At 43.1% G+C, this 288,358-nt stretch overlaps 6 protein-coding genes and 1 long non-coding RNA gene across 12 annotated transcripts in view; 5 read left to right on the top strand and 2 right to left on the bottom strand.

The window, feature by feature from the left end:
• The first annotated feature begins 1,437 nt into the window (after positions 1–1,437).
• Positions 1,438–169,883, top strand: LOC116977693 (neurogenic locus notch homolog protein 2-like). The gene is made up of 34 exons (XM_033028368.1): positions 1,438–1,777; positions 19,821–19,902; positions 77,274–77,536; positions 78,473–78,811; positions 92,264–92,386; positions 95,959–96,192; positions 103,302–103,457; positions 104,510–104,695; positions 106,323–106,436; positions 117,546–117,659; positions 118,388–118,621; positions 121,075–121,185; positions 126,155–126,347; positions 127,401–127,546; positions 128,101–128,214; positions 132,680–132,799; positions 134,105–134,257; positions 135,267–135,495; positions 138,325–138,526; positions 140,135–140,288; positions 140,474–140,658; positions 144,429–144,561; positions 145,509–145,766; positions 147,991–148,103; positions 152,030–152,538; positions 153,627–153,965; positions 154,590–154,732; positions 155,409–155,625; positions 156,477–156,573; positions 158,020–158,188; positions 159,905–160,209; positions 161,651–161,798; positions 162,997–163,094; positions 164,069–169,883. Exons 1-34 carry the CDS (start codon positions 1,714–1,716, stop codon positions 165,452–165,454), a joined length of 7,431 nt encoding a protein of 2,476 aa, XP_032884259.1. The 5' UTR covers positions 1,438–1,713; the 3' UTR covers positions 165,455–169,883.
• A 4,082-nt stretch (positions 169,884–173,965) lies between these two features.
• Positions 173,966–192,013, top strand: gtpbp3 (GTP binding protein 3, mitochondrial). Of its 2 annotated transcripts, none has more exons than XM_033028369.1 (10): positions 173,966–174,064; positions 176,542–176,689; positions 178,302–178,398; positions 178,877–178,935; positions 179,609–179,674; positions 180,419–180,528; positions 185,047–185,128; positions 185,501–185,682; positions 188,290–188,518; positions 190,316–192,013. In XM_033028369.1, the coding sequence occupies exons 1-10, from the start codon at positions 174,012–174,014 to the stop codon at positions 191,798–191,800; spliced, it is 2,511 nt and encodes an 836-aa protein (XP_032884260.1). In that variant the 5' UTR covers positions 173,966–174,011; the 3' UTR covers positions 191,801–192,013. The 2 variants fall into 2 exon arrangements, with proteins under 2 accessions (XP_032884260.1, XP_032884261.1); XM_033028370.1 differs by lacking the exon at positions 173,966–174,064 and adding an exon at positions 175,024–175,252.
• Positions 192,014–194,244: 2,231 nt separating this feature from the next.
• ankrd45 (ankyrin repeat domain 45) lies at positions 194,245–211,690 on the bottom strand. Of its 2 annotated transcripts, none has more exons than XM_033028372.1 (6): positions 211,347–211,690; positions 202,615–202,932; positions 200,205–200,372; positions 197,921–198,015; positions 197,677–197,812; positions 194,245–195,127 (listed from the first exon to the last, which is right to left on the bottom strand). In XM_033028372.1, exons 1-6 carry the CDS (start codon positions 211,375–211,377, stop codon positions 195,096–195,098), a joined length of 780 nt encoding a protein of 259 aa, XP_032884263.1. In that variant the 5' UTR covers positions 211,378–211,690; the 3' UTR covers positions 194,245–195,095. The 2 variants fall into 2 exon arrangements, with proteins under 2 accessions (XP_032884263.1, XP_032884262.1); XM_033028371.1 differs by having other exon boundaries at positions 211,344–211,690.
• Positions 211,691–214,535: 2,845 nt separating this feature from the next.
• On the top strand, positions 214,536–270,688 carry klhl20 (kelch like family member 20). Of its 3 annotated transcripts, XM_033028374.1 has the most exons (12): positions 214,536–214,899; positions 223,669–223,729; positions 237,139–237,712; positions 246,516–246,674; positions 247,185–247,279; positions 249,580–249,695; positions 252,784–252,967; positions 255,032–255,175; positions 256,938–257,071; positions 257,713–257,921; positions 265,448–265,554; positions 266,514–270,688. In XM_033028374.1, exons 2-12 carry the CDS (start codon positions 223,707–223,709, stop codon positions 266,596–266,598), a joined length of 1,830 nt encoding a protein of 609 aa, XP_032884265.1. In that variant the 5' UTR covers positions 214,536–214,899; positions 223,669–223,706; the 3' UTR covers positions 266,599–270,688. The 3 variants fall into 3 exon arrangements, with proteins under 3 accessions (XP_032884265.1, XP_032884268.1, XP_032884266.1); XM_033028377.1 differs by lacking the exon at positions 255,032–255,175 and having other exon boundaries at positions 214,543–214,899; XM_033028375.1 differs by lacking the exon at positions 223,669–223,729 and having other exon boundaries at positions 214,543–214,899.
• On the top strand, positions 259,491–262,883 carry LOC116977699. The gene is made up of 2 exons (XR_004413282.1): positions 259,491–262,616; positions 262,788–262,883. It is a non-coding gene; the product is annotated as an uncharacterized LOC116977699 (long non-coding RNA).
• A 339-nt stretch (positions 270,689–271,027) lies between the features above and the next one.
• Positions 271,028–288,358, bottom strand: part of cenpl (centromere protein L) — a 31,502-nt gene continuing 14,171 nt past the window's right edge. The window contains exons 3-7 of the mRNA XM_033028378.1: positions 283,086–283,259; positions 278,642–278,759; positions 277,198–277,443; positions 275,706–276,242; positions 271,028–271,667 (exon numbers count right to left, since the gene is read on the bottom strand). Coding sequence (XP_032884269.1) covers positions 271,566–271,667; positions 275,706–276,242; positions 277,198–277,443; positions 278,642–278,752 — 996 coding nt within the window. The 5' untranslated portion in view covers positions 278,753–278,759; positions 283,086–283,259 and the 3' untranslated portion in view covers positions 271,028–271,565. The remainder of the gene's footprint in view (positions 271,668–275,705; positions 276,243–277,197; positions 277,444–278,641; positions 278,760–283,085; positions 283,260–288,358) is intronic.
• Positions 283,369–288,358, top strand: part of dars2 (aspartyl-tRNA synthetase 2, mitochondrial) — a 30,843-nt gene continuing 25,853 nt past the window's right edge. Inside the window, exons 1-2 of one of the 2 annotated variants that reach the window (XM_033028373.1) lie at positions 283,369–283,541; positions 287,805–287,904. In XM_033028373.1, the coding sequence (XP_032884264.1) occupies positions 283,400–283,541; positions 287,805–287,904 (242 nt within the window). In that variant the 5' untranslated portion in view covers positions 283,369–283,399. The remainder of the gene's footprint in view (positions 283,542–287,804; positions 287,905–288,358) is intronic. The other variant, XR_004413281.1, reaches the window with a different exon arrangement.

Consider the following 288,358-nt stretch of genomic DNA (forward strand, 5'->3'; position numbering starts at 1 on the left):
TTGGATGTTATTGACACCTGAGATGCAGAGTCCTTCCTACTCTACCCACCCACCAACATCTACGCTTCACATCTGGTTGTTATTCCAGTGGACTATTGAGGGATTCTTGTGTTTACAAAACTGCCACTTTCAAGATGAAATCCTGGTTAAATTGTGCCTGCTGCAAAAAGACCCAAACATATTATTCAAGAAAGGAAAGGTAACTTATTTTATTCTTCCCGGTTCTGGCATATGATGTGAAACATCAAATCTATTTCTCTTCACAGAGATGCAGCTGGACCTTCTGAGTATTTCACATTTATCTGTTATAATCTTAATACACGGAAATTGCCCCCCATGTCTGCATGACAAAAACTTCATTTCAGACAGACTGTTTGAGGAAGTGCATTACGATTTCTTGACGTGACGTACATTCGGCCAATTCTTGAGGAGAATGGAGTCTAGAGTGTGAAGAAGTGGCCCGACCCGAAGCGTCTCCCGTCCACAGCCTCCACAGATGTTGCCTGACCAGCTGAATTCCACTAGCACTTTGTGTTTCGCTCAGGATTCCATCATCTGCATTTGCTTCTACCTCGGCCTATTCTTGTCCTGGTAACACATTGCCAGGAAATAATTTCCGGCACCTCAGAAAAATATCCCAGGACAGTACTTAGATTTTTCCCAGGCAGTCACTCAATGTGGGTAAGAAGTACGACCAGCTTACATGAAGTAAGATCTCAGCAAAGCAATGAGATGGAATCCCTTCTTTACATGACAGTCGGAGCTACTGACCTGCTAAACATACGGGGCGACAGGAATGTGTAATCCTGCTCCCTCGCCCCAAATGGTGAAGGTACTGAGGATAATTGGAGCGATGCAGAATTTTGATGCATCAGGGCTACCAAAGATTAAATGCAAACGAAGTGCAGATCGGCTGTCACCTCGCTGACGCGTGCGAACGAGGGACTGACCGCCAGGCGCAGGGCTAAGGTGCCGATTTGTCATTCACTCCAGCAACAGGTTTAATGGCACAACGTCAGGTGCATCAGCACGCCGCCACTATTCAGTATGCTTGCAGTATATACCTGCCAGTGACACCAGTGACTTCAACTTACATATTTCTATAGAAAATATTCGCCCGCCTTCACAGAAGATGGTTAACAGTGCACCATTTTAAGTCTCCACTAAGTTGGAACAAACTTTGGTACTCTGCTGGCGAACAAGCAGCTGAACTGGCTTTGGTCCAACAGAGTTGTCTCATTCTGAAATCATTGACAAACTTGCGGAAAACTTCAAAACCGAAGAAAGACGGGGAAAAGGATCGAAAGAGCGGAGGGAAGCTAAACCGTTCTTGTTTGTTGAAAGAGGCGATGAGCAGACAGTAGCGAGTCGGGGTTGGCAGCGGGTTTGGAGCGCCTGGTGGCGGAAGGGGAAAGGGGCGGAGGAGGAGGAGCAATGCGGGCGGGTGACGCGACCGCCCAGAAAGTTACTCCGAGTTCCAATGTCGGCAACATTGTAGCGGCCGTGGCCGCCGGCGCCCCGCAACTCGCCCTCCCCTGGACTCCACTGCCGCAACTCGCCCTCTCTCCCTCCCCTGGACTCCACTGCCGCAACTCGCCCTCCCTGGACTCAAGTACCGAAACTCGCCCTCCCTGGACTCCACCACCGCAACTCCCTCCACTCTACCCCAGCCGGCTTCTATGAGGAGTGTAACTCTGAGGGAGCTGCCGAGAGATGGGAGCCAGCCGGCTTTGGAGGCACTTTTGGGGTGTGCTGGTGGTGGCTGCTGTCTGTGCAGGTCAGTGGGTGAGAGAAGTTGGAGCTGGGACGGTGGGTTTGTTGAGCTGGGGAGGAGGGGGGGAGAGAGGCAACAAATCTGAATCGGTTGCGGAGCAGGTAAAGCGTGCCTGTGAAGGAGGTGGAAGCCCGGCCTCACGCCAGCCCCGTGCCCGGCTCCCTGCCTCTCTCGTCCCTCCTCTCGACAAACTTTCTGACAGACTTCCAGAACGCGGGCTCCAAGTGAACGATGGAGAAGGGTGGTGGGGGGGTGGTGGAAGACGGATCGGGGTCTCAACCTGTATCGAGCCCGCGGAAGAGCATGCGCGAGCGTGCACGCACTTCAAATAGAAACTTTAAAACTTTTTTCTGTTCAGATGCCCGGGATTTTGGGCAGCGATTTTCTATCCTCCACTGTTTCCATTACTATTCCCTCCACTCTTTCCCTTACCCAGAGACTCTCATTCACTCCAGCCAACCCTTTCAACACCGCCGCCCCCCCCCCCCCCCCCCCCAGTCTTAAAAAAAAAACTAGTTACAACTTTTAACCAACTAAAATAAATTTCCTCGCTGGATTGATTCTCCATTTTAAAACTCTGCCACAGACCCGAGAGAAAAAAAAAAATCAGTTTTGAGGAGTGTTGTTGAAGCGGAGTTGGTACCAACTCTAAACTTCCATGCACTTTTCCCCGCTGTTTTTCTGTTAAACTGCGTGGATTTCCCCCCCCCCCGCAGTCTCGGTACTATTTGTACGACGAAGGATAATTTAAAAAGTATGCACAGCGGTTTCACATCTGGATCGGGTCTGTGCCGGATTGCGGGGGTTTCTCCGCCCCCTCCCCTCTTCGTGGTTTTCTTTCTTTTGAAAAATGAAAACATTTTTTTAAAACTTGGACGAGTAGTATCGTAAATGTCAGGAAGGGAACTGAAAAGATCACACGGTGGAAGTGACAATGTGGAAACTTTTTTTAGTCAAAAGACTGGTGATTCATATTTACATCCAACGGGTGTGTTAAACCCTGGGTTTTTTCCTCAGAATAGCCACGGCAGCAGTTTCTGTCACTGTTTGTCTGGGGAGAAATCCATTCATTAGTTGTGATCTTAAAAATAACATGCAACAGACGAAAATTTGTTTAATAGAGTTCGCAGAGAAAGTTTCTGCGAACTGTTTAATAGAGTTCGCAGAGAAAGTTTCATCTTGTTCTTGTACGTTGGGATAACATCTGTTTTTTAAGAAAAGTTTTGAAGTTCATGGTGTGGGCTGCGTCGGTTTGGTGCGCTGCAACGCTATTGATTCGACACACACACACACACATACACACATGACACACGCATGCAGCCACACTGATTTCACTTTGTTAAAGCGTGAGCGCTCCCTGAGTTTGAAGTTGTTATTCGGTGTTACTCTTTTAAACCGTGTTTTAAAACTAAAATAACCATTTGCGGAAACTCCCTAGGTCTTGCTAGTAAACGCTCCATTCAGTGCAAAATAAAAAGAACCTTGTCTCCATGTAGCCTTATTACATCATTGGAGTGTCTTGTGGCACTTCACATGATGGTTTTCTTTGAAGTTTCGTCACTGTTGTTATACATGCTTGTCTTTGGACTAGATTTATTTGTGCTCCAAAATAAACCAGTCTTGAGTTGAGGATTGTGTATCATGAATAGTTGTTAACTGAATGAGAGCTGGAGTCTGGTTTAAGGTGGAGTGGGTAAGCAGATGTTCTAACCAGTTCTGTGGACTGGGCAGAGATTCAATGATACTTTACTGTCACATGTACCTGGGTACAGTGAAATGCTTTGTTTTGTGTACAACCAGGTAAAGTCATGGAGCAGACCTCACCTCAGCAGCACACAAGTGGCGCCAACAAAGTCACAAAAATGTTGGCCGAACAGTCTTATCTACTGCCTGCAGCGCACCCCCCCCCCCCCCCCCCCCCCCCCCCCCGCCCGCCCACTGTGGCCTTTGCAATTCTGCTCCCTAAAGCCCAAAAACTAGTTACTGGACTGAATTAACTGTTCAGCTATAATTCATACTGTACGGTATGTTGTATGCATGGGTTTACTTCACACAACCTGCTGACAATTGGTGGCAATGGTACATCAATGGATGTCTGATCCCATTGGAGACTGGAATGTGATGTGACACTTGCTAGAGAAGGATAATTGGTTAAGTGGGTCTTGCCCGCATCTGAGAAACTCATAAGTGTCAATAGACAATAAAGAACTAAGATGAAAAATGTAAACTTGCACACTAAGCATCCCGTCAATAGCGGCACGGGTAAGAATAGTAAAACTTGTTACTCTGCTGCCAAATTGATGGGGGCTTTCCCCAATGCACCATTGCAGGAAATGGTAGTGGGATGTTTGTCCCCTGTTATACTGAGTGAGGTAAATTATATTCAATGGGTTACAGGAAATATAATAACATTTGTCATTTCTACTTGATACAAAGGAAATGTTAAAATGCCTCCTTATATATTTTTTAATTGCACTGAGACAAGTGTGAAGAGATTGTGTTCATTGCTGTGCTGAGTATTTGTACAGTGATTGGGCTATACTTTGTCTGCTGCTCATGGTACTCGGGCTACAATTTGATTGTACTTTGAAGGCTGTGCCCAACACAGGCAATTACTGCATCGCAATTACAGGCATGTGGTGCTGCAAACTAGGAGCGACAGTTGACACTGAGTATGGGCTGGAGAGGCCAAATGGATAATGTTGAGAATTTTATTTCTCAAATGCTGATTCCCTCACCGGTTTCAGATGTTCTGTTACTTGACCCGGCCCCTTATCGTGGCTTAAAGTAACTTGGGTGTCTTGTTGAGATGCACGTGCTGCAGTACTTGCAAATGCATGGACTAAAGGCAGAAATAGCCAAGTCTGTCATTGAACTAAGGAATGGGTTGGAGAGATATTGGGTTCTGGCACCACACTTGGGGATAATAGACTTTAACTTCAGAAGTTAGCTGAAGGCTGACTGCTGACAAGACAACCCAAACCTGCTCCCTCCTGCCTTCAGAAGATATTTGCTTCTGCTTTTTGTATCCCCTGTCCCGTGTCTGATTATCCCTTGTCAAAAATATTGCAGATTTATTTTCCAAAGTAATACCAATCTGGTAATTTCACCATAGGCTATCGCAACGACCAATTCACAGACATTTGAGGAAATAACACTGCACTCTCTTTAACTCTTAATTCCAAGTTGATTGGTACTCCTTTCTCCACCCTACCCCCCTCATCCACCTACTTAGGCTGTGGAAATAGACCTTCTATGAAACTAAGAGAATGTCTGGATTTAGAATGAAATTGTTCTTGTTTCATCTGCAGTTTGTTTCTGTTTTGACATCACAACCTGGATGATTCAGTTCCAGAGTGGTCATTGTCTTTCTGATCTGTTGATTAGAAGGTGTGGATCAGAAACCTGCAAACCAAATAACTAATTTCTTCCTTCAAATTTGTCCAAAAACATTGTCCTAACAGCTACGATTGTATAGCACAGCTACTTCAATAATGGGATAGGGGAATGTTTTCTTGACATTCCCTACTATATGCTACTGGTTTGTGAGGATATTAGATTTACAATTTCAATCCCTTCTGTACGTCACTTGTATGAAATGCATTTTAACTGTACACAACCAGATGCTGAAGAAGAGCCCTGACCCAAAACGCCACGTGTTCTCCAGAGATGCTGCCTGACCTGCCGAGTTACTCCAGCACTGATCAATTTTGTAAACTAGCACCTGTAGCTTTTTCTATTGACACCCAGATTCCCCTGTCTATAGTCATGTGCTGAGACACAAATCATTCCCACTCCCTCACTTCACTATGTTAGACACTTTTCCTCTGTATACTTTCAAACCAGTATACATTTCTGCCTCAGTTTTACATGAGGATTCACCATGTTATATATTTGCCTGTTTTATAAGATTGAAACGGGATACAGGCTGGTGCTAGGGTAGTGATTCAAATAGTCTTGTAGTCCAAAGTGCATGCAGCAGCTCTTCCAAATAGCTTTTTGATATGGTGGTCGGGATTATCAGCCGAGCTCTACAGTGTTATACAGGAACAGATCGGTGGGGAGCAGAAATGTACACTTGCATCCCGTGCTGGATGTGGACATGGATCTGCTCTTATTCCTGACATACACGCTGGCCTCGGACCCATGATCATATCTTTGACTCGAGACCGAACCAAACCCTTGATTTCAGGCCCAGCTTTGAGGAGTTGGGCAGATAGCAGAGATGTACTCAGCAGGTAAGGGGTGCCTTAGTATTTTGGAGATGGTTAACAATAAATCTAATTATGTTCTTGGTGTAATAAAACAACTTCTGTAATTTTAATGGCTGAGTTGCTGTGACGAGTGGGGTGTATCCACAGGGATATTGTGAGTTATGTTTTGAAAGACAAAGAACTACGAGGGTGCAGTAAACCTAGTGAATACACCCTAATGGATAGGGAGGCAAGGAAGCCAAATGCCTTGTAAAAGTGGGACAGTCATGTTGCAAATGTAGAAAACCTTAGTTAGGCTACATTTGAAATAATGTGCAGCTTTAGTCCTGCATTGCCAGAGAATATGGAGGGGTAGCAGAGGGGGTTTACCAGGATTCTGCCTGGATTGGAAGGTATTAGTTGTAAGGAGAGGTTGGATAAACCTGGATGGTTTTCTCTGGAGCATCGGAGGCTGAGGGGTGACGTGATGGAAATGTATAAAATTATGAGGTATAGATATGGTAAATGGTATTTTTTTTCCCAAGGGTGGAGATTGTCATACAGCATGGAAACGGGTCCTGTCCCAATTTCGCCATGCCAACCAAGATGCCCCGTCAAAGCTTGTCCCATGTGCTGCATTTGGCTCGTATCTCTCTAAATATGTCGTAGCCTAGCCATGTACCTGTCCAAGTCTCACTTAAATGCTGTTATATCTGCCTCTACTACCTCCTCCTCAACCTGGTTCCATGCACCCACACCTTCTGAGTCAAAGTTGCCCCTAGGGTTCATATTAAATCTTTTGAATTGTGAGACGATTCATGAAGATTCATTTTACCTCCAAGGAAGTTACGAGGCACAGATCATTGCGGCATGTTATAATTTCAGTGGCTGAGAGTTTTGGTCCAGTTTCCAGTTCTTTCTAAGGACTTGCCATAAGTCCTGCTTCAAAGTGCTCAGTATATACCAAAGTTATATCCTGAAAGAACTATTAATCAGCATCTGATTGAGCCGGTACCTAATCTGCCACTGGATGAATAATGATGAGGACTGTTTACATTTGCTGACACATAAACTGTCTTGTGGGGCAACATTGTTCTTGCAGTACAAGTTCCCTCAAGTGTCTAAGCCATTTCATATAAAGTTACAGGTCACGGAAGTATGGTATGGAAACATGTCCTTTGCCACCAGTTTACACCAGTCCTACCTAACCCAGTTTATTTCTTAAATCACCCCCCCCCCCCCCCCCCCCCAAATCACACCCCAATTTCAGCACTTGCTTGCATACCCGGGTCAATGTACAGCAACCTATCAGTTATTTGCGACGGGTTGAAACTGGAGCACCTTGGATAAACTAGTGCAGTCACAGGAAGAATGAACATAGTGCTGGTGGGCTGGAGCAGTGAGGTGCAGCTTTGTAAGCTGCCTCACAGTGCCTATATCTGTAAGTAACCTGCAACAGAGTTCGAGGAGCAAAATGCCAGTCGTAAATGTAGGTTACAATTAAGAGTAAGATTCCCAATATTAGCTGCAGTCACCATTTACCCGTGAGCCCTTGAACATGGACATGGTGGCATAGCTATCTCAGAGCTGCTATCTTAGAGCACCAGGGCCCCAGGTTCAATCCTGACTTTAGGTGCTATCTGTGTGGAGTTTGCATATTCTGCATTCCAATTTTCCTCCAAGTGCTCCAATTTCTTTCCAAATCCTGGAGATGTGTGGGTATGTAGGTTCATTTGCCTCGGTAAAATTCCCTCTAGTGTATAAATAATAAGTAAATCTGAGATTTGTATGAACAGGTGATTAATGGTCAACGTGGACCTGGTGGGCCGACGGGCCTGTTTCCAAGCTGTATCTCTCAGCTAAACATTGATATGTCTGCTTTCTTTGGCAAGAAGGGGTGTTGCATTTTAAAATGAAACTTGAGGATAAACTGCCTTGCTTCTAACATTGTTTTTGTTTGAGTCTTGATGATCTGTTTTTTGCATATTGGTGAGGGATTTTGATCAACAGACACTCTGGTTCTTTGCATTCCTCGTCTCTTTCTCGTTTTCCCACACTAAGTGCTTTTGTGTAAACCTGAGCAGAAAGTCCCAGGCTAAAACTAAGGAAATAGTGACAGCATCTGTCCTTTGTAAGCTGGAAGTCTGGCCAGTTGGGAAAGTGTTCAGTGTTGGTCTGCTGGAACTTTGGAAAATATTATCTACTTTTGAAACCAGCTTTTGTTTTTTTGTATTCCTGACAGCTTAGTCTCTGGGCTTTGCTGATAAACTCCTTTAGGAAGTTGGAACGAGGCAGGATCCTAGGAAAGAATGAGGTGTGAAGGAGGAAAAAGATTTGTGAGGAATGGTGAATGCTGTTGAGTCCCGTGCTAAAGTTATTTGCTCTAATACCTATCTCAAAATTGCATGATCGCACCGCTCAACTTCAAACCACCAAAATTGTTTGTATATAATGCTTAAATGAATCAGCAGGTAAATGAAGTGATTAATATTGTGCTGAGCCATTCAGACCAGGAAGGATTCCAAATGCATGCTGTCAGTAAATGGATCTTGGCTGGACAATGTATGCTACCATAAGACAGAGTGCCCTTGGGTTAGGGAGGTGCAGCACGCCCTCTCAGGATAACTAACGCTCTAATGTACATTTTAAGTTGTTTTTTTTGGCCATATCCTCCCGTGGCTTTGTTCTCTGGCGGTGGCAATCCTCAGAATAATTTGGGGAGTGTGGAGTATGCCAGCACGGGTCAGGGGGGAGGTGAGGCAGGGCTGAGAGCATTGCTCAAACAAAAGTAGGATTTTTGAAAGAGTTCCAGAGGTAACTGAAGTGGATACAGTTGATGCAATCAAGAAATAGGTAGAGCAGAAACTACTTCAAATGTAGTTTAAAGTTTCGCACTGGTTTAACAATGTGTTTGCTGCCAGTTCAACAATGAAGGCCATGACGGTGTGATTGCTGATAGTGATTCTGCCAACTGGGGTGCAGAGGTAGAGTTGCTGCTTTAAAGCACCAGGGACCTTGTTTTGTTCCTGACTTCGGGTGCTGTCCTCGTGGAATTTGTATGTTCTCCCCGTGACTGCGTAGGCTTTCCCTGGGAGATCCAGATTCCTCCCATGTTCCAAAGACACCCGGTTTGCAGGTTGATTGGCTTTGGTATAAATTGTCCCTAGTGTGTTGGATTGTGTTTTAGTGTCTGGGGATTGCTGGTCAGTGTGCACTCAGTGGGCCGAAGGGCCAGTTTCTGTGCTGTATCTCTAAACTATAAATTTGGATTGTGGGTGAAATCAGAGTTTATGTTGCTGATGGTCAGGAGCTGACTCAAGGGTGCAACTATGTCAGTGAAGTGCAAATGTGATTTTGTATTGATTGTGATTTCCTGCATGGTCAGATCACTTGGCATTACTCTTGGCTGAAATTGCAATATGAATAATGACTACTGCACCTGGAGAAGGCAAAATGGGTTAAAACATTTTGCATTGTGCAATTAAATTGTCTGATTACATGTATAATTTCCCGGTATTGAACATATAATAATGTTAGAACCAAACACTTTTGATGGAGTTATTTGAAGTTCAGTTTGATGCTTAGTGTCAGGTGGCTTCAATTAATTTTGGTGCATTGTCTGTATTTTTGATTGGGGTGCAGTGACACCAAGTGGCAAGTTTATTACAGCAGCATTTGAATGGAACTGTCATATTCTCTTGCTCAAAATGGCTACTACGTTAGTTAGTTAGTTAATGTGGTCATGAGCCAGGTAAACGGGTTCCCAGCACAATTGCTGTTTTGTTTTGTATGGGGATGGTTAATTGAAGGGAGAAACAACACTTTGCATTATTACTGATTTATTGTGATAAGACCACACAATTGCCTGAGCTCAATCACAGTAAAGACAGGTTTGTATTCCCAGTTTCAGGAATGTTGATTGCCTTTTTGACTAATTTTGCCCTCCAGGTTGGAAAGTTAACTAGCTGCTGAACCTTGTGCCAAGTTTGTAGGTGAGTACAAGAATCTGGAAGCGAGTTGATGAAAAGTGCTGAGAATCAAATAATAATAATAATAATACATTTTATTTATGGGCGCCTTTCAAGAGTCTCAAGGACACCTTACAAAAATTTAGCAGGTAGAGGAAAAACATGTAAGGGGAATGAAATAAATAGTAGAGACATGACTAGTACACAAAGTAAAGACAGAATATAATTCAAAACACAATATGAGGGAATTAATGCACAGACGAAAAGGGAGGGGGACGTGGGGCTAAGGATAGGCAGAGGTGAAGAGATGGGTCTTGAGGCGGGACTGGAAGATGGTGAGGCACAAGGAATTGCGGATCAGTTGGGGGAGGGAGTTCCAGAGCCTGGGAGCTGCCCTGGGGAAGGCTCTGACCCCAAAACTGCGGAGGTTGGACTTGTGGATGGAGAGGGGACCGGCTGATGTGGATCTGAGGGACCGTGAGGGTTGGTAGGGGGAGAGGAGGTCAGTGAGATATGGGGGGCGCCAGATGGTGGAGGGCTTTGTAGGTGAGGATCAGGATTTTGTAGGTGATCCGGTGGGAGATGGGAAGCCAGTGAAGTTGTTTGAGGACTGGAGTGATGTGATGCCAGGATTTGGTGTGGGTGATGAGTCGGGCGGCTGCGTCCTGGACCAGTTGGAGTCGGTTGATGTAGGTGGAGTGATCCCAAGGAGAAGTGAGTTGCAATAGTCCAGTCGGGAGGAGATGAAGGCATGGATGAATCTTTCAGCAGCGGGAGGTGTGAGAGAAGGTCTGAGTTTGGCGATGTTGCGGAGATGAAAGAAGGAGGTTTTAATGACATGGCGGATGTGAGGAATCAAAGATCACGCCAAGGTTGCGGGCCTTGGGAGATGGGGAGCCAGTGGTGCCGTCGATGGTGAGAGTGGGGTTATTGATTTTGCTGAGTGTGGCTTTGGAGCCTATGAGGAGGAATTCTGTCTTATTGCTGTTGAGTTTGAGGAAGTTATGTTGCATCCAGGTTTTTATAGCTGACAAACAGGAGTTGATATGGGAGAGGGGGGGGGTTGTGGGGGGATTTGGTGCCGAGGTAGATCTGGGTGTCATCTGCGTAACAGTGGAAGTCCAGGTTGAAGTGGCAGAGTATCTGACCAAGGGGGAGGATGTAGATGATGAAGAGGAGGGGACCGAGTACGGAGCCTTGGGGAACGCCTTGAGTGACTGTGGCTGTAGCAGAGGTGTGGTTGTGGAGAGAGATGAAGTGGGATCTGTTGGAAAGGTGGGAACGGAGCCAGCTGAGTGCAGAGCCTTCAATGCCGAGGTCCTTGAGTCAAAGGGGAGTAGTGGTAAAATAAATTGCTTGATGGTTGGTGTGGACGTGTGGGCTGAAAGGCTTGTTTCTGTGGCAAATTTATCTGACAAATTGGTAAACGACTAATCATTTTTGGGTGTTATGGTGTTATACGATTGAATGCCTCTTGTTATATAGTTATTGACATTCAGTGCTGGTGTAGCACACTATTTCTTCAGTTATGGCATGTGGATGTTACTGGCAGGTCAGGCTTTGATTTCGCCATGTCCAGTGTCCATGAGTAGCTGGTGGCAGTGAGCTGCTGTTTGAAACTGCTGTGTTCTCTACAACGAAGGGTTATGGGTTTGACATCGTTCTGCATTCCTGTCCCTCCCGCTGACCATTTGTCTATGGCTTTAAATTGTTCTGAGCTTTTCTTTGACTGCACTTTATGGAGGAAAATTCCATAGGACGGCACAGTGGTGCAGTGGTAGAGCTGCTGCCATTCAGCCCCAAAGACCCCGGTTCAACACTGACATTGGGTGCTGTATGTAGTGCTCCAGTTTCCTCCCACATTTCAAGAGACGCTGGTTTGTAGGTTAATTGGCCGGTTAAATTGTCCCTGCTGCGTAGGATAGTGTTAGTGTACGGGGTGATTGCTGGTCGGCGTGGATTTGTTTGGCCAAAGGGCCTGTTTCTGTGCTGTATCTCTAAAGGCTCGCAACGCAGGAAAAACAATTCACCTCTTTGAATGGATGACACCCAGTTTTAGGACCTCCCTCAAAAGGAATTTCAACCCCTTAAAATTTCAGTCAGATCCCCTTGCACTTTCCTGAACTTGAGTGGATACAAGTACAGCCTGTTCAAGCTTTCCCCCAATGATGAACTGCCCATTCCAGATATTAGACAAGATACTTGTAAATAATAGTTGAGACTTAAGGAAAAACTGTTGGTGCTGCCTTTTCCATGTACGTAGCTCTTGACCCTGATCATCAGTGGTAAAGGTTTGGTTGTGCTCTAAAACGAGTAAGGAATGGTGTCCGACCAAGAGTCAAGGTTGGAGAGGTATCCTCGAGGTAGCTGTGGAAGTCGATGAGTTTGTAGTAGATGTCATTGGATAGTCTGTCCCCTGTAATGGAGATTGATAAAGGGAAGAGAAGTGTCAGAAATTGTCCAAGTGCTTTTGAGGGCAAGGTGTAAGTTTGTAATAAAATTGAAATCTGTCAGTTCTGCACGAGGCAGCCACAATGTAGTCGTCAGTGCAGCGGAGAAAATTAGTGGATGGTGCCATTGTACATCTGGAACAAGGACTGTTCAACATAACCAACAAAAGGCCAGGCATAGTTGGGTCCCATGTGAGAGGAGTGTGATGCTTCAGGGGAACACATTGTGTTTCAGTTCAAGGAAGAACTGGAGGGCCCTGAGGTCTACTCTTTTCCAGGAGTAGAGGGTATGGATGTCCATGACAAACAAGAGGTGATGTGGGCCAAGGAGTTGAAAGTCATTGAAGTGGTGAAGAGCATGTGAGGTGTACTGCATGTAGATGGGAAGCGATTGGCCAAAGGGAGATGGAAGGGAATCAAAGTATTCGGCCATGGGTGTGGTGGAGCAGGTGCAGGCAGAAACAAGGGCAGTTCTGCTTGAGATGGCAGGGGTGAGTCTGCCAGACTACAGTCCAGGCACTGGAATTGATGACAGTATTGGGGTTAGAACTGACTGTGGAGGGATGCACCTTCGGTGGGGGTGAGATTGGAGTAGGTAAGGGGAGAGCAAATGTCAAGTCAACACAGTCGGTATCACAGCGGCAGATGGAGATTAAAAGATCGAGAAAGGTGTAAGTCTGACGGGGGTGACGAGGGGGAGTGTTGTGGGTGGGATAAGGACCCATTACTGAGGTGTGGGGACTTCTTGCCATAGAAATGGCGACAGAAGATCTCCACAGGATGGTGGGCTCAAAACTGAGGTGTTGGTGCAGCGGTACAAATTTAAGGCCTCTGCTGAAAGAATTAATTAACTGTATAGAATATTCTACTTTGCAAAACACTACTTCGGAAAGTATAATGAGACCATGGTGAGGGTGCAGAAGAGATTTGCCGCACGTCTTTGGTTGTAATAGGAAACCAAGCTATTTACAGAAGAACATGTGGCAGGTGTTTTGACAGGTGTTCCAAGTTGAGGAATTTTGACCAGGTAGTCCAGGAAGTACTACTTCCACTGGCTGGTGAGATGAAAATTTGTCTATAAATTTAATGTCTCGGGAAAGCATTTTAGAAAGGTCTGTTTTTAGGGCAGTGGTTGAAGGTAGCCATGTTCTTCGAAGCGAATGCCTGTGAAATTGTTTTGGTGGAAATAGCTTGCCCAAAACCGACGGTCTATTTTGTCTGTTTGGTCTGCTCCTGTGTTTATGCCTTGCATGACTCTCCTCCTCCTGATTTTGTCTTAATTAACCAGCTTTTTCTTTTCTGGCTGGTGGATTATTTAGTCTTCATATTGGTGGCAAGGGCGGGATAGCTAATTGACCAGTATCATGTGAATGAAGCCGATAACCACTGGAACTTGGACCGTCAAAACAATTCCCACTATGCTAAAATGCAAATTCAAGGCTTTCAAGGAGGAGGATCCCATACTATACAAGGATCTACGTATCATTTCTGCTGGAGTATCAGAGTGAATGAATTCCAGAACAAGTTGGAGGCTCAATTCAACCAAGAGGGTGGCAATTCAACATGGTTGACATGGTGATCCAGAATGTGTAAAAGCTTTAATTTACTTTATTAAGCATCTGAGAGAATTTGGCATGTTCACGACGTTTCCCTTGAGCATCTTCATTTGTACTGTTGAGATTATTCTGTCAGGATGCATCTCGGCCTTCTGTAGCAACTACTCTACTATTGATGGTCTAAACCTGCAAAGTGATGAACACAGCCCAGTCCATCACAGGCTTGTCACTTGCATCCATCCATCAGGTCCATCTTCATGGTGCATTGTATCAGGAAAGTTGGAAATATTGTCAAGGATGCCTGCCACACTGGCTACTCTCCTTTCTTTTGCCTTCTGGGAGAATATATAGGAGCTTAAAAGTTCAGATATCCAGATTTATGAACAGCTTCTTCCCTGCTATGATCTCATTTCTGAACCAGTCACCTCAATCAAGAATGCTGTCATACACTCTTAACTCCAATTCATTTGGTTCATCCGTCATTGTACCTCTATTTCTTTTGTACTAAGACAGATGGCACTTTAATCTTGTACAATTCTGCTGTTTACCACGTATTTATTGTTGCATTTATCTTTTTAGCATTTATGCTGTTTACCATGTGAATGAGGAGTTTCCTTGCACTCTGGTGTATATGACAACAAACTGGCCTGATGTGATCTGTTGTCGTTTGTCTTGTTGCCAATAGTTGCTCTCTGGTATTTGTCTGGAATTTCTCTGGGAAATGGCATTTTCTTAAGGAGAGGCTTCATTTGTTTTGTGATGGTTGCTAAAATATTGCATCCCTCATATCTGCCAATAGAGCATGAAGTTTGCTTTCATGTGCAGAGATTTGATGAGTTAAACGCTTTGACATAGGAAAAATAATCATCTATTAATCTGCATGCAAGTATAGCCTTCAGTTTACTGAAATATTATCCATGAATTGCAAGGGTATCTAAAATGAGCATCAACTGAATTATTTCAAGTCAATTTGTTTCTAAAGGTGTATCATCTGAGTTAATTCAGCCTTTGATTCCTCTTATTTTGTTGGCTTCCAACTAGGACTTGCCAGTAATTAATTGGAGCCAGAGTATTCTAGTTTATCACTGTTCCTCCACCACTGACAATTCAAATCTTGGTATTTGATCAAGTTAAGGAACAGTGGTCTTTCATTTCATCAGTCTTAAATTATTGTTGATTTAGAGAATTGTAACTGGCATCTTTGCATGTCCAATTATATGAGCTGCCCCAACCTCAATGAGTTGTGTTGGCATCCATTCTCCCTGTGTATATTGGATGCTCAACTCTTCCTTCAGAACACCAGTTGTGTTTTGATGTCTCTTTGACCGAGCTGCTTATCTCCTATTAAACTGTTTTCCTTTTTTGACGTTTTAATTTTGACCCTTTTAAAATGTCGAGACATTGTTGGCATGGTTGATATGTGTTAATTGTGTGAACAAGGACAGTGTTGTCAAAGATAATTGACAGGACTAGCTGAAGCCAGCAATTGTACTGATCAATTTTTTTTTTTTAATTCATTTCCTAAAATGCTCGAGGTCCTATCTGCAACACTTGATGACTGCATGTAATCAAGATGTTACAACAGAGGATTTGTAACTGCACCGCATTTGGTTTGCTTTGTAGTTTTGGCCACAGGTGGTGGTTAAGCAGAGCATTTGCAAAGGCAAAGGCCTACTTCAATTAACTGGTTTCTGTACTTGAATGTCACTCTTGGTTTCTGGTGTACGGGTGTTGCTTTCAAATACTTCGAAGAGTTAAAGTGCTGAAACTGACAAGACCATACACTGAAATGTGTGAAGTGGCTTTAGATGTGTGGCTGGCCTTTTTCTTTTGGTTAACTTAAATTTGATGGATTGGACAGCCATAAGAAGGACCACTTGCTTCTTGTTATTTCCTCTCCCCCCCCCCCAAAGATGTAAATGTTCTTCGATTATGTTGACTATTTTCCCAAGCCTGGATGAACTGTGACCAAACCATGTTGTGATGCATCCTGATAGGATGCATTCTATGGGGCATTCACAAGTCTTTGGAGAAATGCTGAACTTCCTTGTTCTTCTGAGGAAGTAGAGGCATTGGTGTGTTTTCTTGGCCTAGCATCAATGTGTTCGTGTCCAATATTAATATCCATGGGGCAAACAAAGATCTGAATGAAATTCATGGAATAGTTTTTATATTGAATTGAATGCAAGCGCAGATATTTGCCATTGTGCCCCTCCCACTAGAGGTATTTATGTGGGGTGCAGACAATAGTTCTGATGTGTTGAACTTACTCATTACTTGAATGAGCAGATGTTTTGATGTTTTGATCATGTGTCTATTGTCTGGGAAGAAATGAGCCTTGTTAGGTGAATGGCATTGTCGCTTTCATAGATATTGTCAACTTGTTCTCAATGGACAATTCTGTCACAATAAAATTCTGCTCTGTATGAGTAGATAAATGTGTGGCCTCTAATTTATTTCCTTTGGTCTGCATTCTGAACAGTTAGGAAATGTGGTTGAGGCACCAAGAGAATTTGGAGCACCTAAAATCCAGGAATTGACCGTATAGAGTTTTGAGGTACACAAAAATGCTGGAGAAACTCAGCGGGTGCAGGAGCATCTATGGAGCGAAGGAAAGTTTTGAGGAAGTATTTCACTGCATATTGTGAAGTTTTTAAAAAAGTTTTATCTTTTTATGAATGTACGAAGAATATAAAAGAAGTTGACTTCAAAGCAATAGAACATTAAACGTTGTCATTTAATAGACAAAGTGAGGTTGATAATATTTTGGCAAAAATTTAAACAACTGGTAGACAAGTTGGAGGAAACTTATCAATTGTGACTTGGTTAGCAATCTGCCCTCCTTGTCCCACTGAGTCAACCACAAACATTGACCATCTATTCTAATTTCTCCCCATGTTTTTGGTCTCTCCATATTTTTGTCTACCCTCATCTGCACAAACACATGTGGTTTAGGGGCACATGTGTACGCAGCACATTTTCCAAATTTGCAACTGACGTGTATTGAACTGTGAGATGTACAGTATCTGCTGGTCTGTACGATGATGATGTTTGGCAAAAGAACGGGTAGGAACAGGAAGAAAAAATATTTCTGTGCAGTGAATGATTGGGATCATAGTTAGTAGATTGGATAAGTGTTTAAAATGAAGTTTTCAGGGATGAAACTCATTGAATTACTTGTTCATAGACCTGAGCCTGCACTGGCTCCAGCGGTTTTCATCCAAGATCCATCCATTTTGTGTAATCTCAAATTGTCCTACACAAATTTGCTCACAACAAAATCTTGGAATGTTGCCAAATAATGCGAACATTTGTTCAAACTTTATACCTGGCTGCTGAAGTTTCATTGCACACACCTAAACGACCAGTATACAAAATAAAGGAATTTGTTTTCATACCATTTCACTTGAGATAGGCGTCTGAACCAAAACACGTCTGGGTGATCAGGGGTGTGCTTTGCAATTGGCATCTTGCCTGCTCATTTAAAACCATTGGTATGACAAGTGTGTTCACAAGCGGTTTTAAACAAAAATTATTGTCACTGATTTTCTTGTATTTCTCAGCTGAAATTCTCAGTGAAATGAGCAATTACAATGTGTGGGTGGATAATGGGGGATTGGAGGAAGTCGGGAGACAGTGGGATGCACTAACTCCTGATGGCAAGCATTTGTTGGGAGCATAAAATTCTGGCACTGACAGTGGAATCTGTACATGTGACATCTGTTCCTGGGCAGTAGGATATTTGGATTCTTCATCCTCGCTGTGAAGGAGAGTGTGAGATGATCAAAATAAAAGATTGAGAACAGCTGGTCTTAAGAATTTGTTGTAGGCAGGACTTTTTGGTTTGTCTTAACAATTACTAGATCAAAGTGGCGGGTTTGAGGTTTCTTGGACATGACCTGGTTTGTGGGGTTGAATGATTTGTGTTCATGAAGTGGAACTCCTGAAAATTCCACCTGTCCCTGAGAAAAGCCGGTGCTCTCCCTCCTGGAGCTGAACCTTGCAACGTGCTGATAACATCAGTAACATGAGCTCTGAATGTAAATATAACACTGATTTGGAACTATAAAACTGATTGTAACTATATCTTCAAAAAGCACTTTAGTTTCAATGTTGTTTGATCTTGAGGCAGTGAATGAACATTTGCTTATTATTGAATGTAGAGATAGTAACAATGTATGCAGTTTTTTTACACTGTTTTTAGTTTTATGTGTATTTTGTTACAACTTTTTTTAAATGAAAAAGCTCTCCAAAATATGGAAAGATACAATGTATTCTACATGCTCCTACTGGGATTAAACAGTAATTATCTTTGTTGTCTCTTCCACTGATGGTAACTTGTGCAGGATTACAGGAGTTGTCAGTCCATTGGATAACAGTGTTTGTTTTAATTGAGTGGTGGGGTAGGTGGTAGGTCCCTCCTTCGACTTTGTGTATTTACCAGTTTGGGCTAGAAACATGCTCAGAGCATTTTAGAATAAATGGATAGTGATTGTCCTGGCCTGGCTAATATTGTTCTGATGCCGAGTACATTGCAAAAAGTGCACTTCCCACTCCACTTTTCAAAATGTTCTTAAATCCTTGCATTGCTCCAAAGTTAGACATACAGGGACATATACCTAAGTCTTTGGACTGTAACAAAAGTGAATGTTTGGCAGGATCATGCACATCATTCTGGGCATGCATCTTGTTTTCTGGCAGAGTAATGCCCCTGTCCTACTTAGGAAATCTGAACGGAAACCTCTGGAGACTTTGCAGGTGGTTGCTGGAGGTTGCAGGTGGTTGCTGGAGGTTGCAGGTAGGGAGACTGACAAAAACCTCTGGGAACCGCACGGAAACCTTGGGTGGGGCACAAAGTCTCCAGAGGTTTCCGTTCAGGTTTCCTAAGTGGGACAGGGGCATAACAATGCTGAAATGCTGCCCAATTACTTTCTGAAAATGGAACAGAAAGAAGGGTGGGAAGATGGACCACTGCTCTCTTTGTGACTCCCTGTGACCCAGAAAGTTGTAGCTTACATGTATTCAAGGCGAGAAGGGTTCTTGCTGTGATTTAATGAAAGTGTATGTTGGTGTTGACAGCTGTTTTGCTTTGGCACAACCAGAGGCAAAAAGGTATGGAACATCAGGGGTAGGGGAGTTGGAAATTGAAGATATCTTTCCTTAGAAACGTATTAAAAAAACGTGGTTTAGTAATAAGCAGTAAAACAACATGATGGCTCCCCTATCTCCTCCTGTTTTGCGTTTCACATGAAATCTGTTTGAAGTTTCAGTGAGGAAAGATGGATATTAAATGGAAGAAACTGTTGGTGACTTGTTTTACACATGTATCAGGAATCCAACCCATCAGGTTGAAGTGTAACAATGACATGCAAATTAGGCAATACAGGTCCAACAGGAAACGGTCATGAAACTAACGTCGAAAGTAACCCCACACTTCATTGTTGTTTAGCCACAAGAAACAGCAGATGTTGAAATCTTGAGTAAAACACAGCATTCTTATAATTTTTGTTTTGCTTCGTTATGATTTGGGTCACTTGTCACTGGATTAACGGGAGCAATTGTTACATAATGCTCCTGTTAAGCACATACCACAATATTTCAAAATGTTAAAAGATGCAATAAAGTCCTCGGAAAGTTAAAATGATTGGAGCATTTAATTGCCTTTTTCCTCTTTGATCCAATTAAAATTAAAAAAACATGAGTTGTATTTCATGAATATCAAATTAATCTGTTTTGTAGGTGGTAGAATTTGTGACGATTAGGTTTTAAAGCTGCATGTTTAAATAAATTCCTGCTAGTGAGAGGAAGAATTGCAAAAGCTTGTCGACAAATTTAATATCTTTTTGCACTGGTTTTAATATTGTTTTCTTTTCACTCAGCATTCCAGTGCCATGACTCGCCTCAACCCTGTGTGAATGGAGGAACTTGCTTAACTCGCCAAAATGGTATAGGAGGTTGTCGGTAAGTAAATCCCAGCTCCTGCATTTCATTGTTAATTGTTATTTACTTGCTTCATTTCTTCGGGTTGCTGCTGGTGATCTCACAATTTGTGTTTGCGTGTGTGTTCAATGTCAACCTAATTTAAAAAGGCGTATAAATAACTTCCATTTTGCAAGTTCTTGTGCTGCATTTTATAACCAAGCTTGAGGAATGCATTTGTTTATATGTGTCAATTGTGTGCAAGTGGAGTTGAGGAAAAGAATGATTCCTTTATCCTGCCCGAGATACAAATTTGAGCATGCAGGTATGTGGAATTTGGGGCTAGACTGCAAGATTTACTGCCAGAACCAGAGCATGCACCATAAGTTTCACCTAGCAACCATCTCGATGGGGCTCTGTCGAAACCTGGTTCTTGAAATCCTGGGTTATAAAATTTATTTTCAAGATGAAATTGCATCCTGGCCACTCACTGCCCGATCTCTGTAACCTCAAACCATACACTGGTCTTTCTTGCCTTTTTTTTTTTTTAATGTTTTAAAATTTTCTGTACGACAATTGTTGCGCTACTCTCCACTTCACAATTTATGCAATTTAACTTTGAAATATTTTCCAGAATGTGTTTCTTTTTTAAAACCAAGCAATGACTATAATCAATCTCAAACTCTGTAGACTTCTAGGGTTAACCTTTTCAATAATATCTCTCTTGCTACCTCTGGAATTTGTCCACTTCGCCTCCCCACTGCTACATTTGAGGTGCTCCTGGAATAGCACCTTGGGACCAGCTTAACAACTCATTTCTCTCATGTTAATAGTTTTTGGCCTATTTTATTACTATTAAGGAGAGGCTATGGTTGGGTATGTGAACATGGGGGTCAATTGGTGTACAGCAAACTTTGGCAACAAGAAAGATGAATGAGCTGGTCAGATTAGATTTCTGCATCTTATTGTACTCTGCCCGGGACATCAGCTGGCAGCCCTGCACAGCGAAAGAAAAGAGTCTGCTGGCGAGGCGTGCTGTTGCATGGAGCAAACGCCTAGGAATTGTGCAAGTGTTTACAGGGCTGAGGGCTGCATTCGCCCTGTAGGTAATGGATACTCCCTGAGATGGGTTGCATTGTTCCTGGGGAAACAGCGGATTGAATAGCAAGGTGGACTAGAGCACTGCTTAAGAAGTTTTATGTTTGAGCGACTGACTCTGTAGCCTTGTCCCCATTTAGTAATTAGTAGCTATGTAAGTCTTTGTAAATCGATCTGGATTTGTCTCCCTTTGTCACAGATAGGGTTGCGCAGTATCACGGGTAGGATTGTGCAGTGTCTCGACAGGCTGGTTGGTCTGGAGGAGCTGGCTGTGTGAACAAAATGAACCTCAATTTGGACTTTAAATTACCCCAGCCCCGTTCAACTTTTTTCTAGGTATTTCTATTATGATTTTTTTCCTACTGATGTCACTGAACAACGCTATGGAATAAGAATCCGTGGACAGCATGTCACACTCTCCACAACAAGAGTAGTTGCAATCGCACCAAATCAGAGTTTGTTCGTATGCTTCATTGCCAATGAGGTACTGTGAATTGTGGTGTTACTGTGACATGGGAAATATGGTAGCCAAGTGGTAGAATGTATATTCCCACAGCAGATCTGTGACAACGATCTGATTCTGTTTATCGTGGCGATGTCTGATCTGTAAATATTGGAAAGACTGGCATAGGCAACTCCAGTACTTGTCTTAACTGGGTGTACGGAATCTGAGAGGATGTTGTGGCTTCATTTCAACACCCATCCATTTTGACACTGCGTTTGACACTGAATCAAACTTTGCCATATGGGTTGAGGGCCTTGATTCTGTGCACGGGTTCCTGCAGTATTCACCTATGGCAACATGAATGTATTCTGGGGTGAACCTGGTCCATGTAAAATATTAGTGAATACAGCTTAATGTTTTTGGAGTAGATGGCTGCATTCATACATAGATTATTGGGGATACATTCACAACTCGCTGCAATTTAATGTCTTGGTTAGAGCTGTTGCCAAACCAAGCTGTCGTGCATCCCGATTTAGGATGCTTTCTATGGTGCAGCAAAAGAAGTTGAGAGTCATTGAAAACATGCCAGATTTCCTTGCTTTTCTGAGGAAGTAGAAGCGTCTGTGTGCTTTCTTGACCGTGGCTTCAATGTGGTTAACGCAGGACAAATTGTTAGTGAATTGCACCGAGGAACTTAACTCTCAACCATCTCTGCTTCAGCACAATGGATGCTGACTGGAGCCTATACACCACCTTAGTTCCTAAAGTCAATAACTGGCTGCTTTGTCTTGCTGACATTGAGGGAGAGGCTGTTGTCTTGACACTTTATTACTAAGCTCTCTATCTCATCCCTGTACTCTGCACGTCACTGGCACAGTTTGAAAGGCGACACTTTAAGGTGAGCCTCTTCAGACCAGGCTGTGCAAAACATGATTGAAGTGAAGGAGGAAAAAACAACTGATGTTGGTCTCTGGTAAATAATCTCTGGGAGAGATGATTTAATTGGACTGGAAACCTTATTGACACAGCAGACTGGAATGTTGCAGAGCAGACAAACCTCTGCCACTAAATATTTACTTATTCAATGTTAACACATCTCTGGCAGCTCTTGGTTTTTGTTTGTCACCCATTTTGTGACTTTTGTTTCATCCCTGCAGATTTTTTTAATGCCTTTCATTACCTTGGGGATTCCTGGTCCCTTTTTAGCGCTGGCAACCCATTTAGGGTGAGCAGGAGGGAATCGCTTGTCTGCCCTCTTGGTAACTGTGCTGCATCAGACATTTGATAGCTGCAGAGTGGGAAATGCAAGAATTGCAACCCGTTTCTCCTTCCCATACTTGTCCAAAGGGAATGTTGTTATGTATGCAGTTGGATAATGGACAGATTAATCCTTTCTCCCATCTGAGCCTTTTTGTTTGTTCGTCTTTCCTTTTCCTGAGGCACCAGGCAATGCACGGTTTTAGATCATTTGTAGCTGGCCCTGATTGGTCCTGGTCTTTCCTCATCTCCAGCTCTTCACCCCCACTAAAACACTGAAATTTGAGTGATCTTTGGTCAATTTTTCCACTTGATGAATGGAGCCATAATCTTGTCCCTTGTTGAGTAGATCAGGTTCGGGTCCTCGAAGGAAGGAGCGAGCCTCGTTTTCTTTTGTATTATGAATTGGTCCAATATTTTGACCTCATGGTAAGTGTTTAAGTTGCAGGAACAGAATTAGGACATTCGGTCCATCACTTCTAGTCCGCCGTTCAATAATAGCTGATCTATCTTTCCCCTCTCAAACCCATTCTCCTGCCTTCTCCCCATAATCCCTGACACCCGTACTAATCAGGAATCTGTCAATCTCCACCTTAAAGATTGACTTGCCCTCCACAACCTTGTGTGGCAAAGAATCCCACAGATTCACCACCCTCTGAAGGAATTCCTCCATCTCCTTTCTAAAGGTACTTCCTTTTATTCTGAGGCTCTGGTTTCTGTTCCTAGATTCTCCCACTCGTGGAAACATCCACTGCACATCTCGTACTCCTGCTGCAACCCAAGACCTGCAACGTTTCAGTTGATGGGTAATTGTGTTGGTGCACGTGCGTGCCCACATGAGCCAAGGTGGATTAGGCTGGGGCTTCCCCATGCTTTTCATATTATCTTGGTTTTGTTTACAATTGGACCCCTGTGGTCTTTAATAAAAACTGCACTCCTGTTGGCAGGCTTCAGCATTGAAAGCTTTGTGTGATGGAACATGAACAAATATTTTTAGGTATTAGATTGTGAAAGACTCTGCCACAATTGCTGTGACACTGCATGATCTTTTGAAATTTGCAGCCTGTAATTTGGGAAGTAAGCGAGGATGCCTGGGGTGCAAGAGGCTGCTTTTGTATGTTGAGAAGCTTTGTCGATTTGTTACTGCCGTGGAAACGTGTGTGAGGGGAGAGTTACATATTCAGTTTTTATTAAATCTACAATATATTAAATCTTAAGAGTGTGGCCACTACTAGTAAGGTGGCTTGGAGTGGGGACGGAGGTGATGGGGATTTGGGAGTTAAATTCCCTGATGTTCTACCTGCGTGAATTGCCTTTATTTTATGTTGATGAGCTGAAATGAAACATTGTGTTTACAAACCATTCAAAGAATGTTTCTCCATGATGTTATGAATGGAATGTAATTCTCTCATTCCGGTGCCCTTACGAATATGCTGAGGAAGGCAGGTAATTGAATACCAGCCTTTGGCAGATTAATTATGCATTCTTTGTCCTTCAAATCAAATGGAGAAAGCCTGCACAAATCAACAATGGTATCATAAATAAGGACCTGAAACTTTCACTGGTTTTGGTGTCAACAGTTCAGTAACTTTTGTGTTGATGACATGCAGTCTACTTGGTAATATTAATTTAACAAATCCTTCAGCATTGGGAGTTAAGTTATTTCTAGAATGTGTGGCACTTTATTTTGAAATATTTGCAACCACTTTAAGCTGGGAATTACCTTTGCAATTTACTGCTTACCTATTTAGCAAACTTGGGGGAAGCTGATCTATGCTTGTATCTGCAAGTGCAACAAGTGACAATGAAAGTGAATGACCAGTTCATGTTTGCAGCGACACACATGAGGGGTTGATCTTGGTGGGAACACATGGTCCTCGTCTTTGAATTGTGATGGGATGTAATCGAGTACAACCAAGTAAATTGCTCCTAGAGCAAAAAGATAGCTCCTTAATTGACTAAACTTGGACATGTTAGTGGAGTCGTTTAAAGTCTCACCAACCCCTTGTACAATGTCCCCATTGCAATAAAGGCCAAGATTCTTTTTGCCCTCTCATTTTAGTCAGAACCTCTCTGCCAGGAGGTTGGAGGAACAGCATCTCATATTTTGCTTGAGCAGCTTACAGCCCAGTGGTATTTCTCCCACTTCAGGTAGCCCCGACATTCCCTCTCTCTCTATCCCTCCCCCACCCAATTCGCACTAGTTTCTTATTTTCACCAGACAAACAGCCAACAATAGGCTGTTTCCTTTATCATTGTTACTTTTTTGCTTATCTTTCATTCATTGTTCTTTATCTCTCCACATCACTGTTTATATCTCTCATTTCCCTTATCCCTAACCAGTCTGAAGGAGGGTCTCGACCCGAAACATCACCCATTCCTTATCTCCAGAGATGCTGCCTGGCCCATTGAATTACTCGTTTTTTCACGATTCATTTTGCCTTCCCTTTTTATTTGTTATAACTACGTACCAATTTTGAGTCTCCTTTACATGGACATCTAGATTGCTCTGAGAGTTCCATTTAATATTCTACTTGTGTTTTTCCCACCTGCTTCCATTTGCTTAAACTTCTACCTATCTACTCAACTAATCTACCTCTTTTCACATATTTTCAGCATTTTCTGCACAGCTTGCTTTCTCACCTTTCTTTGCAGCCAAGCTTGCTGTGATACATTGCACTTGGTCCCTTCATCCACGTCGTAGATTTAAGAAGGTAAATAGTTGACGCCCAGCATGGATCCCCATGGCACCTGACTAGTTACAGCTTGTCAACCTCAAAATGGCACATTTATCCTAACGTTGCTCTATTTACCCAATCCTCCTTCCATGCTACACCCTTCCCCACCACCCTTGCTTGACTTGTTCACTTGTGTGCGCCTTTGCAGAATGCCCTCTGGAAAGATAAATACTCCACCTCCGCATGTTTCCCTTTATCTCTCCTACTCTTTACATTCTTAAAAAAAACACTAAAGAATTTGTTAAACACCAGTACCTTTTTAATCAGTATGTTTATTGTGCCTAATGGTTTTACGCTTTGTCAAATGTCCTGCTAATCATCTTTGATAATGCGTACTAACACTTTCCCAAGAACAGAGGTTAATCCTGCGGCTTTATATTTTGTTTTCTATCCTTGCCTTCCCTGAATGAGGACATTATACTTGCAAAGTTCCAAACTTTTCAAGATTGTTTGTGAACCCAGGCAATTTTGGGAGATTGCAACATATGTATTTACATGGCCCAGCTCGAGGAAGAAGACAATTGTGTCCAGGAAATATGTCAATCTTTAGTCCCATCAGATTTGCTAGTTTAATTTCACTCGTAATAATCATTGTTCCTTCCCTTGTATCTAAGGGCAGTCTACAGATCAACAAATTATTTGTTCAAAGTCTCTCCCATTTATTTGTTTGCCAGTAATCTAATCCTATAAGGGACCATTGGTTCCTTAGCTGCTGCTCTTCCTCCTTGTATCCTCCCCTTCCCCTCTTTACTGCCTTAAACGATGTGGGGAACAATCTCTCAGATGGGAGCAGTAGAAAGCAACACTAATTCATGGGCTGGGATCCAACTGGACCAAAAGAGAAACTTAAGAAGGAAAATGTTGCAGCGGTTTGTCTTCCCCCAAATGTCAAGATGTTTCTTCTACCAGGTTCTGAGATACCATTTACTCATGATTGTCAGACTCTCAGCATAGAAGAGGCAATGTAGATCCCTTCCAGTCGAAGTGACCTGCTGCAATTAGACTCCAGTTCCTAACCTTCCGACCTCCATCGCCCCAGCCCTCCACCGCCCCAGCTTCACCTGTTAAAATACAATGTTTCTGTTTCACTTGCATCATGATTTAGTGATCAATGTTTAAAAAATTAATGCCTTGAAAATGATTTGGACTTTTGAAAATGTGTGGGCATTGAAAACAATTAAAACATTCAAACACATGCAAGCAAAAAATTGCCATTTTCTCAGCTGCTTATTTTTCCCCATTTGAAAGGTATGAGTCTACTTTGAGATTAGTTGAGAGATACAGCGCGGAAACGGGTCCTTTGGGCCACCAGGTCCGTGCAGACCAGCGATCCCCGCACATTAACACTATCCTACACACACCAAGGACAATTTTTACATTTACCAAACCAATTTTACCTACCTACCTGTACGTCTTTGGAGTGTGGGAGAAAACCGAAGATCTCGGAGAAAACCCACACGGTCACGGGGTGAACGTACAAACTCCGTACAGACAGCACCCGTAGTTGGGATTGAACCAGAGGCTCCGGCGCTGTAAGGCAACAACTCTACCGCTGCGCCACTGTGCTGCCCTTCTACTTCTGGCACGTTAACCTTGCAGGTTCAGTGTGTGAATTGCTTGGCTCAGGAGATGGGAAATTTGCCAATGTTTGTGCTCATTTATCTCATCTACTGTATCCGCGGTTCTAGGTGTGGACTCGTATATTGGCGAGACCAAGCACAGACTAGGTGATCGCTTCGCTGAACAACTTTGCTCAATCTGCAATCTCCTGGTTGCCAAGCACTTTAATTCCCCTTCCCATTCCCATGCTGACCTTTCTGTCCTGGGCCTCTTCCACTGTCAGTGAAGCCAAACGCAAGTTGTAGGAACAGTACCTCATGTTGCACTAATTCGCAGACACCTAAAAAAACGTTGCCCCATCTGAACTTTGAGGCGCACAAGCATTTTGCTTGTCTGTACCACTTCTTTTAACTTTTTGCTGTTTTCTGTGGGATTATGAGTGGCGTTTGGGTTGTTTAGTAATTTCAATGTATCACTGCATGTCACAAGTCAAGAATGTACAGCTGGCTTGGGCATGTGCTATGCACGATTGTGTTTGGAAGTAATGAAAAGTATTTTAATTTGAGCAGTTCTAACAAAGGCTGTAATTGGAAATCTGGACCCCTTTAGTTTTCAAGCTATCAGCTGAAAAACATAAGAAAGTGAAGCAGGGGTAGACTATTCCATGCCTGCTGTCTGCATAGCCATTCAAATAGGTCATGGCTTATCTTTTTGCCCCAGGCCCACTTTCCTCCTCTGAACATTTAATTCTCTCGGTCTAAAAATCTATTACTGTCCTGATTACTGTGTAATTATAAAGAAGGCACATCAGCGACTCTACTTCCTGAGAAGATTACGGAGATTCGGCATGTCGAAGAGGATTCTCCTAAACGTCTACAGGTGCACGGTAGAGAGCATTCAGACTGGTTGCATCGTGGCCTGGTTCAGTAATTTGAACATCCAGGAGCGGAAAAGACTACAAAAAGTTGTGACCACTGCCCAGTCCATCACCGGCTTTGACCACCCCACCGTCGAAGGGATCTATCGTATTCGTTGTCAAAAAAAGGCAACCAAAATCATCAAAGACCCACACCATCCTGGCCACACACTTATCTCACCTAGCCATTAGGAAGAAGGTACAGGAGCCTGAAGACTGTAATGTCCAGGTGCAGGAACAGCTTCTTCCCTACAGCCATTAGGCTATTAAACACAACAACAAAATGCTCTGAGCTCTGAACTGTAAAAGACTATTGTTATTGCACTATATTTGTTATTTTTAGAACTTTTTTTCACTTTCCCTGTTATATACTATGTTTAAATATTCACATATTCTTTTGTGCTGCAGCAAATAAGAATTTCATTGTCCCATCCGGGACGTATGACAAAAAAACTCTCTTGACTAGACGACTTGAGCAACCTGTGGTGGAGAATTCATTCTGTGGATGAGAAGATTGATGACTGTTTGGATAAAGAAGCTTCTCAGCTCAATCCTGAATGTCTGCACCCTCCTGACACTGACAGCTGGCTGGCTCTAGATTACTCGGCCAAGAGGAACTTAAAATTAGGATCAATGCTCTTGGGTCCCTTAATAGACAATAGGTGCAAGAGTAGGCCATTTGGCCCTTCGAGCCAGCACCGCATTCAATGTGATCATGGCTGATCATCCCCAATCAGTACCCCGTTCCTGCCTTCTCCCCATATCACCGGACTCCGCTATTTTTAAGAGCCCTATCTAGCTCTCTCTTGAAAGCATCCAGAGAACCTGCCTCCACCGCCCTCTGAGGCAGAGAATTCCACACACCCACAACTCTCTGTAATAAAAAGTGTTTCCTTGTCTCCGTTCTAAATGGCTTACTCCTTATTCTTAAACTGTGGCCCCTGGTTCTGGACTCTCCCAACATCGGTAACATGTTTCCTGCCTCTAGCGTGTACAAGCCCTTAACAATCTTATATGTTTCAATGAGATACCCTCTCATCCTTCTAAACTCCTGAGTGTACAAGCCCAGCTGCTCCATTCTCTCAGCATATGACAGTCCCACCATCCCGGGAATTAACCTTGTAAATCTATTATGTTTTGGTGAGATTGCCTCCCATTCTTAGAATTTCTAGCGAGTACAGGCACAATCTGTGTCATCTTGTCCCCTTTGGAATGTCAGAGGTTGAGGGGAGACCTGATAGTTATAAAATTGAGAGGCCTGCATAGGGAGATGGTCTGAACTTTTTTCCATGGGTGGATTTATCTAAGACTAGAGGCGTAGTTGGAAGGTGAGAGGGGGAAAGTTTAATATAGATGGGTGCAACAAGTTTTTTGTTCACAAGGTTAATGCGAGCACTGCCAGGTGTGGTGGTGGAGGAGGCAGATACGATAGTTGTGTTTAAGAGGCTTTTAAATGGGCACTTGGAAGTGTAGGGAATTGGGGAAATTGATCATGCACAGACGGATGTGATCAATTCAACTTGGCATAAAATTCAGCACAAAAGTTGTGGGCCAAAGGACCCATTCCTGTGCTGTGCTGTTCTATGTTCTAGATTAAACCTGTCATCCCAAGAATCAATCTGGTGAATCTTTCCTGGATTCCATCGATTGCCAGTAAGTCATTAAGGCTCTGATTTCACTTTGTTGCAGGATTCCATCTCCTCAGTAATGCATGACTCCAGCTCCAGTGGTGCTCCCCATATTAATCATACTCGGTAGTTATCTGTTGCGATCAAGTCATTCTTTGTTTTTTATCTTTCATTTTCCCTATTTTAATTTTTTTTAAAGGACAAGTATGTTTTGTTAGGAAATGCTTGTATTTGTCTTCTCGCGTATTTGGTGACATGATGCATGAGCTGTGGGAGATAAGTATGAAACTTTTCTGGCTCTCGCTATTAATCTTAATGATCTCATTTTGAAATTCAAAAATTTAAAATAGCATAAACTTACCATGATCTGGCTCAAAACTGTGAACTTAAACATTCTTCAACAACAAGTTGAAGTACAGGATTACTGGTGTTTTTTCTCTCCTCATCTCTGCCAAAACGCTCATTGACCCTTGCTGAAAATCCAGTTTGGATGTGGCTGGGTTGAAGTTTAGCCGCAACACCTTCACTGTTCTGTTGGCGAATTGTGAATGCTTGAGCTTGAAGGTGTGTGATGATCTTGATGGACAGGCTCTTCATTTCCTGCTCATTATTTTCATGTCCTGTTGTCACTCGACCCTGTATATGTTTTCACTCTGCGCACAGTCTTTTCAGAGACCTGATCTCTGGTGGTTTGGCAATAATTATAACATTATTTCCATTTTGAATTAGTCTGTCCTATTTCCCAAATAGACACAAAATGCTGGAGTAACAGCGGGACATGCAGCATCTCTGGAGGGAAAGAATGGGTGACGTTTTGGGTCTAGACCCTTCATACTGTTCAGTCCTATTTCCCACATACTTAGAAAGTGAATTACCACCATTATTATGATTTTTGATTGACGTGCATTAATTCTTTAATAATATGCATTACTGCTTTTGCGCTTGTGTTTTATCTCCGCATTTGGGCGAATGTGTGGATTATCTGCATTACATTGTCAAACTTTATGCTTCCTCTTTTGTCTTGGTTTGTCTTCCCTTGTTTCCATGGGGGAAACTACTGGCTGTCCTGGGTAGGACCTTTATGCTCCCCAGAATGTGTCACGTGTTCGTGCACGAGAGGCAAATAAACTGAAATATCGACAAAGCCGCCTCTTTCTTGGCCTGCAGCGCACATCCTTTTTAGAAGTTGTGGTTGTGGTTTACGCTGAGGCTGAAGTGGGCTCAGAGCTCCTTCATTCTCAAGTTGAATAGTTGTGCCTTTGTACTGTTTGAGACTGACACAAGTAAATATGAAATGGCAGTGTCTCTTAAATCTCCTCCCCAGATGAGAGTTGCACTGCTGTGTTTGCACTGTAGCTATGTAAACCCTTCCGCTGCCTTCTGTGACACTGTCCTCTGTGTGGATCCACTGAACAGAGAAGAGTTGTTGACTCTGAACAGTTTGGAGAAAATGCAATTCTCAGAACTTGTCAGTTATTTTTATTGGGAGTGGGGTTTCTCTCAGCTGCATGTGGTTTAGGCTTGTGCCAGATGCCAGGAGCTGTAATGTTTTTGCCATGTTCGTTAATGGCCTGTCATTAATGGAGTTGAAGCAAGTGGTTCAAACCCACTTCCTGCTCGCTCATTCCAGCGACATCAATCGTCACTACAACGAAAGTGGTATCTTCACATTTTTGATGAGGTATAAAGCAGAATAATTTGGGAATATAGAAGTGAAAGGTTTCAGAGGAATTCAGCTCAGTGCTCATTATTCCCAAGAGGCAGGAGCGTGCTGCAGGCTGAAACCAGAAGTGCTCCCACTGCAAATGACTTCCTGTCACCACTGTAAACATCGCCATGACTTTAAAATATTTATTTGCCCACAATGAGTTAAGTCAGATCTGGTCACACAGTCCATATCATCTGAAGATTTCCACAACAATCAAACAAAAGTGTCTTTGAACAAATAGTCCTTCGAATATTTAAAAATTGTGGACAGTCGGATTACATTTCTCCACCAGTTATTTTTCCAGATTTCTTTTTTGAATGCTAGTGATACAGAACATGTTGTTGTATCATATGCGCACATGTGCTGCAAGTTAAAGGAAAAGATTCCAGTAACTAAATTTATCAAGAACAGATGAACAAATCTGTCACACATTGTGCAGAAAAGGATGTTGGCTGAACATCATCTTTGAGATTAATTGAGGATAGACTCTGAAGCTAAACAGGGGAAAGGAAAAATCTCTGCTTATTCAGATAGGAAGTCACAAAGGCATTTGTGGTGTCTGGACTATGGTGGGTGGTGTTGTTCACAAAGCAAGAAAGGCAGAGCGACCAACAAAAGATTTTTGATTGGAGGCGCCAACCTTGCAAACTAACTCCAGTGGCAGGTACAGCAATGTACATAAAGTCACACCACGTGGTACACACAGTTCTTGCATTCATTTAGACTGCTCTTGTTTCCCATTTTGGAATAAGTCTATAATTTTTCTACATTTAAAATTTCAATGCATAACACCGTGATGCCAGTTATTTAGACAGATACATGTTTATTTAAACAAGCATAAAACTACTTGGTCTTTGATCCTTGTTGGATATGAAACTCTTCACTGAGCTACGCTACACATTTCAAGTATCCACTCCAGTTACTGATAATTCTAGTGGTTCATTCCTTCACACTGGCTGTGTGCGAAGCCAATCTCTCATGGTGTCTGGTAGTTGTTACTTCAACATAATTTCCACAACAGTAACAAAATACATTGTATCACTTATTTCATAAACTGTTATTATTCAACTTAACACATTCTAAGAACACTTACCAAATACTGCAGGTCAGATAGCTCTGCTGTGACATGATATTTGCGTTCTTAAGAAATCTAGTGTTACAGTAAACAGTGTTATAAAGATAATGGTGTCTGTGATACATTACAATACCGTGTATTTGTCATTTGAACCTCACATGAAGTTCAAACGAAATTTGGTTTCTGCAGCCATACAAGAAAGGAACCAAGACACACACCAACACAATTTACACAAACATCCATCACAGTGAGTCTCCTCCTCACTGTGATGGAAGGCAAAGCCTTATCTCTCCCCTGCTCTCCATTCCTCTCCCGAAGTCGAGGTCAAAGGCCCCGGCAGGCGCTAGCAAGTCCGCGGCCACTCAAAGCCACGCCGGGCGATGTAAGGCCCTGCCCCGGGTCTTGATGTTGGAGCCCCCGGCGGGCGCTAGCAAGTCCGCGGCAATTTAAAGCCGCGCCGGGCGTTGTAAGGCCCCGCTCCAGGTCACTCTGAACCCCGCAATTCAAGCGGGAGAAGTCGCCGTTGCCGGTGCCCCGCAAAGCGGTCTCCCAGCAAGGACCCGCGGGCTCCCGGTGTCACCATCCACCGGAGTCGGGTCGCAGCAGCGCGCATTGCAGCTCTCCACGCTCCGAAGCTGGCCAGCTCCACGATGGTAAGTCCGCGGCTCCACAGCTCCACAGGCTCCGTGACTTGAGCCTCCAGGTCGTTCCGGTTGGAGGCCGCTCCACGGCGCTAGGCCACAACAGCAACGGAGACCCGACAGGTAAAAGGTCGGGTCTCCATGCAGGGAAGAGATTTAAAAGTTTCCCCCACCCACCCCCCACCCCCCACATATACACATTTAAAAACCCGCTACAAACTAAACCCTCAACGGGACAAAAAAATAAAAAATACACAGACGGACTGCAGAGGCTGCTGCGACGTCGGTCGCGCCGCCCATCCGATGGGAAGGGGGTTAGAGGCTAGAGAGTTTCACTCTTGAAACAAAGAAAATTTCCCCTCAAGATTTACAAAAATAAAGATGTTTTTTTAGCCATGTTTATTTTAGTTACTGCAAGTTAAAATTACATAGTGTAATATAGTGCGCCTGTGTCAAAAGAAGGGACTGCCTATGAATTTCAATGGCCCCAACATTATATTCTTAAGACAATGGTGTCTGATTACTGCAGGAGGTTACAAGCTGTTTTTTGTCCCTTACTTTTAAAATCCAATGCAGCTTTTGTTTTACTGCTTGTCAATTTCCAAAGTATTTTAAGCAATTTTCTAGTTCTTAATCAAAATTGTGTTATCAATTTAGCCAGTGTGAAGCAAATATTGGGCCCTGACTCATCAATTCTGTTAAATCCACATTGTTATGGAAATGGGTGTTATTGCAGAACTACTTTGTGGAATTATATTGTGTCTGGCGAATTACAAGCTAATATCACCTTTATCTCAGCATTCTACTCTGCTTAAGGCTCTCAATCTTTATGTATCTGCTTTCACACCATTGCATTGCCCTTCACACAGACAGGTAATGGGCTAGATTGAAGGTGAAGCCGAGTAAGTCATGGAGTATTTCTTTGACAAGAGAAAAGGTAGTAGAGAAAAGGTTCTGTGTAGATGAAGAAGAAATCTCATCTATAATGGAGAAACCAGTTAAAAGTTTGGGTTGGTGTTATAACAGGAAGTTGGATGACACTAAACAGGTTCAGCAACTTAGAAAGGATGTTACTGACAGGTTAGAAAGGTAGAGAAGTCAGGGCTTCCAGGCAAGTTGAATTTGTGGTGTTTGCAGTTTGGGCTATTCCCTTGGTTGATGTGGCCAATGACAGTATATGAGGTGTCAATTTCTAAGTTGGAAAGGTTCGTGTAGTTAAGTGTCATTCATGCCACGAGTCATACTGTGGTTTAATAGAAAGCCCCTTTCCCTTTCTTTCCCAGTCTTGAGTATGTTAAGATGAAGTTACCTATGCTGTATTGCTAATAAAAGTCTTTGGATCATAAAAAAAACAACAAAAAAACACTATTATAGTATCTTCCACTATATCATGTAGATGCCAGATCTTTCCATCTCCTATTGAAGTTACAAAAAACACTTTTCTTTCCCAACCCTTCTAGGTTCACCACCAAAGCTTGAAATTGCACAATAACTATTTTAATTTTCTTATACAGTTGATGTCAGTAAATCAATAAATTACGTTGATGTCAGAAAATCGCCTGCCCCATGTAAAGTGAGCTGCCTGTATCCTCACAACTCTTGTCCTGGTACATGTTCTTTCCTTGTGTCCCAGCTCGTTGTATGAGAGAAGCCTTTCTCTCATTGTCCATAAGCTGAAGTTGTAAATGTGGTCTGGCTGTGTCGATGAGCCTTAACATGGTGCTGATCACCCGTCTGTTTGGGCGAGCTCACTGTGCCCTGAAGCATAAGCAGTTCCCAGACTTCATCAGCACTCTCATGATCCCCTCAAACTCGCTGTCCTTCATTCTGATTCATTCTATGCCTGTGATTGCTGGAGCATGACGAAGATAGATACAAAATGCTGGAGTAACTCAGCAGATCAGGCAGCATCTCTGGACAAAAGGACATGTTGCTGGAGCACGCTTGCAGCTTGTAACTACAAAGAGGCAAATGAACCCATCTGTCTCCACAGACAACACATTTCCTTCGCCCATTAGTTGCACAACTGTATAAAATCATTTTGATCTACTTCAATAAAGATTGAGTATTAATCCATGGGATGTAATGAATATGAATCTTTATTGCTTCCACTCTGTTGATATCCATCTTGGTTGTGAATGTGTCTAATGTCTGTATTCCTCAATCATAATTGGTACACATCAAACTTTGCACAAGGAAAACCCCTCAAGTCCTTTAATCCTATTTTCCTGCTTTATTGTTAAAATGTAGCCAGTTCCCCTAATTCAGCATTTTAGTAGTTAAAATGTATCTTGAGGCTTTGTAATAACCATTTACTGGTTCACAAAATATAATTATAGTTGCATACTCATAGTGTAGCATTGCCTGTGTGTTTTTACCCAGAAATGACAAACCATGGTGAAGGAGTGTTTCGATTCCTGATCCCGAGGCCCAGTCAAGATTGTGAAGCATTAAGTTGAAAGACCCTGAAGAGGTCACGTCAGCATTGCTTCTGTGGGAAAGATGAGGAATAGCACCAGTTGAAGATGAGTCGCCACACTTGAACTGTGAAGTAACAATGGGCAGATCTTGCTGAGTAGATGGCTGTTTTCAATTTCTAGTTTCACGGGAGATTAGTTTGTTTTACAATGGAAACCTCTGGTCTTTATGAAGATAGGTTGGAGATTTATCTTATCAATGGAGGAAATAGCTGGGAGAAGTTGGCAAGGAACATGACAATTAAAGTATCCAAACCCTTTGAGAATGTATTGGCTGCTAGTTGATTTAACTCATACAGGCAGGCCAAGTAACTCCTCGGAGAGTCTGGCCTCTGAATGCATTCTCCGACTTTGGCAACGAGTACCATAATTACAGTTTTTTAGGAAAGACTACAAAAACGGACAATTGGAATATGAAAACCTTCCTTCAAAACTTGTTTTCTCTCTCTCTCTCTCCACAGATGTTGCCTGACTTGAGTATCTCCAACATTTTCTCTTCTAACATGTTACATGTGCTGTATATGATGAAATTACCTGAGGAATAAGGTCCCAGACGCATGTGGGACCTTAGAGGCACTAACAACATGCAGGGCAAAGGGGAAAGAATGTGAAGTCTGGTAGAAAAAGCAATGTGGACTCCTGGGCCAGTAAAACCGTTTAATACATGAGCTGTTATTCTTTTTCAAACTCGTATTTATTTATTTATTTATTTACTTATTTACTTTGTGTTTGCAGTCTGGTGGAGGTTTCATGACACTGCTTTAAGAGTTGACGGTCATAAAGTAGAATAATTGTTCAGAATAGTGAAGGTGCTGCAGGCTTGCTTCCAGGGAACAACTGGACTTTGGTGGTTTTGTGATGTGATGGTGTTGATTTTCAACCCATTGTAACTTCTCTTGGGATTTTGCCACCAGGCACTGCATAATGTTTTCTGAGGAGCTTTGTGTCCAAGGTAAGAATCGTTTGTGCCGGTTTACCCGAGTTAGACGGGAAGTGATGGAAAGACCTGTAGCACAGAAAGCAATGAGTTTACTGAAAAACGAAGCCCTCCTTTTGTGAAGTAAGTTTAAAGACTGTGATTAATTGGAGCAGTGACAAGGCCAGAGGTCATACATGTGGAGTAGCTCTGTGAAAAATTGATTTCCCCCAAACTTTCACCATGTCACAGCAACTATAGATTTGCATTCTTGTATATTTTTTTTAGTTCATTGTAGCAGTTCTTTGCAATTTGTGTGTGGACAGGGCAGGGTGATCCTTATGTTTGACAATACACATTAGTCCTTGGGGCAGGAATAAGTGATAAAGAGCAAGGGCATAATTGCAACTTAATGAGTCCTTGGATAAGCTTGCAACATTGGTGTCAGTTGAAATCCATGCTTTGAATCAGTAAGTCTTTTTCAGGAACAGCATTGCTCTTGAATAATGGGATTGGATAGGTATTTGACAGAGAATTTTGGAAGGGGATGAGAATGGGGCTGGGATTGTGATAAAATCATGGTGCTGTGTGAGAGATGGAACTGAGGAACAGTGGGAAAGCCGGCCCGTATGTGGCCTCGATTAATCAATTGCAGCATGAAGCGTCAGGCATTAATTGTGGCGAGTATTTGAAGAGTAAAACTGAATCTTAGGTTGCCACTTATTCTGTATGAGCACCTGGGAGAAGCAAGGTTAAACTGCTGTAGTGAGGCAGTTGATCTGTAATTACTAAATGTTGCTCTTCAAAATACTGTGATAATAAAATGGTAGCTTTAGATATTGACACAAACCTTTGGGGATAATGTCGACATGCAGAACACGCTCTCAGGTTTACTGCAATTGTATAAAGTGTCTGGAGCATCACGGGGCTATCTGATCGTTTAAACCAACCCAAGGTCAGTCAACTCAGCAGATTCCTGAGATCAAATGTCAGTCATGCCTAATCTACATCAGGGCTCTCGCTTAACTCTTTTTTCCCTGTTGCCAGCCGGGCAACCTTGGCAGCTTTTTAGGTTGCCAAATGATAGTTTAAGTGGTCATTTAAGATGGCTTGCATGACGCGTGCGATAATGTGCTCAGACGAAGTGCGTAGTTACCTGACCGACACCTCCCTCCAAGGGCATATTTTGAAAGCGTTATCGGGCCGGGCGGGGTGCGGGAGGAGGAGGAGATGGAGCCGCCGCTGCTGCTGTGCGGGGCCTGTCATTCGCTCTGACCCTCCGTCTCGCCACACTTAGCATCTTTCCCACGGTATATCTTCGGTATAAACCAAGTTGCCAAGCCGGGCAAAATGACTCGCCGTTTAGGTTGCCCCGGCGACACTTTGTGTGGTCAGTGGCACCCGGGCAACCTCTAATTTTGAGCCCTGTACATGTACCCATACTGTTCAGTTGCAGGAATGCATTTTGACTATCATTGACAAGGTTGGATGTCTTTGTGTTGGTATCATGACTTGAGCTTTTAGTCTCACGCCACCAGAGTCACTCTGGCATCCGCTCTCATGGCCAACTTCCTTCTCATTCCGATTGGAAACCCAACATTGCAAGGTTTTATCATACTTGCCTAATTCCAGACTTTGCGTTGTCTATTGACATCTTATCAGTAGCAATGATGCACAGTGACGTTGCTGCCTCGCCTGACCTGGGTGCCATTGGTGTGGCGTTTGCACATCCACCCTGTGGCCATGTAGGTTTCCTCTTGCATCCCAAAGACATGCTGATTGGTAGATTAACTGGCCATTGTAAACTAGCTCTTGTAGGCAGGTTAGAGGAAAAACATGGGGCTGGTAATGATCAGGAGAAAATAGGCTATGGGGGAAATGGGATTGATAAAAAATCCTTCCATTCGTATTTTTTGTGACAATTTATTGCAACTTTTAGATAGTTGGTATAGTTTTGATGGGCTGAAAGGCTTCCTTCTATGTTGTAAGGAAATATAGAATATAGTGTTAAGTATATCTGGAATTCCAGGTAATATTCCAATGTGTTTTCATACCTTGTGTTTCACAGTGGATATTCTTCTGGAAATTGGACGTGCTCTATTTGTGCTTCCGAGGATGTATTGAAATTTAAAATGTATATAACCAATTTTTTTGTTTGCTATAGACTTCGTACTTTTATGAGGAAACTAGACCAAGTGCAGACCCGTTGGGTCTGTTTCCCCAACGGCGTTTGCGGGGGGGTGGGGCGGGGGGCTGCGGCATCACACTCACATTAACCACCCCACAAACACACAGGTGGGGGGAGGGGGGGTGAGAAGAGGGGAGGGAGGGGAGAGGAGGAGGAGGAAACGGGACAGATTTGGGAAGGAAAGGAGAGCGGGGTAGGGGGTGAGAGAGGGGGATGGGGAGAGAGATGTGGGGGAGGGGAGGGAGGGAGGGAGGAGGGGAGAGGGGTGGGGGGGAGAGGGGAAAGAGTGGGGAAGGAGAGTGGAGGGGAAGGGGGAGAGGTGGAAGAGTGGGGAGGGAGGAGGAGAGGGGTGGGGGAGTGATGGAAGAGGGACAGAGAGGTAGGAGAAAGGGGGCGGGTGGAGAGAGGGGAGGGGGTGGGGTAGAGAGGGATGGGAGAGGGAGAGGTGAGGAGAGGGAGAGGGGGAGGAGAGAAGGGGGAGAGAAGTGGAAGAGTGGGGAGGGAGGGGTAGCGGGAGTGGTGGAAGAGGGACGGGGAAGGGGTGGGGGAGAGAGGGGTGGGGGAGGGAGAGGGGTGGGGTAAGGGGATAGAAGTGGAAGAGTGGGGAGGGAGGGAGGGGTAGGGGGAGTGGTGGAAGAGGGACAGAGGGGTAGGGGGAAGGGGGTGGTGGTAGAGAGGGAAGGGGGGTGGGGGAGAGAGGGATGGGTGGGAGGGAGAGGGGTGAGGAGAGGGAAACATAGAAACATAGAAATTAAGTGCAGGAGTAGGCCATTCGGCCCTTCGAGCCTGCACCACCATTTAATATGATCGTGGCTGATCATCCAACTCAGTATCCTGTACCTGCCTTCTCTCCATACCCCCTGATCCCTTTAGCCACAAGGGCCAGATCTAACTCCCTCTTAATTATAGCCAATGAACTGGCCTCAACTATCTTCTGTGGCAGATAATTCCAGAGATTCACCACTCTCTGTGTGAAAAATGTTTTTCTCATCTCTGTCCTAAAGGATTTCCCCCTTATCTTTAAACTGTGACCCCTTGTTCTGGACTTCCCCAACATCTGGAACAATCTTCCTGCATCTAGCCTGTCCAACCACTTAAGAATTTTGTACGTTTCTATAAGATCCGCCCTTAATCTTCTAAATTCTAGCGTGTACAAGCCGAGTCTATCCAGTCTTTCTTCATATGAAAGTCCTGACATCCCAGGAATCAGTCTGGTGAACCTTCTCTGTACTCCCTCTATGGCAACGATGCCTTTGAGCATTGGGCATTGTGACATCACAAGATGGAACGTTCACCAGGGGCTGGGGCTTCTGCAAAGGCATATGTAAATGAATCCATTCCGATTGGACATATGTGAACATTGGGCATTGTGACATCACACGATGGAACGTTCACCATGGGCTGGGGCTCCTGCAAAGGCATATGTAAATGAATCCATTCCGATTGGACATCTGTGAGCATCAGGCATTGTGACATCACACGATGGAACGTTCACCTGGGGCTGGGGCTTCTGCAAAGGCATATGTAAATGAATCCATTCCGATTGGACATATGTGAACATTGGGCATTGTGACATCACACGATGGAACGTTCACCATGGGCTGGGGCTCCTGCAAAGGCATATGTAAATGAATCCATTCCGATTGGACATCTGTGAGCATCAGGCATTGTGACATCACACGATGGAACGTTCACCTGGGGCTGGGGCTGCTTCTATGGGTGAGAAGCCAGTTTATTTTTGAAATATTGGGTGGGGGGGGGGAAGAGAAGGATTTGATTAAAAATGTGTACTTAAACACGACGAAATGTAATGAGGAGCGGATACTTAGAAAGAAAAGTGAAATCTCTACCGAAATGGAAAAGATGTCGGCGATTCTGCGTCTGGTTTCGGAGTTGCAGGGAATCAAAGGAAGAAAGGCGGCCGGCAGCCGTCCATGTAAATGGATCCATTCCGATTGGACATCTGCGAGTATTGGGCATTGTGACATCACACGATGGAACGAATCAAAAGGCAGAAAGGCAGCCGGACGGCAGGCGGCAGGCACACAGTTTTAATATATAACTAGACCAAGTGCAGACCCGTTGGGTCTGCTCCCCCAACGCAGCCGTTCCCTACCCGTAGCCCCCACGGGAGACGTGGTCCTCCAACTCAAGCGGCTCAGGAATGAGCAGTGCGGCTGGTTTTAAATGGCGTCTTTGAGGCGAGATGTGGGCGCCAGCAGCCGTTATGGTCGCTGGCCTGCAGGAGGCGACAAAATGAGTGAGTGGGGGTGGGGGGGGGGGGAGAAGGATTTAATGAAAAATGTGGACATAAACATAACGAAGTCTAATGAGGAGTGGATAGTTGGAATGAAAAGTGAAATGTCTACCGAAATGGCAGCTTCTATGGGTGAGAAGCCAGTTTATTTTTGAAATATTGGGGGGTGGGGGGGGGGGAGAAGGATTTGATTAAAAAGGTGTACTTAAACACGACGAAATGTAATAAGGAGCGGATACTTAGAAAGAAAAGTGAAATCTCTACCGAAATGGAAAAGATCTCGGCGATTGTGCGTCTGGATTCGGCGTGGCAAAGGAAGAAATGCAGCCGGCAGCCGTACATGTAAATGGATCCATTCCGATTGGACATCTGCGAGTATTGGGCATTGTGACATCACACGATAGAACGAATCGAAAGGCAGAAAGGCAGCCGGACAGCAGGTGGCAGCCACAGAGTTTTATATAATAATAGATAGATAGATAGATAGATAGATAGATATAGATAGATAGATAGATAGATAGATAGATAGATAGATAGATAGATAGATGTTGGGCTACTGTTGACATTGGAGCTTGTATTTGTATAACCCTGTGTACATTGACCCTGTGCCCTGTGGTGCTGCAGAGGGCAAGGCTTGGAACCTGATGGTATATTTGACTAGATTGTGAAGAATGCTTTAGGTGGCCACTTCAGGGTGGTTACAAGTGTCGTTAGCAAGTGTTCCCATTTTACACTAACAACAATTTCAATGTTCTATCTGCGACATATGACAATAAAACACTCTTGACTCTTTGTGAAACAATGATCACAATGGTATTAAGGCTGCTGAAGTATTCGATGAGGTTTCCAGTCCAGCATGAATTGAGGCAGGACACCCAAAAATGATTATAGCAACATTCTATGTTGGTAGTTGTTTAAGAAGGAACTGCTGGAAAATCGAAGGTAGACAAAAATGCTGGAGAAACTCAGCGGGTGAGGCAGCATCTATGGAGCAAAGGAGTTGGTATTTTCTTTCTTCATTCACCCCAGTATCTGCTGCCCTGCATTAATTAAATAATAGTGTCCCTTCAAGTTTTCCCGAGGGTATAATTGTCATATGACAACAGAAGAATCTAATTCTTTCTTGCAGCAGCATAGCAGGCCTATAAACACAAATCTCGGATAACAGAAGAAACAAAAATCTGATTACGGTATTTCCTGGCAGTGAAGACGCACCTGCGTCGAAGACGCACCCCCATTTTGAGTCACTAAATTTTGAAAAAAGGCTGGCGGGACAGGATCAAGGGTTTAGTTTAGTCCAGGTGTCGGCAATCTTTTTTGCATTGGGTGCCAGGACCTGCGTTTGTGAGCGGATGGCGGGCTACATCTATCACCATAGTTAATAAAAGGAGGTAATAATACATACTAACTAAATTAGTAATTAGTAATAATACATACTAATAATACATCGTTTTCACGTGTTTTTCAATTAGTTTTCTGCAGTTTACAGATCGCCTGTGTGCCCCGGGACTGTCTGCAGTTCCCAGATCCCTCGCGTCTCAGGGACTAGCTGCGTTCCCAGGTTGCCTGCGAGTCCTGGGACTGGCTGTAGCGCCCAGATCTGGTTGTGACATTTCTGGTTGTGACCCTTCATTTAGACTGATTGAGTGAGATTGGGCTTTGAGTGGTGCAGGGCGAATGTGCAGTGGGCAGGTATCTGATACAGAATACTGACGGGCGATTTGGATATGGCTGGGGATGGAATTAAATGACAGTGTGGCTTGAGATAGCTGAGGACTTTTGTGTGCTTTTGACTAGGATGCTATTTTTAGATTGTAATGACTAGAGAGGAGGAGGACAAAAGAGCAGTGGTACCCTGACTCTCAGGTTTTCAGATTTTCCAACCAGTTGACTGATGCCTGTCTGGGGGAAATTACTGATCATAATCAGTCAGGCTTTGTTGTGAAATCAATGTAATTGACTCTTAACAGCTGCCTTTCTTTGGCAGTGGCTTGCAAGGATGAGCAATAAATATAAACCATGCAAAAAAATGCTTGCATCTCAAAGGTTCATTAAAAAAAACATTTTTATTTGGCCACCTTCCTTCAATATCAAAGGGCCAAGGAGATGAATGGCAACTCTTGATGCAAGCTGTGCCTGAAAGTTGACAAGTTCGAGGAGATGAAGATCTATGGTGGATGATAAAGGTTTACAATAATTAAGGTGAGGGGACTTGTGAGAGGAAAGGGAAGAGCGGTGAGAGTATTTGTATTACCTCAATAAAGTATGTTATTAATTGAGCCAAGGAAGTCACAGCAAATTAATCAATTGGTCTCAAGGAAAGTTGTAGACTTTATGCGAAGATCAGCTCCCCCCCCCCCCCCCCCCCCCCCCCCCCGATCGGGTCTGCACTTCAGCAATCTTGCCAACTTTCTCCAGAGGTCAAGACGATGATGTGGCAAAGTCCTCAGAGCAAGTTGTTCCTGGAACATTGTAATTTGGAAAGGTGTCTATTATAAAAGTATTTCCAACTCTAGGTCGCCACACACTACCCAAAAAAAACACATTTCAAAGCAAGTGCAAATATGTACCACAAACGGCAGGAATGGACGTGTTGTTACTTTAAGTCCTGGTGAGGAAATTTGTGGTTTTATTTGTAATATGCCTGCAGACTATGCTGTTTTTTTTTATGTCTGTCCTGGTCCTCGATTGTCAGATTGAGACCCAACACAATTTGGAGGAACAGCACCTCATTTTTCGTTTGGGCATCTCACAACCCAGCGAATGAATATTGATTTCCCTAACTTCAAATCGCCCTTGCATCCCCACTCTCTCCATCCCTCCCCCACCCTAGTCGTTGTACTAGTTTCACTGTTGTCCAGGTGAGTTTCATTGTCTGTATAACTCATTAACATCTAGCCCACAGCCAACAATGGACCGTTTCCTTGATCATCATTACTCTTTGCATATCTTGTATTAATTTGTTCTATCTCTCTCTATATCACCGACTATATCTCTAATTTCTTGCATATCTTGTATTAATTTGTTCTATCTCTCTCTATATCACCGACTATATCTCTAATTTCCCTTTCCCCTGATTCTGTCTGAAGGGTCTCAACACAATGTCACCTATTCCTTTTCTCCAGAGATGCTGCCTGACCCGCTGAGTTACTCCAGCATTTTTGTGTCTGTCTTTGGTTTAAACCAGCATCTGCAGTTCCTTCCTACTGATTAACTGTAAATGCCTATAGACTATAGGTCAGGTTAGAATTTGGTTTCGTACACAATCGTTTGATGTCCTTTAATCAGCCTGTGTGTGTGAATCCTTTAGTGTTTATCAATCTGAAGAGGAGTACCAACCCAAAATGTCATCTGTCCATTTCCCTCCATCGATGAGGCCTGACCCATTGAGTTCCTCCTGCATTTTGTTTCTTGTTCAAAGTTCCAGCATTTGCACTTCCTCGTGTCTGCACGATATCAGGTGCTGCCCTAATTGCCCAATAAAGTTGTATCATAACTCCCTGCTTTTGCACCTTCTGCTAATAAACGGTAGTCTTGTATGTCTTTTAGCTATCTTACAGACAACATTGCAACATAACAGCAGTCTGTGTCCCCGGCAATAGCCTACACTTTGTATCTACATGGTTGCAGTCTTGAGTGGACATCTCAGTACTGAGTGACTTGCACCATTTGCCTTGGATCATCCCAACAGCAGCTCCCACAGGCAGTCTCTCCATCCAACAAAAAACAATCCATTGTTACAAGAATACTACTGGAAAGCGTAGAATTTAGGGCCAAGTTCCCCGCATCGTAGTGAGTGTGATGTCTTTCTTAAAGTTAATGCTGGGACTGGAGCACCAACAAGCTGCTTTCTTAGCAGCAGTGTTAACGGTAGGCGGCGCGACTCTCGTCAGCAGCGGCCTCTGCAGTCCGTCTGCGTTTTTTATTATTTTATGTCTATGTTTTTATGTAGTTTTTGTTATTTTTTGTTGGGGTATGTGTGTGGGGGGGTGGGGGTGTTGGGGGTGGGGTGGGGTGGGAGGGAGGGGGTAACTTTTAAATCTCTCCCTGCACGGGAGACCCGACCTTTTCTTTGTCGGGTCTCCGTTGTCGTTGGGGCTGCAACGTGGAGCGGCCTCCAACAGGAAGACCGGGGGCTCTGGGGCCGACTACTCACCTCACCGTCGCGGAGCTGGCCGAGTCCAGAGCGGGTGGAGCGGTGGTGGAGCGCTGCTGCGGCCCGACATCCGGAGCTTCGGAGGCTGCAACTGCGGGTCTGGCGGACGGCGGCACCGGGAGCCTGCGGGTCCCTGGAGGGAGACCGCTTTTCAGGGCTCCCGCAACGGCGACTTCTCCCGCCCGAGTTGCGGGGTTGAAGAACTCCTGGAGCGGGGCCTTACACCATCACCCCGCGCGGCTTGGAATGGCCGCGGGACTCTGCGAGCGCACGCCGGGGGCTCTAACACCAAGACCCGGTGAGCGACCTTGCATCACCCGGCGTGGCTTTAATGGCCGCGGGACAATCGCCATCGCCAGCCGGGGGCTTTGACTTTGACTCTGACATCGGGGGGGAGAGTGCAGTGGAGAGATAAGTTTTTTTGGCCTTCCATCACAGCAATGTGATGGATGTTTATGTAAATTATGTTGTGTCTTGGGTCTATTTGTTTGTAATGTATGGCTGCAGAAACGTCATTTCGTTTGGACCTCAAGGGGTCCAAATGACAAATAAATTGTATCGTATCGTATCGTAACTGTACTTTGAAGATCCAAAGAGCCATTTTCATCAATAATTCTCTCCATCCTCACTAAAACAGATTGTGATCATTTTCATATGGCCATTAGTACAAGGGTACAAGAAACTGGCTTTGTATATGTTTCTGATGCTACAATTTTGATCAAAGAACTTAATTGACTGCAATGCACTTTATGAAGTCTTGGATTTATGAGAAGCACTGGATAATGCATGTCTTTCTTCCTATAGGGAGAATCCAGAAAATAAAATTGTAAATGTGACAACTTAAATGCATTTAAGTATTACCTGGATAAACGCAGCAAACCAGAATCCAGGCTAGAGTGGCCCTTTGATCAAAGAAGTGCAGCTACTGTGATTTTCTGCAAATAAAGTCCATTCGCTAGCCATTTAAAATAATGGTTTGCCTCTTTGCAATTAAGACATCTGAGCAAAACCAAAATATTTTCAATACCTACTCGTAGGAAAAAAAGTATTTTTAATTTCACACAGGGATGAAGGATTTTATTGAATACATCTGAATAAGCACATGGGCTCGAGCGTGCCAAGCTTCTCTGGAACCCTTAAGGCAGCACATGGCAAGCTTATTGTTTTATTCCATATTATGGCAACACTTAGTCCTTCTAGGTTAGATGATCAGTTCACAAAGGGTCACTTTTCATTTAAAATGAAATCGAGATCTCCTTACATGCACCTTTTTAATTTTGCAAAGACAGTTTGGTTTAAAGAAGAAAAATATGGCATAAAATTTGCTTCTAAAATAAAAAGTAATATCTTAAAGATGCTGCAGTTAGGTTGAACAGTCTTGTAATGGTAATACTGTAACTGTGACAAAGCTATGTCTCTGGTGGTCACTTCTCATCACTAAAGCCAGGGAGGCAACAGATGGAGTTAATATTTCTTAACTTCTCAGTCAACTATGCCACTGCAGCATAGTGGCACAGCTGGTAGAGCTGCTGCCTCAGAGCACCAGAGACCCGGGTTCAATCCTGACCTCGGGTGCTCTGTGTGGAGTTTACATATTCTCCCTTCTTCTTCTTCTTGCGTATGACGTGCACAGCCTAAAGTTGTAGGACAACTTGTTCTATTTGATCTTACTTGATTGGGCACGCCAGGTTGATTGCATTCGTCGAAACAGGGTGAAGGTTGCAATCTCCCACCCCACATTCTCCCTGAGACTGCATGAGTTTCCTTCCACATCCCAATGGCCTATGAGTTTAGGTTAATTGGCCGCTGTAAAAAAGAGATTCCCGCTAGTGTGCAGGGAGTGGATGAAAAAGTGAGGTAATCTGGAACTGGTGTGAACGGGTGATTGAGATGGTCGGCGTGAGCTGCAGGACCTGTTTCCATACTGTATCTCTAAACAAAACTCCAATGGTGCTTGGGCAGAGAAAGGCTGCACTATGACTTGGTTTGGATCTTCCTCTCCACACCATCTTTCAATGCCATGTCAACAATTATGATTGTAATCTCCTAATCTGAGGAAGGACATTCTTGCCATAGAGAGAGTACAGAGAAGGTTCACCAGACTGATTCCTGGGATGACAGGACTTTCATATGAAGAAAGACTGGATAGACTCGGCTTGTACACGCTGGAATTTAGAAGATTGAGGGGGAATCTTATAGAAACTTACAAAATTCTTAGGGGGTTGGACAGGCTAGATGCAGGAAGATTGTTCCTGATGTTGGGGAAGTCCAGAACAAGGGGTCACAGTTTAAGGATAAGAGGGAAGTCTTTTGGGACCGAGATGAGAAAATCATTTTTTACACAGAGAGTGGTGAATCTGTGGAATTCTCTGCCACAGAAGGTAGTTGAGGCCAGTTCATTGGCTATATTCAAGAAGGAGTTAGATGTGGCCCTTGTGGTTAAAGGGATCAGGGGGTATGGAGAGAAGGCAAGTACAGGATACTGAGTTGGATGATCAGCCACGATCATATTGAATGGCGGTGCAGGCTCGAAGGGCCGAATGACCTACTCCTGCACCTAGTTTCTATGTTTTTATTATCATATTCCTGTAAGAATGAACTCTCTGGATGGGCAAAGGAGAGCAATGGAATCTTGTTTCTATTCCATGCTTCATATCTTACAACCATGTCCAATCCCCAAAGGCATACTTGAATGAAACCACCTTGCCTGAAAACTGTTCATGGTTTTAAGTTGATCTCATATGAGTGCATCGGCAAGCAAGGGAGTGAAACTTGCTGTGCAAGAATGACCTGGACCATACCAATTCCATGCTGCACTTCATTTCTGCTTTAAGCGCATAATAATGAAGAGGAGTGGGCCTTTGAGCTCTGCCTTCTATGGTATCCTACTGTTAAAGCATCCCCAAAAAGATCCTTTAAGGATAAGTATGCGCCAAAGTAACTTTTTTTGTTTTTCAATAGACAATAGGCAATAGGTGCAGGAGTCAGCCATTCGGCCCTTCGAGCCAGCACCGCCATTCAATGTGATTATGGCTGATCATCCCCAATCAGTACACCGTTCCTGCCTGCTCCCCATATCCCCTGACTCCGCTATTTTTAAGAGCCCTATCTAGCTCTCTGTTGAAAGTATCCAGAGAACCTGCCTCCACCGCCCTCTGAGGCAGAGAATTCCACAGACTCACCACTCTCTGTGAGAAAAAGTGTTTCCTCGTCTCCGTTCTAAATGGCTTACTCTTTATTCTTAAACCGTGGCCCCTAGTTCTGGACTCCCCCAACATCGGGAACATGTTTCCTGCCTCTAGCGTGTCCAAGCCCTTAACAATCTTATATGTTTCAATGAGATACCCTCTCATCCTTCTAAACTCCAGAGTGTACAAGCCCAGCTGCTCCATTCTCTCAGCATATGACAGTCCCACCATCCCGGGAATTAATCTTGTAAACCTACGCTGCACTCCCTCAATAGCAAGAATGTCCTTCCTCAAATTAGGAGACCAAAACTGCACACAATACTCCAGGTGTGGTCTCACTAGGGCTCTGTACAACTGCAGAAGGACCTCTGTCCTATATTCGATTCCTCTTGTTATAAAGGCCAACATGCCATTCGCTTTCTTCACTGCCTGTTGTACCTGCATGCTTACTTTCATAGACTGATGTACAAGGACCCCCAGATCCCGTTGTACTTCCCCTTTTCCCAACTTGATGCCATTTAAATAGTAATCTGCCTTCCTGTTTTTGCTACCAAAGTGGATAACCTCACATTTATCCACATTAAACTTTATCTGCCATGCATCTGCCCACTCCCCCAACCTGCCCAAGTCACTCTGCATTCTCATAGCATCCTCCTCACAGTTCACACTGCCACCCAGCTTCGTGTCATCTGCAAATTTGCTAATGTTACTTTGAATCCCTTCATCCAAATCATTGATGTATATTGTAATTAGCTGCGGTCCCAGCACCAAGCCTTGCGGTACCCCACTAGTCACTGCCTGCCATTCTGAAAGGGACCCATTAATCCCTACTCTTTGTTTCCTGTCTGCCAACCAATTTTCTATCCATGTCAGTGGATCAGATTGATACAGTGTCTGCAATACATTCCCTGTCTTATTGCATTATCTTGTACTTTTCTAATTTATCTACAATTTGTTAATATTTGTATTTCATCTTACTGTCCAAATAGAACCGTGCTGTCAGTTATCTGTGTATAATGACCCCTTTTTATCCTCTTTTTCTTGGGTACACATCCTGAGCGCTAGGTGAGGTACTGGCATGGAGTGCCAAGTAGAAATGTGTTCTTCATGTTTACCATATAAGCTTTTTAAAAATGAAAACCAAAGCCAAGTCTGTTTGTTCAAAGGTTTCATGACTTCTGTCAGGTCACTTAATGACCTTTCACGAAGTTGTACTCTAATGTCATCATCCGTGTAAATCACAGTTGTTGCACCTTCTCTGGTGTCTCGATGTTCTTCGAATAGGGATCACCCATGAGGGAAGATGTTTGCACACAGTTACAACTTGGCTGAGAGGCTGGTCACGTGTCCTCCTTTGTGCCCGCTCAACATATCACTAACGTGGCAATCTGGTTGCTAAGGGGATTCCTTGAAATTATAATGCATCCCTCCATCTTCTGTGAATGCCTTAACTCCCGTGAAGGAACCAATAAAAATAAGATTTGTCACTGGCAAGGAAACTTGAGAATCTCGAAGGTTGTAATATATCTGTCCGGAAATTCTTGTAGGAAAATTGAAGCGGTAAGAATCTGATTGCAACCTTTAACCTGAAACCTGGAGGTTGTACTACTGTGTCTGTGGGTACTGTGTGGCTGTGGATATTCTTACCTGCCCAGTGAGATGTGTCTTTAAAGAATTCCCACGATCTTAAGTTTCCCATAAACCATTCCTATCAACTTTTCTCTCTAAAGAAACAGTTTAATCTTCCTGATGTAAAAGAACATAACTAAATAGAAACAGCCCGGGAAATGTTGTGGCAGCTGTATTCTGTGTCTCTGATAACAAGACAAGTTGCAAGTTGTGGTCTGATAAGCTTTTTTTCCAGCCTGTCTGATTTCATTCTGCACCAGTGTCATGTAGGCAGAAGAATACGTGCTTCAGAATCCGTGCCAAGAAACTCATGCCAGTAGTTTTTCTTGAACAAAGTGAATTATTTCCAAATTCGAAACAAGTTTTCACCATGTTTTCCCATGGTCTATGCTCCTTGCATCTGCCTCTATTATGTCATAGTCATACAGTGTGGAAACGGGCCCTTCGTCCAACTTCCCCACACTGCCCCACCTCCACTGATCTCACCTGCCTGCTTTTGGCCCATATCCCTCTAAACCTACCCCAAAACCTATTTCTTAAACGGTGTGATAGTACCTGCCTCAGCTACAGTGCCCTCCATAATGTTTGGGACAAAGACCCAACATTTATTTATTTGCCTCTGTACTCCACAATTTGAGATTTGTAATAGAAAAAAAATCACATGTGGTTCAAGTGCACATTGTCAGATTTAAATAAAGGCTATTTTTATACATTTTGGTTTCACCATGTAGAAATTACAGCAGTGTTTATCAAACGATTAGATCAAATAGAACAAGTTGACCTACAACTTTAGGCTGTGCATGTCATACGCATGAAGAAGAAGCAGTGCTTATGCATAGTCCCCTCCCCCACCATTACAGGGCACCATAATGTTTGGGACACAGCAATGTCATGTAAATGAAAGTAGTAATGTTTAGTATTTTGTTGCATGCCCTTTGCTTGAAGTCTGCGATTCATGGACATCACCAGTTGCTGGGTGTCTTCTCTGGTGATGCTCTGCCAGGCCTGTATTGCAGCCATCTTTAGCTTATGCTTGTTTTGGGGGCTAGTCCACTTCAGTTTTCTCTTCAGCATATAAAAGGCATGCTCAATTGGATTCAGATCAGGTGATTGACTTGGCCACTCAAGAATTGACCATTTTTTAGCTTTGAAAAACTCCTTTGTTGCTTTAGCAGCATGTTTGGGATCATTGTCTTGCTGTGGAATGAACTGCCGGCCAATGAGTTTTGAGGCATTTGTTTGAACTTAAGCAGCTAGGATGTGTCTATACATTTCAGAATTCATTATGCTACTACCATCAGCAGTTGTATCATCAATGAACATAAGTGAGCCAGTACCTTCAGCAGCCAGACATGCCCAGGCCCCCACCACTGTGTTTCACAGATGAGGTGGTATGCTTTGGATCTTGGGCAGTTACTTCTCTCCTCAGCACTTGCCATCACGCTGATATAAGTTAATCTTTGTCTCATCTGTCCACAAGACCTTTTTCCAGAACTGTGGTTGCTCTTTTAAGCACTTCTTGGCAAACTGTAACCTGGCCATCCTATTTTTGCAACTAACCAGTGATTTGCATCTTGCAGTGTAGCCTTTGTATTTGTGTTCATGAAGTCTACTGTGGACAGTGGTCATTGACAAATCCGCACGCTTTTTTCTTTGTTATAGAGAGAGATCTTCTGGCATCAGCTGTGGAGGCCTTCCTTGGCCTGTCAGTCAGTCCCTTTGCGATTTGTAAGCTCACCAGTGCTCTCTTTCTTCTTAATGATGTTCAAAACCATTGATTTTGGTAAGCCTAAGGTTTGGCTGATTTCTCTAACAGTTTTATTCTTGTTTCTCAGTCTCATAATGGCTTCTAGATACAAGATACATTATTTGTCACATGTACCAATCGGTGCATTGTACAGTGTACCAATGTACAGTGAAATGTGTGGTCGCCATACAGCCATACGAATAATATAGAGCACAGAACACGATAGTTTTCAACAGACATCCCCACACAGCGGGATCAAAGTTTCCCACAGTGAGGGAAGGCTCCAAAATTCAGTCATCCTCCTCTGTTGTCCTCCCGTGGTCGGGGGGCTCCCGAACTCCCCGCTGTCACCGCTACGGGTGTTCAGGCCCACTCGCCGTGGTGATGGAAGTCTGATGTCGGGACTCGAGGACATCCTCAGCGGCTTGGACATCCGAATCGGCCACCCCCTACCGGAGTCCGCGGCTCCCAAAGTCCCCAGACCGCGCTGGGCGGAGTTTCAACGCTGGCGGCCCTCGGTAAAGGGCCCAGGACTCCGTGATGTTGAAGTCAGCGCCAGCGGCGCTGGGAGCTCTCCAAACTCCAGCTCTGATGTTGAAGCAGCAGGCCCAACACTCCGGAGCTTCAACGGCGATCCCAGGTGAGGCATCGCCCGCTCTGTGGTGAATCCAGCGCTGCACCGCCGCTGCTGGAGCTCTGGCAGGAAAAACCGCTCCAATCCAATCCAGGCTGCGAAAGGGGGGGGTGTAAAAAAAAAAGTTATCCTCAGGTTCACATTTTCTGCCCTCGCCTTAAATGGTGGGGAGATCTCCAACATATCTTGCTCACTCTCCGTTGCTTGAAGTTTTGTCCTGTTGCTCGGCTGCCTTCTCGAAATTGCTCAGTCTCAATCAATCACTGCCTCGTGCGCGCCCACCCATCGCCTTTTCCAAGCCTTTGCCTGACAAGCTAAATATCCAATTTTTATTTTTAATGTGGCTTTCCCAAACAGTCTCCCTTCCTTTAAACATACTTTTTTTGTGTTGTCCTCGCCTTTCTCTCCCTGAGTTCAAAACAGACCATGTTATCACGTTTTCAGTTACGAGTCAGCAATTTGAGTTGCGTGACAAGCAGCCAAGTGATATTTAAATATGTAAATTCTGTGGTGCTGCATGCTAACTGAATGAGTGTGCATGCTTTGCTTTCTTTTGAATGTGGGACTTGAAAACCACATATCATCAGATTTGCCTCTCGCTCGGAAAGACTGCAGAATAACTGGGCCAGAGGGTCATCTTCTGCTGATCCCTGATACTGCTGCTTTTCTGTCCCAGTAACGCTGCTCTCTTTGGAATCTTCCCGTCATCCGTGAAAGTCGTTACATGAGTGCAAGTTATTTCTGCATGGGGACAGAAGGAATGCAATAGACCCTGTCTGAGGCAGGACAGCACCGCCAAGCAAAGAAGGGAGAGAGCGAGCATTCAGAGCTTTGAGAAAGAATGATAGGTCTGATAAATGGATTCCACTTTAAGGAATAGACAGATCCTATAAATTGTTTTATCTTGTGTTTGTTTTGTGGCTGGGAGGTGAGAAAGGGGGGGAGGGGGCAGGGTCAGTGGCATGTGGAGATGGTGTGGGAGTAGAACATTTAGTTTTAATGCTGTTCTTGTTGCCTGGCACGCAGTCCTTTCTTTTGCCATGGGGCATGCTGCAGAAGGTATATTGATATTGATGTCAATGCATATGGGTTATTTCCTTCCTTGGCTCTGTTGAGATGGGGTTGTAATTGCAGTGTATACCTATGGTATGATTGCACACTTTACAGCAGCAGTCCTCCATTAAGATTCATTTATAGCGAGACACGTGTTGTCAAACAAGTGATCTTCATTAGATTAACACAGAACAGCTCAAGGGGCAAGGGTGTTACCAGCAGTTTATATACCCCAGGGGTGACCCGTGACCCGCTCTTCCCGCCAAACCAAGTCACTTGACCCAACCCCCATAGCCGAGGGTTCACACCACAAATGGCTAACCACCAGGGGCTGCCACACATTCATCTTGCATTTGTTTTATTTTGGCAGCAATTGGAAGCTCGTTTTGAAGTCTACTGCACAAAGAGGAGTTGATTTTTAAGTGGCCAGCTTTTAAACTAAAGCTGTTTTCAGGATGGGCTAAAAATAAATAGTGCTTTTTGAACAGTAAACAGCAGAAATGGGAAAGAGTGGACTGTTTAGATCTTGCCCTCTGCCAATCCCCTTGCATCAGAAGTTCATAAGTTGTAGGAACAGAATTAGGCCAAATTGGTCCATCAAGTCCACTCTGCCATTCAATCATGGCTGATCTATCTTTCCCTCTCAGCCCCATTCTCCCGCCTTCACCCCATAACCCCCGACACCCTTACCAATCAAGAATCTGTCAATCTCTGCCTTAAAAATATCCATTGACGGCCTCCACAGCCGTCTGTGGCAATTAATTCCACAAACTCACCACCCACCCCAATCCCCAGGCATGGTTTGCCTAGAGTCTTTAATTGAACAGGGGCTATAATTCCAGGTTTCTGACTGTGAAATGGGTAGCACAGTGAGGCAGATAGCGTAGAAAATTGGGCGGCACACAGTCTCAGCAACCGATTTCGCTTCTAACCTCTGTGAAGTTTACACTCTTTCCCCTTCAGATGCCCTGGTTTCCTCCCACATACTAAAGATGTGTGGGTTGGCAAAGTAATTGCCAACTGTAAGTTGCCCTTCGTGTACCTGCCTGTGGAATAACTGAGGGTGTGAAGAGGCGTGTTTGTGAGAATCGGTTACAGGGAAGTAAGTGGGGAATGGAATTGCTCCATAGAGCTGTACAGATGTAGAAACATAGAAACTAAGTGCAGGAGTAGGCCCTTCGAGGCAGCACCACCATTCAATGTGATCATGTCTGATCATCCATAATCAGTACCCCGTTCCCGCCTTCTCCCCATATCCCTTGATTCCGCTAGCCCTAAGTGCTCTATCCAACTCTCTTTTGAATGTATCCAGTGAATCTGCCTCTACTGCCTTCTGAGGCAGAGAATTCTGCAAATTCACAACTCGGGGTGAAAAGATTTTTCTACATCTCAGTTCTAAATGGCCTACCTCTTATTCTTAAACTGTGGCCCCTGGTTCTGGACTCTGCCAACATCGGGAACATGTTTCCTGCATCTAGCTTGTCCAATCCCTTAATCATTTTATATGTTTCTATAAAATTCCCTCTCATCCTTCTAAATTCCAGTGAATATAAGCTCAGTCGTTTCATTCTTTCATTATATGACAGTCCCGCCATCCCGGGGATTAGCCTGGTGAACCTACGCTGCACTCTCTCAATAGCAAGAATGTCCTTCCTCAAATTAGGAGACTAAAACTGCACACAATACTCCAGATGTGGACTCACCAGGGCCCTGTACAACTGCAGAAGGACCTCTACTATACTCAAAGCCTCTCGTTATGAAGGCCAACATGCCATGAGCTTTCTTCACTGCCTGCATGCTTACTTTCAGTGACTGATGTACAAGGACACCCAGGTCTCGTTGCACTTCCTCATTTCCTAAGTGGATAACCTCACATTTATCCACGTTATACTGCATCTGCCATGCATCTGCCCACTCACCCAACCTATCCAAGTCACCCTGCATCCTCTTCGCAGTTCACACTGCCACCCAGCTTTGTATCATCTTCAAATTTGCTAATTTTACTTTTAATTCCTTCATCTAAATCATTAATGTATATTGTAATAGCTGCGGTCTCGGCACGGAGCCTTGCGACACCCCACTAGTCGCTGCCTGCCATTCTGAAAGGGACCTGTTAATTCCTAATCTTTGTTTCCTGTCTGCCAATCAATTTTCTATCCATGTCAATACCCTACTCCCATTACCAGGTGCTCTAATTTTGCCCACTAATCTCCTGTGTGGGACCTTATCAAAGGCTTTCTGAAAGTCCAGATGCACCACGTCCACTGGCTGTCCCTTATCTATTTAACTTGTTATATCCTCAAAAAATTCCAGAAGATTAGTCAAGCAAGATTTCCCCTTCATAAATCCATGCTGACTTGGACCGATCCTGTTACTGCTGTCCAAATGTGCCACTGTTACATCTTTAGTAATTGACTCCAGTATCTTCCCCACCACCGATGTCAGGCTAACTGGTATATTAATCCCTGTTTTCTCTCTCCCTCCTTTCTTAAAAAGTGGGATAACCTTAGCTATCCTTCAATCCACAAGAACTGATCCAGAATCTATAGAACATTGTAATGATCACCAATGTGTCCACGATTTCAAGAGCCACCTCCTTGAGTACCCTGAGATGCAGACCATCAGGCCCTGGGGATTTATCAGCCTTCAGTCCCATCAGGCTACCCAACACCATTTCCTGACTAATGTGAATTTCCTTCAGTACCTCCGTCACTCTAGATCTTCTGTCTCCTAATACATCTGGGAGATTGTTTGTGTCTTCCTTAGTGAAGATAGACCAAAGTACCTGTTCAACCCGTCTGCCATTTCCATGTTCCCCATAATAAATTCACCTGTTTCTGTCTTCGAGGGACCCAGATTTGTCATAACTAATCCTTTCCTCTTCAAATACCTGAAGAAGCTTTTACTATCCTCCTTTATGTTCTTGGCTAGCTTTCCTTAGTACTTTATCTTCTGAACTTTCTGAATTTGTAGTCGGCAGGGCAGTACTCTGCATATCGCCAACTTGGATGTGTTGTGCATACTAACGTGCTGTTAGTGCCCCCTTAAAACTGTCTAGTGAAGGTGATTTGACTATATTGTTTAGTTTATTCCATTCCCTTAGGTTTTTACAAAGAATGAGTTCTTATAAATATCTGTCCTGGCGAATGGGGTCTCTATTTGCATATCATTACTATTTCTTGTTCTCCTTTCTGTTGAGTATGTTATGTATCTGTCTAGAGTTATGTCTACGATCCCCTTTTGAATCATGTACAACATGGCTAGTCTGTTCCTTGCCCTTCTTGTTTCCAGCATTTCCCACTCTGGGTGACACTGCTACCTCTATTGTAGTTCCCGATGCAAAAGCATGCTGCTTTCCTCTGTACCCCTTCTAGTTTGTTGATATGACCAGTTTTGTATGGGTCCCAGGTGCATGAAGCGTATTCTAGTAAGGGTCTAACCAATGTTGCATATGCTGTGGTTTTCACTTAGTTTTGGCAGAACCAGAGGTTTCGTCTAAGGAATCCTAGTGTCCAGTTAGCTTTCGTGACCATGTTGTCCATGTGTTCCCCCCAGAAAAGCTTGCTATCAAGATGAACTCCAAGGTATGGTTGTGAACCTGTACGATGAAGTATTTGTCCACAGAAGACGTAGTCACGAGTAGGTGGTTTCTTCTTGTTTGAAATGACCATAATTGAGCATTTGGTTGGGTTGAAGCTCATCTTCCAAGTGTTTTGCCATAATTCCAAAGACTTAAGGTCTTCTTGTATGGAGTTAATATCCTCTACATCAGTGACAGGTGTATATACAAGACAATCATCTGCGAAGAGTCTTGTTTTACAATTTATGTGTTCAGGTAGATCATTAATGTACGTCAGGAACACCAGTGGCCCTGGACCATGCCTTGCGGTATTCCTGACAGTACTTGTTCTTCTAAAGAAATGTTTCCTTCACAGGCCACCCTCTGCGTCCGATTTGTGAGAAAGTCCCTAATCCAGTTATGTAGACTTTTTCTGATGCCATAGTAATCCAGTTTTCCTAGGAGCCTTTCATGAGGAACTTTATTGAACGCTTTCGAAAAGGTCAGGATTGCCATATGTATAGATTTCCCCGTATCTAATGCCCTTGTGATCTCATCAATAGTGATTATAAGTTGTGTTTCCGTTGAACGTTTTGCTCTGAAGCCGTGTTGTGAGTCTACCAGTATCGCATTCTTTTCGAAATGGTCCATGATGTGAGAGTGTATGATGTGTTCCAAGATCTTACATGTAACACTGGTCAGTGAAACTGGTCTGTAATTCTCAGGCGCAGCCTTATTGGCCTTCTTAAATATTGCACAGATGTTTGCTTCCTTCCACTGTTGTGGTAGTGACCCACAATCGATTGAGGACTGGAATAAATCTGTTAGTATGGGAGCTATTTTCGATGCAAACATCTTTCGAAACTATGGTGGCAACTGATCAGGGCCCGCTGCTTTGTTTGGCATTAGGTTCTGTGGTTTGTGTTAGTACTCCTGCCTCATGGATCACTAGTTCAGGGATATCCTGTATGTTATCGATAGAATGTATGACTTGTTTTCCCTCGTAAATACACTGGTGAATTGAGTATTAAGTGCTTCGGCCTTCCTTTTCCCGTCACATACAACTGTGTTGTTCACCATGAGGTCTGCAACTCCCTTCTCACCGTTACCCAAGCATTTCATATAAGACCAAAATTGCTTGACGTTTTCTTTCATTGCTGTGGTAAGGTTGTTTGACACAAAGTCTTGTTTGGCTTTGTTCAGAGCTTTCCTTAATTCCTTCTGGCAATTTACAAAGGAATCCCAATCTTCTTTGTCTTGTGTCTTCTTTGCTTTATTATATGCCCTCTGTTTCTTTTTGTCTGAGTCTGTGATGATGTCTGGTGAACCAGGGTAGGGTACTTGGTTTGGCTGCTGTTTTATTTGGAATATGTCTCTCCATGATCAGCTTTATTTCGGTTTCAAAAGTGTCCCACTTTTCCTGAATAAAAACATTCCCCATTGAGAGATAATGATCCCGTAAAGCATCCAGGTCTGCATTGATCAGTTCCTCGTTTGCTTTCCGCCATACGTAGTATTTCCTTCTAGGTTGTCGTTTCCACTTGGCTGTCAGATCCAAGTCAACAATAACTATGTCATGGTCACTTCCACTTGCTTCCACCTTAGTACTCTGAACAAGACTGGTGTTATTTGTGAATACCAAGTCTAAAGTTATTATTTGTGGATACCTCTTCTTGTTGGTTTATTAACCTGTTGGTCAAGTCCAAAACCCATTACAGCCCACAGTAGTAGTTCAGCTGTATCCTTGGATGCAGATTGATCCTGCACTATTGTTGAGTCTTCCCAATTAATATTAGGCTGAAAGTATCCCTTGCCTTTATTGCATATTTTCTCAAATGAATTCTCAAGTTCACTAACAAACTGTTTATTATCATGTCTGTGTCTAAGCAATACCTATTAAAAGTGAGCCGTCCTTTCAATTCAATTTGGTTCCACATTCATTCACTATCTACTTCAAACTCTTCTTTACGAATCATAATAATATCCTTTTTACATGCTATTAAGATGCCACCATTAATTCCGTCCCGTCTGTCCCTTTGATAGACATCATATGTATCCAGGAAAATCTCATTACTATTAATGTCCTGTGGAAGCCAAGTTTCTGTCCCCTGTACAATATCAGGATTATACTGATCTAAAAGACCTTTACTTCAGAGGTTTTATTCCTAATGCTCTGGAAATGTACTACCATAATTTTTAGTGAGTTCCTGCCTTTACATTTTGTTAGCTTGTTTTTAACTGTCTTCGGAGCTCTATGAGATTTAGGGGGTGTTATATTACCAATACAGTCAGATTCAATTTTATTGTCATTGCACTTTTCAGCGCAACAAAATGGTTTAGCATGCAGTCATAACATAGAATAAATAACAAAACATACACTCAACACAGTTTAACATCCACCACAGTGAGTCCATCAGGCACCTCTTCACTGTGATGGAAGGCAAAAAGTCCCAAAGTCGTTGTCTCTTCCCTCCTTGCTCTCCCTCTGCGCTGAAGCGATCCAGGCCTCCGATGATGTGACCCCGCCGGGTGATGGTAAGCAAGTCCCGTGGCTAAATCCAAGCTCCGCGAACGGGCTGGTTCAAACTCCGCGGCCCGGGGCGGTCGAAGCTGCCGCCCTCCAGTCCAGCGGACGAAACTGTTGTTGCGGGAGCTCCGGAAAAACAGGTCACCAACCTGTGACCTGCGAGCTCCCGACGATGTCGTCCACTGGCCCGCGGCCGAGCCTCCGAGGCTCCGAAGTCGGGTCGGAAGTCTAGTCACAACGCCACCACAGCCCCGAGGTCAGCCAGCCTCGGTAAGTCCTTGGTAAGTCCTGGCTAGCTCTGCCTCCGGAGCCTCGAGGTCGGTACCAGTTGGAAGCTGCGATAGGCCTCAGCGCAGACGGAGACGGGGGATACGGCAAGAAAGGTCGCATCCCCCCGAAGGAAGAGTGAAAAAACATGTTACCACCCCCCCACACTACACAACTAAATAAACCGAAATAAACTAACAACGGGACAAAAGAAAACAAAAAAATAAAAGACGAAGGGACTGCAGGCGAGCCGCAGCTGCAAGGCAGCGCCGCCACTTCCGGACATCACCTCCATCATCATTATTCAGGATTAAAAAACGGTTTGATGTATTACTTTCAAATGATGAATTAAACAATGTATCAGAAATGTTCATAATTTCACATATTGGACATATCCAGACACAATTTTTCCCTTCAAAGCTACTGTATGTTACATCATCCACTCCACCGCATGCAGCATGTATCCATCTTTGACATCCATCACATTCTATACCCTTGTGCTGACCATCTCATTGCTCACCGCACATGGTTCAGGTTTAGTTTGTGCATTGCCATGAAAGATTCTGCTTTGTAATGTTCATATATTTCTTGATAGTCACGTCAGTATATTTAACATGATACATTGCATCACAATCTATGCACTGAAGTTTTCATTGGTGTTTTGTTACCAGCTTATAATAGCTCACACAGTTTGAAGGCCCAGGGTTTAGACTAACATCCCTAGAGAACAGCAAAGTAATGAGAGACCCAATGTGTTTCTTCGGCCTCAGTTCCATAGTCGTCCAGATTGCTGGTTTAGACAAGAGTCTGTAACTGTTCATGTAAATTGATGTGTATCTCATGCAATCTTCTCTCAGGATTAAGTGTGAGAACCCTCTATGTGAGAAACCAGGTGTTGGTCATCTGTAGAGTTTGTTTCCAATGGTTGAATTTGTTGTCTCACAAACAGGCATAACAACATTAGGCTTCCGATGCTGTATAATATGGCCATACTTAATTGTGTTGTTCTACAGTGTATCTCAGCGGATCAATCAATAATAATGAAATCAAGAGGCTACTTCCCTTTATGTTGTCCCACAGTGTCCGCCAATGAATACTGCTTGGAGTCCACACCACTGCTGTATCCATGCCAAGTTGAAATGAAAATCCAAAATGGCTGCCGGTTTCCCGCCACTTCATAAACAGGTTTAAAAACACCAAATATTCCACATATCGCGATTTAAAAACACCACTAATGTTTGCTAAAAGAGTCAAATAAGTTGAATGTTGCATGGTTGACTTCGGATGGCTAAGTAATTTCCGAAAAGTTTCACTCCGATATAGCCTTCCGTATCTGCCGACTGTAGCTTTCCGCTGTCTTGCGATCCGCCTGTACTGCCGGCGGCGAAGTCCTCCAGTGTCCGCTGGGGGCTCACTCTCCAATATAGTGCAGAATTTCACGATTAAAAACTAAGTTCAAATTCAGCTAAAAATGTCCACCTAAACTTCTATCTAACAAAAATAACAATATCCATTTTTTCACTGTTGCTAAAAAGTTCACTTCGCTATTAAAATGAACAAAAATCAACAAAAATTATTTTAAAATGTGGAGCTCCGCAGATGTCAATGGCCCCGAGATCTTGCGGGAGTGCTGGCGCTATCTTTTCTTTCCGTATTGTCGTTTTAATTACCTTCTGTTCTTTAAAATATTTTCCCAATCTGCTGGCTTCCCACTCCTCTTTGCTATATCATACATCTTCACTTTTAGGTTTATACTTCCCTTGTCAGCCACAGTCGCCTCTTGCTCCCCTTGGAATCTTTCTTCCTCTTTGGAATTAAATGATCCTGCTTCTTCCGGATTATTCCCAGAAATTCCTGCCATTGCTGTTCTACCGTTATCCCTGCTCGGGTCCTTTTCCAGTCAACTTTGGCCAGCTCCTACCTAATGCCTCCATAGTCCCCTTTGTTCAACTGCATTACTGACACTACTGATTTTACCTTCTCCGTCTCAAATTGCAGATTTAAACGTATCATATAATAATAATAATAATGGATGGGATTTATATAGCGCCTTTCTAATACTCAAGGCGCTTTACATCGCATTATTCATTCACTCCTCAGTCACACTCGGTGGTGGTAAGCTACTTCTGTAGCCACAGCTGCCCTGGGGCAGACTGACGGAAGCGTGGCTGCCATTCTGCACCTACGGCCCCTCCGACCACCACCAATCACTCACACACATTCACACACAGGCAAGGTGGGTGAAGTGTCTTGCCCAAGGACACAACGACAGTATGCACTCCAAGCGGGATTCGAACCGGCTACCTTCCGGGTGCCAGCCGAACACTTAGCCCATTGTGCCATCTGTCGTAGTCATATCATAGTCACTACCTCCGAAAGGCTCCTTTACCTTGAGTTCCCTTATCAATTTCGGTTCCTTACACATGATGGACTGAATGGCCTCCTTCTCTGACAATAGGGAACGCGTGGAAATAAATGAAGTTATATTAGCTATAATGCTAGCTGTGCACTTCCGCCTCACAAAGTGACCACCTCTTCTCTGTCATCAGCAGAGTTACCGACCCAATGTACCCATGCAGCAATCCTCAGATGATCGATTCTGTTGGTACTTTCTTTGTTTCTCAAACTTGGCGACCATGGCCAGTCAACCATATGGGAAGAGCAGAGTAAATACCAACATACGTGTTGAGTGTACTTCACTGAAACAGTGGAGGTTGAAGACCATCTCATAATGCAGCAACATAAGGGAAATAGCCAAGAGTGAATAGATGTCCATGTAAATATATGAGGCTTGAGTAGATGGGTGAACGTAGATCTTTGGAGGATATCAAGACGTGGGTAAGGATTTGGAAATTAAAAAAGGAACGTAATCTTCACTTGTGGGTTTGCACACAAACACAAAACCAATCATGTGTGGGAGACCAGTCTGCATCACACATATTATCTCTCCATGACCGTTGGTCACTCCCCCTCATAATATGGAGAGTGAATTAGGTTTTTTTGTAAAGTAGGTCACCGCAAAAGAGTGGTTTGATAATAGGATCCTTTGCAATCTTATCTGTACAAATGTTATCATGATTTCACGTTGAATGGTTAATTACAGACCTGGGTCACGAAGAATGATGTAATGCTTAGTTTAGAGATCGAGCATCGAAACAGGCCCACAGAGTCCACGCCGAACAACAATCGCCCGTTCACACTAGTTCTATGTTATCCCACCATCGCATCTACTCCCTACACATTGGAGGCAATTTAAAGAGGCCAATTAACCTACAATCGTGCATGTCTTTGGGGAAACCCACGGAGTTACAGGGAGAACGTACAAACTCCACAGAGACAGCATCCCAGGTCAGGATTGAAACCAGATCTCTGAGTGTTGTAAGGCAATGTTTCTACCAGCTGAGTCACTGTGCCGCTGCCTCTCAGAGATCTGGGTTTGATCCTAACCTAGGGTGCTGTCCGATTGGTGTTTTAGTTTCATGCAGCAGGATGAAACCACCAGCTCTCAGCCATGACTTCCAACTAGCACTTCACACTCCATTTTATCTTAATATTTTCAACTGTCGATGTAGGATTCCCTCATCAACCAGTCAACAAAGTTTATCAACCACTTATTTTAGCCAAGACTAGCTGGCCTCCTTCTTTTGAAGAAATTTATCTTTTCCTATCCATCCCTCCCCCAACACCTGCTACTTAAAATTCTGATTTCTCTCCTTCCCAATTCTTAACAAGGGTCTTCATCCTGAAACATTGTTTTTCTTACCACAGAAGCCGTTTCACTTGGTCAAATTTTCATTCCTGATTTTCAGCATCTGCAAATTTTTTTTGTCCCTTTGATCACTGTTTTCCAAACTGAAACAGACCTGAGTTTGTGCTCATTTACACCAATCCCACACCAGTCCCATTTTGTTTTCTCCGTGTTCCCATCAACCTTCATAATTCCTCAACTCGCTCACACACAAGGAACAATTTACAGCAGACATTTTACCTACCAACCAAGCCGCAGGTCTTTGGAATGTGGGAGGAAACCCGCTCAGTCACAAGAAGAACGTGCAAACTCCACATAGATTGTACCGAGGTCAGGATTGAGCCTGGGTTGTTGGTGCCATGAGGCAGTGTATGTACTAGCAGTGCCAGTGTGCTGACCTTTGCATCACTGCTTGGTGGGAATACTGAATTTTGCTGGAGGGTTTTCTTCGTTTTCTCAAGAAACTAGATAAAAGTAGTAACAGTGTCATCAGGATGGCAAGGAGCAGGATTCAAGGCAAAGAAATGCACTGTGCTTCATTGTACTCAGTGTGATCTTTGTTGTCAGCTAAAGATGACCTGAAATACAGATCTGTGAAAGATAAGAACCTGCATTTATGTGGCTCGTTTCTCAATCGTAGGATTTTCCCTAAGCAATTCTCAGTGAGTAGAGCGTTTTTGAAGGGTAGTCATGGTATTGTGGGATACATGGAAGTCAGTGGTTATCCCCAGTCTCCACTGATCCCTGACTCTTATGATGAGGAACCCAGAGAATATTTCAAGAAGAGAGCAGCTAGATTTTAGTTGAAATGTAAACCCAGAATTAAAAAATAATTCAAAAATGCAGCCCACGTGTCTGTTTTGTTGTATTCCACCGGCACAAGTTCGTCATCTGGTTTGTTTCCAGTGTGCAGGATTTTTGATCAAAGCAGCAATATCTCTGTTGGTTCTTTGTGGAAATCAAGAGAGAGTGTACTTCCAAAAGGTCACTTCATGCAAGTAATTTCAGTTTAAAAATTCAGAGATTCAAGTCTGCGACGAACAACTCCCCATCCCCCACCAAGCACCTCCCTGTACAGCCCATAAAACCCCACAATCCATCTCTATGCCTCTACCCAGCCCTATCGCCTTTAGATTTTAAATAGTCTTAATAAAAAGAATAGACATAAATTTTAGTTTGCAGAATTCCTGAAGCAATCAGCATTATTATTGGTGAACAAGTTGTGCGTTTCTGGATTTCAAATGAATGTGGGATCCGCACCAGGCCTGTCGTCGAATGGCTGATGTCAGAAGGGAGCGAGAGGAGAGGGAAACAAATTGGGCCAGATTGAAGGCAAATTTTGTTGCTGTTTCAAGGTGGGGGCTGGGTGACATGAGGCTCACATAACTAGCAGCTCTTGAAGTATTGCTGTCCCCTTTTCACTTCACTGTTAATCTGCAGTGCCTTGTTAGAAACAGTTCGATGAATCTTTGTTCTGGAGTGTTGCCACAACTAGTGCATTGAGCACTGGAGTACAGGCTGCGCATGGTCGCCATGGGGACTGCGCATTACGAGACGGGTGGATGGTGCTTGCAGTCTTTCATATCTCTGAGGAGTTGATGCAGTGGTAATCTTATTTACTATTTGGTTACGCCTTGGCCAAGGACCTGCTGCTGAAATGCTTTATAGTTGTTTCTGTCGGTGCCTGAGGGAGTTTCTGTTTATTTCTTTGCAGAGAAATGAGAAAGATGTGAGCCTGCTTTCCTGAGTGTAGTAGAGATTTCTGAAAACGACATGGTTTCTTTTAATTTAATTTTGTTTTCATTAGGGGAAATGTTTTAATTTTTTTTTTGGAATACCTACATTGGCATGTCCTGATTTATCTTATGGTTCTGAAGTTTTTCCTTGTAAGTTTAAAAGTGCAGTCTGGAGCTTCTTAGGGTGTGGCACAAAGTAGTTGTATCTCTATTTGGGATAGTTGGTCCTTTTTAATTCTGTGACTTTCTTCGCACCTGCCGATCTGAATCTCATTTATTTTATTTTAAGGGTGGGGAAACTGCTCGTGTTTGAAGCAATCATATTTCTGACAACTGATGTTGTTCAGGAAATTCATTCTCTTTGAGTTGTGTTTGGGTTAAAGATTTGCAAAACCAGCTCCAAGAGGTTTCCCAATTGGGAATAGCAAGAGACAAATATGTGTGGTTTGAATTATCTGCCAAAGTAACTTAAATTTATGTTCATCCAATAAATATGTAAGTGTTTCCTGTCACCCGCTTTAATTCCACTGAATTATTTGGCAACCTTTTAAGATCGTAAACAACCGTGAGCCAGGAGAGTTTGATGAGCGTAGTCATACTTCACGTATTATAAACTTCCTGTCTGCTGGTGATAGAAGAAGACACAATAGCAACTGTGAATACAGTACCTTAAAGGGAAACGTGTTGATCTTGGGAAAGAGCAATGATGTTGAGCAATTCCTTGGCTCTTTCCAAGAACAGGCAAAGGCACGCAAGGCTATTGTGTTTCATAATGGACCAATAAATGCACTGCTTCTTGGTGTAGCACAGTTCATGCTTGTTGAAACCTGTATATGTGTACAGATAAGCTGTTTGACTGAGGTATCTTACACAAGCCCAATTTTTATACCTCTGTGTACCTGAAGCAATCTGTTCAATGCAAGTGGTAAGTTTGGGTTGTTGAATGTACTTTCAAGCGGGGATGGAGTGGTGTGTCACTGACTTACTCATAACATTGTCCTCTTGCCAACTGAGTGTGGGGGAAGATTCTGGCACAATCCGTATGATGCGCACTGGAAGGAATTCACAAATGATGACCAAAGAAAATATTCTATACTTGGCTGCATGTGGTTCTTTACCCTGAAGTTCTTCTGTGCAAGTGTACTTGGTTTGGTGTAAGGGCACTTCAGTACGATGTCACACAGTGTGACAGGATGAAATAAAGGTGATCATTTTTCATGGATTTATTGTTCAGCTAATTTTGTGCTGAAACATACAACACGGTGATCAATGAACTTCAGTTTATCCCCCATTAATTGACTGGTTAAAAAAAACTATCAAAGAGTGAGTCATAAAGTTACATTGCACAAAAAGATGCCATTCGGCCTACTATATGCCCACCTTTTTGGCCATCTACATACATCCTATTACTCTGCAGTTGCTCTGTGCCTTTCTATGTCTTGCCTACTCGGGTCACTTTCTAATAGGCCTTTTTCACGGGGCGACTTGACGCAAGAGTTAACCAGAGTTTAACATCGTGGGAACCTCGTGCGATAACAGTACGGCATTCGTGGACCACCATGGCGCTAACGGCAGGTAATTGTGTAACTTGGTGACTCGGGAGAAAATTCAAGCAAGTTTGAATTTCTCCAAGAGTGACTTGTACACTTGTGGTTGAAGATTGCAACATTATATGGACGTAGTGGCCAGTGCGATATCCGTAATGACTCTTGCGTTTACCGTGGGAACTACTGCGAACGGTGAACCCGGAAGCTGGACAGAGGGGACAGAAGGTGAGTAAAAATTGTCTTCTGTGGGATTGAATTTAAAAAATAAAGATTTGCATCCGCATATGGACATCAACTTATTCATGAGTTATGTTAATGAGATTCAAGAAAATAACTATAATCTTTAAAAGGGACTTTACTGAAAGGTCCCGCATTTTTATGGTCCGTGAGAAATTTTTCTCATGTACTTCTTTGAGAGATACAGCTCGGAGTCCTCGCCGACTAGCGATCGATGCCTTTCCGAAGCAGGGTCCGGAACGCTACCAATCAATGTTCTCCAGAGACCCGTGTAAGGAGTGAACTGCACATGCTGGTTTAAATCGAAGACAGACACAAAAAGCTGGAGCAACTCAGCGAGTCAAGCAGCATCTCTGGAGAAAAATAGGTGATGTTTCGGGACGAGACACATCTTCAGACTCAATTCCGATTAGGATGTCTGAAGAAGGGTTCCGATTCGAATTGCCACCTATTCTTTTTCTCCAGAGATGCTGCCTGACCTGCTGACTTACTCCAGCTTTTTATGTTTTTCTTCCCAGATCTGACTTACCTGCTGAGTTACACCAACATTTTGTGTCCTTTTTTGCGTATTAACCAGCATCTGCAGTTCCTTTAGACATTACCTAACTTCAGATTTTAGAGATATAGCGCGGTAACAGGCCCTTCGGCCCACCGAGTCCGCGCCGACCACCTATTCTTATCCGGCTTCAGAACGGTTCTTCCTTCCATTCGTTTGGGCACTGACCCGACCTACCAACCTACCTCATTGCGGACATTGGACTTTTTCCCCCTGGAACTGTCCTGAAAACATATATTCTGAACTCTGGTATTTTCCTCTTCGCTCTACCTGGTGTTCTTGTGCATGTGTCAGAAGGAACAGCAGATGCCGGTTTAAAGAGAATGCTGGAGTAACTCGACGTTTCAAAATGCTGGAGTAACTCAACGGGACATGCAACATCTCTAAAGAGAAGGAACGGGTGACGTTTCGGGTCGAGGCCCTTCTTCAGACTGTACGTGGCTTGGTTATATTCATGTATAGCATTATCTGATATGATTGTATAGCACGCAAACAAAAGTTTATTCCCTGCATAGAATCATACAGCGTAGAAACAGGCCCTTCGACCCAACTTGCCCACACCGACCAATTTGGCCCATCTACACTAGTCCCACTTGCCCGCGTTTGGCCCATAACCATCTAAACCTATCCTATCCATGCTTCAGTCTAATGCGTCTTAAACATTGCGACAGTACCTGCCTCAACTACCTTAACGGATAGCTCATTCCATACACCCACCACCCTTTGCGTAAAATAGTTACCCCTTAGGCTCTCATTAAATCATTCCCCCCGAACCTAAACCTGTATCTGCTGGTTCTCGATATGAGACAATAATAACAAACCAAAGCGAGTTAGGACATCAACGGGGAGATCCTGGATAAACCCAAGGTAGACACAAAATGGAGGAACTCAGCGCAACAGGCAGCATCTCTGGGGAGAAGGAATGGGTGACTTTTCGGGTCGAGACCCTTCTGATATGCTGCCTGTCCCGCTGAGCTACATGTTGTGTCTATCTTCGTTTTAATCCAGCATCTGCAGTTCCTTCCTGGCCGAACCCGATTGAAAGATGAGAGGCTGGGCGATAGAGAACTGGGTGTGACAAGGATCAGGCTTCAGTAAGCAAAGTAAAGAGAGGTGGCAACGTTATGGAAATGAAGCGGGTAATCCGAGTGATGGCGAGACGGTATCCTCTAATGTGTCGGAAAGAACTGTAGATGTTGGTTTGCGCCGATGATAGACACAGTAATACTGGATACAGACATAAAATACTGGACGGGCAGCATCTGGATAAAAGGAATGGGTGACGTTTCGGGACGAGGCTCTGAACAAGGGTGTCGAACCGAAACGTCACACATTCCTTCTCTCCAGAGATGCTGCCCGTCCCGCTGTGTTACTCCAGCATTTCGTGTCTATCTTCCGTATGCTCTGTGATGGTCATCTCGGAGTCAAGTGGCAACTCTAGTCTGTAGACACGAGGAACTGCAGATGCAGGAATCACGAGCAAAACACAGAGCGTTGGACGAGCCTGACCCTTTGAGTTCCTCCATCACTTTGTGTTGAAGTCAGGTCTAGACATTGCTTGGCTCAGTCTCAGGCGCCGGCTAACTAGGAAGGTCGAGTCAAAGTCCAGCACTAACACTCAAGAAATAACGTTTGCGGCCTGATGTTCCCAATATTTAATTGAAATCATTAATAAAGTAAATAAATAGATACCGGTCTAATCAGCATCTACGGGATTGGACAGGCTAGATGCAGGAAGAATGTTCCCGATGTTGGGGGGTCCAGAACCAGGGTCCCAGGTTTACAGTCTTCATTTACTGGCGGCGGGTGTCTGTGACTGAAACAGGCAGGTGAGATTTCACATCCACCTTGTGTGTGCCTCTCTCTCTCTCTCTCCCTCCCTCCCTCTTACACAGGCTGAGAGACTCTGCCTCTGTGAGTGTACGTCTCTTTCTCCCCCTCTCCCACACACAGTAAGACCGACGTACTGTGCTCAGTCCATCTGTGTCTCCCACATACACAGTAAAACATGTCTCCAAATGAGCCAATTCAACCAAGGGAGGATATTTATAGTGTGTGAAAAAAAAGTGACATAATTTGTGCCACGTGATGATTTAACAACACTTCACAATGTTCATTCAAGATTTAACGGGAAAGCTCGGGAGACGGACAAGTCACTCGCACAAATAACAGAAATGCCGAGTACCATGGGAACTCTTTATCTACCCCCCGTTTTATCGTGTGATATCGTGCTAGACCACGACCACTTCACTCTGGTTACATCTTGCGTCAAGTCGCCCCGTGAGAAAGCGCTTTAAAAGTAACTTCTTATATTGTTTTATATTTGACTCCTCCACCATCTCTGTCAGCAAGTTCTTTTAAACTATAAGAATCTAGTTTTTAGTATCTTCAACATGGGAAAACATATTCTGATGATTTACCATATGTACAGTAATTTTATTTATGTCTGTAAACCAACCACAGTAAATCATAGATAGACACAAAAAGCTGGAGTAACTCAGTGGGTCAGGCAGCATCTCTGGAGAAAGCGAAATTGGTGACGTTTCGGGTCGAGACCCTTCTTTAGCTCCTGACTCTCAATCTGAAGAAGGGGCTCGACCCAAAACATCACCTATTCCTTTTCTACAAAGATGCTGCCTGACCAGCTGAGTTACTACAGCTTTTTGCGTCTATCTTCGGTTTTTAACCAGCATCTGCAGTTCACTCCGACAAAGTAATATCGTGCTTTATTCAGTAATGATAGGTCTGAAGAAAGGTCTCGACCCGAAACCATGTTCTCCAGGGATATTGCCTGACCCGCTGAGTCTCTCCAGCATTGTGTGTCCTTTGTTTAAGAATGAACGGCTGATGCTGTAAAATCGAAGGTAGACAAAAATGCTGGAGAAACTCAGCGGGTGAGGCAGCATTTATGGAGCGAAGGAAATAGGCAGCGTTTCGGGTCGAAACTCTTCTTCAGTCTGAAGAAGGGTTTCGACCCGAAACATTGCCTATTTCCTTCACTCCATTTTGTGTCCTTTAATGTTTTTTAAAAGTCCTGTTGGCATTGTAGAGTTAGTTGTCAGCAAATACACTTTAGGTACCCACACTGAATCTGCCAGCTCTTTAACCTTGCCACCATCTTTAATCAATTTAGTTCAAAGGCATAAGCAAAGGCCAGGTGTTCTTATAGTCTTGATTTGGGTGTTTTTGCTGTATTAGTGGCACAGGACTTTGAAGTTTGGATTATAATATCACCAGTCTGTGAATTGATGTGAGGGAATGGATTATCTGGATTAAATGCTGATGAACGAGACCTATTTAAGTCCTGTTCATCTGCAAATATGGCAAATAAATTGCAAAAGAGAAAAAATATGACATGGCTGGTATGCAGTGGTGGGTAGTGGTTGTCCATATCATCTACAGCTGGGTGTGGCCAGTATAACATGGGTTATGGGCAGCAGCAGATGATTTCACATAGAGAATGTTCCTGGTAACAATTGTGTTTCTTTGCTGTTTTAAATGTTAAAAATCAACATTCTTTTGTTCGGGCTCTAAAATCCCTGTTAGTCACGTTGACCTTGACCATTCCAAGCATGTTGGCACTCGTGAATATTTCTGTGCTGTGCCCTGATGCAAGAAGTTACCTGCACAGGTGTTTCACAAGCCACCTGTTTGCAAGTCTCCGTCTGAGGTGCAGCAAGTATATAATGCTGTGATCAGGCACAAGGCTTCTTTACTCTTGAGTTTGCTGTGTTCAGTTTATAGATATACTTTATAAGAAGCACACATGTGGTAAATTAATCATATTTTTGCATGTGGAGGTATTGAGACAAGATGGTATAGGTTTAAGGTAAGAGGAAGTAATGCCGAAAGTGATTTCAGGAAGTTTTCTACACAGTGGTTGATATCTAGAATTTGCTGCCAGACGAGATGGTGGAGTCAAATACAATCATTACATTTAAGAGAATTTTGGAAAATATGAATGGGCAAGATATAGAGAGAGACAGTGTTCTATAGCTCTGCCCCTAGACAGGGTTTTTTTGGGTAACTTTTAGTTTTTAAGGGAAATTTGGTAGCTTTAATTTAATCCCTAGTCACACCATGTGATACATTACTGATGAAGTATCCTTGCACCAAGTACATTTGTGCAGTTGTACCAGAGTCACAGTTGTTAAAGCTAGAAGTATAGAACTTGCTTTTACACAGCATCCTTGGGATCTTACATACTGCTTCACAGTTTTTTTTGAGGAGTTTTGTAATATAGCTTTGCGAAGTGTCCTGCATTTTGTAATCTTTATGATAGTGAAGTTCACTCTGGCAACAACAACTAGAGCATGTGCAATTAAATGTGGAAATCCAGAAACGTCCCTCAGCCGTTTCCGTTTTTCTCTGCAGGAAGCAATGTTTTGTAACACTCATCTTGCAATATGGATATCGTATTGAAAAGTAGAGAGAGAAAATACTTGAAATTACCAGTCAGGTAGTAACAGGGGAGGTGGAAATAGCTTATGTTTCAGGTGGATGACCTTTGAATAGATCAAGCATTATTGACAAAATGTTGATTTTTTTTTCTTTCTCCATGAATGCTGGCCATGGACAGGAGGAGGGTGTACTAGGGTAATGCCTCCTGCATCTTCAAGGTCGGCTGCAGGAGGCGTTCCCGGGACACAAAGATGGCCAGGCAAAGAGAGGGACTTATGTTTGCGGGCTGAGCTGGTCGAAGGTGACAGAGGAAGGCCCTGCAGGAGCCTGGAGCTTACCGGGATTTGGAACTGCTCCAGTGGACCATGCGCGTGCGTGGGCAGCTCCCACATGTAAATAAGCAAAAATAATTTCCATGTGCCATTGCCAACGTGACAAATAAGGCGCCATTAGCCAGAGGGTGGTGAATATGTGGCATTTTTTGCCACAGAAGGCTGTGGAGGACATACATGGATATTTTTAAGGCATATATATAGATAGAATCCTGATTGGTGCGGGTGCCGGGGGTTATAGGAAGATGGCAGGAGAATGCGATTGAGAGGGAGAGATAGATCAGCCATGATTGAATGCCAGAGTAGACCTGATGGGGCCCAATGGCCTAATTCTGCTCGTATCACTCATGACATTTTGACTTATGACCATTGAACCATTGATCTGCTGATTGCTGGTAATGTTTTCTGAATTTATTTACCCATTATCTTCGCACTTAAATATCTTGAAAATGTGATTGCGTTGATGCTTCAGGTGTGAGTTTTATTTTCAACAGTAATGCCAAGCCATTCCTTATGGGGAAAAAAGTGAGATCCACATTTGTGGGATTCCCGTGGGAATATTAAAAAAAAATTATATTTTTAATAATGATGTTTTGTTTGTTTTTTACCTTGATCTTCCAACTGTTAATTTTCACCAAAAATACACAAAAAGCTGGAATAACTCAGCATGACAGGCAGCATCTCTGGGGAGAAGTAATGGGTGATGTTTCAGGTTGAGACCCTCTTCAGACTTTCACCAGTCAACAATATATTTACCCAAAGTTTAAACTTAGAATGTTGAGCCATCTTGATGATATGTGTTGGATTCCAGGGGTCCCTTGAAACTAAAATTTGGCAGCAGCCAACATCAGAGAAGGGGAAATCTTTCAGCAACAAAAATCCAGTGTCATGCAAAGGGAAGGGCTGGAGGTCGATATGATTTTTTTAAAAATTTTTTTTCTCTCTTTCATCCATTAAGTTACAAATGCTTTCTTAACTTTATCCTAAATCGTGAAGGTATTGGTATATATTCAAGATTCAGATGGCTGAAGTAATTTGGTAGCAGGGCTGTAATGTAAAGCTGTGCGATGCAGCCTGTGATTGTGAATATTAACAACTGCAATTTTTTAGTTTTGATATATAAACCTAACCATGTCTAGAAACTCGACCGTAAACGAACAGTCCTGATAATGGGCTGGATGAGCCAAATATATCTGTTAAAACCTACAGCAGAAGAGGACTACTCGTTAGCTATCAGCACAAATTTAAATATATTTTCATGGTCCTCCATGAAAACCATCTGTTGCATTGTTGCTTCATTCATTAACTTGGATGTTAATTAAGTTTAGTTCAATACTGATTGAAACGTTCTTTCCCCACTATGTTACTCAGCATTTGTTTCTGCATTTGATGTTTTTACCTTGATGTATTGTGTAATGTGATATCTATACGAATGTTAATCTTTCACGAATGGCCGTTGCGGTTATCCATGTATCAGAGGTGATGGTTATCAGATAGTTATGAGAACTGTTGGGTGGTAGAGGAAAGTAAAAATTGAGCAGTTTGGGACTCCTTGAATGTTCAGTTCAAATCAAATACTGGTCCCTGCGAAAAGGAAGCAATATTGTAAGGCGGGTTTCGGCCCGAAACGTCGCCTATTTCCTTCGCTCCATAGATGCTGCTGCACCCGCTGAGTTTCCCCAGCAATTTTGTGTACCTTCGATATTCCAGCATCTGCAGTTCCCTTTTGAACAATATTGTAAGGCTGTTTGCACCATGAAGTGTTTTGCTCATAGTGTGACTCGTATGGCCACAATCCAATATCATGCTGATTAAACTCTTAATCTCAAACGTGATGCGTCAGGGAAAAAATAACGACTGGTATTTGGAAGGGGAATGAAACCTGACATTAAAGCCCAGCTGTTTGAGGGGATCTGATGCAGTCCATATTGTGTATGAAGGTAGAGTGCCTTCGTTCCAGAGTACAGTAACTCTTTTATGTGGACCTCCATCAATTCATTTTTAAGGTCCAATTATTCACTTCTCTCTTTCTTTTGTGGCACTCTCAATCCATGCACTTGGATTTTCACTGGGGATTCTTGTTTGCATCCAAAAGGCTTAGTTTAGAAATCCAGCATGGAAACAAGCCTTTCAACCCACTGAGTGCATGCTAAACAATTGTCGCCCAATCACATTAGTTCTGTTATCCATCAGGTCTTATAGACAATATACAATAGGGGCAGGAGTAGGCCATTCGGCCCTTCGAGCCAGCACCGCCATTCAATGTGATCATGGCTGATCATCCCCAATTCCTGCCTTCTCCCCATATCCCATGACTCTGCTATCTTTAAGAACCCTTTCTCTCTTCTCTCGTGAAAGTATCCAGAGAACTGGCCTCCAAGACCCTCTGAGGCAGAGAATTCCACAGACTCACAACTCTGAGAAAAAGTGTTTTCTCATCTCTGTTCTAAATGGCATACCCCTTATTCTTAAACTGTGGCCTCTGGTTCTGGACACCCCCAACATCGGGAACATGTTTCCTGCCTCTAGCGTGTCCAAACCCTTAATAATTCCATATGTTTCAATAAGATCCCCTCTCATCATTCTCCAGAGTATACAAGTTCAGCTACTCCATTTTCTCGGCATATGACCATCCCGGGAATTAACCTTGTAAACCTACGCTGCACTCTCTCAATAGCAATAATGTCCTTCCTCAACTTAGGGGACCAAAACTGCACACAATACTCCAGGTGTGGTCTTGTGGTCTCACTAGGGCCATATACAACTGCAGAAGGACCTCTTTGCTCCTATACTCAACTACTTTTGTTATAAAGGCCAACATGCCATTCACTTTCTTCACTGCCTGCTGTATCTGCATGCTTACTTTCATTGACTGATGAACAAGGATCCCCAGATCCCGTTATACTTCCCAATTTCCCAACTTGACACCATTTAGATAGTAATTTGCCTTCCTGTTTTTGCTACCAAATCAATCAATCGATCAATCAATCAGTTTTATTCGTCACATTGCACATAAAGTGCAAGTGAAATGAATTTGTCAGCAGCGGTACAATGATAAAGAACACACAATACACAATAAAAATTTAACACAAACATCCACCACAGCATTCATCACTGTGGTGGAAGGCACAGAAATTGGCCAGTCCACCTCCATTTCCCCCCGTGGTCGGGACCTCCACCCTCCGCAGCCGTCGCTGCGGGCGTCCAGATGATAAAAGGACATGGGAAAAGTCAAGGTAAGTCCAGGATCGGCTCTTCCCCACCGGAGACCGCAGCTTCAGGCTGGTGTAGGCCGCAGGCCGGCGGTCGAAGACTTAAAGTTCGCGCCGCAGCCAGAAGCACCGCAGACTGCAGGGCCAAAGTGGATAACCACACATTTATCCACATTAAATTGCGTCTGCAATTTAATATTTATGAGCCAAAAGTATAAATACTTCTCTTGTCCTGGTAGAACATAAATGTGACTTTGTCATGAAAACCTCCCTTGTCTGCATATTGAGTTAGTTCTCAAAAACCACTCTGTGCCATTGTACCTCGTGTAGTCTAAAAGATGTGAAACCTACATCTACTTCATTGTAACCATGATTTTCCTTGAAACTAATAAATTCTATTTCCAATTGTTCTTCCTTTTATTTGAATTTGATGCCATGTCATATCTTGTAGTTGACTGGGAATCTATCCCACTTAGTGTTTCGTTGTGTGCTGGTGCTTTGTATCATTGTAGATAGACACAAAATGCTGGAGTAATTCAGCTGGACAGGCAGCATCTCTGGATAGAAGAAATGGATGATGTTTCGGGTCGACCCTTCTTCCTTCCAGAGTACAGTAACTCTCTTATGTGGACCTCCATCAATTCATTTTTAAGGTCCTTTTATTCACTTCTGTCTTTCTTTTGTGGCACTCTCAATCCAAGCATTTGGATTTTCACTGGGGATTATTTTTTGCATCCAAAACGTCACCAATTCCTTCTATCCAGAGATGCTGCCTGTCCCGCTGAGTTACTCCAGCCCTTTGTGTCTATCTTGTGTAAACCAGCATCTGCAGTTCCCTCCTACACTTTGTATCATTGTGTTGGGCAGCACACATCAATCTCACCCGATTATCTGATATGAGTAGGATGTGTAATTAAATTGTGATGATATGGGTTTTTTCACTTCCAATTTTCTCTTCCACCATTAACTCTCCACCCAACCCTTGATGAGGTCAAGGCGTATTTGGGGCCAATGGTGGTTTTAATGATCGTTGGTGTTTGATGGATTCAGAATTTCTTAGTCATAAGTGTACAGGCTGACTCATCAGCAAAACCAAGCCATGGGAAAGAGGGAGTTGCTGTTTTCTTTTCCAAGTGTAATACTTATTTACACTGCAGTGGTACTATATGATTATCATTGTCAATGCACCACATATTTTGGAACTGTGTGGAGAGGATCAAAGCCAAAAATCAATGTATGAAATAGGGAAATTAACTCTTTGCACAGTTAGTGATTCTGATAAACTGGTCAGTATAAACTTAAACGAAAACTGGAGAACTGAGACCACTTGCAACAGTGTGGTTGGAATGAGGTTCATCTTTCCTTCGGTCAGAGAGGATGCATTTTCACTTTCTATAGTCTGGTCTGTTTTGAGCCAGACACAGGCTGTCTGAACAGAACAAGATAAACTATACGATGATGAGCTCCCGAGGGAGAAATCTGCAAGATTCAATTACCAGCTAAGAATGAAGTCCAGCAGCACATTGCACTCAAGTTTGTCGGATAGGTTTTCTGGGTATATGGATGAGTATTAATTTATATTGAAGCTTGTAATTAAAAAAAACAAAAACAAAAACTAAGTACATTGGAAGTGGGTGTATTCTAAAAATGTATAAGAAGGACATAATATTCAAATAAAATGTCACTTTACTCATTTTCTCATCTTCCTGCGCACCCATTTCCCCTATTACTCCCTTCCAATTTTCCCCTATGGTAAATACCAAGCCATATATGTTATGTCATCAGGTGCATAGTGTGCTCATAATGTTTTAAAAGGTATTTAATTGGCTTCTGCTGGCTTTGGGTTTTTCATTGTTTCATTGTGTGAGTTTAAGAATCCAGAATTTAAGAATAAAAATGTACTTTCAATGAGGAAGTTCTCTGATAAGTCTTTGTAAGGGTGACTATAATTTGATCTCTGAATCTCTCTCAACTGTCTAGGTGTCGATCTGGATTTGTAGGTGAACGCTGCCAGCACCCAGATCCCTGTCAGATTTTAACCTGCCTTAACGGAGGGACTTGTAGAATTTCCATCGCTGAAGGCAAAGCACAAGGATCATGCAGTTGCGCGCTGGGGTTCACTGGCGATCGGTGTGCGACAATAGTGGCCAATGTCTGCAGGAAAAATCCCTGCCAAAACCGAGGAACCTGCCAACTCATCACCCTTGAGAAGTATGAATGTGCCTGCCAACAAGGGTGGATAGGTAAGAATAGGTTGCAGTGTTTTTTTATGTTTAGTTTAGAGATACAGCAAGGAAACGGGCCGTTCGGCTCACCGAGTCCGCACCGACCAGCGATCCCAGCACATTAAACTATCCTACACACTAGGGAGAATTTACACATACACCAAACCAAATAACCTACAAACCTGTACGTCTTTGGAGTGTGGGAGGAAACCGATGATCTCTGAGAAAACCCACGCGGTCACGGGGAGAACGTACAAACTCCGTACAGGCAGCACCCATAATTGGGATCGAACCCGGGTCTCCGGCGCTGTAAGGCAGCAACTCTCCCACTGCGCCACCGTGCCATGTTGCTCATGATCTTGGCCATCGAGATGACAGGGAACTGCACCAAATGTGCAGCACGCATTGCACCTTGCTGTGGATAACAACCCTGCTGCCACTGGGTGTAGCATTGGAGGCTTTGAGAATCCCTGGGGCAGGTAGACATGTGATCCTTGAAAAAGAATGAAATTGAATCTGTTGATAATTGTTGAGGTAAGAAATTTGTCCATGTAAAAAACAAATTGGACCCTCCCCAAAAGATCATCAGCATTTATTAAAATGGACAGTATGATTCAATGAAGAGAGTTGTTTTTCGTGAATTGGTCTTCACTTTCCATTTTTAAAATATTGCAAATGAATCATTGGATGCTGACAGCATGGAAAGTTTCCTCAGCTGATGACGGCTTGATTGGTCAAAAGACCAGACGTCGAGAGAAAAATCACAGCTTCTCTTCAATAGTCAATTAAATTTCTTGGCCAGAGAGTGTGGCATGTTTTAGACATTGCAATGACATTTATGGATAGGGGATTGAACCCACAAACTTCACACTTGGGCAGAGGAACCAGGGTCAAAGGGATGAAAAAGAATACATGTTTCACTTCAGAATCTTCTTAAAACTTTTTTTTAAACAGGTAAAAACTGCCAGCATGTGGATTCCTGCGCCTCGCAGCCATGTGCTAACGGGGCCAAGTGCAGCAGTTCAAGGAACAACTACACCTGCACCTGTGCTTCCGGCTACACTGGGTCTCGCTGCAGGACCGACATCGACGAATGCAAGGTTAAAGATCGGTGCCTGAATGGAGGGATCTGCAACAACGAACCTGGCTCATACCGCTGCCTATGCGAACCGGGCTTCACTGGATCCAACTGTGAGAGCGTTTACGTCCCCTGCTCGCCATCGCCCTGCGTTAACGGAGGCACCTGCCGGCCAACCAGTGATGACCTGGCCTACGAATGCAACTGCCTGCCAGGTCTGTAATTGTAATTGGAGTACCCTCCTGTACGTGCTCTTTCATTCAGTCAGATCAGGGCAGACCTGTACTTAGATCCATTGACCCGCTCCACATCCTACAGAAACAATACCAAAAAATATATATATCTCAAAAGCTACAAGTCTCCCAAACACTGTCTCGTCTTTGAACATGAAAATGCTTCTCTGTATTTACCCCATTCAATGCATGAGACTCCTGAGTATTAACGATTTAGACAAGGGAATTAAATGTAACATCTCTAAGTTTGTGGGTGACACAAAGCTGGGTAGAGTGAGCTGCGAGAAGGATGCTATGAGGCTGCAGAGTGACTTGGATAGGTTGGGAGAGTGGGCAGAAGCATGGCAGATGCAGTATAAATGTGGATAAATATGAGGTTATCCACTTTGGTGGCAAGAACAGGAAGGCAGAATATTATCTGAATGGTGTCAGATTAGGAAAAGGGGAGATACAACGAGACCTGGGTGTGCTTGTACATCAGTCACTTAAAGTAAGCATGTAGGTATAGAAGGCAGTGAAGAAAGCCAATGCCATTTTGGCCTTCATTGCGAGAGGATTTGAGTTTAGGAGCAAGGAGGCCCTACGGCAGTTGTATAGGGCCCTGGTGAGACTGTACCTGGAGTATTGTGTGCAATTTTGGTCTATTAATTTGAGAATGGACATAATTGCTATTAAGGGAGTGCAGTAAAGGTTCACCAGATTAATTCCCAGGATGGCGGGACTGACGTATGATGAAAGAATAGGTCGACTGGGCTTGTATTCGCTGGAATTTAGAATGAGTGGGGATCTTATAGAGGATTGGACTAGGTACATGCAGGAAACATGTTTCCGATGTTGTGGGAGTCCAGAACCAGGGGTCACAGTTTAAGCATAAGGGGTAGGCATTTAGGACTGAGATAAGGAAAAACCTTTTCACCCAGAGAGTTGTGAATCTGTGGAATTCTCCGCAACAGAAGGCACTGGAGGCCAATTCACTGGATGTTTTCAAGAGAGAGTTAAGACCCTGTCTCGCTTTCCCGAGTTACTCACAAACTCTCGCGAGTTTCCCCTTGATTCGAACTCGGAGAATTACGGTAATAGCCGTTCGTAGGTACTCGGGGCTATTTTTTTAACTCGTGGTCATTTTTCAACGTTGAAAAAATGTCCCGACTTACCTGATGCCCCGAGTTCCTACGGCTGGCATTACGAGCCCGCTACGAAACATCTCCGGACTCCTAAGGGCTCAATACCGACATTACCCGACATTCACCGAGTTCGAATCGAGGGGAAAACTCAGGAGAGTTTGTTAGTAACTTGGCAAAGTGGGACAGGGCCTTTAGACTTAGCTCTTAGGGCTAAGGGAATCAAGGGATATGGGGGACAAGCCGGAATGAGGTACTGATTTTGGATGATCAGTCATGATCATATTGAATGACAGTGCTGGCTCTAAGGGCCGAATGGCCTACTCCTGCACCTATTTTCTATGTTTCTATTTATGTTTCTATGATCAGCCCACAATCGTCTGTAAGCAAGGTATGGTTGAGCATCAGGATGTGCTGATCCTCTGGTTGGAGCTCTGGAACGGGGGAACTTCGGTGAGGAGTCAATCCAAGTGAGTTATCCCATCAGGTTACGCAAGCTAGTTTGGGTTCTAAAGCTTGTGGAGTGTAGGAAAGAAGGAAAGAATGATCAACATGGTCTTTTTGTAGCAATTTTTAAATCCCAGATTTATTAATCTACCATCTAGTGGAATGTTGCAGCAATTAGTTGCTAACTAATCATTATTTTTTAGCAGAATTAGGCTATTTGGTCTATCAAGGCTGCTCTGCCATTCAATCATGGCTGATCTAGCTTTCCCTCTCAAGCCCATTTTTCTGTCTTCTCCCCATAACCCCAGACACCCTTACTAATCATAGGATATTTCATACATCCAATAGTGAGTTGAGAAGTCCAGAATATAGTAGTACTACTTCACGATAATTTGCCTTTCAGCTATGTTGTTGCAGAATTTATTAAGTAGTCACCTTGTCCATCTGAATGCAGGAAGTGCCAGAGGAAGGATGTGTTAGAATGCAACTTGAAAGTGCGAGGGATAACTTCCTCACTCCTTTCCTCACCAAAAGGGTCTTAGGTTTTGGATGAAGAAATTATTTGGTGGAATAGTGCTAAGGAAGGCAAATTCAATGCTAGTATTTATATCAAGAAGACTGGAATCCAAAAGCAGAGATGCTGAGACTCTTTCAAGTGCTGTTCAAGCCGCATTTGGAGTACTGTGAGCAAATATGTGCCCCATATCTGACGAAGGATGTGCTGGCCCTGGAGAGGGCCGAGAGGAGGTTTACAAGAATGATTCCAGGAATGAGTAGGTTAGCATATGATGAGTGTTTGACAGCACTAGGCCTCTACTCGATGGAGTTTAGAAGGGTGAGTGGGGACCTTATTGAAACTTACAGAATAATGAAAGGCAAAGAATGTTTCCACTGGTGGGAGAGTCTAGGACCAGAGGTCATAGCCTCAGAATAAAAGGGCGCTCTTTTAGAAAGGAGGTGAGGGGGGACCTCTTTAGTCAGAGGGTAATCTTCGAAATTCATTGCCACAGAAGGCTGTGGAGTCAGTCAGTGGATATTTTTAAGGCAGATAGACAAATTCTTGATTAGAACGGGTGTCAAGGGTTATGGGAAGAAGGCATGAAAATGGGTTTAGGAGGCAGATATCAGCCATGATTGAATGGTGGAGTGGACGATGGGCCGAAAGGCCTAATTCCACTTCTATAACTTGTGAACCTGTGATAGTAAACAACACAGTGTATGGGAGGCTTGGGCATTGAGTGATTTGAACTGATTTACATGATGTCCATCATGTCATTAATGTGATGGTGTTTACTGTATTTTATGAAGCAATGCCATAATTGCTATTGTGCTGGGTGTGTTTTATTCCTGGTGAGTGGAGAATGCAGTCAAGTTTTTTGTTTTTTTTGGTAACTTTCATTGTGCCCCACTTGTCCAATTCAATCATTCTTGGTGTGTTACTACCATTACATCTGTTACATACCCTGTCGTTAAATGCCCATTGCGTAGAAGCAGATTCTCCAATAAGAAAATAGCTTTTTCACCCAGGGAGTTGTGAATCTGTCGAATTCCCTGCCACAGAAGGCAGTGGAGGCCAATCCACTGGATGTTTTCAAGAGAGTTAGATTCAGCACTTAAGGCTAACGGAATCAAGGGATATGGGGAGAAAGCAGGAAAGGGGTACTGAATTCAGGGCTCTCGCTTAACTTTTTTTTCTCAGTTTCCAGCCGGGCAACCTAGGCAACTTTTTAGGTTGTTCAATGACAGTTTAGGTGGTCATTTAAGACGGCTTGCATGACGCGTGCGATAATGTGCTCGGATGAAGTGCGTAGTTACCAGTCGGAATTATGCTCAATGAAGCATTCACATATTATTTCTGCTTCAAATAAAGTCACAAACTAAATATATTCACCAATCAAGAAATGACATATACCACAATGACATGCATCAAAATTATAATACAGTATCTCAACTCTTTTTACACATTGCAATGAATGCAATTTGTATTATTTCTTTCCACTTCCAAACAAAAATGTGGTTGGATTATTCAGCGTATGATCAACCTTGGAGACCAAGCAGTCTTGGCGATCGCATCGCACAACACCTCCACTCAGTTCGTAATAACCAACCTGATCTCTCGGTGGCTCAGCACTTCAACTCCTCCTCCCATTCCGAATCCGACCTTTCTGTCCTGTGCCTCCTCCATGGCCAGAGTGAGGCCCACCATAAATTGAAGGAGCAGCATTTCATATTTCGCTTGAGCAGTTTACACCCCAGCGGTATGAATATTGACTTCACCAATTTCAGGTAGTTCCTGCTTTCTCCTCCCCTTCCCAGCTCTCCCTGAGCTTACTGTCTCCTCTTCATTTCTTCTTTCACCCCCACCCTCACATCAGTCTGAAGAAGGGTCTCAACCCGAAACGTTGCCTATTTCCTTCGCTCCATAGATGCTGCCTCTCCCGCTGAGTTTCTCCAGTATTTTTGTCTGCCCATTCACACAAGTTCTGTTATCCCACTTTCCTCACCCACTCCCTACACATTAGGGGCAATTTTACAGAGACAAGTTAACCTACAAAGCCAATGCGTCCTTGGGATGTGGGAGGAAACCCACACGCTTGCAGGGAGAATGTGCAAATTCAACACACAGTGCCCGAGGACAGGATCGAACACAGATCTCTGACGAGTGAGGCAGCAAGTCTACCAGCTGTGCCACTATATTTTGTATTTCAACACACAAAAAATTATACGTTGATAGCATAGGTTACTAAAAAAAGAAATGATCCATTTTCAGTCTTAAATCTCCAAGTGACGCTATGTCCCCCTTTACAGCTACTGTAATTTTTAATACAGTTAAAGACTATGGGGCAGTACATAAAGTTGCTGCCTAAAAGCGGCAGAGACCCGGAATTGATCCTGAATATTGGTGCTGTCTGTATGGAGTTTGCTCCTTTTCCCTTTGATCACATGGGTTTTCTCCGGGTGCTCGTGTTTCCTTCCACATTCCAAAGGTGTGCAGGAACCTTTTCCAGATCCAACCCAAAACGTAATATTTTCCTTTTGTCCAGAGATTCTGTCTGACCTGTTGAGTTACTCCAGCTTTTTGTGTCTATCTTCAGTTTAAGCCAGCATCTGCAGTTCCATCCTACACACACGATACTATACGATAGAACTTTATTAATCCCAGGAGGGAAATTGTGTGTGTGGGTATATATATTATACACACACATATATAAATATATTCATATATAAATATACACTGTTTTGTTTTCTCGTTTATTACATTGTTTACAGAGTACTATGTTTACATATTCTGTTGTGCTGCTGCAAGTAAGGATATCATTGTTCTAACTGGGACCTGAGAGAATAAAACACTCTTGACTCTTGACTTGCGTCGCTAATGTGTGGGATAGAACTAGTGTACGGGTGATCGGTGGTCGGCGTAGACTCAGTGGGCTGAAGGGCCTGTTTCCATGCTGTATCTTTAAATTAAACTCAACACTAAAGCCAGAGGGAGTCTAAAGAAGGGTCTCTACCCAACACGTCACCCAATTTCTTCTATCCAGAGATGCTGGCTGCTCCATGGAGTACCCCCGCACAATTAAAGCATGGAATAGTCTTCACCCTACCATAGTTACCCAACCAGACGCAACTAAATTTAAGGTAGCTCTTTTTTCCCCAATAACCCTTTTTTTGCTTAAGTCCAAGTCAAGAGAGTTTTATTGTCATGTGTCCCAGATAGGACAATGTAATTCTTGCTTGCTGCAGCACAACAGAATATGTAAACATAATACAGAACAGGAGACAAAAGTTCAGTGTGTCTATATACCATAGACCATATATATATACACACAATAAATAAACAGATAAAGTGCAATTGGCTGTTATTGTTTGGAGTTTGGTGGTGGACCCTCCATCACCTCCAGTTTAAATTGCATTTGGAATATTTTTGGAGGACCAGGAAACCAAAAAGCAAGAGTTACTCCAGGGAGTTACTCCAGCTCCAGGGAGTGATTCTGCGTTGGTTTTCAGCGGTTGAGGCGAAGCAGCGACCATACAGCAATGGCGGCCAGATCTCCAACAATGCAAAGGGAGGGAGAAAATGCCCGGTGCTGACCAGTTGCCATGGCAGTGCGCGCGTGCAGGGCGGCCGATGATGTGCTGGCCGTGGTTGTGCGCATGTGCAGGGGGAGGATGTGCAGGCCGTGGTAGTGTGCATGTGGAAGGCAGCCGGCCGTGCCTGCGGATGAGGTGCGACCGGAGAATGGAGTCTCGGCAGCCCGGACACGGATGGCCGGTGGAGATGGAGAGTGACAGAGAGAGAGAGAGAGATAGAGAGGGGGGCCCGCTCAGAGTTGAATGGTAGGTGCTTGCCAAGCTGGGCAAATTGACATGACTTTTAGTTTGCCCGGCAGGACTTTTGGTGGCCATTGGCACCCAGGCAACCGTTAATTTCGAGCCCTACTGATTCTGGACGATCAGCCATGATCATCCAGAATTAGCTGAATGGCCTACTCCTGCACCTATTTTCTATGTTTCTATGAAAAGACTACCTGCAGAAGAAATTGAATTCAGTGTGGTTTGGCACTTCAAGGGGAAGAGGAGGAAAAAATGGAAAGGAAAGAAATAAGCCATTGGCTCTGGATCATATATATGCAACATTTGGATTGTTGAATGCACATCTAACTCGAACCAATTGCCTACAATGTCCAGATGCTGAATTCGAAGTTTGAAAAGTTGTAATTGATTTTTAACATAATGACCGGGGGGGGGGAGGGGGAGAAGTAGAAGATGGTTGAGTAGTCGACCAAATAATTTTTTCCTTCATGTACAGCTGCTCCTCAACCTACGATGGGGTTACGTTCCGATAAACCCATCGTAAATTGAAAATACCATAAGTCGAAAAAGCATTTAATACAATGTGTTCATGTGACCGTAAGTGACGTGCGACTCGCTACTGTTGCCGAGCATTTGCACCATTGTCAAGTAGAGATATCGTAAGTCGAAGCATCGTAAGTCGGGGAGCATCTGTATAGGCAACAGTTAATTGGAGCAAGCAGTCAAATTATCACCTCTGTTTGAGTGATTATTCAATACATTAACAGCAGTGTAACCTACCCTGTGTGGTTCTTGTGTAATAGTGTTTTTCCTTCATTTTCCTCCACTCTAAACTTGTGGCTGAACGCTCGTGCTGATGTAGAGAGAAAAAAAAATGTTTATTTTAATCTGGACAAGGATCTTGGCCAGGAAATGTTCTTTGTCAACGAGGAAACATTTAAACTGAAAATGTGGGTGAATTACTTAAACAATTAGCTCCAATAGCGGGTCCCTCTTGACACTATTAACCCTGCTCCAAGGTCAATTAGGAGCTATCGCCCAGAATGGGAAACGCAATCGCCTGTTGGGATAGGGTGTGCAGGAAGCTGAGCCTTGCTCTGTTACAGGATGTGAAATACCAGAAAAACAAGCTTCTTGGATGGAGTACAAGAGGATGTCGATGGAAGTACTTTGCATACAAGAGCACACAGTGCCGCAGGATGAGAGCTGCTGCTCTGAATGCTGCTCCTTATCCTAAGAATGTTTTGATTTGGAACTGCACACTTTCAGATTTCACACTTTCAGATTTCAAATTATATCGTGCATTAATTTTGGAAGGAGGTTATGGCTTTAGCTTTGAGAAAGGAATATTGGGAAAGGAATATTGGGTCATGTGGTTAAGGGCCAAATGTTAGTTCAGCAGGATTGTTTTGCGAGTCACGCTACACTTGTACTTGAAAGAAGTTTTAAATTGATACTTGGCATGTGGATTGCTGACAAGGCTGGTGTGGATAGTCTAGTTCTAATTACATAAGGTGGTGCTGAGCTGCTGCCTTGATCGACGATAGTCCTTGGGGGGAAGGAGCTCCCACTCTCATGTGAAGTGGGAGTTCTAGGATTTTGCCTTCACTGCAGGAAAGAAGTAATCATGCCAGTCAATCTGACATAAATAATTATGCCAGTGTGACTGGGTGGTGCTGGTTGTTCCCTGCGATTGCTGCCTTTGTTTTTTAGTTTTAGCGATACAAGGCAGAAACGGGGCCCTCTGTCTGACGGAGTCCACGCCAACCAGCGTTGACTCCATACACCAGAACTATCCTACACACTAGGGACAATTTACAATTTTCCAGAAGCCAATTAACCTACAAACCTACTTGTCCTAGGAATGTGGGAGGAAACTGGAGCACGTGGAGAAAGCCCATGCGGTCACAGGGTGAACGTGCAAACTCCGTTCAGACAGCACCCTCAGTCAGGATCGAAACTGGGGCTCTGGTGCTGTAAGGCAGCAACTCTACTGTTGAGCCACTGTGCTGCCCTTTATGCCTTCACTGCAAGAAATAAATAATCGTGCCAGTGTGACTGTGAGGTGGCGATTGTTCCTTGCGCCTACTGCCTTTGTCTTTCTCAAAGATGGGAATTGTCAGTATGGACAGTGCTGTTAACAAATCTTGGCAAATTGCTGCAGTTGTAGATCTTGTAAAGCATTTAATTCAAACTGCATTACAGATAAAGCAACCTGTTGGATTGCCATCCAATTCATCATGCTAAATTGATTTGAATAAAATAAAATAAATGTATTTAGCCAAGAGTATACATACAAGGAATTTGCCTTGTTGCTTTGCTCACATGTAACAACACGATATACAGTAGACAAAAATAAAACATTATAATTTAAACATGTGAAGAATTAAATAAAATATCAGAGCAAAAGGAGGCTACAGACTTTTGGTTATTGAGTAGAGCTATTGCTCGTGGAAAAAAGCCGTTTTTATGTCTGGCTGTGGCGGCTTTGACAGTTCGGAGTCGCCTCCCAGAGGGAAGTGCTTCAAAGAGTTTGTGGCCAGGGTGAGTGGGGTCAGAGATGATCTTACCCGCTCGCTTCCTGGCTCTTGCAGTGTATAGTTCATCGATGGGAAGGTTGCAGCCAAAACCTTCTCGGCTGATCGAACGATACACTGCGAATGTCATGTTTGTGGTGGCTGAGCCAAACCAGACCATGATGGAGAAGGTGAGGACAGACTGTATGATGGCCGTATAAAACTGGACCATCATTGCCTGTGGCAGATTGTTTCCTCAGCTGCCGCAGGAAATACTTCCTCTGTTGGGCCTTTTTGACTATGGAGTCAGTGGTGGCTTCCCATTTCAGGTGCCTGGAGATGATGGTTCCAAGGAACTTAAATAACTCCACAGATGTGACAGTTGATGGTGAGTGGGGGGAGGGGAGGGGGAGCTCTCCTTAAGTCTACTATCAATTCCACCATTTTAAGAGCATTGAGCTCCAGGTTGTTGCGATGGCACCAGGACGCCAGTTGTGTCACTTCCTGTCTGTAGGCAGATTCCTCCCATCCTGGATCAGTCCAATCAGGGTTGTGTCATCCGCAAACTTGAGAAGCTTGACAGAGGAGTCTGTGGATGTGCAGTTGTTGGTGTAGAGAGAGTAAATGAGGGGGGAGAGTACGCAGCCTTGTGGTGCTCCTATGCTCAGGGTCTGCGGGTCCGATATGTGCTTTCAAGGCCTCACATGCTGCTTCCTGTCTGTCAGGAAGTTGGTGATCCACTGAGAGGGGTTCAGGCACAGCCAACTGGGAGAGTTTGGAGTGTAGTAGCTCAGGCACAATGGTGCTGAATGCAGAGCTAAAATCCACAAATAAAATCCTTGCATAGGTCCTCTGGCGGTCTAGGTGCTAAGTGCAGGCCTAGGTTGACTGCATCATCCACTGATCTATTGGCCCGGTATGCAAACTCCAGGGGGTCCAGCAGGGGGTTTGTGATATTTTTCAGGTGGGCCAGCACAAGTCTTTCAAGGGTCTTCATGAAAGGGCAGTGCGACAGGCCTGTAGTCATTAAGACCAGTAATCTCCTTGGCATTTTGGGTACAGGAACAATAGTGGAGACTTTGAAGCAGGCTGGGACAGTGCAGGCTTGCATGGACCGATTGAAAATGTCTGTGTAGACTGGTGCCAGTTGTTCGGCACAGTTTCAGGGTAGAGGGGGAAACATTGTCCAGGACCTGGAGATTTCCGGCTTTTTTGTCTCCTGAATAGCTTTTCCACCTCCTCAATTGCTCTTGTTAGTGATGGAGAAGTAGTCAGACTGATGTTGGGCAGCAAGGAGGGAGCGGGTAGTGGACGAGGGCCCAGTCTTTGCAGACTGAAGTCAGGCTGTAAGTGGGTGTGGAGTGGTGATTGGGGAGGAGTGGGTAGGGAGGGAGGGAGGGAGGGAGAGAGGGGGTACTGGGGTTTTGTTTCTGTCTGTCGAACCTGCAGTAGAACTTGTTCAGGTCGTTGGTCAGCTGACGATTGTTCAAGGGGCAGGGGTTTTTCCCCTTGTAGCTGGCGATTTCTTGCAAGCCCTTCTTCCTTCACTGAATCCCAGTGGCTGCCGGCTGTAAAAGACAATTGCGCAGGCTATTTCAATTGCAACTTTCAAACCTGGGACTTTAGCACCAAGAAGAACAAGGGCAGGAGGATTCTTTCCAAATGGCATAATATCCTGGTATAGAAGTATACTGCTTTTTGTTTATAGAAAATAGAGTAGCAGAAGAAAAGGATCTTCAATCCAGAATGTCTGTGTGAACATGATGCCAAAATTAACTTTCATCTGTTTACACATAATTCACATCCCTCCATTCTCACCATATCCATGTGCCTATCCAAAAGTCTCTTAAATGCTACTATGGTATCTACCTCCATCACCATCCCTGGCAATGCCTTTCAGGCACTCTGCGCCCTGTGTAGAAAAAAAATCTCATTTAAACTTTACCCCTCTCACCTTAAAGCTCTGCCCTCTAGCAATAGACATTTCCATCATGTGAAAAATGTTATGACTGTCTACCCTAGCTCTGCTTCTTAGAATTTGATATACTTCTATCGCTATCCCCGGCATTCCAGGGAAAATAACCCAACTCGGTCCAACCTCTTACAGAGGTGTACAAAATCATGAGAGGAATAGATCAGATAGATGCACAGAGTCTCTTGCCTAGAGTAGTGGAATCAAGAACCAGGGGACATAGGTTTAAGCTGATGGGGGAAAGATTTAATAGGAACCTGAGAGGTTAATTTTTTCACACATAGGGTGGTGCATGTATGGAACAAACTGCTGGAAGAAGTAGTTGAGGCAGGTAGTATTGTAATGTTTAAGAAATATTTGGATCAGATACATGAATAGGACAGGTTTAGAAGGATATGGGTCAAACGCAGATAGATGGAACTAGTACACATATTGGTCAGAACGGGCAAGTTGTGCCGAAGGACCTGTTTCCACACTGTATAAGTCTATGAATCTATGACTCTCCTTAGCTGATTCCCTCAAATCCAAGCTTCATTCTGATAAACCTCCTCTGCACCCATGCCAAAGCCTCCACATCCTTCCTCTCATGGGGGACCAGGACTGCACACTCCAAATTGCATGCAATACCCCAATTTAATTTCTGAAACTCTCCACCCAAAGGTGTTATGGAACAACCTACAAGAAGATTTCTCAGCCCCACCTCTTCAAGTGTATTTTAGGATAATCAATGCTGGCAGAGGCATTGTGCACGTTCCTAATAAATCATTATCATAATCATACTTTATTAGCTAAGTATGTTTTGCAACATAGGAGGAATTTGATTTGCCATATAGTCATTACAAATGAGTAAATACAACGTAGTTGCTGTCCTGTCGTGCCGGAGGTGTCGTTCATGTTAACACGGTGAATGAGGTGACAATCAAGAAGTTATTTTGTCCTGGACAGCTTCAGGTTTCAAGAGTATTGTTGGAGCTGCTTTTGTTCAGGAAAGTAGTGAGCACACTCCTGACTCGGGTCTCCTGGACTGTGGAAAGGCTTTAGAGTTGAGGAATGAGTCACGGGTGCAGGGTGCCTAATCTTTTAAACAGCTCTTGTGGCCACAGTATTTATCTGACTAAATAGTATCTTGTTTTCTGGCTTATCATTAAAATTGCAGTGCAAAATAACCTTTGAATATAAATGATGTTGCCACACTTCTGAGGTTTGATACTGAGTTTCTTCTTTACCACACGCTGAAGTATTCGAAGACTTAATAGCTGAGGTGAAAACCATATCTTAAACCTCTTAGCCAACTGCATTCCAGATTACTTCTTGTTCACTTCTGGGAAAGTGATTTGCAATTAGAGCCACTCATCTCTGGGTTGATAATGAAGTATATCACATCAATCGAGATGTTTTTTTAAAAATCCACAGTGCTTGTGTGGGAAGTTGAAATAATCTGCTGCATTAATATCACAGCAGTGCATTCTGAAATAATTGTTTCTCGTCCTACCCTTGATTCTGGGGTCCATCTTGAAAGCAGTAGTGAGGATAAAGCTCAGCACTGCTTCAAGAGCTACTTTGTTTAAAAATAAGTGCGGATTATTGATTAGAGCCATGGTTTATGTTGAAGAAATAAAGCTTGAAAGAGTAGACACAATGCTAGAGTAACTCAGCGGGTGAGGCAGCATCTCTGGAGAGAAGGAATGGGCGACGTTTTGGGTCGAGACCCTTCTTCAGACTGAATGGGTGATGTTTCGGGTTGAGACCATTCTTCAGACTGAAGAAGGATCTCAACCCGAAACGTCACCCATTCCTTTTCTCCAGACATGCTGCCTCACCCGCTGAGTTCCTCCAGCATTTTGTCTCTACTTTCGATTTAAACTAGTATCTGCAGTTCTTTTTTACCACCTTGAAAGAGTAATGTTTTGGAAATTTGATGAATTTGATTTAAGGACACCCTCTTTAGTTTAGAAATACGGGACACAAGGTAGGAGCGTGAGGAGCCACTCGATCCCCTAAAGCATGCTCTGCCCTGTTCCTAAACACTGCAGTTCAGGCAGCATCTCTGGAGAACATGGATGAACTGCTGAGTTACTCCAGAACTTTGTGTACTTTTATTTTTTAAACCACCATCTGTAGTTCCTTGTTTCTACAATTTGCCCTGCCATTTAATATATTCATGGCTGATCTGCCCAAGATCTCAAATCATGTTAGTTCCACAAAATCCTCAATTATTTGAATTATCAAAAGAATATTTACTTCCTCCTCCCCTTAAATACTTTGTGATCTTCTCTCCAAAATTCTCTGTGATTGAGAATTCCAGAAATACACCACCCTGTTTTATATGCTGTAATTTTAAATGATTGGTCCTTATTCTGTAACTGCTTCTTCATTGAAGACTCTGCCACTAATTCAAATGCCTCAGTGTCCACCCTCTCCATCTCTAAAGTCTAAAAATCTAAAGTAGCCATTTGTGGCAAGGCAAATCTCTCATCCAGAACTTGGCCTAACGATTCACCTGTGAACTTGATCTAATGCTGGTTCATCGTTTTGCTTACTGTAGACTCGCCAACATCCTTCTACAATTGTAACAATTCTCTTTCTAAATTCCACTCATTCAATTCAGGCCAAAGTGCCATTTGGAGACATGAGATGGCAGGTGCTTGAATCTGCTGCCTGTGGTACAAGCAGCATCCGTAGGCGTGGGGAGCAAGTAGGAAGGAATTGTCAATGTTTTCTGGATGAGACCCTGCATCAGTTTATGTGATTGTTGCTTCAAAACAAAAACAATTGAAAATTGCGGCACAAGAAGGGATCTAGAAATGGGACATAATAAAGTTACTCCCATTTGTCAGTTATCAATCCTGTTGCAGGGTCTTTATCTGAAATGTTGGCCGGTCCTTTCCCTCTCTGCAGATGCTGTTCGACCTGCTGAGTTCCTCCAATGGTTTGTGTTTTGCTCCAATGTGACATTAGTCTTCCAAACCATTTTGTTGCAGCCAAGTGCTCACTTTTTGTATTGCATACTGTCCGTGTTCTTTGCTGTACAATAACAAATCAAATTCTCTCCCACCTTTGGCAGGATTCAGTGGAAAAGACTGTGAGGCAAACATTGATGACTGCCCTGAACATGAATGTCAGAATGGAGGCACCTGTGTGGATGGAGTGAACACCTACAACTGCCGATGCACACCTGAGTGGACAGGTATTTGGAGACATTTGGCTGCATTGACCTGAATTAAAAGAAAGGAGAAAGGTCGGATCAGGACACACGATAATTAATGGTCTTGCCTTGTTCCTGCCAGCTGGTGGTTGAAATGCAAGGGCCGAACTTGATATTTTTTTAATAAAAATAATTTACTTTGGAAGTGTAATCTTTGTGCTGTTGGCAGGAGCAAAGTCCCACAACATCATTGAGAGCTATGGTTAGTTAAATCTATTCCTGATCGTATAAGCTGAGAGAGGAATGTTGGACTGGACACAAAGAACTAGAAAATGAGCTGAGATCCCTGTTCCTAATCACTTTCAAGTGATGTCTGCTGGAAATATGCAGACAAGAACTTTGGATGAAAGCTTGGTTCTCCAAACTGCAGTCCTGTTTATGGGGAAAAATAAGTAACCATGTGGGGCATAGGAGGGCATATGATGTGGACTTGGAGTCGGTGGCTTTCTTGTAGTCCCAAGCGCTTGAAAAACACAGTGGAAATCTCAGGAGTGAGAGAGGTTTGGACGATGTAAATATTCCTTGTTAGAAAAGTTGCCTCAAAGACACACAAATTCATGGCACACAAAGGAAGCATTCTGGCCAGAAGTAGAGCATTTTAAAGCTACTCCAACTTCCCAGTTCTTGTTCATTGCCTCAAGTTCATGGTTGTTCACATGCTCTTCCAGGTACTTTTAAATGAGACGTCTGTTTTCTGTCTCAATCGATCTTCCCAGCAGTGACTTTCATTGTGGGGACAAAATATTTGTGTCTCAAACTACCTTTTTAACTATTGCTTAAATCTATGATAACATTCCCCTGCCTCAGATAATCAATCCCTTGACCCTTCCCATTGATACTATATTCTATACTATATTCATTTATATTAAATCTTGTTTTAGCTTTTAATTCCAAATTACATTCTACTCCTGGATGTGCTTTCCTCTGTAAGGTCACTCATGATACTTTTGACCTCCAAAGTATAGAAATCTTTTTCTCGACTATAGGTTATTGGATATGAATTCTCCCAGTGAAAAACCCCCCGAAATATTTCTTATTGAAACATATAAGATTATTAAGGGTTTGGACACACTATAGGCAGGAAACATGTTCCCGGTGTTGGGGGAGTCCAGAACCAGGGGTCACAGTTTAAGAATAAGGGGTAAGCCATTTAGAACGGAGATGAGGAATCACTTTTTCATACAGAGAGTTGTGAGTCTGTGAATTCTCTGCCTCAGAGGGCGATGGAGGCCGGTTCTCTGGATACTTTCAAGAGAGAGTCAGATAGGGCTCTTAAAGATAGCAGAGTCAAAGGATATGGGGAGAAGGCAGGAACGGGGTACTGATTGTGGATGATCAGCCATGATCAGCCATGATCACATTGAATGGCGGTGCTGGCTTGAAGGGCCGAATGGCCTGCTCCTGAACCTATTGTCTATTACTGGAGGTACTCTGTAGGTCAGTCAGCTTCTGTGGAGGGAATGGACAAGTGATGGTTCGGGTCAGGACCCTTCTTCAAAGCTGGAATAGAGGGGAGATGGGTGTGAGAAAGGGGTAAGAGGTGGGGCAAGGACTAGCAAGTGAAGAGTGGGTCTCGATGACAAGAGCTTAATTGGCAGATGAGTAAGGTGAGGGAGAAGGGGGAAGATGGTCGCCAAATCAGGGTGTGATGAGTGGAGAAGACGAAGGAGTTCAGATAGTGGGCTCTGGGAAGGAAGAAAAGTGAGGAGTGAAATGCAGAACATCCAGGCAGGATGGTGGGTTAGTTGTGTAGGAAGAAACTGCAGATGCTGGTTTATACCGAAGACAGACAGAAAATGCTGGAGTAACTCAGTGGGACAGCAACATCTCCAATAGAAAAAGAATGGGTTACGTTTGGGTCGGAACCCTTCCACAGACTGGGTTGGTTCCCAGCTCTGTTAGATATCAGTAATGATTCACTTTAAACAGGTAGAGCACTGCACCTCGGTAAATCAAAGGCAAGGAGCATTGAAGGCCGAGTCCCTTTTGGGCCACAAATGTCTGGCTCTCAGTCGGTATTTCGTGTTCTGTGATTCAAACCAACAAGATGAACATTTTTGCTATTATTTGTTTCTTCATCTCTTCCTCCCCTGTCTTTCCCCCACCCCTCAGTCGTATTCTGTGTGTGCAGAAGGAAGTTGGTGACAGACGTTAGGATGGAATGCTGCCTGGGTCTGAGGGGTGGTGGCCGGACTTGGATTGGAGGGGGAAGGGGGAATTCGGTGTGAGAAATGGTTTAAATTAATTAGGCTAGCAGGATATTGGAGTTAATTGAAAGCAGAACGGGGGGAAGGCTCTGCGAACAAAGGAGTTTTTGGTTTTCATCGCTTTGGCAGTGACTGTAGCTCTTCAGCTGGAATGCGTTCAGGGTAAGTGAGCAAGACTTGAGGTTGTGAAATCGATTTGGTCTAGTTCCAGCGATTTGGCTCCAGGGATACAGACGTTACTAATTTGTTTGCAGGTGGGTGGAGGAGGTGGGGTGTGGCTACAATTTGCAGCTTTCTGCTTCTGCTGTTGTCAGCGTTGATTTAGAATGAACGCATATAAAGACTACCTTCATGCATTGCCATTCACAAACATTATTAGAGCCGTGTTGTGACAGAGCTGTCTGTGGCTTTCACTTGCTATTCACTTGTTGCCACCTGACAAACATCCTATGGTGGCAACACTGACTTTCCCCCTTCCTTCACAGCTGCTGCCAGACGTCGCATTGCAAAGAATTATGTAGAACATTGGACTCGTACAGCACAGAAATAGGCATTGTAGCCCACATATCCACACAGCTCATCAAACCTCCATCTATAATAATCGCACCTTTCCTCTCACTTCTCAACCGGCCACACAAGGAGTAATTTCCAATAACCATTCGGCCGACCAGCCAGCACGTCTTTGGCATATGGGAAGAACCCCATGGAGTCACAGGGAGAACATGTAAACTCCACACAGACAGCGCCAAAGATCAGGATTGCATCTGGGTCCCTGGAGTTGTGAATTTAGTTTAGTTTTGAGATACTGCGCGGAAACAGGCCCTTCGGCCCACCGAGTCCACGCCGACCAGCGACCCCAGCACGCCAACACCATCCTACACACACTAGGGACAATTTACAATTTTACCAAGCCAATTAACCTACACACATGTACATCTTTGGAGTGTGTGAGGAAACTGGAGATCCTGGGGAAAACCCACGCAGTCACAGGGAGAACGTACAAACTCCACATAGACAACGGAGAACATCAGACAACAGAACGTATAAAATCTGCACAGTGAGGCATCGGTGCAAACCACTAGGCTGCTCTGCTTCATAGAGTTTGGGAATTTTAACTGACAAACCTTTGTGTATTTGTGTCCCCAATGTAAATCTCCTCTCACCCCATTTCATCTAGGACCAAGCAGTAAAGACATTCATCCCTTCTCTCTTCCCTGCTTATTGAGCGTTTCTTTAAATCCATTTTGTTAATCCTCACAGTCATTTAAAGTGGTAGTATGTTCGGATTGTGTGAACTGAAGCCGTTTGGACTACATTGCTGAACTATTCATCTTTTCCACCACTTAGGTCAGTTTTGTACAGAAGATGTGGATGAGTGTCAATTGCAGCCAAATGCCTGTCAGAATGGAGGGACCTGCTTCAACATCAACGGAGGCTACCACTGCGTCTGTGTCAATGGCTGGAGTGGAGACGACTGTAGTGAGAACATAGATGATTGTGCCGGTGCAACCTGCATGCATGGAGCCACCTGCCACGACCGAGTTGCATCCTTTGTATGTGAATGTCCTATTGGCAAAGCTGGTAAGTGTTCTCTCGGGATTCTGCAGCTCATTTAAAGTTTCTAAAGTTAGGGTAGAATTAAGGTGGCCTTGAATAATGTTGGGGCAGAGAGACAGTGACATAACTTTTACCACCTCTGGTTTGAGGTTTGGATTTGGTTTGCCTGAACCATTTGAATTTAGAACCAAAGGCCTTTCTAGTTTCCTGTAATGAACGTGGATTCCGCCTGGAGTCAGCGCCAGCAGATTTGATTCTTGGTATTGGCTGGATCTGTCAACAGCTTCCTAAAATCAGAGCACATTATAGACTTCAAAGAGGAGAGAAGAGAACAGCACAGGTGTGATTTTTAGAAGTCTTTAAACCACACACGTTGCTCTTTAAATCGCAGTTCGATTCCGCAGGATAGTCCATCGTTAACTTAGCGTCTTTCAATATCCAGCGCAGCCTTTCACCATGCAACAAAGTGAATGTTATATAAAAGTTCTTGTAAAAATCAAATAAAACTTCCACAGAAAGTGTGATCGGGAGGTGATGGTTAAAGTGAAATTGCCATGTGCATACAATGTGGAGTGGGCTTGAATATGTTTTTGATGTTGGTCATGTGATCATGTTGGTCATGATATTGATCGTCTGTTAAGACATCTAGTTTAAGACGTTATCCTCTAGCCAGGAGGTGATGTTCATGATCTCTCCATTGAACAAGTGACAATGACTACTGAGTACGATGCCCTTTTTTTTTGCCACCAAAATTATTTAGCTAATTATTGTGATTCTCCCCAAAGAAATGTGCATTTTATCCCTTATTTTCTTTCTTCCTTTTTTTAAAGAAAATCTCTTTTGTTTCATTTTTATGCTTTGACGTAAGTGATATTACTAAACTGAATATTTCGTGCTTGTTCCTTAAATATATGTTTTAACCTATCTCAAAAAATACTTTAAGTTCATTATTTTGGTTGGTTTCAAATCGGTTCCAAAAATAGAAAGAAAGTACAGATCCATGGCTGTGCAAGGCAGTTTACACTGAAGTGAAATGAATTGGCCAAATGAATCTATATGTTCAGTTATTTAAGGTGTTTCATTTCACCCAGGGTCACCTCTGAGCAAGAGCAACCACGATATCTTTGCTTGATACTTCTCCAAACAATTGCAACAGTGATTTCCATCTTATGAGATGCTCCTGTATCTTTGTGAAAGCTGGGGTTGCTCACAGACCTGTTTGGGTGCCTCTCCAACCTCCGCTCCCCATCATTCCTTTCCTTCCTCACTGTGCTTGACCTGACCTTGCACCTTCTCCCTCCTTCCCCCCAGCTCTTGCACCCTCCTAGCTCAATAGTTTCTTTATTGTCACATGTACCAGCTACAGCGAAATACATTTTTTGCACACAGCTCAGCAAGACTATTCCTGTGCATAAGCACAAGCCACAGGTTAGTACAGAATGTACATGACAGCACACTGAGTCCATATGCCAGAGGCACTTTTTGGCACCATTTCATAATCCCAACTGCAGCTCACCACAAGAGCCCATTACGGTCGTCGTCTCCATTTCCGTCTTCCCGCAAACCAATGTCCCTCCTTGCGCGGCCCTCTTCAGCTCTTGTTTTGTGGGGGTGCCTCCTGTAGCCGACCTTGGCAGAAGGTAAGACTTACTGGAGTGGCCTTTCCTCTCCAGGGGAGTTCTTGGTTTCACGGCGGGTGATCCAGGGTTACGGTTGGGATACTGCAGAAGCCCCACCAGTTACCCCTTCGCTCTGCTCAGCCCTGAAGACTCCATCGCATTTCCTGGCCCCTGTGCTCATTACCCGTAAAACCATTCTGTATGCCTCCATCCCATCACTCCACACAATATACACGGTGCTGTCATGTTGAACTGGCATCAGCACATATATACTCAAACTCAGCTAAATCAGTGGGCACGGTTGTTAGAGAGCAATAGTTAACAAAGTAATTCCATTGCACTTTCCTCGCTTGCCATTTGGAAAAAAATAGGTTGAACAACAATTGTGTTGCTTCCCACTGCAGGCAAGATAAAAGTATGTTCCACATGTAGATGGCCCATGAGGAAGCCATGAGATGGCCGATGTGTTGCCAAGCCATTATCCTAATAAAGATACGAAACAACCTTGTAGCTCTTGTTTAGTTTTAGTTGAGAGATACAGCACAGGGACAAGCCCTTCGGCACAACTAGTTTGCACTGCCCAGCGATCCCCGCACACTAACACTATCCTCTACACACTTGGGATAATTTACAATTTTACCAAGCCAATGGACCTACAAACCTGTACGTCTTTGGAGTGTGGGAGGATACCGGAGCACCAAGGTTCTTGGCTGATAACAGTTTTGATAATGTACTCATAATTCAGTGCAGTGATTTGGAAATCTTCCAAAGCCTGTTTTTTTAATTTTATTTAGAAAGAATGTGGAAAGGGAAGTTACATTATTTCAGTTCAAATTAAATATCCACTTTGTGCATCCAGATTTAGTGACATTTAGTGTATTTCACGGGGATGCATGTGCAGCGATAAGGGAAAGTTATTGTTCAAGGAACTGTCTGTTTATTAGGCTCTTGTTCTCTAACTTTAAGCAAATAATGTTAATTTGCAAAGATCTTCTCATCCATGGGCAAGGCTTGATGAAATGCTGAATTTGGGGCAGAATTTAATCACAACTGATTTAAAAAAAATCTAGTGCAACTATGAATATATTTTATAATTGGCCTTCTGTGTAAATCTTCAGTTGACAGTGTGACTGATCCTTCCCTGCTGCTGAATGCTTGGCGGCAAAGTTGTGTTGCTCACAAGCCAGTATTGTCCATTGTTCTGCACATGTGTGGCTATCTAAGACAAATCACTGCTGATCTGCTTTGCTGAGAAGGAAACCATGTATTTTTGTTAGGTTCTTGAAATTAATTCTATTATATTCTCCAAGCAGCAACTTGTATTCATGCAACACTGTTTTAATGAAGGAAAAACCCCCCTAACTGCATCACTTGACTGAGATGAGCCAGAGTATTGATGTTGAACTTCATAAGGGCGGCTCGGTGGCTCAGCGGTAGAGTTGCTGCCTTACAGCATTTACAGTGCCTGAGGCCCAGATTCGATCCTGGCTATGGGTGCTTGTCTGTACGGAGTTTGTACATTCTCCCCGTGATCTGCATGGGTTTTCTCCGAGAACATCCGTTTCCTCCCACAATCCAAAGATGCACAGGTTTGTAGGTTAATTGGTATAAATATAAAAATTGACCCTAGGGTAGGGAAGTGTTAATGTGCGTGGATCGCTGGTAGGTGCGGACGAAGGGCCTGTTTCCGCGTTGTTTCTCTAAACTAAACAATATATTAATGTAGATGATCAGAAGCTTGGTTGAAGGGAAAGTGTTCCAAGCAGGAAAGAGAGCTAGAGAGGCAGGAAGGTTCAGGAAGTGAATTTAGAGAGCATCCAACCTTGGTGCTAGGCACTGCAAGACAATCCATTGCTGGAGTGATTGAGTTTAGCAATGACCCACAACCCAGAATGTGAGGAGGGCAGATTCGCTGAAGATGAAAGAAGATGCTCATGAGCAGGCACGAAAATTGCTATCAAAATATGGAGGGGACCGGGGGACAGGGGGGACACAATTTTTTGGCAGGCGGGCGCGCGAGGCTTTGGAGGCTCAATTCAGCGCTAAATGCAGCTCAACTCTGCCTGTCTCGCCGGGTTAACCTACAGCCCTGCCTGGACTGATGGGACACCAGCGCTGCTTCTCCGGGCTGGCCATATTTCCCGCAAATCAAGGAAAGTTGGAGCCCACAATGGTCCATTGTTGGCTGAGGGCGAGGTGATAATGAAGGGATATATGGATGCGAACAATGGAACTTGCAGGATGATTAGGGTGAGGGAGGGGCGGAAAGAGAGGGAATGCAGGGGTTACTTCAAATTCGAGAAATCAATATTCATACCACTGGGTTGTAAGCTGCCCAAGCAAAATATGAGGTGCTGTTCCTCCAATTAGCATGTGACCTCACTCTGACAGTGGAGGTGGCCCAGGACAGAATAGTCAATATGGGAATGGGAAGTGGAGTTAAAACATTTGAAAACCAGGAGATCATGCAGGCCAAGGCGGACTGAGCATAGGTGTTCAGTTATCTTCAGTGTAAACCAGCATCAGCAGTTCCTTCCTACACAAAAAAATAAGGCAGAGATGGAGATGGCCAGTTGTAGGAGGTCAAGTTAAAGTATGTTAGTGATGGTGCATATGTGAAGCTCTGTTCAATTGTGATAACAAGCTTGTGAACTGTCTGGTTCAATTTGAGAAGTAACACATCTGGATTTGGTGGCAGGAGGAATTCCAGATGTTGGCTTTGGCCTTTCGTCTAGTGCTAGATTTTAGTTTGACAATGCACAGGTGGTGAAGGGCTAGAGAAGGTGGGGAAGCAAACCTCCGTGCTTGTCAGTGCTCATGTGATAAGGGATAATATTTTCCCGAGGAAGGAGCGTGTTGATAAGTAGGGAGAGACCACGGACTAATTCTGGGGATCATAAGGTCAAAGTGTGGGTTTGGGAACACCTGTGATTACAGGTATGACTGGCTAAATAAAATGGACCTGGTGCAAGTACCCATACCGCAAATGATGGTGCAGAGGCTCTGGTGTATGATAGTGTGATCAACTCTGTCAGTAAGAACAGTCAGGCAAACAAAGAGAGAGTTGAATGCTTGCCACCACCACAAGGTGACTTATTGATTAACCAATGAGATCTGATTTACAGTCCTATTTATCAACAATGGTTGACGTCAAGTTGAACACAAATTAGTTACTTCTCTTTTCGTGTTTGATATCACTGACCTCATCCTGGTATCTGTCTGGGAAGAACACATAAAGGGGCTTTGACTAACAACTGTTGTGTCCTGGTGATTCTGTTCTTTCCACTGTCTCATTCAGTTCCCGCAGCTGGGATCTGTCATTCCCACCTGCTGCTTCTCTCAACTTTGCCAGAACTGTGTTTGCACTCACTTTAACAGCTAAACAAAAGATATTAAAGAAAACTGAAAATGCCATGGAATGAAAATTGAATTGTTTCTTAGAACTGCACATGCAGCCAATGTAAGCAACTTGTTTTTTTTATCAATTATTAATCAAACAAAAAATAATTTTTGCATTGAAATCTTTCATGACAGCACAAAAAACATTGCTGTGTGCTCAGAACCGTCTGAACTATTTGTGTAGTATCTTCTCAACAAATTGTCAAAAAAATACTTTTAGAATATTTAAGAATTTCTGCTGCTGAAAATCTGAACTGAAAAAGAATGCTGAAAACACCAGCAGGTCAGGCTGCATCTATGGAAAGAGAAGCAGTCAGCGTTTCGGGTTAAGACCTTTCCTTCTGACTGAGGGTCTTCAACGTGAAATATAGAATTGTTTCTCTTCCCCAATCCCCCCTCCCAGCCACCCCACGGATAGCCTCAAGGGTGCTGAAGATTCCTGACAGCATGTTTACCAGCAAGTTTATGGATCTATTCCACTCTGTCCACAAGCCATCTGCCCTTTTGGTTATGGGTTTTCTGAAGGACCTCTGCCGTCAGGTCCTTGCAGAGTTGTTTTGTTTCCTTATGGGCATGGTGGAGCTTCCAGTCCAAGACCTCTTTGTTTTGGGAGTTAATAAGCTCCTGGCTCTCCTGGTTATGCTCCTTCCGTGAATGCTGGTGGGGAACCGGAGACTCTCTTCATACTCGCCGTTGTTGACTTCAGGCCAGTCTGGACACTGAAGGGCTCCTGGTGATTAGGAGTGATCAAGTTTTGGTATAGGTTTATTATTGTCATGTGTACCGAGGTACAGTGAAATGCTTTGTATGCTATCCAATCAAATCAGATAATACTATAAATAGATACAATCAAGCCAAACTCAAATACAATAAGAAGAGCAAAGGAAAAGATATAGGGTGCAGAATATAGTTCTTAACTTTGTAGCACACTAGTGAGGTTTAGAGATACAGCATGGGAACAAGCTCTTCAGCCCACCAAGTCCACGCCTACCAGCAATCAACCATTCACACTAGTTCTAATGTATATTACCCCACATTTCTTGTCCTCTCCCGACACATCATGGGCAATTTTACAGCGGCAAATTAGCCTACAAACTGGGGGAACCAGGAAATTGGGGCACCAAGGAAAAACCCACGTGGTCATAAGTGATAGGAGCAGAATTAGGACATTCGGCCCACCAAGTCTACTCCGCCATTCAATCATGGCTGATCTATCTCTCTCTCCTAACCCCATTCTCCTGCCTTCTCCCCATAACCCCTGACACCCTGTCACAGGGAGAATGTGCAACCTCCACAAAGACAGCACCTGAGGTCAGGATCAAAGGCTGGTCTCTGGTGCTGTGAGGCAGCAGCTCTACCAGCTGCGCCACTGTGCCACCCAGTTCTAAAGACAAAAGTCGAAAGGTTGCTTGCTGGTTCTTGTAGAAAAGCTCAGTTTGGGGGTGGAAGAGGGCTGGTCCTTAAGATTTTTACTAGAAGTATGCTGTAGCAGATTTTTATTGAATTTTTTTCAATGCAATGCTAATGTGAAGACATGATTAGTGGAGGCTTGAGAAGAGTCAAAGATATCTACGTGTAGGAACACTTGAATGAGGCAATTATTTTTGTAGGCAATCAAGTGCATGATGTCATATGAGGACCCTCAACTCTCTCACATTTTTAAAAATAATTTTTCTTTTTTCTGCCCTCCTAAAACCTGTGCCTCACTCTATTTGTAATCCTCTATCCTTGATAATAATGAATCTTTGTATGCGGTTGCAGGCTCGTTGGTAGAAGTGGTGGACCGCAGTTGGTTTGCTCCCCTTCCTATCTGAAGTGCATTCAGTGTCATGACCACAAGGCATGAGTTGAAATGGGAGAGATTTTTAATTCCCTCTTCTGATACTAATGGTGGAGAGGGTAGAATTGTGGCAGACGGTGTTTAGAGCAGGTCGTCAACTGGAATCCTTTTGCGTGGCTTTGTGATATGTTATGGAGTAAGGAAAGGATGGTTACAGGGTGTATTCATAATGCTGTAAATTCTACTCCTGTCTCCCCTACCCAAATTGGGGAAGTGGTAAGTGTTCTTGTGTTTGTGTGTGCATGGTTGGATAATAAATGGTTCTTTATTTTTAGGTATATTCTGTCAGGTGGACGACGCGTGCGTTAGCAACCCTTGTCATGAAGGAGCCACATGTGAAACCAACCCTCTCAAGAGCAGCTTCTTTTGTAGTTGCCCCCTTGGTTACAGAGGGACTGTCTGTGATGAGGACATCAATGAATGTTCCCTAGGTAAGCAATTACACCTTCACCTTGTCATGAAAGTAATTGTGCCATGTAGATGATCAATTAAGGTAGTTTCTTTTAATTCATTCTTGGCAGTATGGATATTGCATGTAAGTTTGCCATTTAGTCTTTACACCCAACCCAACTTGAGATAGTGTAGTGAAGGTAGACACAAAGTGCAGGTGTAACTCAGTGAGTCAGGCAGCATCTCTGGAGAAAATAGATGGGTGACGTTTTGGGTCAAGACCTTTCTTCAGATCCTTTTTCTCCAGAGATGCTGCCTGACCCGTTGAGATAGTGTGGTGAGCTATTGCCTTGAACTCCTGAAGTTGAATGACAAAAATACATCTGCATGGAAACTAAGAAAGAATTCTTGGATTATGATCCAGAGATGGCAAAGTGGAACCTATGAATGATGTTTCCATGTTGGCAAGATGTGTCCACAGCACCCAAGATAATTGGACACGAGAGAGAAAGAGAGAGAGAGAGAGAGAGAAGATTTCCCTATTGCAATCATCTATTGCCAAGAGTAACAGGAATGGCTTTATTTTACTCTGCATTTTCCAGGTCTAAGTTGGCTATTAACACATTATGCTGAGGTGGATGGGTGGCAGGCAGGGGGCAGGTGGAAGTCACACCACTATAATTGAGAGCTGTTCTATTAACTTAATGATCTGTTGCCAATCACTTAACTTGACGGAGCAGACACGTTGCTGGTCCTTTAAGGAAAGTGTTGAGCCCTCTGCAGGTGGGACCTTCCATTTTGTTTCATGATGTCCTTGCCTCAACGTGCAATGGTACTCTTGTGCCAAACAAGACTTCCTGCATTGGAAGGATAATCTGTGGAATCTCTCAAGGGAATATGGTCCATTTTTGGTGGTGTTGATGTTGAGATGATTTAAATATTAAGCGAGCACATCAACCTTCAAAAGGGAAGTGTGTGAGTGAGGCAAAGCATGGAGGAATGTGTGAAGACGATGCATTTGGCAGCATTCATTGTTGCTGCTGTTGAAAACATGTTGCCCAATCTATCTTATTTATGGTCTTCCTGCTTGTAGGGGGAAATCCCTGCGAACACGGAGGGAAGTGTGTAAACACCAAGGGTTCCTTCCGCTGTGAATGCGCTGTGGGCTACACGGGACCACGCTGTGAAATGGACATCAACGAGTGCCTTACTAGTCCCTGCCAGAACGATGCCACCTGTTTGGATCAGATCGGTGAATTCAAGTGCATTTGTATGCCAGGTGAGGATGACGGAGCAGACACGTGCAATCCTTCTCTATGTTGGAATTACTGGAGAATTGAGTCGCTGACTAATCAGTGTCATTGAATCGAACTATCCGGAGGTCGATTCCGTGTCGACCTATGCCATCTACACTAGACCCGCCTGCCTGCGTTTGGCCTATATCCCTATCCTATCCATGTACCTGTCTAGATTTTTCTAAAATGTTGAGATACTGATCCAATTTTCTTCTCCTTGCATTCCCATCAACTCTCCCAAGATTGTAACACTCGCCTTCACACCAGGGGAAATGTAATTACCAAATACCTTGCCAACACACACATCCTTCGGGATGTGGAAGTAAACCGGAGCACCCGAAGGGGAATCTCGCACGTTCAGCTCTGGAGATCGGGATTGAACCTGCTATGAAGCAAGGGCCCTATCAGCTACACATTGTGCTCTGCTGAGACTTGAACAACTCCAACCACACTATAATGAATACAACCCTGATTTTAAGATAACTCCTAATGTAAATAAACAAAACAGATCAAATATAAAGCCAGCTTATGGGTCGGTGTAGTTACAGTTTCACTTTGTTTAAAAAGTAATAAACAATTTTAATAGTAATGAGGCTCATGGTTAGCATTTCATTTGGTAAACTTTGAATATAAAAATAGACAGACTTGACTGCAATATGTTTAAATCTGTGCTGCTTGTGAAATTAAATGGTATCTTATATAAATAGCTATCAGTCATAAATTGCCAGAATTCAGTGGAAATTTGCAGCTGTATCAGATTGCAATGTTGTCAGTCCTGCATGCAGATTATCATAGAGAGACCAAGAAAACCAAGTCTGCCTGCATTTTGTTCCCATCACAGATTGAAGTACAATTTGGGCTTTTAATGGTGCACTGATTCTGCACATTAGAGCCGGGTGACTTCTTGGTCTGTGTGCACAGAAATATCAGCTTTTGGCATGATGTCCCAATCCATCTGAGGCTTCTTGGGGTAATATTCTTATGTCCAAGAATGTTTGTATCACTAGTGAACTTGAAGGCTATCTGAACAGTGGACCATTTATGGAAATAATGAAAAAAATTCCTGTTATCTGCCTCTAACCAATGGCGCCACACAGTGGCAGGACATGGATTTGTTCTTATTACTGCCAAATAGCCAATCGTCTGCTCCACATTGGAAAGGAACTCTGTGATCTTGTTAACAAACTGAATGATCTGTTCTACTTATTATTAAAATAATTAAGCTCCCTCAATACTTCTATGGATAGTAGACCCAGATATTGTGCCCCAGTTTCTGGAATTGGATTGAAACAACAACCTTATGATCAAGGCTCACATGCTACCAACAAGCCATACTAACATCGTTTGATAAGGAATGATGCAAAGAATGAATGAAAATAGCATAGTTTACTTCTCCTCTGAAGCAATTAAGATGAGAATGAATAACTACAATTCTGGAAATACTCAGCAGGTTAGACAGCATTTACACTGAGATAAACAGTTAATGTTTCTTGTCCAGCACTCTTCATCAGACTACGTTTTTGATTTTAATTAATTCCTAAATGTTGGACACTGCACTGTTTGTTGATATGTAGGCTTGCATAGTTCTCACCATGCTTTTGTTGATACCAGGCTTCGTGGGAGTGTACTGCGAAACAAATATTGATGAGTGTGAAAGCCAGCCATGCCTCAACAATGGTGTGTGCAAGGACGAGGTGAACAGATTTGCTTGCAAGTGCCCACCTGGTGAGTAGAATTCTTCATGTGCAGAGAACTAATATCTTAAAGCAGGGCAAAGGAAGCATTTTAGATGCTTGGTGCTGTGCATATACTTGTCTGTAACTCAGCCGTTCTGAATGAAAGCCTGAATCCGATTCTCCTCCATTACTGAATGATTTATTTACTGGGGGCACGGTGGCGCAATGGTAGAGTTGATGCCTTACAGTACCAGAGACCCGGGTTTGATCCTGACTACGGGTGATGTCTGTGCAGAGTTTGCACATTCTCTCTGTGACCACATGGGTTTTATCCGGTTGCTTTGGTTTCCTCCCAAATTCCAAAGACGTGTGGGTTTACAGGTTAATTGGCTTCTGTAAATTGTCCCTAGTGTGTGGTATAGAACTAGCGTACGGATGATAATTGGTTGGCCCGGACTCGGTGGGGCTGAAGGACCTGTTTCCACACTGTATCTCTGAAGTAAACAAACTAAACCTATGGGAATTGGATGATTGTTCATATTGCATTTGGCCAGTTGCTACAAGTAAATTGCCAGTCCAGCCCATTCATACATGTGCGAGTATTTGCCATCTTAGAATTTTGGAAAAGTACAGAGGAATTGGAAACATAAGCAGAGAATGCATTCCGAAAAGGGGGGGGGGGAGGCAGGATGGCTTGTGTGGTTTCCCCAGCTAGAAATTATAAATCTTTGCATGTTCGTGGAGATGTAATCATCTAGTATGGACATGAAGATGGTAGAGAGACTTGCCGCTCAGTGGCTCTCCTGTGTTTTCATTGAAACAATCGTAACCTTGTGCTGGAATTTAAGACAAAACATTGACCGAGATTTTGCAGCAAGAAGTACACGTCACCTGCCTCATGCCCACCGGGATGGTGCTGTTCTTTAATGTGAGCTTTGCTCCTCGTAACCATGTCATTTCTCTGACAGTAACTAATAATAAATTATTCAGACAGGGGATTTGGACAGTCCTCTGACAATAGGCCGGAGCCCTTTCATAACCAGCAATGTTGTCTGACACTGGCGCATATTTTTAATGAAAGCAATCCGTAGCCCTCGTGGTGGCTGACTGCTTCTGACAGGGCCCATTCTGCTCAGTTAATCCATCAGTGTTGCTGGAGAAGGCAGGCAGGCAGGCAGCAGAGCAGAGGAGCTCTCTCTGTTCTGCATACCAATGGCATAGCAGCCTCATTGTGGAGAGTGAGGAAAGCTGCAGAGGCCACTTCAGAAGAACACAATCAGAGTACTGTTTCCTGCTGAAGGACAACAGCATTGGTTGGACTTTTCTCCCCTTTGCTACCCTCACCACTCAGCAGAAAAAAATAATGTACTCATTCCCGGGCTCCCTGTGAGACAAGGCCAGGGTCTGTGAGCTCTAAGCTGCTCTCTTGTAAACCATCACCACCCGGTCGGTGCCCACGACTGTATCGCAGCTGTGGTGCATCGGAATGTGGGAGGGATCAGGAGCGGGAAAGAATCGGAGAGATTTAGATATGGCTGGGGCCTGGGGTGGCCATGGGAGTTGGGTGAGGGGAGGAGCGGGAATTGTGCAGAGTCACCATCGTATAAAAGGATAGGTTGTTGCTGATTTCGGATTGCTGGAGGAAATTAGGCACGGCTTTTGAAAAGAAATGTAAAAAAGATGGTCTCTTCCTGAAACAAGATTTAAAAAAAAAATGTTTGGCAGCATCCGTTTGGTTGTCCTGGTTTTGGAATTAGAATTAGAATGTTTCGGGGCAGTGTAGACCAGAATAGTGCAGAACATGCAGGAAAAGCTCAGCAGGTCAGGCAGCATCTCTGCAGAGGGAACTGAGTTTATGTCTTCAGGTGATAAACTTCAAAACAAATATAGTAAACATTGGAATGTATACATCCTCCTCACTAACCCTCCATTCGGACACATCTCTGTCTCTCTCTGTCTCTCTATCTGTGTGTGTCTCTCTCTGCTGTCTGTGTCTCTCTCTGCCTATCTGTGTCTCTCTCTGTCTCTCCGTGCCTGTCTGTGTTTCGGTCTCTCCAGTTGTCAGACCGTGCAGCAGTTAATGGGATCTTTTTTTCTGCCCTTCTGCAGATTTTATCAATATTATTTATGTGATCAAAGGCCTTAATTATAAAAGGTATCCATTACTGCACTGTATCTGGTTCAGTGCTTGTGTATTTTCCATTCAATCGGCTGCCGTGTGTGTCAAGGCATTCATTTAAATCGAGATCCCCCGATGATAGGCGAGAATGATTTGTGTTCTTTTGGGAAGGAAAGCATGTTATATCATGGACAGAATTGTTCTGTCTGGGTGATTTATCAGTTGTACTTGAAGGTAATTTGCTAATATGTTATGCCACAGTGGTTTAGATTATCTTTCGCAATTTAAATCGCATGCATCTGTTTACAGGAATATATGTCCACATGCAATTGCATATTTAGCAAAATATACGAATTGAGTCATAAAGCATAGAAACTGGCCCTTCGGCACAACGCCATGCTGAGAACAACAGTGCCCTCCATAATGTTTGGACAAAGGCACATCATTTATTTATTTGCCTCTGCGCTCCACAATTTGAGATTTGTAATTTAAAAAAATAACATATTGTTAAAGTGCACATTGTCAGATTTTATTAAAGGGTATTTTTATACATTTTGGTTTCACCATGTAGAAATTACAGCTGTGTTTATACATAGTCCTCCCATTTCAGGGCACCATAATGTTTGGGGCACATGGCTTCACAGGCGTTTGTAGTTGCTCAGGTGTGTTTAATTGCCTCCTTAATGAGGTATAAGAGAGCTCTCAGCACCTAGTCTTTCCTCCAGTCCTTCCATCACCTTTGGAAACTTTAATTGCTGTTTATTAACATGAGGACCAAAGTTGTGCCAATAAAAGTCAAATAAGCCATTATGAGTGAGAAGCAAGAATAAAACTGTTAGAGACATCAGCCAAACCTTAGGCTTACCAAAATCAACTGTTTGGAACAACATTAAGAAGAAAGGGAGCACTGGTGAGCTTATTAATCGCAAAGGGACTGGCAGGCCAAGGAAGACCTCCACACTGATGACAGAAGAATTATCTCTATAATAAAGAAAAAAACCCAAACACATGTCAGACAGATCAGAAACACTCTTCAGTAGTCAGGTGTGGATTTATCAATGACTAGCCCCCAAAACAAGTATAAGCTAAAGATGGCTGCAATACAGGCCTGGCAGAGCATCACCAGAGAAGACACCCAGCAACTGGTGATGTCCATGAATCGCAGACTTCAAGCAGTCATTGCATGCAAAGGATATGCAACAAAATACTAAACATGACTACTTTCATTTACATGACATTGCTGTGTCCCAAACATTATGGTGCCCTGAAATGGGGGGCTATGTATAAACACTGCTGTAATTTCTACATGGTGAAACTAAGATGTATAAAAATGGCCTTTATTAAAATCTGACAATGTGCACTTTAACCACATGTGATTTTTTTTTCAATTACAAATCTCAAATTGTGGAGCACAGAGGCAAATAAATAAATGATGGGTCTTTGTCCCAAACATTATGAAAGACACTGTAAATGCCCATCTACACTAGACCCATTTCCCTGTGTTTGAGCCATATCTCTCTGAAACATTCCTATCCATGTACCTGTCCAAATGTAGTTCAAATGCTGTTATTTATTATTGCACTTGCCTCAACCACTTCCTCTGGCAATTCATTCCACATATATACATGAGGAATGCTTCGGGTTCCTATTAATTCTTTCCCCTCTCATCTTAAATCTATGCCCTCTTGTTCTTGAGTCACCAACACTTGGGCGAAGGGAGAGCAGGGAAAAGTCTGTGTGTGCATTCACCCCGTGTTAGCCGCTCATGATTTTATATACCTCTAAGATCATCCATCAGTCTCCTACATTTTAATGCAAGCCTCTTTTCAAGACTATTTTTCCCATTTGGTCTTTTGATACATCCCGCTGCCACAGGTATAATTTTATTTTGGCTGTGCTCAGTTGTGAGAGTGATTGTGTGTGGATGGTTTCATTTCGGGACGACAGATGGCACAATGGGCTAAGTGTTCGGCTGGCAACCGGAAGGTAGCCGGTTCGAATCCCGCTTGGAGTGCATACTGTCGTTGTGTCCTTGGGCAAGACACTTCACCCACCTTTGCCTGTGTGTGAATGTGTGTGAGTGATTGGTGGTGGTCGGAGACTTCAAGCAGTAGGCGCAGATTAGCAGATTAGCAGCCACGCTTCCGTCAGTCTGCCCCAGGGCAGCTGTGGCTACAGAAGTAGCTCACCACCACCGAGTGTGACTGAGGAGTGTATGAATAATGCGATGTAAAGCGCCTTGAGTATTCTAGAAAGGCGCTATATAAAACCCATCCATTATTTTGGCAGCAAAGGGCCTTTTCAAATTCTCACCACAGCAGGTTTGGCTTGCAATCAGTCATTTCCTGAAGATTGTTGGAGAGATAATTCCTCAACTATATGGCCATTCTCTTTACTTTGCAGTTTAGCACCTGCACTGTTTTAATGAATGATCTTTGACACCCATTGAGGAAACAATTGATCCTCAAAATCCCAAGTGAAGGCAATGGCATCGTGAATCAATAGTCAAGTAGGCAAATGGTCAGTCAACTCCAAGGTCTTCCCAATTCCTTTCTACATCAATAAAGTGTAAAGAAAATATTTCCCGTTTATCTTTTCTCTTCTCCCCTAGGTAAAATGTGGGAGCTTCTCCAAATATTAGTGTATGACTGATTAGCCTCACCTTTGCTGTCAAAAGGTGAAGCATTGATGTACAATGCATGTTGTAAATTAGGCTACCTTTGATGGCCATGCAGCCAAACCTGGCAGAATTCGAGCCTTGAACCTTTCCGATTATGGTTTGTGTATAATTTACAAAATCTTCCAGCCCATATGGTCCTGATTATAAGTCTGCTGCCATTTGTGTTTGGTTCACTTTAATATCTGTCCAAATCTAAATTAAATTATTTCTAAAATTAATTAAGATTAAAACACATGCAGTGCAACTTGGCCAGAGGACTTGTTTGGAGTTTGCAGCGAGATGGAGAGGAAGCAAGGAATAATAGTAATTTCAGGAGATTCGTAAATTTGGGAGATGTAGTGGAGGGTTAGAACAGAGCAAATATATTTGGTGTCTTTGAAATTGGGGTGTGACATACATATTTCAGCCAGAAACATAAGATATTTCTCTATTTGCTTTGGATGTTCCACTGAAAATTGAGGTCTAAAGAAGCAGCAGGCAAATATTTAAATTATAAAGATTTGTGTAATTAATCTGGCATGCAATTCAAGATTGCAGTTAAACTAATAGCTACACTCAATGTTTGTAGTTATTCCAAGTTCGTAAAGCTTAATGAAGGTTTTTATTGAAAATTCAAAAAAAGAATGAAAGCCTATTTACAATTCCAAGTACAAGTACCAGGTGCACAACCTTTTATCCGAAAGCCTTGGGACCAGACACTTTTCGTAATTCAGAATTTGTCGGTCTTCGGAATGGAAATTTTTTAGCGTAGATTTTAATGGCTGGCTCAGTGGTAGAGTGCTCGGCTCATATCCGCAAGGTCGCGAGTTTGCGCCTTGATCCTGGCAGTTACTCGATCGCGAGTTTGAGTCTTCAATGTCGTTTTTTCTTGCAGAATAAATGTTTGTATGAAATACAGTGTAGGAGAAGTGTACTGACTGTGTGGGCAGAACTTTAGAAGTGATTGCCCACCAGTCTAAAAAGCCGCTGTGTCTCCCTGTCCCTGGGATAGCAGGGGGCGATCAAACAGCATAATACCCCCCTCCCCCTCCAACTCCAGAGGAATCCGCTCCCCGATGGGCCGCTACCAAAGATCATAGAGGAGCTCCTCTATGATCTTTGGCCGCTACAGCGACAAGTGGCAGTTCGCCCACAGCCCGAGCTGCGCCCCCTCATCCGCCACCCCAAGAACAAGACGTACCTTGCACACCATCAGCTTCTGCCCCTACGTGTTCCTCGGGAGTTGGAGCGGGGCTGGGCTGGAGTTGCTGCTGGCTGTGGGTCTCTGGGATCTCCGTGCTTGCAGTGGGCCTGGGGGTCGGTGGGCAGCGGTGGGAGCTGTGGAGCTGTGTATCTACGGACCTACCTCCGTGGAGCTAGCCAGCTTCGGAGCGTGGAGAGCTGCGGGGGCGAGCTGCTGCGACCCGGCTCCGGTGGATGGTGACACCGGGAGCTCGCGGGTCTCCGGTGGGAGACTGCTTTGCGGGGCACCGGCAGCGGCGACTTCTCCCGCCCGAATTACGGGGTTGAGAGCAAACATCATAGAGGTTGAGAGTGACCTGGAGGGGGGCCTTACAACGCCCGGCGCGGCTGTAAATTGCCGCGGACTTGCTAGCGCCCGCCGGGGGCTCCAACATCAAGACCGGGGCAGGGTGCTACATCTCCCGGCGTGGCTTTGAGTGGCCGCTCCCCGATGGGCCCCTACGACGCCCCGAACTGCGCCCCGTCATCCGCAACCCAGGTTCCTCTGTAGTTGGAGTGGGGCTGGGCTGGGCTGCTGTTGGCTGTGGGTCTCTGGGATCTCCGTGCTTGCGGTGGGCCTGGTGGTCGGTGTCCAATTGGTCCTGACACGGTCCTGCGAAATCGCCGACGTGAAGACAGTGCAAAGCCCCCGCGCCGGTGCAATGGGCGGGGAGCTGGAGAGGGGAGGGAAGGGGTCACACACATGGCCGGGAAGCAGAGGGGTGTAGGTGGGGTGATACTGAAGGGAGCGACAATCTGCTGCTGCCTGCCCCGCTGAGTTAAAAAGTTCCCACGCAAGACTCACGAAACACTGTATATCGTGAGTCTACCGTGGGAACTTTTTAATTCAGCGGGCAGGCAGCAGCATATTGTCAATTATTAACCCTCCCGCGCAATATACCCTCATCTTCTCTTTTATGAATGGGGATTTAGTTCCCCTTTCTTCGAGGACCGACCGGAGGTTCCGCTGTCACCTCTGTGGGCCGCCCTCGGTGAACGTTTTCAAGGACCTTTCTTCAAGGACCGAAAAAATGGCCGCTATTCGGAGGTTTTCGTTATTTGGATCTTCGGATAAAAGGTTGTGCACCTGTACTGTACTTCCATATCTCTGTGGCATGATAATATTAATTATTAATTCATACATTTTTGACTTATTTGGGAATCTCATTGGGTAAGATGTTGATTCATCTGATGATTCAATGGGAAATTGAGAGCATAGTTGTTTGATACATCGATGTACCAGGTGATGGACACAAAATGCTGGAGTAACTCAGAATCTCTGGAGAAAAGGAATATGTGACATTTTGGATCCAGACTCTGATCTTATGAAGGGTCTCAACATGAAATGACACCTATTCCTTTTCTCCAGAAATGCTGCCTGACCCATTGTGTTACTCCAGCTTTTTGTGTCTATCTTTGGTGTAAACCAGCATCCGCAGTTCCTTCTTACGCAATGTACCAGTTGATACTGTGATGGTTGTATTGATATGCAAGGGACTAAACCCATTTTTACTGACTTGGATGGATTTGTGAAATTCCAACAGATTGAAAACTCTGGGCAGAATCCAGAAGGAATAAATCCTTCCTGTTACCATTCATTTTGCAGAATTCCAGGAGATTATACCATTTCCTCTTTATGCTGGAATCACATTCAAAGGGAGCAGGCTTCTTTCCAAGTAGTTTGAAATGTGAACATGTCCTTTTCCCATTGACACTTGATAAAAAATTGTGATCTGCTGAACACCATACTAGTTCAGAAGCATATAAATATTTATAAATTAATAGTCCACTGTTTATTATCTGAAGCTCTATTTAAAAAAAAAGTTATTACTTAAATGGGTTACCAGCCTGCCAGACTGCTTAGGAATCAGAACAAATGTACATGTATTGTCAATCAAACATTCATCCATCCAACTTGTCGAGCAATTTATCCGGGTATAGTTAGAATACAGAAAGCAACTTTGACAGTGCACATTTGTATCACTTTTCGCCTGGAATGCAGTGCACATTTCCACTCTATACCACAGAGAATGGAACAAAGCTGCAACGCTGTGGGCTGTTCTTCGATCTCGGCTGTTTAAACATCTAATTTGGGGGAGTTTGCAAAAGGGTAATGACAATTTTATTGAGGTGCAGTCCTTATTTGGAAAGGAGCTTAGATGCAATCATGTGATAATGACACCATCTTTCTCTGAAAGTTCTCCCGAGATTCCTGGAGGCTTCCAAGCAGTTCTGTTGTTTTGCACACTAAGCAGCAGGATTCCAGGGCACACTCTGCTGTTGCCAGGCAGCGGGTCACACTCAATGTACCACTCGGACGGATCACAGCCAGGTCCTTGTGCCCCAGGAGCAATCCACCTCCATCCTTTGTTTCCTGCTGCTGGCAACAGTTTGTCTGACAGTGAGCTTCCCTCACACTCGAGTAAGACTGAAGATCCCTCTGCCCATCATCAATGTTGTTGAGATGTAACTTTTATAGACTTGGGGAGATGCTCGAGACATTGTGTGTGTGTGTGTGTGTGTGTGTGGTGGGGACAGGGTGGCACAGGAGGATGAAGAGTGAACCCATTTCACATACTCTATCTCCCCCCCCCCCCCCCCCCCCCAACATTCTCTTATTGGAGTGTTTCATATCCCTAGTTAGTCTTGCTCTATCTGGATGAATGATGAGTATTTCATTTCAGCTGCTAATAATTTCATTTTCATGATTAATATTGTTAAGAAATATAGTTATTATTTCCATAACTTAAAGCACTTTGTCAGAGCCACTCCGCACATTATCTTTCCTTTCACTTTTGCAACTTTCTTATTCTTGGCATCGTTGTGCGGCAATGAAGAAAATATTTTTTCAGTTTTAGCTCAATGGGTTTATGAAAAGCAAATTATTGCCATTGCTGTCAGTCTGAATACGGACCAGGAATGAAAACTAATAGCTATGAATCGATTAACAGCAAGCTACGAAGTTAGATTGAAAAACCTGCCAGAGGGCTAAGAAACAATCCTGAGTTGACGGCGTATTGTTTTAAGTGAGCATTTTGCAGCGACCTCACCTTATATTCTGGTAAAATATTCTTTCCACGGCAATCTCCTATTTCACTTTGAAATTATATTCATTTATAACCGTTTGTAACATCAGTAACCATCTTAATGTTTGTGCTTTTAGTACCGGGTATGCTTGAAACAATTTATTGTAATGTACTGTATCTTTAAAAAAAACGACATCAAACAGGGGTGAAAATTACACTGAATCGAGCGATGATTGGAAATGCGTGGGAATCGACGAATCGCGATCCTGCTGCAAAAACTTTGTCGGAAGTTGTATTTTATTTCAAAGTGGGAATTTGAAGATAGGGACAGAGATGCTACACAGAGATTTTAAGCTCTTGGGTGAACTCGCACAGTGGAACAGGGCTTGAGGCAGCATCTATGGAGCAAAGAAAATAGCTGGGTCTGAAAAAGGGTTTCGACCCGAAATATTGCATATTTCCTTCACTCCATAGATGCTGCCTCACCCGCTAAGTTTCTCTAGCATTTTTGTCTCCACAAAACGTCAATGATTCCGGGAATGCCGAGAGAGCTAGAGAGAGAGGTGGGGAACGGGAGATAGAGAGCGTGCGAGAGAGAGAGGGAGGGAGAGAGCGAAAGACAGAGAGACACAACGTGGGTCGGTAGGTAAATAGAATGACTAACCTGCTGCAGACCAAGAATCTCACCAAGAAGAAGTCCTCAATCATGATGGTGAGTTTTAAGAAATTCTCAATGTGTCATTAATGCATCGATCTACATTCCTCAGTAAATGTAATTATGTTTTGAAGAAGTGTTAATGACACCGCGTGAATTGTATTCAAAGGAACGCCGCGTCATTAATACTTCTTCAAAAACACAATTACATTTACTGAGAAATGTGGATTGATGCATTGATGACCCATTGTAGGACTACTTGTTAACTACTGGCTGTTAACTACAGTAGTAGTTAACACATCGTTTGTGTCTGATGGTGTGCAGCGCTTGTTATCCATGTAAGTTTTGTAAAAAAAATCCGTATGGCGAATGTTTTTTTTTTCATCTTCAAGCGAATTTGTGTTTCCATATGAAATACAGAAAATTAACGCGGGGCCCAATTTGGAAAAATCGGTCTAATTGGCTTCAGGCCGGCCCTGACTATGACTATATGATACCTGATAATCCATCTGATCTTAGTCTTCTTACAATTAAACTTTGTCACAGAGAATTGGTACAATTGGATCACTCTCTTGGCCTTTTCATTGGGCTGCTCAATGAATGGAGAATAAGCTGGACCAACAAGTTCCCTTGACAGAGGATTTAAATAAAACTCTTAAGATTTTATTTTAAGTGCTGGAGTAACTCAGCAGGTCAGACAGCATCTCTGGAGGACACGGATAGGAGATGTTTTGGATCTGTACCCCATCTTACTTCATTAACCTATCAATGTCCTCTAGAGATGCTGGCTGACCTGCTGAGTTAGTCCAGTACTTTGTATTTAGTTTAGAGATGGAGAGTGGAAATGGGTCCTTCGGCCGACCGAGTCCACGCCAACTAACACTGAGAACAATTGACAGAAGAACATTAACCTACAAATGTGCACGTCTTTGGAATGTGGGAGGAAACCAGAGCACCCCGAGAAAACCCATGGTCACAGGGAGAACATAGAAACATAGAAAATAGCTGCAGGAGTAGGCCATTCGGCCCTTCGAGCCTGCACCGCCATTCAATATGATCATGGCTGATCATCCAACTCAGTATCCTGTACAAACTCCATACAGAAGGCACCCGTAGCCAGGATCAAACCCAGGTCTCTGGCGCTGTAAGGCAGTAACTCTGCCGTCGTGCCATTGTGCCACCCTGATTCAAGGCAAGGTTCCAGTATCTGCAGTTCCTTGTGTCGATCTTTTTTAGCCTATTTAATTATACCAGCTTTTTTTCAAAATTACATATTTATTCATTAACCAATTTAAATGAACCAGGCACCATATTTAAATTTGAGCATCTTTCAAACTTTAGTCCAAATCTCTGTCTTGCCTGTACATCATTGAAATATTGTCTCCTTAAAGGACTTTTATGAATGAGCTGTGCTTTGTTCACTATTGTGGCTTTTTCTATGTGTGTGTTTGCGGCAGGTTTTGCTGGAAATATGTGCCACATCGACATTGATGAATGTGCCAGCACCCCATGCCAGCACGGAGCCAAATGTATTGATCGGCCAAATGCTTTTGAGTGCGAGTGCAGTGAAGGTAAATCAAATTAATTTCTAGACAAATGGAAGTGAAACTAAATGTTATCTGAAGTGTTTGAAATCTTGCTTTCATGGAATGTTTTGCGAGTTAACTTGCCAAGTTAGTTCTTCCCCCCCTTTCTGGCTCCCAACTATCACATCCCAATGTTTGAGAGTTCCATACTCAGACAGTCCCTGAATTGTTTAACTTGCAGGTGCTGACTGAACTGGAATTCCTGTTCTGCTGCAGAAATAGATTCCTCCCCCACCACACTTGTGTTTTCAGGCAACTGATAATTAATGTTACCTCGCAGCGCATTGCAGCATTAGATTACTTGTCCTTGGGACACATCTGAATTAAAATAACTTTCCCACAGTCACGTTTAACTGTTGCAGTGCCAGACTACTTTTAATTTCGCAAACCCACATGGGTTTGGCCAACCATTGCTTTGTGCATTGACCACACTCTAAACCAGGATGAGGCTGGGCTAATGGTTATAGTTCCCAAGCATTGCAATACAGCTTTTATATGCTTATAGCATATTTGGCAGGACAGGTTGGGTATATGCATTTGAGTACTAGCATAGGCCAAGTAATCTGGCAAACTGTTGCTAATTCAAGTGTAAAACACTTCAGCTCTTGTGAAATTTTAAAGCATGGTGGTGTGTAGAAATGGTTTCTTGCTTTAAAATTCTTCCTGCTAATTCCACTCTTTTTTTCCTCCTTGCTCCCAAATGGATATACAAGGGTTCGTGGGGATTATGTGTGAGATTAACGAAGATGATTGCAGTCCAGACCCCTGCCACTATGGGATGTGCAAGGATGGGATCGCCGGCTACACCTGCATCTGCGATTCTGGTTACAAGGGGCTGATCTGCAGCGAGCAGATCGACGAGTGTCAGAGTCAACCCTGTCAGAACGGAGGCACCTGCCAAGACCGTGTGAATGAATACAAGTGTCGATGCCCAGTTGGCACCTCTGGCAAGTCCCTGTTTATTAAACAACCAGTCTTGTCAAGCCCAGGAAAATCACCTGGCAATTGTGCTGATTGTTGATGAGCACATCACATCTCACCACATTAACATGCTGTTTTTTGATGAACTGGTATTCTCATCACTGTTTGGTAAGGGAGCTGTTTCCATCCTTTTGCAGGCATGCTAACTCTTAGATTGAAGGGTGCTTTAAATAATTACATGGCATCTATTTAAATTGAAACACTCGTACAACACTCAATGTGAAGTGCCACTACAGTAGATGTTTAAATTAGCGTTTCAAACATAAAGATTCAGAATGAAGAAAAAAGAGACTCCTGGAAGCATGAGCAAAAAATGATCTGCTAGCCAGGCAGCATCAATGGAGGGAAATGGGTGGGACATTTTTTCCAAATAATGGTGTTGAGGGAAGATACCTGATAGAAAGAGGTGAGGGGGAAGGGATGGGGTGGCAAGTGACAGGTGGATGCGGTGGGGGGGGGGGATTGGCAGATGAGTTGTGTGGAGGAGAGAAGGGTGGAGATGGTCATAAAAGCTGGAGGTGAGAGGTGGAGAAGTCAAAGGGCTGCAGATGGTGGAATTGAATAAGAAAGGAAGATCAGGAGTGAAATGTACTACCAGAGAGAGGGATGGTATGTAGATGAGATCAGGGGGGGGATGGGTGGGTGATATAGCGACCTGGAGGGGGGTAGCGGTGGCTGCTGAGCAGGTGGAGGAGGTGAAAAAGAACTGGCGAGTTGGGAGAAAGGCTTGCATGGAACGACCTGTGTAGATTAAGAGGAGAGGAGCGGAGGCTAGTCAGGTGGGAATGGGGATGTTATCTGAAATTGTAAGCTACCCAAGCAGAATACAAGGAGACAATCAGCCATGACCTTGAACGACAGAGTGGCTTGATGGAACAGGTAATTCATACCAGCCTCAAATATTCTTAATGTGGTTGAGACAGAAGATTCAGTGTAGAATCCTTTTTTTCGAAAACTTAAAAGTAACATTAGCAAATTTGCAGATGACACAAAGCTGGGTGGCAGTGTGAAGAGGATGCTATGATGATGCAGGGTGACTTGGAAAGGTTGGGCGAGTGGGCAGATGCATGGCAGATGAAGTTTAATGTGGATAAATGTGAGGTTATCAACTTTGGTGACAAAAACAGGAAGGCAGATTATTATCTAAATGGAGTCGCGTTGGGAAACGGGGAAGTAAAATGGGACCTGGGGGCCCTTGTTCATCAGTCACTGAAAGGTACTGCAGGCAGTGAAGAAAGCAAATGCATGTTGGCCTTCATAACAAGAGGAGTTGAGTATAAGAGCAAAGAGGTCCTTCTGCAGTTGTACAGTGAGACCACACCTGGAGGATTGTGTGCAGTTTCGGTCTCCCAATTTGAGGAAGGACATTCTTGCTATTGAGGAAGTGCGGCATAGGTTCACCAGGTTAATTCCTGGGATGGTGAGACTGTCATATGTTGATAGAATGGTGTGGCTGGGCTTGGATACTCTGGAATCTGGAAGGATGAGAGGGTATCTTATTGAAACGTATAAGATTATTAAGGGTTTGGACACGCTAGAGGCAGGAAACATGTTCCTGATGTTGGGGGAATCCAGAACCAGGCCCACAGTTTTAAGAATAAGGGGTAAGCCATTTAGAACGGAGACGAGGGAAAAAAAATTCCCACAGAAAGTTGTGAGTCTGTGGAATTCTCTGCCTCAGCGAGCGGTGGAGGCTGGTTCTCTGGATGCTTTCAGGAGATAGTTAGCTAGAGCTCTTAAAGATAGCGGAGTCATGGGATATGGGGAGAAGGCAGGAACGGGTCACTGATTGTGGATGATCAGCCACGATCACATTGAATGGTGGTGCTGACTCGAGGGGGCCGAATGGCCTACTCCTGCACCTCTTGGCTATTGTCAAATAGCAACCAAGAACATATGAAGGCAATTAATTTCATGTTTGCAAGCCAGTGGTTAGTGAACCAGGTATAAATAGGTACAATCACATAGTTTTTCCCCATGTTGAAATCAGGATATGGACTGTGCCCGAGGTGATTAACTAATGGACAGGAAGGAACCAGGGTGAGTGAGTTCTCAGCAGCTTGTTTTTAGATCTTCTCTGCAGATGCCAACTTCTATCCGATTGCCTTGTGCTCCAGAGTTTTGAGCAAGCGCAGAATTAGGAACTTTCTGAAGCTGAGAATAGTGCAGGAAATCTGAACTGTGTGGCATAAAATGTATAGAGAATATTTGTTTAGATTAATTCACTGTGGATAGAACGGTGTTTACTTGACTTTACGTACCACAAGTGCAAGATTATTGTTGGGACTCTTGGGGAAAGTCTCTTCAAACCCTCAGGGTCTTTGTGAGTTGTGACTTGTTTGAACCATTTGATCTTGCCACTCTGTTGCATTGCATTGAATGGATGTTAAATTACTGTTTTGCATGACCTGTTTTGCAGGTGTTAATTGTGAGATTAACTATGATGACTGTGCCAGCAACCCATGTGACTATGGAAGCTGTCAAGATGGTATTAATCGCTATGATTGCGTCTGCAGTCCTGGATATACAGGTAAGACCAGATATTGCTGTTGCTCCAAGGGCTTGTGTTCTAATTTATGCTAAACAGTCGACAACAGATTTTCTGTCATTTTTTTAATTTAGGAAAAGTATGTTGGTACTGCTGGGAACAGTTCCTTCAGAAATTGAAGGAGTTAAAACAAGCATTATTTACTGACCAAGAGCTACTCGTGTAAACATAGGATTAGATTATATAATTATGAGAGGGAGTTAGGGTAAGAACATTGATTATTTTCCCAGTGTAGAAATGCCAAATACTCAAGGGCGTAGATTTAAGGTGAGAGCGTTTAAAGATTTGAGACTTTTTACACAGAAATTGATCGGTGATTGGGGAAAGTAGTAGAAGTGTGATACGATTGTGATTATTAAGAGGCATTTGCTCAGACATGTGATTGTGCATGGAATGGGGAGATAGGGATCAGGTGCAGGCAGTGTCGAATCGATTTATCATGTGCACAAGTCGGGTGAGGTATAGGTACAGTGCAAATCTTACTTGTGGCAGCAGCATCACAGGCAAGTAGACTTGTACAATACACAAACAAATTATACATAAATGATTCATTCATAAAGATTGAGTTACTTTAACTTGGTATCATGGTCAGCACAGAGATCATGGGCCAACGGGCCTGTTCCTATTCTGTATATTCTATGTTCTATATCATCATGGCCCGGTGAACCTGATGGCACTGCACAAGATCAGTCTGAAGAAGGGTTTCGGCCCGAAACGTCACCTATTTCCTTCGCTCCATAGATGCTGTTGCACCCGCTGAGTTTCTCCAGCATTTTTGTGTACCTTCGATCTTCCAGCATCTGCAGTTCCTTCTTGAACAATATAAGGGATGTATTGGCCAAAACATGAGCAGGAGCCCTGCTGGTCTTTGAATTGAATTGAATTGAATTGAATTGAATGCCTTTATTGTCATTCAGACCTTACGGTCTGAACGAAATTTCGTGCCTGCAGTCATACATACAATCATACAATAATAACAACAGTAAACACAAATTAACACCACCACAGTGAGTCCTCCAAGCACCTCACTGTGGTGGAGGCAAAAATCTTAGGGCTGCAGTCTCTTCCCTCCTCTTCTCCCTCTGCGCTGAGGCGATACCCCACCGGGCGATGGTAAATCAGTCCCGCGGCTCACCGAACCCCGCAACGGGCCGGCTCAAACACCGCGGCCCAGGGTGGTCGAAGCTGCCGCCCTCCAGTCCAGCGTACGCAGCCACTGGCCTGCAGCTGAACCCAGGACTCAGGTCACCGCCGCCAGAACGCCGTCCCAGCCACCGGAGCACCGTTCCAGCCCCGAGCCGGATCGCCCTCACGTGAGTGCTGTTCCTCCCTCGAGCTGGGCCACTCCGACGGGAGTGCCGTTCCTCCCTCGGGCTGGGCCACTCCGACGGGAGTGCCGTTCCTCCCTCGGGCTGGGCCACTCCGACGGGAGTGCCGTTCCTCCCTCGGGCTGGGCCACTCCGACGGGAGTGCCGTTCCTCCCTCGGGCTGGGCCACTCCGACGGGAGTGCCGTTCCTCCCTCGGGCTGGGCCACTCCGACGGGAGTGCCGTTCCTCCCTCGGGCTGGGCCACTCCGACGGGAGTGCCGTTCCTCCCTCGGGCTGGGCCACTCCGACGGGAGTGCCGTTCTTCCCTCGGGCTGGGCCACTCCGACGGGAGTGCCGTTCCTCCCTCGGGCTGGACCACTCCGACGGGAGTACCACAGCCCCGCACGGGAGAGTCTCGGCCCCTCGCCAGGCCGTCCTCACGGGAGCGCAGTTCCAGCCCCGAGCTGGGCCGCCCTCACGGGAGCGAACCCAGGGCGAGTCCTGACAGGCTGCCTCCGGAGTCCCGAGGTCGCCAGCTCCGCCCTTAGGCCTCAGCGCAGACGGAGGCAGAGAGGGGGGATACGACGAAAAAGTCGTATTCCCCCCAAGGGAGAGACAGCAAACCCCGTTTCAACCCCCCCCCCCCACCACATAAACACAACCTAAAAACCAAAAACACAACTAGACAAAACGGAAAAAAAAACAACACAAAAAAGTAAAAACAAACGGACTGCAGGCGAGCCGCAGCCGTTCCCAGCGCCGCCACTTCCGGAAGTAGTCTGCAGGCTTCCTTATGCCCAATGAGAGGGGCAGACAGATCTTGGTTTTTCCAATGCCCTAAATGTAATTTTATTTTTAGATTTCTTTCAGTGCTATACATTTGGAGCCATTTCATTCAATTTACCATAGCCTTTTTAGGCAACATGTTTATAGGTGTGTCACATCACAATTCAGCCTGTTTTTAAAAGGTGACCTTTTTATTGAGCAAAAGTGAAAAAAACAATGTTCATTCCAATGGGATGTTCTTTTTTTTTTTGGTGCTTTCTTTGGATATTGAATTTTGGAATTTGAATTTAGCCTTTTAGAGACTTTAGAGAGAGCGTAGAAACGAGCCTTTTGGCCCACTGAGTACACCACGCCGACCAGCAATCACCCTATACACTTGCACTACCCTACGCACGAGGGACAATTTACAATTTTTTACCAAAGCCAATTAACCTACAAACCTATACATCTTTGGAATGTGGGAGGAAGCCGGTGCACCCGGAGAAAACCCGCGTGGCCACAGGGAGAAGGTGCAAACTCCGTACAGGCAGCACCCGTAGTCAGGATCGAACCCAGATCTGTGGTGTTCTAAGGCAGCAAATCTACTGCTACGCCACTGTGCCGCCCACCATGAGAAGTATTCGTGGAATTCTTTGTGCATTCAATTTCTGTAGAGAATGATCACTTGGCCAGTTTTATGACAGCAAACAGTTGTGTGTATTGGTGAGGGGTAAATATTGACCATATCTTCAGGACTCTGGCTTTTTGAAGACGTGTTGGATCTATTCAGTGCATCTTATTTGAGAGCCAGCACCTGCAAAACTGCAGAGCTCCTTGCTTCTCTTCCAGAATTTTGGGCCGGTCTCTTAACATTGTAAGAGTGGGTGAGAGTGCTACAACTGAGCCAAGAGGGGAGGGAAAAGATTGAGAATGAAATAGTATATGATATTCGATGCCCAGATCTTTCAACAGAATGAGAATTTGACCTCGAGCAAGAGAGGAAATTGTGCATCACTTTTTTTAACTTTCAGATTTGAATGATTCAGTTTTCAGAAAGCATTTCCAACAGTCCCTTTCCCCCTCTCTATTTCCCTGTACGCCTGCAACTTGCTATCTCATATGTGCGTGTCAACACCCCTTTGATTTGTTTACCACTTTAACTACACTGGGGATATTTTACAGTGACCAATTAGCCAGCACATCTGTTGGAAGTGGGAGAAAACCAGACCACTCAGGGGAAACCTACGTGGTCTCGGGGAGAACATGCAAACTCCATAGACAGTACCGGAGACCAGGCCTGCAGCCGGATTGTTGGAGCTGTTGCAGCTCTACCAGTTGCGTCGTGGTCACATGAGGCATTTGACCCAAATTCAACAAAGGAAATACAGTTTAAAGTCATGAGGAAGATGACGTACATGGACCGGATTGTAAAGCAATAGGTTTCACTGACCTCATTCCCTTCCCCTGATGATTTGAAAGGTGATTTCGTTTGGATCCCATTATCCCTTTGCTTTCTTTCATTCCGTGATCCTTCCATGAATTTCGGGACTGCTTCTACACTCTACGATTTGTGCACAGTTGAGATTTTAATTTATTCCCTAGCCATTGACGTAGGCAGGATGACGGATTGGTCTTGGTAAGCCCATCTGATCTCCTCCTATGGTCCATGCATCTTTCGGCCTGCTCTCTCAATTATTTGTGACTGGAAACCCGAGTTGTTGAAATTTGGCATTGTGCAAAGGGCATTCCCATGATCATAATCATTTTATCCATTAAATATAGAATCGTGTGCCTCCACTTCCAGCAATGACTAATATCTTACAAATCACACTGTCTATTTCTCATTCCTGTGATGATTTATTTTTGTTCTTTGTTGGTGACAGATACCTGGGCTCCATTCAATGGGATAATTGTTTGAAGAGATAATGAGGGTGCGGCTGGAACGGCAGTTCCTCTGTGCAGTGAAATTATAAACCCATGTACAAAGAGTAGGTTTGCAATTTCATTGCTCAAAGCTCACAGGATTCTTCCCCGACTGTCTTTAAGCATGGGTGGAGCCAACAGGTGGTGAGACAAAGCTCTTTGACAAGAGCCAAAGTCCTGTCTGTCAAGCTTACAAAAAATCATGGCTCTGCCCCTTTAGTTTAGTTTAGAGATTTAGCGTGGAGACAGGCCCTACAGCCCACCGTCCGCGCCGACCAGTGATCTCCGTACACTAGCGTTATCCGGTACACTCTGAACAATTTACAGTTTTTAGCGACGCCAATTAGCTATGAACCTGTATGTCTTTGGAGTATGGGAGGAAAGTGGCGCACCCGAGAGAAAACCACGCTGTAATGGGGAGAGTGTCTCAACTCCATACAGACAGCACCCGTAGTGAGGATCGAACCAAGGTCTCTGGCACTGTGAGGTATCAACTCTACAGCTGCACCACCATGTAACCCCCTTTACTTAGGCTAGCAGAAGGGTATGCTCTTGTTAGATCTCTTGAGGATGCATTAGCTTTATTACAATAATGGAGTCTCTCACCAGTTGGGTTGTCTTATTAAAAATGTTCACTCTCAGCTGACAGGCTCATCTTTCTAAGTATTGAGAAATATTTACTCTTGAATTGGTTCCTTCTGAGCAATCTTCAGTTCCTTTCCCTCCTCATTCCAGCTCTGACAACCTAGGCACAACTTGAAAGTTTTTTTTGTGTTCGTGATTCAGTAGAGAAGTAGTAGCTGAAATGGAGTAAGTGCGGATGGTGGTACGATGGTATGGGTACAGGGGAGAATTGAACAAGGACCTCAGAGTGGAGTCTGACAATGAAGCAAAATAATTTTGAATTGTGGGTGCGTGGCTTCACGTTAAAGTGTTTTTGTGTTCTCATTCGCAGGACCCATGTGCAATGTTGACATAGATGAGTGTGCCTCCAACCCATGTCATAATGGAGGTACATGTGTCGATAAAATAAACCACTTTGTTTGTCACTGCCCTGAAGGATATCATGATCCCCATTGTATATCGGAGGTGGACGAGTGCAAGAGCAGTCCCTGTATTCATGGACGATGTGTAGATGACGTCAACAGGTCTGTTCCAGTCGCTGCCTTTCTTTGCTCCTTCTACCTCTTAGACCTGTTGCATTTAACTTGCAAAATATTTGTTAGAAATTCTCACTGCTAATTCTCACTCTGTAAAGTAACGGTGGTGGGTGGGGCGCAGGGGCAACGGAGGCATAAGGAAAACTCCAGGAGCATAGTTAATTCTTGCCTTAAAAATTATCGTTTTCATTTTTGCAGTTACCAGTGTGAAAGTGAGACCAACTGGGCAGGAGTCAACTGAGGGAATCTGAATGCCACCTACAGTTAGTTTGCTGTTTATCCTACATGGGTATGGGGTACAGGCAGAGTTTGGTGTGCCTATGCTGTTTGGCTTGCTGGGTGAGACCGACATGCCTGATTGTGGCCTCATGAAACTGTGTTCCAGTTTGATTCATTGCATTTGAGAGGTGATGCATGAAAAATTCAACAGTGTGAAACCAATTAAAAATTTGTGTGAGGACATAACTAAAAATTGTTCTTCTCTGAGGGGTAACTATATTATGCCTAAGAATAGGCGCAAGAAGGTTGGGTACTAAAGTCCCGGTTTTCATTGGATTGGACAAACCTGATATTTTCTATTTGTTGCCTGCATGTGCGGTCTTGAATTGAATGTGGAGTTGGTATTTTTAATGCATTAACCAATGCTTGATGCATGCTATGTGTTTTGTATATCACATCATTCATTGAAAGCAACGGGGAAGGGTTTACACGGTCAACAAAGGTGAATTCTCTTAAACAGACAGGGTGTGGCTACCAGATAATCATCTTCAAGGCTTTGGTTAAGGATCATTGTTACCCAAAAGAAACCCCCACCCTTCTTGTAAGCTTCACATCCCAAAGGTGGCATATCCATCAGTGCATTGTCCCTAAGCACTGTACTGGAGTGTCATTTTTGACTCGCATGGAGTTCAGTCCAGATACATTTTTTGATGATATCCTTGGATTTACAGGGCCCCATTGCATTTTTGGACGTGACTTTTCCAAGCAGGTGACGATTCTGGTTAATCTTTGCCTTGAACTTCTTATTTTTCCTTCTCGCAGTTACCAATGCAAATGTGATGCTGGCTGGGCTGGAGTAAACTGCGATGTGGACAAAGATGAGTGCGAGTCAAATCCCTGTCAGCAGGGTGGAACTTGTGAGAACCTCGTCAATGGTTACAAGTGCACGTGCGTGAAAGGGTTCAAAGGTGAGGAAAAATCTGTGAAGCTCATATCATCCAAATAGTTACATTGAGTGGGATGCCCTAATGGGTGGAAATGCCCATGTCCAAAAATGCATTCAGGCATTTGGATTAGAGCAAGTTAAAAATGCTGCCTCCGAAGTCTATGGTAACTTGCTGCAGTGCATCTTACAAATGATGCACGTTTCAACTCGTACAGTAATGGGACAAATGCTTAGCTGAATTGATCGGGTGTTGATCAGTGCAGCTTGGGCGGGTTATTGCGGTTTGTGCTGGCAGTGAGTCTCCTTTGTGGGCAAGGGTATACAGTGCAAAAACTGTCCTAACTTTACCACCAGATGGCAATTGTATTCATCACTACCTGCAGAGTTGGAGTTGCATTGAAGGGGACAGGGTCGTAGTGGTAAAGGCATGTTATCACAGCTAAGCATTCACTTTGACTGCTGTCAAAACCGATTGATTGTTCTTTTTCTGAATATCTGCAATGGCAGGAGCGTGCATCACCTTATAAGCAGGCAAAAAAAATAATCCTTTCTTTTCCCACTCTTCTGAATCTTAAGGTTTTGACTGCCAAATCAACATAAATGAATGTGCATCCAATCCCTGCCTAAATAAAGGAGCCTGCGTGGATGAAGTGAACAGCTACCACTGTGTGTGCTCTCTCCCGTATACTGGTAAGGGTTTTTAAAGCAAAGTCACTGTGCAGCGTTTTCCTTGTGTCGTCCTTTGGTAGATGATGACGTTGGGTTGCTGGGTTTCTCCCATGCTGTGTTGGAGTCATGGAGTCTTATCGTGTGGAAACAGGCCCGTCGGCCTAATTTGCCCACACCAACCAATATGCCCCATCTACACTCGTTCCACCTGCCTGTGTTTGGCCCAAATCCTTCTAAATCTGTCCTTTCCATGTATCTGTCTAAATGTTTCTTAATTGTTGCGATTGTACCTGCCTCAAGTACCTCCTTCTACAGCTCGTTCCATACATCCACCACCCTTTGTGTGAAAAAGTTACCCCTTAGGTTCCTATTAATTCTTTCCCCCCTCATCTTAAATTGATGTCCTCTGATTCTCGATTCCCTTACTCTGGGAAGAAACTCTGTGCATCCGCCCGATCTATTCCTCCCATGATTTTGTACACCTCTAAGATCACCCCTCATCCTCCAAGGAATAGAGTCCTAGCCTGCTCAACCACTCCCCATAGCTCAAGCCCTTAAGACCTGGCAACTTCCTTGTAAATCTTCTGTGAACTCTTTCCAGCTTGACAACACCTTTCCCATAACATGGTGCTCAAAACTGAACTCAAACCTCTAAAGTGTGGGCACTGTGTTTAAAACTGGTCTTGACCCAAGTAAATTTGTCATTTGCAAATAATGGGCTGATCCCACACATTAAAAGAAATTTCTAAAATCTGATTTATCTGTTTCAAAAATCACTCCCACCTCCCTCCAGAATGTTGCCATATGACAGAGTGCTCATGTTATTGCCTGATTAACAGGGAAACCCCATAAGTATAAAATTTCCATATCACATGCTCTTCAACTTTGGGAGCATTCTTATTAATTTTGCTTGTGTGAACCAAAACCGGCTCTATCAAACTGCAATAACCTTATCCCGGTGTAAGCGTGAGACAATTCCTGCAGCACTGGTTCTGGATGTCCTTTGCGGAGGGCAGGACTAAGGCCAGAGTTCCAGGGCTGGTGCTTTAACCTGAGCATCAGTGGTCACGAAAGGCAAAGTCCAGCACAAGGTTTTCAGATCACCTTCTATTTACCAAATCAAAGGTTGGTGTAGTTTAGTTCACTGATTTCCAGGTGACGGGTGATGAAATTGCTTGTATGGAGGGAGGAGTAGAAAAATGTTGAGGAGTGGTTGCGAAATCTGCCTGATTTTTGCTCTGGGCATTTAATGCAATGGTGTGCAAGGCAGGATTGTGAGCTGAAGATGGAGCTTGGTGATGCATTACTATGTGAGAGAGCTGGAGGTGGTATGCATACATCTCTTTACTCCCCTGCCACTGTAGGACTGGTGCTACTGCAGGTCCAGCTCTACTGTTCTAGTGTCTCAGCTGACATCAGATACCCCAGCCCAAGATGTGAGCATTTGGTCTATCAGTTTAAATCTCAAAGCCTCCCCCGCTCCAAGACTATTTACACTACAGCTATCTCATTGACAGAGAATGGTATAGCAGAGGAATAGCCCCTTTATCCATATCCCTCAATGTTTAAGAAAGAACTGCAGATGCTGGAAAAATCGAAGGTAGACAAAAAATACTGGAGAAACTCAGCGGGTGAGGCAGTATCTATGGAGAGATGGAATTGGCGACGTTTGCACACCACTGCATTAAAGGCCCAGAGCAAATTGGCAACGTCACCAATTTCTTCTCTCCATAGATGCTGCCTCACCCGCTGAGTTTCTTCATATCCCTCAATTCTCTCCACTTCCATGTGCCTATCTGAAAGCCTCTAAAATGCCACAATTATATCTACCTCCACCACCATCCATGGCAGCACATACCAGGCACCCACCACCCAATTTAGTTTACAGATACAGCGCGGAAACAGGCTCTTCGCCCACCGAGTCCATGCTGACCTGCGATCCCCACACACCAAAACAATCCCACACACATTAGGGACAATTTTCAATTTTACCGAAGCCTCATCTTGCGTTCTTGGACGTTCCTGGAGTGTGAGAGGTAACCGGAGCACCTGGAGAAAACCTAGGCAGGTCACGGAGAGAATGTACAAACTCCGTACTGATTGCACCCGTAGTCAGGATTGAACCTGGGTCTCTAGCGCTGTAAGGCAGCATCTCTACCGCTGCGCCACCGTGCCGTCTAAACCCGTACATCTCCTTTAAACTTTGTCCCTCTCATCATAAAACTATGATCTCCAGGGCATCCCAGACTTCTGCAATATTGGCAAAGTGTCCTCAGCTATGTGATAATAACACGTTGTTAATACAATGGGATCTTTTTCTGAGGGGTCAGTCAAGTCTGCTTTAACGTCACAATCTATTGCACCTACAGTATCGCGCTCTCTCAGTAGTAGAGGGACTGCCAGAGTTGGGTATGGCATTTGAATCCACTCACTGAGATGAGACTCCGCTCATCTGGTTAAATTGTGGCTGACACTGTCTTACAAGGATTTAGACATGTTATTCTTAAATTTTGCAGTCGCACTTTTCATGCATCAAGTCCGCATCTGTGCTTTAATCCATGCAAGCCGCCCAAACTAATGCTCACTTCACATACTCTCTAATCTCCCTCTTCAAGCAGCTAGCTAAGTCCTTTGTAAAAATATTTCTTTATTGTGTTTCCATTATTGAAGGAGATCACTCTGACGGTGACGGGTTTTAGTCTGGCTCAACTGATGGGAATGGTGATGAAGGTTGTTCCCAAGCATTCTGAAAGTACAGATTACATTTAAAAATTACATGCTGTGCTGTTATATTGTACTATGATATGGCTGAATTATCTCTACTTGTTTTCAAATTTTGCAATTGTACAGACCTCCAGAGTTTCTGATTATATTGTGTCTTTGTTGTGTATAACTGTTTTCTTTACTGGTTTGTTGTTTTATTCGGGCCCAGGTGAGGTGAAACAGTGGCAGTTGTTGACCATGATCGTTCAAGGTCTTTGCTTCTTTCTCCTAGCTTGCTTTTTTCACTACCAACAGTATTCAATTTTTCTTCCCATATCCCTGCCCCATCCCAGGACTGTAATTGTAATCTAAACTACAACAGTCCAACACCAGAAGCCAGATGTGGAGATCTGGGCCATTTGGCCCTTCCTGCCTCTGCTGATGCTTAGAAGGCGCTATCCAATTAACATACAAATGAACTAATTAAGCCAATCTAGCTCCAAGCCACTTATTAATATTGTACTGATCTCACTATAACCTCAACTCTACATTAATTTCTGTAACTTCTGTCATATTTTATCCCCTTGCTTATCAATAATCAATTTTATCCCCTTGCCTATCAATAGTCAATTGTGGGAGAGTCCAGATCCAGGGGCACAGTTTAAGAATAAGGGGTGGGCCATTTAGGACTGAAATGAGGAAAAACCTTTTCACCCAGAGAGTTGTGAATCTGTGGAATTCTCTTCCACTGAAGGCAGTGGAGGCCAATTCATTGGATGTATTCAAGAGAGAGTGAGAAATAATTCTTAGGGCTAATGAAATTAAGGGATATGGGAAGAAAGCAGGAACTGGGTACTGATTTTAGATGATCAGCCATGATCATATTGAATGGTGGTGCTGGCTCGAAGGGACGAATGGCCTACTCCTGCACGTATTTTCTATGTCTATGTTTCTATATCTGTCTAACTCTGGCAGCAGAATAGTCAAAGATGGCATTCACAGCATTTGAATTTTGTCCCGCTCCCCTTTTCTTTCCCATGGATTGCAATTTTTCCAATTAATTTTCCATGTCATCCATTGCTCTGTAGAAAATGTCCAACATCAGGCAGTGAATACTCAACACACTATTTTTCAAGCAGGAAATGTCATCTCCCATTTGGTTCTCTTGCCAATGATTTTAAGTCTCTGTCCAATGGTTACCACTCTTTTTCCTGGGGGAGCACTTTTTCCTAATTGGATCAGAATCCCTCATCATTTTTAAGAACTGCTGTAAAACTTCTCTTTGCCCTTCTCTGTACTAAGGTAAACTGTCCTAACAAAAGGGCAGCACAGTGGCACAACTGGTAGGGCTGCTGCCTCACAGCACCAGAGACCTGGGTTCGATCCTGACCTCGGGTGCTGTTTGAGTGGAGTTTGCACCTACTCCCTGTGACTGCGTTGGTTTCCTCTGGGACCTCCGGTTTCCTCCCACATTCCAAAAACGTGCAGGTTTGTAGGTTAATTGGCCTCTGTACAATTGTCCTAATGTGTAGGGAGTGGATGAGAAAGTTGGGTAAGATAGAACAAACCTGAATTGGGTGATCGATAGCTGGTGTGGACTTTGTGGTCCGAAGGGCCTGTTTCCATGTCCATATCTCTAAACCACACTAAAAGCTGAGGTGCCATAACACTTGTTTTCAATGGGCCTCCCTGCCAACAGCAATATGTGCATGAGTGTATTGCAACCCGTTGTACCTTGCATTGTTCTAATGGATTTTCTTCACCTTCCTTTCCATTTCTTTAGGCAAAGATTGCGAGTCCATTCTCGCCCCATGCTCCTCCCAACCATGTGAAAATGGCGGTATATGCAGTGAAACCGAAGACTATGAGAATTATGTGTGCACATGCACAGTGGGTTGGCAAGGTGAGATTTTATACGTTGTTAGATTAGGAACAAACCTGGACTATTCAATAGCTGTATGATTCAGTTAAATCAAGACTGACTGGTACCTCAATTCTTCTTAACCTCAAAGTCGTAGCAGCCATGGAGAATGCTGCAAAGCTTTACTGATTCCTGGGACTCCAAAGATGTATAGGTTCGTACGTTAATTGGTTTGGTAAAATTGTAAATTGACCCGAGTGTGTAGGATAGTGTTAGTGTGCGGGGATTGCTGGTCAGACTTTGTGGGCCGAAGGGCCTATTTCTGTGCTGTATCTAAACTAAACTAAACTAAAAGCAGTGAGGAGAGATTGTGTTGCTGGATTGCATTCGCCAATGATTGAAAGAGTAAGAACGGGTCCAATTGAAGACCGTCTTCTTATAGGGCTAGCCAGGTAGGACACGAGGACGAATCCATTCATGGCTGGATGTCGAGAACAAAGGGTCTAGGTCTCGGATCGCAGGACTAGGGATTTATGCTTCGGATGTGTAGAAATGTCTTCATTTTGTGGGTGGAGAACCTGTGAAATTAACTACCAACCAGGGCTGTGAAGGCCAAGACGCACCTTAAGAAGCCGCAAAAGGCATCACAAGCACTGAGAGAGAATGAGAATACACTGAGGTAGATAATCAGCCATGATTGTATTGAGTGGCAGAGCAGACTAGATGGGCTGAATGGCTTACTCGTGCCTATTGTCTGTGTGTTTTTCCACCCATAGCTTATTACTCCTTCAGACCCGGCATCTCAGCCTCGGCAATGGACAAATTATTTTTAAACTATTTTATTTTGTTTAAACTTTTATTTCAGAGAGTTTTAAATGTACTAAAAAAATTAACAAACTAATAATCTTCTTTAACTATTTAATCTGTTTTATAGTTATTAAAAAGCCAGAGACATTTAAAACTAGGGTTTTTATAGAAGCACTCTGTGGAACTGAGGCATTGGCAAGACATGGTTGGGTCATGTCGGGATACAGAGGGGTGTGGGAATAATCAGGAAGGATGGAGATAAAGTAGGTCAACCTGGCATTCATTGACGTGTTGAGCAGATGCGAAGTCTGAATGGCCTTTACTGCCATTTCATCTGTACTTGTTCTTTTGTGCTCTAAATTCTGGGAAATTCCGTTAAACCATTTTTTTATTTCTGCACATTAAATAATTCAATTATTATGTAGTCATTTGACCCTTGGGCTTTACCTTCCCACAGTATGGATTGTTTTAGATGGTGTGGAATTTGGAAAGTCCCCACTCACTGCAGTATGTGGTTCTAATGAATGTTTTGCCTTGTAGGTCGGAGATGTTCGGTGGATATTGACGAGTGTGTTGCTGATCCCTGCAAAAATAGTGCTGCTTGTCAAAATATTCCTGGGAGCTACCAGTGTCATTGCCTCCCTGGCTACACGGGAGTGAACTGTAAGACAAACGCAAATGACTGTAGCCCCAGTAAGTGCTTTAAACGTGCAATGAAATTCATTTGTTGCTCTTTGGAAGAAAAAGCTTTCTGTTCTGTTAAATTTGCATGAGCTCAGCTCTAAATGATTTCTGTGCGGTGACCGACTCCATAAGGTACCGTCACTGTTATAAGGTAGAAAGCCTAACTATTTAAAGACAAGGACCTACAAAGACACTGTGATGGTAACCATATTGCTTCAGTGATGGCGGCTGAGGATATTGTCCAGGATACTGAGTGAGGTCCTTTTGAAATGGTGTTATAGGATTATTGATTCCACATCCATGTGTAAATGAGGCTTTAGGTGAACAATACATCCAAAATTTGGCACCACGGCCACTCAAGTGACAATTCACTGGAATTTAGAATTATAGAAACATATCAAATTCTTAAAGGATTGGACAGGCTAGATGCAGGAAAAAAAAATCCTGATGTTGGGGGAGTCCAGAACCAGCGGTCACAGTTTAAGAATAAGGGGTAGGCCATTTAGGACTGAGATGAGGATAAACATCTTCACACAGAGAGTTGTTAATCTGTGGAATTCTCTGCCACAGAAGGCAGTGGAGGATAATTCACTGGATGTTTTCAAGAGAGAGTTAGATTTAGCTCTTAGGGCTGAAGGAATCAAGGGATATGGGGGGAAAAGCAGGAACGGGGTCCTGATTTTAGATGATCAGCCATGATCATATTGAATGGCGGTGCTGGCTTGAAGGGCCAATTGGCCTACTCCTGCACCTAATTTTTCTATGTTTCTAATTTACGGATAAATCTTTCCCTCTCCTTTACTGCCAGGGAGGCCAGGTGGATTATGTACTCTGGTCTTGAGTGGAACTTAAATCCATAACCTTCTGTGTTAAAGGCATGTGTTGTGATTAAAGCTGCAGCTGAAAACTTGTTGTTTTTGTAAATTCTTGTTTGCTTGCTTGCTAAAACTTGGTTAAGTACAGCACCAAAATACAGTACTTGGTTAATAATTAAAAATGTGCTGCTGTCATTGTATAGATCCATGCCAGAATGGGGGCTCCTGTATTGATGGTGTCAACACGTTCTTGTGCAACTGTTTGTTGGGATTCAATGGTGACAAGTGCCAGCAAGAGATAAACGAGTGCTTCAGTAACCCTTGTCTGAACGGCGGGAACTGCTCCGATTATGTCAACAGTTATGTCTGCAAGTGCCCGCAAGGTTTCAATGGGATTCACTGTGAAAACAACATGCCCGACTGCACAGAGAGGTAAGATAAACTTTGCTTTATGTAGCAACTTTAAATAACCACAGCCAACAACATACCTTTTAAAATGTGATAATTGTCAAAATACATTATAAAATACAGCCACCATATAAAATATAGATTAAAAAATATATAGCAATAGACTGTGCGGTCTCAATGATCCAATAGTTTAGGTGGGAACAGCTTAATGTCAAGCGGAGGAGGCTCGTTTAGTTTGTTATTACTGTCATGTCTACTGAGGTACAGTGTAAAGCTATTTTGTTGTGCGCTATGAGGTCAGCAAAAAGACAATACATGATTAACCTGACTGATCCTAGATTGTCTCAAATGATCAAACACGATGACTGAAGGGTGGCCCTAAATTTTATTTTAGAGTGTTTATTTTTTCATTTCAAGTTTAAAAAAAAATTTCTTTAAAAATTTTTTTTTTTTTTTAAGTACTTGCCACCTTGGGCTAATTCAGAGCAGTGTAATATCCTGTTTCTTTGCAATAGGAACACAGAGTTCTGCTCCTAAGGCTTATTTATCTTTTTTTGAGGCTAGGTTCATTGGTTTACATTGTTAATGTTAGGTGTGGTTTTCTAAGGGGAGAAGGGAGACTGTCGATCAGCCCAACAAACTTTCTGTAAAAGAATGGATGAGCTATCTTTGATTCATATTCTTCGACAAGGCTCCATTTCTTTTACAAGGCACCAATGGTGGCACAGTAGCGCAGCTGTCTTACAGTGCCAGAGACTTGAGTTCAATCCTGACCAAGGGTGCTGTAATTTGTACATTCTCCCTGTGTTCGTGTGGGTTTTCCCTCGTTACTCCGGTTTTCTCCCACACTCCAAAGATCTACTGGTCTGTAGGTTAATTGGCTGCAGAAAAAAATATCCCAAGTGTGTGTAGGATAGTGCTAGTGTACGGGGATCGCTGGTGAGCGTGGACTCGTTGGGCTGAAGGGCCTGTTTCCATGCTGCATCTGTAAACTAAACTGAGCTAAACAAAACCCACAGTCTTTTGTGACAAGAGTTCCAAATTGTTGCTATCCCACGGTGTGAACATAAGGCGGGCATCAAATTATAATTAAAAGATGATCCATGAGGAGTTGTCACAATTTCCTCAATATTTGACAAGCTTTTAAATTATTAGCCAAGGATGAGATGGGCTCAGCCTGCAGTGCAGGATGGTTGGGGGGGGGGGGAGGGGGGGGGGGGCAGATGAGGATTTGAGGTAATCAGTGAAAAGAATGCTTGGAGGATGAATTTGATCGGTGGGGGTGGGTTAGTCTGAGGGAAGGGATTCCCACACATTGTTGCTGCATTCCTTTTCTCCATTAATCTCCATTAGCTCGCAGTAAGTCAGCTGAGGCTTGCTGCAGGCAGTACGGCCAATCGTTAATCCTCAAAGCAGCTTGGAGAGGTTGGGAAAGGGAGAAACAGAACTCCATTGTGTTTAAAGAGCATGCTCTCGCTCGCTTTCTGTGTTAGCAGTGAGCTCCCGGGCGATCCTTTCTTGTGCGCCTGGGTGCTGACAAATGGGGTGCAGGGGGAACGTGGTCCTGGTGTTCCCTTTACCTGGGCTGAGCGAGTTGACCCCCCCCCCCCCTAACGAGTGCCTCTGACCTCCCCATGACAGTCAGAGAGCAGGTAATTGTGCAGAACTCCATCTGAGAGACGGATGATTCCCTCCGGTGACATTTCAGCAGCAACAGTCTCTCATTTCCACCGTTATTCCCTCCCACCACCAGCCCTCACAAGCTTCCTCTTACACAAAGTAAGAGACTTGAGACATCGGAGTTTGAGACTTAATTTTCAAATTGAATGGATTGAAAATGACGAATTAGGAAAATGTTCTGTATTTGCAGAAGTTACCGCACGTACCTCTGCATCTCGTGTCTCCACGATTTGTAATGCTCCAGAAAACTATGGTGAGGAGAGGGGGAAATTAAATACCATCTCTCAGCCACTTTTAAGTGCAACCTGTGTGTCACCTGAATTGTAAACCAAATTTGCAAAGCTTGGGGGCTGCAGCAAGATTGTCTCCGACCTCATCCGGTAATTCCCACAGAGACATGGTCAGTGGTAGGATGGGGGCTAAGTCAGGATTGCACCAACTGGCTCATTTGAGGGCATTCATTATCTGTGTAGGTTGTAGTCATCTAGACTGCAGGACATGGGTTTTCTCAAGCGCTTTCTTAAGAATAGAAATAGAAAAGGATAACACTGGAGCAGGCTCTGAAGCCCACAATGTCTGTGCCGAACACGATGCCAAGTTAAACTAATCTGATCTGTCTGCACGTGATTCGTGTCCCTCCATTCCCTGTCTTTCTGAAAGTCTCTTAAATGCCACTATTGTATCTCCTTCCACAGCCACCCCTGGCAGTGGATTCCAGGCACTGGCAATCCTCTGTGTTGGGGGGAAACAAGCTTGCCCTGCACATCTCTTTTAAACTTTGCCCCTTTCATCTTAAAGCTATGCCCTCTTGTCTTTGGCTTTTTCACTGGGGAAAAGGTTCTGTCTATACTGTTTATGCCTCACAATTTAATATATTAATTCTCCCCTCAACCACTGGAGTTGAGAAAACAAAATCCAAGAGTATCCAATTTCTCCTTGGAGCTTATACCCTCTAATGGAGGTAGCATCCTGGTAAACCTCTTCTACACCCTCTCCAAAGCTTCACTATTCTTCCTGTAACGGGCTGACCAGAACTTGCACAATACTCCAAATGGGGCTTACGTAAAGTCTTGTAGAGCAACTCTTATACTTCCCAACTCTTATACTCAATGCCCGACCTACAAAGGCGAGCATACCATATGCCATCTTCACCACTGATTTTTGTATTGATAGCTCTTGCTTCAACGATGGTACCTGTGTCGACGGCATCAACTCGTACACTTGCCATTGCCAGCCTGGCTTCACTGGTGCCAATTGCCAGTTCGACATCAATGAGTGTGACTCCAAACCGTGTAAGAACGGTGGCACCTGCATCGATGGGCTGGGCAGTTACCGCTGCACCTGTCCCTCTGGCTACTCGGGCAAAGACTGTCAGGTGAGGGCTTGCCACGTGTGGCTAACAGAGTAACTAGACTTTGGAACCGTTTACACCATATCGTTGCCAAACTCCGAAAACAGCTGTATCAGTTTCTGTTGCAGTGAGGGTGAGACCTTGTTGTTTAAAGCAGTTCTACTGGCTGCCCCACTAGTCCTCACCACTCCAGTGGGCCGGGTTCAATCCTGACCTCTGCTGTTGGTGTGGAGTTTGCACATTCTCCTTGTGACAGCATGTTCCCCGGGTGCTCAGATGTTCTCTCACACACCAAAGACGAGGAGGTTGGCAAGTCAATAGTCTGCTGTAAATTGCTCCTCCTGTGTAAGTGAAGGGTTAAAATCTGGAAGTGGTTGACGGGAATGTGGGGTGAATGAAATGGGATTGGGGTACAAGGATGGTTGATGGTGGACTGAAGGGCCTGTTACCTTGCTGCATCGCTCCAGAAGCCCACTCTATTTATCCTGATGTTATTAATTGAACACGGCCTGCATGTACATTGTATCTTTTCATAGCCGTCAAAAAACATTTACAAGCAACTGAGTGCTCTTTGAATATTATCCTGTCATAGCAACGGAAAGGCAGTACCCAGTTTGTGCACAGCAACATCCCACAAGCAGAACTGTGCCCATGACCACCGCATACTCTGTTTGTGACCTTAGCTAATGGACTAATCTAGGCTAGGGTACCTCTTCTATATTTTAAAGGGGAACGTGATTAAATGTGATGGGGGATTGTCTGTAAGATTACAAACCCATTTGTGCTGTGCTGTGGATGATGTGCCTTCAGCATTGGTTTGTTTTCATATTAATTCCTTGTCGGGATACGAGTATGTACCCATGGGAGTTGCTGAGCCCTCTGCTTGATAAGTCCATGTGTCTCACTCAAGACCTGAATCTGTTGCCATGAGACCGGGAACATTTTTTTAAAGATGGTTCTTGACCAAGCCAACAGTTTTTTACTCTGAGTTAACCCAAACCCATCTGGTTTTTAATAGCAGATCAGTTTTTGCTGAATTGAAACACTGAAACTTGCTGTTGTGGGATTTGGATCTGCGTTCACGCGATGATCGGCTTGGGGCTCCATGTTGCTAGTGTTCTAATGTGATCATTCAGTTGCTATACTTGTTGATGGTGATGAAAGCCACACAGAGTGGGTGGGTGAGCCCTGGGAGTGGCTGGGTCTTCACTGTGCTGGTCCCATAGGGTCATAGTCATACAGTGTGGAAATAGGCCCTTTGGCCCAACTTGCCCACACTGACCAACATGTCCCATCTACACTAATCCCACCTGCCTGCGTTTGACCCATATCCCTCTAAACTTGTCCTATCCATATACAGGTCTAAATGTTTCTTAAATGTTGCTATAGTGCGTGCAACTACATCCTCCGTAAGCTCGTTCCATAGACTCACCACCCTTTGTGTGAAAAAGTTACCCCTAAGCTAATTATTAAATCTTCCCCCCCCCCCCCCCCCCCACCCTTACCTTAAATCTATGTCCTCTGAATCTCAATACCACTACTCTGGGCAAAAGACTCTACATCTACCTGATGTATTCCTCTCATGAGAGAATGAATGAATGTTTAATAACGCTGCCTTGTTCTGTGCTGTAGACCCTGGTGAACCTGTGTAGTGGCTCGCCCTGCAAGAACAGAGGCAAGTGCATGCAGCGAGGTGCCACATACCACTGCCTCTGCCAGAGTGGCTGGACCGGCCTGTACTGTGACGTACCAGATGTGTCGTGTGAGGTGGCAGCTTTCAGTAGAGGTGGGTGAAGGCCAGCATAATACTTGAAGATAATGTTCCAACTGGCGTTGGTGTGTGACTTGGCTTGTGTTTTGTCCCCACAAACCTTTCCATGGGGCGGACGTTGCCCCTGAATTTGTTTCATTTTGATTCCATTCCAGGCAGATGTTCTGTTAACTGTTTTCCCTTCACCTCCACCTTACCAGGCTCGACTGTGCTGCAACTTTGTCAACATTCGGGGATTTGCATCAACACTGGCAACAGTCATCGATGTCAATGCATGGCTGGATACACAGGCAGCTATTGCCAGCAGGATGTGGATGACTGTGCGTCAAACCCATGCCACAATGGTGGCACCTGCAGGGATTACCCGGGCAGCTACGCATGCGAGGTGAGTGCTTCACCAACTCTTCTCATGCGCTGATCAGTCCAGTGCTTTAGGTCTGTTATAATGGGGAGAGCTAGATAGGGCTCTTAAAGATAGCGGAGTCAGGGGATATGGGGAGAAAGCAGGAACGGGGTACTGATTGGGGATGATCAGCCATGATCAAAATTGAATGGCAGTGCTGGCTCGAAAGACCGAATAGCCTACTCCTGCACCTATTGTCTATTGCAACATCAGAGGAAATAAACGCAAGGGAACTGAGATGGGGAGCTGGAGAAACTCGCTTTGCATGCATAGATAGCACGTTCAAGAGAATAATTTAAACCACGTTCAAGGTGCTGGAGTAACTCAGCGGGTCAGGCAGCATCTCTGGAGAACGTGGATAGGTGTCGTTTCAGGTCGGGATCATTCTTCAGAAAGAGAGCACTTTCAAGAGACCCGACTCTTCATTTGGAGAAAGATGAGAGTCATAGAGTGATACAGTGTGGAAACAGGCCCTTCAGCCCAACTTGCCTACATCGGCCAACATGTCTCAGCTACACTAGTCCCACCTGCCTGCGCTTGGTCCATAACCCTCCAAACTTGTCCTACCCATGTACCTGTCTAACTGTTTCTTAAACATTGGGATACCCAGCCTCAAATACCTCCTCTGACAGCTTGTTCCATACATCCACCACCCTTTGTGTGGAAAATGTTACCCCTCAGATTCCTATTAAATCGTTTGAACTTCTCCTAAGAACTTGAACTAAATCCTTCACCATGAACCTATGTCCTCTGGTCCTCAATTCCCCTACTCTGGGCTAGAGACTCTGTGCATCTTTTCCTCTCATGATTTTGTACACCTCTATAAGATCACCCCTCATCCTCCTGTGCTCCAAGGAATAGAGACCCAGCCTACTCAACCTCTCCCTATAGCTCACATCCTCTAGGCCTGGCAACATCCTGGTAAATCTTCTCTGAACCCTTTCAATCTTGACAATATCTTTTACAGTCACGGTGGCGCAGCAGTAGAGTTGCTGCCTTACAGCAAAAATGCAGCGCCAGAGACCTGGGTTCGATCCCGACTATGGGTGCTGTCTGTATGGAGTTTGTACATTCTCCCCGTGATCTGCGTGGGTTTTCTCTGAGATCTTCGGTTTCCTCCCACACTCCAAAGACGTACAGGTTTGTAGGTTAATTGGCTTGATAAAATGTAAAAACAAAAATTGTCCAGTGCTGAGTGATGTTCTACCTAGAGCTTTTCAGCGTACTACATCCAGATCCAGACATGGTGCCCAGAACTGAACACAATATTCTAAATGTGGTCTCACCAACATCTTATACAACAACAACATGACCTCCCAACTTTTATACTTTGACTGATGAAGGCCAAAGTGCCAAAAGCCTTTTTGACCACCTTATCTACCTGCGCCTCTACCTTCAAGGAACCACGCACCTGCCCTCCAAGATCCCTCTGCTCTACAACACTCCCCAGAGGCCTACCATTCACTGTATAAGCCCTGCCCTTGTTCGACATCCCAAAATGAAACACCTCACACTTCTCTGTATTAAATTCCATCAACCATTCCTCTGCCCACCTGGCCAATCAATCCAGATCCTGCTGCAATCATTCACAACCATCTTCACTTTCTGCAAAACCACCCACATTTGTATCATCAGCAAACTTGATAACTTGCCCTGTATGTTCTCATCCAAATCATTGATATAGATGACAAACATTAACGAACCCTGAGGCACACCACTAGTCACAAGCCTCCAGTCCGAGAAGCAACCATCCATCATCACCCTCTGCTTCCTTCCATGGAGCCAATTTGCTATCCATTCAGCTATCTCTCCTTGATCCCATGCGATCTAACCTTCCAGAGCAGCCTACCATGTGGAACCTTGTCAGTTGCTCGAACAGTTGAGGCAAAGGGGCTGATGATGACTAGCAGGGGGCACAGCTGTGCTTCAGAAAGAGCAGGAATTAACTTCAGCTTATGGGAAAACACTTGAACAAAAACATTTTAAAATACCTATTGAAATATAATTATCAGTGTGCAGTGTAAACGCTGTAGCCAACCTGTGCACACCAGTCCCACATAGTTCTGAGAAAAGGTCCTGACACGAAACATTGTCTGTCCATTCCTTCCACAGATGCTGCCTGACCTGCTGAGTTCCTGGGACTTTGTTCTTTGATTTCACATTGTTTGCTTGGTCCAGTCATGTTGAGTCGGGAGCCAATGATGCCCTTGCTTAAATGCAGTGACTGCTTTCATGCCGATATCTCTCTCTGGGTGCAGTATGTGTACCCAGTGCAAGGAGGAAGCTATTTCTTAGGATATTGCCGAACTCCCTCGCTCTTCAAATGTCAAATATCAGGTAGCTCCCCTGGAGATAGCAGACAGGACCTTTGTACATGTTCCCATCCAGAAGCTTGAAGATTGCATACCCACGTGGAAAAGGTGCTCAGGGTGACACAGAGGCACCTAGTCAGTCATGCTTAACTTCACCCATTGTCGCTGCTTTTACATGGATGATTCTGCCATGGGCTTCTGTGTACATTGCTATTGTGGGCTGTTGAAGGCAGAAAATCCTAAGAATGCATCACAGGAGCTGTGAGAACCGATGCAAGGTCATCTCCTATAGGCAGGGAAGCCAAGCATATAAATCGTTGCAGCTTTTGGTTAAAACTTTGACCAGGAGCTCCCCCTTGTGGCTCAGTTGGTAAGAAACAGCGGAATTGCAGCAAAAACTGAATTGGAATTTTGTCATCTTGGGCACATTGGCGTGGTCATCGACTGTCGGGAATGAGCTTTGGAGACTCCAAGAATTCAAGATTAATTTTCTGTACACTTCTGGAAACATCCCAGCAGAAAGAAAATCTTTATAATGGTTTGACGGAGAACAACAAAGTACCTACATTATTCCCCACAGCCCCTAACGACCTTGTGATCTTGGTCTCTGAGGCTGACGTAAGAGCATCCTTCAAGTGGGTAAATCCACGGATAGTGTTCGACCCAGACAGCGTGACTAGGTGACCAACTGGCTGGAGTATTTGAGGAGGTCTTTAACCTCTTGCTTCTGCAGTCTGAGGATCTCATCGGTTTCAAAAGGACAATTATCATACCAGTGCTCAAGAAGAACATGATGAACTTTCTCAATGACGAACATCCCAAAGCACTTGCATCCATCGTCATCAACTCCTGCCTCGAGAGGTTGATTATGGCACATATCAACTCCTGCCAAAGAGGCTTGGATTGTGGGAGGAAACCAAACCACTCTGGAAGAACCTAAACGAGCGTGGGGAGAACATTCAGACTTCAAGAGCTTAGAATGGAACCTACGTTCCTGCCTGGCAGTGCTAATTGTGGCTCCAGGCCACCTTTGTTTGATAATCGAATTAATGCAGTAACTTGCTGTGACATCCAGAAGCAATGTTTAGTTTAGTTTAGAAATACAGCACAGAAACAGGCCCTTGGGTCCACTGAGTCCGCGCAATGCCCACACACTAACGCAATCCTACACACGATAGGAACAATTTACAGTTGTACTAAGCCAATTAACCTACAACCCTATAGTGTCTTTGAAGTGTGGGAGGAAACCGAAGATCCCAGATAAAACCCATGCAGGTGATGGGGAGAACATCCAAACTTCTTACAGATAAGCACCCATAGTCAGGATCGAACCTGGGTTTCTGACGCTGTAAGGCAGCAACTCTACCTCTGCGACACTGTGCCACCCTTGGCTGATGCAATAACTTAAATAACTACTAATGGTGGCTCCCATGACTTCAGTGTGTTCCAGGGTACAAGGGACTCAGCTGTGAATATGAGGTGAATGAATGCCGACTCTCGCGCTGTCAGAATGGAGGGACTTGCATCGACCTGGTGAATGAATACAAGTGTTCCTGTCCCCCAGGGACTGCAGGTAATGAACGAACTGTGCCTTTAGATTTATACCCACGCCTTGGGAGGATGTTATCTTTTCTTTTGCATTGGAGATATTAATTCCCAGGTTACTGGCTGGCATGTGTCTCTTGGTAATTGTCACGTCCAATGGGCCTAGGCTGCAGTCAAATGGTTTTAAGGGAGGAAAGAGTTTAATTACTCCCTTTCAGTGGTTGGGGCATTGAGTGATCCAACTAGTGCTGCCATTCTCGAGGGACAAGAGACTGCAGGTGCAGGAAATTTGAGCAAAATCAAGCTGCTGGAGGAACTGTGTATGCCAGTCTGCAACTGTGGAGGGAAAAAGACAGGTACATGTTTAGCTCACGCCCCTTCTATCTGATTCCTCTGAAGAATGGTCCTGAATGTCATCTGTCCATTTGCCTCCACAGATGCTGCCTGAACTGCTGAGTTCCTCTGGCTGAGTGTTTTTTGCTACCATTTTAGAGCCATCTCTGCAATTTGATTCTATTTCTATTTCTAATTTGCTTTCTTTTTCATGACCCTGGAGGCGTACACGGGGGTGCCCTTAAATCTCAGGCACCTCACTGATGAAAGAGTCCTCATTCACACCTTTTAACATAAGCTACAATAATGGCTTCCATTGAAGGTGCACGTTGGTTATGTGAAGTCTTATGTGGTTCCTGAATGTGTTGGACACCAAATCTGACTACATTGTCCCTTTGCAGATTATTTTTCTACTGCAAATGGTTATTTCGTCTTGGTAACAGAGTTGGGAAAGATAATCTGTGGTGCAGGTCGCAGGACTACCTTTTAGATGCCTGGGATAATCGCTTGACCAAACTTAATAGCTGTATATAATTAATTTAAGACAAGGAAGTGAGAAGAGGAAGGGAAAGCGGGTCATGTACAAACATCACAATGATTAATAGTAGTGTAGGTTGTAACATAACTATTTTCTGTTCACAGGAATTCTGTGTGAAATAAACAACGATGATTGTGAACCTGATTTAGATCCCCGCACTGCTCAGTATAAGTGTTTAAATGGCGGCCAGTGTCTCGACAAAATTGGGGGCTACAGCTGCATTTGTCCACCTGGTTTTAGTGGCGAACGCTGTGAAGGGGATGTCAATGAATGTCGGCCAAATCCATGTGATCACAAGGGTATGCTTGACTGCATACAGTTAAACAACGATTACCTGTGTAGGTGTCGACCTGACTTTACTGGTGAGTTACAAAACTGTTCCTTTGTTGTGAGAGAAAATGTTTTCCTTTTCCCTGTCAATTCCCTCATGAACAACCGGTTTCCCGTGGGTTCTTAAAGATAGCGGAGTCAAGGGATATGGGGAGAAGGCAGGAACGGGGTACTGATTGTGGATGATCAGCCATGATCACAGTGAATGGCGGTGCTGGCTCAAAGGGCCGAATGGCCAACTCCTGCACCTATTGTCTGAGCGCCAGCAATAGTTAATTAGGATGCTTCATCACATCTTGTCTTCAGCATGTGTCTCACTTGGCACAGACATGTGTACCGCCTTCCTTAGCCTGAATGTTCAAGAAGAAGAGTCTTGCTTCGTGAAATCATACAGCACAGAAGTGGGTCATTTGTCTCAATACATCCACGTCAGCTATTGCACCCATCTATACTAATCCCATTTGCCCGAATGTCTTGCATATGATTATTTGCCACGTTTCAGAATTGGCTCACTTAGCCTGATCCACTGACTTAACCTCTATAGGACATTCTCAGCTGGTAAGACTTAATTACATGCTGATTTAATGTATTGGTATGGATCTAGCAGTCCATTCTTAATAAAGCATAAATATTGTGCCATCTGTTGTCTCTGACACAATTCTTTTATTTGAGACGCTGTAATCAGAGCCATTTTTATCTTAAGAGTGATTGGAGCATTTGACATGCTCTGAATTTGGTTGTTATATTGTGGTAAGGAAGATATCTGGAGGTGAATAGGAAGGAACTGCAGATGCTGGTTTAAACCAAAGATTGACACAAAAAGCTGGAGTAACTCAGTGGGACAAGCAGCAACTCTGGAGAGAAGGAATGGTTGGGACCCTTCTTCCGAGTTCCAAGTATTCCCTAAGGTAAAATGCCAGAAAGTTGTCCCTGATTGTGAGAGGCTCAGGTACGGGCAGTGACCCATGCTAAATGTTTGTGCATTTGGAGTTTAAAGACAGGCAAGCAACCGCCTTTTCATTCAGAAGTTTCTATTTAAGCAAGTTGATGAGGGAATGATCATGAAAGAGGCAATTTCCCAAATGGAATGTGATGATATAATAAAATTGATACCAAATTTTTCACAGTTCCTCAAGGTCAATGCATTCCTAAACACAATCGCTCCACATCACTCAGTTTAAGCACAGTTTTGACTGATTAAACTGTCTTGTGCTCTGGCCAGAAACACTGATTACGTGTGCTCCACAGCTGTAAACAGAGGTCCATCACCTTGCATTTCGTCATGATGCTGAAGGACATTTGGTCCTTCTCGATCCTGCTAGTTCTTAGAATCCCAACAATACCATTACTTTTCCTTAATTTCCTGCAATCTTTTCCCATCCACCCATCAACTGCCCCCCACCCCCCTCCCCAGATACTACAACTCACTTACACACCGAGGACTATTTACAGCAGACAATAGCTGTGGGCGGAAATTAGAACACCCGGGGGCAAACCACACTGTCGCCGAGAGTGTGCAATTTGCACTGGGTATATGCTCACGGATTGAACCTGGATAGTGGAGCTGCGAGGCAGAAGCACCACCTGTTGTTTCCTGTCTGCACCACGATTCACACCAGAGCTTGGATCTTTGTCAGATTTACTTTGAGATCGCTGAGTTTGAGGGAGATTGTTTGAGTCTTTTAGAGGAAGAGAGATTTTTTTGGGAAGATTCTATTTTCCAGAGCTGAAACCAGTACCACCTCTGCTTCGAAGAAAATGCTGGTTACCAAATCCAGAGCTAGAGGAACCCACCTACTTGGAGTGCCGAGGGGCTGGAGTGTTGCAGTGAAAGGCAATCACTAGGTTGCTACCTATAGCTGGTTAAAATATCCTCAACTATGTAACAACATAAAACTGGATGTGTTCATCTCTTGCACTGTTATTCCATAAGGAATTCCATAAAGTACATGTCTATTTTTGTTTATGTTGGACGTCCAGAGCCAAGAGCTCCCAGCTGTTTCCATCCTGAGATAATTAATCACTGAAGGAAGCATCCTTGGTTGTTCAGATGCATTAAAGTCATAACATGTAACCTATCCCTTTCATGGGATGTGATTAGAACCAAAATGAATGCATGTTCTTCCCTCCACTGCTCTTCCAAATACCATTGTGTAATAAAGCAAGAGTTTGATTAAAAGCTCATCACCTACACTCGTGCTGCATAATACAAAGGGTGATGTGGATCAACTGCTGACATGAACCTTTCTGTTGCAGGCCGCCACTGTGAGACTGTCATTGACCTGTGCCTTTCTCAGCCATGCCGGAATGGAGGGACGTGCATGTTCGCTGTTAACACTCCTCTGGGATACACCTGCCAGTGCAGACCTGTAGGTGGAACTATCTTCTTCCCTTGCTGCTAGTGAATTAGTTTTTCTCAATTGTCTGAATTGCAATAATTTCTCTGATATATCATGCATACATCAATAGTGACAAGATTCAAATTCTTCAATATTTATTTTCAGCTGTGTGAATATCATGCTGGCACTTTATTCACCTGCTCTGTGCTGCCGTAGTTCCACTTGAATGACCTGGCTAGAAGGCTACCAGGTTATCCCTTTAGCCACCTATCAAGGACTGGGACTTGTTAGCCAGCACCTCAAAGGATCGGAATCATTTTGCGTTCCCTTTGCATCTGTGATTGATGCAAGTCATATAAATATACATATTAAGAGCTGGAGTAGAACATTTGACCGCTTACAGCTTCCCCACTGATAGGCTGACTATTCCTGATTTGTATCTTTATACCTCCAGTTGAAGGTACTGTCATGAGGTAGACTGATTCCCCTCCTCCAATCTTTGCATAACCCTCATCCTAGACTTTCCACTCATCACTTTAATTTCATGTTTCATGTATCTTGTCTTGTGCTTTATGACTGTCGGCAGACCAATTTCTCTCCTGGGATAAATACAGTTCTATCATATCGTATCTTGAAGTTCTCCCTTTGGAGTGTGGAGCAGGTTCAAACGCTACCAGGTTTGATTTATCACACTACAGTAATATAAAGAAAGGTTCCGAACTGAAACGTCACCTATCCATGTTCTTCATAATGCTTAGCATGTGTAGAAAGGAACTGCAGATGCTGGATTATACTGAAGATAAACACAAAGTGCCAGAATAACTCAGCAGGCCAGGCAGCTTCTCTGGAGAAAAAGGAAGTTTCGGGTCAGGACTGAAGTGTACGAAGAAGGGTCTTTTTTTTTTTTTTTTTTAATATTTTATTTTATTAGAAGTAAGTACAGTCATATGGCACCAAAGTGCCTAATATATATTTTCATAATACATTTTATGTACAACTTCTTTTTTTTTTTTTTGTTACACTGAAAAAAGATTAGAATAAGAAAAAGAAGTTAGATAGTAAAGGATAGAAAGATGTGAAATATATAGTGTGTGAAAAAAGAAAACGAGTAAATGAAAAAAGTTGAGAGAGAGAAGAGAGAGAAGAAAAGAAAAAAAGAGGAGATCATTATTTATAGTCTTGACCAACCCTCGTCCAGTCCTGAAACAGTTATTTTTACAATTGTGTTGCACCATATGATTCCAAAAAAACGACGAATGGAGACCAACTCGTTATGAATTGGTCTGATTTATCCATTAGGAGGAATCGCATTTCCTCAAGATGAGCGGTGTCCAACATACTTGCAATCCACATTTTAAGCGTTGGTATTGATGTACCCTTCCAAAATTTAAGAATTAATTTTTTGCTATTATTAAACCATAGTTAAGGAATAGATTTTGAGATGTGTTCAATTTATTCCATCTTCCATTACGCCAAATATAATCATTTCAGTATTAGGTTCCATTCTTGTCTTGAATAATTTTGTAAATATTTCAAAAATATCATTCCAAAATCTATAAAGTTTTATGCAGGAGACTAAGGAGTGTGTTATAGTTGCCTTTTGGGCTAGACATTTATCACAAGTGGCGGATATATTTGGATAAAATTTGTTCAATCTTGTTTTGAGTAATATAATCTATGTACAATTTTAAATTGAATTAAATTATGTCTTACATTAATTGAACATTTGTGAATATATATCAGGTATTTTTCCCATTTAACCTTCGTAATTTTTATCATTAGTTCCCGTTCCCACTCTTCTCTAAGTACCTCTGTCGATGGTAGGTCTATATTTAGAATACTATTATATAAATATGATATTAATTTTTGTGAGTCAGCTTCAATATTCATTGCCTCTTCCAATAAGTCAGGAGTTACTTTTTGATATCCTTGTATATATTTTTTCACGAAATCGCAAATCTGAAGATATTTAAATATTGGTTGTTTTTCAATTTAAATTTTAATTGTAATTGTTGGAATGATAGTAAGTTTCCCATTTCATACATATCCCCGATCCTTCTAATTCCGAGACTTTCCCATTGGTTATATGTCTTATCAATAAGAGATGGTTTAAATAAAGGGTTATTCGCTATTGGCATTAACAGTGATAGATTTCTTAATTTTAAAGATAATTTTATTTGTTTCCAAATTCTTATTGTACCATATATAATTGGGTTCTTCTTGTATATTGTGTTATTCAGTTTTTTTGGGGAGAAGAGGATCGTTCCTATATTACTAGGATGGCAATCCTCCTTCTCCATTTTTATCCATTCTGTCTGTTGGGTAGCACTATCCAACCAATAAATCATATTCTTAATATGCACTGCCCAGTAATAATACATAAAATTCGGAAGTGAAAGTCCCCCGACCTCTTTTGGTTTACATAAGTGTTTTTTTGTGATTCTATGTGATCTATAGTCCCAAATATAATTAGTAATATTAGAGTCTAATTTAAAAAAAAAGTATTTTGGTATATATACCGGTATAGATTGAAATAGGTATAGTAATTGTGGTAGGAAGATCATTTTTATTGCATTTATTCTACCTAATAATGATAAGGGAAGTGTTTTCCAAAATTTAATCAACGTATTAAGTTTATTTAATAAAGGCATGAAATTAGCATTGAATAATGCTTTATATTTTCTAGTAATCTGAATACCCAAATATTTAAATTTTTCTGTTGCGATTTTAAAGGGGAACTTCAGTAAGTGTGTAGGTTCTTGAGGTTTTAATGTCATGATTTCACTTTTATTCCAGTTTATTCTATATCCAGAAAAAGACCCAAATTCCTCTATTAAGTTTAACGAAGAAGGGTCTTGACCCCGAAATTTCACCCATCCTTTTTCTCCAAAGATGCTACGTGATATGCTGAGTTATTCCAGCACTTTGCGTCTTTCTTTAGAATGTTGCCTGATCCGCTGAGTTACTCCATTTGTGCCTATCTTTGGTTTGTCATAACTTGCCAAATCTACCCTAGTTCCTATTTTCAGCACTGCACCAAGGTTTCCTTGGTGCTAACATATTGCACAGGCCAACATACCCAAGATTTGGTTGTCCAACCTAATGGGAGTTCTGAGAGATCAGCGTGTGTGCCCCAGCTGAACAATCTCCCTCTCCAAGCCCTTCAATCCCACTTCCCTTACAATGAACACAGGGTGTTTGAAGGGTCCCAATATGAAACGTCACAGCCCATTCCTTGGACAGATGCTCCCTGACCAGCTTAGTTCCTCCAGCATTCTTATTTTGCTCCCTGTAAACACATCAAAACTAAACGTGGTACTGGAAATGTGGCCACCAATTTTCTCTGGCAGTGACCTGCAGACAATAAACTATCTAGCCAATGGCTTGAGATACAGGAGCTGCAAATGCTGAAATCTTGAGCACAACACAAAGTGCTGGATTAAATCAACCGTCTGAGAAGGGTCAGAAGCCTAATTTTCACCGCCCCTTTATTGACTCCCTGCCCTTGAATGCCTGAAACCGCTGAACAGTTTACTTTTTTTAAAGATGCAGTATGGAAACAGGCCCATTGAGTCCGCACTGACCAATGATCACCCATGCACTAGCTACATCCTACACACTAGTGACAATTTACAGAAGCCAATTAACCTACAAACCTGCAGGTTTTTGGCATATGGAAGGACACCAGAGCACCTGTAGAAAATACACGCGGTCACAGGGAGAACGTGCGTACTCCATACAGACAGCACCTGAGGTCAGGATCGAAACCGGGCCTCTGATGCTGTAAGGCAGAAACTCTACTGCTGCGCCACTGTGCTGCCCGTTGATTCAGGGGATGGGGAAGAGTGACATTACCTGTCTGACCAGTGCACTCACCTGCTCAGCAGACACATTGATGGAGGAATAACCTCATTCAGTTTGAACCAGATTTTTAATTTTATTCCCTTCCTCCACAGGGTGTGATGGGCTCGAGTTGTGAATACACCAACTACACGTGCGGCCAGGTGTTGTGCCGGAATGGCGGGTCTTGTTCCATGACCCACCAGGGCCCCAAGTGCACGTGTTTGAAGGGGTTCGGAGGCTCCGAGTGCCAACTGCCCACTTGTGCTGCCAGATCGTGCCACAACGGCGGCACCTGCCTGCCCACATCCTCGCCGCCGTTCTTCAGCTGCCGCTGTCCCTCCCCGTACCGCGGTCTGACCTGCGCCCTGCTGGAGCGGCAGAGCTGCCACTTGTCGCAGTGCAAGGAGAAGGCCGGGGACCGTATCTGCGACCAGAAATGCAACAGCCACGAGTGCGAGTGGGATGGCGGCGACTGCTCGCTTAACTTGAACCCCTGGGAGAACTGCACGGAGAGCCTGCAGTGCTGGAAGTTCTTCAACAACAATCAGTGTGACGAAGCCTGTAACACACCCGAGTGCCTGTTCGACAACTTCGCCTGTCGCTACAGTCACAAGTCCTGCAAGTACGTTCCACCAACTTTGTCACGGTTTCGAGCTCTCACCTTTTGCAAATGTTAAGTTGGAGTGTGCAGAAAGGAGGAAAGAAAGGAATTACACTTAGCTTATGGTCTCCTGGCATCACAAAGCACTTTAAAGTCACATGATATATGTTATGAATAGCCATAATATCATATACATACATAGATACATAGACAATAGGTGCAGGAGTAGGCCATTCAGCCCTTCGAGCCAGCACCGCCATTCAATGTGATCATGGCTGATCATCCACAATCAGTACCCCGTTCCTGCCTTCTCCCCATATCCCTTGATTTCGCTAGCCCTAAGAGCTCTATCTAACTCTCTTTTGAATATCATGATAGGATATTATGAATAGCCAATATAAAAATATCCCTTGCCGGTCATTCCTCCTCCTCCCTCCTCCCATCAGTCAGCAGATACAGAAGCCTGAAAGCACACACCATCAGATTCAGGCACAGCTTCCTCCCCTCTGTTTTCAGACTTCTGAACAGTTCTTCTATAAGCGAAGGTACAGTCCAACTCCCCTTTACCCCATTGCGGACAAGGAACTTTAATCTATGGAACTGACGCGCTGTAATGCTGAGAACTATATTCTGCACTCTGTATCTTCCCGTTTGCTCTACCTATTGTACTTGAGTTGTTTGTGATTGCTTTTATATATAGTATTGTCTGATCTGATTGGATTGCATGCAAAAACATAATGTGATAACCCTAAAGGATCCTGTTAAATCTTTCCTCTCACACCGTAAATCTGTGACTTCTAATTCTTGATTCCCCTACCCTGGTCAAAAAGTCTCCTGTATGCCAAGGAATAAAGACCCAGCCAGCCCAACCTCTCCCTATGACTCAGTCCTTAAATTCCGAGTAACATCTTCGTAAATCTTCTCTGGGACCCATAAATCTCTGATCAAGAGATAGATATTTTTAAAGTTGTGTAGTTGGAATATCTATTCTATTTATGAAAGAAGTGGTAAGTATCAGCAGGTGAGGGTGTTGTAAGGCTTGAGCTGCAGGGAATTGATTGTATAAGATGACCATTGCCTGTCTAATTTGCCCCTTTTGATGCTTGCAGCCCGTTGTACGAGAAGTACTGTGCTGATCATTACGGCGATGGCCGGTGTGACCAAGGCTGCAATACTGAGGAATGTGGCTGGGATGGGCTGGACTGCATGGAAGGTGCCCCTGAGAAGCTAGCCGAGGGGGTGCTGGTGTTGATAGTGCTCCTGCCCCCAGAGGAACTCCTCAAGGATTCTGTCAACTTCCTTCGGAAGCTGGGGTCCCTCCTGCATACCACCCTCCGGTTCAAAGAGGACTCCAACGGGGCACCAATGATCAAGCCTTACTACGGCCATGGGTCTAGAATGAAGCGTTTCATTAGGATGGTGAGAGAGCTCGGACAAGAAGTTATTGGGTAAGAACCTTCTCCCTCCTGATTGGAGACATGCTCTTGAATTGCTGCTTCGATGATTATCTGAATCGATTATTTCCACCTCTGGGTGGAATGAACAGGTGAATGCAAATGTTTTTTTTGCGGTTCCTCAAGAAAGAAAATCTGCCCTCTTTATCCGGTCTAGTCTGTGAGGTTCAAGGCCAGTTCCATGCTGGTCAGATAAGAATAAGTGCTGGCCTTGCCAGTGATATCGATATTGTATGAGAGAATTTAAAAAAGGCAACAGATGGAGTATTAAATGTCTTGACTTACTTAGCGACTAAAACACACAGACGAGGATACGAGACTGGGAAAATCAGAATAGGGCCCTTGAAAACAAATCTGGCAGGATTTTTGACGGTTCAGGTCAGGACCATTCTTCAGACTGACCCTTCTCAGCCTGACGAAGGGTCCAAACCTGAAACGTCTCACTTCATTTTCCACCAGAGATGCAGAGGTGCTGAGTTACTCCAGCATTTGTGTCTGTCTTTGGTGTAAACCATCATCTGCAGTTCCTCGTTTCTACACGATGGCTGGATTTATATTGCCCCCCCCCCCTCACACACACACACTAACCTTGAATGTCTTTTATTGTTATCCATGCAGTTCTGAAGTCTACTTGGAGATTGACAATAGGCAGTGCTTGCAAACATCTGAGGATTGTTTTCCATCGACGGACACCGCCGCTGCTTTCATCGCTGCCCAGTCCAGCGAGGGTAATCTGCCGTATCCAATCGAGTCTGTTAAAAGTAAGTGGTGTCTGAAACCTGGCAAGTTCCTAGCTCACACTGAACAGTGAGGCTGTGGCTCCAGAAACTTGTTGGCACTGCCCCATTACTGGGGAACATCACTGAATTTGCATTTTCCAAAATGGAAATTAAAATTAGCTAATTTGCATCTTCTTAATATTGTCATCCTTGTGCACATCCTCCCATGTGCACAAGATCACTCCGTTTGTGGAAGGAGATGGGTCCATTAGTTGTCGATAAAAGCTTGTTGATATTAACCACAGATGCTGGAGTCTTCGCATAAACCAAAATATTACCACTCCTCAGCCGACCATCACCATGCAACTTGCCAGAAAACCTGGCAAGTGAACATCACTGGGCTTCGTGGCAAAGTGGACTGACCCATAACCATCAATGATCTGCCTCCAGATTTCCATTGGAAGAAAGAAAGCAAGGACATGGCTGAACTGTGAGAAATGGTGACCAAGAATTGGATTAAATCAAATGCCATGAGGAAAACATAGATAGTTTAGTTTATTGTCAAGTGTACCGAAGTACAGTGAAAAACTTTATTTTTATTTAAGTTGCATACGGTTGTTATTGGGTGGATTCTAAATCTAAAATATTTTTTTTTCTTTGCCATTCCCTTTGTCAAATGTAAGATTTGAACTGGTATTTGTTTGTTTTTTCACCTCAGGTCAACGTGATGAACCGAGCAACCCGGGCCAGCTCAGTCTCCTATACCTGTTGATGGTTGCAATGGGGATCATCATCCTCATTCTCATCCTGGGTGTTGTAGCAGCCAAGCACAAGCGCAAACTGGGCCCACTCTGGTTCCCCGAGGGCTTTACGCTGAAGAAGGTCGGCAATCGGAAGCGGCGAGAACCTGTTGGGCAGGATGCAGTGGGAATGAAGTACGTGTCACTGCTGTTGTTAGTGGTGCTCAGTGTGAGACTGTGATAATGTTGCATTGATGGATTTCATTGATTCTATTGATCATGGCATGGATTTGTCTCTGCTGTTGGAAAGTCTGGCACTTATGCAAGTGGCAACTAATTCAGGGAGTCTACATGAACATAGAAATCTCAAAAGTACAAAACTAACTCTTCTGACTGCCTCCCCGCAATGCCCCCACCACCAGGGATCTACACAGAGTCCCTCCTTTCATCCCCATCTTCAATAAGACTAGGACATATTTTATTAGATGAGAACACAGAGGAATTGAAAACAAAAAGAGTTGAAGTATAGATCGCTGGTGATGTCGTTGTTGAGCCGGGCTGGCTGTGCAGTGCTTGGCAGTGTTGTTGACTGACTGAGTTCCTGATGTGTTCTGCTCGTGATCATGTTCCGATCTGAGGTGTGGCAGTGCCTGTTACACCACGCTGACATGATAGCTTTTTATAGGAGTATATTATTTGTGCCCATTGCAGGGTAGTAGCTATGAAAGCTTAACAAAACCGTTAAAGACGGGTTTGCTGATAACATTATGTTGTGTGCCTGGCCAGCCTCTGTCAGGGTGTCGTTTGACTTGCTTGAGAACCTGTCATTTGAGCCCACCTGGTCTTGGCAGTCAATTTTTGACTATGAACGACTGTGTTCTCCCTACTTCAGGAGAGGGTTTAATTCACTGGCCACCAGTCAGAATAAGCTCAAACAGAACATGAATGTATTTGGAGATAGACTTGACTAATCATGACTACTGCTCCTCTAATCTACCCCTATCATCAAATCAAATCTAATGCAAAAAGTTTTTGTTTTTTCTTAGGAATCTATCAAGGCAAGTGCCTGATGTCACCATTGGTGATGACAGCCAGAATGAGCAGTGGATGGAGGAAGGCGGGCCAGACGCAAAGAAAGTGAAGGTGGGTTTGCAAAGTCAATGGGTACACTGACTATCATTCGGGAACCCAGTGGTGCAGCAGTTTAAGCACCTTGTTGGATGGAAGTAATAGAGGCGTGGAAGTATCCGTGCCAGACGAGAATTTGGGCCACTTTTGTTGGAGTCTGGAGATCCACTAAAGACTATCCAAGTCCATGGCTTCCTCCTGCACACATTTTCACATACTGGTGGGATTATTTGGATGTTAGTTTAGTTTATTGCCATGTGTACAGTGTAAAGCTTTTGTTGCATGCTAACCAGTCAGCGGAAAAACAATACCTGATTATAATGGAACCATCCACAGTGTGCAGATTTGTGATAAAGCGAATAACGTTAATAACGTTTAGTGCAAGGTAAAGTCCAGTAAAGTCTGATCAAAGGTGGTCCGAGGGTCTCCAATGAGGTAGATGGTAGCTCAGAATTGCTCTCTAGTTGTTGGTAGGATGGTTCAGTTGCCTGATAACAGCTGGGAAGAAACTGTCCCTGAATCTGGAGGTGTGGAATGGAAGTAGTGATAATCCAAAACCAATGATCATGTAATGTGTGCCATGTGGTAATACTTGCCACAGCAGCAGTCACTTGAGGTCTGGCTCATGTGATTAAATCACACATGGTCTTATGTCTGTTGTATGATAATCGCCACTCAACATGTAACCTAACGTATCCAGTCCCCATCTGCCATTAACCAGGCGCAGTGTAGCAACTCTTTGATTGCAAAATTGTCTCCATTCTCCAACAAAGGTTGAAATTGCCAACTGAATTCAGTTGTTTTCACCGAGTCCGGGCCAACCAATGATCACTAGTTCTATCCTACACAATAAGGACTATTTTCAGACGTCAATTAACTTACAAACCTGCAAATCTCTGCAATGCTGGAGGAAACCGGAGCACCCGGCAAAAACCCAAGCGATCACAGGGCGGGCGTACAAACTCCACACAAACAGCACCCATAGTCAGGACTGAACCTGGGTTTCTGCCATTGTAAGGCACTAACCCTACTGTTGCGCCACTTTGTCGTCCCACTGTTGCTTTGCTTTACCTCTCTCTCCTTGATCAAATCAGTTTATGGTTTACCATTTACATGGAATTCTCAAAACGATTACCAGACTTTTGGCCCAATGTTTGACCTGTTGAGAATGCTACACAGGAGTATCAGCCACCATTTCCCATACCAGCTTGTCCTATTTCTTTACACCTTCTGAACTTCTTCCACTTTATCTCAACTGGGTGATATTCTGCAGATGTTCTTCATGGATAATACTCTGCATCTGCAATATCTCCCGGCCATAGTGCTCCTGGTTATACAGAGAGGTCTGTTTGTGTGTTGATAGGGGTCTGCTCCTGTTTGTGCCAGAGGTTGAGAGAGTGGGGGATGTTGGGTAAGAGATCTGCTGTTGCGTTGATAGCAACTTCACTTTGTTCTTCACAGACTGAAGATCAAGCTCTGCTCTCGGAGAATAAAGACCAGGTTGACCATCGGCCATGGACACAGCAGCATCTTGTGGCTGCCGATGTCCGTTTAACACCATCCCTGGCCCTGACACCACCCCAAGGAGAACAGGATGCCCACTGCATGGACGTTAATGTGAGAGGTCCAGGTATGAATAGAAACACTCATAAACACTGTGGCAATGATTTGCATTTGTGCTTCAAGATTTATGGTTTAAATTCTAATATTTCCCGTTGCTATTGCAAGGAAATTGATAATTAACTTTGTGGATGAGCATTTGCCTCCGGCTAGGTTCCAAACAAACTGGGAATGAGCAACTAGGAAGGTCAAAATCTGCAGACCTGACTTTCCGCAACATTATGCTGTGAGATTTCTAGTGAGCTGTATGTTTGTGATTTTCAGCCTGAGATGTCAGAAAACATAGAAACATAGAAACATAGAAATTAGGTGCAGGAGTAGGCCATTCGGCCCTTCGAGCCTGCACCGCCATTCAATATGATCATGGCTGATCATCCAACTCAGTATCCCGTACCTGCCTTCTCTCCATACCCTCTGATCCCCTTAGCCACAAGGGCCACATCTAACTCCCTCTTAAATATAGCCAATGAACTGGCCTCGACTACCCTCTGTGGCAGGGAGTTCCAGAGATTCACCACTCTCGTGTGTGAAAAAAGTTCTTCTCATCTCGGTTTAAAGGATTTCCCCCTTATCCTTAAGCTGTGACCCCTTGTCCTGGACTTCCCCAACATCGGGAAGCAATCTTCCTGCATCTAGCCTGTCCAACCCCTTAAGAATTTTGTAAGTTTCTATAAGATCCCCTCTCATCTCCTAAATTCTAGAGAGTATAAACCAAGTCTATCCAGTCTTTCTTCATAAGACAGTCCTGACATCCCAGGAATCAGTCTGGTGAACCTTCTCTGCACTCCCTCTATGGCAATAATGTCCTTCCTCAGATTTGGAGACCAAACTGTACACAATACTCCAGGTGTGGTCTCACCAAGACCCTGTACAACCTGCAGTAGAACCTCCCTGTTCCTATACTCAAATCCTTTTGCTATGAAAGCTAACATACCATTCGCTTTCTTCACTGCCTGCTGCACCTGCATGCTCACTTTCAATGACTGGTGTACCATGACACCCAGGTCTCGCTGCATCTCCCCTTTTCCTAGTCGGGCACCATTTAGAAAACAAACTGTAAATCTTCATGCAGTCCTTGGGTTTAGAAATAAAAATAAGACATGGTATTTATTTCAAGAAGAAGATGACTCGCAAACTGAGAGGTTGCTGTTGAATACTATGTGCAGAAGAAAGTAGGTGCATGGAGGAATTGTGGAACAAAATGGATACACGCATCAGGAAAGGTTGGCTCTTTGGAAAAAGAGGACCTGAAGCCATTAAAATTATGAGGAGCCTTCAGAAAAATTGATGGAGAGATTTTTCTGCTTATAGACGAGTCAAAAAGCAGGAAGCCATGAATATCAGATGTTCACTCATATCCGACAGACACCATTGTGCAGATGCCGAGAAGTGTGTTCAGCTCTTGCTGAACAACTTCTAATCTTGTGTGTGGACTCGATAAGAAGAAGAAGACTCATATCCGAAACATCCTTAGGATGTGGGACTTAATACTACATGTTTTATGTGAGGTGATTCTGAGAGAAGAGCTTGAGGGGAAACTGGGTTTGTCCCTATTGAAGACAATGGTGAAGGATGTGATGTCAGGTTTGGATGAAGAAGATCAGAGATCAGCTCACATGGAAAATAAACTTGAATTAAATGACCTGTTTTTTGCCTTGTGGTTGTGTTTATCCTTTTGAATGTCCATCAGTCCTCCAGTTGATATTGGCTGTTGTTTTGGTTGCAGATGGCTTTACACCTCTTATGTTGGCCTCGCTGCGGGGTGGTGGTCTGGACACTGGAATCGAGTTGGAGGAAGAAACTGAGGACTCGTCGGCCAATGCCATCACTGACCTCATCTATCAGGGTGCCAGCCTCCATTCCCAGACTGACCGGACCGGGGAGACATCACTCCACCTGGCAGCACGCTATGCTCGGGCGGATGCGGCCAAGTGCCTCCTTGATGCAGGAGCGGATGCCAATGCCCAGGACAACATGGGTCGGTCACCTCTCCATGCGGCCGTTGCAGCGGATGCTCAAGGGGTGTTTCAGGTGAAGATAGACACAAAAAGCTGGAGTAGCTCAGTTGGACAGGCAGCATCTCCGTAGAGAAGGAATGGGTGACATTTCGGGTCGAGCCCTTTCAGACTGGTTGGGGATAAGGGAAACGAGAGATATAGACAATGATGTAGAGAGATAAAGAATAATGAAAGATATGCAAAAATGTAACGATAAAGGAAACAGGCAATTGTTAGCTGTTTGTTGGGTGAAAAAAAGCTATTGCGACTTGGGTGGAGTAGGGATAGAGAGGGAATGCCAATGCTACCTGAAGTTGGATAAATCAATATTCATACCACTGGTCTGTAAGCTGCCCGAGCGAAATACGAGATGCTGTTCATGGGCACTCCAATAGTGAAAGACCTTGATAGAGTGTGGAGAGAATGTTTCCACTAGTGGGAGAGTCTAGGACCAGAGGTCATAGCCTCAGAATAAAAGGACGTACCTTTAGAAAGAAGGTGGGGAGGAATTTCTTGGTGAATCTGTGGAATTCATTGCCACAGAAGGCTGTGGAGGCTGTCGATGGATATTTTTAAGGCAGAGATTGACAGATTCATGATTAGTACGGGTGTCAGAGGTTATGGATGGCAGAAGAATGGGATTGAGAGGGAAAGATAGATCAGCCATGATTGAATGGTGGAGTATACTTGATGGGCCGAATGGCCTAATTCTGCTCCTAGAATTTATGAACTATGAACCTGTTGCCAGGGAGTTGATGTGATGGACACAAGACAAAATAAGAACAGTTAAACTGGTGTTAAGGAGAGAAAGTCCTGTTCCTGAATGATGTAAAGGTGAAACCTCTGATCAGAATTGGTTTACATTTGTTATTCTTTTTCCCCTCACTGTTGCGAATATTCCAGTTGCTGAATGTCCCAGTTATTCTGCTAACAGCCAAATATTTCTTGTTTTGCTTTTTAAAATTCGCAGCAGTCTTGACTTCAGATTTCCTGTGAATTGCAGATGCACACTTGGGAATGTTAAGGCCAATATTAAATCCAAGTAAATGATGAAGGCATAGAAAAGTGCATCTACCGTATTGCCCAACTTAACATCTAACTTTGATTTTGATAAATTGTTACGTTTTTATTTGTACAAATTACACATCTTTGCGAGAATGCAACTATGGAAATGTTTTTGCATTATAACATGATTTTTTTAAACGTAAAAAATGTGGTGTCAGACAATGCGTATTTTATTAAAATACTGACATGAATAAATATAGCAGCATAATTAGTGGTTCCAGATGTTGCTAGAGTTTACTTTTTGAGAGTAAATTTAAAATCGATATTAATGACACAAATTGGTCGGTGTTGATATCTGTAGTGGTGAGATGGGTTGATAGCTCGATGGGAGGAGAGTATGTGATGGGACAGGAGCGAGAGAAGGGTGTACTAGCTGTTGAAGTGATGAGCTGCTCTCTCTCTTGATCTAGATTCTTATTCGGAACAGAGCCACAGACCTGGATTGCCGAATGAACGACGGGACCACTCCTCTGATCCTCGCTGCACGCCTTGCTGTTGAGGGCATGGTGGTTGAGCTGATTAATTGCCATGCCGATGTTAATGCTGTGGATGATCATGGTAAGAGGAACATGGGATTTAAAGAGAGAGATTTAGGCAGCACCTTTCATGAGCTCAGTTTGCGCCAACCCACAGTTTACATAGAAACATGGAGAATGGGTGCAGGAGTAGGCCATTCGGCCCTTCGGGCCAGCACCGCCATTCAATATGATCATGGCTGATCATCTAAAATCAGTACCCCGTTCCTGCTTTCTCCCCACATCCCTTGATTCTGTTAACCCTAAGAGCTATATCTAACTCTCTCTCAAACTGCTTCTTGAAGGGTACTATACACACCAGCCATCTTGTATACTGTGATGAAGTAAATAGCCAATTAATGGTTACTATTACTAATTGAGGGTACAATAGCTAGGGGGAAATCAACAACACAAACAGAGACCTGCAGATGCTGGTTTACTAAAAAAAAAAGACACACGGTGCTAGAATAACTCAGCGGGTCAGGCAGCATCACTGGAAAACATGGATAGGTGACATTTTGGGTCAACTGTACTTGGAATGGAATGGGTTACTTTATTGTCACATGTGACTAGGCACAGTGAGATTCCTTGCTTGCATACCCAATGTATACAAATAGCAGCCACCTCTGGTGCTGACAAAGTTACAAAGTACAGTGGCGCAGCGGTAGAGTTGCAGCCTTACAGTGAATACAACGCCGGAGACCCGGGTTCGATCCTGACTACTGGTGCTGTCTGTACGGAGTTTGTATGTTCTCCCCATGACCTGCGTGGGTTTTCTCCGAGATCTTCAGTTTCCTCTCACACTCCAAAGACGTACAGCTTTGTTGGTTAATTGACTTGGTAAATGTAAAAAATTGGCCCTGATGTGTGTAGGATAGTGTGTAGTGTGCGGGTATCTCTGGTCGGCTCGGTCCCGGTGGGCCAAAGGGCCTGTTTCCGCACTGTATCTCTAAACTAAACTAAACTAAACTAAAGTATGTTGACCGGAGGAACGATAATGTATTAATGCGGGCCACTGAAAATATAATAAATGTGATAGATGCAATTGGCGTGAAGGAACACACAATAGAAATGTTTCTTGTGAAGTAGGGTGATAGTGGATTCCACAGGAAAATGTTCTAATCCGGGTTAATAAAATATCTCACTCCTGTTCCACACTGCAAGCTTAAGGTAGGTTCATATTTGGCAATATTCTCTGGATGGAATGATTATCTTTAACACATGCTTTGTTGTCCTATCAGGTAAATCGGCACTTCACTGGGCAGCAGCTGTTAACAATGTGGATGCAACCCGGGCCCTGCTGAAGAATGGAGCCAACAAGGACATGCAGGACAATAAGGTAAAGTGTCTTGCAGTATAGACAACACATCCCCATACTGGAGTGCTGCAGGTTCCTAATGTGTCATTCACTGCCAGTTAATCCCACACACCTTGTTACCTATCCTTCTATGACTGAAACGCTTTTTTTGCAATTTCCCATCAGTCTGAAGCTTGGCCCGTCCAACCCCCCACCCCATTATCATGGCATTTCTCATATGCGTTACCCCCCAATATCTCTCTCATTACTTCCCTGCCTCTGTTTTCCCCCCCACGCCATACCTTACTACCAAAGCGATGTTGGCAGGGTTGAATGTGAAGTAGAAAGCTGAGAGAAAGGAAGCCACAGCTCTCCCTCCCCAAAATTCTTTCTAAAGAACCGAATATCACCGTAACTTTCCAATTGTTGTGAGGGTGATGGAAGTCTCTAGGTATCCTCCAGTCTTACCTAGACTTTTGGATAGGGCTCCACTGAAGACTCGAGAAATGAAAATAATTGATTTGTTTTGAGCTAAGGATGTTAAAGATTTAAGACCCAGGCAAGTAGATGGAGAAAAAAAGTCACAAACTAAAGTGAGTGAGCAACTACATGGCAGAGGGAGAACGTGACAATGAGATTCTCCATCTTGATATAAAATATTGGAAAGTCTGAGAGATTGAGTAATGTTGATGTCCAAAGGGACATGGGAGTCCTTTACACACAAATCACCAAAAGCTAACATATAGGAGTAGCAGGCAGTGAGGAATGCCATGGACACATTGGCCTATATTGTAAGAGGATTTGAGAAATGACATACTACAATTATATGGGGCTCTGGTGACATGAGTATTGTGTACAATTTTGGTCTCCTTGCCTGATGAAGGACATACCTCCTATAGACAGAGGATGTTTCACCCCACTTACATAAGACAAGCCTGGTTAAAAATTAAGTTTCACTTGCTTTACTTGTACGAGCCTATCGTTACTCTATCTGTAAACTCTTGTTCATTTTGCAGGAGGAGACAGCCTTGTTTCTTGCTGCACGGGAAGGCAGCTTCGAGGCCACCAAGATTCTACTGGACCACTATTCCAACCGTGATATCACCGACCACATGGACAGACTCCCCCGGGACATCGCTCATGAGCGAATGCACCATGACATTGTGCAGCTGTTGGATGAGTACAACCTGGTCCGTAGTCCGCAGGGCATGGGGGGACCCATGATGGGACCCACCATGTCCCCCGCCACCTGCCTGACAGGCTGCTCCAGCCTCAAGCTAACCCCCATGGGCAAGAAGGCAAGAAAACCCAGCACAAAGAGCCTGGCTCCAGGCAGTGCTAAAGACTCCAAGGAGGCAAAAGCCAGGCGGCGGAAAAGATCCATCGGCAGTGGTAAAGAGACCCTTGTGGAGAGCTCAGTGGCTTTGTCGCCAGTCGAATCACTAGAATCTCCACACACCTTCTTGTCCACCACATCTCCACCTCTACTAAATTCAGGGGTGCACCAGCAAACACCAGTAGCATCTCTGCACCCTTCCATTTCACTACAGGGTCAACTGGCAATGTCCTTCTCAAACCTCAGTGAAATGAAAGGTATCAACGTGGGCTCCAACTCGGTCCTGAGTCAAGTCCTCCCCTCCATGTCGCATCCTTCCATTGCTGGGCAAAGCTCCAACTTGGGGTTGTCTTTGGGCCGGGTCGGTCACATGAACATGCAACAAGACTGGATGAATCGAATGGGAATCGCCACCTCCCAGTACAGTCCACTGCTGGGTATCCTGCACCAGGTCTCCAGTTCATACCCCACAATCCATCAACAGAACGGTGTGCTGCAGCCAAACGTGCCTGCCATGCACATGACCATGGTCAGGGAGCAGCTGCCCCAGCTGCTGGCATACCAGTCGATGAATAGTGGCACGTCGCAACCAGCAAGGCAGCAGAACTCGCAAGTAACACAGCAGCAAGGGCAAACTTACTGCAGCTCCATGACACCAGTCCCTGTTGGCAACATGCACCAAATGTCGGACATCATCCGGCTGCCAAATGGTCAAATGAACAACTCCATGCTGCCCGCGAGCCAAGAGGCTCAGGCCTCACAAGCCACCCTGCCAGCTTATCACAAGCTACCGAGTTCAGTGCAGATCGACAAGTTCCCCACCCCTCCATCTCAGCACAGCTATGTCTCGGCGACGGATAATACCCCGAACCACAACATCCACCTCCAGAGTGAGCACCCGTACTTAACGCCCTCCCCTGAGTCGCCCGATCAGTGGTCCAGCTCCTCTCCGCATTCTACGTCCGACTGGTCAGACATTACGCCCAGCCCAGCCCCGATCGGGCAACGCCAGCTCGTCTCGCACATGCCAGAGCAGCAAAGGAGCAACATGCAAGTGTTTGCCTGAACACAGTGGAACCGAGCTGAGGAGGAGAGATGTCTGACAGCCTGAAATGAAGGAAGAAGAATTCCTTGAATGTCTGCCGGGAGATTTCCCATCACCGTTGCGGTGGGAGGATGGGGTGGGTGGCAGAAGAATGAAATGGAGAAACTGTTCCTATTAACTGCAAGATCAGCTCCCTTGGACTTCAGAGACCTGACATGATGTTATGCTTTTGGGTGTTTTATTTATTTTAATCACTGCCTGTTTCCATGTCTGTGTGGCTCAAGTTTTTTTTTTTTAAACTCCCTTTCAGCAACATGGCCCAGTGAAAACAAGCTTGGCTTGCATGGTTGTCAGCATCTCCCTCCATGGTATCCTTCTCGCATATAGAGGGCACACCATGTTGAAGTTGGCACTTGTTTGCAGACTATTTGACAGCAACACCAGGTCTTGGTAACACACCTTGGGAATCAAGTCATTGAAGAAAATGCAACGCTGCACAGTTTTTTGTTTTGTATTCGGGGCTGGGGGTGGGAAGAGGTAGGGTAGATGATGTAATCCAGTAGTTCAGACTCTCATCCATTGCTCGCTGTTGCTTATTTGTGGCACTGTATTGTGGATATAGTGCCTTCACATGAACTTGTACCAATGACTTATTTAACCAGCAACAGCCTAGCAAAGGGGTAGGCAAGTGGGATAGCTGAGCATTGTTACTATGCTTTTATATTAATTTTTTAAGTCGGTTAGGCATAAATTTTTTAATCGTTCCTTTGTCATGCATGTCTTGTGAAGTATAACATTTTTAGGGAATCTATTACACAGATTCACCAACAGATTTTTTTTTCTAGTTTCATTTGAAGAAGCAAACTTAAAACTTGATGTTTTCTCTGATACCTGCTACAATTTAGTCTCGGGAGCACTTCCTCAGAAAACATATTATTTAAAAAAAACTCTTCCACCCATGTAATTGTCTTCAGCTGCCCTTGATTGTGCAGTAATTTGCAAACAAGAATGTAATGACAAGAACTCATGGTGAAACAAGCTTCTTTGAATATTTCGAGTGTCCTTGTGCAATGGTTTGGTATGAACGATTTTTCCTGATTTGATCATTGTTGTTCTCGAGACAGTCATCTGCAAGAACTGGTACTTAGCAAGAGTATGGGATTCAGATATGTCGATCTGCTACAGTCCAGTGAAAGCCCTATGAAAAATAGAGTGTCTGGGACGATTAATTCCTTTAATGTGACTATGATCCAATCTAGATTCTTGTATCTCTGTTACGATATATCAGGGATAGTTAGAATGCATTTATCGAGTTGGAAGCTTGAGTGAAGTAACAAATGGTGTATGACATTAAGACTTTTTCACTGAAGCAATAAGAAATTATGTCACTGGCAATCCAGTGTCCACCGTCTAAAAGTTGATGATTCAGACCTTTTCTTGGGGACAATTTATCTCAGTTTGGCCACCCAGTCTGCATAAGGAACTTGCCTCAGTTTAATTTGTGAGACCGAGTCCATTCAGGAAGATTTTCCCAGCTGCTGACATTGTGTCAAGTTCATCTCCAGTCAGGCGAGGTTGCACATCTGGCAGTCAGCCTGATGTTACGCTTGTTTCAAAAGTGCATCAACGTGCCAAGAGGTTTGAGTAAAGCCACAGTTTGCAGAAGGGCAGAGACCAAACTGAACATTCTCTACGTTTTGCCCTGAGCTGGGCCTTGGGTGACATGGATCAGTTCATATATCCATCACCTTTTCTTCCTGAAGCTCTTTGTTGCACAAATCTTGCCAATTTCTGAGTCTGAAATAATTTCTTTTTGTGTTTGAACCACTTCTAACTTTTTCCTCAAAAATTTGAACTTTATGCTACGATGAAGAAACACGGTGTTAAATTGAAAGTTCCCACGTGAAGAATTCAGTCTTGGGAATTGCAACTTTTCACTGTATTTATGAAACACAAAGAAATATTTAAAAGCCGTTAATTTTACAGGTACTTGGATTCTTCTGTTGGTGATCGAGGGATTTAAAGTATGAATCTTGTCTCATGGGCTTGTTCTTCTACTGCGTAAGATGTTCAGAGACTGCTTTATCGTTGGTTAAGTTCCAGCTGTACCTTGGAGTTTTTGATTTCTTTCTTCATTTATATCCACAATGTATATTATTTTTTGAGAAAAAAAGTTAGGGTTCTGTATTTCCTGTGAAATGTATGTAGAAGAAACCATTTAAATTTAGACAAAAACAAATAATTGAAAGGAACTTTGAAAGAAAGCAGAGGGTATCTATCAAATATATCTCACCCATTGGTCTGTGAATTGTTTGTGATCGATCATAACTGGATCAAAGAGCGTATACTGTTGATAAGAGGATAGTAAATGCAGGCCTTTGGGACTTGCCTCCCAAACACAGCACCTGAAACGGATCATGAAGGAATTTGTTGAATAACATGAAAATCAGCAAGGCAACTTTCCGATTCCATTCAAATAATGTTTTAGCATTAATAGACATTTCTATTTTTAGCTTATTGACCTGGATTGTAAATTCTCAAAATTACCAGCTTGTTATCCTCGTCCTTTTCCATCATAACCCCATCCCAACATAATAACACAGCCTTTGATGTTTTGGTGTCAACTCAGCCAGATGTTTGTGAATAAAGTGGCCGATATAAATCTCTGACGGTCACCCCCTACTCTAATTGCAAAAAAGACAATTGTTGGAAACTTAAAATGACACCAGGAATGCAGGTTGATCCTGGAATAGAGTGGTTGGAATAGTGTTATAATTTGGGATTTTTAATTTGTGTCTTTAATTGCACTTTCCAAAAGTGATTTGTAAGTCTGAAAAATCAGAATCTTTCACTTAGTTTTTGCAAATATATCAAAGCCCATATAGATAAATGAATCTAGCTTGCAGCAACTTTAATGGATTTTATAATTGATCAGTTGAACAGTTTGTAATACTGTACCAAACCAACCTTGTGACATGTTTGACATGTTTTATAAGTACAACTTTGCCTAAGTAATTTATAATGAATCTTTAAAGTTTATTTAAAGGTCATTCACACTCTCCATCCCTCTAGTACAGATGCTTTCACCCCTCAATGCAATGTTGCACTTTAAATCTGCGAGCTAAATTCTGAGCTCTTCGATTTGAACAACCATCAGAAGCCTAAATAGGAAACAACCGAGAAAGATTCCCACCTGATTTCTATCATCCAATCCTTCAAAAATGCCAATCAAAGGAATCGCATTGTCTTGATTTTGCAATTGTCTTCCCAACAGATTTTACTTTTCAAGATTAGACAAATTCCAAGTTAATGTACCGGTAAAGAGAAAACTCATTAAAAAAAATAAACATTTCACCAGGGCATTTTCATTCTTGACTGAGTTCATGTGTTTGTAGTCACAGTGCATAATCCTTTTTGTTTGTCCAGTGCATTTCGAACTTGCCCCAATGTCCCGCCCTTCAGCACGAATATTTCTTCCCATCATTAAGTGTGAAATAAATCTCCAAAATCTCAAACTCCTGGTCTTTTCCCAAAGCAAGCTAGAAATGTAGATGCCTGGGTGCTATAGATGGATGTCATGCAGACTATCACATGACAATAACCCATGTGTGCAACACGCACTCAACTACATTGAAACTACAGAACCAATGGCCTGGGAATCACAAGCCTGATGAATTAATGTAAATAAGCTAACTTTGTATGACATTGTATCTTTTAAATGTATATGTACTAAAAAAAATGCTTATTCATATTAGATGAACTATTGAATGCATTGAACTAGTGGATGAAATACTATTTTTTAACTTTTACACTTAAAAGCTTTTCAAGAAAAAGTTTTCAAATGGATTTTTACATAAGTATTTTTGAAGATTGTGATTTATACATGAAGTACAAAATGTAACATGATAAATGTTTAAAATGTATATTCATCTGTCTTTGTGTGGAAATTAATCTGCCCATTTGTCTGCATACAGAAGTACACATTGAAACCATGGATTGGTATTAAAGAACAAAGCTGGTTCACTGTCCTTTGAAGAATTTAATAATGAAACATAGCTATATTGTGTCGGAAGGTACTGCAGACGCTGGTTTAAACCGAAGATAGATAAAAAATACTAGAGTAACTCAGCAAGACAGGCAGCATCTGTGGAGAAAAGGAATGGGTTCTGATGAAGGATCTTGACCTGAAATGTCAGTGATTTTGCTTGAGACTCTTCAGATTGATGAAGGGTCCTGACCCGAAACATCATCTGTCCATTTCCCTCCACGGAGGTTGCCTGACCCACTGACTTCCTCCAGCACTTTGTTTTTTGCTCAAAATTCCAGAATCTGAAATCTCTTTTCTTTGTTCAATTCTCAAATTAGTCTTTTTTTTATCAGCACAATCCTTTCCATTGTCATAATCTACTTTGTACAAAAAGTGAATATTAAAATGTGTATTCAAGGCGGATTTTTCTCTCGTTGCCATTTCTGTGCTATATCTCTCCCTATGTCCTTTAAGACATGGTCCTACTTGAGAGATGGAACTAGAAATTGTTGGTGTTTCATTAATGTTTGTGCTTCTTGGATGTCAAGCCCACTGGACGATAGTCATTAAGGCATAAGATTTTGCTTTCCTTTGGGTGAAAGTCTTCTTCATGAAGCAGGTGGGTACCTCAGAACGGAGTATGGAGAGATTAAAGATATCTGTGAACACACCTGCTAGTTGATCTGAGCAGGTCCTAATGCCCCTGTGCCACTTAGGAAACCTGAACGGAAACCTCTGGTGACCTTGCCCGCGACCCAAGGTTTCCATGAAGTTGCCGGAGGTTTTGATCATTCGCCTGGAAAGCCTCGACCTGGATCGACCGAAGCGTGAGCTGCATCTACCGACCAAAGATCCTATAGGATCTTTGCTGCCGACCGCACACGCGCACACACATCGCGAAGGTGGGGGCCATGGAGAGGGGAGGAGCGCTGTCTGCACGATGAAGAGGAAGGTAAACGGCTGCCACAGAGCACGATAAGTCCTTTAGAGAGAGGGGGGGGGGGGGGGGGGAGAGAAGGAGTTGAGACAGTTTTAAGAAGTTTAATAAAGTTAGCGGACATTTTACCTACTGGCGGGTCTTCTAGGTCCTGAAAACTCCAATGAGCCAATCAAAATGGCCGGTCAGCAAAGGAAATGGTCTTCGACTGCCTGTAAATAAATAGTGACCCCACTTCACTGGCTTCAACCAAACGGCAACCTATTTTTAGTCGAGGCCGGTTTTGATTTTGTTGAAAAAATCGAAGCAACCTGGATGAAGCCTCGACACGCGGAAACCACTTTCGACCATTAGGGAGAGTGACCAAAACCTCCAGCGACCTCATGGAAACGTTGGGTCACTGGCAAGGTCACCAGAGGTTTCCGTTCAGGTTTCCTAAGTGGGACAGGGATATTAGGATGCGGCCTGGGACTCCATCCAGGCCAGTTGCTTTTCATGGGTTCACCCTTAAGAAGCCCGGTCTTATTTCTGCAAGAGTGACCATGGGAACATGCACACTAGAATCTGTGGGGATGGATATCTGTTGGCCTATTACTCAATGCGAGCATAGAATGCTTTTAAGTTCAGACAATGCATTTTGTCTGAAGAAGGGTCTTGACCCGAAATGTTGCCTATTTCCTTCGCTCATTGGGGGTCAGTACAGGATGAATGGGGATCGACAAAAATGCTGGAGAAACTCAGCGGGTGAGGCAGCATCTATGCAGCGAAGGAAATAGGCAATGTTGCGGGTTGAGACCCTTCTTCAGACTGATCCCCCCCATTCTTCTTGAATGGGGGGGGTTAGCGCAGGATGATTGGGGGGGGGGGTCAGCGCAGGATGAATGGGGGGGGGGGGGGGTTAGTACAGGATGAATGAGGGGATCAGTGCAGGATGGATGGGTGGGTTAGTACAGGATGAATGAGGGGGTCAGTACAGGATAAATGGGGGAATCAGTAAAAGATGAATGGGGAGACCACTACAGGATGGGTGGGTGTTCGGTGCAGGATTTTGGAGGGGGGGGTCAGTACAGGATGAATTGGGGACCAATGTAGGATGGATGGGAGGTGGCAGGACAATCAATGTGAGGTGGATAGGGAGATCAGTGCAGGATGAATAGATGGGGGGGGGGGGGGGGGGGTGGGGGGTGGGGGTTGATGGGGAGGGGAGCACAGAGGATGTCAGTGAGGACCAAAGATCTTGCTCCGCTATAGGATCTTTGCTGGAAGGTGCGGGGCCGAGCGGTGCAGGTGCTTCCGATGGCGGAAGAGGGCCTTCCCCTTCCTCCCTCCCTCCCGGCCTCGGCGTGCGGGTTTGTTTGTTTTGAAAGAGTGGCAAGCAGCGGCCGCTATCAGGGCGGGCGGGGTGCGGGAGGTGGAGCCGCTGCCGCTGTGCGGGGCCCATCTTTCGCTCCAACCCTCCGTCACCCAGCATCTTTGCCCCGCACTACAGCTGTTGCCGCCGCCGACACGAAACGTCACATTCCTTTTCTACACAGATGCTGCCTGACCCGCTGAGTTACTCCAGTTTTTTGTGTCTATCTTCGGTATAAACCAGTATGTGCAATGCCAAGCCGGGCAAAATGACTCGGCATTAAGGTTGCCCGGTGGCACTTTGGGTGGCCATTGGCACCCAGGCAACTGCTAATTTCGACCCCTGTATGAGCGGAAGAATGAATATGGGGGTGGGGGGGGGAGAAGGGGGTGAAAACCTTGTTGGTATGTTCTACACAACTACACAAAATGCGAAGAAGTTGGAAGGATATGGATGTTGGGCCTCGTTCATAGTCTCTGATTAAAAACCTAGCCTTGAACCATGGTAAAATAGCAATAGGCCATTTTGGCCTTTTGAGTCTGCTCCTTCATCCAATTCACAATTGATCCTCTATGCCATCATATTTCTACTCCTTCCCTACTTGATGTATTTTGGGCCACAAAATCCATCTACTTCCTCGGAAACATTCAATAAATTAGCCTCTCGCTTTCTATGGTATAGAATTTCACAAGTTCATCACCCTCAGGAAATTAAAAAAGGAGAATAAAATTACTCCTTTTATCTCATTTCCTAAATTTCTTGCACCATATCCTGAGATTGTGTTCTTCACTTCAGGGCACCTGTCAGGTTTCTGTTTTAATGAGATCTCCACTCATTCTTCTGAACTACCTTGACCAAATTTCTCCTCGTTCAGCATTAATGCTCTCTCAGGATTCTGCTTGTTGAACCTTTGTTGCTCCCCCTCTTTGTCAAGTATATCTTCAGTAAGTATACCAAGACTAGAAATCCTGGTGACCTGGCCAAGATCCCTTTTCTAATAACACATGCTTGTTCTTGTACTCAAAATCTTCTGCAATATACCAAGGTCAATATACCATTTGCTGTCTCCCATGGCAGATCTTCAGGATCAGGACTTGCTTCCACTCCAGTTTTGTTCTGAGGTGGCTGATAAAGACAACATTGTAACTACAGATTCTTCCACAGATAGGACAGGAGGTGGCCAACAGGCCCGTGGGTTTCTACTGTAGCTTGTCATGTGGCGCACACCGGCTATCACTGGTACAGGGCTGTGTGCCAAATGGATGCCCTCTTCTCAATACCATCCTGAATGCTCAGGGAGAGATGGGTGATGATAGGGTATAAGAAGGGGTGAGGAACTGGAGCAGAGGTTGGGGAAGCTTTGTGGGGGGAGGGGGGAGGGGGGGGGGGAGAGGGAAGAAAGAAAGAAAGAAGTCGACCTGAAATTAGCTAATTGCTCATGCTCTCAGCTACATGAAGTACTGTTCTTTTAGTTTGTGGCCTTTGGAAGCGGAGGGTGGCTGGGGGCAGACAGATTGGTAAGTGAAAGGGGTGGGGGTGGGGCTGGGGCATATTGTGGCTCGCAACTTGAGGGCTGTAGCTGGCCCTGGTGGAGAGAGCCAAGTGTTCTGCGAAACAGTCACCAAGACTACGAGTGATCTCACCGATGTAAAGGATGCCCTATGTCTCCGTTGATGGTAGCTTGCCACTGTTTTGTGATACCTTCGTCTTGCGTATGGCGTGCACAGCCTAAAGTTGTAAGACAACTTGTTCTGTTTGATCTTCTGTTTGTGCACGCCAGGTTGATTGAATTCGTCGAAACAGGGTGGACCACGTGAAGGTTGCAATCTCCCACCCCTTGTGATACCTTAAGTATATATATATATATATATTGATTTAAACCAGCATCTGGTTTTTTTCTGCACATGATATTAGCCTTCCTCGTTACACGATACAGTCGGTGATTGTAGCTGGTCAGTATCTTCGCTTTTTATCTTTACAGTACCCGGGTGCAAAAATCATCAACCGCATATGTTGTTTATCTTAAAGCAACATTTACAACCTACACGTTGCATTTAGAGCCTACACCTGGTCGGGTACCAGGTTGACGTGACGTCGATTGAGCAAAGGTCCCGGTACGCCGCCTCTCGCAAGTCCCCGTTGGCGTTGCATTTGGAAAGGTGGTCGCTGCAGTTCCTTCCTGCACACTCACTGCAGTTCCCAGTGGCGGCGGGCAGGTGGCGGTGGCGAGCGTTCCCCGGGTTGCAGGGCAGGGTCGGGCGCGATGAGACGAGCGGCGGTGTGCGGGTTGGGCGCCGTGCGGCGGGACGTGGGCAGGTTAGCTTTAGCGCCAGCGACGCTCAGGTTGTGCCTCTGCCCTGGGCCTGCACTCTACCCCGGGCCGAGGCCGAGCCGGACGCAGCGCTTCCGGCAGGAGTCCGCCTGACCTAGTATGATACATTAAATGCAAAATTCGGCCTCAGTTGTCCGTCTGCTAGAAATCTAGTGCAGGTCGGGCCTTGACGCACAGCTGCTGATTTCCTGATTTGTCGAGAGTGTTTTAAACGGTTTTTAAAAAACTAATGTATGCACGGTGCAAACACCTCAGATACAGCTTAAGAATGATTAAAGGGACAGAAAACAGGCTGATGGGGGAACTCAGCGGGTCGAACCCGAAAAGCTGACAATCCCTCTGCCTCCACAGAGCTGCCTGGCCTGAGTTAGACAAGACATAGGAGCAGAATTAGGCCATTCAGGCTATGGAGTCTGCTCTACCATTCGATCATGGCTGGACTATTTTTCCCTCTCAATCCCATTCTTCTTCTTGCGTATGGTGTGCACAGCCTAAAGTTGAAGGACAACTTGTTCTATTTGATCTTATTGTGCACGCTGGGTTGATTGCATTCGGCGAAACGAGGCGGACCACGTGAAGGTTGCAATCTTCCACCCCTCAATCCCATTCTCCTGCCCTCTCCCCGTAACCTTTGACGCCCTTACGAATCAAAAACCTATTAATCTCAGTTTTTTAAATACCCAATGACTTAGCCTCCACCTGGCATTAATGGCAACGAGTTCTACAGATTCACCACCCTCTGGCTAATGAAATCCATCCTCATCATTCTAAAGCTGTCCTTTAATTCTGAGGATGTGTGCTCTGGTCCTAGACTCTCCCGTTACTGAAAATATCCACATCAGTGTGTGTAGGAAGGAACGGCAGAGGCTGCTTTACATCGAAGATAGACACAAAATTCTGGAGTAATGCAGCAGGCCAGGCTAGGTCTGGAGAAAAGGAATAGGTGATGTTTTAGGTCGAGTTCAGACATCTCCAGTTTCCATATCAGTATCTCCAGTACTTTGTTTTTTTGCTCCAGATTTCAGCCTCCGCAGTCTCTCGCGACACCAAAGCGGCAAGGTTCACCTCCCTGATTTGTGGGAATGCCGCTCAGAAAAATATGTCCACCTGTTACAGTGCACCAGTGACAGGCCAGTCAGCTACTCCAGCCCCTTTCACCTTTCACTCCAAAGGTTGACATTTTTTTTCTAAATACCTCTCTCGATCCTGTAGTTTAATTTGTGCTGATTCCAGGCATGTGGCTCCTGTGTGTGCTCAATTTACAGAGTTATTTGACAAGGGCAAGCAAAGTATGGGATTCTGCCCTCACCTGAACATGGATTAATGATGGTGGCGATTTCTAGTGGCACCATCTGTAGAAGGGTGCTGACCCGAAATGTCATTTGTCCATTTCCCTTCAGATGTGTTTTGCTCAAGATTCTCGCATCTGCAGTTTCTTGTGTCTCTAGTGGTACTTGATGGTCAGCTTAGAGTTTAGTTTAGATATAAATTGTGGAAACAGGCCCTTTGACCCACCAAGTCCACGCCTACCAGCAATCACCAATACACGTTATATCCTACACACTAAGTAGAATTTACAGAAGCCAATTAACCTATAAACTTGCACGTCTTTGGAATGTGGGAGAAAACCACACAGTCACAGGGAGAGCGTACAGGCTCTGTACAGACAGCATCTGTAAGCAGGATTGAACCCAGGTCTCTGGCACTGGAAGGCAGCAACCCGACCTCTATGGCCCGAAAGGCCCGTTTCTGCCCTGTGTCTCTTTAAGAATAAAAATCATAAAACTACTGCGGTTGGAAATATGAAATATCAGTAAATACTGAAAACTCAAAAGATCCTGACAGCATCTGTGCAAAGAGAAGTAGTTAATGTTTAGTGAAGATTTTTTTCCCTTTTCATCTTTAGCCTTTGTTCACCCATTTGCCAATCAATTCATCTCTCATCTTTGTCCATTTGCCAGGCTTTGTCCCACCCCTACCCCTTTTCCAGCTTTCAACCTCTTACAACAATCAGTCTGAAAAAGGGTTCGACCTGAAACGTCACCTATCCATGTCCACCAAGATGCTGTCTGACCCACTGAGTTACTCCATAATTTTGTACAAATCAATGTTTAAAGTTGCCTCCAAGGATGTTCACTGAGATGCTTAATGTTTCCACCATTTTCTGTTTTTATTTCAAATTTCCAAAATCTGCACTTTTATGATTTTCATTTTTATAAAGAGATACAGAACAGAAATAGGTTTTTGCCTCCCCCCCCCCCCCCCCCCCCCCCCCCCCGATTTTACCACTGTCCTACAAACTGGGGGCAACTTACAGCAACAAATTAACCTACCAATTTTCTTTCGTACGTGGGTGGAAACCAGAACACCCAGGGAAAGCCCACACGTTTGCGGAGAGTTTGTGTGAGCTCTGCTATTTAAAGATCACAGACTGAAAATACTATTTATTTCTTTTGTACAGGAGGAATAATTTACTCAGAAAAATAAACGGACTGGCAGGAATTGGTACCAGCAGTGCCACAAATTCCTACCAAGCAGCGCTGTGTACTGACCTAACGAAGCCATTGGAGATCCGGCAACTGCCTGCAGTTGCACTCAAATCCACTGAGGTAAATTGCTCTGCTTGGGTAGATGCAGTTAGTTTAAATAGCGCTTCACACTCCGTTTGGATCAAATCTAAAATAAAGAACAGAAAACCTGCTTACTACACTGAATTGAAACAAAATGCCAGAGTCACTCAGCAGTTCTGGCAGCAAATGTGGAGGGAGTGGATAGGCAATGTTTTCAGTTGGGACTCATCTTCAGGCAGATGGTAGAGTGGGGGAGGGAGGGGAGGGAAGGGAGAAAGCTGGAAAAGAGTTGGGGATGGACAAAGCCAGGCAAGTGATAGGTAGATACAGGTGAGGGGGATTTTGATTGGCAGATGGGAGAATATCAGATAAGGAGAGACGAGGAGACGAAATGGGTGCGCACTAGAAATGGGAGACACAGGATAGGGAAAGGGGGCTATTAGATAAAATTGGAAAATTCGTACTGTTGGGTTGTAAGCTGCCCAAGCGGAACATGAGGTTCTTCCAGTTTGCATCTGACATTACCATAGCAATGGAGGAGGCCCAAGACAGAAAGGTCAGTATGGGAAAGGGAGTTAAAAAGGTTAGCAGCCAGGAGACCCAGCAAGCCTTGGCAAACTGAGCACAATTACACTAATGCTCGCTTACAATTAATTATGAGATTGGAGTAAATTAACCCAACAGTTTCTTCCCTGCTATTAACAAACAACTGAATCATCCTACCACAACCAGAGAGCAGTGCTGAACTACTATCTACCTCTTTGATGACCCTCGGACTATCCTTGATCGGACTTTGCTGGCTTTATCTTGCACTAAACGTTATTCCCTTATCATGTGTCTATGCACTGTAAATGCATTGATTGTAACCATGTGTTGTCTTCCTGCTGACAGGTTAGCATGCAATAAAAGCTTTTCACTGTATCTCAGTACACATGACAATAAATTGAACTGAACTGATCTGGCTCATGTTAAGCTCCTCGTACATGAGAGCCGGAAATGTGGCATTGACCATGTACATGAGGGGGAGCAAAGTGAGTGGATAGAGTGCGTCCACTACACAGGCTAAAGGGGTATCGAGACCTAGTGTTCAAGTTCAAGTGAGTTTATTGTCATGTGTCCCTGATAGGACAATGAAATTCTTGCTTTGCTTCAGCACACAGAACATAGTAGGCATTTACTACAGAACAGATCAGTGTGTCCATATACCGTAATATAAATATATACACCCATGAATAAATAAAATGATAAAGTGCAAATAACAGATAATTGGTTATTAATAATCAAAGTTTTGTCCGAGCCAGATTTAATAGCCTGATGGCTGTGGGGAAGTAGCTATTCCTGAACCTGGTCGTTGCAGTCTTCAGGCTCCTGTACATTCTACCTGATGGTAGCAGGGAGATGAGTGTGTGGCCAGGATGTTGTGGATCTTTGATGATACTGCCAGCCTTTTGAGGCAGCGACTGCGATAAATCCCCTCGATGGAAGGAAGGTCAGAGCCGATGATGGACTGGGCAGTGTTGGACCTGTACTGGCACTGTAGCCGACACAAGAGGTGCACGGACACCAAATAAGACAGACAATATACTATTGCATTATTTTCTGGTGCTCTACTGAATATTTGGATTAAAAGTGCCCTACTTTCCATTGTAAGGTGCGAGTAGACCTTCACTGCTGCGGTGTGAACTTTGCTGATATTCTGATATGCCGGGGACAGTATCAGCAGCAGCCACGGCTCCCCTTCACTCCAGGTAAGCCGGTTGGGTTATGGCTTCAGTTGTGTCGGAACATTGCTCTTGTTATTGCCCTATTTATTATTCCAAATACAATTGAAAACAGGCTAAATGCTCAGTGTGTCAGTGAATGGCCAAGGTGTCTTTAATCTGGAGCACTATTTCCAAGATTTCTGGGAAATAACTTGAGAGCACAGATGACAATTAATGGACTTTGGACAAACATGAGGAAGCTCTTAAATCACAAAATCATGAACACCTCAATAGTTTTTCAGCATGCTGTAAACAATACGTTTTCCTCCCACTCACGATGCCTAAGTGACCTGTTTGAGTATCTTTTTGCAGTTTTGATAATCAGAGATCAATCTCTATTTCTTGACTGTCTACTTTTGTTTTGTGACAATAGAACTCACAAAAAAGCAAGTGATGTGTTCACAAATAAAATTTCATGTTCGGGATAATATATTGCCCCAGTGATCTGTGTTTTGTTTTGTAGGAATGGAGTTCACCGGATCGGTGACAGAGGTTGGTACAAATGTCGCAACGGTTTGCAAGGTAAGTCTTCACAATTCCAATGCATTGAGCCCCTCTAGCAAACGGGGGGGGGGGGGGGGGGGGGAGGTTAAATGGCAAGCTGCTAGGTACACAGTCATAGATAATTTTCCCAGATTTGCTCATGCAGCTTCAAATTGCTAGCATGGCATGATAAGGGTGAGGGTTTGTCATGGAAGTGCAGAGAACGCTGACAGGAGGGTCCCTACTTCTCATCAAGTCATGTAACATGGAAACAGGTCCTTCAGATCGTCCATTGAACACCCATCTTGTGCTCTGATTCATACCATGTTCTTACCCCCACTCGTTATCACAGCCACGTAGAGTGTGAAGAATGGTCTCGACCCGAAACGTCACCCATCCATGTTCTCTAGGGATGCTGCCTGACCCACTGAATTATTCCAGCACTTTATATCCTTTTCAGAAAATATTTAATCTATGTAAACAAAATATCATTTGAAGATCCAATGTTTTCCACAGATTATAATTGTCACCAACTGGTTGTTAAATAATAAAAATAATTTGAATCTAGATTCATCATATTTCCTCTGCATTATTCCAATTTTGGGGGTAGTAGGTGGAGTGCCAGCACACCTGAGCATCTGTGAGAAAGTTGTTTAATTGAGCAAAGCACAGGATTATTTATGAAGTGAGATCTGTTTTGTTTTCTGTTCAGGGAGACCGAGTGATAGGCGTGTGTCCCATGGGGGCAATGGCGGAGGAGTGCATCATTGACCACAAGGTGAGCGGCTTTGAGTTTCAGAGAAGACTGCTGAGGATGGCAAATCTTTTCTCAAATTCGGGTGATTTACTAAGTTTAGCCGTGTTTAGGGCTGAGGTGGGGAGGGGGAAGTACAGTTTGGCATAATACTTGGCGTGGGATGTATGGTTGAAATATTACTTCAAGGGTAGGGCATGGTGGCGCAACGTTAGAGTTGCTGCCTCACAGTACTAGGGACCCGGGTTCCATCCTGACTATGGGTTCTATCTGTACGGAGTTTGTACATTCTCCCTGTGAATGTGTGGGTTTTCTCCAGTCTCCACCCACACTCCAGGTTTGTAGGTTAATTGGCTTCTGTAAATTGTCTCTAGTATGTTAGATAGAACTCGTATACGGTCGATTATTGGTCGGCATGGACTCGGTGAGCCGAAGGGCCTATTTCCACATTGTATTTCTAATCTAAATTAAACTAATATCAATGTTATAAAAAGCCTGAATTCCCAGGAACCAGGTAAGACTGAATTGATGCATCTGTGGAGTTTGGCATATACTGTACTTAACTTAAAGTTACAGCTTTAGACCAGCCGAGGGTCTTGACAAAATGCAGTGACCAACACCATGAAAGTGGTCACGTCTCACTCCGCAAGGCGGCTGGGAGGGAAGATAGGGTCGGTGGAAAAGCAGACAATCAGGAGTGGTTAGTGAGGTTGTCAATATGCTGAGTTGGTTTGAAGTGCGTATCTGATGTACCTGAAATCCTTGCAGATGCTGTGGCCAATCGATGAGACCATCCCGTATGAGGTGGCGACAGTGTTACCGGTATCATACGGCACATCCATTCTGGCTCTGCAGCACCGAGCAAAGACACAGCCAGGGTGAGAAGAGAAGAGACTTCATTCAATCTTAGTTTGCCTTTCATATTAAACACTACAACCTTCTGAACTACATAGATTTGGGGGGCATTGTTTTAGTCTTTACACTATTATTGTTTGTTTTATAATTGTTATATACAGGTTCACAATCTCTTATCCGAAAACCTTGGGACCAGACACTTTTTGGATTTCGGAATTTTTCGGATTTCGGAATGGAAGATTTTTAGCGTAGATTTTAACGTTTTTTAGATAAAACATTACAGGGGACCGCGGTGGCTCAGTGGTAGAGTGCTCGGCTCGTGGCCGCAAGGTCGTGGGTTTGCGCCTCGATCCCGGCAGTTACTCGGTGAGGGAGGTAGCGCTCTCTTGTCACCCTAGCGGGGCTACATGGCCTTAGGTGGCCTAGCTCGGGGATTCTTGAATCCCCCGAATAAATAATAAAAATAAAAAGATAAAACATTAAGTAAAACTAAACATAAACTGGCTCAAACTAAGCTAAACACATGAAAATATACTTACATGCAGTAAAAGCACAAAACTACTAGTTTGAGGATCCTGGAGAAGAGGGTAGATCAATGTCGTCATCGTTGTTATGGTGACCATCGTCTTCGGGCTTCCCATCGTGACCATCGTTCTCGGGCTTAAAGACTTCCTCCAGTGTCATCTGTTTCATTAACAGAGGTTTCTGTCTAAACAGTCTCTCTTTGATTGAATAAACTGCCATAATCTCATGGGCACTGATAAATGTACGTTGTTCCATGCCACCAATTAACTGATCACACAGTTTTACCATATCATCTATGGGCATTTTTTCACCTGTGTTCACAATGTCATCATCCTCATCACTACCTGTACTATCCTCATTCTTATTGTTATCTAACACCATTTCAGCAATTTCTCCATCACTCAAGGAATGCACAACAGGTGCGTCATTGCCAACATTCAGCACTTCTTCGATATCAGCTGACTCTAGCGTATTTACATTTTCTGTTGCAACACTTTTGGCATAAGCAATGAGGTTTGATATCATCTTCTTCTCGTCAGTGACATGGAACCCTTCAAAGTCTTCATCTGCAGGCTCATTTTCATCGAACATTGTTGCAGGCCAAAGTTTGTGCCATGCCTTTTTTAATGTTGATTTAGTTACATCTTTCCAAGCATTAACAAGTGCATAAATGGCATCCTTAAGAGTGAACTCTTTCAGGAAGTCTTTGATATCTATGCCTCTGTTGACTGCAGCAAGCATGCAGTTCAGAAAAAAGTCATTATACTTTGTCTTCATTGAGCGCAAAATTCCTTGGTCACAAGGCTGTATTAAAGATGTCACATTGGGGGGAAGATAAATGCCAAAAACATTATTTTTCACAAGAACTTCAGCAGGGGGATGTGCGGAACAGTTGTCTAGGAGCAATAAAATTTTGCAGTTTTCTTCCAGTCCAGCTTTCCTACAATGAGCTCGTGTAGCTGGTACGAAATGGTTATTGAACCAATTGGTAAACATTTCTCTGGTTACCCATGCATTCTTGTTTGCATAATAATGCACAGGTAGATTTGTTACACCTTTAAAACATCTTGGACGCTGGCTTTTTCCAAGCACTGCCAACTTTAACATGTGTGTGCTTGCAGCATTTGCACACCCAAGAACAATCACCCTGTCCTTAGCGTCCTTGAAACCTGATGGTGCTCTTTCATCAGCCGTTGTTAATGTTTTTCTAGGGACGTAGCGCCAGTAGAGAGCTGTTTCATCAGCATTGTATGTTTGCTCCGGACTAAGGTTTTCATCAGATACCATCTTGGCAAATTCATCAATGTAACGTTCAGCTGCATCATAATCAGCAGAAGCTTTTTCACCACAGATTTTCAGATATTTTATACCATGACGCTTCTTAAATTTCTGCAGCCAACCTTCTGAATATTCACACTCGCCTTCAATGTTCAGTTCTTCATGGTATTTTCTAGCTTGATTCATTACCATCAAACCAGTCAGTGGCATACGTTCACTTCTTCGTTGTCGAACCCACTCCATCAGCACACGTTCAAGATCTTCGTTTTTTGCCCTATGCAGCGTTTTCCTATTTTTCATTAGTTTCTGGTCATCACTGTCACTGTAAAACTTCAACAACTTATGTTTCTGTTTCTTTAGGTCGTATATGGTGGTAGTTCCCACACCATAATCTTCAGTAAGACGCCGCACAGATACACCACGAACAAGCTTCTGCAATAACTCTATTTTCTATGCTATCGATAATGACAGACGCTTCCTTTTCTGCTTCTCACTGTTATCCATAGGGGAATCTGCAGCTCTTTCTGACATTTTCACAGTCTTCAAAGTAAAAAAAATCAGCAAAAAATAAACAAAATATTCGTGAGCAGCAGAGGCGACGTGCGTTTGGCGCCAAACGCGAGCTTTGGCGTGTCAAGTTTGGCGCCAAACACGAGCTTTGGTGTGCAGATGACATCCTGGAAAAAATGTTCGGTTTTCGGAGCTTTTTGGTTTTCGGAATTTCGGATAAAAGGTTGTGAACCTGTACTGAACTTGTTGTTGTTTACCATGGTGTTTACAGAGTACTATGCTTACATATCTATTGTGCTGCTGCGAGTAAATATTTCATTGTTCTGTTTTGGGGCATATAACAATAAAACATTCTTGGCTGGACACATGACCCGGGACCCGGATAATGTATCTTCTTCCACCACCATCCCTGGCAGCACATTCCAGGTGCCCACCACTCTCTGTGTGCAAAAAAAAAAAAAAACTTGTCCCATACATCTACATTAAACTTTCCCCCTCTGACCTTAATACTGTGCCCTCTGGTCTTGGACATTTCCTCCCCGGGAAAAGGTTCTGACTGTCTACCCTATAAAACAACCTGTGATTTTATATACTTCTATCAGGTCTATCCTCAACCTTTTGACATTTCAGAGAATACAATCTAAGTTTGTCCAACCCCTCCTTATTGCTAACACACTCTAATCCAGATAATTTTCTGGCAAATCTCTTCTGCGCTTTCTCCAAAGTCTCCATATCCTTCTTGTCATGCAACTCCAAATATGGCTAAACCAAAGTCTGAGACCCTTCTTCAGAGTGATGTCAGGGGAGGGGGCGGGACAAAGAGGGAAAGTAGGCGGAGACAGTGGGACTAGTAGGGGAACTGAGGAGGGAGAGCGAAAGCAAGGGCTATCTGAAATTAGAGAAGTCAACGTTCATACTGCTGGCATGTAAACTACCCAAGTGAAATATGAGGTGCTGTTTCTCCAATTTGCGCTGGGCTTCACTCTGACAATGGAGGAGGCCCAGGACAGAAAGGTCAGATTGGGAATAGGAGGGGGAGTTGAAGTGCCGAGCAACCGGGAGAGCAGGTAGGTTACGACGGACTGAGCGGAGGTGTTTAGCGAAACAATCGCCGAGCCTGCGCTTGGTCTTGCCGATGTAGAGACGTTAACACCTGGAACAGCAGATACAGTAGGAGGTTGGAGGAGGTGTAAGTGAACCTCTGCCTCACCTGGAAAGACTGATTGGGTCCTTGGATGGAGTCGAGGGGGGAGGTAAAGGAACAGGTTTCCTGCGGTTGCAGGGGAAAGTACTCAGGTAGGGGGTGGTTTGGGTGGGAAGGGACAAATTGACCAGGGAGTTGCGGAGGGAACGGTCTGCGGAAAGCAGAAAGGGGTGGAGATGGGAAGATGTGGCCAGTAGTGGGATCTCTTTGGAGGTGGCGAAAATGTCGGAGGATTATAAACCTGCAACAGGCATCTATGGACTTGTTCCCCTAGATCCCTCTGTACATTAATGCTGTTACGGATCTTGCCAATAACTGTATACTTTCCCCTTGCATTTGACCTCCTAAAGTACAATGCCTCACACTTGGTTGGATTGAACCCTAACTGCCATTTCTCTGCCCAGATCTAAATCCTGTTATATTTTTTAACAGCCTTCCTCACTGTCTTCAACTCCCACCAATTTTGGTGTAATCTATAAACTTGCAAACAACAGAGTTGCCAGCATAATTCTATGCAGGATTTCACTGGTCACAGATCTTCAGCTAACACTCTTCCATCACAACCTTCCGTCTTCTGTGAGTAAGTCAATTATGGAGGGAACGGTCACCATGGATCTCACGCACCTTAATCTCCTGGATTAGTCACTGACATGAGGCTGTCTGGTCTATAATTTCCTGGAAACTATACTTCCCTTCTGAAACAAGGGAACAACATTGGCTACTCTCCAATCCTCTGGGATCTTGTCCATAGCTGGATGCGATACAAAGATCTAAGGCAATGCCCCTGCAATCTCCCCTCTTGTCTCTCTCAATAACCTGAGATAGATCCCATCAGGCTCTGGACCCAATGCCGCTTCCTTCTTTATTACTGTCCTTAAAGCTGTCCTTCGCTATGGTGTTGGTCTCTATTTAAACACTTGTGGTTCTGAAGCAACATTGTTTTCTGAGCATGGGCTTTGGGATTTCGGGGAGGTGTGGAATTAATCTGAAGTTGTGACTCCTTGTTTCTGGTACTATTTACCAGGGAGACTGTTCTGGTGACCGCGGCTGCTGGTGCAGCAGGACTTGCTGCAGTGGACGTTGCATCTCATGTTCTAAATGCGAAGGTTCGATGCTCGTTTATTTTTGATACAATTATTTGTTGTCTGGTTTAGATTTTGTGCTTTCTTTTCCAGCATTTCACCTCCCCCCCCACCACCCCCCGCTGAAAATGTTAGATTGGTAGAGCTATTCTGGAGAGATGGACAGGAGGAAAGGTCTCTCAGCCGAGGCTGTCTGTTTTGCATGTCTGCTTTTATCTTGGATTTTAAACATTTGCAGCATTTTACTTTTGAAAAATATTCTGCAGGGACCTTGTCCCCATCAATGAGTGCTGTGTCTGCTCTCTCCCTCTCCTCACACTCTCTCCCTTTGTACCCCTCCCTCAATCTCTCCCACTTCCTCAATCTCTCTCTGCCTCTCTCTCTCTCTCTCTCCAGGTCATTGCGGCTGCAGGAACGGATGAGAAATGTGAACTGGCTGTACAAAAAGGTGCAGTAGCAGCCATCAATTACACCACACACAGCGTGAAGGAAGAGGTGAAAAAAATTACTGGAAACAAAGGAGTGGATGTGGTTTTTGATGCTGTGGGAGGAGATATATTCAAGGAAGCTTTCAACAGGTATTTTCATCATCATCAAATTGCTTGTGGCACTGACTATTGAACCAGCAAAGGGTGACAGCCAATAATAGAGGGATGCAGAATCAAACTGTCCATTCAGTTGATAGACACAAAGTGCTGGTGTAACTCATTGGGACAGGCTGCATATCTGGATAAAAAAGATAGGTGATGTTTTGTGTTGGGACCCTTCTTCAGACTGAGAGTAGGGGTTGGGGAAGAACTAGAGGCAAGAAAAAATGAAGACAGTTCAGGACAAGCAACTGATGACCTCGGGCAGGGTGGCTAATTGTTGGCTAGGGAAGGTGTGATCTCAAGAGGGATACAATGTAGCGAACTGGAACTAGTTAAACAGGAGAGGGGAGTTTTTGTAGATGTTAATTCACTTGTTAGTCTTAGTTTGGACAATATGTTGGGTTAGACCATGTCAGAGGAACTATAAGCTGAAGACTCCTCTAGGTGGTGCACCATGCCTTCAGCTCAACAGGCAGATAAATGAAAGAGTTACGTAATGTACCTGGGAACTGCTTTGACCTCCGCCGGCTATCGAGATGAACAGATTGACATAGAAACATAGAAAATAGGTGCAGGAGTAGGCCATTCAGCCCTTCGAGCCTGCACCGCCATTCAATCAGTACCCCGTTCCTGCTTTTTCCCCATATCCCTTGATTCCGTCTGCCCTAGGAGCTATATCTAATTTTCTCTTGAAAAGTGGACCAAGCACCAATTCCTGTGGTACACTACTCATTACAAACACTCTCATATGTTTGATATCTTCAAGACAATTTTGTATCCATTTGGATAGCTCGCCTTGGATCCTTTATGTTTTAATCTTTGAGACTAGCTACCATGTGGATCTTTTTAAAAGGGCTTACTAAAGTTCATGTAGACGTCTATTGCACTTTCTTCATCAATTTTCTTGTTCACCTCTTCTAAAACCTCAGTCAAATCGGTACGGCACAATTACCCACGCACTGAGCTATGCTGATTATAATCACTCCTTGACTTTCCAAATTCATGTGGATCCTGTCTGTCAGAATTGCCTCCAATAACTTACCCACCACCATTGATGTTAGGTTTACTGATCTATAATTCCTAGGCTTTTCCTTGCAGCGTCCCTAAACAGAGGCACAATGTAAGCCACTCTCCAGTTTTCCGGCACCTCACCCGTGACAGAAGATGATGCAAGTACCTTTGCTAGGACTCCTGCAATTTCTTCTCCAGCTTCCACCTATGCAGCAATCTGTGATCTTCTTACTTAAGTAAGGGGGGAAGGCAGGCACGGGTTATTGATAGGGGATGATCAGCCATGATCACAATGAATGGCGATGCTGGCTCGAAGGGCCGAATGACCACCTCCTACACCTATTTTCTATGTTTCTAAGTAGGGACGTTTTCCCTAAACCATAACTCCTTCCCTTCTCATTTCACCACCTCAATCCCCCCTCAAGAACATGTTTCTGTAATAGCTATAATATCTCAGTCCCATGTACCTTCCCATGCCTTGAGTTCATCTATTTAATCTCAGGCCTCTTGCTTTGAAATAAATCCTAGTGCTAGTTAAATCCATCAGTTTTCTCTCACTCCTTGCCTATCCTATATTTTGAACTTGGTGTCTTTAACTTCTGTATTTGCCTCAACCTTCTCATCTACCTCGCCACTTGTCCCAACCCCTGCCAGAGCAGATTTAAACTCCTCCCAAGTAGTTCTAGCTCTTCTTTGGTGTTAGGATTCATTGTTATCTCAGAATAGTGAGATCATTGTGCATCTAACAATGTTATTATAACTATCCTAGATGCTAGTTACTTTGGGAAAAAATATGTAGATTTTGCCACAATAAAGAGTGACTGAGACAAATAGCATTGATGTATCTCAGAGGAACTGGATAATTACATAAGAGGAAAATGAATATAACAGAAAGAGATGAGGAAATGGGGGAATAGATTTATTTGGTGCAAAAAAAATTAAACATCTGGACATCTACTGGAAGAAGGACATTGCCATGTTTGGAGTGGTTCTGTTTATTGTATGTTGGTTTATCTTTAGTTTTGCTCATGCTTGAGTCAGTAATAGGCTGACTAGCATGAGCTAGAATCCTCCTCCTTACCTCCCCTCCTCCTGACTGCCTCCTTACCTAATAAATCTCACTAGTTGGTGCTGACTTTCCAAGTCTCTGAGAATTGGATCTGAAGAAATTTGATTTTTAATTTATAAACAATGATGGTATGAACTCGGCGTTCTGGACACTTTGAAGAAGTACTAATTTGCACAATTGGCAACACCTTCCCGTGAATGTGATGTTGAACGCTGAACCCCGAGATCAAAGTAAAATATTCTGTGTCAGTATTTCAGAGGTGTCTTGACTCGTATTTATCCACAATGAACAATAGTAAAGCAGGTGATTCGTTCATGATCAGAGTGATTGCCGTTTGCAATTTTGTAATCAGCAAATTGGCTGTCACATTGTGACAGTTATCCAATTTCATTTACTTTGTTTCTCTGCTGTTTTTAACCGTCTTGAGGTCATACTACAGAAATGTTTGTCCTCTTTTGTCACCTTGGTTTGCTCAACTCGCATTTAACTTATGGTTTGTGTTCCATTTCTGTCAGCTTGGCTTGGGAAGGCAGGATTGTGGTGGTTGGTTTTGCTGGGGGAGATATACCAAGCATACCAGCCAACCAACTGCTAATAAAGAATGTAACGGCCATGGGTGTTTACTGGGGAAGATATCAAGATCTGAATTACCCGATCTTCTCCAAATCCATTATGTCCGCGATTCAATACTACAAGGAGGGAAGAATCAGACCCCACATTGGTGCGGTCTTTAAACTGCAACAGGTAAACATTCCGCTGCTTCATACCAGGTTCTTGCATTCCGTGAACACTATTTAGATTCTGGCTAATCTGGGACAAAAATAGAAAAAACTGAAGGCACATGCCACATCTGTCAGTATCCAAAAAGAGAAATGACAGATAAAATATCATTCTTTAGCATAATGGAGAAATCAGCACATTTATTCCAGGGCTGAAAACTATATCATGAAGATGGGCTGAGGAGAAGGAATCAAAAATAATTGTTCAATCAAAGAAGTTAATGGGATCTGTAAGTCTTCAAGTATTTGATTAATTACTGGGCACAAATGTAGTACACTCTAGCTCATTCCTGGGTTAGGGTTATAATTATGTTCATGGCATTGAACCCAACAAAATACCTGTCTAAAGAGTCCAGTAATATAATTTTAGAAAAAGTATTAATTATTTAAAATATTATTTTAAAATAATTTTCGTGCACAAATTTATCTTTACAATACTCTCAGTTTTGTATTAAGGTGTTTTCAAATCATTGACTGAATTGTATTTCTCCTTTTGAACCCATTGTTGAGTGAGTTATTTCCTGTATTCGTGTCACATAGTTATAGCTAAAAAAATTACTTAGCTGATGCTGATTCATATGCATTTCGAGAATTTTCTACGTTTGTCATCTTGTCGAAAATAGTTTTAAGGATGGGTTCCTGTGGAATGGGAACAGTGACGGAGATTAAAAGGATAGCCTGAACCAGATGGGAAATGAGTCATCAAATAGCAGGTTGAAGCTGCAGGCAAGTCAGATATGTGCACAAAGATGTAGCAGGCAGTCACTGCTAAAATCTGTTCTTTGCAGTTTATCTATTTTAAGACACTTCAATTATTATGCTGCTTTTGTTTGAGTCATTGGAGAAGATTAATTTAGTGCAGCTTTGTGTTTCTAGCTGAACTTTACACAGCATCCTTGCCTCAAATGTTCCAGCTTCCATTCAGCTTGTTTAAAAATTTAAAAAAATCTCCTTTGCTCATGCAAATGATCGGAACATATCCCATCTTGCAGTTTACACAATTATGTCTAAGTCTATGGTTACAATATTCAAATAGTCTGAGTCACTGATCCGTTTCCCTGACTTTTAAAATGTTTTGAATGTTAGTGAAAATTAACATGCATGGATTAATTTCCTAAATGTGGATGCTGACATATCTTGCCTTGCAGTTTGGTGAGAATGTTGATGTCCCACGTAATAATTGAGGTGAATGGCACAGATTTAATTAAGGAAAAATACAGGTGAGGTGAGGTTTTGAAAGGCGGGTAGTGGACAAGGTCAGAGATGAAAACACCAAATTGTGAGAAGAGTTGTGACTGTTGAAGCCAAAGGAAGGAATGTAGGTGGAAAGGGAGAGGGGAGATATGGGCACAAGGCCAGATGGAGCACAAAGAAGATGGTTTATGGTTAGTTCCCCAAAATTGATGAATTCAATGTTTATATGGTTGGATTGTTAGCTACCCTAGCGGAAGATGTCGCACATGCAGAAAATCAACCTCTCCCAACTTCCCTTGTTGTGTATCCAGAACTTGATTAATAATATATAAAATATATTTATTATTTCCTATTTGTTTCTATTTCCTTAAATAAAGTAACAGGGAGGAATATAATTACGAAAGAGGTTAAAATAAAATTCCTCCGCTGAATGCTGGATGATGTTTAATGCATTTTGGATAAATGTCAATTTTGGAGAATACCAAGGAATCCCTGGAGTTTATTCAGTTCTGCACTCTTCTGTTTAATTACTTTTAAAGTAATAGACTTTTACATTTTTTTCAAACAGCGTACTTTCCACGCCAGTTCCGTGAGGACACAGTGCTCAGACTACTGCGAGAGAAGGACCATTTTTGCACTGAGCTCTGGTCATGGCAGATGTGGGGTAGCTGTTATCCGAGTGAGTGGTCCTGCTAGTAGGAATGCACTAAGCTCCTTGACTGGCCTGAGACCACTACCTTCAGCCAGGGTGGCTGTCATCAGGCCCCTGCTAGACCCCAGGTCTGGGGAGTGCCTGGACATGGCCCTGGTGTTGTGGTTTCCAGGCCCACGCAGTTTTACTGGAGAGGATTGCTGCGAGTTTCACGTCCACGGTGGATCAGCGGTAGTCAGTGGAGTACTTCAGGCCCTGGGAGGCTTGCCTGGGCTGCACCCAGCTGAAGCAGGGGAGTTCACAAAGCGTGCTTTTCAGAATGGGAAACTGGACTTGACTGAGGTGGAGGGCCTGGGAGACCTCATTCACGCTGAAACAGAAGCCCAAAGAAGACAGGCACTAAGGCAGATGTCTGGCGACCTGGGAGAGCTTTATCGTGGCTGGAGTGAGAGGCTAACTCGATGTTTGGCTCACGCAGAAGCTTACATTGATTTCAGCGAAGATGACAACATTGAGGAGGGCGTACTTAACACAGTTGACAGTGACGTGCATGTGTTGCAGAGAGAGATTGACAGTCACCTGTGTGACAGCCGCCGAGGTGAAAGGCTGAGGGAGGGAGTTCATGTTACAATAGTCGGGATGACAAATGTCGGCAAGAGTAGCCTTTTGAATGCAATTTGTCAAAAACCCACTGCCATAGTGTCACCTATAGCGGGGACAACGCGAGATGTTGTGGAGGCGGCCCTGAACATTGGAGGGTACCCCATACTTTTGAGTGACACGGCAGGACTCCGAGAAACATCTGACATCGTTGAGCAAGAAGGCGTGAGGCGCGCGCGGCAGAGGTTCAATCAGGCGGATGTTGTGGTTGTGGTAGTGGATGCCACAGAGCTCCCAACACACTTGACTGATGTAGTCCACTTTCTCCAAGATTATCTGAGCAAAGTAATTTTGCATAAGCCTAACAAGGACTGGGATAAGTTCAGCCCAGAACTGGCAGACTGGATTGTAGTTTGTAATAAGATGGATCTGGTTCAGATGGAGGACTTCAATAAGCTGCCCGTAATTCTTAAAGAACATGGACTGCCTCAGGTGTGCATGCTATCATGTAAAACCGGCAATGGTTTTGATGACTTCCTACATGTCCTCGGTGAAAAGGTTGAAAAGATGTGTGGGAACCCCTTGTCTGGAAATCCTAGCCTGACACAGGCCCGACATCGGTTGCACCTCCAGAACTGTGCCCATTATCTATTGCAATATCACCAGCATCGAGAGCTGGACATTGTCCTGGCTGCAGAGTATCTCAGAATGGCACTAAGAGAACTTGGAAAGATCACTGGAAAAATTGGAATTGAAGATATCCTGGAAGTTATATTCATGAATTTCTGTATTGGTAAATAAAACATCCAAAAGAGAAGTTTATTTTTAACTCCTCTTGTCAATGGACACTACATATCAAGATGTTTGTGATCTATAGAGTAGACGTGTTTCCGATAAATGCAAGCAATCCTTGGATGTCCTAAGCTCGTATCAATTCACTTCAAATATTGTACTATTGGCTCATGAAGGCAAGCGCTGTGCAAGTAAAATCTTTGGAGAACTTGTTGTTCCTGATTACCTGGTCCATTAATTTATTTAGTAAGTTGAGAGATTTTACTGGTTAACAACTGTTATTTTTATTGATGATCGGAAGAGAAGCAGACCATTTATATGTTGTGGACACAAAAGCCTTCTTGTGCTCTGGTAGGGCGAATTCCAATCAAGCATGCACTTTCTCTTGGATGGTATTATTAGGGTTGCAGTCATCCAGGCAACTGGTTTGTGTGTTTATGCGGGCAGGGAGTATCAAAAAAGAATGTCAGGAATATTACGTTGCAAAATAAATGAATTATATAATTTGGTAGTGTATCAAAAATAAATAATACAGAATGGTGAATGGCAATTGCAGTGGAACTCTGCAATACTTCATCAGATTTGTAATTTTCCAGGTAAATGAAGCTTTCCTCCACGTGTTGCAGCGCAAATCCATTGGGAAGGTCATCATAAGCATGAAATGAACTGAACTGAAGAGAAAATCCAGGAAAAAGCTGGACTACTGGCCTTATTTTGAAATAAATAAACATTTTTTAATACACCGGTAACCCTTGTGCCTTAAAAGGCTAAATGTTTTTTAGAAATTAGTTTATATTATACACTGCATATTTAAGGTGCGTTCATAGAAAAGCTGATTTTTATTGATCATCAGGTCAATAATATATGGGGATGCGATTTCCGATGTGATTTGTTATGCAATGGGATAGAATGATATATAACACATTAGATTAATAGTGCATCATAAACCGAATAGTCACTCCCTCAACCAACTGTGGTGTCAACCATCTACAGGTGCAGTTATTTGCCTGAGCTCCTTTCATAGCATCTCCCAAACTTTGCAGTTATTTGCCTGGGCCCTTTGATAGCAGCTCCTAAATCTATTTTTGCCTAGTGCAGCAGATGAATATGAACCCCATCTCCACCTGCTATTTTTCTTCAAATTGCACATCATGCTGTCTTGAAAATATATTAATTGCTCTTAACCGTGCTTGGTCTAAATGTGCAGGAATTCAGGACCCAACCTGCAGCGATGAAATTCATGCAATGGGCGGTCACATGGCGCAGCCGGACAGCGCTTGCAGCCAATGTGCACAATGACTGCTGGCTGCTTACATTCCTCATTGAGAATGTCCTGCATCAATCGTAGACATCCTGGGTGGGAACACACCATCCTGGATTCCAGTTTGCCATCGCAGAATTTCTTGTCTGTTCCCTTAACTATCGAGTCGACTATCAGTGCAGCCCTGTCTAACTTTACCCTACCCTGCTGTGCCTCACAGCCAGGCTTGGTGGTGTGGTCCTGACTGCTGCTGCTGCTCTCCTCTGAACAGTCATCCTTTCAAAAGTATCCAAAAAGAGAGCACTTGTTTTCGAGGGGAATGGCCACAGGGGTGTCCTGTACTATATGCCTATTCACTTTCTCGGTGATCATCCATCTGCTCTCTGCCTTAACCTTAGGTGTGACCAACTTGCAAGAACCCCTATCTATGAAGTATTAAGCTAGAGGTCATCCAGCTGCAGCCCAGTTACGCATTAGGTCAATTAAGAGCTGCAGCTGATCACATTTATCTCGGGTATCGTACTTGGGAACACTGGAAGTTGCCCTGACATCCAACAGGAAATCCATACCAGTGCACGAAGAATTGCAAAAAAAAGAGACTTCTTGCTGTCACCCTCTGCTTACCGAGGCCTCTCAAACCAAAGCATCAATACTTATCCTCAAATGGCTGCTCTGGAATGGTGGTTCCGCTGGAGTCTGCCTTCCTTTTGCACAATACTAGGAGCAATCACTAATGAATACAAATGGCTGCTTTTTAAATCATCTGTTCTGCTCCTCCTCTAGGTAAGAGGCTGTATATCTTCTGACAAATGGATATCACTTGCTTTGGCAAACTTGTCCATCATTTGTAAGATATTAGTCAGGATTGTAAGACTATCCTCTCCAATGCTTTGATGAATACAGCTACTAATAATACCAAGAAGCTTACTTGATTTGCATCGCCTCCACGACCATCCACCTAACTCAGTAGCTAGTGCTGTAACCATTTCCAAAATGAACCACAGTTACTCATTGAGCCTGCTTCAAAAGCATGTTTCACATCTATAACCTCTACTTTCTACTGCCTCTGCACTCTCCCAGCTTTTATTATCCCCCTATAATCAGTCTGAAGAAGGATCCTGACCCAAAACATCACTATACATTGTCTAACCACCGGCCTGTCAACCCCCCCCCCCCTCCCCCCCCTCACTTGTGGGCTGGCTTTGTCCTGCTCCCCGCTTCCAGCTTTTTCCTGTCCTCCCACAATCAGTCTGAAGAAGAATCCCAACCCAAAATATCACTTATCCATGTTCTTCAGATCAGAGATACTGCCTGACCCATTGAGTTACTCCTGAGTTTTGTGTCCTTTTGTGTAAACCAGCATCTGCAGTTCTTTGTGCATGTGCAGCTATTCCCCCAAATCACATGCAATCCAGATTTGGAAATATAATCGGCATTCCTTTGGGCTGCAAGATCTAAATCCTGGCACTCTCCATGCAACAACATTTGGAGTACTGTAACCAGAAGGGATGCATTAGTTGAAGAAACTGGATTACCACAGCTTCTCAAAGGTAATTAGAGGTGGATAATAAATACTGGCCTCATTTTTCCAGTAAAGGCAGAGTTCCATAACTCAAAAGAGCACTATGATAAATTAGTTGACCGATGTATAAAAAAAACACATGGCTTGCCATGTTATATCAGTATGTTTTCAAATGGGAAAAGACTGATTTAATTTCTTCTTTGCTTTTTCTGAAAACTAGGGGATATCAGTGTATTGTATTAAATCACTGGTGAACTGTATTTTACAGAAGCTGTCTTAAAATGTTATGCTTTTAATTACAATACCAAACCGGGCATCAGTATCTTTTATCAGTTTCTATATATGGAATAATATGAGAATACATTAACAGTAGTAATAAACAGCTCATCAATAATGCATTAAAGTCTTGAAACAAATGCAACAATAACACCAGTCAAGGTAAAGTGGCACAAATTGACTAAAAATCCAATTACTCTGAAATCTTCCATTTTGATTGCAGTTTTCATCCAACTATGAAGATATTATGGTTTGGATAATTTTGAGGGCTGAGGAGCTTCATTGAAAGAGAAAAATCAAAATTAGTTTCATCCACTTTAGCTCTGTACAGTAATCTATTATAAGGAACTATCTCATACCACCAGCACACCTTGACGATCACTAATCACGAACTGGATTAAAGAAGCAGGTAATTCTTCACCCCCTTATGTTTTTAAGTACTTTGGTCCTTAATAAAATAAAAAGCTACTCTTGCAGAGATTCATTAAAAAGTATAGTATGAGTTCCAAACAAAGTTAACCAATAGAGATTTTCCTGAGCTACATCGGTACCACTGGTTGACTGCCAGTGACTCGCGGAGTTCCACAGGGGTCAGTCAGTGCTGGGGCCACTACTCTTCAGGTTGTAAGTATGTCAATGATTTGGATGAGGGAATTGAAGGCTTTGTGGCCAAGTTTGCTGATGACATGAATATAGATGGGGGGGGGGGGGGCAGGTAGTGTAGAGAAAGTAGGGACTCAACAGCAGGATGTCGACAGGTTGGGTGAGTGGGCAACGAAATGGCAGAAGGAATGCAGTGTAGCAAAGTGGAGTCATGCATTTTGGTAGTTGGAATAAAGGATGGGCTATTTTCTAAATGGGAGAGAATTCAGAAATCGGAGGTGCAAAGTGACTTGGGAATGCTGCTGCAGGGTTCCTAAAAGGTTAATTTGCACGGCGAATCGATAGTAAAGAAGACAATGCAATGCTAGTATTTATTTCTAGAATATAAAAACAAGGATGTAATGCTGAGGCTTTTATCAAAATTAGCTGTGATGGATCAGAATTAAGTTGCTAATTTTGTTGAAGTGCTTAAAGATGTCCCTCCACCAATTTTCTACTTTGCAAATATATTTCTTAAACTGCCATCAATGGACAATAGGTGCAGGAGTAGGCCATTCGGCCCCTCGAGCCAGCACCACCATTCAATGTGATCATGGCTGATCATCCCCAATCAGTACCCTGTTCCTGCCTTCTCCCCATATCCCCTGACTCCACTATATTTAAGAGCCCTATCTAGCTCTCTCTTGAAAGTATCCAGAAAACCATCCTCCACCGCCCTCTGAGGCAGAGAATTCCACAGACTCACAACTCTCTGTGTGGAAAAAGTGTTTCCTCATCTCCGTTCTAAATGGCTTGCCCCTTATTCTTAAACTGTGGCCCCTGGTTCTGGACTCCCCCAACATCGAGAACATGTTTCCAGCCTCTAGCGTGTCCAAACCCTTAATAATCTTATATGATTCAATTAGATGCCCTCTCATCCTTTTAAACTCCAGAGTATACAAGCCCAGCCGCTCTCAGCATATGACAGTCCCGCCATCCCGGGAATTAACCTTGTAAATCTACGCTGCACTCCCTCAATAGCAAGAATTGGGAGACCAAAACTGCACGCAATACTCCAGGTGTGGTCTCACTGGGGCTCTATACAACTGCAGAAGGGCCTCTTTGCTCAGATACTCCTCTTGTTATAAAGGCCAACATGCCATTCGCTTTCTTCACTGCCTGCTGTACCTGCATGCTTACTTTCATCGTTGAAGGTCAGAGTCACACAGCATGAAAGCAGCTGTTTTCAGCCCAACTTGCCCATGTCAACCTAGATGCCCCATCAACATTAGTCCCGTTTACCTGTTTAGCCCATATCCCTCTAAACATTTCCTATCCATGTACCTGGATTCCACTGATCACATCCTTGAATCCCTTTTGTCACACCTTCCCCAACAATGGACCATTATGGAATCCATCTTTACCAAGGTCCTCAGTTGCTGGTTGAACACAAATGCTGGAGTAACTCAGCAAGACAGGCAGCATCTCTGGAGAGAAGGAATGGGTGACATTTCGGATCGAGACCCTACTTCAGACCAACAGACCATTTGCCATCCTAACTGCTTGCTCTACTTGCATGTTCACTTTTGGCATTTGGTGAGCCAGTACAACCAGATCCTTACGCACATTACTGCTTTATTGCTGTATTTTTAATTTTCTTCTCATCAAAGTGAATAACATCACTTTCTCATTCTAAAATGTTATCTCCATCACAACTGCTAAATACCATGACAGCAGTCATAAAAGAGGATCGAAAGGGCTCAACTCCTCGAGGACTGGTCATCAGTGAAGACCCATTCTGCTTGAGGATGGTATTGGGATCTGCGCAGCTCCAAGTCGTTTGTGTGGCTGCAGGGCTAGCAATTGACATCAGGCCATTGGACCAAGCATGAATCAGCCCATTCTACAAAGTGAATAACACAGACTCCAGTAGTAATCTCTGTTAGTTCTACTTTCAGAGTTAAAGAATTAAATTGAAGAAATTGAATACCAAAAAGTTGTTTCCCCTGACATTTACCGTGCTATCTCTATAAAAACTTTAACATTCCCAACCTTGTTTGGCACTTTGGTGCCATTGGTGAAGGTTAAAAAATAACAAAGACTTTACCTTTAAGTCAGTGTATTCTTGTTACTGCTCTCATCCCATAATATTTGGTTCAATTTTGACACTTGCGTATACCAGTTAAATAAATAGGAAAGATAGACAGGCCAACAATCTCACTGCGGATAGATGTTTGTACTCACATAATGTTAGTTTGGTAATGATTGGTTCCACAATCATCTCTAACTGTTTCTTTTGTTCCTCAAATTCCTCTACGGAAGCATTCTGAGACGTAAGAAGCCATTCAGATTTTGCTCGGCAGGCATTTACATAGGCAGTCTACCAGATGATAAAAAGTCATGAACCCAAAAACATGTTGCATATTCACTGATTAAAGAAGAAAAATGCAGAAAACAGTGCTTTCAGCTGAAGAATACTGGAGCTTACCTTATCATGCTTAGACAGCTTGCCTTGTGTCTTTTCAAGATCAGTAATAGTTTCCTGGACATTATTAATATACAATTCCAAAACCAGTTTGCCTTCTGCAGTTAATAAAGTGCAAATTAAAAAGGGGTTATTCTCCTTGCATTACTCTCTTTAACCTAAATAATAAAATGGTATATGACCATTTTGACAAAGAACAAAATGGCAGTGTGCAGCATCACAAGTAACGTAAGGTAGAGATTTAACATATTATTTCAATGGGTGGGTTTTAATTCTTAAGGATACTGAGACGTGGAGATGACAAGATACCACCTAACCTGGAGGGAGCCAATATCCATGCAGTAAGGTTTGCTAGAGCACCTTGGAAGGGTTTAAGTTAGTGTGACGGGGCTGGGAACCCAGAACAATAGTGCAGCAGATAGTCGCTCAGAATCATATTTAGAAAATAGACTTGGCAAACCTATTTTGGGAATAGCAGATAGAGATGGGTGAGGAAGCATAAGAGAGCTGACACCCTTAAGTGTATTCACTTTAATGCAAAGAGCCTTGCAGGTAAGATGGATAAGCTGAGCACGGATAAGCACATAGTCAGTCTGAAGAGGGGTTCCTATCTGAAATGTCATTTATTTTCTTCAGCAATGCTGCCTGACCCACTTGAATTTATCAAATGCATATGAGGAGTATTTAAAGCAGTATGCAGAGAGTCCTACGGGGGAAGGTGCTATATTCGACCATATCTTAGGGCAGTGGTTCTCAACCTTTTTTCAGTGATGTACCCCCTGTGAAATATTTTTTCAACCAAGTACCCCCTAACCAGCGCAAAAATATAATATATATGTAGGCCTATATTTAAAAATCTCACGTATCCCCTGGAGTGCCTTCACGTACCCCCAGGGGTACGCGTACCCCCATTTGAGAACCACTGTCTTAGGGAATAGGAATGGGTAATTAGTGGAAGTATCTGTGAAGGGACCCTTTGAAAAAGTGACCATAATTCAGTAAGTTTCAAGGCAGCCATGGAAAAAAGATGAGTTTGGTCCTCGTGTTAAGATCTTAACTTGGGTGAGGATTGACTTCAACACTATAAGCCAGGATTTGGCGAAATAGATTGTGAAAAGTTACTAGACGGGAAAAATACATCTGATTAGTGGAGACACAATGAACTGTATGTGTTGGAACATTCAGCAAAACACAAAGCACAAATAAAACCTCTAAAGCTTATCACATTCTCTTCACTGCTTGAAGGGACGGTGCAGAGAAATAGATGAACAAATGTCATTTGATTGATGAGAAACACAAAGTGTCAATTGTTTAATGACACCACAATTAAAAACATCTAATTACACCCAGCATGTACATACAAACTCATTTGATGTGCTCTTGCTGCATTTGACTATTTTATAAAACTGCCAGAAATATTAAAGGTTCAGGTATTTCTTAACATATGAACAATCTTTGTAATTATTCAAAATATACATTTGAAAACAGAGCCAAAAACATCTATTTTTGCTTTTCTTGACCCTTTCCCCTACATCTTTATTGCAGTCCTTATTTGAGTTCCAGAAATAACAATACATTGCTTAAACAGCTGCAATTAAATTTATCCCTTGACAGTACATGCAGGATAATATTTGGCTGTGGGGCAGCATTACAGCTTCACCAGACGCCCATTTCCTGCAGGGAATTTTGGATACTGATTACAGATCGGCACATAACAGATTTATTTACACGGAGCCTTAACATTTCAAACTTTCTTGAGATCATTTTGATCTTTATGGATATTTTGCCTGTTTGTTACCGACTAATCAAGGTTAATAAAATATTCTGTCAGTGAAATCAACCTTTAGAGACAATAATTTTTTCCTTATATGATGCAAACCATAAAAAAGATTTTGAAGCACAGGAAAATACTCCTTTATTATTCTATTGTTAATGAGGCAGCCTGTAGAATTATATTCCTAATTGTAGAATTAATTTGAAAAAATATTGAATTTAGTTTTATCTGTGAATTGGAAATATCGTGTCAAATTGTAATCTGGAAATACTTCAGAAAAAATGTTTTAAAGTGATACACCTATGTTACCTAGTAACTTGTCAGTTTCTTTGTTGAACTAAATTAAGGCGATTCTTCCAATCAAAAGCGCTTGAACAATTGGTTGGGACATAGGTGTTACTTATTGAGATCAGCCCAGTTTTAATAACTTGCTAGCACCATTGGCATGCTAGTTTAATATAAATATCCTGGGATAATTAATCTCAAGTGATAGAGCAACATGTCACATTTTACCTGCCCAGTCTAGAAACTCTATGCAATCAGTCATTGAGTATCGCTTAGCTATGTCACATGCTTTTTCATCTCTGAAGTTGGTTGTTCGAATGTTTGCTCCAAGGCCCACCAAAGTTTTTAGGCTCTCTTGTTTCCCCCATGCAGCGGCACAATGTAAAGGGGTATAGCCTGTGGACATGAAACAAAGTAAAAAATAGCAGAACAATTCAGGGAGCGGAGTCAGAAACAATTAACATTTCAGGCTGAAGAGCGTTTGTTGGAATAATTCTGTTGAAAACTCATCAATCTTGAACTTTAAAGATACAAGAGACTGCAGATACTCAGATCTTTAACAAATGACAAACTGCTGACAAATAGCATAATCAGTGGTTCAGGCAATATCTGTAGAAGAAAATGGTTGTCATTTTGTGTCAGATCCCTACTTCAGACGTATGATGGACTGGAGACGTCCATCGGTGGAAGGCTCGGGGACGAGAGATAATAGATCTAAAATAAATTTAAGAGAATTCCGAGTGTCATGATAAAATACTTATTTGGACAAAAGAACTGAATGCCAGCTACAAAATAAAAATGATTGACATTCATCACAGAGATTGGTAAGAGATTGCAGACACTGGAATTGTGAGCTAAAGGAACCCAACAAGCCAGGCAGCATCCGCAAAGGGAAATGGACAGATGACGTTTTGGGTTGGGATACTTCTGCAGACATAGAATAGAGAGGAGATAGCTGGTAAAAGGAGGTGAGGGGAAGGGATGGGCAAGAGCTGGCAAGTGATAGGTGAGTCCAGTTAAGGATTGGCAGATACGTCAAGGGGGGGGGGGGGGGGGGGGCGAGAGAAAGGTGGAGATAATAACCAAAGTTGAAAGTGATAGTGGAGGTAAACAAAAGGGTGCAAATGGTGGAATCTGATCAGAAAGATAGTGAAGTGGCGGCGCTGGTGAACGGCTGCGGCTCGCCTGCAGTCCGTTATCCCGTCGGAGGGGCCCATCCCGAGGGTGGAATGGCGCTCCCATCGGAGCGGCCCAGCTGGAGGGAGGAACGGCACTCACGTGAGGGCGATCCGGCTGGGGGCTGGAACGGTGCTCGGGTGGCTGGGACGGCGTTCTGGCGGCTATGACCTGAGTCCGAGGATCAGCCGCGGGCCAGCGGTGTTTGAGCCGGCCCGTTTGCGGGGTTCGGTGAGCCACGGGACTGTTTGTGCCATCGCCCGGTGGGGAATCGCCTCAGCGCAGAGGGAGAAGAGGAGGGAAGAGACTGCAGCCCTAAGATTTTTGCCTCCACCACAGTGAGGAGGTGCTTGGAGGATACACTGTGGTGGATGTTAATTTGTGTTTAGTGTTGTTTATTATCTGTATGTATGACTGCAGGCACGAAATTCTTTTGGTCTAAACTTGCTGCAAAATTATCTGAATACTGCAGTTTTCCAGCATCTGTATTATTTTTATCAGTCTTTCATAATATAATCTTCCTTTACAGGAAGACGTGAGTCCACCCAATTTATCCATGCAATTAAAAAAAAGCTTTTCAGGATAAATATTGAAAGGTAAGCCAACATAAATGCTTATTCAGATACTTTTTTGAGGGTTTCTGCATTCATCATCTCTTCAGAATGTTTTGGGGTGAAATGAAATCCTCAACTCCCCTTTAATTCTATTGTTTATTATCTTAAATCTATGTCTCCTAAACGGGTACCCTTTCTTGGCCAAAAACTGGTTCTTCCTGTTTTTCCTCTCCAAATCACCATTTCTCCAAACTTTCCCCAAATCCTCTGATTGTTTTGCTCTCCAAAAAGGTACTGACATCCGCCATAAATATTCTCAATGTTTGAGCATCCACAGCCCTAAAAGGTGGAAAAGTTTTACAAATCTCTGTATAGACATATTTCTCAGTGTGTTTCTGAAAGCAGGATCCACCTCCTGAGACTGCTACTTAATTCCAAGTTTGTCAGTCTTGGTATTGTTTGTAAACCTCTTAAATTCTAATTATTGGCACATGACATGAAAAACAATGTACTTTGCTCATGGCCTTGAGGAATCCTGCTCTATGCAGTGTACAAATCACTAAAAATCTCAGCATTTTTTTTTCAGTCACTGAGCCAAATTTGGATCAAACTTGTCACAATCCTTTGCAAAATACTGTTACTTAAAAAGGGTACTGCAAGACAAGCAGAAGCCTATGTAATTACGATAAACAGTATGTGTCACAGATTAGTAGCATATGATGATGTGTTCATTCTGTATTTAATTCAGAGTCCTGAAACAGTATGTGCTGAAGAATGCACAGATCGTAGTTCAAATCTTGCCTCATGGGATCATGCTTAGAAAGAACAGAAAAATAGGAAATAAAAGCAAAACCATTTCAATAGCCAATACCAACAGTGAGAAATCAGTGAACAATGCTGCCATGTACCTCGATTGGTTTGCTCATTCACATTTGCTCCTCGTGTCACCAACTCTTGAATAACTTCAGAATGACCTAGCATGGCAGCTGCAAAGAGAGCATTTCTGCCAATATCATCATGTATATTTAACAATTGATACGTTTTTTCATGATTTGGATCATCTGCATCTACGAAACACTTGCGTAGGTTCTCAGCATCTCCTTTGAGCACACTGCTAAGAAAGTTGTTCCTGTTCTCTAGTTCAAGATCTTCAGCATTTACTAAATCTTCATTGGTTGGGACTGCCTTTTCTTTTACAGTGTTAATTTTACGTTCCGATTTCATGCCTAAACAAAAATAAATAAATATGCAGTATTTGTCAACCATGGAAAGTACAATGAACATTTATATCAATAAGTACCATTCAGATGTGTCAGATAGAGAAATCCTAAACTAATTTCATTATTTGGTTCTCTCACCTTTATCTTCATCTCCGTCAGATGTTCGGGAAAACTGGATGCCAAAAGATAGCTCTTTCAACTTAGGTTGTAACTTCAACTCTCACTTCTAAGCACACAATTAGACCGACTCACCTTGCAGTGTTAAAGGAGTGCTTAATTGTTGGAAACACCTATTTTGGGGGAAAACATTAAACCATGATTTTATCTGTCCTTGCCATTAGTTTATAACACTATTAAATCAGATTTGCTGTTGATGGAATTGGTTTTATGGAATCAGTTTTTTATTGATTTCTAGAACAACAACCACACTTCAACAGTCCTTTATAGTATGTGAAGCACTTTATGATTGCCGTGGGTCATTGCAAAGAACAATGATGGACTGGAGGACAGCTAATGTTGAGCCTTTAAGAAGGGCAGGAGCGATAAGTCTGGGAACCGCAGGCCGGTGAGCCTTACATCAGTGGTGCGAAAGTTATTTGAAGGGATTTGTAAATGACCCAGTCATTCTCACCAACAGAGTTTATTAAAAGACACTTACAGTACACTACAGCATGTTGCTTCCGCTGTGGAGCGGCAACAAGACTAACAGCACAAGCTGGGCTACGATAATATGAACAGTATGGTAGGCGGAGTTTCTAATAATAAAGCACTACATTGGTTAGTGTGGAGTAACCAATCTACATCTTGCCTTGTAGAAATAAAAGTGAAGCACATCTAAATGCAGGTGACCTATAAGAATAAACAAGATAAATAAGATACGAGACCGCAGGACGTGGTTCCTTCACAGGAAGGAGATGTTGACGATTGCGTCTGTAAATTCCTCCGTCGTCGCTCACCAGGTATGAGCGCGACTCCTTGGCAGGGCTGTGAATGGGACCCAAATGGCCATAGCTCTTCTCGGTCTGAAGGCGAACAACTTGCCCACTAGAGAGAGGTTTGCTGGACCTGTCAAAAGATCGCTTCTGGGCATCGCGTTTCAGTTGGAGTTGTTTTTGGACAACGGGAGGTGAACGGACCTGCGGCTGCAGCAGCTGCTGGGGCACGGGGAGGGAAGTACGGGTCTGCCGAGACATCAGGCGTTGGGCCGGAGACCCCAGTATCGGGTCACGGGCGATGTTCCTTAAGTTAAGCAGGTCCAAGAATACATCAGATTTAGCAAGGTGTGAGCGCTCCATTAATTGTTTGGCGCTACGGACTGCTCGTTCTGCAAGTCCTTTGGACTGTGGAAATTCAGGACTGCTGGTGACATGGCGAAAATCTCACCATTGAGCAAAGTTTTTGAAACACTGACTGGTGAACTGACTGCCGTTATCAGACAGGAAACATGCAGGGTCGTCGTGCACGGAGAAACGGCGTGACAGCTTTTGGATGACTGTGTCAGATGTGATGTTTTGGAGTAGGTTAATTTTGAACAAGCCCGAATACGAGTCAGATAGTGTTTTCCACGCCACTTGAATATGTCAGTAGTGACTGTGCACCACAGCAGAGGAGGAACAGGGTGTGAGAGCAAGGGTTGTTTCTGCTGGTGGCTCAGCACTTCAACTCCCCCTCCCATTCCCAATCCGACCTCTCAGTCCTGGGTCTCCTCCATTGCCAGAGTGAGCAACACCGGAAATTGGAGGAACAGCACCTCATATTCCGCTTAGGGAGACTGCATCCGGAGGGCATGAACATTGAATTCTCCCAATTTTGTTAGCCCGTGCTGTCTCCTCCCTTTCCTTAGCCCTCGAGCTGTCTCCTGCCATCCCCCAGCCCTCGGGCTCCTCCTCCTCCTTTTTCCTTCCTTCTCCCCGCCACCCCCTATCTGTCTGAAGAAGGGTTTCGGCCCGAAACGTTACCTATTTCCTTCGCTCCATAGATGCTGCTGCACCCGCTGAGTTTATCCAGCATTTTTGTGTACCTTTGTTTCTGCTGGTATGTGCTGGTATGGCGTTAGGCTGTTGCAGACAGCGCAGGCTTTGATTCTTTCGTGTATGTACTCGGTCATACCAGGCCAGTAAAACATGTTCTTTGCCCGTTGTAAGGTCGCTTCCACACCGGGGTGACACCTGTGGACGGCATCAAAGTACTTGTCCTGAAGAACAGCTGGGATGACGGCTTTATGACCCCGTCCTGTAGCACTAGTTTGTCGCGAACTAGGTAGTAAGGGCGAATCGCAAGTGGGGTACCATGTTGTTTATCCGGCCAGCCACGCCGGATGACTGAGGACAGTAGTTGTAGAGTTTTATCTGCAGCCGTGTGTTCTGCCAGGCTGCTTAGGCATTCAGTAGGTATGTACGACATCATCATTACTGTGAACTGGTCTTGTTCTGAGGGCTGTTGTTCGCAGGTTTTGTGTGGGGCTCTTGATAGCGAGTCTGTTAGGTGCATGTCCTTGCCCTTTTTGAAGATTATAGTGAAATCGAAACACTGTAGCTGCATCACCATCCGTTGCAGGTGAGCAGGAGCGGCGTGGATGGGTTTGTTCAGAATGGTGACCAGCGGCTGGTGGTGTGTTTCCACAATCACGGACTTGCCAAAAATAAAGTGTTTGAATTTCATGCAGGCAAAAACCACAGTAAGCAATTCCTTTCGATCTGAGCATAACGTTGTTCAGTCTCAGACAGGGTGCGGGAGGCATAAGCAACAGGTCTGCAGTCACCTTTGGTGGAAGTCTGTAGGCAAGTAGCGCCAAGTCCATATAGGGATGCATTATGTGTGAGCGTCACCGACAACCTCAAAGCAAAGTAGGCGACGGTTGGCGCATTGACCAGTTGCAACTTAAGGATTTCAAAAGCTCTCTGGTGTTGTTGGTACCAGGACCAGGCAGTCCTTGTGAGTCAGTCCCCGCAGAGGGGCAGATATATCGCTGAGGTTGGGAATGAATTTCCCCAAGTAGTTGACCATTCCCAGGAATCTCTGTAAACTCGTAACGTCAGTGGGAGCTGGCATCTCGTTGATGGCAGTGGTCTTGGAGGGGTCCGGTCTGAGGCCATCACTGGTGAATACTTGTCCGACATAGTTGACCTCTGTGACACGAAATTTGCATTTTAGAGGGTTGAGCTTGAGATGGATATCTTTAGCACGGTCTAGTACTTATTTCAAATTGGCATCATGTTCAGCCGTGTTGCGTCCGGCAGCGAGAATATCATCGACAATGATGGCGCACGGGTACTCCACAAATAATTGTTCCATTGTGCATTGAAAAATCTCACTAGCAGAGTTGATGCCAAAGGGCATGCACAGAAATTTATAGTGGCCAAAGGGGGTGCCGAACATGGTGAGGTAGGACTAGTCGGGATCCGGCATGATCTGTCAAAATGAACTTTTGGCATCCAGAACAGAGAACACGGATGCACTACCTATCTGATCAGCAACTTCCTCTGTGTGCATCGGGTAGTGTGGGCGTCTGATCGCTGTGTTTAGGTTTCTGGGGTTGATGCAGATTCTGATTTCTTCCTTGTTCTTTGTTGCAACCACCATGGTGGAAACCCAGTCATTCTCACAAACATGGAACAACAGAGTTTATTAAAAGACACTTACAGTACACTACAGCATGTTGCTTCAGCTGTGTGGCGGCAACAAGACTAACAGCACAAGCTGGGTTACGATAATATGAACAGTGTGGTAGGCGGAGCTTCTAATAGTAAAGCACTACATTGGTTAGTGTGGAGTAACCAATCTACAGGATTTGAACAGTTAGGATTTATTTGCATTTGCAAAGGTAAGAATTGATTTGGGGTTTGTGCATGGGAAATCATGTGTCACAAGTATGAATAACTTTTTTGAAAAGGTAAATAAGAGGATTGATGAATGCTGGGCAGTAGACATTAACTGTGAATTTTAGCAAGGTGGAGACATGAGACAGCAGATACTGGAATCCGGAGCAACAAACAATCTGCTGGAGGAACTCAACATGTCAGGCGACTTCTGTGGAGGGAAATGGACATTCGACATTTCGGGATAAAGTGCATGAGTCCTGCAGTTATTGCTCAGAATAGATGGAGATGTTTTACACAGCAAATATTATTGCTAAGATTGAGGGGAAAAATTTGTCTGCTCAAACTGAAATATTTCAAGCCACCATGGAAAGGGAGTTTAACATTGTATATGTAACTAGCTAAAGTTTTGAACAGAGGAGGAAAAGCTTTAAATACTTTAGACCATAAGACCATACTTTAAGAAGTGCTAAACACTTCAGAAATGTTTAGGAGACTTCATGAACCACTTTGTACAGAAATAAATGGTTTATTTGGGCCCAAAGGTGGGTGCAAATAGCCTACAACTGGTCAAAGAAAAGACTGAAGCCATTTTCCAAACTAGAAATGCTGAGAATATTATGCAAGCTTTCGGCCAGATCCAGCTAGTAACAGTAGTGAAACTGTTACATAACTTGCTGAAAAAGGATGAACCACAGCTGTGGAGAATGGAATGACTGAAAGCATACAAATTCTGTCAGAGAAGTCGCAGTAGTGAGTTCCTCCTGATGCATTAAAACATCACTTGCATGGTGTTCCAACTGTATAAAGTTGAGGCATTTATAAACCACATTCTGAACCACAGTAAGGAAAAAAATCCCACTGCACTTACAAAGAGTGAGAGGACAAAAGAAATGGAAGCATCGGATCATATAAAGTTAAAGGGATAAATGGATCAGATAGATGAAATGGGATTGAACATTAAATTATACCTCTTTACTTTCCAGCCTTAATAGGAGAAGCTTACAGATCAGTAAGTACAATAGAAGAGGCAGTAAAGAGGCAAATCACGTGGGAAAGATAAGTCTCACTACGAAGTACTGACTCACAGATTTTCTTCTAAGCAGCAATCAATGTCATACTCCACAACAGTACTGTGGAAATACTGAGTCACAAGAGTCGAAACATGATTGGATCTAGTTCAGCTGAATCTCAAAGGAAAGGTGAAAGAAGGACAGTTGAAACAAACCAAACGTTATGACACACTCCAAAAGGTGGAGATTCAAATTACTCAATAATGATTGTATGTTCACACCACTAGGTAGGGAAGAGGTGAAATGTTGGAAGTGGGATGTTGGAAAGATTGTGGAGACATGTGGTTCCAAGTAATATCCCATAAGGTACACAAAAATGCTGGAGAAACTCAGCGGGTGCAGCAGCATCAATGGAACAAAGGAAATAGGCAATGTTTCGGGCCGAAACCCTTCTATATCCCATAAGGTTGCACAAGATAGTGTATTGAGAAAGGAATTGTTGGTGATGGAACAGATACAAAAGGTTTCCTCATACAGTGCATGTTGTTCAAGAAGAGGGCTATGCATTTGAATATATTCCTGAATGAACGCTACAATTATTGGAGATGATACAGAATAAGCGATGCATGTAAGAGCCATAGATAGGAGACAGTCAGAAACTTCTTCCCAGGATGGAACAATCAAAAACTAGAGGGCATAGCTTTTAGGTGAGAGGGGCAAAGTTTATTGGAGATGTGCTGGGCAATTTTTTTTAAAAGGGTATTGAGTGTGTGGAACGTGGTGTTGGGGTTGGTAATTGAAGCAGACAATACAATGGCATTTAAGAGACTTTTGGATAGGCATTTGGATAGGCAGGGAATGGAGGAATATGGATTGTGTGCAGGTGGATAAGAGATGGCTTGTCATCATATTCGGCACAGATATTGTGGACCAAAAGGGCCTGTTCCTGTACTAGGTACTACGAGGCGGTATCTTCAGTGGATCCAGACATGGAATCGATGCGAATACCATTACAAACATTGCTGTGATTTTGTGGTTCAGATATCCATTAAGCCTATGTATTTCAACAAGTTGTCAAATGCTTCCCACTATTTCTGTTTAAGGTCAAATTACTGGAATATATTAAAATGTGTTAAGTCCCTGCAGTTTAGGTAGGTTTGGAGGGATATGGACCAAACGCAGGCAGGTGGGACTAGTGTCGCTGGGACATGTTGGCTGTATGGGCAAGTTGGGCCGAAGGGCCTGTTGATACACTGTATCACTCTATGACTATGACATAATATGACGATGTATTCGATTTTGAGTATTGTTGTCCATAGGTACATTGTCTTGGAAGAATCTCGAATAAACCAGACACAACTTTGTTCACTCTTTTTTCTCCCATAGATGACTTCATGCCTTGCCCTGCACATCTCCTTAAAACTTTGCTCCTCTCATCTTAAAGCTAGGTCCTCTAGTTTTGATTGTTCCATCCTGGGAAGAAGGTTCTGACTGTCTGCCTAACTATACCTCTTAAATACATCTCTCATTCTGTATTCTGTATATTGATTTGCCTTGGTACGGTAAAAATGCCATGGCAGCATATTCCCCACTCAAGGACAATTAGGGCTGCACAATAAATGCTGGCCCTGCCACCGATATCCCCAATGCAAAATGAATAGATTAAAAAAAATAATTGTGAAGCACTCTTTGATGTTTTGATACTTAAAAGTGTTATATCAATAAAGATGCTGTGTGCTCAATCATTCAACGTGGCAAGGCATTCGTCCAAGTGTTAAAGCCAAGAAAGATGCATATAAATTGGCCAGAAGAAGTGGCAAACCAGAGGACTGGGAGAAATTTAGAACCTAACAGAGGACAAAGGGGTTAATTAAGAGGGGGGGGGGAAAGAGCATGAAAGAAAGCTTGCGGGAAATATAAAAACTGACTGTAAAAAGTTTTGTTTAAGAAAGAGCTGCAGATGCTGGAAAAATCGAAGGTAGACAAAAAATGCTGGAGAAATTCAGCCGATGAGGCAGCATCTGTGGAGAGAAGGAATTGGCGATGTTTCAGGTCGAGACCCTTCTTCAGACTGATGTCGGGGGGGAGGGGGGGGGGAGGGAAAAAGAAAGGAAGTAGGTGGAGACAGTAGGACGTGGGAGAAATGGGAAGGGGGAGGGGAAGGAGGGAGAAAGCGAGGGCTATCTAAAATGAGAGAAGTCAATGTTCATAACGCTGGGGTGTTTATAGGTATGTTAAAAAGGAAATAAATAGCGAAGACGAATTTTCAAAATGGCAGGCAGTGACTAGTGGGGTGCCACAAGGCTCTGTGCTGGCACCCCAGTTGTTTACAATATATATTAACGATTTAGACAAGGGAATTAAATGCGACATCTCCAAGTTTGCTGATGACACAAAGCTGGGTGGCAGTGTGAGCTGCGAGGAGGATGCTATGAGGCTGCAGGATGACTTGGATAGGTTGGGTGAGTGGGCAGAAGCATGGCAGATGCAGTATAATGTGGATAAATGTGAGGTTATCCACTTTGGTGGCAAGATCAGGAAGGCAGATTATTATGTGAATGGTATCAGATTAGGAGAAGGGCAGGTGCAACGAGACGTGGGTGCGCTTGTACATCAGTCACTGAAAGTATGCATGCAGGTACAGCAGGCAGTGGGGGGGTCAAGGAAAGAGCGTTCACATCGTGGCCCTGATTTCACCAATCTTTCCACCACCACGCACAAGAAGCGCAAGATAGACACCATTGTGCAGATGCCGAGAAGTGTGTTCAGCTCTGGCTGAATAACTTCTAATCTTGTGTGTGGACTCGATAAGAAAAAAAAGTATGCAGTGAAGAAAGCCAATGGCATGTTGGCCTTCATTGCAAGAGGATTTGAGTTTAGGAGCAAGGAGGTCCTACTGCAGTTGTACATGACCCTGGTCAGACCGCACCTGGAGTATTGGGGGCAGTTTTGGTCTCCTAATTTAAGGAAGGACATCATTGCTATTGAGGGTGTGCAGCGTAGGTTCACCAGGTTAATTCCTGGGATGGCAAGACTGAGGTATGATGAAAGAATGGGTCGACTGGGCTTATATTCGCTGGAATTTAGAAGGATGATAGGGTATCTTATAGAAACATAAAATTCTTAGAAGATTTTCTTAGAATTCTTAGATGCAAGAAAAATGTTCCCGAAGTTGGGGGAAATTTAGGACTGAGACTAGATTTTTTTTTTCACCTAGAGAGTTGTGCATCTATGGCATTCTCTGCCACAGTGGAGGCCAATGCACTGGATGTATTCAAGAGAGAGTTAGGTATAGCTCTTAGAGCTAATGGATATGGGGGAAAAGCCGAAACGGGGTACTGATTTTGGACGATCAGCCACCATGATCATATTGAATGTCGGTGCTGGCTCGAAGGGCCGAATGGCCTACTCTTGCACCTATTTTCTATGTTTCACCTCATTGCAAAGGAAACCTCTCCCAACCTCGCTTCCCGGTAAATGGAAACATCACTCTGTCCTTCCAAAACAAAGCAAACATAACTTGACCGACGCTTTAATTTTAATTTTTACTTTTTTACTTTCAGACTGATGTTTCTCTAAATCTCACCACCTGATTTATGGCCGTGCTCTGCGCTCTTCATGGGTCTGAAAACGACTTCTTTGGTGCCCGTGCCTTGATCTCTCCTTCTGCCCAGGACCAGCCACAGCCGTCTCCACGGCAACCAGTGCCTCTGTGCAACGTGGGTAAAGATCCTGCTCGCCTGAAACAGGAGTAACGCCAATTAAGATCCGGCACTCATCAGCGGGAGAAAAGAGGAGCACAATGATTCCACCGTATACACCCCAGCGGAAAGAAATATGGTTTGCGCGAAAATAACTCAGACTAGAGATCAGATGAAGAGTCCCGGACCTGAAACGTTAACTCCTTTTCTCCCTGCACGGCCGCTGCGTGACCTGCCGAGTGTTACCAGCCGATCTATTTTCACTCCAGATTTCCAGAATCTGAGGCTTTGTTTACTTAATTTTCAACCATTCACTTGAGCTGCTTATGATGGCAGTTGATCCGCCCTGGAGAAAGCAGATCTGCGTAGCGAATAAAACATAAATGTTGGAAATACTCTGCAAATCAGTCAACATCTGTGAAGAATACAACTAAATTATTCTTAGTTCAATGACCTTCCAGTTCTATTTTTATTACAGAAAGTCATCCACGTTATTTTGCTGACCATAATGTAACATTTAAAAAACAACCCTTTTCATTTTTTATCACTTCTGTGCAATAAAACACCGCCAGAGATTTGCTGAGCCACATGGAAATAAAATAAAAAGCTAGAGCTAATGCAGGGGACAATGACAGGGGCAAAAGGAGCGGAAGAGCTTGGTGAGAAGGAGAATGTGAAAAAACTGTGAGACGGAAATATTTGGGGATGAAAGTGTGCTGGCAAAGCACCTGAGAACTCTATTGTCAAATAAACATAAGAAACCAAAGTCAGGACGGTTCTGCTTGTTTGAGGTAAAAGGAACATTTTCAATTCAGTATACAGTACACAATTGGGTGAGTACAAACAAAAAGTGCACGGGGAACTCAGAAGTTCAGACAGCATCTGTGGAGAGAATAGACAGATGGGTAAGGACACTTCAGATTGATAGAGTAGGGGGGATGAAAGCTGAAAAGGAGAGAAGGGAGTGGGACAAAGCCTGATAAGCGACAGGTGGAGAAAGGAACTGCAGCTGCTGGTTTAAACGAAAGATAGACACAAAATGCTGGAGTAACTCAGCAGGACAGGCCTTTGAGGAGGCAAAGAACAGAAAGGTTGGTATGGGAATGGAAAGGGGAGTAAATATGGAAGATATTTACCTTAGTATAATATATAGAGCATAAGTATTCAGCAAAGTTATTCCCCGGTCTGCTTGGTCTCGCTGATGTAATGGAGGCTACATCGGGAGAAGCAAATACAATAGATGAAGTTGGCAGAGGTGCACATGAATCTCAGTCTCAGCTGGATTGGCTGCTGGGGTCTCTGGTTGGAAGTGAGAGAGATATAGTGACAGGTGTTACATCTCCTGTGGGTGCAGGGGAAAGTTCCTGGGGAGGGGGTAAATTGGGTGGGAAGGGATGATCGGTGCAAATAGTGTAGTGTAAAGTGAGTTGTCTGCATGGAAAACAGAAAGAGGTGGGGATCAGAAGATGTGACTGGGATCTCGTTTCAGGTTTCAGATAAGTCAGAGAATGATGTGATGGATGCAGAGGCTGGGGTGAAAGGTAAAGACAAGGGAACTCTATTCTTGTTCCGGTTGTGGGGAGTGAGAGCAGAAATGCAGAACACAGAGGGGTCATAGGTGAGAGATCCATGTACAATAGCATGAGGGAAGGCATATTTACTGAATAAAAAGGACATCTTGGAGTCAGAGTGAAAGCCTCAGCTTGGGCACAGATGCGCCATAAATGGAGAAACTTAGAGATGGGGTTGGCATCTTTGCAAGTGGCAGGCTGGGAGGAGGTGTAATTACGGTAGCTGTACAAGTCAGTGGATTTGTAATAGACGTCAGTCGATAATCTGTCCCTGTGATGGATACAGAGTGATCAAGAAAGGGAAGAGAGATGCTAAAGATAGTCCAAATGAATTAGAGGGCAGGGTAGAAGTTAGTAGTAAAGTTGATGCAATTAATGAGCTCTATGGGAGCAGGAGGCAGCCCCAATGCAGACATCGATGTAATGGAGAAAAAGTTAGGGATTGGTGCCGGGATACATTTGAAACAAGGTGTGTTCAACGTAACCAATAAATAGTTGGGGACTATGCAAGTGCCCTTGACTACAATTTATGACTTGAAGAAAGTGAGAGAAATTGAAAGAGAAGTTGTTGAGGGCGAGGGCAACTTCCGCCAGGCAAAGAAAATGTTAATTGAGTCTGTTTGCTGGCTGGCAAGTGGGAAGCTTTTAAAAGTAGATAACTAGAGTACGAGGGCAGCATGTTCCTGTTAGGGTGAAGGACAATGCGATCAAGTTCAGGGAACTTGGTTGATGAGAGATGTTGAGGCTCTGGTCAGGAAAAATAAGCCATACATCAGATTTAGGCAATTGGGATTAAGCAATATTCCTCCGCAAGCATAAGAAATGTAGAACTCTTGAAGCCAAAATGGAGACATGAAATAGATCTGATAGCCAAGGCATGGGCAAATCCTAAGAGATTCCATAGGTATATTAACAATGAAAGGGTAGCTAGGAAGAGAATACGCCCCCTTAAAGATCAGCAAGGCCATCTTTGTGTTGGGCCTAAAGAGGCGAGGAAGATGTTAAATTAATATCCCACACAAGGATATTGGAAATTTTGCAGAAGAAATTGACAAGGATATTACTAGAACGTGTGAGCTTGAGTTAAAGTGAAAAGCTGGGACTTCAACGTTTGGAAGCTACAAGGTAAAGTAAACAAAATCATGAAGGGCGTGAATGCTCTCAGTCATTTTTTTCAGGCTGGAGGATTCTCAAACCAGGGGGAATAAGCTTAAAGTGAGGTGGAGAGATTTAATAGGAACCACAGGGGTAATCTTTTCACTGAGAGGGAACTTGCCAACTTGCTCAGTTGGGCCGAAAGGCCCATTTCCCTGCCGTGCAGCACGATGGCAGCACCAAAGATACTAGAGGAGCGCTCCGCTCTATAATCTTTGGTCTAGTATCTTTGCTTTGGGCAGCACCAAAGATTGTTCCTCTATAATCTTTGGGCAGCACATCAACGGCGCGCGCCCCCGGCGTTCACGTCCGGATCAGCGCGCGCTCCCGCAGCGCCTCCCCGCGCCTGCGCGGCCGCCGCTGGTGGCAGTTGCCGCGCAGACGCCGTCCAGTAGTTGGCCAGCGGACGGAGGACGCGCTGACAGTCAGGTTCTTCCTTAGCTTTTGAAATGTTACGCGGTTGCTGGCCGCTCCTACACTTCGAAGCAGTGTGTCACTTGCACCGCAGCTGGGTGACGGCAGTCTTTCGGCCCTTGTCAATTCGGGGTGGTCGCGGGTTGGCGTGAATGTGATTTCCTGACCGCTGACTGCTCCGGTGGGGAAGATATTGGGGGCTGCACCACCACCGACCTTCCGAAGGTGCGCAGTGGAGCTGCGCAATCGGTGCTTGCCTAGACAAGTGTGGACCAAGAAACTAACAGCAAAGGGAAAACTGGTATGTATAATTGTCCAGTGTCAGAAGCTTGCAGCATGAGGCGCAATACATGCATGTTGAGAGCCACCCTACATCACGGGGCTGAGTCCTGGGTGCAGGGTTGGACCTAGTTCCCAAACCCGGGCTCAGTAGACATGCCCGACGCGTTCAACTTGGAGCTTTCTCCAACGCAATCAGCTGCGCGAATGCAACAGCAGTTAGTATCGCTGCCCAAAACTACACAAACTCAAAAGTACAATGCTCTTTGTGGATAAATTTAGAGTTAACATCCTAAGCAGAAAAAAAATAATCACAGAATACGTTTTTCTGTAGTTTTCTGGGGTCAACAAGTAGCATTGTTACAACATTTTGAGATTTAAAAAATCAAGTTTGCAATTATCCCATCAGATAAAGCTTAAAAAGAACGTTAATTTGATACCTAATTCGCTTTCATATCTTCAGTATTAAAAAAGTTATGGCCATTTTCATACTCGGAAATTTGCATCTTGTTCCCTATTGCTTTTCCACAAAAGCTGTGATCGAGGACAGTCAAAAGCCCATAACTTTCTTAAAAATTAAGAGAACTGAATGAAATTTTCAGTTATTGTAGATTGAAACATTCTGAAACAAATATGAAACATCTTACTTGGATGACCTGAAATTTAAGCATATAATTTGTTAGTTACCTAATTATAGCTAATTACAAAATTGACCGTTGTGACGGAAATAGTAATAAACACCCAGACTGCCTTGAAAATTCAAAAATGTGATATTCGCAAGATCAGAACATTAATATTATTGTAATATATGCTGTAAGTCCGTAACAGATAGGTAAATAAATTACAATTTCTAGCAATAGACCAAGTCTTTATGGAGAAGATAAGTTGCTAGCTGGTACATTGACATATCATAATCAGTAGCATCATCATACTCCTCAGATTGTAACCAATAAGCAACTCTGTACACCTTGTTTTTCCTCAACTTTTCAATTTGGCATTGTAAACTACAAGTGTTTGCTCTTCAAACCATGCATGATACGTCTTTCTGCCCACTGCTATCCCATTAAGAATGTCCTGTAGATCATCACATTTGTACTAGTCCAAATTCGGATAATCTCTGCAAATGCTGTCTAAATCAGTTTCTTTTGCCTGGCATTTGGATGGACAATTTTGCATTTCTTCTTCGGAGACATCTGTTTAAAATGTAAAGGAAAAAAAAACACTGAACAGCATTAACAGAAATAAGTTATTATTTGCAGTTTTAGAAAAAAAGGTAGAAATGATAAAGTTAAACGCTAAAACAAATGGTAAATACCCGACAAAAAATTCATATTCATCAGTTTCATCAAATCAATTCATCTAATCAATTAAATTCATCTAAATTCAATTACTAGATCTAAACATCTATCCATTTGTTAAGAAAAGGCTATTTTTTTTTTATATAGCCTAAGTATCCAAATAAGAAACTAATCCCATTTACACAATAATTCACAATATAACATGATTTTAAAATCTCACTGTCATGAACTTGTATGCCAAATGTTTAATTCCCATAATGTTTAATTCCCATAAATTAATCTAAAAACATCCACTCAATATAATCAAAATTATTACTTTTTGCACAATACATGTGACTAAAACTGTTGTGGATATTTAGTATAAAAATATTGATTATGGATAGACAATTACACAAAATATGGATGATTTAGATGCTCTTATGACATGATTGTCCAAAAAAAAAGAGGATTTTAATCATCTTGCCAGTGGGTGTTTCTGGAATGCGATCAATTGGAACGTTGCCATGAATTTTAAACCCATATCGGCAGGCAAGACACTGCCGAATCGTTTGGGGACTAAATAACATTTTCGCATTGTAAAATTAGACTAAAGCCACCCCAAAAAGCAAGATTATATGTGAAATAAACGACTTGCCCTTTGTTTTGTCCTGATATTACGATCCGTCACGTTGAGGGCGTTCGAAGTCGCATTTTACTTTAATCGAACTATTAAATTGTCCAGCAATTTTTTTATTTAAAAAAAAAATGGTAACGGAAGTCCGATCGATTTTTCTTCATCGACTAGCAGCCCGAGGAAATCCCTCTCCGACAAGCGATACAAACCTGCATTTTAATCCCGCCCCACCCCCTCAAAGGTGCCGGAGTCGCACACATAGCCCGTAGCAGGTCTGCAGCGCCGCTGAAGGTAGGTTTTGTAACATCACTACAACAAAGGAAATCGTAAGAAGATCGAACTGCAATATAAAGATCAAGAACACACAAGGAACAGCAGATGCTAGAATCTTGAGCAGAACACTAAGTACTGGAATAGATGTGCGATTTTGAGTTGGGACCCTTAAAGACCAGGAAGCAACCGTATATTTTAAAAATTGTCAAATCACTTTTTCCCAATTTTTACCCACTTCATGACCCCCTGTTTACCCAATAGCATCACCTTAATTAAGGTTAGTGTCTCCAGTAGAATTAGTTTTTTTCCCACCGTCAATTAGGCTTGTTATTTCTCTGCATCAGAATATTAAAGTTAAAAACATTTCTCCAATTATAGATGACTCCCCTCTCCAATTATTTATTTTCTTTGAGATTAGTTACTGAGCTTGTTGTTTTCTGTGTTATATAACGCATTTTGGCCATTGAAATAGCCAAAATACATATTGTATGTCCACCCTATTAATCTTATTTCTAATCAATTTGTAAAATGATCTTCTGTGGAAGTGCGTTGAATTAATGTTTTAAAGTTATTACTTTTTGTGGTCAGTGTGTGAAAATGTGGTTGTAATTGCTTGAGACCAGTATGTGAACATCTTTGCTGTGGAAGCGAGTGTGAGGATAGATCTTGGTGTTGGTATTAATATATTGTCGTGTGTACCACGATAGAGTGAAAAGCTTTGTTTGTGTGCTGTTCAGTCAAATCAAATCATACTATGAGTACAATCAAGCTGTACACAAACACAACAGGTAGAGTAAAGACAAAAATACCAGAATGCAGATTATAGTGTTTACAACATTATAGTGTTGCAGTTCATAGTCACACAGAGTAGAAACAGGCCCTGTGACCCAACTTGCCCACATTGACCAACATGCCCTTCTACACTCGTCCCACCTGCCTGTATTTGGCCCATATTCTTCCAAACCTATCCTATCCATACACCTGTTGAAATGTTTCTTAAACGTTGTGATAGTAACTCATGATAGTAACTCCGGCATCTCGTTCCATACACCTGCCACTCTTTGTGTGTAAAAAGAAAGTTGGCCCTTGGGCTCCTATTAAATCTCCCCATGCCTCCCCCTCACCTTAAATTTATGTCCTCGCGTTCTCGATTCCTCTACACTGGGTAAAAGACTGGGTAGTGCATTTACCCTATCTATTTCTCTCATGATGTACACCTTTATAAGATTACCCCTCATCCTCCTGCGCTCCGAGGAGTAAAATAACAGTCTGCTCAACCTCTGACTATAGCTCAGGCCCTCGAGTCCTGGCAACATCCTCATAAATCTTTTCTGCACCATTTCCAACTTAACAACATCTTTCCTACAATGGGGTGACCAAAACTGAACACAATACTTCCAAATGCAATCTCATCTAAGTCTTGTACAACTGTAACATGATCCCCCACAACTTCTATACTCAATACTTTGACTGATGAAGGCCAATGTGCTGAAAGCCTTTCTGACTATCCTATCTATTTGTAATGCCACTTTCAAGGAATTATGTGCGTACACTCCTAGATTTATCTGCTCTACAACACTCCCCAGTGCCTTGCCATTCACTGTGTAGGTCCTGTCCCGGTTTGACTTCGCAAAATGCAACACCTCACACTTCTCTGTATTAAACTTAATTAACCATTCCACCTGCCTAATCGATCAAGATCTTGCTGCAATTTTTAACAACCCATCTTTGCTATCTACAATACAACCCACTTTAGTGTTATCTCAAACTTACAAATCCTATCTTATACGTTCTTATTCCAAATCATTGCTAAAGATGACAAACAGAAATGGACCCAGCAGCGAACTCTGAGGCACACCGCTAGTCACAGGCCTCCAGTCCGAAAAACAACCTTCCACCATCACCCTCTGCTTCCTTCCATTAAGTCAATTTTCCATCCAGTCGGCTAGCTCTCCCATGTGATCCAACTTTCTAGAGCGGTCTACCATGTGGAAACTTGTGAAATGCCTTGCTGAAATCTATGTATACAACATCTGTTGCTCTGCCCTCATCAACCTTTTTGATGACATCTTAAAAATCTCAATAACATTTGTGAGACATGAACTCCCACAACACAAAAACAGGTTGACTAACCCTAACCAGTCCCTGTGTATCTAAATGTATATAGATCTTATCCCTCAGAATAAGCTCTAGTAACCTTCCGACCACAGATGATAGTCTCACTGGCCAGTAGTTCCCAGGCTTTTCCCTGCAGCCCTTCTTAAATAGAGGCACAACATTTGCCACAATCCAGTCTTCCAGCACCTCACCTGTATTTATTGATGACACATACATCTCAGCCAGAGTACCTGCAATTTCCTCTATACCTTCCCACAGTGCCCTCTGATTTATCTGATCAGGCCCGGGAGATTTATCCATCTTCATATGTGTTAGGACCTTCAGCACCTCCTTGGCTAGAGATACAGAGAAAGTGCAGGTTCAAAATGTGCAAGGTATGCAGTGGAAGATCAGACTACGCCATATTTTATGGCAGATAACAGCAGGGAAGAAGCTTTTCCTGAATCTAGTGTATCGCATTGACTTGTAATTAAGAAGATAGCTGACCACCACTATTATCTACTTGCCAGTAACACCTTCACCCAAAAAATTATTATAAATTGGGTTGTATTCCATGTAGCTTAATTGAGAATGAAGACCGTTTTTATCACTTATGCAGTTGAATCTTGGAATTAATTTATATCAAATTAAGAGTTGTGAAGTTTGCTCCAGTGGATGTGCCGTGTTCAGACTTTCAAAATACTTTCTGTAAGGTGCCACATCGAATACATGAGTTCTAATGTAAGGGCATGAGGATTGGTTAACAAACAGAAAACTAGTTGAAATATTCAGGTTGAGAGGCCGTGGCTGGCACAGTGATTGAGAGATTTGTGCTGGGGCTCCATCTTTTCACCTAAGTCAGTGATTTAATGAATGAACTAGGTATAGTATATTAACGTTTGATGATGGTACTAAGATGAGTAATGTTGCTGGCTGTGAGGAGGATATGGACAAGTCTCTGGTATATAGAGATAGGCTGAGCTAACAGGCAACAATATACAAATTGGAATATATTGTAAAATATTGTAAAAGTCATCCACTTTGATTTAAAAACAACAGGAAGACAAAGTATGTTTTAAATAGCAAAACTATGAAAGATATTCATATTCAGAGAGACCTAGGTCTTGAGCCAAGATCAGGAAAGTTAACGTAAAGGTTGACCAAACAATCAGGGAAGTAAAAGATATGCCAACCTTTGTAGCAAAAAGACTTGAATGCAAATATAAAGATGACATTACAATTATGCAGGACACTGGTCAAATAACACCTGAAATATTATGAACAGATCTGATCTCACCAAAAGAACTACAACACCTGTAGTACAATGAGCATTCACCAAGTTGATTCCTGGGATGAGGTGGATTTGACCTAGAAGAAGATACTGGGTTATACTCTCTTGACTTAATATACTCTCTGCACATCTGGCCGCCCCCAGCGGCGACTGCGGAGGTTTGTGGTCCCGACCACGGGGGAAAATGGAGGAGGACTGACTAAACTTTGTGCCTTCCACCACAGTGATGAATGCTGTGGTGGATGTTTGTGTTACATTTTTATTGTGTACTAGACTATGGGAGGGCTGGTCCCCCAACGCAATATTCCACCTCTCCACCAATTCCAATATTGGTGGCCAGTGGGGGTGGGGGGGGGGGGGGAGGGCTTTCTGGAGCGCTAGTATGGGTGTTGTGGCTGAAGGAACTGGTTTCCAGAGGGCTAGTATTGACATTGTGGGCCGAATAGATTCTTGGGCTGGTGGCTCAGTCACTCAAGCCTGTTGTGCTGGCAGCTCACTCACTCACGGCTGGTGGGCTGGCAGTTGACACGGCTATTTCTTGATATTCCATTTCAAGCAGGGTGCAAGGCCACCAAATTCAAGTGCACTTTCTTACCACTTCAAGCAGGGTGCAAGTCCACCAAATTCAAGTGCAGTTTCATACCATTTCAAGCAGCGTGCAAGGCCACTAAAGACAGTGAGTCGTGACCTCTCCCATCTCCATCTTGCAGAGACTGAGCCACGCCCACACTTCTGGGTTTTATAGTCCCTCCCCTCCCACCAGAAGGGGTGTGGCCTTCATGGCGTGATTGACATGAGAGAGAATCTCAACATTTTTTAAACACATAATTCTTTTATTTTTCATCGATGGGAAAAATCCTCAGCACCTGATGAGCGGAAGGGAACTCTGAGTAAGATGGCTAAAAATCACAGCCGTACGTGGTAGCGCTTTTTCTAAAATCAATATAAAGCACAAACAGGAAGTGGTCACGATTATAGAAGGCAAGACAACTTTAATTGGGCAAGACAACTTTAATTAGGCAGCACAGCTTTAGCATTTCCAAACCAAAGGCAGCACAGCTTTAGCATTTCCAAACCAAAGGCAGCACAGCTTTAGCATTTCCAAACTATATTTTCACACCACATTAAGGGCACTTACAGGTCAGTAAAACCACTCACAGTTTAGTAGACATGTGTTCAGTGTTATTCACAGCTCAGACTAAGGGACGTGACCCTTTCGCTGCCCCATCTTGCAGAGACTGACTGAGGCACTCAACGTTTCCGGGTTGTATAGTTCCTCCGGAAGGGGCGTGGCGAGAAAGAGAAGGAGAGAAAATCTCATCATTTTTTAAACACTAATAACTCTTATTTTTCGTCAATGGGAAAAATCCTCTTGTCCTGCGCAGGGGGACTCTGAGTAAGATGGCCAAAAATCACAGCCGTAAGTGGCAGCGTTTTTTATAAAATCAATATGCAGAACACCAGGAAGTGGTCAAGATCAGACTTTTAGTAATATAGATTGTGTGTTTTTTATTGTACCGCTGCTGGCAAGTTCATTTCACTGCACTTTATTGTGCATGTGACGAATAAATCTGACTATTGACTAATAGTCATAGAGTCATGAAGCGTGGCCCAACTTGCCCACACCGACCAACGTGTCCCATCCATACTAGTCCCACCTGCCTGCATTCGGCCCATATTCCCTCTAAACTATCCTATCCATATATCTGTTCAAATATTTCTTAAACATTGTGAAAGTAACTGCCTCAACCATCTCATCTGGAAGCTTGTTCCATACACCTACCGCTTTCAATGTGTGTGTAAAAATAAAATTGCCCCTCAGGTTCCTATGAAATCTTTCCCCCCTCACCTTAAACCTATGCCTTCTGATTCTTGATTCCCCTACACTGGGTAAAAGTCTCTGTGCATTTAACCTATTTATTACTTTCATGATCTTATACACCTCTATAAGATCACCCCTCATCCTCCTGCACTCCAAGGAATAAAGTCCTAGCCTGCTCAACCTCTCCCACTCTCGCTTAGCGACATTCTCAAAAATATTCTCTACTCCAAATGTGGCCTCACCAATGATTTAAGAATAGAAGTGCAGCTCTTTTTAATGAAATTATTGAAACATACAATATTCTCTTGGGGATTTTACTGGGTCAATTAAGGTATGTTGTTTCCCTTGGTTGTCATGTCTAGAATCAAAATAACCACTTCAGGACTTAGACGAACCTTTGGAATTTTCCATTCAAAAGATTGTGGAGGCTTAGTCACTAATTATACAAGTCAGACAAAAGTGCTGGAGAAACTCAGCGGGTGCAGCAGCATCTATGGAGCGAAGGAAATAGGCAACGTTTCGGGCCAAAACCCCTTTTCCCGTATCCAACAAAAAAAATAAAAATAAAATAAAGGTAATTATACAAGGCAAAATTAAGAGAATTTTGCACATTAAGGAAATGAAAGGAAGTGTTATATAGGTAGAAAAGAGGTTCTTAAGTAGCATCAACTGTAATCTTAGTAAATGGCAGAGCAGGTACATGGAGCCAAAAGACCACCTCCTGTTTTTATTTCATATGTTCCTATTTTGGTAGAATCTGATTATTCAATTCTATTGATTTCCCTATTTTGAGTCATTTTTCTATTACCATCCCAATAAGATACCCGAATCTCACACGTTAATGTGTTTCTTCAGTCACAGAAGGATTCTAAAGTGTTTAAACACAGTTATACTAGCCTCCTGTTTATTTTTAACTGAAAGACTAGCAGCGTAATGTATGCTTAAGTTATTGCAGTAAGAAATAGTAACAAAATGATTGCAAACATTAAATAGCTCAGTGGCTTTAAGTTCTGGTTCTGAAAACCACAACTTTGTCTCAGTATCAATCAACATAATTTGTTTCTAAAATAACTTGTAAATATAAGATCTGTGCACAAATTGAGGCTGTAAATCGTTAATTTTAGATATTTATTAAATTGTGAATTATTTCTTTAATGTCTATTTAGAATTACAGAGCAATTATACACCTTCATATTGTTGAATTAACTAAGTACTGGTTGAAATGTGCTTAAAAATCGGACGGTTGATTTAGGAGACTAAGACTACATTATTGTCTGAAAAGATTTATATCTCCACTTTTGAAGTTCTGGAATAGCGATTGGGTTGCTAATGTGGCAACGCTGTCCAGTAGAATTGAATAGCAGTTTTGTTTATTTCACTTATTTTTTCATATATAGAAAAGAATTTAAAGGAAACAAGAATCTATTGACTGTGCATGGAAGGACAGCTAATGCGCAGGTGAGTTGAGTATTTTTGTGTTGAATGTGTTACTGCATCTCTGAAATCTGTTTGAAACACTGTAGTTCTATAAGCAATAAAAAAATAGGTTTGTAGATGTCGAATTGGATATTTCTTAAAATAAATCTCTTTAGAAACCCAAGTATATTTAAGTTATTGAACAAATATCAATGCTGCTGTAAGGCTGAGTGCTGAGAGGTAAATACAAACAGAAAATTGTGGAAATAATCAGCGTGGAGACACCTGCTAGTACAGGTGCACAACCTTTTATCCGGAGTTCCGGAAACCGAAAAACTCCGAAAACCGGCCATTTTTTCCAGGATGTCGTCTGCACACCAAAGCTCGCGTTTGGCGCCAAACTTGACCCGATACAACCCACGATCAACCCAGGTCTGTACTACTGTAGCGGCTGCCTCCTACCCGGAGACCGGGAAGACACTTAAACATCTGTAAATCATTGCTTAAATGTTAGTCAGTTAGTTTGGAGGGCTTTTATGTGAAGGGGGGGGTGAAGGGGGAAACTTTAATTCTTAGTCCCCTACCTGGTCGGAGAGGCGGGGAGCGGTCAATGCCTTACCGGGTCGCCGTGCAGTAAGCTCCGGAGCGCTGTGGCCGCCGACTCCCAGCTGGGGCTGCGGGCGTCCGGCCGCGGGCGGCGCCGGTTGGAGCTCCGACCCCGGCAACTCTACCCCTGGCTGCGCGGCGCTCCAAATCCAGAGTGGCCCGCGGCCGGACACCCGCAGCCCCAGCACCGCTGTGGCCGCCGACATGTTGTGTGTCGGCGGCCACAGCGCTCCGGAGCTTACCGCATGGCGACACGGTAAGGCATTGCCCGCTCCCCGCTGGTATCCCAGCGCTGCGACGCCGCCGACTCCCAACATCGCGGCGCTGGGGCTGCGGGCGTCCGGCCGCGGGCCGCGCTGGATTTGGAGCGCCGCGCAGCCAGGGGTAGAGTTGCCGGGGTCAGAGCTCCAACCGGCGCCGCCCGCGGCCGGAAGCCCGCAGCCCCCAGCTCCGCGATGTTGGGAGTCGGCGGCCACAGCGCTCCGGAGCTTACTGCACGGCGACCCGGTAAGGCATTGCCCGCTCCCCGCCTCTCCGACCAGGTAGGGGACTAAGAATTAAAGTTTCCCCCTTCACCCCCCCCACCACATAAAATCCCTCCAAACTAACTGACTAACATTTAAGCAATGATTCTCCGGGGAGGAGGCAGCCGCTCCAGACTTTTCAAGCCGCCCGCGCTACCTACCTAATCTACGCTAAAAATCTTCCATTCGGAAATCCGAAAAATTCCGAAATCCGACAAGTGTCTGGTCCCAAGGCTTTCGGATAAAAGGTTGTGCACCTGTACATCCAGTATTTCCTATTTTTATTCAAATATATATAGCATCTACAGTTTCTATTTTCCAGTGCTGATAGATAAGGCCAGCATTCACTTCTGTAAAATGTTTTTACAGTCCCCAAACACCTGTCTGACAGATCAAACACTCTTCAGGAGTTGGGTGTGGATTTGTCATTGACCACTCTCCGCAGAAGACCTCTCAGCACCTCAGTCTTTCCATCACCTTTGGAAACTGTTATTCCTGTTTATCAACAGGAGGACCAAAGTTGTGTCAATAAAAGTCAAAGAAGCCATTATGAGACTGAGAAACAAGAATAAAACTGTTAGAGACTTCAGCCAAACCTTTGGCTTACCAAAATCAACCGTTTGGAACATCATTAAGAAGAAAGGGAGCACTGGTGAGCTTATTAATCGCAAAGGGACTGGCAGGCCAAGGAAGACCTCCACAGCTGATGACAGAAGAATTCTCTCTATAATAAAGAAAAAAGCCCAAACACCTGTCCAACAGATCAGAAACACTCTTCAGGAGTCAGGTGTGGATTTGTCAATGACCACTGTCCACAGAAGACTTCATGAACAGAAATACAGAGGCTACACAGCAAGATGCAAACCACCGGTTAGCCACAAAAATAGGATGGCTGGGTTACAGTTTGCCAAGAAGTACTTAAAAGAGCAACTACAGTTCTGGAAAAAAGGTCTTGTGGACTGATGGGATGAAGATTAACATATCAGAGTGATTGCAAGAGCAAAGTATGAAGGAGAGAAGGAACTGCCCAAGATCCAAAGCACATCACCTAAACTGAAACACGGTGGTGGGGGTGTTATGGCCTGGGCATGTATGGCTGCTGAAGGTACTAGCTCACTTATCTTCATTGATGACACAACTGCTGATGGTACAGGTGCACAACCTTTTATCCGAAAGCCTTGGGACCAGACACTTTTCGTAATTCAGAATTTGTCGGTCTTCGGAATGGAAATTTTTTTGCGTAGATTTTAATGGCTGGCTCAGTGGTAGAGTGCTCGGCTCATATCCGCAAGGTCGCGAGTTTGCGCCTTGATCCCGGCAGTTACTCGGTCGCGAGTTTGAGACTTCAATGTCGTTTTTTCTTGCAGAATAAATGTTTGTATGAAATGCAGTGTAGGAGAGGTGTGCTGACTGTGTGGGCAGAACTTTGGAAGTGATTGCCCACCAATCTAAAAAGCCGCTGTGTCTCCCTGTCCCTGGGATAGCAGGGGGCGATCAAACAGCACAATACCCCCCTCCCCCTCCAACTCCAGAGGAATCCGCTCCCCGATGGGCCGCTACGGCGACAAGTGGCAGTTTGCTCACAGCCCGAGCTGCGCCCCCTCATCCGCCACCCCAAGAACAAGACGTACCTTGCACACCATCAGCTTCTGCCCCTACGTGTTCCTCTGGAGTTGGAGCGGGGCTGGGCTGGAGTTGCTGCTGGCTGTGGGTCTCTGGGATCTCCGTGCTTGCAGTGGGCCTGGGGGTCGGTGTCCCGTTGGTCCTGACGTCTCCGGCCACCCCCCTGGACTGGAGCTGAGACTGGGAACTGTACCGCCCTTGCCCCCTCCCTCTGCAACTGCAAACAACCCCACTCTCCTGCAAGGGCGGTACAGTTCCCGGAGGATGGCAGGTGGCCGGAGACGTCAGGACCAACAGGAACCCGCTCCCCGATGGGCCCCTACGACGCCCCGAGCTGCGCCCCGTCATCCGCAACCCAGGTTCCTCTGTAGTTGGAGCGGGTCTGGGCTGGGCTACTGTTGGCTGTGGGTCTCTGGGATCTCCGTGCTTGCAGTGGGCCTGGGGGTCGGTGTCCCGATGAGGGGGCGCAGCTCGGGGAACGGCTTCTGGTGGTCCTGACGTCTCCGGCCAGTTTGCAGTTTTCCTCTGGAGTTGGAACGGGGCTGGGCTGCTGCTGGCTGTGGGTCTCTGGGATCTCTGTGCTTGCAGTGGGCCTGGGGGTCGGTGTCCCGTTGGTCCTGACGTCTCCGGTGACTGGCACGGTCCTGCTGGCATCGCCGACTGAAGACAGTGCAAAGCCCCCGCGCTGGTGCAATGGGCGGGGAGCTGGAGAGGGGAGGGAAGGGGTCACACACATGGCCGGGAAGCAGAGGGGTGTAGATGGGGTGAAACTGAAGGGAGCGACAATCTGCTGCTCGATACACAGTGTATCGTGAGTCTACCATGGGAACTTTTTAACTCAGCGGGCAGGCAGCAGCATATGGTCAATTATTAACCCTCCCGCGCAATATACCCTCACCTTCTCTTTTATGAATGGGGATTTAGTTCCCCTTTCTTCGAGGACTGACCGGAGGTTCCGCTGTCACCTCTGCGGGCCGCCCTCGGTGAACGTTTTCAAGGACCTTTCTTCAAGGACCGAAAAAATGGCCGCTATTCGGAGGTTTTCGTTATTTGGATCTTCGGATAAAAGCTTGTGCACCTGTAGTAGCATCATGAATTCTGAAGTGTATAGACACATCCTATCTGCTCAAGTTCAAACAAATGCCTCAAAACTCATTGACCAGCGGTTCATTCTACAGCAAGACAATGATCCCAAACATACTGCTAAAGCAACAAAGGAGTTTTTCAAAGCTAAAAAAAAGGTAAATTCTTGAGTGGCCAAGTCAATCACATGATCTGAACCCAATTGAGCATGCCTTTTCTATGCTGAAGAGAATACTGAAAGGGACTAGCCCCCAAAACAAGTATAAGCTAAAGATGACTCCAATACAGGCCTGGCAGAGCATCACCAGAGAAGACACCCACCCAGCAACTGGTGATGTCCATGAATCGCAGGCTTCAAGCAGTCATTGCATGCAAAGGATATGCAACAAAAAACTAAATATGACTACTTTCATTTACATGACATTGCTGTGTCCCAAACATTATGGTGCCCTGAAATGAAATTTTCACATGCTCAAGCAGATAACTAAATTAATTGAATTAAAATGACATTTATTTGCCTCTGTACTCCACAATTTGAGATTTGTAATAGACAAAATCACATGTGGTTAAAGTGCACATTGTCAGATTTTAATAAAGGCTATTTTTATACATTTTGGTTTCACCATGTAGAAATTACAGCAGTGTTTATGCATATTTTTCCCCCCCACATTTCAGGGCACCATACTTTGCTCTTGCCATCACTCTGATATAAGTTAATCTTCGTCTCACCTGTTCACAAGACCTTTTTCCAGAACTGTGGTTGCTCATTTCTTGGCAAACTGTAACCCTGCCATCCTATTTTTGCAGCTAACCAGTGGTTTGCATCTTGCAGTGTAGCCTCTGCATTTCTGTTCATGACGTCTTCTGCGGGCAGTGGTCATTGCCAAATCTACATTTGACTCCTGAAGAATGTTTCTGATCTGTCAGACAGGTGTTTGGGGATTTTTCTTTATTATAGAGATAATTCTTCTATCATCAGCTGTGGAGGTCTTCCTTGGCCTGCCAGTCCCTTTGCGATTAATAAGCTCACCAGTGCCAATGTGCACTTTAACCACATGTGATTTTCTTTCTATTACAAATCTCAAATTGTGGCATACAGAGGCAAATAAATAAATGATGGGTCTTTGTCCCAAACATTATGGAGAGCACTGTACATTCGGTCCACCAAGGCCTTTGTGATCTCCCGGTTGCCAACTATTTTAACTTTAGTTTTCATTCCCATATTGACCTCTCTATCCTGGGCCGCCTCTATTCCCAGAGTGAGGCCACATGCAAATTGAAGGAACAGCACCTCATACTTTGCTTGGATCGCTTACAACCCGGCGGTATGAGCGTTGAATTCTCTCATTTTAGGCAAACACTCTCCTCCCTGCTTCCTTCTTCGTCTATTAAAAGTCAGTTAACCAGTTCCACAATTCGCAACAAAGTATCTTTCATAGGATCACACCGTCCCTCGCCCACATTCGGCCTTTCGTAATGTCATATGTTGCTGGCACTGATTTGTCCTGGTCTTTTCTTGCTTCCAATTCCTCCCTCCCCGCCCCCTCCTGCAATCAGTCTGAAGAAGGATCCTGGCCCGAAATGTCACCTATCCATTTTCTCCAGAGATGCTGCTTGACCTGCTTAGTTGCTCCGGCATTTTGTGTCTATCTCCAGCATTTGCAGTCTCTCTATTGTCTCGAGAAATAACTAGTTGGCTGTGCATAACTTTAGTTATCTGCTTGAGCATGTGAAAATCTGTACAAAATAACAAGTACATTTTATTTCATGTGATGTCGACACCTGTATTAATATTGTAGGGAGTGTGCATAATTACAGAGAAATGCCTGGCATAAGTACATTAATATGACAAATAGCTTTCATAGAGACACAGCACGAAAACAGCCCCTTCAGCTCAATGAGTCACGCTAACCATCAGCACTCTTTAACACTAATTCTACAATAACCCTTTTTTTTTGTGGGACTCACATTCTCATAATTAACCTACACACTAGGGGCAATTTACAGTAAGCAACTAACCTACCGTACTACTTAGAATGTGGGAAGGAAACTGGAGCACCTGGAATAAACCCACGTGTTAATTGGAAGAATGAATAAGCAGACAGTTAACTATAATAATTTTGCTGCATTGTTGGGTGTAATCAGCAGCAAAAAAGTAAAATATGTTCAAGATCAATTTCTACAATTTCTCGTCCTATTAACCAAACCATGTGTTTCATCCATCAAGCAGATTTGCTTTCAATAGTTTTTGGAATTGTTCTACAACTGTTTTCATAGAAACCTAGAAAGTACCAGTAGGAAGAGGCGACTTTGGCCTTTGAATCTTTTCCACTAGTCAGTCCAACTCAAAACCATAGTCCCATACCATTCCTACATCCTTGATGCCATCATTCTTTGAAACAGCCTCTTGTTCCAGTAGTGAGCAAAACAATTGCATGTTACATACAAACTGAACAAAAATAATTAGAATGTATCATTTTTTTAATTGTATATCATGATTCTTTTTCAGAAGGATTCTTTTTGTGGGTTGCCACCCGACAGAATGTGACAATTATAGCATCAGAAGATAATATTTCTGTGCACGTTTTAATATACATTAAAAACATTTTATTTGTCAAGGGGCTGTCCCACTGCGGCGACCTAATCTGCGAGTTTAGACGAGTTTGCCCTTGCCCTTTCTCCTTCATGCTCGAGGGAAGTTCCCGAATACTCGTGGCCTCAGCCAGGTCTAGGAATATTTTTCAGCATGTTGAAAAGTTTTCCGTGAATAAAATTTGGTTGGCATGGTTCTTTTTGACTCGTAGTGCAGTGGAGTGGGGTCGCTCTTTAGTTACAGGCAGTCGAGGGCAACTGTTGGCAATCCCTTTCGCTGACCGTGCATTTTGATTGGCTCATTGGAGTTTCCAGGGCCAGGGAAAACCGACAGGTAGGTAAAATGCCCGCTAAACTTTATTATACTTCTTAAAAGTGTCTCCACTCCTTCTCCCTCCCCTTCTCTCCACCTCTCCCCCTCTTCTCTCCCCCTCTCCCCCCTCTTCTCTCGCCTCCCCCTCTTCTCTCACCTCCCCCTCTTCGCTCGCCTCCCCCTCTTCTCTCGCCCCCCCCTTCTCTCCCCCCTTCTTTCCCCCCTTTCTCTTCCCCCCCCCTTCTCTTCCCCCCTTCTCTTCCCCCCCTTCTCTCCCCCCCCTTCTCTTTCCCCCCCTTCTCTTTCCCCCCCTTCTCTTTCCCCCCCTTCTCTTTCCCCCCCTTCTCTTCCCCCCCTTCTCTCCCCCCCCCTTCTCTCCCCCCCCTTCTCTCCCCCCCTTCTCTCCCCCCCCTTCTCTCCCCCCTTCTCTCTCCCCCCTTCTCTCCCCCCCCTTCTCTCCCCCCCCTTCTCTCCCCCCCTTCTCTCCCCCCCTTCTCTCCCCCCCTTTCTCTCTCCCCCCCTCCCACCCCCCCCCTTCTTCTCCCCCCCCTTCTCTCTCCCCCCCTTCTCTCCCCCCCCTTCTCTCCCCCCCTTTCTCTCTCCCCCACCTCCCACCCCCCCCTTCTCCCCCCCCCTTCTCCCCCAGGTTTTCCAGGCGACTGCCCTCGAGCTTGAAGGTCGAAGGCACTCTTCATAACTCGCGGATTAGGTCACCGCAGTGGGACAGCCCCTTTAGTCTGAATAATTTGTTTTTCCTTCAACCAAGTGGTATAATCTGTCTAATTTTACAACTCCCTTGATTATACAATTATTATACGATTTATTTATTGTCATTTGAACCTCAAATGAAGTTCCAACGAAATTTGTTCTTTGCAGTCATACAAGGTACAATCCAGATTTGAACTAATTTCCTTGTCTGTAGTTATCCCCTTCGGCAATTCTAACAACTTTCCTATTTTGGATGTCAAATTGCCGACTTGACCCTTTGATTATTGATTTTTTTAATGATTAAATCACCATTTCTCTAAAATTAATATGAGGAAGTTTTAGCCCAACAACCTTGGAGACCTTTTAGACTAGACTTCATTCTTGTAATTCTCCTTTGACCCTTACCAGAGGCCACTGGGAAATCTCCAAAGAGTGAACCCTGTATAATAAACGACAGACTTGATAGTGATTTTGCTGCATTATTTGATGATTGGAGTCCATTAATCTGTTACCAATGGCAAAATACAGCATATACTGGAAATATAAACAAAAAATTGCTGGTAATACTCACTGATCAGATAGCATGGTGTATGATTTCTGCATTTTATGTTTGGGTAATGGCTGATGTAATTGCAGATCACCTATGAGAATACGTCTTTTGCAGATAAAGCCTTTTGAGACTGGTCACCCAGCAGCTCAAAGCAACCAACTGTTATAGAATATAGAGAAGCTAATCTGAAGCGAAATCATAGATGGGCAAAAGCTGTAGAGTAGTGATAAGAAGAAACTTCAACTGTCCTAACATAGACTGGAAGTAGCTTCAATAAGGAGACCAAAGTTATACATGGTATCCAAAGTATGATCTCCTCTTTACCCTGCAGTTTTTGTAAAATTCCCAACTTTTATACCTTCTTCCAAATGGTCGATGGAAAGACATAAGTCTCTGTCAGCCTCGGGTGCATCTGCGCCCCCAGTCACTGTCGCAGATGTCAGATTGTCCTTCTGATTATGAAGCTACGGAAAGCAATAGGCCCAGGTGGAGTCCTCGTTCATGTCCTCAGGGCCAATGCCGATCAGCTGGCAGTAATATTCACAGGTAGTCAAAAATTCTGGGGGAAACCCAGCGGGTGAGGCAGCATCTATGGAACAAAGGAAATAGGCAATGTTTTGGGTCGAGACCCTTCTTCAGACTGATGTGAGGGTTGGGGGGGGGGGGGGGGGGGGGGAGAAGAAAGGAAGAGGTGGAGCCAGTGGGCTGATGGAGAGAGCTGAGAAGGGGAGGAGAAAGTAGGAAAGATCTGAAATTAATCACAAATATCTTTAACATCTCCCTGCTCCATTCTGAAGTTCCAACCTGCAATAAAAGCAAGGTAGCGTGACTAAATGATTAGCATTCAGTGGTTCTGACACTGATAATCATAACGTGCTTCAAGAGGCTGGTTGGTCATGGTGCACATTGGCTCCAGCCTTCCAGATAACCTTGATCCATGGCAGTTTCCCACACTATCTCCCTGGTCGTTCACATCCCTGGAACATCTGGATAGCCAGGACACTTATGCCAGACTCCTATTTATTGACTAATATTCTGCCTTCAGCACCATAATCCCAACCAAAATCATCTTCAAACTCTTGGACCTAGAACTCAGCACACCCCTTTGCAACTGGATCCTCGACTTCCTGAACCATAGACTACAATCATAAGTTCATGTCATAAGAGCAGATTTAATAATAATAATAATAAATTTTATTTATTTATGGGCGCCTTTCAAGAGTCAAGGACACCTCAAGATTTACGCCATTCAGAGAGTGTATTCTGCCATTTAATCATGACTAACATTGGGTGCAGTCTGTATGGAGTTGATGTGTTTTCCCGAGTACCTTGTGGGTTTTCTCCGGGTGCTCCGGTTACCTCCCACACTCCAAAGATGTGCAGGTTTGTAGGTAAATTGGCTTCTGTAAATTGTTTCTAATGTGCAGGATAGAAAGAGTGTATGGGTGTTGGGTGGAATAGACTCGGTGGTCTGAAGGGCTTGTTTCCACGTTCATCGCTAAAACTAAAATATCTAACCTAATTGCAGAACTTGAACCTGTACTGTAGTCTGGTTGATGTGAACATCGTGTAGCTTCACATGAAATACAGCAAGAAGTTCTCCCAACAACTGGGTCAATATTCGTCTCTCAACCAACTACACAAAAAACAAGCTGAAGCCAAATATATAATTTTGGGTTTCGGCCCGAAACGTTGCCTATTTCCTTCGCCCCATAGATGCTGCTGCACCTGCTGAGTTTCTCCAGCATTTTTGTGTACCTTCGATTTTCCAGCATCTGCAGCTCCTTCTTAAACACATATATAATTTTGGCATTTGGCTGTGCACAAAATGGTTTTATATATGTTTATGGTATGTTTGTTATCATCAGTTAGGGCATAGAGTATAAGAGTCACAAAGTCTTGTTGCAGCTTTATAAAAGTTTGGTTAGGCACATATGGAGTATTGTGTGCAGTTCTGATTGCCTCAGTAAAGGATGGATGCAGAGGCTTTGGAGAGAGTGCAGAAGAGATTTACCTGAATGCTGAATGAATTAGACAGTATTAGTTATGAGGAGAAGTTGGGCGGAGACGAAACCAGCCTCCTCACCATTGACTCCATCTACACCTCACAATGCCTCAGTTAAAGCTGCCATATAGGCAAGGACGTAACCCGCTCTGGTCATTCCTCCTCCTCCCTGCTCCCGTCAAGTCAAGTCAAGTTTATTTGTCACATACACATGCGAGATGTGCAGTGAAATGAAAGTGGCAATGCTCGCGGACTTTTGTGCAAAAAGACAAACAACCAAACAAACTATAAACACAATCATAACACACATATTCTTTTACATAATAAATAATGGAAGGAAAAACGTTCAGTAGAGTTAGTCCCTGGTGAGAAAGGCGTTTACAGTCCGAATGGCCTCTGGGAAGAAACTCCTTCTCAACCTCTCCATTCTCACCGCATGGCAACGGAGGCGTTTGCCTGACCGTAGCAGCTGGAACAGTCCGTTGCAGGGGTGGAAGGGGTCTCTCATGATCTTGTTGGCTCTGGAGTTGCACCTCCTGATGTATAATTCCTGCAGGGGGGTGAGTGAAGTTCCCATAGTGCGTTTGGCCGAACGCACTACTCTCTGCAGAGCCTTCTTGTCCTTGGCAGAGCAATTCCCAAACCAGATGGTAATGTTCCCGGACAAGATGCTTTCCACCGCCGCTGCGTAGAAGCACTGGAGGATCCTCGGAGACACTCTGAATTTCCTCAATTGCCTGAGGTGGTAAAGGCGCTGCCTTGCCTTACTCACGAGTGCTGAGGCGTGTGATGCCCATGTCATATCCTCGGAGATGTGGACTCCCAGATATTTAAAACAGTTCACCCTATCCACAGGATCCCCATTTATCCTCAATGGAGTGTACGTCCTCGGATGATGTGCCCTCCTAAAGTCCATGATCAGCTCCTTCGTTTTTTTGATGTTCAAGAGGAGGCTGTTATCCTGGCACCAGAGTGCTAGATCAGCCACCTCCTCCCGGTAGGCCTTCTCGTCGTTGTCTGAGATCAGGCCCACCACCATAGTGTCATCAGCAAACTTAATTATTGAGTTGGAGCTGAACCTAGCCACACAGTCATGTGTGTACAGGGAGTACAATAGGGGGCTGAGGACGCAACCCTGGGGCGATCCTTTGCTCAGGGTGAGGGACTTCGATGTATTTCCTCCCATCTTGACTACGTGGGTCCTGGCGGTGAGAAAGTCCAGGACCCAGGCACACAGGGAGGTGTTGAGCCCCAATTCCATTAGCTTCCCGGCCAGTCTGGTGGGGATTATCATGTTGAAGGCTGAACTGTAGTCTATGAACAGCATCCTCACGTAACCCCCCTTCTGGCTGTCCAGATGGGAGAGAGCGGTGTGCAAGACCTGGGAGACCGCATCGTCCGTGGATCTGTTCGGACGGTATGCGAACTGCAACGGTAGAAGATACAGAGGCTTGAAAGCATGCAACACCAGACACAGGAACACAACTAGACACAGGAACAATTTCTTCCCCTCTGTTATCAGGCTTCTGAACGGCCCTTCCATCAGCTAGGATACTGTCTGATTCATCTCTACTACATTGCAGGTTTTGGACTTTGACTATGAAGCTGGTGCACTACAATGCTGAGGACTATATTCTGCATGTTCCCTTTGCTCTACCAATTGTACTTGAGTTTGACTTGATTGTGTTGACGCATATAGTATTATCTGATCTGACTGGATAGCATGCAAATCAAAGCTTTTCACTGTACTTCGGTATACGTGACAATAATAAACCATAACCTGCACCAGATCAACAAACTGTTTCTCTGGAGCTTCAGAGGTTGAGGGAAAACCTGATAGAAGTATATAAAATCATGAGTGGCATAGATGGAATAGAAAGTCAGAAGCTATTTCCCAGGGTGGAAATTTCAAAGACTCAATGACATAGCTTAGGGCCAGAGGGAAAGTTTAAAGGAGACGTTCGGAGCAAGTTTTTTTTTACACAGAATGGTGGTTGCCTGGGATGCGCTGCCAGGGCTGGTGGGGGAAGCAGGCACATTTGGGAGGCATTTAGATTGGCAGTGGATATGCAGGGAATAGAGGTATATGGACCACATGCAGGTTGAGGAGATAGGTTAAACTTGGCATCATGTTTGCTGGCACAGACATTATGGCCGTAGGGCTGGTTTCTGTGCTACACTGTTCTATGATCTAAGGTGTAAACAATTTTCTCTCGAAGTATTGTATTTAGAAATGGATTTGTTTTTTGATCTTTTAACTGCTCATTGTTAGATACTCACAGTACTAATTTTTCGAAAAAAAGGCACAATCTGTAACAAACGCTTGAGTTCCGAGGATTGATTCCTGGATTCTGAATAGCTGATCTTAGCTCGGACAGCTGTTAACCTAAATACGCCAGCTCATAGTAAAATACTTGTACAAGAATAGCTACGGGCGATATGCCAGTGAACCTCATGGCAATGAACCACAGCAAGTTCCAATTGCTCAAAGAAAAGGAATAACATTGATGAAAAGTTAAAATGTCCAATCATTTCTATGCAATATGCCATGTTTATGTTAAAGGTGCATTAATGGTGCTACTGGTGTGTGTTCTATTTATTACATAGTATAAAGATCAAATTATTTATGAAACCTAGCTGTTTTTTGAGGACTTGATATGCCACAATGTATAAATTTCATTTCTGGGCAACGGCTTGTGCCATTCTTGAGCTAGGTATCACGGTATGCTGATGTGAGATCTGATAATTGTTCCACAGTTTGTTTAAACATTTTTCCATATTCTTTCCTTGTGGTTGTCTGAAATTGACGGTTGACTGTGGCTTTGTGACCAGATATTATTTGCTATATTAGTGATTAATAGTGACAAACTGTGGTCATTTTGTGAACACCACTGTGATTGTTGTTCTTTGCTCCCTTTTGCCTGTATTCATTCTTCTGAACTACACTGACTAATCCTCAACACCTTCTGGTTAAGTAGATTGTAACAGATTATGTTGTTATTAATGGATTAACACAATTAACTTTATCACCATTTTGTAGATCACTGAGTGCAGATTATGAAACATTTTAAAATATATTTTAAGGCTTCTGTCTTTCATCCTTTGCATCCATCTGGACATTACTTCTGTGATTAAAGATTGATGTGTTTATGATCTTCTATCAGTGATGATCTTTAGTAGCTCAAACTGTGCTTAAGGATTCAGGGGTGAAGCACACCACAACTCTTTTGTCCCATCTTTTTCCGCACCTCTAGAGCTGCCGGACAAATGATGCTTACAGCAAGGTGTTGCAACTGGGACAGTATCCAGCCTTAGATTTACGTGGTGTTTTAATATGATAGATTGTTAACGTACACACCATGAACGGATTGCAAATAATGTGCATGGAGGGGAAATTTCTGAGTCTGATATGCTCTTTTCTTTTCTCTCCCTATCTCCTACTATCAGGTGTATTGGTGTTCGCCCAGGAGAAATCGGAATGGATGTTACAAGCCGATGTACGCTCGGCGATCCTAACAAACTGCCTGAGGGAGTACCACAACCAGCTAGGATGCCATTTGTATCAGACAAACATCCCCGGCAGACTTTAGAAGTGATTAACCTACTGAGGAAGCACCGGGAACTCTGCGACGTGGTGCTGGTTGTGGGCGCAAAAAAGATTTATGCACATCGAGTTATCCTATCTGCCTGCAGTCCTTACTTCCGAGCCATGTTCACTGGTGAGCTTGCAGAAAGCCGGCAAACGGAGGTTGTGATTCGTGATATTGACGAACGAGCTATGGAGCTTTTAATTGACTTTGCTTACACGTCTCAGATAACAGTAGAAGAGGGGAATGTACAGACCTTGCTGCCGGCTGCCTGCCTCCTGCAGCTGGCCGAGATCCAGGAGGCATGCTGTGAGTTCTTGAAAAGACAACTTGATCCCTCCAACTGCCTTGGGATCAGAGCTTTTGCTGACACCCACTCCTGCAGAGAACTGCTCCGCATCGCTGACAAATTCACTCAGCACAACTTCCAAGAGGTAAGGGCTAATGAAAAGCGACAAGATCCACGTGTTCCCAGTGTAATTCAACTTAAGCAATGACCTCCACAAGAATGCTGTATTTTTCCTGCATTCACAATTGAATGTTCATGGTGCAGTAAATTTGGCTACCATAGATTTAATTATTTTTAAATCTATTGATTCTTTGCAAATTATTTATATATAAGTGGGATAATAGAAATATTTTATTCCCTGGAAGTCATTTGGGCATTAAAGGAGGAATATTTGAATTTTACCACAGGCTTATTGATCTATTTTATCCTAAATGGTGAGCTGATCAAAATTCAGCCTTTGTCCTTCTCGTCTAAGTTGCTTTAGAAGGAACATTTGTGTTGGCCTCTACTTGTGTGGTAGAGAGGGCAAAGGCAATGTATTTCCATTCTATGGACCTTTATAAATGGATCTCCTGTGTTCCTCCTAGATATTCCTGACAATGTTTTTTTATCACAATAATGAAAACCTCTATAAAGAAGTGCTGTTGAAAATGTAGACAAATTATTCAATTTCCTGTTACCTACCTTTGTCATGCTACTTATCGATGTACCAGTCTGCCATTGTATAATATGTATCTCGACTTGTTAACATAATACATGGGTTTGACATGATGGGGTAAAGGCATGTGATTTCATAGTGAAACTCGTGAATTCCCATACGTGAGTATGTTCTGTTTTATTTTGTTATTTTAAAGCAGTCTTGATGAAAGTCATGCAGTTTCTGAAAGAAAGGGCAATTGTAGAAGATTGCATCATATGGGGACCTTTGAGTAGTGAGAGCAAATTTCTTCGGCATAAACCGTTGCACTTGACTTACTTTCTTGAGAAAATGTTACAGTGCGTAGGAAATGGAGAGGCAGCCACTGGAAATCCCTATAATCTACTAAATTCCTCCTTTTTCACCTCCTTCCATTATTTAAGATTTGAAATATGCAATAATGAGAAATTAGTATTTTACATCTGGTGAAGAAATAATTAATCTTTAGGCCTTCAAAAAACTATCTTTAGGCCTTCAAAAAACAATTACCATCCTCTTGCCTTTTTGCATAAACATAATACATGTTGATTTTATTTCACCCTTTCCTATCCTGAATCCTTAATTCCAAATCATAGCTAGCCTGTGGTATGTTGTCACATGCTCATTCTTTCAATGCAAGTGGAGATTAAAGTTCCTTAAGAACTATCTACATGTTTTGTTTCTCCACTGGAAGCCACAAGAAAGCAGAAAAAGGGGATATTTTGTTTTAAAGTCGGGGATGAGCAAGAATATTTCCATTAGAATTATCTCCCATATCTATTACTGTAATTGAAAAGGACACGCTAGATGAAGGAAACGTGTTCCCGATGTTGGGGGAGTCCAGAACCAGGGGCCACAGTTTAAGAATAAGGGGTAGGCCATTCAGAACTGAGATGAGGAAAAACATTTTCACCCAGATAGTTGTGAATTTGTGGAATTCTCTGCCTCAGAAGGCAGTGGAGGCCGATTCACTAGATGCATTCAAAAGAGAGTTAGAGCTCTTAGGGCTAGCGGAATCATGGGATATGGAAGAAGGCAGGAACGGGATACTGATGGTGGATGATCAGCCATGATCACATTGAATGGCGCTGTTGGCTCGAAGGGCTGAATGGCCTACCCCTGCACTTATTTTCTATGTATTCAACGGGCCAATTATTTAATGTGAAATCTTTTCCAAAGTGGTCATCTATTTCAATACAAAATCATTGGGACATCACACACCATCATGACAACACCGTTGGTTCAAGGTTTGACACTGTCCAATCCTTCCTCGGGTAACGACATGTTAATGGGTTACAAAGAGGCTATTTTGGTATCTCTGTATTTTAAGCCTCATGACTGATCATTACAATATATAATTTATTTTAATCTTTGAATTCAGAATAAGATTATCTTCTAGATGTGTTAAACTTTGTTTCTTTAGTTTGCAACTGATGAACTGTATATTTCTAGCATTTTGTGCTCTGATTTCAGCACATATATTGCACCTAAAGTAAGGTGACGTTTATGCAGAGAATTGAAGGGTTGTTGCAGATGACTCCTTTTGAAAGGTCATCTTTCAATTTGGAATTGGCTCAGACCCACTGTCGGGTATTTTGAGATCTGTATATTTTTATTAAGGGTAACACGTTATCACTCCAGTAGATTCGCAGAACTCTCATTTCATAGGATCTTAAAATGATGCATTTGGTAATGAGTGCTCTGGGGTATCGTGCATGCTCTTGCTGCGATTTGAAAGACTCCATGTTTGTTTTCTCTGAAACCTGTTCATTTGATGCTTACCGCAAATATTTATACTAAAACTGGATAAAAGCATTCAGAATGGCAAGAACTCAGGAAAATATCAGGGAAGAAGTACTGAGTAAATTGTTGAAATTGTGGGTTAACATGTCTCTGGACTTTAATAGATTTCATTTGGGGTCTCATAGGAAATAGCTAGTGAGATAGTTAATGCATTGGTTTTGATTTATCAAAGTTTGCAGCAATCAGAGAAGGTTATATTAGATCACAAATGTAACTCCATTTTGGTTTGTGTGCGTGTGCATGCGCGCGCGTGTGTGTGTTGTCGCAGGGGGCCAGTTAGCTTAGTGTATGCTATAGGTAAAAAGTTAAAAGCTATATCATTAAACACATTATAGCAACACCTTTAGAAAATTACAGGTAGTCAGGCAAAGTCCACATGGCTTAATAAAATTGTTTGACCAATTTGTTGGGATTCTTTGAAATAAAATGTTGGCATAAAGGGAAACAATTAATGGATTGTACTTGGATTTCAATTATTTGATAAGGTGCTACATCGAATGTTATTACAGGATCTAAAAAAATGCTTCTTGTAGGGGGTACCATGGATAGAGAACTGGTTAGCCACTCAGAAACAAAGTAGGCATAAATGTCTATTTTATGGTTGGCAAGATGTGATGAGAGGTGTGTAACTGAGATCAGTATTAGGGCCTCAACTTCTGAGAATTTGTATAAATATTTTCAATCAGGGAACCAAGGATATGGTTGTCAGAGTTGCTGATGCTACAAAGATAAATTAGAATGTAAGTTGGATACATATTAAGTGAGTGGGCAAAGATCTGTAGGGTTATTGCATCATAGTTGTACAGCACAGAAATGAACCCTTTGTCCCAATGTCCATGTTGACTGTGATGTCTACCTATAGTAATCCTATTTGCCCACATTGGGCCTGAAGCTCTCTCGTTTCCTGTCCAAGGAACTGTCAAAATGTTTGTTAAGTCTCCCTTTTAAATATAGTTAAAAAAAACAAAGACCTAAAAATGAATTACCCAGTGTGCCGCAAGTTTAAATTAAATTTAGCTTTGCCTCGATCAATTTGCTGCTTGCCTGTATTTCTTGCAAGTTAGGTTTCTATGTCCATTTAGGGTGTTCACACAACTTTATTCTAATACATAATATTCCTTACTTGTTTTGCTTCTCTGGCCCTTTTTTATTCCATTCTTCATGCACTCACCCTGCATCATTCTAACCTTCACCATTTTATTCAATAAAAATATACTGTCTTGCATTTCCTTATTTTTGATTCTAAAGGTTATTTCTCTATTTCCTGTTATTTCATTCCCTTCCCCTGTTATTTCCCCTTTCACGTAATTTTTTGGACTTCCAAACCTTCCTTCTGTTTCACATTGGTCTTTGCTTGGTGTACGTTCCTTTTGCTCATTAATTATTTTCTTGTTTAAATCTCCCATTGTTTTTTGACCACTTACATTCTTTGAAATCTAGTCCAAGCAAGTACTTTAACTAAGATGTTCTGATTACTTGATCGGATTAGTTTAAAGGTAATATCAAACAAAGTGCCATTAAGACGGGCGGCACAGTGGCACAGCGGTAGAGTTGCTGCCTTACAGCGTTGGAGACCCAGGTTCGATCCCGACGACAGATGCTGTCTGTACGGAGTTTGTACGTTCTCCCCTTGACCACGTAGGTTTTCTCCGAGATCTTCGGTTTTCTCCCACACTCCAAAGCGTACAGGTTTGTAGGCTTGCTATAAATGTAACTTATCCCTAGTGTGTGTTAGATAGTGTTTGTGTGCGGGGATCGCTGTTTGGCGTGGACATGGTGGGCCGAAGGGCCTGTATCTCTACACTAAAACTAAATTAAAAGACAAAGGAACCTTGATCAAAGTTTGAAGGATCATCATACTGAAAACCTTTTGGGAATTTGGAGAGAGTTATGAAGAAATTCCAAGGCTTAGTTTTCAAAGGTGAAGGAAGGGGGGCACAATTATTAACTTTGGCTGTAAGGAAGAGTTCACAATTGGGGGAATCACAGATATCACTGGTTAGGAAGCTGGAAGAAAGATCAAAGATTAGAACCATTGATCTGTTGTGGCTTACCGCCAAGTTCGCTTACCGCCACAACAGATCAACGGTGGATGTGATCTCACTGGCTCTCCACTCCGTTCTGGACCACTTGGACAACAAAAACTCATATGTCAGGCTGTTATTCATTAATTACAGCTCGGCATTTAATACAATCATCGCCTCCAAGCTGGTTACCAAACACACAGAACTGGGTCTCTGCGCATCCCTCTGCAATTGGATCCTCGACTTCCTCATTCACAGACCACAGTCTGTTCGTATTGGTGGAAATGTGTCAGACTCGATAACAATCAGCACGGGAGCACCTCAAGGTTGCGTGCTCAGCCCCCTGTTGTACTCCCTCTATACTCATGACTGCGTAGCCGGTCATAGTGCGAACTCCATCATCAAGTTCGCTGACGACACCACTGTTGTGGGACGTATCACTGATGGGGATGAGTCAGAGTATAGAAGAGAGATCGAGTGACTGTCCATATGGTGCCAGCACAATAACCTGGCCCTCAACACCAGCAAAACCAAGGAACTGATTGTGGACTTTGGAAGGAGTAGGATGGGGACCCACAGTCCCATTTATATCAACGGGTCGATGATTGAAAGGGTCAAGAGCTTAAAATTCCTGGGCATGCACATCTCTGAAGATCTTTCCTGGTCCGAAAACACTGATGCTATTATAAAGAAAGCACATCAGCGCCTCTACTTCCTGAGAAGATTACGGGGAGTCGGTTTGTCAAGGAGGACTCTCTCTAACCTCTACAGGTGTACAGTAGAGAGCATGCTGACCGGTTGCATCCTGGCTTGGTTCGGTTACTTGAGCGCCCTGGAGAGGAAAAGACTACAAAAAGTAGTAAACGCTGCCCAGTCCATCATCGGCTCTGATCTTGCTTCCATCGAGGGGATCTATCGCAGTCGCTGCCTCAAAAAGGCTGGCAGTATCATCAAGGGCCCACACCATCCTGGCCACACTCTCATCTCTCTGCTACCTTCAGGTAGAAGGTACAGGAGCCTGAAGACTGCAATGACCAGGTTCAGAAATAGCTGATTCCCCACAGCCATCAGGCTATTAAACTTGGCTCGGACAAAACTCTGAACATTAATAGCCCATTCTCTGTTATTTGCACTTTATCAGTTTATTTATTCATGTGTGTATATATTTATATAATGGTATATGGACACACTGATCTGTTTTGTAGTCATGCCTACTATGTTGTGCTGAAGCAAAGCAAGAATTTCATTGTCCTATCAGGGACACATGACAATAAACTCTCTTGAATCTTGAATGAAAGTGAATAATTCTATCAGTTAGGTATCAGAATTTTAGATCATCTCAAGTTTGCTCTGGGTAAAATGGGAAAAGCTGGACAGCGGTGTAATGGGCTTGTAAATGATCTGAGACTATCAGGTGATATTATGCTTAAAGTATTACGATGACCTAAAAATGTGGTGATGAAATTATCTTGAGAGTAAAGTTACATAGTTACAAACAATAAAAAGAGTTTAGGGCCTGTCCCACTGAGGAGATCTCCACCGCGACCTTAAGCGATTAAAGAAAAATCAAGGTCGCGGTGACCTAAGACCTCCTACCACCTTCTACGAATATATGTACGACCTCTTACGACTATGTTGATGACCTCCCTCGACAATGAAGAAGACCTCCTTCGACTATGTTGAAGACTGGCTTCGACCATGTACGTTTTACTCGAGTATGGTCTCTGGCAAATTGGTCCGTAAATGAGCACGACCCCCTTAAAACCTCAGAGGATCACACCGAAAACCAACAACGACCAGTGACGAGTGTCTACAGCTCAAATGATCACCTGATAAAATGTCTGCATTTTATTCTCACTAAAAAATGCCTCCCAGATTTAAAAAAAAAATAATTCTGAACCATGCAAGCAAGGAAGGAACTAGTTTGGAGGATGCTAGTAAAAATACAACTACTGTTGTTTGCAGTAGCCCTTTTGCTTCAGCAGCCTTTTAAGAAAGGCAGAAGGGGAAGAGCAAGGGTGAAGAGGAAGCACAAGAAGAGGTCTCAATGGGTGAATGGAGATGATGTGATGGACTGACCCAGTACACCAGATGTTTGGAAAAGAGTGACGCTGGGGTTTGACAAAAGATGGATCTTTAAGCACACATGTGGGACAGTGGATGGCAAGCATGCCATTCTTGTCCCTGTCCCTGTACCCCTCATTTTCCTTTTCGTACAGGATGACATTCTGCTGGAACCATTCCTCAAGGTCCCCCTCCTGCTGCCTGGTGAAGGTGTAGGGCATAACCTTCCTCCAGCCCTCCCTCACCACCAATGGGGCATCTGTCTCTGATGCTGTGTCAGACACAGGAGAAAGGGCTGCTTTGCTGCCTTCAAATGAGGCAGTGAAGAGTGGGTGGTGGTGGGGACATATACTACCACTCTGGTCTCCTCCTCCAGGAGTCTCTCATGCAGGGCTACGTCCTCCTGCACTATCACCTCCTGTGACATCACCTCCTGCCACTCCTCCTCCTGAGTGGGCAACACCTCTATGGAAGGTTTTTATTAGGGTTGTGCCCTCCCCCAGCGCTGCTGCCTTTTTGGTGCCATCTCTAAAACACAAATCTCCTCTCCAAAAAACTCTCCAGCTATGAATGAACATGTCTTGGAGTGAAAGAGGTGACGTTCTGCTGTTTAAATCACCTTTTTTTTTACTGACCTTTTTTCACCCCGGAGTTATTACTTCGACCTTCCACCACCTTCGACTACCTACGACTAGCAACACGACCTACTACGACCAGCTTTGACTAGATCTACAACTAAAAAAATATCGATCTTTCCCACAGAGACCTATTTTTGGTCGCGGTCAATTTTTATCATTTTGAAAAATACACCGCGACCTAGCTTAAACCTCGACTACGCGGTGACCACTCTCGATCATGAAGGAGAGTGACGAAGACCTCCTATAACCTCGTGGCGACCTTGCCGCGACTATGGGTCACGGGCAAACTCGCCAGAGGTCGCCCAAGTGGGACTGGGGATTTTAGTTTCAACCAGAGACCAGTAATGTAGAAGGCCTCTGCGAGGTTTGTAAGTTCATGAATGGAACAGAGTGCGATAGCTTGACTTCCCAATCTTTGCTTGAAGGAGATTTATGTCAGAAGGTAATCTGAGAGTTAGGACTTAGAGGTAATTCTGATGTTTTGGATGACCTTTCTAAATGACAGCATGATGGAAAGAATTCAAACCAGAAATTTGGAAAAAGTACTGATACATTTCAGAGGCAGCAACAAAATCAAGGTGCTTTGGATTGGAAGGGGAAGTTGATGATGGGCAGTTCTTTGAGGGAATATAGGGATCAAGAGATAACAGCAGAAAGGGATTAGCCCAAGATTGTGAGGAGGTTGGCCATCAACAACCAGCTAAAAGGAATGCGAAGAAGAGTTCTGAGTTATCAATTTATAGGGAATACAGACGACAACACAAAATTCTAAAAGATAAATATTGAAAAATTGTAAATAAGGTAGAAAATCTTGTAAATATCCCATCATGCAGCACTTTTAAGGCGAGAAACGTGATTCTCATCAGTGAAATACTGTTAACCTAACACATTAACTATATTTCACTCTGCATAGATGTTGCTGGGCCTGTGGAATATTTCAGTTTTCTCAGTTTTATGTTCTGAAGTTAGTTTCACCAAAATATGGGGCAATGGGAGAGATGAGAGGAAAAACATGACTGGGGATAAACACTTTCGATATTTGAAATTGGAGACTAAAGGGCCTGTCCCACGAGCATGCGACTGCATGCGGCAAGCGCGACCTAACGTGGTTGCTTGAGCCGTACGGCCTCGCGGGGCCGGTCCCACTTCGAACGCCGGAGCCGTATGGAATTGTGCGGAGCTGGTCCCGATATCACGCGGGGCTCCGAAAAACTGACAATGTTAAAAAATTCCGAGCGGCAACGGCCTACCGGCCCGCAGCTGCCTCGACACCGTACGCACCGCCTCGACGGGCATACGCAGCGTCTTGACGCCGTACATCACGCGCGAACTTCCCGCGACTTCGCTCGAACTTCACGTCACTCACTCGACCTCCGCGTGGCCCCCGCTTCTGGTTTGGTCGCGCTCGCCGCATGCAGGCGCATGCTGGTGGGACAGGCCCTGTACGGAGATCACTCGACCTCCTCGCGACCCCCGCTTCCGGTCTGGTCGCGCTTGCCGCATGCAGTCGCATGCTCGTGGGACAGGTCCTTAAATCACTTTATTTGTTAAAGGGTGTATTTCATTTTAAAGCACGACTGTGCTGTTCCTAGCAACGCAAGAAATTAAACGTTACTCCCAAATGTTCTTCTGAAGAGCCAGTAGCTTGAAAAGAAAGATATTTGATAGTAAATTACTTTTCTTTTTAAATGCTCCTCTTTAAATTGCTTAATTGTTTCTTAAAATACTTTCTTCTGCTTTCAGGTGATGGAGAGTGAGGAGTTCATGTTGTTACCAGCCAATCAGCTGATTGATATCATTTCTAGTGACGAGTTGAATGTACGGAGTGAGGAACAGGTTTTTAATGCAGTTATGGCCTGGGTTAAGTACAGTATTCAAGAGAGACGTCCACAGCTTCCCCAGGTGAGACGATGTCCAGGTGAACATCTGAATTCTTATATCCTGATTGGTTACATTTCCCAACCTTTAATAGATGTACGTCTGTTCAAATTCAGTACAGTTTCATCCTGAGATCAATTTATCTCTGAGCTTCAATTAAGATGGTAGTAGAAATCTGTTTTCGTCCAGTTCTGTTGATATTACTAAAGGCCGTAATATGAACTTGTTTACTTTAGATCACACAAATGCTTCAATATTCATACATTTTTTAAAATACTTCATTATTTTTAGGCAATAGAAGATAGCTTTGCTTTCACAAAAACACATGAAATATTTTGACAAATAAAACTTACTGCTTCCAAGAGTTTTAAAGGAAGTGGCTACTATAGTGATTACGGCCTTGGTTGCATCAACCTTAAATGATGTTTTAGTAAATATATTTATCTTAGCACAGATGTAAACAATAATTTCAAAATTCCTACTTCTGAGATACATTGCAATGCAGTTCTCTTCAATTAATTTTTCCCATCCCAGGTATTGCAACATGTTCGCCTACCATTGCTCAGTCCCAAGTTTTTAGTAGGAACTGTCGGATCTGATCCCCTCATAAAGAGTGATGAGGAGTGCAGGTATGTATTCTACTCTTCTATACATGCCCGAATGTGACCAGTAATATTATAAATCGGACTACAACAATTACTGTATATTTTGTGAGCAGTTTTGAATGTTTGGATACCCAGTTTGTTAGCTCTCAGAGTAAGTTATGCAGTTTATTACAAATTGTCATTCTAAAGTTTCAAGTTGACAAAGATGTACTCAAAGGATTAACTCATTTTCTTAATAAAAATGCACAGTAAAAAGCATGATTGCAAGCAACCTGCAGCTGTGTTCTATGGGAGCTGCACTATAAAGAACAGAAACATTTAAAACAGGTGAGAGTCGGAGAGCCCAGTCACATACTTGCTAACTATAGCTTCAAACAGAGTAGATATCCTGGCGGAGGTATTTTTTAAACCGATGGATGTACAATGATTGTGTCTTCAATAAAACCAGATGAGTCTGTTTCCATGTTTTATTACTATACAACTCTATGTTGTTTTTACTTTTAAAAAATGGGTTTGCACGTGAGTACACATTCCAATTCAGCTGTATGAAATGTGAGGAAAGAGGGGAAACAAAAAGCTGTATATTATGAACTATACTGCTGATGTATCTCTCCAGAATGGCAGTTTGAGTGCGAGTGTCCTGCCTACGCTTATGCACATGGACCTAAAAGGAATTTTAAGTGTGGGTATTAATACTGTGTGCTATTCTTCGAATAAATATTACAAACGTTTCAGTGAGAGAAAAATAGGATCTAATTGCTGGTTAAAATAGTCTCTCGCACAAACAGTGGTACTAAGAACATGCTGCGTTGAAAGAACTATTTAGTTCACACATGTTCATATTGCTTGTCAGAACTTCATATGTTGTCCCATGGGGAGTACAGTATGTCAAAGGGATTCTAAGCTGACTGAGTTGGTTTATATAGACAGTGAAATCAGGACAAGATGGCGACATTTTAAATTAGATCCTTTTTAAACTTTGGTATTTTAAAATGATTTCTTGATTTTTCTGTGAGCTTCCATTTACAGAATATTAAAGCTATTCATTGTCTATTAATTTTCTTCTTTTGGCCACTTATTCTAGAAACTTAATAATAGCCTTGCCTTCAGTACAGTACCATTTATCAAGGATGGTATTAACAAACCTCACAGTGCTCGCAATGTCAAGCAATGTGCTGAAATGCAGTGCTCAATATTTAAAGAGAAGTGTGATATTTTGGACGTGCAATTTTGTGTAATGTCTTAATATAAAGATATACCTTTTTATTGAATGTAGTGACAACTTTTAAACACCATTCTATTGCAATGAGGAAAAAATAGCTTTTCGTTTGAACTTGTACAAATGCAACGCTGCTTGGAGTTTGGTTTAGAATAATGCAGCATTGAAACCGGCCCTTTGGTCCACCACATTCATGCTGGCCATTTTTCCCATCTAGTCCTTTTTATTCAATGACTCTTCACTAGATGTTGCACCTGCGAGTGGTTAGTGTTAATTAAAGCGGACATAACCTGCATTCGATTTGTTTAATGTACAAAGATGTGATTTAATTGGATGATACAGTCTCTGAAGGAAATTAGTGTAATACAGGGTTGGTTTAAGACTAGAACTTTGCTTGCCTTGCTCAATCTGTACAGATTTACATTTTATGAAGTTGTGAGTACTGTTTTGCTAAATGGCACATTACCAAAAAGAAAATTGGAAACGGAAGGGAATCTACCCATTTTGGTCATAATTCTTATTTGCAAATTAATGTCAAGAAATCTAATAATAATACTGTAGTCTGATAATTTAGTCAAGGCCCCTCAGTACATGTGAGCATATCCCAGTAAAATTACAGCAAAAGATTTTTATCCATTTTTTCAAAAGAATACTGAACATTTTTTGATAAAATTATTTTGCTAATTTTTGGGTAACACGTTTAAGGTAGCTAAGCTGTCTAGAATGCATACAGCTAGTAGTAGTGCCTTATACAAATTCCACACCAATAAATATTTCCCATTACATTTGATTTTACATAGCAATAGTACATATATATTTCTAAAATTATTTTCTATGTCATAGCAACTGTAGGTGTAATGGATGAACCAGTGACTTGCTCTTGGGCATTTTGATCAACACTGCTGTGATACCTAATACAGAATGACCAATTGTTGCCTGGAGTGATTCTGGTCAGCATCTTCTTATGTTTGCCTTTGAAGCTGATAAGTTACAATAGAATGCACTGTTCATGTTCCTACTAGCTGTATTTGTTCTTTTATATGTACCAAATCATATTGTATATGAGAAAAATCACTATTTCGTTTCTTGTTTCCTTTTCACACAGAGACCTTGTTGATGAAGCCAAAAATTATTTGCTTTTACCACAAGAACGTCCCCTAATGCAGGGTCCAAGGACAAGGCCTCGTAAACCTATCCGATGCGGCGAGGTTTTATTTGCAGGTCTGTCATCTTGCATAAAATGTATGTTTTAACCGTTAGTAAAATATCAGCTTGTTTCAAGAGTTAACAAAAATACAAACAATAGATAACATTTATGACGAGCTATTATGCATGTTTTCAGATTTTTAAAATTGTATTGCAATGTAGCATAAGCTAAGATGAATCAAAGGTTTATGACAAGAAAAATTGAACAAATTAAAATGAGACAAATCCCCTGGACCTAATAACCTGCATTCTGGTCTTCTGAAAGAGGTGGCTGCAGAAACAGTCAATCCTATAGATAATATTTTATGAAATTCCCTAGATTCTGACGGCACAGGTTGGAATGATGTAAATGTAATCTTACAGTGCCCTCCATAATGTTTGGGACAAAGACCCATCATTTATTTATAAGCCATTATAAGACTGAGAAACACAAATAAAACTGTTAAAGACATCAGCCAAACCTTAGGTTTACTAAAATCAACTAAGTGGAACATGATTAGAAGAAAGAGAGCACTGGTGAACTCATTAATCACAAAGGGACTGGCAGGCCAAGGAAGGCCTCCACAGCTGATGACAGATGAATTCTCTCTATAGTAAAGAAAAATCCCCAAACAACTGTCCGACCGATCAGAAACATTGTTCAGGAGTCGGGTGTGGATTAGTCAATGATCACTGTCCACAGAAGACTTCATGAACAGAAATACAGAGGAGACACTGCAGGATGCAAACCACTGGTTAGCTGCAAAAATAGGATGGCCGGGTTACAGTTTGCCAAGAATTTCTTAAAAGAGCAACCACAGTTCTGGAAAAAGTTATTGCGCACAGTTGAGACGAAGATTAACATATCAGAGTGATTGCAAGAGCAAAGTATGGAGGAGAGAAGGAACTGCCCAAGATCCAAAGCATACCGCCTCATCTGTGAAACACGGTGGTGGGGTGTTATGGCCTGGGCATGTATGGCTGCTGAAGGTACTGGCTCACTTATCTTCATTGATGATATAACTGTTGATAGTAGTAGCATAATGAATTCTGAAGTGTATAGACACATTCTATCTGCTGAAGTTCAAACAAATGCCTCAAAACTCATTGACCGGCGGTTCATTCTACAGCAAGACAATGATCCCAAACATACTGCTAAAGCAACAAAGGAGTTTTTCAAACCAAAAAGAAATGGTCAATTCTTTAGTGGCCAAGTCAATCGCCCGATCTGAACCCAATTGAGCATGTCTTTTATAACTGAAGGGGACTAGCCCACAAAACAAGCATAAGCTAAAGATGGCTGCAATACAGGCCTGGCAGAGCATCACCAGAGAAGACACCCAGCAACTGGTGATGTCCACGAATCACAGATTTCAAGCAGTCATTGCATGCAAAGGATATGCAACAAAATACTAAACATGACTACTTTCATTTACATAACATCGCTGTGTCCCAAACATTATGGCGCCCTGAAATGGAGGGACTATGTATAAACACTGCTGGAATTTCTACATGGTGAAACCAAAATGTATAAAAATAGCCTTTATTAAAATCTGACAATGCGCTTTAACCACATGTGATTTTTTTCCATTACAAATATCAAATTCTATAGTACAGAGATAAATAAATAAATGATGGGTCTTTGTCCCAAACTTTATGGAGGGCACTGTATCTACTTGAAGTAAGGAGAGGAAAAGTAAGGTATTCCATACAAACTAACCAGATGTTATTGGTGACTATATGCTGAAATTCATCTTAAAGGGCAGAAGGCACATAAGAATCCTAATGTGACTGGGCAGATCCAGCATGTTTCTTTTTATGAAGTAAAAATAGTATTTAACAAGCTTGATATTTTATGTCATTGGTTTTTATAAGCAGGATAAATAAAGGGCAACAAAATGGATGTAAATCTTATTCTCATAAAGCTTTTGAAGTATCACAAAAAATTATTAGATAAACTGGAGGGTCACAGGCTTGATATAAAAGTACAGCTAGTTATGCTATAATAAGAGTTTCCACGAAACAAACTGGATACAATGAGAGGTATGAATTATGGAACATTATTTGCATCATGCAGGCCAAATTGGTTATAATGTGAATTTGACTGGGAACTAGAGAACTACTTAAACATTGTTTTGGAAATTGACAAGTACAAAAATTGCTGTCTTGAATTTAAATAGTACAGCTGAAAAAAAACTTATTTCCATGTAACCTTCAGGCAGTAATCAAAAACTATTGTCTCTTAAAAGAACACAGCTGCGGCTTTACAGCAGGTGGTCAAAGACGTTGAGGAACAATTCTATTGACACTTGTGCATCATTACTCAATTAAACAATGTAACATACAGCCCTTAGTAATTATTACTGTTGTAAAGATCTTTATTTTTGAAAATCTTGTGAGAAAAATAACTTTACTATTGCGAGTCTAAAACACTGTAGCCCTTAACCTCACAATCCCGTGCTTATGAATCTTTGAAAGTTTTTTACCTCAGTGACCTGCAAGTGCTCAGTCATGGAGTCCAAAAATTAATCCAATATCGGCTTTGATTATAGAAAAGAGAATAAAGAAAGTGCAGCACAGATTCAGGCCCTTCGCCAACAACGTTTGTGCCAAACATTATGCCAAGCTAAAATAATCTTCCCTGCCTGCACAAGATAAAATAACCCTCCATTCCCTACATTTCCATGTACTCGAAGGAAATCTGAATACAGTATATAATATATATTTTTTAAGAGCAAAAGGGATCCAAAGGGCTTTTCTGCCTACCCATGACTTCTGTCTTAATGCATTGAATTATAAAACATTGCATACAAACCTGGACACAAGTACACTGTTTTAAAGGCGGCCTTGTAGGTTTGAACCTTTGCTGAAAAAATTAATAGATGACATGCATTTGGGAAACTAACTTCTAAGATGTGATAGCTCGCAGTCATTCCTAGACTATCATGAGTGTTTGGTTTATGTTACATCTTCCCTGCCTGTGCTTGAGATAGACTTTCATAAGAGAATTACAATAAGGCATTCTTAGTTAACTATCACTTTCAACAAAATGTCATGGAGGCAATCAATGCTGAGAGTGACGGAATTATATGGCAGAATTTTCACATGTGAACTGTTGTTTAAGTTGGAGGATGGTGCAGTGGGGACGCAATTTCAAGTGTTGAGCGCTACGACCCGCAGACCAACGAATGGCGAATGGTAGCTTCCATGAGCAAACGGCGGTGTGGAGTAGGGGTCAGTGTGTTGGATGATCTTCTTTATGCAGTGGGTGGACATGATGGCTCGTCATATCTCAACAGCGTAGAGAGGTAAGGTACAGCCTTGTGTGTGGTTAATACACTCTGTGAACACACTTTTTTCTTCCCAATTTGTTTCTTACAGATGAATACTGTAATTATACACCAAAAATAGACCTGTCATTTATATTGATAGATAAGATTATACATTTCACCTCATTAATTTTACACTGTTAAAAACCTCACTTAATACCCACATTCAGTTTGGATTAAAACTATAATATTGGACAGGTGCATTGAGCTCATTTAAATCAGCAAAGTCTCATTACCATCTGTGGATGTGAAAAATGGGGACAGTTGAACCATAGATATTTTGGCAAATGTCTGATTCAATTAGACAGAACAACTCACGTGTGCACTTTTAGGAGAGATGTGACCTGAAAGCGGTTGAACTCAAGAAATTTCTGTGAGAGTTTCTCATTAAATCGCTGAGTTCGAGATGATTGGTCCCCATCAACCCAACCATTTTCCTTTTTACTCAGTATGATTATAACCAGCAGAAAGCTTTCTTTCACTGAGCACCATCACCCTCCCACTGATCCCCAGCTACAGAATGGCCAAACCCTGCCATGTCAGTTCTTTTCACCATGAGTAGATCGTGGCTAATACAGGGTTTGGAGACAAATGTTCCCAGAGGAACCTAAAGTGAGGATTAGTGATTGAATCAATTAACAAGCAGGTCAAGAACATTTTTTTAAAATAAGAAAGCTTAATTACCTCTGGCTTTGATAGCAATAACCTAGGATTCACAGCTGACTGAAACATAATTGGAGCAGCCCCGTAACTATTGCATTGAGAGGAGGATATCAGAGGCTGTGTTGCGTGTGGCAAATGGATCACATGAACCCCCAGATTAATTCCATTACCTACAAGGCACATGTCAGGAGTATAATTGAATGTTTGCTCTAACAAAAATCAAGATCTCAAGGAAATGTAGTTCTAGCAAAACATAAAGCTCAACTCTATGTTTGCGAATGCAAAGCAGTTCACTTGATTTACTAGCTTGAACTTTAATAGCAACTGTTCCTACCTTAAAATATTGTGTGCTATCTACAAAATGCTGTGCAGTTACTCATAAATGTTTCTTCGACTATCTCACCCAGACTCCACTTCTACTCCCTAGGAGGACAGCAATTGATGAAGAATCACACCAACACCAAATTTCATTTGAAAATTACACACCATCCTTATTTGAAAATATATTGTTTTTCCTTTACTGTGGGAATATGGCATCCAATACAATGCAGAATATAGCAATTCGAGAAAGAAACATGCCATCCCATTCTCAAGTATGTTTAGAGATGGACAATATATGCTGAGCTTGCGAGGGCCACCCATATCATATAAACTTTAAAACTAAGTGGAAAGGCTCTGTCAAAACTATTTCTCATACATGCCTATTACAATATCATTTTACCCAGTCAAATCCTACTTTTTAATACACTTCAATCATTGGCACTTTATGATAACATTTGAAATGGATGATACCTGCTTTCTGGTCTGTCTGTCTTTTGCCTTTGTATCTCTTGCTATTTTTACCTGACTTAAAATGCTTTATCGGATTTCCACCCAACTGGTGTAGTTGAGAATTGCATTTTGTTCAACTACTTCTGCATCTCTGTTTCCTTAAGCACAAAATAACATGTATGAACTATTGAATTTAGTACTTGTCCTTTTCCTTGCCCCCAAGTGTATTCTTCAGATAACTCCATGCAGTTTCAGGCATAATCACTAACTTCTGTGAGTAGACAATATAGGAAACTCAGTTATTTACCCCTGCAATTTTTGCTCTAGCGTAAAGAAGCACATAAAAATGTCTGCGTAAGCACAAAAAATCTAAAGGGCAAGAAATATTGGTCAACAAACATTAAGCTTTAATTTTATTTTTTAATTCTGCTATTTGATAAAACCTGGGAGTGAAATTTATTCCTTTAATGTAGCTTTTGCTTTTTTAATGCTTAAATTTTAAGATAAATAAATCTTAAGGTCACAAATTCCACTCGCAGTGTATTCTATTATTGCGAGTGCTTTGAAACTAGGCATATCTTTTTAATTTCTCAATAATTAAACTTTTAGATATGATCCAAAGACCAACCAGTGGAGTAGTGACGTGGCTCCCACCAGTACATGTCGGACCAGTGTTGGCGTGGCAGTTTTGGGAGGGTATCTGTATGCTGTAGGTGGCCAGGATGGCGTCTCTTGTCTGAACATTGTGGAAAGGTAAACTTGTGGAGTGTTTCTTCCTAACCTGATCTGATAGCAGTAATTGTGTGGTGCAGTAAGTGGCATAGCAAAGTTGGCCTGTCAACATGCTGCCTTATGGAGTAGTAGAGCACCGGTGTGTGTTTGTGATTCCTCTCTGTGGGATCTGCTCTCACACAGGCTATTAGCGAAGGGAAGCAAGACATTTCTCCATCACGGGTAATTATACAATGCTTCAATGCCCCTTCATTGGTTAAAAATTAAAGTAGTCTTTGTAAAGCTACGGAAGCATGATGTATAATTCCCCAGCATATATTTATCTTGAGGGGAGGTTTATATTTGAGGTAATGCATCGCAGGCAGTCTGTTGCCTCAATGGAAGTTCGTAATCTACATTGGATACGTTAAAACTCGAAATGCTCATATTTGTGAGTCCATTCATGATACAGGTAGTATGCTTGCTCATGATTCTAAGTGTTGGGGGCTGGGATTTGCCTGTATAATTTTCTCCACTTATTTTCAAATCCTAGATCCTTTTGCTGGTAGGCAAATGTGAATAAAATATATAAATAATCACTTTTAATAATTTCATGTGCAAAATATGAAAAGTATTACTTCAGTAATGCATCTTGATGTTTTGCTTTATTTAAGATGAAAAAGTTCTGATAAATAGTTTTTGCATCCCTTTCCGTTTTATCATTTTCCCTTTGTCTATTTCCCTTTCCTCTGCTCCCCCCCCCAGCCTTAATCACGCAGTGATTGACTCTGAAGAGCTGTGGCTGTGCTCTTATTATGAATGAATGGAGGAAAATGTTTTTACGTTTAAATTATTAATCCTCCCTTAACATGAAGGTTAACCATCCCTTAACGAAACATCCTCCCAATGATCACACTGTGGTGAGCAAGTTGATACAGTTCAGCAGGCTGGCTACATAATCATCTTTGAAAACATTCTTCTATAGTTTATGGGAAAATAATTGTGTAATCAACTTTATGTACTGTAGCAGCATCTGTTCTATTTTATGTGGAGTTACTGATAATTATGCAGCATTATTTAGTAGCTATTGAGAAACAAATTACTGTGGGTGCTAAAAATCAGAAAAAAGAACAGATATCACTGGAAATATTCAGCAGATCTGGCAGAATCTCTGGAATGTGAAACAGAGTTAATATTTTAGGTCAATGACCTTTCATTTGGACAGAAAGATCATGAATGAGAAATGCTAACTGTATTTTTCTCTCTGCAGACTGCCTGATCTGTTGAATATTTCCATCATTTTCTATTTATCATTTTGGTATTGCCAGGTATTTTGAATTGACTGAGTCTCATTGTTTTATATTTTATGGATGCTTGGCCATGTGCAAGATGTTCCTAAAACAAATGAGTTTTAATCTTAAACACTATTGACGGATTATTTTACACTGGTTGGCCACTTTTCCAAGAATTGGTGAATTTATGGCAGGCTTAAAGATCATCAATCAGTATTGACTTAGAGAAACACTCCTTGCAAGAAGAATGTAACAAAATCAATACTGTCTTAATCAAATTTTAAAGGCCGCCTTTAAGTTGGTCTTCATTCAATTATGCCCTTACTCCAACTATCGTACTCTGCATGATTTTAAATATGCAACATCAAAAATAAATTCAATAATGTATAGTTGGCCAATTTGATTCAACTGAGAAAATGGCAAGAGATCTTTCAGTGCAGATGGTTGGAAATTCGATCTTTGTTTTTAGTGGTTTGCATAAAGTGATAAAGGCAAAAATATTTCCATTCTAGGTTTGACCCAAAAGAGAATAAGTGGGCACGTGTGGCTTCAATGAGTACCAGACGGCTAGGTGTGGCAGTTGCTGTGTTAGGTGGATTTCTTTATGCTGTTGGTGGATCTGATGGTACCTCTCCCCTTAATACTGGTACGTTTATTTTGTGTGGGAAGATGAATTATCTCACATTATTATAACAGTGTCTCATTAATCGATCTCTCTGTAGACCATGATTTACCACGAGAGATGGGAGAGAATTACGTTTTAGAATGTCATATTGTAAATGCATTTTTATCAAGACCTGGAAACTAATTAAAGTGATTGTAAACATTGTGTGACCAGCCGAGTCACTGAAAATTCTTCTGTTGGTGGCAACCGTCCAGTTGCCTCAGTGGCAAGGATGAAGACTGACCCTCCGTTGTACTATTTTATAGGTCGTTTTTCACCATGGGACTAGAGGGGGCTGCAAACACTGAGCTGCAATGAGCCATTTATTGCACAATGGGATAGATAAGAATTGACAGCCCACAAACGCAATATCTTTGCGTCAGTATACAAAGTACAATGTGCATGGGCTAGGGAACTCACCAGGTTGTTAATTCAGCTCCTAAGCACTGAATAAAAATGGTTTACAATCCAATATCCACTGGAAAGTGACATTGGGATTTGAAAATACTCTGAACAGCATGGGAGATTCACAACTATGGGAAGAGCCGGACTTCACAGATCAGTCTAAGAGTCCATGGTATCACAGATACTAATCAAGAATGGCTTGTATTTTCTGCCTATAGTTGAACGCTACAGTCCGCAGGAAAACCGATGGCATACCATTGCACCAATGGGAACTCGCCGGAAGCACCTGGGATGTTCTGTTTACCAGGACATGATTTATGCCGTTGGAGGGAGAGATGATACCACAGAGTTAAGCAGTGCTGAGAGGTTCAATCCGCGGACTAATCAGTGGTCTCCAGTTGTGGCTATGACATCGCGCAGGAGTGGGGTGAGTATAGAGTCTATTCAAGAAGACATAAATTAGGTTCCAGAATGAAATTGCAATGATTCCTAAGAATGCTCAAATAGAAAGATACTGAATATTCTTCTCTGTCCCTAAATGGCATCGTTGGGAAAAGGGGAAGTACAACGGGATCTGGGGGTCCTTGTACATCAGTCTATGAAAGTAAGCATGCAGGTACAGCAGGCAGTGAAGAAAGCGAATGACATGTTGGCCTTTATAACAAGAGGAGTCGAATGTAGGAGCAAAGAGGTCCTTCTGCAGTTGTACAGAGCCCTAGTGAGACCACACCTGGAGTATTGTGTGCAGTTTTGGTCCCCTAATTTGGAGAAGGACATTCTTGCTATTGAGGGAGTGCAGCGTAGGTTTACAAGGTTAATTCCCGGGATGGCGGGACCGTCATATGCTGAGAGAATGGAGCAGCTGGGCTTGTACACTCTGGAGTTTAGAAGGATGAGAGGGAATCTCATTGAAACATATAAGATTGTTAAGAGGCAGGAAACATGTTGGGGGAGTCCAGAACCAGGGGCCACAGTTTAAGAATAAGGAGTAAGCCATTTAGAACGGAGACGAGGAAAAACTTTTTTTCACAGAGAGTTGCGAGTCTGTGGAATTCTCTGCCTCAGAAGGCGTTTGAGGCAGGTTCTCTGGATGCTTTCAAGAGAGAGCTAGATAGGGCTCTTAAAAATAGCAGAGTCAGGGGATATGGGGAGAAGGCAGGAACGGGGTACTGATTGGGGATGATCAGCCATGATCACATTGAATGGCGGTGCTATCTCGAAGGGCCGAATGGCCTACTCCTGCACCTATTGACTATTGTCTATAAAGCGGGACGGCTGCTGTCAAGAAGGATTAAAGTAAAATGGCCATTTTGGCAACAACCATCACAGCCTGAAATGTCTGTAGATGCCGTGTTAATCTTTTATAAAATAAGGTGCCAGATTTTGAATGGACTAAAATATAAACCAATTTTCAATGAGTCACCTGGATTGTTGCCATTGTTCGGATACACTCTGTTGGCCTTTCATGTGGATTTAGTGCAACCCTTATTTTGCATCTCAAACCCATATGAATTACTCTCCCAATAGTTGCCCTTGCACCCTAATTTTGGCTCCATCCTATGTTCGACTGAGATTTCTGTAACAAAGAGAGGGATAAATTTAGAGATATAATCAAATCTGGAAGCTGTATTTTATAAAGACATACAGTACATAGTGCAAATATAACATGTAGCAATAGGTGTAACAATAGGCTGCAAAAAGACAACAGTTGTAACTTGTGAGCAGGTCAATACTTTGCTTTCTGATCTCTAGCCAATATTCTCTACCGTTCATCGATATTTACCCAAAAATAGATGCTTAGAGCTGAGATGAAGTGAAGATTCAGACCATAGAAACTCATGAAGGCAGTGCTAGGATAGTTCCAGAAGGAACTGCAGATGCTGGAAAATCGAAGGTAGCCAAAATTTCTGGAGAAACTCAGCGGGTGCGGGTGCGTTTTGGCCCGAAACGTTGCCTATTTCCTTCGCTCCATAAATGCTGCCGCACCTGCTGAGTTTCTCCAGCAATTTTGTCTAGCTAGGATAGTTCCTATGTACATACACTTTAATTCCTGTAAAATAGAAAATAACAAAATAACCTTTAGAAACTCCATGTAAGTAAAAATACATTTTGAACAACATGGAAATAGTTTCTATCCTATCAAATTCTTTGAGCATCAAATGTACATCAATTAGATAACCATATGTTCAAGGGAATATAAACCAATCCTATACAATTTCAGTAGGCAGTTACCTAATATTCCCTATATACCCATTTATATTAGCACTATGTACCTATCTTAAGAAAATGCATATTCCCAATTTGCTTGCATCTTTACAATGTCGGGATATTTAGTAGGCTCAATTTTGATTTAACCTTTCATAATGGAGAGTGTGTTAGAATTTATATTCTTGAGTTTGCCTGATACTAGATAGCTGAACATGCACGTTATTCTGAGCTCAGTCACAGGAAGAGATTACCAGGCAGACAGGAAAAAGTTCAAGGATGAGAAATGCAACATCCCTTCTGACTTCTGGGAATCTCTGGCTCATGACCACTGAAAATGGAGAAGTGTCACTGATGGTATTGAGAACCTTCGGTCCATGCGTCACTAATTGCATCTTAAATACCCAATGGTTTCAATTGGACGGATGTTTTCACTTAAGATTTCTATCTAAATTATTTGTGACTAAAATAAATCCTTTTGAGCTTTTCATCTATTTAACAATGTGCTAAAATTCAGAGCTAACTAGAGCTTTATAAAGGTTCAGTACAACTTCCATACTTTTGTACTCGGTACTTCTATTTATAAACTCAAGGTGCCATTGGCTATGCGAACTACTCTCTCAATCTGACTGACTTTCTTCAAAGATCATACACATGACCCAACCCCAGCAAAGATCAGATCCCTGCAGTTCTCTGTTCTTTTACACTCTTTAGAACTTTGTTTTTTAGAATTACATATCTTGAGACAAGATGTATCACCTCACACTAGGTAGTGTGAAACTCCATCTGCTATTTATCTACCCATTCAACTGCCTGAATGTGTCTTGTTGCAACTATTATCTTTTAATATTGGTATTATCTTTGCTGCTTGCCGCACTCTGGGTTTGGTGTTATCAGCATATCTTCCTCGGGAAGGAAATGTGCTGTCCTTACCTGGTCTGGCCTCTCTGTGACCCCAGAATTTGTAATAATTCAGAAACATTTGAAGAAACAAAGATGCAGAGTCTTGACTCGTAACATTGACCTTTCTTTACCTCCACTGATGCTGCTTGACACACTTGCAGTAGTTTATTTTTGGTTGCCTTCTGAAATGGCCTAGGGGGTCACTCAGTTGTACAATAACCACCACATTAAAACAGAAAAAGACATGAAACCTGACACACTGAACAACCTAGGTACCAAACTCATTCACAGCAAAATCAATCTCTGACATCTGAGGACTGCTGTGTAAAGTGAGAGTGTTATCTTGCATACCCCTCAACTAAGTAATTCTACTAGTTGTTCTTGTAGAATTATGTCTTATGGGCAAGGTGCAAACTCCTCCATCACAATTGTTGAGAATATCCTGTCCATCCAGCAGGACAAACCACCAGAGTTGATGGTACTGTGGTTTGCACACAGGAAAGAGTAATCTTGGGAGTCCTCAGTTTTTACTCCAAACCCTGTGAAATGTCACTATAGCAGTTCAAACACAGACAAGCAAATTTCATCCTGACTATCCATTTACTGCCCTCCCTTAGCTGATGAATCAGTAATACCCTACAGTGAACAACACTTGGCTAAAGCTATGAAAGTAACTGGAGTATAAAATGTACTCCAGAGGGAGGGTTTCAATGTCCATTGCCAAGTCTGGTTTGTTAGCGCCACTGCTGATTGAGTAGGCTGACCCATGAAGAATGTAGCAGCCAGACAGAGCCTGTGCATTGAGCCTGTGGAAGCAAACACTTTTAATTAAGATATGTACATTATGTGAAAGGGATGGACCCAGAACAGACCTGCCAGCTGAAAACTTGGCACACATGAGCTACAGTTGACCATAGAGACAGCAGGAATTTGCACCACCACAATCAATAACCTCATGGTCCAGCATATCCCTCATTAACCATTAGAGACCAGCAATTGGATCAAGCTTGCTTAATTGAGGTGTGCATGAGGGCATGGCAGGGAATGGCATCAGGCTTACCTAAAACTGAGGGACTAGCCGGGTGAAACCACAATACAGAGCAGTCCCACAACCAATGGATCATATGAAAGCTCATTTGCTTTCTGAATGTTTGGTCGTGAATGATTGGGGTAAATTAAACAGCTAATAGACTGAGGTAGCTCCACGTCATCCTCATTCTCTGTGATGTTAGGGTTCAACATGAGAGTACGAATCATTCATAAGCATATTCAGCTAGAAGTGTCAAGTTAGATGATTCATCTCTGCTTCTTCCTGAGATCCTTAATGTCACAAAAAACAGATTTGTCTACTTCGACTTACTCCATGTGATACAAAGAAATAGTTGAGAGCATTGAATACAGCAAAGACAACGGGACCAGTCAACACCCAGGCTTGTAATACTGAAGGCTTGTACTCCAGAAATAACTTTGCCTTTAGTCAACCTGTTGCAATGCAGCATATGGAATCTATCCAGAATGGAGGAAAGAAGCTATTAATATGATGGCTTGTATGCTATTGTACAATACCTATAAGATGGTGATACATTTTGTGACTGTCGAAAGATGGTCACGAGCATTTGAGGTAAAAAAAGTGTGGTGGTTGATACTGCCCCCTGTATTTCTCTGGTGCTGATGTGCAGTGAGTAACATATCCATTGATCCATTGTTCCTCCAGATAGACGGAATTCACATTGGAATTCCAGGAGAGACACAAAATGCTGGAGTAACTCGGCGGGTCAGGCATCGTCTCTGGAGCAAAAGGACAGGTGATGTTTCGGGTTGGGATCCATCTTCAGGCTATTTTTCAGAAGGATCCCGACCAGAAACGTCACCTATCCTTTTATTTCCAGAGTTGCAGCCTGACCTGATGAATTACTCCAGCACAGTCAACCGTGAGTCCAAGACTTGATGGTAAGTTTGGAAGTGCCTAATCTTGCTGTGATTCCACAGTATTGTAGTGGATATCTTATCTCAGGTACACAAAAATGCTGGAGAAACTCAGCGGGTGAGGCAGCATCTATGGAGCGAAGGAAATTTCCTTCGCTCCATAGATGCTGCTGCACCCGCTGAGTTTCTCCAGCATTTTTGTGTACCTTCGATTTTCCAGCATCTGCAGTTCCTTCTTAAACACGATATCTTATCTCAGTTCAGTTACTAGGCCTAATCTAGCACAGAAATTAAGAACGCATTTATATTCATTGGGAGTGTAGTGCACAGATGTAGGAGACAATGCAGAAGGGAAGAAACAAAGAACTGCAGATGCTGGAGTACCTCAGCGGGCCAGCAGCGTCTCTGGAGAACATGGACAGGTGATGTTCGGGTCCGGACCTTCCTTTGATTCTAGTAGGTGGGAGAAAAGCTTGAAACATCTTAAGACTTAAATGTCTCAATGTCTGCCAGTTAAATTGTTAAAATCACTGATAGACAAAATGCCGTTCTCAGTTTTGCCAGGGATATTTTAGGGATGAGATCATAGCACAATAGCCCAGTGGACAATGGTGTGAAGATAGACATTCCTCATTTGGCCCAGTTAAGCGAAGGAGGGCTGCAGGTGGCAATTTTGAGCTGTGACCCAGTCCAATGTGAAATGTTGGTGAGGGACAAAGATTTGCCAAGTCCTCTCCAGTTCTATTTGGGCGTATTTCCAACACCTCATTTAATTATTCAGAGCGATGAAATGAACTTGGTTGTACATTTTCCATCTTATTGCTTAAAGTCCTCTCCTGCTCTCTCCTGCGGTCCGATTGGGCTGTAAGATAATGTTCAGCCAAGTATCTAGTAGCATGAGTTCTGTAACACGTCTAATAAGTATAAGGTATGATGAGTGTTTTAACATATGATGAGTGTTTGACGGCACTGAGCCTGTACTCACTGGTATTTAGGAAAATGAGGGGACCTCATTGAAACGTACCGAATAGTGCAAGGAATAGAGGTTTTATTTACAAAGAAAAATTGTGATTTTCATTTTGGGGGGGATGGGATAGAGGGGAGTGGGGGAGCAGGGGGATAGAGGGAGAGGAGGGTGATAGGGAGGAGAGAGGGAGGGGAAACTGGGGTAGGTGAGGAGTGGGAGGTAGGGAATGGGGGGATAGAGGGAGAGGAGGGCAGTGGGGGAGGTGAGGAGGGTGAGTGGGGGAGTGGGATAGAGGAGTGGAGGAGCATGGGGATAGAGGGAGAGGAAGGGGATAGGGAAGGAGAGGGAGGGGAAAGTGGGGGAGGTGACTGGGGGAGGAGGGGGATAGAGGAAGAGGAGGGCAGTGGGGGAGATGAGGAGGGGGATTGGGATAGGGGGGAGGTGAGGAGTGGGGAAGCAGGGAGATAGAGGGAGAGGAGGGGGTAGTGAAGGGAGAGGGGTTATGGAGGGAGGGAGGGAGTGATTGAGGGGATGAGGGGAAAGGAGAGGGAGAGGTGAGGGAGTGAGTGGGGAGGGGAGGAGGTGAGGGGAAAGAAGAGGGAGGGTGAAGAGGAGGGGGAGGGAGTGCTGGAGGATGAGGGGACGGAGGAGGATAGGGGTAGGAAGAGGGAACTGCGAGGCGCAGTTGGGGGAGGGTTGCGTGACTCGCGTCACAATGGGGATCTCTGGCGGCACCACGGGAACCGGCCAGCCGTGCCTGCGCATTTGGGGGCTATGGGTGAGTGGTAGAATATTGCATAGGGGGAACAGGGCTTAACGGGTCCCAGTTGGGTCTATTAGGTCTAACTTTACTGCACCTCATTTTCAAAGTAGCTTTTTCATGTTACGATCATGTTTCATGTTCACGTATATAAACGCCTCTTAAATACCACTATTGTTTCTCCTTCCACCACCATCCCCTGTCGCACATTCGAGCCACCCACCACTCTGTGTGTGGGAGGAAAAAAAACACAGCTCTACACATATCCTTTACATTTTGCCCCTCTAACCTTAAAACAATGCCCTCTAGTCTTTAACATTACAACCCTGGGGAAAAAATGATTCTCATTGTCTGCCCTATCTAAGCCTTTCATAATGTTATGTACTTTTTCAAGCTCTCCTCAGCTTCTGACGCTCCAGAGCCAACAATTCAAGTTGGTCCAATATCTCCTTCTAGCCAATACCATCTAATTCAGGCTGCATTCTGGTAAACTTCTTCTGCATTGGGTGAAGACCAAGTCCTACAGAAGCAATAATTTCAAAGCCATGTAATGAATACATGAATGAGCGCAGGTAGAGAATTAAAAAACATAGGAACACGCTGGAACTACAAGATGCAGGACAGAGTAGTTGATGGAAATTGGGGTGGGGGCCAGGGATGAGAAAGTAAATGCTGGAAATACCTAACATATCAGGCAGCAACAGTGCTGAAAGGGGGGCCAAGGAAAGAGCATTCACGTTGTGGCCCTGTTTCCACCACCACATACAAGAAGCGACAAGACAGACACCATTGTGCAGATGCCGAGAAGTGTGTTCAGCTCTGGCTGAATAACTTCTAATCTTGTGTGTGGACTCGATAAGAAGTGCTGAAAGAAAAACTAAGTTAAGGTCATAGGTGGATGATCTTGGAACTGGTCAGTTCTGATACAAACAGGTAAGGTACGTTATTTGAAATTATTGAACACTGGCTTATAGGCATATTGCTGCATTATTATAAATTCATAACATTTGCATTATTAAATATGATAAAACAAAATTCTTCAGTGCTTAAAATATTTGTTCAGTTTCCTCAAAAATGTAAATTTGGTATTGACTGCAGCAGGATATTCTTTAATGAACATATTTAATTTACATAAATGATCGTTCTGTATATCTATAGAGGAAGAACATTGTCACCCTTTTTTCTTTCATAGGTTGGCCTTGCAGTTGTAAATGGGCAACTGATGGCAGTGGGTGGATTTGATGGTACTACTTACTTGAAAACTATTGAAGTTTATGATCCAGATGCAAATACATGGAGGTGAGCACAAAGAGATTTCTTGCTTAAATAGATCTACTGCCTGCATCCTGGTTTCAGTACATTTTTGTATTGAATGAGCATCTGGTGAGGAATGTGGTAAACGGGCCACAAAATTTGAATCTAGTCTGTAAATTTTGTTCTACTTGTAGCCATGTTAAAAGGGAAATTAGAGCTCTTGATATGACTATTTAATGCACGTGAATGCCAGCACGTGAATGCCAGGGATTGGACAAGCTAGATGCAGAAAACATGTTCCCGATGTTGGGGGAGTCCAGAACCAGGGGCTACAGTTTAAGAATAAGGGGTAGGCTATTTAGAACTGAGATGAGGAAATACTTTTTCACCCAGAGAGTTGTGAATTTGTGGAATTCTTTGCCTCAGAAGGCAGTGGGGGCCGATTAACTGGATGCATTCAAAAGAGAGTTAAATAGAGCTTTTGGGGCTAGAAGAATCAAGGGATATGGGGAGAAGGCAGGAATGGGGTACTGATTGTGGGTGATCAGTCATGATCACATCGAAGGGCCGAATGGCCTACTCCTGCACATATTTTCTATGTATTTTCTATATATGTCTACATTACACTATATGATGTACAACAATTTTGAATTGTAGTGAAGTATAATTTCAGCATTGAATGTGGAAATGTTATTTGTGTCAGCATGGCTTAATTGATTATATTATTTCTTTAATCTAGTGACCAAACCAGATATGTCCCATTTATTTCCACATAGAACATCAGTTCATCTGGGGTTTTTAACAGTGCTAATCCAGATTACAGTGCCATGGACTGATTTATTGATAATTGTATGCCCAAACCCTGATATAGTTCTGTTAAGCAAGTTGATTTTCATTTGTGAAAACTTGCAGAAGTTATATGTTATTAATTTTTTTGTTTATTTTATTCCTTATCCCCACCAATCATTTCCCCTCCTTCCAACAAACCCTAACCCTTCAAACAGGTTATATGGAGGAATGAACTATCGCAGACTGGGCGGTGGAGTGGGTGTTATCAAAATGACACACTGCGAATCCCACATATGGTAGAGCAGTAAAGTTTGTTATCCTTGCTGCTATTGGATGCTGTAATTGTTTAGGAGAGTACACTTTCTTTCTGGTATTCGGTTCAGTAGAATCTAGCTGCTGATCAATCAAAGTAGGAGATATTCAGAGCTCCGTGCAATATGTGATCAACGGGAAAAAAATGACTTTTGTGTTGATCCAATGAACAGTTCCAATGATATTGCAGATTGATGCCTATACAAGTATTGTGTGTACGGAAGCTTTCATTCAGAACACCTCAAAAATGGGCAGAATAGAAAAGTTGCACAATTGTAACTTGAATGGTAGTGATGAAATCGATTTTTTAATCGTCATCTTTCAAGGAATTTGAAATGAAAGCGGATGTTGGTTTACATCTTTTGGAGATGACTATCAAAATATGGAAATAATCTAGTTTCTTTCAGACTGAACAATTCCACGTACTCTTAAGAAATAAAATATTTATGGTGAATGTTAAGTTGGAGCAAATGCAAACTCGATTCCCCCCCCCCCCCCCCCCCCCCCGCCTATGGAGACCCTAATACTAAAACTACCCATTGCTACTTTTTTCTGATGTTTAATAATTTTTGTGTTTGGTACAGTGATAATAGTATTTTATTCAGGATACATGCAGGAGGAATAGTCCTGAACTCCCTGAAATATAGCAAAACTGGAATCTTCAAGGGCATTGTGGTCATGAGAGAGTGAACAGTGATTATTTCCCCCCTGTAATTCTAAGTGCATAGCGTGATAGTGCACTTCACATTTCTTGAGTATATTGTCATGACTAAATAAGATGCGTTGCTGTTCCTTCTGGAAGCCAAAAATGTTTGGAAAAGATGTGCGATGTACTGTAGAAAGGTTTATCTTAAAGCAGTATTTTCTGTTACCAGAATTCCACTGTTTTACTTGTAATTGAAATGAAAAAGTTGCCCATAACCACCTTGCTACCAGTGGACATTGTTTATTTTGCATTTGTTTCATGTGGGGCATTGTCAGCTTTGGGTGGATGTTAAGTGGTTTTAAAAAAATCATTGTTATGTGACTGAAGTGGATAATACCAGTGCGATGCGCCTTATGCTGAACAGTCTCTTTTTAGAGGCTACACAGCTCAATCACCAGGTGTATCAAATAAATGTTCAGGTGTGCTTTTAAGTGAAGATCATTAAGAGAAGGAAGGTAGGTCAAGCATTTAATCTTAATTCATTGAATTGATCTTGTCAATTATATTTTTCTTCACAGAAAAGTAACATTACTAATATTAAGCGGGGCATTGATGTATGTTTTAGGCTTATAGCACTATGTATGTTCGAAGAAAGCTTAAGATGTTCTAAAATATTGACTTGCAAAATGTTAAATATTGATGGAGAATTCCCCAGTTTACCATTTTTATGTTATTGGAATATGGAAATGGGGGAGAGAGAAATTAAATGAAACCTCATATTATCCAGCTGTTTGGCTTTTCAAATCAGATCTGATTAAGATGTTTACTTTTTCTCTTGTTGCATTCAGAAAGAGCACAATATCTCTGCACCTATAAAAATAGTTTTTACATTTGGAAAAATGCTTCACGCAATTGATCACGTCAAGGATGGTAACTTAAATAACCAATTATAAAATGGTAGCCTCCATAATGGGCGGAACAAGTTTGATTTATTTTCTCCCGATAATAGTTGTTGAGCAGCATGTCACTGAACAGTTTACATAAAGATGATTGATGGATTAGATATGCAGGTTTACTCGACACCTATTTGCAAAGATGTAATGCTGTTCTTCTGTAATGCTGTAAGTTTTCCATTACTTATCCCATAAATCTAACGTCATGGGCTGCAGTTTGTATTAAGTTGCCATGATCAAAACATTTAATTGGGTGTACAGTATTTTTCACTCAATAACATTTCATTTTTATAGGATTTAATTAAATTCCAATAAAATGGTTCCTAAGTATTTTATTTTAATAGCCCTATAGCATTCATTTTTCTTAATTGTTGAAAATCCCATAATTGTTTATTGGTTTCACTAGAGTACTGTACATTTGAATAAATCATTTTTACAACACTTTGATAAATTGTGCAAATATCAGTGGACGTCTTTGTTTAGATGATTGCAGTTTTATATCCACCTTTTTTTATTGATGCATTCAAATGGTTTTCAACATTTAGTCAGATACCAGGAGTGTTTTCAGTGAATTGGTGTGAAGAAAAGTCATCCTCCAGTATCCTCCTTAGGTAAATGTCTGTCTTAAAGTTGACCCACTCATTGTAACTGCAAACAAGCCTTTCTTCTTATTTCACATTTTTCTCCCAACAGATCCCATGTAGACCTAATTTCATAGAGCTACAAAGCACATAAAAATGCCCTTTGGCCTCTAAGTCCGCACAAACCTCAAACAAATATTAGCAGTAATTTGCTACCGATCATATTTTATTCTTCCTGCATTCCCATTACCTCCCTCGGATTCTATAATGCACCTATGCAATAGGGGTGATTTATGCCAGCCAATGATCAAACAATCTGCAGATCATTGGGATGTAGGAGAAAATTAAGCACCTGAGGGTGGCCCCAGCAGTGAAGAGCATATGTGCAAACTGCACATGTTGACATAGCACAGGTCAGGATCGATCCCAGGTTGTTGGTAGTGGCTTTACTAGTTGCACCACCAAAGTTGCTTGTTCATTAATACTGCATTTTGTATTATATGGGCAGAAAGAAAAGGCATCTAGTACTTTTCACGATCTTGAGATGCTCCAAAGTGATTTTCTTTGTGGATGTAATCCCCATTGTCGTGTAGGAAACACAGGCTTCTTTGGCACTACAAAGTCCAGATAAACAGCAATTTGATAGTAACCAAAATCTATTAGGATTGTTGGTTGAAAGATGTTTGCTAGAATACTCATGATCTTTGTATCTTGTGACAGTTAAAATAAAATGTTCTGTCTTAGACAGAACTAAAGATATAAACACAAAAATAATGAAACGCTCTAATTCAAGGCAGTCTTAAAGATGGTCCATTCAATTCATTTTAATATGACATTGCTCTTGGAAAAAAAAGTAATCATTTGCATTTGGCAATGAAGCTCCAGAGTTACAGTATATGTCCACAAGCATAAATTATCCAAACTACTGTAATCTCTTATCACATCGCAGTCAGCAGGTTTAAAACTTAAGATCAAAATACACTATAAGTTGGATGCTGCAAATGCAAATCCTATTTATTTTCATTACAGCTGTTCTATACAATTTATGGAGTTTGGGGTTTTTGCATAGCACATACATTTCTCGCTAAAGCAGCCAATCCTAGAGTATGCATGCCTGCAGCTGGGCTTGAAGTACGGTGCTCAAATCCGTACTTATTAATAATTATTCTTAGCTGCTTCAAGATCTATTATGTTGAGAGACTTTAAATCAGATTGCTACATTTGCTAATGTTAACACCCTCTCTTGTTTAAAAAAAATGTTCATTAAGCTTTCATACAGTTCTCTTTTAAAGCTCTCCCTTCTATTTAGTGAACTTGGTAATTTCTTCAGGTTGGATTTGATTTTAAAGCTGCTATATTTTATCTTTCTCTGCCTATCACTTAAAACTACTTCCAGAATGGGTTTATGCTTGGTTATCCAAGTGAGTAGATTGCAGTAGTTGTGGTACTTCATTACAATGGGCAGCATAACATTGCACAGATCTGAACCACTGGAAAATATTGTACAGCTCAAATGTTTAGAATGTGGTTGAAGGGTTATGTCATGATTTAATAAATTATTTTACTTGTTGTTTTTTGCTGCAAGTGATACCAGAATAAGTGCTTGTTCACAGCTGATTTCATGTTTTTTTTTTCCTCTTTTAAACCCTCTACTTCTACCATGGATTTCATTTAAAATAGCACTGTGTAGAATTAAGCAAAGTAATTGTCAATTGTTCACATTTTGCCAATTTCCTCAAGTTCCAAATTCGTCTGGGAGCATTAGATTTCAGTGTGTTGGCAATTACATCACCTGCAGGTGCTAATTTATTTTATCAGTGCTATTTTATGACTTTTGTAAGCAGTTATGAGATGTTATGTGCACTTTCCACAAATAAACTGTAAATGTTTTGGTACAATAATTGTATGGGCCTATGTAATCTTTCCTTAATACAGCTTTTCATTTCCTATAGTTAGATTAGAGGCACAATTGCTACAAGCTTACAATTCCAAAATTCATCTTATTCCAAATGATCATGATCAGGAGATGGGGAGGTAATAAATAGCTTGAACTATCACTATTTTGCGCAGTTGAACTGGACATAGTCAAAGTTGTATTGGTGTAGTAGCTAACTTAATCACAGGATTATTGAAGGAACTGGTTAGAAATTATATTCAAGCTATACTGATGGGCTAGGGAATTCAGGTTGCTTATTTCAATTGTTTTCTTTAGAGTGAAGGATTAAAAAAAAAATGTCTAAGGTACTACAACTTTATTAATAAAGTGAACTAACAGCTTCAGAAGATTTGTACAGTAAATAATGAGAATGCAGGAGAGATGTAGTTCCACAATGTTTATGAAACTTAAGAATGGGGTTAGTCATCTTTAAAATTAGAACATTTAATTTTACATTTTATGCTGCTTAAGAAGTTACACACATAAAATAAATTTAGAATTCACTCAATGGTTAACATTTGTGCAAGCATTAAGGTGTGAAAACAAAGTTTAATAAGGTTTTGTACAACACTAATTTTAAAATGGGATATGGTCCCTCCATTAAAAATGGTCAGGCTGACTGCTCTAGTTTCTATGCTGCACAAGGATTTAAAGAATAGCAAATTTCTTGGAGAAAGATATTGCATATAATAATAGAGGGAACACTTAAGTCATATCAATCGACCTGTAGTCATCTTCTCCTTCCTGTCAGATCAGTCTTGATTCAGCCCAGTAACTTCCAGAAGATGAATAACATTGTTCGGCTGTTGTGACACTGAAGAACTAGTTTTTGATCACATTTAATCCATACTAGTGCAAAGACGGGGTCGGTACTGTATCTGATGAAAAGCCAACTCAGTTAGGAATGGCAGCACGTGGTCTATATGCTTGCTGCTGAACAACTGTAAGAGATGGAGAGATTTTCAGTACAGAAAATATTCTGCTTATTTCCAAGGTTTGCAAACTTTAAACAGCCCTATCATGATTTGTTAATTTTGCCTTCACATTTTTCATTCTAATTAGTATTGTGATGCACCACTCAGGTCCTTCAACAGTAAAACTGTATGAAGCCGAGGGTAAGGAAACAAGTCACTTTACCTCAATACCTCCTTTCAATCCACAAGCATGATGCACATCTTTTGTTTAAGCATTTTTAATTTTCCTCTTCCGTCTCCCCCGATACTTAGCCCCTACACTGTTGTGTTGAGCACTCAATTAGGCACTACAGTCTTCCAGACGATTATTATTGTTTTTTTTTTTTGTTTTTGTTTTTTTTTAAATTTATTTATTAGAAGTAGACATATTATAAAATGTAGTTACATATTATAGTAAAAAAACTTTTCATATACATCAGTCATACATTATTAAAATTTTCCATTATCAATTACTTCTGCTTCTAGTGTTTTTAGTTTTTATAGAAAGAGGGAAAAAGAGAGGGTAGAAAGTTACAAATAAAAAAGAAAGCAAAAAAAAACACAACAGAAAAACAAGGGAGGTGGAATGGGTTACCTGTAATACATCAATGGAGATAGGTTCGTAGGTTATAAAGTATAGCTTTTCATCTATTCTTGAGTTCAAGTTTCAGTTGGGTCCTCGTGCTGTGCCAATCTATCCCTTCAGATAGTTAATGAATGGAGCCCAAATTTTATGGAAAAGATCTTGTTTGTCCATTAAGACAAATCTAATTCTTTCTAAGTATAGGGTCTCCGACATATCCGTAATCCACATTTTAATTGTGGGGGTTGTAGGGCCTTTCCAAAATTTTAATATTAATTTTTTTCCGGTTATTATTCTGTAGTCGAGGAAATTTCTTTGGTTTGTTGTGAGTGTTAAGCTTTGTTCTGATATTCCAAGTATTATTAATTTTGTGTCTGGGTCCAGTTTTGTATTAATAACTTCTGACGATTATTATGATCTGAAATGATATAACTGCTCCCATTATTGGGTAGTGCTTATTCCTAATGCTATCCATAGAACAGTCCAGCACAAGAACAGGCCTTTTAGCCCACAATGTCTGTGCCAAACAAGATGCCAAGTTAAACAATACTCTGCACATCCGCATGCCTATCTAAGAACCTCTTAAATATTACTATTATATCTGCTTCCATGACCAATCCTACTAATGTGTTCCAGGCATCACCACTCTGGGAGAAAAAAATAACTTGCTCCATGCATCTCCTCCTTTAAATTTTCCCCCCTCTGACCTTAAAGCTATGTCTTCTGGTCTTTGACATTTCCATCCTGGGGAAAAATGTTCTGACCGTCTCCCCAGATGTTCTGTTTCTCATTTTATTAGCATATTTTACCTTACATCACTGTTAAAATTGCTTCCAATTTTTTTCCACTTTGTGGATTTTATCCAATCAGGTTATACTTAAGGAATTGCTTTATGGGCATATACCAGGAGAATTTTACTGTTCTAACACTTATAATCAACATTTTTAATGACAGCCTGCTATGGCTGTTCAAAATCATTTCTCTGCAAAAACAACAAAGCTCATCACTGTTCCCAAATCCACTGCATCTTAAATGCAAGAGAGGCTTCAGAAAAAGCAAGTTTACTTTGGATCCACACAAGATGTTTTAAAATGGAATAGCATTAACAGAGAAAGTAGTGCAATCAACTAAGTTTGTATGTTAATGCAGACATAAACTGAAGTTGGTACCGTAAGGTTTGTCTTAGGAAAGAAGTTTCAAAAGGGAATATCTCACTGTATACATTTCATGAAAGGCTACATTTTTCCCCCAGTGAAAGTTGTTAATTGTTTGCAATTGATAGCGTGCTGTTGCTGTCAAACCAGATGTTGCCAAGACTCGAGGGCCTGAATTATCGGGAGAAGTTGAGCAGGCTAGGATTCTATTCTTTGGAGCGCAGGAGGATGAAAGGTGATCTTATAAGAGGCGTACAAAATCATGCGTGGAATGGATCAGGTAAGTGCAGTATTTTGCCCAGAAAAGGGGAATCAAGAACCATAGGTTTAAGATTGAGGAAAGATTTAATAGGAGCCTGAGGGGTAACTTAAAAAAAAAAATACACACAAAGGATGGTGGGTATATGGAACGAGCTGCCAGAAGAGGTCATTGTGCTGAGGAGGTTGGGCCGAAGCTATATGACTATGATGAGAGATGGTACTCAGATTCCACTTGTTTCCAGTGGCTAAGAAATTCTGACGATAGACAATTTATCTAAGAATATTAATCACGATGTATCCCAGTTTAAAGTTGTTACGTAAAGTCTGATGGGCATGTCCCACTTAGGCGATTTTTCAGCAGACTGCCGACGACTGTCAAGTTGCCAGCAGTCGCCTGAAAAACCGACAACTGGAACGCGACTGTCAGAGTGGAACACACAAACACAAACACATCGCTTCCTTCACCAGCCCGTTATGCAGGCGGGGGACAGGGCAAGCGGGGGGAAGCGCTGTCTAAAAAATTCACACTGTGCAAAGCCAAGGTGATACAGACACACACAGCGATGAACAGGAAGGTTGGCGCTGTAATTAAGACTGTTAGCACCGTGTACGGTAAGTCCTTTAAAAGAGGGGGTGGGGGAAGGAGTGGAGACTTAATAAGTCAGAGATACATGGCCGTGAAGCTCGGCGGACATTTAACATTACCAATCGGAGCCAATGAAATTCACCGGTCAGAACCGGCTACAACCTACGAGGACCTTCGACCTGGCAACCCACTAGGACCTACTGGTGACCCACCTACGGCATGAGAATTCTCGCTACTCTCCATGGCGGCTTCATTCTAGTCGCCGGTAATTTTTCAACATGCTGAAAAATTTGCAGTGACCATAATGAGGCTGCGAATAGTTCCCAGAATGCGGGAACTCCTTGGGACCATGAAGGCGACTCCCCAGCATCTACCTGCGAACATGTGGCGACTGCATAGTCTCCTGCAGTCGCGTAAGTGGGACAGGCCCATGAAGGAAAGGGTACAAGTGTTTGATAATTCTACTTTGTTTTTACGGTTTTCAACATTGCTTTAGAAGCCATGTACTTCCTCCTTGGTAGAAAGCCAAACACTCCTAATGAAGAATAAAATTAATATTGATCTTGACAGAGCACCCAAAATAAAATCTGGTGTTGTGAGCTGAAAAATGTTCAATAAAGAGGTCAAGTAAATTTTTATACTTTCAAATGAAAAGTGAGATAATTCAACAAAAACAGCTAATTCATACACATCTAGAATTCAGCATTTGTGCAGTATTTATATTCTGCACTTATAACAACATTAAAAGCAATAATGCAGTGCTGAGGTTCTACTCGGTGCAGAAACCAATAATCACAAAATAGTTATAATCTCCAGTCAGCACATACTACATTCAGAAATGTAATATAATTTTTTGGGAGGTGGGGAAAAAAATAAAAAGCAACGGATATAAAAATCCCATGTCTGTTCGCATTTTAGTAATCAAGGAACAACATTTTCAAAGGATCAGATTATGGCTCTGAACCATTCTCATCCAGAATAGAGTTTCAGGAATTTGTTTTACTTCCTGGAGCTTTATAATATTGAAAGTGGAATGTCTTTCACGATCTGATGTAAATTCAGCATCCAAATAAAAATGTTCACATTCCCACACTAACCTTTAAATCAAGATTGTTAGTAACATTTAAGTAGATTAATTCCCCCCCCCCCCCCCCCCCCCCCACACACACACACAGTGGAAACTTGTTTGATTGGACCAGAGTTCGTCTGCAACAACAAAACATTTGAGAAAGTCCCCTGTCTGCTAACGTTAGGAGTCTGAGTTAGCTCAAGGATTCAGAATCAATGGGTTTGTCATTGAAGATAAATAAATACAGTAAATTATCTACTAAAAACAAGACGGGGTTAGGCAAAATGAACAAAGCGATTCTCTTTAACGTAACCAACGGTGTAAGTTACATTTTACTTACAATGTAACTTACATTTTAAAACCCATTTCTCACCTTTAATTTCCCATCACAATGAGCAGATGCTACAGCTGTGGTCACCTTTACCAGACGTGTAGCTGCAAGGCGCACCCCAAAATGTCTGTAGAAATGTGAATGAAGGCTGCTCATGAAAAGCTCCACCTCATCGATGGCGATTTCATCCTCATCTCCATGGATGCTGTCCCACAGTGTCTTAGCGTCCTCTGGGTGAATACTCAGTGAGATGGTCAATTGCACAGGGGGCACAGACCATTCTAGTTCCATTACACGGTGGATGCAGTCAGAAAGACAATTGGCCCACATGGCAGCCATCCATGTCAGGTTCTCAGAACTGATGGGAAAAGCACTGATGTAACAGTCAAACGTTTTCTGCAACCATTCCCCAACAATAGCTGTTACTGTTTCAGGGCCATTGGCAAAAAGCAAGGGCAAACAGGTGAATTCCACTGGGAGAGATTCCAAGAAGCCCAAATCTCCATCAACACAGCATAGCCAGCCAGACCATACCACCTTCTCATCAGCTGCTTGTTGGACCGGAGTCTTTGATGTTATCTGTCAGGAAGCAGAAAAACAGAACATTCGTGGGTTCAGATATTAATGCATTTCCCTTGTCCTTCCTCCTACTAAAGGTGCTAGAATAATTTTCTACAAGACCCAGTTTTAACATAATTGGGTAAGTAGCTACTTTAAAATGCACAAAACTACACAATACTTTCTGTAATTTCAACCACCTGTAGAGAGTCAATGAATAGTAATGTGAAGCTTTGTCACCAGAAGCCAATAATTGTATCTTTAACAACCTAGCTAAGGGAAGGACGGAAATATGGCTCTTCCAAGAATAAAGGCTAATATCCAATCAGCGAGTCACTTAAGGATATGCAGCAAAAAATGGTAAGTGACTTTCAAAATTAAAGTCGCTTTTAATCTCCAGCCGAGGAATTCCTATTCAAATCTATGGCAATTCTGATAGGCCATAGATTTGAATGGGCATAATCACACTATTGATTTACACTAGGCCTCCTCGCAGGCAAGAATTTTTTTAATCAAAAAATGTATTCTAGGTACTGTATAATATTGGATGATTTCAGAACAAATCGGGCTCAGCAATTAGCCCAGTGGCAGAGTGGGAAAGTGGATGCACTTCCCAGACCTGTTGCAGGTCCATGGCTGACTTATTTGGAAGTAACAGTTAATTAGACTAAAACAAAAAGGATGTCATAATCATTTAAACATCCCTCAGAGATCATACCTTACTATAACGACAATTTTATGAATCCATCAAAATAATGTATTAGATGCAAGATATACAGCAAGTCAAAAAATGAACTGCCCTTAATGAAAAATTTGATGATTGGTAGTCAAACCACGCTGAGTTTTTTTTAAATCACAGGAAATAGTAAAAGCTTGAGGCAGCCAAACGTTAGATAAAATCTAATCAAAATAGAAAGTTTGTTAGCCGCAGCCACAATAATTGGCTTGCTGTTGGAAACTGGTTTACAAATCTAACCTGGATGAAGATTGCCTCTGGATCACTTTCAGTAGCTCGGAGACCTGCAAGCATGGAGAATTTAGCTTTGCCGGCAACCTCAATTCCCACTTCAACAGCTATTCCCTTTTTCTTCTCACAAGCAATGAATACAGACAACTCATTTGAGTATTTCTTCAGCATGGTGTAAGAAAATCGATACAGTGGTGTTAAATGATATAGACGCCACTGTTTCTGCAACAACAATGCAATCTGCTCTGGATTTTCCTGTGAAAACATTGAGGGAACAGTTATCTCTTAGCCACACAAAAACTGGAAATACTGCAACTGCACCAGGCAATTAACCAAACTATTTGACATTTCAGTTCCATAAGTGAAGATGTGGAAGTTAATTTTAACAGGCAGCGATAGTCATTTAAGGAATAATCAGGATCAGGAAAGCACTGTTTCAACACAAACAAATGGATAAAGTTCATGGATGCCAAGGAATTGAGCCATACTAGTTGTGATAACTTAGACCATACATAAATGACCAAATAGGAGGTATTGCAAAAAGGAGGATACATCCCCAGGGCATGACTAAACGTATCCACAGACCTGATGGGAAGCTAGAGAAGAAATTTCAGAAATCGTTGCAAATATATTTGCTTCATCTTCAGACACATTTGCTCTGAAGAGGATCCAGAGGAGGTTTACAAGAAAGATCCCAGGAATGAGTAGATTAAGCTATGATGAGCGTTTGTTGGCACTGGGCCTGTACTCGCTGAAGTTTAGAAGAATGAGGAGGTACTTCATTGAAACATACAGAATAGTGTAAGGCTTGGATAGCGTGGATGGGGAGAAGGACATTGCCACCAGTGGGAATCTAGGACCAGAGGTCATTGCCTCAGAATTAAAGGGCGTTCTTTTAGGAAGGAGATGAGGAGAAATTTCTTTAGTCAGAGGGTGGTGAATCTGTAGAATTCTTCACCACAGAAGGCCGTGGAGGCTAAGTCAGTGAATATTTTTAAGTCACAGAGAGACAGATTCTTGATTAGTACAGGTGTGAGAGGTTATGGGGAGAAGGCAGGAGAATAGGGATAGGAGGGAGAGATAGATCAGCCATGATTGAATGGTGGAGTAGACTATGGGCCAAATGGCCTAATTCTACTCCTATCACTTATGACAGCTTGTGAGGTTCCTTCCATAGTCTTAAAGCAGCAGAGATTCTGAGGGACAGGATCTCAGCTGGGTCATTTTTGTTTGTCATTTATTTAAATGATTTGGATGAACATGTACATGTCTGTAGCTGACACTTAAATAGGAGATATCAGATAGTGAAGGGGGCTGACGAAAACAGCAGGACCGATTGGTGAGCCAAGCATTGACACACGGTGTTCAATTCAGATAAGTGCTAGTTGTACTTTTGCAAGCCAAACCAAACCAAATCCTATTTGTAGTGAAAAATCAAGGTTATTTTACTAACTATTGGCCAGTCTGTTCTTGAAATTTTCCGTCTGGCGGGAGTCTTGCGAACTGATGTGTGCTTCCACACTGTCCTCTGTCCAGCTTTGCAATAAGGTGTCAGGTGTTCCATATCAAATCTGGAATAGAGCAAAATAAACATTGATACAAAAGTATTTGAAGCAATGAATAAATTCAAACATAAAGTATAATTACGTCAATTATGTTGCTTTTCCTCAAATCCACTGCAATGTTTTCATTGTCAATTAGTTTTCATTATTCTCAATAGGGTAATCAAAAGTATGACATTTTTTTACAAAATAGAATGCCCATAATGTTTAAGATAGACACAAAAAGCTGGAGTAACTCAGCGGGCAGGCAGCATCTCTGGAGAGAAGGAACGGGTGACGTTTCGGGTCGAGACCCTTCTTCAGACTGGTTAGGGATAAGGGAAACGAGAGTTATAGACGGTGATGTGGAGAGATAAAGAACAATGAATGAAAGATATGCAAAAAAGTAACAATGATAAAGGAAACAGATAATTATCAGCTGTTACAGTGCCCTCCACAATGTTTGGGACAAAGACGTATCATTTATTTATTTGCCTCTGTGTTTATACATAGTTCCCCCATTTCAGAGGCATGTTTGAACTTAAGCAGATAAGATGTGTCTATACACCAGAATTCATTATGCTACATCAGCAGCTGTATCATCAATGAAGATAAATGAGCCAGTACCTTCAGCTGCCATACCTGCCCAGGCCATAACACCCCCACCACTGTGTTTCACAGATGAGTTGGTATGCTTTGGATCTTGGGCAGTTTCTTCTCTCCTCCATACTTTGCTCTTGCCAACAATCTGATATAAGTTAGTCTTCGTCTGTCCACAAGACCTTTTTCCAGAACTGTGGTTGCTCTTTTAAGTACTTCTTGGCAAACTATAACCCGGCCATCCTATTTTTGCAGTTAACCAGCGGTTTGCATCTTGCAGTGTAGCCTCTGTATTTTTGTTCATTTAGTCTTCTGCGGACAATGGTCATTGACAAATCCACACCTGGCTCCTGAAGAGTGTTTCTGATCTGTCGGACAGGTGTTCAGGGATTTTTCTTTATTATAGAGAGAATTCTTCTGTCATCAGCTGTGGAGGTCTTCCTTGGCCTGACAGTCCCTTTGCGACTAGTAAGCTCACCAATGCTCTCTTTCTTCTTAAAGATGTTCCAAACTGTTGATTTTGGTAAGCCTGAGGTTTGGCTGATGTCTCTAACAGTTTTATTGTTGTTTCTCAGTCTCATAATGGCTTATTTGACTTTCATTGGCACAACTTTGGTCCTCATGTTGATAAACAGCAATAAAAGTTTCCAAAGGTGGTGGAAAGACAAGGTGCCGAGAGCTCCCTTATAACTGCATTGAGGAAATTATTATGCACCCGAGCAATTACAAACATCTGTGAAGCCATGTGTCCCAAGCATCATGGTGCCCTGAAATGGGGGACTATGTATAAACACTGCTGTAATTTCTACACGGTGAAACCAAAATGTATAAAAATGGCCTTTATTAAAATATGACAATGTGCACTTTAACCACATGCGATTTTTTTTCTATTACAAATCTGAAATTGTGGAGTACAGAGGCAAATAAATAAATGACAGATCTTTGTCCCAAACATTATGGAGGGCACTGTAGTAGGGTGAAAATGAGAAGCTAGTGCTACTTGGGTGGGGGAGAGATAGAGAGAGAGAGAGAGAGGGAATACCAGGGTGACCTGAAGTGAGAGAAATCAATAAGCTGCCCAAGCGAAATATGAGATGCTGTTCCTCCAGTTTAGCCTCACTCTGACAATGGAGGAGACCTAGGACAGAAAGGTCTGTGTATGAATGGGAAGGAGAATTATAGTGTCCAGCAATTGGGAGATCAGGTAGGTTCAGGCGGGCTGAGCGAAGGTGTTCCGCGACATGATCGCCCAATCTGCATTTGGTCTCGCCGATGTATAGGGTGATTTCACGAAAAGTCACTGGAGCGTAGATCCGCACCCACGTGACCGAAAATTTTAACTGGAGTACATGCGTCACTTCCGGTACATGTTAGTGAATGGGAAAACACGCACTTTCACACCCGTTAAAAACATCGAAAACGGCCCGTTTTTGAGCTGCAATTAACTGTACCGGTCGGGGTGACCGTGAGACACAGCTACCTAAATTTACAGTCCAAAAAAAAGATAGAAACTAAGGTAAATTCAAGAGGGAGCTGAAGGTGTAAATACAGCGGAAGTGCTAGCGGACATTTGCCGTGGAGATTTAAAGATCGAAAATATCGGGAATTATCGCGTTTGCTCGCTGCATTTCATCAAAAGTGGCATTATTGACTCTTATCTTTATTCATTTGTTATATGAAAAGTATTAAAAGTTAAAAATCCGTCAGTAAAATTGCAAAATCGCCCATGGTTCTCAGGTGGGTTTTAACATGCAAAAATGAAAATGCTTCTGAAGCCCCATTTACCATTTAAATAATCGTAAACTATCAATGCGTTTTGAAATAAATTGATAAATGGGATAATTGTCAGCTGTTAGTTGGACAAAAGCAGGACATTTTATTATTTGCCAAAATATATTTCTCAATGTTTCTTGTTTAAAGCCTGCACAATCACCCAAACTACTTATTTATTTATTTATCATCTAATAACAGACAAGCCTGCAGCATGGAATGATGTCAACAATCCTGCTTGGGCACCCACTGTGAGCAGGATAGACAATGTGCACAAGAACGCCATCAACTTGCAGAGCTATAGATGCTTGAGCTGCAACCAAATCTGCTTTAATACTCTCTTCTTGTTGCACGTGCATGACGTTCCCATTCCTTAGCTTGCATCTCAGTAAAATTTATTTCAAAACGCATTGATAGTTTACGATTATTTAAATGGTAAATGGAGCTTCAGAAACATTTTCATTTTGCATGTTAAAACCCACCTGAGAACCATGGACGATTTTGCAATTTTACTGACGGATTTTTCACTTTTAATACTTTTCATATAACAAATGAATAAAGATAAAGTCAATAATGCCTTACTTTTGATGAAATGCAGCGAGCAAACGCGATAATTCCCGATGTTTTCGATCTTTCAATCTCCACGGCAAATGTCCACTAGCACTTCCGCCGTTTTGACACCTTCAGCTCCCTCTTGAATTTACCTTAGTTTCTATCTTTTTTTGGACTGTAAATTTAGGTAGCTGTGCCTCACGGTCACCCCGACTGGCACAGTTAATTGCAGCTCAAAAACGGGCCGTTTTCGATGTTTTTAACGGGTGTGAAAGTGCGTGTTTTCCCATTCACTAACATGTACCGGAAGTGACGCATGTACTCCAGGTAACATTTTCGGTCACGTGGGTGCGGATCTACGCTCCAGTGACCTTTCGTGAAATCACCCTATAGAGGGCCTGTCCCACTTGTCGATTTCTTCGACAACTGTCGGCATCATTGACTGACGTATCAGGGTTGCCGAAAGATTTTGAACATTTCAAAATCCAGCGGCGACAAAACATGTTGCGACACTTGAGGAAACACCGCGCGTCAATACGTTATCACGCCGCAACTTTTTCGGTGACCTGATAAATCAGTAAGTGATGCCGGCAGTCGTCAAAAAAATTGCCAAGTGGGACAGGCCCTTAAGAGTCCACATCTTGAACAACAGATACAGTAGATGAGGTTGGAGGTGCAAGTGAATCTCTGCCTAACCTGAAAGGACTGTCGGGGTCCCTGGACAGAGTCGAGGGAGGAGGTATAGCGACAGGTGTTGCATCTTTTGCGGTTGCAGGGAAAGGTGGGAAGGGATGAGTTAGCCAGGGAGTTGCGGAGGGAACGGTCTCTGCGGAAGGCGGAAATTTCGGAGGATTATTATGCAAGATCTATAATGTCTATTCAGAAAGTGGATAGAAAGTATAATGCAAAGTGTCATTTTATACATCAAAAGAAAAAACTCTAGGTGGTGGAAGTCTGAAATGATATATAAAGTGCTGGAAATACTCAACGGGTGAGACAAAGGGTCTTCAACCCAATAAAAAATGTTCTTGGCACAAATGGATAAATGACCCGCAGATTATTTTCAGTACTTTTTTGGTTCCAAATCATTTTGCAACATAAAAATAAACCTCAAAGGAAATACATAAATATTAACAAAAACATACAGTTCCAACCCTTCCTGTTGCACAGCTTCGTGGATAAGATACACTTGGAACAATAGAGGCTAAACACAGGCAAATTATATTAACACGGGACCTATCTTGAATTATGAAATATTCCTTTAACAATGTGTTAGTTACAGGAGATGTCTGCTTATTGCCTTTATCATGAAGATTTCAAACGAGGGTGTGTTACTCTGCTCTGCCCCCTCTCATTACCCCGCACCTTACATGGGAGGGAGGCCTGCTGTTTTTGGCTTCGCTACTACCACATCAATTGAACTCGTCCCCTCACCTTAATGTGGCCCAGGATGGAGAGAGGGCTCTCCCGGGCCTGTCGCCGATTAAACTCCTCGTTCAGAAAGCAGCCATCCAGTGAAGCAGCTCGACCGGAGAAAGAGGTGGGTGGGTCGGAGTGAGGCGGCTGCTCAGCCGGGACTCCCTGGACCAAAGACACTAGAGCCCGGGACTGGGTCTCCGCCGCTTCCCGCAACATTCAAACCAGCCTCCCGTCCTGCACCGCGCGGCTTGACTACAGACCGGAATAATCGCAGCGGAAAGCGAGCGGGGATGGGTTCGATTGGCGGTGCCTGTTGTCGGGGGCAGAGGATGTACCGTCGCGCTGCTCGCCTGGTTTGGGCGGCGGCGACAAGGACGGCAGTAGGCTCTGCCTCGGGTGGCCCCGCCAGCCTGAGAGCCGCTTCAACCACGGAGGTTCAGGCCGCCCGGAGCCGGACCAAACTTAGCACAGGTGAGGCCCTTGTCGTTACCCTGGCTGATGCCCCATGTTTATTGATTCATCGGCCCAAATAAATGGTGGCCGTTTGCGCACAACAGAACAATGCAAAGAAACAACGTGATTTCGTGGACAACTTCGTCGCGCCAGAGACACTGGTTCGACCCTGATCTCGGGTGCTGTGTGTGTGTGGAGTTTGCACTTTCGTCCTGTATCTGCGTGGGGTTTCTCCCACAATCTAAAGACTGGGTTAATTGGTCTCTGTAAATTGCTCTTAGTCTTAGTATGCAGGGAGGGGTGACAAAGTGGGAAAACAGAACAAAATGCTAAGGGTCTCGACCCGAAACGTCACACACTCCTTCTCTCTAGGGATGTTGCCTGTTCCGCTGAATTACTCCAGCATTTTGTGTCTATCTTCGTCTTAAACCTGCATCTACAGTTCTTTCCGACGCGAGTATACACGACGTGGACTCAGTGGACCGCAGGGTCTGTTTCCATGCTGTATTCCCAATCTAAACTTCTTCAGCTCGATGTAAGGTCAAATATTGGCCGAAATGCCAGGCAAAATGAGTGGTGGTGGAGGGATCAAGAAAGAGCACAAGCATGTCTATTTCTTATATGCAATGTCTATTTCTCATAGCCGCATTAAACATTACAGCAATAAATCATCGGTTATTCTACTCAAATTATGGTAGGGCATATACCGATGTATACAGAACAACCATAACAGTGCAAAGTCTGGAGTGGTTTGTTAGGGTGGGGCTTTGTTATACTTAATGTTGTTGTCTGTAAGAGACTTCAATAGGAGATGGATGGGGAGAGAAAAGGAAATAATGCTGAAAGTGTTGGAGATCCAAAATAAAAAGATGCTGGGAATAGTTAATGCTACAGCTTAATGACTTTCCATCAGACCTGGGCAGCTCTAGAAGGAGCTGAAACTAAAGAGTACAGGCACTACTCTGCCACTGATTATGGAGTTTAAGGTGGAATAACAATTGGCCTGCCTGATTCCTAGAGCCATACTTCTAATAGGGCATAATATTGGGATACATCACAGCTTGGTTTGGGAGCAACTTTGCCCAAGACTAAGAAATGCAGAGAGTTGGTGAACAAGCCAGTACATCACACAGACCAGACTTTCCACCATCTATTCCATCTACACTTCACGCTGCCTCTGGAAAGCAGTGAATAAAATCATGGACCTTCTTCATTTTTTTTTTCACTTTAGTCTTTATTGCTTTTATGCATATACAAATATAACAACAAAACATACAACAATGCAGTGGGGATTCAGTTTACAATTAATGATGTTAAACTCGTCTTCTTTCACTCTTAGAGAATATGTAATTTTCTCCATGACAAATATTTCCTGTACTATGTCTAACCATTATCTAAGTCTGGGTGTGTCCGCTGCAAGCCAGTTTCTTGTAATGGCCTTTCTGCCAGCGGTGAGCAGGATTTTAATCAAGTAATGATCTTCCTTCAGCACCGCTGTAGTTATATTACCCAGGTATAAAATGTAACACTTCTTGGAGACTATATATCATAATACCTCCTTTAATACTGAATTAACTCTGTCCCAAAATGATTCTATTTTTGGGCAACTCCAGAAAATATGTGCATGATTTGCGTCTGTTTGGCCACATTTCCTCCAGCATGTTTGCTGCCTTAGAATTTGCTTGCTGTTTACGTTAGGCAAAATAAAGAAACAAATCAAAATTTAATTTTCCAATTAAATTCTCACCCTTTTTGTGAATTAGTGGATGTCTGTAGTGTTACACACATATGATGCCATTCTTCTTCTGAGATTGTGATGTTCAATTCCTTTTCCCACTTAAATTTTACATAAAATGTAGTTTTAGCTTGACATTCCATTAAACTATGATAACGTTTAGAAATAATCCTTAATGTTTTTTGATGATACGCATTAACTATCACTTCTACTACTGGATTATTTTCTTCTTTTACTTTTTTTTGGTAATAATCCCTCGGATGGAGGTATCTAAACAAGTCTTGGTTCCGAAGTGCAAATCTATCCTTCAAATCTTGAAAACTTCTTAGGTTTCCATTTTCAGTAACAGTACAAAATGCAGTCATTCCTTTTTTCATCCATTCTTTAAATGTTGAGTCATGCATCCCTGGTTTAAATTCACTATCCAAAGCTATACATCTTAAAACTTTTTGTCCTTTATTCAATTTAAGTGGTCTGGTAAGAGTGAACCAGGTTTCTAAAATAAATATCGTTATTGGATCGATTATACTCCTGATATGTCCAGGAAGCGCTTTTTCTCCCAAGAGTGTTTGGATGTGGAAGTCAGGGATATATGTCTCAATCTCTTTCCACCTAGCTATATAGCTGTCCTCACACCAATTAATTAGTGGTCGATGCTGGGCTGCATAGAAATATATCCTAAAATTTGGAAGTGCCATTCCACCTTTGTCCTTTGGTAACTGGAGTGTAGTGTATCAGACCTTCTTCATCTAGTCCTTGCTGTGTTCCATCCAATATAAAGTTGCCCACATCTCTAGTCTCTTTGCACCCTCATCATTCCTCATCTTCCTACTTAGTATTTGTCATCGGCAAACTTGAAAACATTGAGGTGGGGGTTGCTGACTCAGCGTCAAAGACCCACATTTCATCCCGACCTCGGGTACTGTCTGTGTGGAGGTTGCATGTCATCCCTGTGACCGTGGGTTTCTTTGGGGTGTTCCATTTTCCTCCCACATCCCAAAGATCTATGGGTTTGTAGGTTAATTGGCTTCTGTAAATTGCCCCTAATATGTTTGGAGCAGATGAGAAAATAGTTAACACAGAGCTATTATGAACATGTGATTGATTGTCAGTGTGGACTTGGTGTGCCTTAGGCCCTGTTTTCATGCTGTTTCTAATCTAAAGAAAGTTGTATTTGGTCTCCAACTATATTGTCAGTAAAGATTATTTAATTACTATCAACTGAGATCATCCACTTTGGTGTAAGTAGCAGGAACACAACATATTTGTTAAATAATGAGAGTCTGGGTAATAATGACATTCAAAGGCACATGTATGCTCTTGTATACAATTCACTGAAGGCCAACAAGAAGGTGCAGCAAATGATTAGGAAGGCATATGGTATGTTAGTCTTCATTAGGAGAGGATTTGAAGACAGGAGAATAGAATTATTGTAATTGGAATAACCTTTGGCGAGATAGCGCTGGAATTCTTTATTAATTAAGGATTTACTTGCCATTGAGGGAGTGCAATTCTTAAAAGGGCTTGACAGGCTGGACGCAGGAAAGATGGTTCCTCTGGCTGAAGAGGCTAGAACTAGAGAGCACAGTTCCAATATAAAGGGTAGGTCTATATAGATGAATCAAAATTCCAAAATGGTGAACGTTTAGAATTATTTGCCTCAGAAGACTGTGGAAACCTGCACTTTGAATTCAGTTGATACAGATTGGTTGATATCTGAGCAATAGGGAACCGTTATAAGGATCATGCTGAAAACAATGCTAAAGTAGAAGGTCTTTTCCTAGGTTTTATATTCTAATGAAGATAAAGCACTGTTCGCTATGGTACCTCACTGGTCACAGCCTGGAGGATCTATTTATTCCTACTCTTCATTTTTTGCCTGTTGATCAACTCGATCCATTTGAGTATATAACCACAGTTTCATATTTTCAATTATTGAACCCATTGGAAGTCTACCAAATATACAACATCCATTGGTTCCCCCTCATCCACTCTCAAAAATATATACAAATTACAACAGATTAGTCAAACACAATATCAGTCTGAAGAAGGGTTTCGGCCCGAAACGTTGCCTATTTCCTTCACTCCATAGATGCTGCTGCACCCGCTGAGTTTCTCCAGCATTTTTGTGTACCTTAATCAAACACAATTTCCGTTTTATAACTCCATGTTGATTCTACTCATTCATTACTTTCCAAGTATCTTCATATCACGTCCTTCATTATAGAGTCCAACATTTTCCTAACCATTAATGTCAGGCTCACAAGTCAGCGGTTCCTTGCTTTTGCTTTTCTTTTGACCCACTGGAATCTTTCCGGCATGATTGCCTGCACAATATCAGCTGTCTTCCAAGGAAGAATGAGCATAAATCATATCGGGGCCATTGTGCCATTGCCAGCTAATAAACTGGATTTCTCGCTGACTGCAACAGCTGTTAGCATTCTGTGCATCCATATGTTCTTCGGGTGCAGAAAACATTCTTTGTTTTTCTTTCTAAAATAATTGGTGTGATTACTTCATGAAATTCCTTTTTTCTTCCTCCATAGACCTGAATAGCTTTGTCCTTCGGACTCATACTTGTGGAGAACTTTGTGCTGCTCACATTGGTCAGGAGGTTAGACTCTGTGGCTGGGTTCAGTATCAAAGGTATGTACTCAAAATGTGTTCCTGTTATGATTTCTGTCACTTACAACAACAGTTTATGGCAAATAAACTGTTTTAGGTCAGGACCTTTCTTCAGATGAGTCTGTCTCTCACACCTCTAGATGCCACTTGAGTAAGCACCATAAGTAGTATTCCTGTAGTTTACAGTTTAGTTTAGAGATACAGCATGGAAACGGGCCCTTTGGCCCACTGAATCCAAGCTGACCATCGATCATCTGTTCATACAAGTACTATGTTATTGCACTTTCCCATCCAATCCCTAGTCTAGAGGCGATTTTACAGAGGCCATTTAACCAACAAAACTGCACCTTTGGGATAGAGTGATACAGTGTGGAAACAGGCCCTTCGGCCCAACTGGCCCACACACGGTCAACAATGTTCCAGCTACCCTAGTCCCACTTGCCTGTGCTTGGTCCATAACCCTCCAAACCTGTCC

The sequence above is a fragment of the Amblyraja radiata genome, chromosome 10 (genome assembly GCF_010909765.2).
Source record: "Amblyraja radiata isolate CabotCenter1 chromosome 10, sAmbRad1.1.pri, whole genome shotgun sequence".
Classification (NCBI taxonomy): domain Eukaryota; kingdom Metazoa; phylum Chordata; class Chondrichthyes; order Rajiformes; family Rajidae; genus Amblyraja; species Amblyraja radiata.

Coding starts and splice junctions, on each gene's coding strand:
- LOC116977693 (XM_033028368.1), top strand. CDS start 1,714: ATGGGAGCCAGCCGGCTTTGGAGGCACTTTTGGGGTGTGCTGGTGGTG. Junction 103,458..104,509: donor CATCAATGAATGTTCCCTAG/GTAAGCAATTAC, acceptor TCCTGCTTGTAG/GGGGAAATCCCTGCGAACAC. Junction 154,733..155,408: donor TCCAATCGAGTCTGTTAAAA/GTAAGTGGTGTC, acceptor TTTTCACCTCAG/GTCAACGTGATGAACCGAGC.
- gtpbp3 (XM_033028369.1), top strand. CDS start 174,012: ATGAGACGAGCGGCGGTGTGCGGGTTGGGCGCCGTGCGGCGGGACGTG. Junction 180,529..185,046: donor CGAGCAAAGACACAGCCAGG/GTGAGAAGAGAA, acceptor ACTATTTACCAG/GGAGACTGTTCTGGTGACCG. Junction 185,683..188,289: donor TTCAAGGAAGCTTTCAACAG/GTATTTTCATCA, acceptor CATTTCTGTCAG/CTTGGCTTGGGAAGGCAGGA.
- ankrd45 (XM_033028371.1), bottom strand. CDS start 211,377: ATGAAGAGCGCAGAGCACGGCCATAAATCAGGTG. Junction 198,016..200,204: donor AGAGTTTCTAGACTGGGCAG/GTAAAATGTGAC, acceptor TATTAACTGCAG/AAGGCAAACTGGTTTTGGAA. Junction 197,813..197,920: donor AGCTGTCTAAGCATGATAAG/GTAAGCTCCAGT, acceptor ATCATCTGGTAG/ACTGCCTATGTAAATGCCTG.
- klhl20 (XM_033028374.1), top strand. CDS start 223,707: ATGGAAGGACAGCTAATGCGCAG. Junction 223,730..237,138: donor GAAGGACAGCTAATGCGCAG/GTGAGTTGAGTA, acceptor TCCTACTATCAG/GTGTATTGGTGTTCGCCCAG. Junction 237,713..246,515: donor CTCAGCACAACTTCCAAGAG/GTAAGGGCTAAT, acceptor TTCTGCTTTCAG/GTGATGGAGAGTGAGGAGTT.